Below are 288,358 nucleotides of genomic sequence, written 5' to 3'. Positions count from 1 at the left end.
CATTTTTCACAGTCGCTGGCTCATTTCCTAATTTTTGAATCCTGTGTTTGACTTTCCAGCTGCAATGAATCATAAAGTCTTATTTAGAAGTCCTTCCTACATTCTGGAATTTTAGGAATTCTTGATACATGATTTATACCTGAAGCTTGTCCCACTAAATCTAACTGTTATTTGCTGTTGTAATATCCTTGCTTCAAATATGAGGTGAAACTGAAACTAATCCCTCCAATTCATTTACTGTTATTTCAGTCTTATTTTACTTTTAGGTAACTGATGTATTCATAACAACACCTTTGTATTTCCCATATTTCAAAGTGAAATTGTGTAGTTTTCATTTGGCAGGAGTTCCTTAGATTCAAATAATACAGAAAGCTTTTTCTATATTTTCAAAAATGAAAAATATTTCAATAGATTAGCCATCCTAGTACGTAAAGAAAACTATGTTTCCATATGAGCCAAGACACTGTCTTTAAAAAATGTTTTGCTGCAAAGCTGAAAACTTTCATTAGCTCAAAAAGCAGACATGCAGATGTCTTCAGGTGGTTCATACCATTATTAATGACAAAGATAAAGAGCAGCAACCTGCAGCTGACAGGTCTTTCTAACCTTACTTCTTCTCCCTCGGCCTTTCCCACCAGCCCTCCCCCTGGCACCTCCACACTCTGTAAACAGCAGTTTGGTGGGAAAGTTTGGCCCATCCATCTCTCTTCCTGTCAGGTAAGATGAGATGAGGCGGGTGCATTTGGCTGATCGATCGGTTTTAGCTGCAAACCACTGTCAGACTTCTCCTACTGCTCACCAACCCACTGTTCTTTTTTCTTTTTCTCTGCTGTGTTTTGGTAAAGATAGAAAATGTATGCTTTTGTAATGTGAGATAATGACTTTATTGCCAAAGTCTTCTTCCAAATCTTCATGGCCTTTCTCCCAGTTCACCGTGTTTCCTCAGTATGAACCTTTAGGTGTTTGTGTGTCTCGGGTCATGTTGGTGTCAGATCAGCCAGGTGCTCAGGATTAGTGTCGCTAAATTCTCTGTACCTTGAAAAGCAGCTGGTGCTTATCACCTAAACAAGGAGATGAACAAAAACAGACGATTAAAGCTTCGGACAGGATTCTGAATGTAAGCATTTAACCCTGGAGAGGACAGAGAAAGTCAACTGTTATCATATAAACCTAGTCTGTTAGGTTTTAATCTCTGTTCAGACTTGACAAAAACAGAGAGTGGGTTTGTTTTTGTCTGTTTTTTTGCACAATTTCCAAGTGTAGATGTTAAAAATGAAATCTGGAAATTAAGAATATTTTAATGGTGGCATAAAACAAACTGTGGCGGACCACCAGGTGGCTCTACTCACACCCAAGTTGAAGGGAAGTGCTGGGGTGGAGATTTTGGCGCTTACTGTATGTGAAGCCAGCGCCGCCTGGAAGCACCGGCTGCCGCTGGACTTCCACCTCCGCCGATGGCTGCATTTGCTGTGGCGCTTAAATTGCTGGATTTTTGGCTTCACGACCCTCCTTCATGGTTCGTGCACGTAGAAGCTCAGTTTGCTCTTCGTGGAGTTTCAGCCGACGATACTAAATACCACCATGTGGTGGCCTCACTTGACCCGCTGTCAACCCGCCGCATGATGACTCTCCTCCAGGACCCCCCAGCCCAAGGCAAGTACACCGCCCTCAAGGCGCTGCTGCTGTGGCGTTACTCCCTCTCTGATGCTGAGCGGGCCGAGAAACTCCTTTCCCTCACGGGCCTGGGCGACGGCACCGCTCTCGAGCTCATGGAGAGCATGCTGTCCTTACTGTGCGCGGATGACGGAGGATTCCTCTTCACCCACCTCTTTCTCCGACAGCTGCCGGCTCCAGTGCGCGCTGGCCTAGCCAACTCCCCGCTATTGACCACGAAGGATTACCGCTCCCTTGCGGAAGAGGCGGATCACCTCCTCCTGGCTACCAGGAGTTTCGGCGTCCAGGCGATTGTCCTGGACTCACCAGCGGTTTCCCCCGCACCCTCACCGATGCTCCAGGGGCCCTCCGACTCGTCCACGGTGGCTGGAATCGCTACACGGCGGCACAGCGGAAAAGGGCTTTGTTTTTATCACCAGCGTTTTGGAGAGAAGGTACGGCGCTGTCTCCCGCCTTGCAGTTTCCAGACCCAGGGAAACGGGCACGCCAGCGCTCTGTCGCAGCCGCGACCGCTGGCAACAAGGAAAGGCTGCTTTTCATAGAGGACTCACGCTCGGGGAGGCGTTTCCTGGTGGACTCCGGCTCACAGAAGAGCCTTCTTCCCCCGGCTGGCTCGGACAGGCTAGCTGAGGGCTGCGGGCCATTGCTAACTGCGGCTAATGGCTCCCCCATCAAAACCTTCGGTGAAAGGTTGGTGACTGTTTGCTTTCATGACCGTGACTTTCAGTGGAACTTTATTGTTGCTGCTAGCTCTGTGCCTATAGAGATTGACAGACCACGTGACTTTCGCGTATTGCATGCCGGGAACTCGTGGCAAAACAATCCAAGTACCGCATCAAATGCAAGCATTTCCAGCACCGCAAAACGTTCATTCTCCGGTTCCAATACCTTCTTGCTTTTTCTTTGTCCCCCAAAAAAGTTATGTACGAAACGAAGGAGAACAATGCTGGTCCGTACAAAGACAGACTTGATGAAAAGTCAAAGAAAAGACATGAGGAAAAAACTTTCACCACGCTCATATTTATAATTATACGGTTCTTGGAGTGAGTGCATACACTCATGAAGTTTAGTAACTGCTCAGGTCACTGCAACAAGCCCAGGTACAGTTTACGGACAGATGGGTACAGGACCTTGAAATGCACCGTGTAGAACGAAAGACCATCGTACAAACAAAGGTAAGTTTACCAGTCTCACAAATCGTCTTCATAAATACACATTCGTTAACCATTTATTAATAGGACCTTTGAGCTTAACGGTAATTAATTAGTAGTGGAAATAATTTCTGGTTCGCATTACAGAAATGTAGCAGTGACAATAATTATTGTATGCTGTAATCGTACTGGGCAATTAGTGATACAAAAAAAAATGTTTTATCCTGTGAATAAAAGTATATGTTTGTGTCAATGTACCATGGTAATAACAGAAGCGAAACGCAATACTGTGTCAGGACAATTGACTATTTATGCACAGTAAACAAAGGAGCATAGCGCGACAATTTCTGTTTATGTTATGTATAATGACGTATTAACTACTACAAAACACTGACCTTTGTGGAAATTCTTGGAGCAGACTAACCTGTGAGCTGGAGTGTTCTGGGACGTTATATTTGGTCTTTGAATGGCTGCAATCCAGGCCATCCGTCACCTCTTTGTTACTTCGGAAACATGGCTCGAACAATTTCTCTTCAACGACGTAATCCGATAACAACTGATCTCTTTACCCGTCGGCTTCCCGTGGCTGTCATGCGACCGGCTATTGCAGTTAATAATACAACAGCTTCTTGCCATTTTTTGTGTTTCTTTTTATCGCTGTGTAATGTAATTTCAATTGAAAGCCTGCGTGCACTAGTACCTCTTGCCAGAGTTCCCAGAACCCTTTGCGGTTTTACCCCTGAATGACGTCACATTTTCAATCTCTATAATAGGCTCTGATTTTCATTGTGGTCACGGACTGCTGGTTGATGTTGCTAACAGACATTTAATTGATGTTGTGTCATTTTCCTCATTACCCTGTTTGACTCGGGGTGCTCAGCCCGTGGTGCATGCTAACTCAGTAGATTCGGGTGACGCTTTTCAGTGTTTGCTTTCTGAGTTTCCCTCACTCACTGTCCCCACTTTCTCGAGCACTGTGACAAAGCACGGGGTGGAGCATTACTTTTTTTTTTTTTTTTTTTGTGTCCCGTTTGGATCTTTAGCCATCAGAATTGTTGTCTTAAGGCCAAGAAAGATGCCAAGCGGATTTATTTTACCAAGTGGATCATCATGGCCTTGCCATATTGGTCCATTTGATTGACCTTTATTATAATTATGAATTTATTTTATTTTCGGTTGCTACAAACGGGACAGACATGACTGGGGGATAGGACAGGGAGAAAGAATGAAAGAAAGAGAGGGAGAGAAAGAAAACAAAAGGGGAGAAGAGACGGTGAGAAGGGGGGGAAGAAAGGAAAAAACAAACAAAAAAAAAAAACACCTGGATCACCTGTATGGAGAAAAAAAACAGAAGAGAAAGCAAACAACAAAGAGCAACATAATAAAAACAGCAGCATCACAATAAACTAGCTAGCAGTAGGGTGGAGCATTACTTAACTACAGTAGGGCCCCTGGTGTTCGCGCGCGTGCGCCGCCTCGACCCTGCTAAACTGGCTGTCACCAGGGAAGAGTTTTCCACCATGGAGCGCCTGGGCATCGTGCAGCGTTCGAATAGTGCCTGGGCTTCCCCGTTACACATGGTGCCCAAATCTGACGGTCGGTGGCGACCTTGTGGGGATTTCCGCCGTCTGAATAATGTCACAGAGAACGATCGTTATCCCATTCCCCACATCCAAGATTTTACCGCCCATCTTGCGGGGACCTCGGTTTTTTCGAAGATCGATTTGGTACACCAGGTTCCCGTGCACGCGGAGGATGTCCCCAAAACCGCCGTCATTACACCTTTCAGTCTTTTCGAGTTTCTGCGCATGCCTTTTGGCCTGAAAGGTGCCGCCCAAACCTTCCAGCGGTTGATGGACTCGGTCTTGACATCAGGTGAACTCCAGGAAGCCCTGGATGCCCAATAATAAGGCTCCAGGTCCAGACGGCTTTCCTGCAGAATTCTACAAAGAATTCTGGACGATTCTGGCACCAGTTTTTTACAGAACATTGTTGGAAATCAAAGAAAAGGGCAGACTTCCATCAAATATGAATTCTGAAAACATTAATCTCCTGCTAAAACCAGGCAAAGACCCTGTATATCCCTCAAGCTATCGTCCACTATCCCTTATAAATGTAGACCTTAGAATAATCTGCAAAGCTCTCTCAAAGAGACTAGAGAAAATAACCCTCCTCTTAATTCATCCTGACCAAACTGGTTTCATAAAAGGTAGGCACTCATCAACAAATACACGTAGATTACTTAGTTTGATAGACTACTCATACAGTAAAAACCTTGAAACTACAATATTTTCTTTAGATGCAGAAAAAGCATTTGACAGAGTTAATTGGAAATTTCTATTTGCAACTTAACACAAATTTGGTTTTGGATCCTCTTTCATTAACTGGTTAAAAATATTATATAATTCCCCAACAGCCTGTGTCAAAACAAATGACCAAACATCCTCCAGCTTCTGTTTCCTGAGGGGCACCAGGCAGAGATGCCCACTCTCCCCTTCACTGTTTGCAATTTTTATTGAACCACTAGCAGCAGCAATTAGACAGAATTCAGTAATTAAGGGCATAAAATGCAAGAACGTGGAACATAAAATCAGCCTTTATGCGGATGATGTGCTACTTTTTCTCCAAAGCTCACAAACCAATATCTCTGGGGTAATTGAATTGATAAACTCTTTTGCAAGAATATCAGATTACTCAATTAACTGGTCAAAATCTACAGCCCTTCCGATTAATTGCTCCTTCCATAATTTTTCTTCTACACCACTGCAATCAGGAAATATAAAATATTTAGGTATTAATGTTTTTCCCAAGCTTGCAGATCTAACTAAATTAAACCATATCCCACTTTTAAAGAAGGTAGAAGGCGATCTGGCTAGATGGAAATGTTTACTCATATCACTCATGGGAAGGGTTGCCGCTATAAAAATGATGGTCTTACCAAAAATAAATTATTTATTCTCAATGATCCCAACTAAACCGCCACAAGATTGGTTCAGATCTCTAGATTCATACATGTCCAAATTCCTTTGGAAAGATAAACCCCCACGTATAAGCTTAAAAACACTACAAAAGACCAAGGATAAAGGAGGATTAGAACTACCTAACTTTCAGCACTACTTCTTAGCCAACAGGCTTCAGTTTATCTCAGGATGGCTAAAACATACCTTCTTAGATGAACCTTGGCTAGATGTAGAACAAGCAATAATCTAGAGATTTCAGATCTACCATTTATCAGCTCAAATATCCAACGACATGAATGCTTCAAACACGTCAACATCAGCTCTTCTCTGACAGCATGGTGGGAGTTTCTAAAATTGACGGAGTCTTCATTAATCCATGCAAACGTACACCTATCTGGAACAACCCTGACATATTACAAAACAATAATATGATAAACTTTTCAGATTGGAGTGGTAAAGGAATCAAATATTTAGAACATATATTAGAAGGAACAGAATGTATTTCATTTGACAGACTAGTTACACAATATGGGATCAACAAGAAAAGATTTTTAGAATATCAACAAATTAAATCCATAGTAAAAAAGAAATTTAAACCGGGTCAAGTTGAACTACAAACACCACCAAGTGTGGTTCAATTTCTTACTCTTAAAACCCCCAAATTACTTTCCAAAATATACAGAATGCTTTCTAAAACAGATGAATCAATATCACTTCCTATTGCAAAATGGGAAGCGGATTTATCAGTTAACTTAGACCAAAACTTCTGGTCTCAGATTTGCTTAAAAACCTTTCATCTAATTAGAAATCCCAGTCTTCAATTAATTCAATACAAAATACTACATAGAGTGCACTATACAGGTCATCGAATGTTCAAGATGGGCTTTACGTCTACCAACAACTGCTCACACTGCCAAACCAATACACCGGACAATTATATCCACGCTCTTTGGTTCTGTCCACCAGTTCAGAAGTTTTGGCGCGAGATATGTGAAGACTTATCAAAGTGTCTGAAATGTAACATTCCAACTTCCCCTTTAGTGTGTTTGTTGGGCAGCTTAGATAATGTCACTACAGATAAGAATATAGCCCATATGGTTTTCACTGCCCTATGCATAGCCAAGAAAACAGTCCTCATGAACTGGAAAATAAAAATAATCTTAATTCTAACAATATAGAAATTATCTATTAGATTACATTAGTCTTGATACAGCCTCTGCCACCACATCAGATCCTTTGATCAGCTCCATCACCAAGTGGGGGTGGGGGGTCATAGTTTAGTCCCACCTTCGCTGTTGTGATTGGTGTGGGGGTAGGGACAGGCTTAGGGCGTCAGGGGGTTCCCCAGGAGCATCTTCCTTGGAGGGCTCAACCCGGGGGTAGCAGTCATGGCCTATTAACCCTTTAAGACCTACCATAGAACCAAGTCCACCAGAGCTTATATTTTATTTTTACATGCTGTAGAGCCATTTTTGGGAGCATTTCAAGTTGATATACATCAATACAACCATTATAGGCTAAATTTTAATAATATGTATGCATTAAGTGCATAGTAATTACATAAATTGCAAAAAAGTGCAATAAACTACAAAAAAAATTGAAAATCGTTTTTGTTTTTTTAACATATATTTCTAGTTAGAGAAATTTAAGAGGCTTATCCCTCAAAACTGTAAATATAAAAAAGTTGCACAAAATAGTTTCCCACCACAGGAAATGTATTTTTAGTGTCTTCATAGTTTCATTTTTGAAATACACCAATTTTTATATACTGCAGGAAAAACGAAAATAAATATTATAATGCAAATTTGCAAAAAAACAGCATGTGCATCAAAATAAACTCTTTCCAGCAGTGCAATATGAGTCCTAAAGATCCCAGAAACGACACAGAAAGTCATAAAGTCAAACATAACTTTTAAAAACATCAGTATAGGCTCATAAGGCCCTGATGGTAAAAAACTACATTTCCGCAAAATGACGTCACTTCCGGTTTCGGGCAGGTCATGGCAGACATGCGATTGTTCGCGCTGATGGATGTAGGAAGTGTTACAAACAGCTGATCGGATCGGATCGGCAAAGCGTGTTTCTGGAATATTATGTTTTTGTTGCTGCAAGCGCTTTTTATGCAATTTTTGCAAAGCTATATGTGGAAGGAAACTGTGACCTAGGACAAGCTGATGGCATAAGATGTAAGTACAACTCCTCCGGTTTCATATGGAAAAAAACTTATTGCGCTAACTTACGTGGTTGCAGTGCTACCGGGATTTAAAAATAGTTACGCAAAACGGAGCGTGCCCGCTCTGACCGGCTTTAAAGGGTTAAGGGCTCTGTTGGCTCTTAGGTGACGGTTTCCTCGTGGCTGCGTGCAGCGGGCCTAGGGGAGGGTCTGTGCTGACGGAGGTGGGTTACTGACCTGGTAGCCTGGCTGCCCCTGGGTGGGTCCGGGACGGGCGTGAGGTTCTGGGGGCACTCCGTCTCTGGGCTGGGGCCCTGGCTGGGCCTCGGGGGCTTGGGTCCTGGTTGGTGTGTTGCCGGGGTTGTGGGCGGGTGGGTGTATGGGGGCCCAGTCCTGGCGCAGGGTGCCGCCGGTGCATCGAACCACCTGGGGGGCTCTTCAACTGGTGGGGGAGGTTGTTACATCTTGCAGGAGCTCTCCTCTCTTCAGGAACACACTCTGCAGGAGGGGGAGATACAGGAGAGGTGGAGGAAGATCTCAGCCTGGGCGTCTATTGTCTTGTGTAGTCTGGAAGATGAGTGGATGACAGGGTGGGTGCAGTTTTCTCTGAGGTGGGGTCGGGTGGGCTGTCCCGGGCTCTATGGGGCCGGGCGGCGCTGCTGTACTGGGCCCCGGTCCGGATGGGCCTGGGCCCCCTTGCCCTGGCGGGTTGCAGAGTATGGGGGTGCCTACTGGGGTCAGCGGGGGAGCTGGCCCCAGGGAGTGGTCACTTGCCCCTCCCTTCCTTCCCTCCCCATCTCCAGCTGCCTCCCTCTTCCCGCTCCACCACAATCACCCACACATGCAGGGGCTTGGGGTAAAGATGTGTCACCAGGGTGCAGGGGAGGCATCCCCCCCTCTGTCCCCTTCTGGCTGCCTGTGCCTCAATTTTATCTCACAACTTAGACATTCACATTACTCACACTCTCATAACACATACATATAGGATCTTGGGGGTGGGCACGCTACACGGAATCCAAAAGACCATCAGGGTGTACACCTCACCCCTGGTGTCGTTGCCCACCTCTCAATTTTAAATACACGTAGACACTGAGGGCTATCAGGAGGGGCTATGCGCTTACCTGCTGCTCTCTGGCAGGTAGCTCCATGCCCTCCTGGGTTTTAAAGGCACCTTAAAACACACATGCATCAACACTACATATAAGCGGGCGGAGGGAGGTTTGGAGTCTTCTCACACCCCCGTTCTCTGCGGCCTGCTGGAGCGGGGGGGCTAGGAGGAGAAGTTGGCCGTCCGACTGGGGTCTGGAATGTGGGGCCTCCCTGCTGCTGTCTGCTTCTCCCCACCCCAGGGAAAAGGGTAACACCAACTGGGTCTGGGTGCAGTTTCCCCCTCCAGGGGCAAGGGTACCTAGACCCGGTTCTTAGAGTACGCTTGGGGAGTGTGATTGTGTGTACAGTGTCTGTCTCCACGTTGGTTGAGTGTTGAGTAATTGCATATGAGAGCATGAGGGTGGGAATGGATGTTTGTATCTGTGTGTGCCTGTTTGTCTGTGTCTATATGTCAGGTTGGGTATCAGACGCCACCTCTCTGGGGACATCTCAGGCCCTCCAAGGTATGGAGGCCTATCTCCCCCCACCACTTCCCCTACCAGTGGCAGACTCCCTCAGACATCGGTGCGTTGGTGGTTCTTTGTGTCCGGGGATGGGCGTCCAGGTACACACCGGCTCACTCCTTGGTGGCAGCTTATCGGGGCCTGGATCCTGGGGCTCGCTCTGGCCCCTTCGGGGGTGGGGTGCCCTCGGCCTCTCGGCCTGGGGCTCCATCACTCTGGCACAGCTGGCTGCCGGCGGAGCTCATGGGCACGTCACTGCAACCCCCCCCTGGCTTCTGCTCCGCGGCTGCTGAGTGACCCATCATCTGGGACTCTCCTCAGCTCTTTCTGGGATAGTGGCGCGGCTGCCCCTCTGTTGGTCTTCCTTGGTCTCTTGTGTTCTGAGGGCCTCTGGATGTCTGGAGCCTGGATCTCCTACATACCTGCTTCATGCCCTGGTGGACGGGGCTGTGGCTCCCCCACACCCTCTAGCAGATCATTACATGAAGGAACCTTTTAAAAACAAGCGCGCTCATGCTCACAGGTGTACACACGGGTGCTCACTTTTTGGCTCCTCCCTCAAAGCACCCTGTGCGTTGTCGATCTTACGTGCTGCACAATAATGTTTAATATTTAGTATTTACATCGTGATGTTGTTTATTCTATTGCTCTCGTTTTATTCTGCTTGTTTTCTTTTTTCATTCTCAACAGGTAAAATTAAAAAAGTATCTACTGTTATCTGTTGTTAGCTAGTTTATTGTGATGGTGTTGTTTTTATTATGTTGCTCTTTGTTGTTTGTTTTCTCTTCTGGTTTTTTATCTCCATACAGGTGATCCAGATGTTTTGTTTTCTTTTCTTTTTTTTTCTTCCCCCTTTCTCACCATCTCTTCTCCCCTCTATTTTTCTTTCTCTCCCTCTCTTTCTTTCATTCTTTCTCCCTGTCCTATCCCCCAGTCATGTCTGTCCCGTCTTTAAAAAACAAAAATAAAATAAATACATAATTATAATAAAGGTCAATCACATGGACCAATATGGCAAGGCCATGATGATCCACTTGGTAAAGTAAATCCACTTGGCATCTTTCTTGGCCTTCAGACAACAATTCTGATGGCTAAAGATCCAAACGGGACAGGCAAAAAAAGAAAAAAAAAAAAAAGCAGCTGGTGCTTATCACCTAAACAAGGAGATGAACAAAAACAGACGATTAAAGCTTCAGACAGGACTCTGAATGTTAGCATTTAACCCTGGAGAGGACAGAGAAAGTCAACTGTTATCATGAATACTAAACCTAAACCTAGGTTGTTAAGTTTTAGTCTCTGTTCAGACTTGACAAAAACGCAGAGTGTTTGTCTGTTTTGTCTGGTTTTTTTTGCACAATTTCCAAGTGTAGATGTTAAAAATTAAATCTGGAAATTAAGAATATTTTAATGGTGGCATAAAACAAACTAAGCTTCATCCTTGGGAACTTTTCCTAAAGACTTTGGTTGTAAGTTGGACTTGCTTTAAATGACTTGTGTCTTGGATATGTCACAATGACAGACTGACTATAGTTTAAGTCCTGAGCTGATCACTCAAGAACTTGAGACTTAAGTTGGACTTACAGACAAAAACCTCTGAATCATCACTTTCAGCTGATACCTATGTTGAAAGCCTCCAACGACCCCTGTGCAAAATTGACGACTGAAGGATGCTAACTTTAGCTGGTCTTTAACTAGTCCTTAAACTTAAACATGTTTTGTCAAGGAAGTCAAGACAAACACGATAAGAGCGATAAGTTGGTGCAAATTACACGCATTCATGTGCTTCTGTTTAAAGTAGAAACTCAGGTAGGACAAAATCCATCTCTTCTTTTTCTGTGTGTTTTCATTGACCTGTACGCCTCTATTTTGGCTCAAAGTATGTATGTTTTTATATTTTGGACAGATTTACTTTGTTTATGCAAATTTTAAATGTCATTTTCAATCTCAGTCTTAAACGATGTACTTTGTTTCTCCTGCCTTTTTTCCAAGTCCACATGTTGTGGTCATGTTGTGTAGCTTGCTGTCTGTAGTTATGCAAAGGAAAGAAAAGGAGCTGAACCTTGTTTTTTCCTGTTATTTTTGGCATACAGGTATCTGTGGAGTCATTCTTTGAAAAAAATGAAAAACTTCTTTGCTCCTTTATCAGGCTTCCTCGTCATTTTTTTCACAAAGGTGACAAAAAATGCACACACTGAGAAGGCTGAGCGGACTGGAAGAAAGACATTCATGGGGAAAAGTGTTGGGGGGAGGGGTGGGGATTTTTAGCCAAGAGGTAAAAGGTCAGGGGCCCTTAAACCAACACTTTGGTCCGCTAAAGCTCTCAGCAATTACGTCTCAGACACACTCTTAGAGGGAGAATAAGCTTGATTCAGCAGCAGCACCAATTAATGCTTGTGGAAATGGCTGAAAGAGAGAGACCATGGACACAATCACAGTCACTTATTGAGTGGTCCCGGACCCCTCGCTCACTTTCTCAGCCAAAAGGAGAGAAAAAGAAGAAGAGGACAAATTAAGAGTGCAAATTAACTCTCTCTTTTGCATTTTTCCCTCTATTGACGTCTTTTCAGTTGGATAATGAGGCCATCTTGACGCGATAGATCAACCACACAATGCCACACATCCATGCCACATGACACGATCATCTCACCTTTACTATGTTGGCCGTCAATAATTGGCTGCTATACGTTATTTTGGTTTTTGGTGGTTTTTTTTAATGTGACAGGAAGCTACTGCTCAGGATGCTGTTTATTGTAGGTTTTCGTGGAATGTCAGATTCTGACAACAACATATTTACAGAATTATTCATAGAATCTTTTTGTTCTAGTCTTTTTTTCATGTTTTCCAAATCTGCCATTACTTTTTAGACTAATTTCCTTTATTCCAGGCACTTCTTGTCACTTCTGTATAAATCAGCTTGCAGAGGCATGAAATTTGCAGCAGATAAATGATCTACTATGATCAATGTTTATGCTTCAGTGGGCTGAACAGCTGCATAAGTGCTCATTTAAAATTTTTATTTTTATTTCTGTAACAGATTTATGTTTATTTTATTCTAAACTCCACTGTTTTTCATTATAATTAGTTATTTCTTGCAGTTATTACACTTCCAGTTGCTTGGCAGTCTATCATAAAAACAACTGTCCTAAACAGTCATACTCCCAATCGCCCAATCCCAATTTTATCCAAGCTACCAACAGCAGTTCCTCTATTGACCACTTGAGACTGACCACAAAGCAAGTCGGTCTCCATAGGTTTCAGTGTTCAGTGTTAAGTATGTTTACAGTCTGGTATCAAACACTGTTTTCAAAACCTTTCCCACGAGTTCAGGTGCATCCTGTTTCTACTGACCATCTGGCAGATGTTTCTACAACTTGATTGTCACCCACCTGGGGTAAATTCCATAGACTGGAAGGCACCTATCTACAAACATATATACATATTTGTCTGCAGCTTTGAAGGACAATGAGCACAGTGGTCCATAATTGAAGGACATTTGGAAAAACCAGGACTTTTCCTAGAGCTGGCCCAGCCAAACTCACAAATCAGGGTGGAAAGAAGAAAAAAAATTAGGTGTCCCGATCTTGTAACATCACAATCAAAAAGATTATGATGATATCCACATAGCAAAATTGGTATGGCCCAGATCTGGCCCACACAATGTGCTTACACATGGCCCACATGCCGCAAAGAATGACGGCCCTTTGGTGGCCCACACATGAGCCAGCACAAGGCCAGTTGCAGACATACTGCTGGTCCTGTGCTGGCCCAGAACAGTTTCAGCTCTTGCCCCAGATGTCAGCCTAATGTGTACCTTAATCAAGCCATGTAATAACAACATGTGCCAGAACATAATAGTGCAAAAGAAGCATGACAAAACTCTGTTCAGACAGTGAATGGACTGATTCTTATGTAGCGCTTTTCTACACACAAGTTAGTTAAAGCACTCCATACAACATTCTCCCAATCGCACACTTTATGTAAACTGAGTGCCTCCTAACTACATTCATACATATTCACACTCTTGACATGCAGACTGGAGGAGCCAGGGATCAAACCATTATTCTTCCGATCAGCAGGTGACCTCCTCTACCTCCTGAGATACAGCCACCCACTGGCAAAGATGAGTAAACCCTCACTAGGTTTTGGATAAAGTGTACACTCACAAACCTGTCAAACCTGCATTTGAAACATTGACTACCATAGCAGTATAGTATTGCAACATGGCATTTGGGTCTTCTGATTAAAATAGGAAAATAAATACTGCCGTCATTGTCAGACCACATCTGGTTGACATACACTCTGCCATGACACCAGTCAGTCAGAAGTACCAGCTTGATGCCAGATCTGGGCCAGACCTGTTTTCTATGAGCCTGGGCCACATAAACCAAACCACAATCGAGCCAGATATGGCATGCCATCACATAAACAGTGGCATCATTGCCAGGCCTGGCCCAGATCTGGATGACTTACGTCTTATCATGCCAGAAGTCAGCCAGCAGTGCCGGCTTGATACCAGATCCGGGCCAGACCTGCTTACTATGTGGGTAAGTGATGCCAAAGCTGCTTCAACAACATTTTAAGCAAAGGCTGTAAATATATGTGTGTGTTATATTTTGTTTCGGTGTTTTTGTTATGTTTTTTTTTTTATATTTAATATATTTGCAAGGATCTCAAGCAAACGTTTTTCATTTTGTCATTATGGTGTATTGTGTGTAGGATTTTCAGGTGAAAAGAAAATCCATTTTGGAGTAAGACTGTAACATGCCAAGATGCAATGTGCACTGTTGATGAATGCATTCACCATTTGGATACTGGCAAGGCTGTAACTTAGGTACATGACCTCTCTTATTGACAGCCATATTGATAGCCAGTGGCTATCTGCTATCTATTACCTAAACTAATTCCAGTCACAGTTGTTCCCCGTCAATCATCTGTTAAGGAATTACCAGTGATGTGGAGTGGCCCAGGATGCACATCCATATACTTCTTACTCAACTTCTACCGTCATGTCTATCTATTTTTTTGATACTTCTAAGCAGTCTTATGGGAATTAATTTATAAATGGGTATCATGGATTATGGTGTAACTCTCAGATAGTCAATCACACCAATTTCAAATCTGATCTGTATGACTGTGTTAAAACTGAGATATTGACACAAATGACAGAACACATGTACCTTACATTAATTGTATCCACCTGATGCTGCAGCAACTACTCATCTGTTAACAATCTGCTGTTTCTTCCTCCTATCAGCCCTAAACGCTCACAGGTGATGGCTGCCCCTGCCGGATTTTTCTTCTTGTTAAAAGGGAGTTTTCCCTTCCTGCTGTCAATAAGTGTTTGCTCATAGGGGTTCGTCTAACCTTTGGGATTTTCTCTGTATTATTGTAGGGTCTCTACCTTACAATATAAAGTGCCTGGAATTGAAATTGAGCAATGAGTAAGTATAAAAAAATTGCTGTTATTATGATAACCTCTGCATCTGCCTTTACCATTTTAGTCGGCCTGTAGATAAAAAACAAAACAGAACAGGAAAGTATGATCACCACCACACATACTACATATTTTCTGACTCTTGACAGGATTCTTCATGAAAAGAGGCATGCAGAGATTTAAAATATTACGATACTACATGGACGTAGGCTACGTTCACACTGCAGGTGAAAGCGCATCAAATCCGACTTTTTTAACCCTATGCGACCCATATCCGATCATGGTATGACAGTGTGAACAGCACAAATCCAATATTTTCAAATCCGACCTGGGTCACTTTTGTATGTGGTACTGAATCCGATATAAATATCTGATGTTTTAGAAAGCGACTGCTGTTTGAATGGTCATGTCGCATGAAATCTTTTACGTCACTGACCCAAGACAGATGCCAATTATCAGAAGCGCCCAAGAAGACATCATGAATGCTTCCTGGCCATCCTGTGTAGATGTTAGTGAAACTGTTGGGAAGACAACGTTGGAGAAACATGAACATTTTATTTGTACTGTATAATCTGCAGATTCTGACAGAAATCTGCAACTATCCTTTGAAGCACCGCTCCTCTCTAAAACAGCAATAAGGATCATTATTAGGCCATATGTAAATAACAAAATAACTTTATATAAAAGTCTTTATATTAAGGGCCATCAGTCAAACAATACTGTTTGGTCTGGGTCTAACCAGAGCGTGTTGTGTGTGACGTCTTCTTTTGCGCATGCGGGCCGCTTTGAGGGTTCACACTAGAGCGCATTTGCTGTCACATTTTATTTGTAGTGTGAACAAGCAGACAAAAAATCAGATTTGATCAAAAAATTGGAATTGAGCATTAAGACCTGCAGTGTGAACGTAGCCAAAGTGTCACAACAGACACATTAAGAGGAAATACACTAGGCTAACAATATAGAATTATCTTGTAAGTAAAGAACCTGAATGCTTCCTTCAGCATAGACCACTGCAGTGTGTATGTGTATATGTAAAACAAATTTTTACACATGCACACAACATCTTAACATCTTGTGCTAATTTAAGCAAAGATATTTGCATATTATATATACATGTATGTATGCATGGTTTTACACATTCACACATTAATATACACTGGCAAATAACAGCATAGACTTGCTGTGTGTATGTGTTTTAGTATGAATATGTGGGTAAATATCGTAGGGAAACCTTCAAATCCCATCACACATGTCCTCTGAGGTTAGATGACACAGTGTGTTTTGGCAGTGGAAATGTATTCATGTGACTTCTGTCTCTGTGTAAGTTCAGATTTGCACTCTGTCAGTCCCTGCTGGCACACTTCACTCTGATGTGACACTAGATTTTGTTGAATATACAAGAAAACACAAAGATTTTAATTTAGCAGCAAATATCCTGTTTTAGTGTTTTGTGTGTTCTTTGTAGGAATCGTTCTGGTTCTGGTTCTTGATGTGGGGTGACTTTGGGCTAACACTCTTAGCTTTCACTATAACAAGTGCTAATCATGTCACAGCACTGTTAACACTGTTAACATGGTTACCCGTGATTATGAGATCTTTATCTTTATAATTTAATTGTGAGAAGAGGAAAAATGTGATTAACAGTTGTCTCGGGACCACGATGACACTTCTTGATTTAATTTCCCTTTAATTTATTGCTTGGTTGGAGACATGGGGCCTTTCTCAGTACCAAGTTTCTCATACACTAAAAGTGAAGCATAAATTACTTTTTGTAATTTCGACTGCTTATTTGCAGTATAAATGATGACAATCTGGAACAAAGGAGAATTTATTTTATTACTGCAATCATATTGGCTGATGGAAGCACCTCCTAGCTTTATTTGCTTCCATGAAGCTAACCAGATCTTATATACAACATCAATATTTTATCATAAACACAACAGATGGTCATGATTGTTGCCAAATTCTTATTTAAAGTGCACATATTAGGGTGTTCCTTACTTTCTGACATATACACTGTATTATCTTGTATTAATGTATGCTATTAAAGTGGACAAAGTATCAAATAATGAAGTTTTGTACAAGGATGTATAAGTAACCCCTATGTTTCAGAGGTTTAAGCTTCATTCTGCTGTCAGTGCTCTTTTTTTTTTTTTTTACAAAGCAACTGTTACTAACACAGAGTGATGTCAGTAAGAGGTGCAGTGCATAAAAGGATCATCTCGGCTGCACACTGGCCATGAGCACAGAAGCCCTGCTCAGCTGGGGTTTTTTTTATCTTTTGTTTGTAATAGCAGCCAAAGAAAAGGTTTGCTTGAAGAGAACATAAAACTGGTACTTGTTTGAATGAATGAATGAATCATCCAAAGCTATAACTAAAAATAAAAAATATGTTGCTACAAAGGCGCACGATAGGTCTCCTTCAACTGGGCTGGAAATCTGGGGGAGTTAAATAATACAGGCCACTCCCTGTACCACCGCTAAAAGGTGGTACATTTCAAAATGTAAGGAAGGTTCAGCAGAGCTATATTACAGTAAAAGTACAGTCAGTTCTTGCAGTTCCTGGATGGGGAGAAATGCAAAGGTGTGAAAACCTGGGCCACTTTGACGGGGACCAAATGTGGGTCCATGAGAAGCGTGTGTGAAACTTTAAGGAGTTTATCCATCAAGAATGGTCTGAGAAGGAGGGACAAACCATGAGAAGGACACAGGGCAAGGGCGTAGATTTGGCATGGACGGAAGGGACATGTCCCCACCAATCATTTGATCTCTTCGAGTAAAGAAAAACAAGAGAAAACAAGAAAAAAGAAGATCTGTCAAAGTTCCATTCACCCAGTGGTGCAGAAAGAGTTAAATTACGTTCTCTACTGGAGTCCTACGTCATGTGACAAATATGGCCAATGTGATTGGCTGTGCCTTTCAGGGAGCTCTGTTTAGTTTTGGCAGCGGCAAACCTGCACTGCGAGGAGGAGAGGAGGACGGCAGCAAAAAGGAAGAACTTGGATATAAGAAAGTATTTTTCATAGAAACCTGTAAGTCACTTAAAGCCAAGTTCACTCATAAAATGTGTCCGTCGTAATAACGTTACAGGCTATGCTAGGGCCATACATGCCAACACATTTTTCCGGGAGAATCCCGAATTTCAGTGCCCCTCCCGAAAATCTCCCAAATTTCTCCCGTTTTTCCACCCGGACAACAAAATTGAAAAACCATATCCCAGATTGGCCCAGCCAATTCCAGTTTCCAACAATGGCTACTATTACTGCAGCTACTTAGTTTTAATATTACTCTTTTTACTCTTTCTGGGTCGCAAAATAAACTTTTAACATATTTTCAGGCGAGAATGTAGCTGTGTAAACTTCAAATATCTGTGTTACTGTACTTACATTATAATCAATCAGCTTCCTTTTGTCCACTTAAAATATGTTTACAGAACTATTTTTTGCATTTGTTGCAATTTCAGCTGTCCTCTTGACCAGATTACTCTTTTAGATGAGATGACTTTTTTAAATTAAACAAGAATTTTTTTTAACTGCATAAATAAAAGATACATAAAAGTCACTGCCAAAAACGGCTTCTACCTTGTTACAGGACTGTTGTTTGTTGCTCAAGATGACTTGATATAATTCATGAGGGATATATTTGACATATGTTTCACATATTATAGACTAAACAAGTTATTCATAGCAGTTTAAATACAAGCAATCAGTTTTTGGGAAATACCGGAAATCAGTTTTGGCAGACAATCACTTTTTGGCACAACACCTGGTCCTCAGGTGGACGCAGGCTCTGAATTTGGATACCCCCGGCCTGTTTCTGGCTGGACAATAATAACGGTGACGTTTAACTTTAGCCCTTTTGAATGTCTCCCTAATTCTCAATGTTGGCAAGTATGTGCTAGGCTTTGGCCCACATCAGTCTAATATTGTATGTAACCATGAATAACATGTTGCCATGTCCACCAGGAGAGACTGGACAGTAAAGATGTAAAACAAATATTCCAGCAGTTTATCTCAGTTAATGAGAGGAGAAGGCATGTGTTTGGCTCCTTCACATAGTGGACATTGAGTTGTTGTGTGGGGCACCAGTAGTCCATGTCTGTTGCTGTAACAGTAGTTTGTGTTTAGAATAAAAAATCCCAGCTCACTGACTTGATCGGGGCAGTAGTGCCTAAAATGTTGCATAATTTTGCTGAGAGATCTTTTACTTTGTGGTAATCTTAGATGAGTAGTTTTATGGACAAAACCCGCCAGGTCATTCAGTATTCCTTTAGTGCTAATGTATAAGAGATGTTGGTGTAATATAACTGAAGTAATTTTGTTAAGTCCTTAAAGTCATATTCTTTTATTGATTTATTGATTTATCTGATTTATATGGAATATGGCTGAAGTAAACTAAAGTCTAAAATACTTAGTCAGTCATTTGTTTAATAGTAATTTAACATTATATAAATCACATATAAAACTATGGATTGTAATTTTAAATGGTTTAAAAGCATGTAGAATAGCATATGCAGGCAAGTATATTTCTCCTTTATTTATCAAGAAGCAAAGACGAAAAGGAAAAAAAAAGAAACTGTCCCCACCAATGCCAAAACCAAATCTATGCCCTTGACACAGGGTGTATGTGCATATGCTGGAACAAGTTGCAGCTTCCATGAATTAAAAGGTATGCTGCTAGGACACCTTCAGACATAGACCTCCACAAACCAAAGCAGTCTGTGTGGATGCGATAGACCTGTGGAACTTCAAGAAAGTCTTAGAACAGAGCAGTTCATTTTCTGCACTCTCACATTTCCCAGGACACATGTGTTGTAGTTGTAAGACAGAATGTGAACCCCCTGTCTGATAGATTGGTCTTAATATTTACTGAAGAACTTTAATCACCAGAACTAAATGAGACATAGTTGTCTGTCTGTTGGTAATCACTCTTCTTCTTCTGTGGTTCTAATCGTTGGTAGTGTAAAGTTTGGAGCACAGAGTGATCGACCTCCAGCTGATCCCTGCAAGCTCCAAGTGTTTAGAGTCAAACTTCAGTTCCATCTGATCTATTGGTCACAGTGTTTAGGAGCTAACCTTCACCGACTTGTACTCAGCACACACCAGGGACACAGAGTGTGTGTGTGTGTGTGTGTTAACCATATTCCTCATCTCCGTCAGCAGCCAATTGGTCAGCTCATTAGTGGATCATACATCAGTGTTGGCTTGACCTCCCTCTTCAGTTTTTTTCTGTCTCTGGAACTGTGACTCATTTCAGTTTGGATCCACCAAGTCCACATTTCTAGACCGTATATGTCACCACCACAACAACAAACTCTGTCATCTTTCAAAGGTCTTTCATAACAGTGCCAAGAAATTAGGATTTTGTATAAATTTTAAATGACTTGGACTGACTTGAGACAAATATGCAAACACAAATGTTTCTATACAGATGCAACACAGTTTTAAACCTAACTTTAACAACTTTTTGCAGATATTAGTTACAAAAAAATGCTGTTCATGGATATTGTTTATAGATCTGAACAGTAGGTAAAACCGAATCTCAAGTCCTATTACTGCAGAAGAAAAGCATACAAAAGACATCATTAAAAGGTCTAGTCAAAACTGAAATGAACAGTACTGGTGTTACTGGTGTTTGTGTTCAGGTTTCCTTTTCTGTGCAAAATGCACACAAGAAAACAAAGAGTAGCAGACATAATTATTTTTTGCATAACTTTATCAGTCTCTCACTTCATTGTCACGAAATCTTGGTGCAAACTTTTTTACAACAGTGCTTCAGTTCATTGAGGTTTTCTGGCATTTGTCTATGCACAGCTCTCAGAGAATACCACCACAGTATTTCTTGCAGGTTGAGGTCTGGACTTTCACTGGGCCATTGCAACATCTTTATTCTTTCTTTTTTATGAACTCCGCAGTATAGCAAAATATTCTGGAGTCAAATGTGGGCCCATCTGTCAGAAACTAGGTCACACAACAGGACAGCAAGCTTAAGCAGACCAGCAAATCTACAGCAGAACTACAAAACAAGGATTCAAGGAGCTTTATTGTCATTCACATCACATGTTAAGATGAGGTGGAACGAAATTATGTACACACGGTCCCAGAGTGAAAAGAAACAAAATAATTAAGAAACTTTTTTTTTAAGTAATAAATAAATAGTTTGGGGGGGAGGTTTAACAAACAAGGTGACCAGGCTCAAATCGCCCCTTCACCACCATGTTTTTTGCCAAATGTGACCATTATGGCAAAGTATCTTCATTTGGTCTCATTTTTCTAAAGAACATTGTTTCAGTATTCTTACATATAGTTTGTTCAGATGCTACTTTCTAAACCTACCGTGAGATCACGCTCTTTTTTTCAGAGACTAGAAGATTTCTCAAGTCGGTCTTTTTTTCAGTTGTACTGTCATGAACTTTAACACATACTATGTTTACAGAGGGTGACATGTTTTTTTGCAGCTGCTCTGAGCCTGGTCTGACCTTGCAGGTGGATTTTGCTGGGCAGTCTTTTCCAGAGAAGATTGGCAACTTTTCTAATTCTAATAATTATCAGTCTTACTATATAATGATGGACTTCATAAATGTTCGGAAATGGGATCCAACCTTTCCAGACTGATGGACAGTAGCATTTGCTTCTCTAAAGTCACTGTTGATGTCTCTCTTCTTTGGCATTGTTTTAACACACACTTGAATGCTTCAGACCAGCAAAACATCAACATGTATGTTTTTATAAAATTTCTCACACTTGGGCCCATTTGATTAGTAGCATCTGGTTCCTAGTTTTCCTCTCCATAAATAGAAGAGTCAGTAATGGTTCCAATTTTTTAACAGAATTTGAAGTAAAATAGCAAAAGCTCGAGACTTCTATGTATATCATTATTTATTTATTTCACTCAGCTTTTTCCTCTTCATCCCACCACAGCTGTCACTGTTTCTGTGTCCCTTCAAGTGTACAAGGTGCACTCAGTCGAAGTTAAGTTAATGTATTTTTTAACTGATTATAAAGCAACAGCTCTAATAAATGTCTAATTTCAAATTTGTGTACCTTTAAGTTGCTAATAGAGCCCACTTCACTCTGTCAGACACGTTCTAATTAAGTGATTTCTTGATTCAATAGGTCTGGCAGTAATCAGGTCTGGGTGTGGCTTGAGAAATTTTACTCAGCTTTCCAACAAATATGTTTAATCACATCATACATAAAGAGCACAAAGGCGCACACACACACACACACACACACACACACAAACTCTCTGACATGCAGTGGCCTCATTTTTCAAGGGAGGCATTGTGTTAATATTTTCTAATTTATATTCAGGACATTTGTGGTAAATTGTATTCCTTTCTTTGTGACTCAATTAACTAAGAGGCTCATGGCCTGAGACTGAGAGGCAAAGTATCTGAACACACCTTTGTTGTTAGCTGTAACAGTTCATCATCCTCCTAATTGTTGAGTTTGTACACTGTGGCACAGCTCCTTTTGCAAATATTGTGCAAATCTGACCCGAGACAGTTTTGTGTAAAATGTAAATTAGTGTTTCTACAAATGAATGCAATGTGAATATTCCCAAGGGAACTTGAAAAACTATGTCAAGTGTTGAAGTTATGTCATGATTGTGAATTTGTTTTGCCTTTATAGTAGCTCAAAGCTGTGAGACCTCTGTTTATTTGAGAATTTCTACACATGATCTTCTTACTATTTGGATTTCCTATGAAACAGGGAAGAAATCTGAGCACAGGCATTTCTAGCCACACAGTGACAGTTCGTTGTAACTCTGCAAGTCACTGAGTAGGTCAACTGCTCAACAGCTTTGGCCCACATGGAAAACTTAAAAAAAAAATATTACGTTACACACGTTACACTGTTCTGAGCCGAGTAAGAAGTTGCAAGGAACAAGTGCCCACTCTGGGTGGTGGGACAAGTTGCTGCCCCGAGTGGAGGATTTTAAGTAGCTCAAGTCTTTCCACAAGGGGAGATTGACATTTGGATTGTGGGCGTGTCTGCATTAGTACGTAGTGGTGAAGAGAGAGCTGAGTGTAAAAACAAAGCTGTCAATTTGCGAGTCATCAGCTAAAAGAATGAAATTTCAGATACAAGCAGCAGAAATTAGGTTTCTCTGAAGGGTGGCTGGCCTCTCTTTTAGAGATAGAGTGAGGAGTTCAATCAGTCAAGACAGGCTCAGAGTAGGAGCCAGTTCAGGTGCACTGGGATCTGATAATAATGCCTCCTGCGTCAGGGGTTCTGGACATGTCTTACTTGGGAGTAGGCCCCCGGCTAGATCCAGGACACTCTGGAGAGATTATATCTCTTGGCTGGCTGGGGAACATCTCTGCGTGGATAAGGGGAAGGAGGTCTGGGCTTCTCTCCTTAGGCTGCTACCCTGATGACACGGCCGAAGATAAGCAGAAGAAGATGGATGGATGGATGGATGGATGTTACATTGCTATTAGACACAACTGCTACAGGGAGTGCAGAATTATTAGGCAAATGAGTATTTTGTCCACATCATCCTCTTCATGCATGTTGTCTTACTCCAAGCTGTATAGGCTCAAAAGCCTACTACCAATTAAGCATATTAGGTGATGTGCATCTCTGTAATGAGAAGGGGTGTGGTCTAATGACATCAACACCCTATATCAGGTGTGCATAATTATTAGGCAACGTCCTTTCCTTTGGCAAAATGGGTCAAAAGAAGGACTTGACAGGCTCAGAAAAGCCAAAAATAGTGAGATATCTTGCAGAGGGATGCAGCAGTCTCAAAATTGCAAAGCTTCTGAAGCGTGATCATCGAACAATCAAGCGTTTCATTCAAAATAGTCAACAGGGTCGCAAGAAGCGTGTGGAAAAACCAAGGCGCAAAATAACTGCCCATGAACTGAGAAAAGTCAAGCGTGCAGCTGCCAAGATGCCACTTGCCACCAGTTTGGCCATATTTCAGAGCTGCAACATCACTGGAGTGCCCAAAAGCACAAGGTGTGCAATACTCAGAGACATGGCCAAGGTAAGAAAGGCTGAAAGACGACCACCACTGAACAAGACACACAAGCTGAAACGTCAAGACTGGGCCAAGAAATATCTCAAGACTGGTTTTTCTAAGGTTTTATGGACTGATGAAATGAGAGTGAGTCTTGATGGGCCAGATGGATGGGCCCGTGGCTGGATTGGTAAAGGGCAGAGAGCTCCAGTCCGACTCAGACGCCAGCAAGGTGGAGGTGGAGTACTGGTTTGGGCTGGTATCATCAAAGATGAGCTTGTGGGGCCTTTTCGGGTTGAGGATGGAGTCAAGCTCAACTCCCAGTCCTACTGCCAGTTTCTGGAAGACACCTTCTTCAAGCAGTGGTACAGGAAGAAGTCTGCATCCTTCAAGAAAAACATGATTTTCATGCAGGACAATGCTCCATCACACGCGTCCAAGTACTCCACAGCGTGGCTGGCAAGAAAGGGTATAAAAGAAGAAAAACTAATGACATGGCCTCCTTGTTCACCTGATCTGAACCCCATTGAGAACCTGTGGTCCATCATCAAATGTGAGATTTACAAGGAGGGAAAACAGTACACCTCTCTGAACAGTGTCTGGGAGGCTGTGGTTGCTGCTGCACGCAATGTTGATGGTGAACAGATCAAAACACTGACAGAATCCATGGATGGCAGGCTTTTGAGTGTCCTTGCAAAGAAAGGTGGCTATATTGGTCGCTGATTTGTTTTTGTTTTGTTTTTGAATGTCAGAAATGTATATTTGTGAATGTGGAGATGTTATATTGGTTTCACTGGTAAAAATAAATAATTGAAATGGGTATATATTTGTTTTTTGTTAAGTTGCCTAATAATTATGCACAGTAATAGTCACCTGCACACACAGATATCCCCCTAAAATAGCTAAAACTAAAAACAAACTAAAAACTACTTCCAAAAACATTCAGCTTTGATATTAATGAGTTTTTTGGGTTCATTGAGAACATGGTTGTTGTTCAATAATAAAATTATTCCTCAAAAATACAACTTGCCTAATAATTCTGCACTCCCTGTATAGCTGCTTTCTAACCTTCTCTCACTTTCTGCTCTCTTCCATGCACCTTGGAAATCTCTATTTTCAACACTGTACACTGTCATATTGTTGGGATTTCCTTTGAAGACAAAAAAAAATATATTCAGTCATGTAAATGTTGAACTGGAACACAAAGCTTTGTTGTTGGTAATATTTTTGTTGTTCATTTTTTTCCAGTTCTTTTTCATGCTCTTTGTGTCTTTTGTTTTTCATGTCCTTCATGTTGTTGTTTTTCTTGCACTTATTCGTGTATTTTCTCCTATTTTTTTAAGAAACACTGTTTTGTCAGTGATATGACAGCGTATTATTAAACTTTAACACGTTACACCAAGCTGGTACACAATCTGCGAGAAAGGAAAAACAGGGTTTTAGTCTGGACAAAGGAACAAACAGTAAGGAGAAAAAAATTTTGTTTTACAACTCAGTGCGGGCATGATCCAATCCTGCTTCTTCTGATTCTGTCTTCAACAGATCTTTGACTCATTAGCGCTCAACTGAACAATCGTGACTTTCACTTCAGATCAGACGGAACCTTTTTTTCTGTCACTGTAAGCACTCATACATATATCTCCTTCAAAACATAGCCACTTAACTCACCCTGACAGTCGGCCCCTCCCATCCCCGATGCTGTTGCTATTGTCCTAATACTCACAAGCCAATTTCAGCAAACCCAGTTAACAGCCTGCAGAACTTAGCCAAGCTGATAGACTGACAGTTCTCTGACAAAAGCCACACAGGAGAAATTCCCCTGCTGCTAATATCTGCTGTCAGCCCGGACGCATCTAAAATGCAGCTAATGCATCGCCCCTCTGCCGCTGCGCCTCCCCCAAGCACCGCCACCTCCCCACCTCACTACAGCTGACAGAGAGAGAAAAAGGGAGAGTGATATGAATACTTTGAGAATAACAATGCTAAAAAAGAAAAAAGAAGAAGAAGCTGCTCTCTAATGGTGCCGGCAAATAGCGAAGCATATTCAGCCTGACAAAAGGGGCTTCTGTGTGACGGGATGTTCAATCTTCCCAGGTGTCAGTGCCTTCACACAGGAGGGGAAATGGGTGCCAGACAGAGAAACATCCAAATCCCCACAAGTGCATCCTAAGTAGGCATCATGTTGCAGAGAGCTGAGTGATAGTGATAGCAGCATGATGATGATGATGGCGATGATGATGATGATGCTGCTGATGATGATAGTGCAGCTATTTGGACTTGATGGGACGCCGATTTTGCCTCCATACAAACAGTTTGTGTCGCTGCTTTCACTGTTTGAGAGCAAAGCTGGGAAAACAAAAAGGGAGCTTTATAATGGCGGGGTTGTGTCAGAGTAGGAAAGGCCTGGAGCTTATTTTTGCTGTTTAATGTCAGTTTTACTGGCAGAAGGGTATGATCGCGCGCAGTTTCTCCAGAATGTACAGCTGACAGCCTCAGAGTGCTAATCTTAAAGGTCAAAATGCCCCAGAGATGGTTACGCTGTCACGATAAAGTAAGATTTTTATCTGTTTGAGAAAGTTCATTTCACCTTGACTTCACAACACGATATGAAGAAATAGACAGAATAACATGTTTGTAAGAATACAAGGATTTACCAGTAGTACCAGTGACCATTTCTAATTGTGTCAATCTTGAGACACAGAATGACCTCAAAGACACATAGAATCGCTATAATGACAGATGCAGTGACGAAATGTAGAAAAAGTACCCACAAAGGTTTAAAACCTGCCCACAAGGGCGTGGTCCTCAAACTGTACACACAGAAATGCAGCCCTGAATTTAGCCCTCATTAGAACCAGTCTTGTGTCAGACTCTCAGCACATTCACTGGCTTTTTAACTTGGTTTAATTTCCACTTAATTCCTGCAATATTTTTTTAGATTTATTTCATATTCATTACACCCACTTGGGGTAATAAATATCCATCAGCAAATTACCCATGTCCAAATACAGATACAATTTCAATTCAATTCAATTCAATTCAATTCAGTTTTATTTATACACTGCCAAGTCACAACAACAGTCGCCTCAAGGCGCTTTATATTGCAAGGTAGACCCTACAATAATACATTCAGAGAAAAAACAACAACAATCATATGACCCCCTATAAGCAAGCACTTTGACGACAGCGGGAAGGAAAAAACTCTCTTTTAACAGGAAGAAACCTCCAGCAGAACCAGGCTCAGGGAGGGGCGGCCATCTGCTGCGACTGGTTGGGGTGAGAGAAGGAAGACAGGATAGAAGACATGCTGTGGAAGAGAGACAGAGATTACCCAAACATCTAATTTGGAGGAAAAACACCTGTTGATTTCATTTATTAGTTATATTAGTTACTAAGTAATTATATTATTATATTAGTTTTACAGATCTGCCACCATCATCTTTTGGCAGGATTATTGTTTTTACTTGGAAAGAGACGAAAAAAACGGTGTTATTACTGGAGTAGCACTAGTTTGAAAGTGTGCGGCAGTTATTAATTGAAGTTCCCTGCCTGTCCTGCATCTGTACTGCATTAGCATTACCGCAGCATAGCAGTAACCATGGTAACCAGCTTCCATCAGGCATCCTGCGTCTTTACCTACATATCTACCTGAACAAAACACACGAGCAAATGCATACACGCTGCTCACAGCACATCCATCAGCTGGTTTCCTCTCCACCAAGTCTTAACAGTGTGTGTGTGTGTGTGTGTGTGTGTGTGTGTGTGCGTGTGTCAGAGCTGACAGCCTTTTCTTTGTTTAGTTGAAGTGACAGAAACAGCTTTTCCCTGTCTACTAGAGTAGGACATCAAACACAGACACACAAACACAAATACACAGAAAGATATACACACTAATAACCAGGCAGTGAGTGTGGAGAGACAGTGTGTGTCAGAGTGTGTTTGTGTATATTGTAGGGGAGGTGTGTGCGTGAGAAAGAGAGAGTTTATTTTCAAGACCCAGTTCACATATTTGTTTATTTTTTCATGTGTGTGTCATAGTGTCTAATTGCAAGTGCTGGTTTAAAGTACTGTTAATGTACATAAATTTAGGTAATTTAAAGGATGAATTGCATGCTAACATATACATCTCTTTCCATTTATGCCGGTATGTCATTGGGCATCATACTGTTTGCTGTTTTACTGTGTGTTTGTTTTTATATGTTTAGTTTTAAATAACATGTTCATCCATTTGTACTCGTGTATGAGAGACAGAGAGAGAGAGAGAGAGAAAAAAACCTGCATCCCTTAGCTGTCGTAGGCCTGGAGATGGTTACCTTGGAAACCAAGGGCAGTAAAGATGGAGGGGGAAGAGGCATGAGTTGATTGGCATTCCCCCCCTCCCCTGCTGTTTAATAATCTCCATTTACTGCTGAGACGGATTGATCTGGCAGATAAAAACAGAGAAGTTCCGTCTCCCTTACCTTCCCTGGTGCATCTATCTATCTATCTATCTATCTATCTATCTATCTATCTATCTATACACACGCATAGATAGATGGATAGATTTAGATAAATAGATATATAGATATATAAATATATAGATTTAATAATATATGATAACAAAACAATTGTTTTGTTGATATAAATATATACGTACTTTATAGAAAATATACAATATTAAATTAAAATTCAATATTTTAAAGTTAAAACACCATGTAGAGTATACGCAAGATATTGAAAATAGTCCGGGTGTCGAAAGGAGGATTTATAAAGTCTGATCACCTGAGGTAGGAAGGATTTCCCGTGGCGTTCCATGGTGCATCGTGGTTGAATGAGTCTTGCTGAAGACTGGCTCCTGTGGCCATCTGGCACAATATGGAGAGGGCGTGAATGATTGTCCAGTACTGCCCCTAACTTGAACAGCATCTTTCTTTCTAAACCCACTGTCAGAGAGTCAAGCTCCACACCCACAATTTTACTTGTGGATCAGCTTATTGAAACTGTTACCCACTGTGCTGCCCCAGTACAGTGAGTATAGTGAGGACACAGAAGACAAAAACTAGCCACTACAGACTCATTAAGCATCCAGAGCATCATCCAGCAGATGTTAAAGGACCTTAAATGTCTCAGAAATGAAGTTTCTAATGAATTCAAATTTAATGCATTGTATTGTATAATGCTGTTTCAACTCTCTGTCCAGTGTTGTCTAATTTCTTCAGCCTAATTTGGTTTAGTGTTCTCTGGCGCTTTCATGTGTTTAAGCCCTCCTTTGGACCATTATTCATTGTGGTTTTACCACAGGCTTGGCCTGTTATTCTCTGGTATCTCTTTAATTCTGGTTCATTCTCTGTTGGTAAATATTTTTTTGTTGCTCTAGCTTTAAGTTAAACCATCATTCACATTTCCTAAGTCCTGATTTGGTCAATGGCTATCTAGTACTTTAGTCTGGATCATACAGAGTGTTTCCAGTACTTTAAACCCTGGTTTAGTACATCGGTGTAGTGTAACTGAGCTATAAAGAATTAAAAAACCTGCATGTTACAAAGCCATAAATTGGACAGGCTTTTCATGCATTTCTTTGTCTTTCTGTCTCTTTTCCCATTGTTCTAGTTGCTCCTGATGGGTTGTCAATCAGTGGCCGAACGCACACAAAATGCCCACAAACATACACATATATGATCTCTCCCACTGCATTAAAACTGTCTTGTCTGAGTCTTTGTGTGAAAATCTCTCTGTATAACAATAGCTTGTTGTCTAAACATACACACAGCCATGGTGTGTGTTTGTATCTGTTGTTGTTGTTGTCGACGATATTTCCCAAGGCATCATGAGAAAACAACACAGACAAAAAGGAGGAACGGAGGATGAGTGATGGACGATGAGAGAGCAAGAAAAAAAATGAGCTCATGGGGGGAAATGGCAGTCTGTGAAAATTCGCACACATACGAATGACACAAACACATTCACAAATACACAAACACAAACAACAGTGGCAAGATTTAATACGGAGTTGAGGGTATTGAGGGTTTGGAGGTGTGATTTGGGAGGAGTGGGAAACGCCGCGCCTGCCTCCTCTGGTGAATTGGATCATCAACCACATCCCAGGATGCTCACACACACACAGGCGCGCACACACACAGGCGCACACGACACTTATTAGGTGGAGCAGGTACAGCTGGGGCTTGGATTTAAAGACAACACCACCTGGCCTGATGGTAGTCTGACAGTGATTAACACACACACACGCTCATCACACAAAGACACAGATGCATTTATACACTGCTACTTCACATGCACTAGATGGTACACCGAATGCAGATATCACACGTAAAACATACAACATGTTATTTTTCTCCTGTGATGGCACAGATGGTGTTTTATTCTTTGTTTTGACATGTTTTTATGTCCATTTGTGATTCATAAATGTGACGGACACTAGGATCAGTTCAAAATTGTGTCAGAGCCTCTTGTTCACTGTCACTGTGAAAGCACAGGACATAAAATAACATGAGTTTAAAGAAGCAAAAAGCATGCATACACAAGTAGAAGTATATAGGAATATATATATCCAATTATTGCAGGCCAACACACCAACATCAGGCTTTATGAAAATATAAGTTGTCTCCTAATATTCAGCAGTACTTTTAAACATGATTTGTATGCATGAAATAAAATTTTTCATGTCCAATTTGGTTTACGTATAAATAGCAGCGCTATCCTCAAATGCTGTAAAAAGTTTTTACATTTTCTGTAACATCTCTGATACATAAATGTTGCCCAGAGCCCAAACTGAGCTCATCACATTATTCTCTTTATTTCACCAACAATACAAAACAGACACCGTTTCAGAGGGTGTTGGGTAGTGTTTAGCAGCTCAGTTTAGTATTTTCACATGTTTTTAACCTGGTTTTGTCCATTTCTTTTATTCATGACGCTCACTGTTTGTTTGAATACTGTCACATGGTTTAATATGCTCTGCTGATTCAGCTCCAGTTTGGTCCAGTGTTCACCATTTGAAGGTAGGGGCAGTGGATTGAAGTGTTTTTTGCTAGAAACTCAAGAGCCAACAGAGCTTGCAGAACTGATCCATGTCAGTTAAGTAAATGTAAACATTAAGTTCCCACATGAGTGAAACCTTGCTTGGTTTTGTTGCATTTATACGGAATCACTCATCGCCTTTTACTCAACAGCAAAACTGGAACTCAAACACAGAGTAACGTAATATTACAGCTACAGTCTGCATACTGATGTCTTTGTTCACTAGAGTAACTGGTTAGTGAGGAAGTCATGTCTGTCTTTGGGCCATTCAAAAGCTCTTGTTAAACAGCTTTTCACACTGTTCCGGTAGTTTTACATGAGGGATTGTTTTGACACTTAGACATTCATATTGTTTAACAGTGTAACAAAAGATTTTCAACCAGGTTCATCATAAGCATGTAACCTCAAAAAGCACTCCATTAGTTTGAGCACATTGAGTACATTTTACTAAGACGCACTCCAGGTCTCTGTACTAAAGCTAATGAAAGTTTGTGTTGGGAAAAGTAAATATACACATACACAAAAATGCCAAGTCAATGCTATTCTGGAGTCTGGAGCATTAGATACAGGAAAACATGTTGGGTTTGAGCTTGATAAATTGTTATACACCAGAGCATAAGTGGTTTATTAATAAGATGCTTAATAAGAAAAAAAACAGCAGCATCCTTGTTTTATTAATTTTGCTAAACAATTATATGTTACCTGTACATGCAGATATATGAAGTTTTTTCTCTGTAGCAGAAACAGCTAAAGTAGGAACCGTAAGTAGGAATAAGTACATTTAGCAGACGTATTCTTTAAGCTGAGGGGAACATTATTATTGGATATTTTAAAGGGAAAGATAGGTGTCAAAGAAAATGATAAAAACGAATGGAGGAAGTCAACAAAGAGACATAGACATAAACAGTGACAGACTGTTGGAGAGTTGCTGAATTCCCCTGATTACCGTCACACAAACACAAAGTTGACACACAAAGAAACAGTGATATGCTGTCTAATATGAGTAATACACACACACACACACACACACACATACACACACAGAGAGATAAACCCCAGAGACAAGAGAAGCTGAGGGGATTTGTTGCAAAAGTCTTTGTGTCTGTAAACTCAGTGAGGCTGTTGGGAAAACAGAAAGCCCAGAGCTCAGGCTGGCACACACATACACAGAGTGAGAAAGAGTGTAAAAAAAAGACTTGGAAAGACAAAATAGAAATACATATGACGAGAATCATAAACCGTGCCTTCCAGAACTTTTTTGCTGTTTGTGCTATTTTTTGCCATTATTAGCCTAATTAGCCTATTAGCCAAATTAGCCATTAGCCTAATGCTACATTGCGTTATATTGCAATGGAATGATACAGCATACTGTATTCATACTGCATACAATTAGATCACATGGTACGGTGTCTCAAGTTACTGTACATTTTGTATATTTTGTTGGGTCACATTGTTTTTGTTTGTGTTACATCTTACTAAAAGCAAGTTGCATCACATGATGGAAATATAATCCAACATGACACACAGTCCATCAAAAAATCAGGCCACTTGACATTCCTTTTGATAATACTTCTGGGCAGTTATTTGGGGCTGATGAGACTAAGCTCCTTTAAATGAATGACAACAAAGCCACAACCTTAATTTTGGTGGTAATAAAAATATCATTTGTCATCAATCAAATCTGATCATCCATGCATTTTCCGAACACTTTATTGATCCTGTGGTCACAGGGGAACTGGAGCAGTTCCCAACTGACACAGCGGAAAAGGAAAGGATTGCTCTGGACAGGTCATCAGGGCCAATACCTGGAAGAAACCCAGGGTGAAAGCTTCCTGCTAACTAGGATGTTCCAACCTTGAACCTTCTTTCTATGCGGCAGCGTTCTAAACACTGTGCCTACATATTCTTCCCAGAAATGCACATTAAAAGTTGAGTGAGTTTGTACTAACATAAGGTTTAGAAAGTTGCAAGTTTCAGAACATTTTTCTCCCAACATTTGCCAACAGTTTTTACTACTGCTTTTAAAGCAGGTGATTGGCTCTTTAAAAAGAGAGAGGGGTAGAATAACTCCAAACTGGATTACTGTTTTCCCATAGAGTTTTATTGTCATTGCTTCATATCACAGCGTATTATATTTAAAGTTCCTGCGACCATTTGCTTCGCACTGTGTCACACCACTAGTTGCAATGTTTTTAATGATGAATAGTATTATGTCACTTAATCAAGCAAAATGTTATCAAAGTAGCATGAATTTAACATGTCATGCTTTTCTTAACCCATGAAGCATTTTTCTCCCAAACCAAAACCCATAAGAATTTCTTAGTCACAGTGAAAACTTTCTCAATTGACTTTATGATCCATTGGAAGCTCCTTAGCATAAGGCTGGTTCTACGGGCAGTCTCCAAACTAAGCCCAACCTTTATTGGATAAACAAAGGCGGATGAATGAAAACAATAATATTGATTTGAGGAAAGATGTCAGCTCTGAGCGTGATGCTGACAGTGATGCTGCTCTGTTTGTTTCAGCGGAACAAAGCAGAGAGCAGCAGCATCAGCTGGCTGATTAGCATGGAAAACAAAAGCACACACGCTCCAGTCATTCTCTTTATTAACGCACTGTTGTCTTGTTGTAATGACACCTAGATGCAAACAGGAGGACGCTTTCTCACACTGTGACAATGACAGACAGCTACACATACACACACACAGGATTCCACTGATATATGGGGCCAATAACAGGTTTTTGGTTCAGTGAAAGATATCTCAAGAACCTGGCTCACATGAAAGTTAATACCTGGATTCATTTGCTCCAGAGGATGTTTCTTAATGATCTGAACATTTCCATAGTGAAAGAGTGTTGATGCAGGACTTCTTTTGTTTAGTTTTGATGTGTTTTGGATTTCTAGAACCAACTCTTCAGTCTGGCTTATCCAATGGATCGGGATTTACTCACCCAGGAAGTGACATTTAATGATGTTGTTGTTGGATGCCTCTTACCTAGATAACAGAGAGTCAACATTAGGAGGTTGGTGGGTGGTAGCGGCAAAAAAAGTTTGTCAGTAAGCTGGTGCCTTGATGCACTGGGTTATTGCAAGTGATCTCTAAGTGCACTAAAGGACATGCTGTGGTATAAACGAGCTACTCAAGTTCAAATCTGGAACTTTATGTCATATCTTTTTGTAAAACTCTTTGTTCAGACCAACATGTTAAATTGCATGAAGTACAGCAGGGGCTTTAGATTAAGCTGATGAAGGTTTCTGGTCTTTAAAAAAATTGAGTATATAAAGACAGTTAAAAATGCTTAATGTTCTAGACAGTGAACAAGTGTTTTCTTCTTGTCATCACTTTTCAGAGACTCCCGCTGAGGGCGTGTGTGTGTTTGTGAATGTAGATGACATAGCACCTCCACAACATAAAGACACAACACTTGCACAGACTTTGATTACTGTAGTAAATACACAGCATGGGTGAGGCAATTCACCGCAGTGTGTGTGTGTGTGTGTGTGTGTGTGTGTGTGCTTTAACTAAAGGAATGAACAAAGACAAATCTAGCTAAGGGTCTATCAGAGGGATTGTTTGAGTGGATCAGGGCTTTGTGGGTAAACACACTGCTGCTGTTGGAAGTTAAACATATTGTTAAACTCACCATCAGAGCCACTGCTGCAGTCTTCAGTAGCAGACCAGCATAGTCTGTGTTTTTTTTACCCTGCCAACAGCAATTTCATATTACAACCGTGCTGCATTCACTTGCCTTGAAAAGATTGAAAAGCATTTTCCTTTCCGTTCCTTTTCCAGCAAACAATTTCATTGTATTGTCTTTTTAGTGTCTTCTCGGGGCAGCTTCTGTCATTTCCATTCAGGAACACAAAGTAAGGTTGTAGCAATTTGGAGGTACACAAACTGTTGGATCTATACAACAGACGCTAAAACAATTTAGACATACTGTAATACAGTACAGAGACATTTCAGGGAGTTTTTAAACTGGGGTTTGGGAGTGGAGGTGGGGTTTAAAGGTGAGTTAAAGAAGTTCAAGAAGTTCTTGTTCTTGAAGAACAAACCAGAGAAGAGGCGGAGGTGTGGTTGGGGGAGTGGCTCTAATATGATAATAATAATGATAAAGTAGTGGAAGTTATGTTTTAAATCTGTAAAATAGTAACAGAAGATTACTGGTGACATATGGCTGCAAAGGTTCACTGGTGTAGGTGGGTGCTTCACCATGCAGAGCCCTATGTGAGAAACTTTAACAGAAAAACTGAGATTGTATTTAAATTTAACATTGTCGATAGAAAAAAACATCACTTATTATGGTTTTGTTTAGCTCTAAGTGTTGTGGATATATCTGCTCTCTGTCGGCGGGGTCGTGTTGAGGTGTTAATGAATGCAGTTGTAAGAGATAATGTTTCTCTGATTTTTTCTTTTGTGTATTTATGGTTTTATAGGAGCACAGATGTGAAAATGCCATCACATCATAATAATGACTTTATGTTAATATGGTCCTCTGCTGAGATGTGATACATGTAACTAAAACCAGCAGCAGAAGCTGCAGCATGTATTCTTCCCAACATCTTCTCACACCGTTCAAGGACTTCTCTCTCCATTTGATCACAGATGTGAAGAATCTGACGTGACATATTCATCTATATTTCATACATCTGTTTGTTTTTAAGGATATTAAATTGATAATTTCAAAATAATGAAAGCTATTCCTTTCACAGAAGTAAATACAGATAAATAAAAATATGAAAACATAAGAAATGCTTTACTGATAGCAGGAATGCATTTTTAAGTATTTTTATTTAACAAAAATAAATAAAATGAAAATAGAAGATATAAAACAGTACAAGGTGAATAGCAAAAATGTGATTTTAATAATTTACTAAACATTTGCCTCTCATCAACAATCATGTACTCTTTTGTTAAAATAACCTAATAAAGAGATAGTTTAAATATTTATCAAATATTCTTGTTATTTAAAGGGGAAAAAAATCATGAAAAACAAGAATAAAATTAAAACCTGATTTTACCAGTAATATTATAATTAGCGTGCATTTAATGAATTACATCACTTGTGCAAAAATGCCTTGCCAGCTGCTTTTGAGCATTTATTTCGGCAGTTATTTGGAGGCACACATTAAAGCTGTATCTATGGAATCGAATGAAATAGGTCCTCTGTACAACTTACAGTATACTACTGCAATTTAAAATGTTTGAGGGCATCTTACAGGACCTACCTTGAAAATCTTTCCTAAATTTTTCATCAGAGAAAATGTTTTACAAGTAAAAATACAAATTTTTAAATTTGCATTCAAAAGAAAGATGTTTTTGTGTTTTCCGAGTGCTTCTCTGTCCTGTATCTCTTCCTCCCACATGCCCCCCTCCCCGCCTCCTTTCTGTGCTTCTCACCCAGATGAAAAGCTGGAGACAACAACAGCGATGGCAGTACGACACGTTCCCTTGCTGAGCAACAAATCTCTCAGCTGTGTAACACAATTCCTGCAGCGTGATACCTGCTCTGACTAAAATACCTGTTGTTGAGATGAAGACGAAAACAGGAATAATTGGTCCGGACAGCGAAGGGTCATAAGACGGCAAACTGCTGTCGGTGTTTGTGTGAAATTGTTGGCCTGACAAAGCGTTGCTTTAAACGAGGGAGAAAAGTAAGACAAATTATCCGCCACACATTTCACATGAATCAGAGGATAGTTACAGATTCAGATAATGAAGTCGGTGTTCACTATATCAGGTAGACAAGAACAAGACACAGACAGGAAGCAGATCTGTATTTGGATGCATTGTGTATTTATGGCGGTTTTGTTCCTCTTTGTAGTCATTTTTGTTGCTGTATTGTTTTATTTATATAGTCTTGCCTTTCTTTGAGAGACTTTTGAAATCATTGTAGCTGTTTTGGATTTCTTTGTGGATGTTTTGCATCTCACTGTAATCTTTTGCTTCTCTTTCTTTTCCCAAATTCTGCCTCTCTGGTCATTTCATTTTTTTGTAACCAATTTCTATCTCTTTCAAGATCTTTGTGAGGCTGTTTCACTGTTTGTTGTGTTGTGGGTTTGTCTCTTTGTATTGAATTTGTGTCCCTTTGTACATGTTTTGCATCTCCTTGTAGTCTTACAATTCTCCTTGTACTGATTTTGTTAGTTTGTCTTTCATTCTTTGTGCCTTTGTAGTTTTTTGTATCACTTTATTGGTCATTTTGTGTGTCTTTGTATCAGGTTCAGTTCTCTATTTTTCCTTTTTTTTAGTTTATATGTCTTTTTAGTTATTTTGTCGCGCCAGTAATTTTGCAGTATTTGTCCCCTTTACTGACTGTGATTCTCAGCGGTTGTTTACTTATAAAAAACTATTTAAATCACATCCAACAGCGTTTTTCTAATCTATTGGGTTGTATGCTTTGAAGAATGGAACAGAATAGCAGAACAAGTTGTCATAAAATATTTATAATACATTCATAACTGGTTAATAAGACCCTTAAACTGACCTCTTGCCCAATTTTGCATTCTTGATTCTCTGTTTAATGCTTAGTAACTACTCATGTTAATCTCACAGAATAAGAATGTACTGACAAGGTCAGTAATGCCACAGAGGACAACTAAAGCAGATGAATCCTTTCATTGGTTAAGAAAATCCAAAGCATACCACATTATCTGTTAAATATGGTGGAGACAATGGTATGGCATGTGTGGTTGCCAATGGAACTGGAGGACTAGTCCCATTGATGATGTGACTGCTGCTAGAATTGGCGGGATGAAATCTGAAGTGTACAGGACTATACTGTGCCATGACTGAAAGGATTGTGCAAAATCAACAAGTTTGTCAAGGTAAAGACAAAGTAAGTGAAGCTAGCAAAGCATGCTTTAACAGAAACAAAACTAAGAGAGAAGACAAAGACTCACCAAAAGCATTAACTGAAGACAGCTGCAGTAAAGGCCTGGCAGAGCATCCCATAGGAAGAATCACAGCATTTAGTTTTGGATTGCAAAACTCCAAGTATTAAACACAATCTTAGATTAGATTAGATTAGATTAGATTAGATTAGATTAGATGAAACTTTATTAATCCCTCGGGTGGGTTCTTCCGGGAAATTCAGTTTCCAGTAGCACCGAAAGAAGTTGCATGTTACAGATACATTAAGGGGAATGAGAGTAAGGATATAAGCATCTCTTGAGTCTCTGTAGCAGTGTCCACATGCCAAAGCATGCACTGGAGATGTTCACATTAAAAACATCGGTGCATTTGCGTTCTTGGCGATCTGTCAGATAGGGAACAGGACTTGAACTAGTCAAAGAGACATCTTCTTAATCGTAATCTCTTTAGCAGAAAGAGCAGCTAGCTGCTAATGCTAATGCTAATGCCAGGTGAGTAGGACGGATTTTTAAAAAAAGTCTTTCGGAGAACAGAAATGCGAAAGTAAGAAATGGATTTTTTCATTCTTTTCTGTTAACTTCACCACAGATAAAACCTGTAACCATGACAACCAAACAAAAACGCATATACTCAACCTCAAAATGTTTATAAGATGTAACAAAAATAAAGCAATCTTTTTTTAAAGGAGAAAACTCGATTAAAGTAACCTACAGGTACCACAGAAATAACAATACTAGTAAAAGGTTAAAGGTACATACTAATATTTATGCGTGTGTGTGCGTGTGTGTGTGTGTGTGTGTGTGTGTGTGTGAGATAATATGTGTGTGGTGTTTGCAGGCTACAGTCATCCAGCAGGGCTAGTTGAAACTAATCTTGATATGTTGAACAAGCAAAGCTGCAACAGCAGCAGCAATCCTCTCTCCACCTCCCTCTCCTTCCTCCTCACCCCTCCCTCACCTACTCTGATAAATAATAAACGACCGTTGAGTGGCTCCAATTTATGAGCCGGTGAGAGCGGGGGCCCGATAATGGACTAATTAGTTGTATCTCACATTAACTGATATCGGACACTCGGCTCCTCAATGCTAACTTTTATGTCTGGGATCTGCCCCAGGGGCCCTGATTTGGGACACCCAAAATGGTGGGGGAGGAGGAGGTGGGAGAAGGGTAAATGGGGTAATTTTCTGTTCCGGTGAGACCAGGGGGTAGGGCGAGGAAGTAAGAGGAGGTATTTGGGAAAAGGATCGCCAACTACTAACAGGTATTTCTGTGTATCAAAGCCTCCACAATCCCCAACGGAAACAAAACCAGAGAGGAAAACGCACAAACTGACAAAGTGGAGGTTTTCAGACTCTGGTCATGCAGCCGCAGCGGTGGAGGTGGTGGTGGTGGAGGAGGAACAAGGTAGGGTGGTGAAAACAGGTGAGGCTTTGTTTGGCTGAGATTCTGAGGTAGATCCATATCAGGAATCCTCTCCCACCTTGCCTTGCACTCTCTCTAAGGTGGATCAGTTTACGGTGTGGAGACTTGCTGTCGCCTCTCTGTCGGTTGACAGACAAGCAGGACGGAAAGGAGGAAGGCATAAAAGAGAAGAGGAAAATAAGGAGAAGAAGATTCTCAGTCATGAAACAACTCCCAAAAAAGAGAAGAATTCAGATGAGATTAGATCAAAGTTTTATGATCCCTCGGGGAAAACTGGGATCACCCAACAGCAGCACCAGAGAACTGGATACTGATAAGACCTAAAAAAGAGCAAACAGACAGTGGTGAAGATAATACAGTGTGCACAAACAATAATAAACATTATGAAAATAGAGCACGAGCAACAAAAGACCTGCATAAGAATACAAACATGAAACCCGAGATAATGTGGCCCAGAGATTATAAATAAAGCTGCTTCATGACAGAGGAAGATTAATGAATGTCATCAAGGTTTCTGTTCTGCTTTCTGTAATCTGACAACAGTTTAAAGTTCCCATAAGGTCCTGCAAGATTTCCATGAAAAGTTTGCATGAGTTTACTCACACTGGGAATATTTAAAAGCATTTCTTTTTTCCCTTTATTTCAAATAAATGAGGACATAAGAAACCAAACACACTAATCTGAGTTTTTAAGCAAACATGAGATCAAAGATGAACAAAAGCAAAAATGTGACCTTTTCAATTCAATTCAATTCAATTTTATTTATATAGCGCCAAATCACAACAAAAGTCACCTCAAGGCGCTTCATAATATTTCATTGTTTTCTGCCCTACCAGTCAGAATTCTAGGTCTCACAGTTTGACTGTGAGCCACACTGTAATCAGTCAATTGATCATTCTCTCACCCCAACCGGTCGCAGCAGACGGCCGCCACTTCCTGAGCCTGGTTCTGCCGGAGGTTTCTTCCTGTTAAAAGAGAGTTTTTCCTTCCCACTGTCGTCAAAGTGCTTGCTCATAGGGGGTCATATGATTGTTGGGTGTTTCTCTCTATGTATTATTGTAGGGTCTACCTTACAATATAAAGCGCCTTGAGGCAACTGTTGTTGTGATTTGGCGCTATATAAATATATATAAATAAACAGAATCATTCAATTACAGATACTCCCGATTACAACTCATGTGTATAAAGCACACCTGTCCACAGAATCAGATCTTCCACCACAGTCAAGATCAAAGAGCTGTCAAAGGGCATCAGGACCAAGATTTTAGAGCTGCACACGATTGGAGTGAGCTACAAGACCATCAGCAAGAAGCTTGGTAAGAAGGTGACAATTGTTAGTAAAATTATTTAAGTATTCTTTACCGCTGTGTTCTGTTTCACCACAGTACTAAGACATGTTTTCCTCAGTGATATTCAAATCATCATCAAAACTTTTATGTAATGTGAGTTTTTTTGTCTCTCTCTATTAAAATTACTACCATAAAAATTAGAGACTGTTCATTTCTTTAGAAGAGAGCAACCAGTCCTATACAAATCAAAGAACTTACCGGCTTTAAATGTGATCATCTCTCATTCTAGGTCATCTCCATCTCAGCAATGTTATGATGACTTTGAACATGACCCAAAATTAATTTAAAGAATCATGCAAGTGATAAGAGCTGGGTCTAAAGCTAGGACTGTGCAATTTTCAGTCAAAGAATCCATGGTTTCCATTCCCAAAGGCAGTGTGTCAGGTAACAAGATTGGGAGCACGCTTGGTCATTCTTACTTTTTAACATTCAAGGGTTCAGCACTGTGAATTTTTCCCACAGGGTGAGACTGTAAATGGGTTTTAGGTGTCTGGTGAAAGCACTAAGTTGACACAGTCTAAACTGTCTGTGTATGTTCAAAACACTGACTCCTAAGTGAGGTGTTTCAGGCATGTCCAACTGGGAGGAGACCCCAGAACGCATCCAGGACACGCTGGCGAGATTGTATCTCTGCTGGCTTGGGAAGGCCAGTGTCCTCCCCAATAGAGGTAGTGTCTTTTCTGCTATCCTGTACCTGGATAAGCAGTAGAAAATGGGTGAATGGATGGACATTTTTTTTAAACTATTTTAATCACATCATTGTGTTCTCTTGTCTACAGACTGGAGAATGGGCAATGAAGTTAATATTGACTTAACCAGGCTTTAATTTGCATTTCTTTGAAGAACATCTGCAGAACACTGAATAAAAACACAGGACACACAGAAAAAAGCTGGTATTTGATGTGCAGTTGAACCCCAACATGTTACCTGATTTCTGCCCTGACAGTGAAAGCATGCCACTTCACCATACAAATAGAGACAAGAGAGGAGAGAAAAACCGAACAGCAAGTGAGAGGTAAAACAGGTTTGGATAATTAGTCACCTCATTCCCAATTAATTAACACAGAACCACACAGCTCTGTAACCTGGGCTGCAGGTGTGTGTTTTATGTGGCACGTTTTCTCAATTGTTCAGCAAATGACATTTCTGTTCAGACATGTCTCAGCCTCCTCCCCGCTGATGGGGGAACCAGCTTCTTCATGAGAATCAATCACATCATTTTACGACACCACACTTAAGAATCACATAACAGTAAAAGCTTAAGGCTTTGACATTTCGAAAATGACATTTACTCTTGTTCATCTTGCTAAGAGTTAAAAAATTCTAATTGAGTCCTCCCGTATATCTGTACATACAACCCTAAAACACTCTTAGGAAAGACTCTTGATAAAAATGTCATAATATTTGTTATTTTTCCTGTAACTCTAGACCTACAGATTGTCACATGTTACTAAAATATGATGCAAATTGTATTAGATTAGCTTTTTTTTTTAATGCATCACTTGAGGGGACATTCATCTGAAATTTCATTTGTTAAATTTCAAATTTCATTAAAAAAATGATTTGCACAATGTTTTGCATTTTCATTTGATATTTTCTATTTAAAATGTTTTGTTTATCCTAAAAGGTACAACACATACAGCTAAACAACAGACACATAACAAGAGAGCTCTCTACACAATACTTTAAGTACTCTGAGCAAATTTGCTTTAATATTCAGTTGAACTTTTACCTAAGTATTGATAACAAGTATTAACAGCTAACCCATACCTCATATAACTTTGGCTGCTAACTCCTTCAAGGTTGCCTCCTTCTGAAGTGCTGCACAACTCCTGCTCCTTGAAAGGTCAGTTTGGACACTTTCTTTGGTAATACTGGACAAACATTGACCTACATTCCAAATGAAATTATTACCAGTTTGCTCCAATTTATCAAACTACTTCATTTATGGACAAGGTCTTGAATGTCCTACATCACATCAATGACAAAGAGACCAGTCACAACCAATCACTAAAAAAAGAAACCAGTAAATGTGGAAAATAACTAGAAATACTGTCTTGTTCGTGATTGTTTTGCATGTTCCTGTTGTTGTTTTTTCAACAGCGTTTTAAGGAAATTTTGTTCTTTTTATGGCAGTTTTTGTGATCTGTTCCAGTTTGCCATTATTTTGTCAATCGGTGGTTACATTGCACCTGTTGTCATTTGATTTTCCAACAGTAAATGTCAGCAGTCACTTAAAACTCAATTGCTGGCCTTATCAATGCTAGTTAGGACTGCTTTGTTCTGTACTGCATGTGAAACGTTTTGTCACAATCAATGAAAATGTTAAAAAAAAAACAAAAAAACAATTGTTCCTACATGATATATTCTAAAATTGCAGCTCCTGATGCAGCAAATTAGAGATTTGATCTTAATCGTCATCTTAAAGCTGAGGAAATTATAGGCAGACTGTTAATCGGCAAATGACCAGCAAACCATTCCTCATGCTTGTTTCATAATCAGCTTTTCTGCTGTTTGAGGACACGTTGGCAGACTACAACTGCACTGATTATCTTTAAAATGACTGATTGAGGTGAAGTGATCTCTTACCTTCCACTGCCAACATCTGAAGTGTCAATAGAAAAGACAACCATGAATCATTCCTTCTCTGTTACTGTACAATAGCACTGCTGTGGAAAGAGACTATCTGAGCTGAGTTTGTCGGTCTTTTCATTTACAACCACATAGAACCATCATTATTCAATATTGTACTAAAATAGATTAGCACTGTCATGAAAGTTAGTCATATTAATCTTATTTTAAATAATTCTGAAGTGAGGTCTATAAACTCTGTTTTTTCCTCAACTAAAGTCTCACCAACTGTTAGGAAGTAACCTTGTCAGTTTTGGCAAAGGCAGGTGTGCATGCTGAAATCTTCCACCTACTAAAATAAAGCCTATCCTCCGGTGCTGGCTGGCACCCATCCCAGTATGTCAAAGCACAGGGTCCAGATATCAGTCCATTTACCATCAGCTACTTAAGTTCAGTAGTCCAGTTTTATTAGTTTCTGCTATTTTAAATACTCGACCTCTTTGATCCCTTGTAGCTAAGCTTTTGATCATGAACTTTATCCACAATATAAATTCCAGAGGTTCAAGGACAAGAAAAATAAACAGAAATACACTAATTTTCCCTCAATCTGTGTTTTTCATAAATATCCCCCCTTAAATTTCCAAAATATGCAGCAAAACTCGAAGTATTTGGGTACATGTTTAAAGAGTTTATCCAAAGCAAAACAAACAAACAGACAAACAAAAATACACATTAGATCTTTGTTTATTGACTTTTGTTGTGAGATTAACTTACAGATGCACTGACCCATCAACAGTGTTTCGGACAGGATCTTTGTCTTCTAATGGTTATATTTAATGGACAGAGAAACAGAGAGTGAGAGAGAGAGAGGGATCCCATGATCCCATCTTCTGTGTTAAGTGGAGGTCAAGCAAGGTTCATTTCCAGCTGATCATCTTACAGAGAGAGGGAGGCCCTGGCTGCCCTCAGACTTACCAGTGTGTAAAAGAGCCTTTTGAAGTCAGCACAACAAGCATTTTTAAATTAGTGTGTTATTATTGTTGTCACTGTGACAATACTGTAACTGCATCAAGTGAGAAAACAAAGAACAATCTCAAAGAGTGCTGCTTTAAATATAAAGTTAAGATTTTCAGTTCATACTATAACCATTTGCTTATTTTCTGTTTGACTTTGTTAAAACCATAGTTGCTGTTAGGAGCTGTTTTCATAACCAGCAACCAAGTTAGAGCTGATTGACTTTAGAATAAAAATTATAAATTAAATCACGTCAAGGCAAGTGTGATTTTAAAATAGCAGATTCTTTTTTTCCCTTTTAAATCACCCAGCATTCGTGCGAACATGTTGGTGTATTTTATCCGCAGGTTGTGAAACCCAAATCCACCTTCAATAGCACCTGTATGAATTAATGAATGGCGTACGTGGCTTTCTTTTCTGCACACGGACGATGGTTAAGTCAATTTTGACAGGCAATTAGGTAAAAGGCCCACAGAAATATTTTTCAAACAAAGGTTTTTGATCGCTTAATGGTTGGTAAATCCAGGCCTCCTGCAGGATTGAGCTGGGTGGGCGGTTCAGGGAGGCAAAACACGGTCATTTGCGGTCATAAACAGACCTCAAGGAGAAGTCAGGACTGGAGATGTAAGCCATACCTGAGCAAACCAAACCAAATGGCTTCACACAGAGAAGGCTTAGGCACAGAACTAATGTCTTAAAATTCTGTTATGGAAAAAAAATATTCCTATGCATGTTCAAAAATCACTAACACAAACAGCTGCATTGATAAAAGCTATAACAGGGTATGTATAGATAAAGAATGCAAAGAAATAGATTTTTTTTTTGTGACTATTGTACCTTTTGCTAGGAGGCTTGACATTCTGTAGATCACACACCTCTCATCAAAACTCTTCATATTTTAACAATTTAGGTATATAATTTAAACTCTTAACATCTACCTGAACATTACTAACCCATGTAAGGTATAGGGAATAAGGACAAGGCTTGGAGGAGGGATAGCTACCCTTTTTTATATCATTTTTCCCCGTTTGGAATAGAAACAATTAAAATCTTTTACAGAAAACTATAATGCAAAAATATGAGACTGACATATATGACATATAATATCTTTTAATTTCTGGAAAGTAGGCAAAAATTGCATAGGTCATAAGCCTCTCTATTAACAGGTCACCTCATAGTGATGAATTTTATAAATAAGTTTAGTTGTGGAATCGAATGATGCAGAGCTTTATCGATATAAAAGAATCTTTTTAAACTTACCCGGTTGGTGGAAATCCTGGTGCTGCTGTATTCTGAAAGGGATCATCTCACAAGATAGCAACACAACAGCAGCATTCTTTACTTAGTTTAAAATGCTTTCTCTGTCAACTGTCAGGGTATACACCTGTAGAGGTTAAACTTTCAGTTTGTGTCTTGACCTAAGTTAGAACAGTGCACCTGCAATTCAGTGTATGAAGTTGTTCATGTCCTAAAATCCGTTAAATTGAACTACATCATCTCAATATTTGTCCATCTACTGATATTTTTGTACGCTAATATCCTTTAAAAGTTCCAAACATATCAGTTATTTGCTAATACTGCCCAGAAAGCATTTCCCCAACATTTTGTGCACAGTCCTACAGAAAGGCATTTGTCAGACCACAGATTGCCAGAACAATTTTGGATCATAACTACATGTCCTTAGTGTTCGGAGATGAACCCCAGACATCTCCAAACGACCTTTGGAGAATCTCTCTGCTCCATTCTTTGTATTTTTTGGCTTTTCATCTCGGTTTGACATTTCTGTGTTTGAAATAATTCAAGACAACAAAGAAATACACTGGGGGGAAAAAAGCCTTTACACTTGTGTGTTTTTTCTTCTTCTTTTCATGTAACATTCTTGTTGATTTCTGAAAATACATTCTCACCTGAAGCCTCCAGAAGCTTTCCAGCAATTGGGAAGGAACATTAAACTGTGACACAACAACCATCATCACTGCAGGGCTGAAATGTGTGCTGTTTGAGTTCAAAAATAGAGTGATGGCAAGTGCATTCAGCCTCAGAAAACTGAAAAAATATGACGCCTCAGACAGCAAGCACCAGCATCAGCTGTTTACGCAAGAAAGAACAGCGAGTCTGTCCTCGGATTTTATCTTTACAATGGAGAGCAAACATCATACAAATGTCACCAAAGACTTGTTTGGAACCTCTCTGCAAATGCATAGAGAGTTTATGCACAAAAGGCTTCACAGACAGTTAGTTTGATGATAGAAAATGGTTTGTGAGTTGGACATAAAATCTATTATTAAAGGGTAATAACAAAAGACAAACCATGAGTAAAACAACACTGCACCAGCCTGTGGTTGGAGCCTGTGTCTTTCCTCAATGTCATTCTTAAACATGTAGGAAAAAACTGCTTTGTTTTGACATCAATATTTTTGAGACTATTTGATGGGGGTTTCAGGCCCAAATAAAGTGAATTGTAGTCCCTATATCTCAATTAGAGAAAAATGGAAGTTCTGTTAAGATGACATGCTTAAAGACACTGCTTTCCTGTTGATATACACCTTTTTGTCGAAGGGGTCCCCTGCACCAGAGAAGCGAAAACGTGAAGGAAAGAGACAATGCCATGGGCATCTTAACAAAGTGTCATCCTCTTCCTCCTCACCTCAGATCTCATCTCCTGAATGGTCATGGCTCTAACACACGAAAAACATCACAAACATGCTTATTTATCCCGATATTGTCACAGCTACTTATTATCACAGATCGTCATGCAACTCTCCCATCTCTGTACATCTGAAGAGAACACAAGAGCTGGTTATAAGCTAACATTATGCCAGCTATTGTTAGATCGGAGTTTCCTAAAAAGCACACTTTTCCTCTGATAAACAGCTTGATTACATTCTCTCATTTTATCAGAGTTCATTCACTAACTGTCAAAGTCCACCCTTAGATTCACTGCAAAGACTGCTTCACTAATGCTGGCTTGTTAGCAGCTAGCAGAAGTTTACAGCCTCTGCTAGCTGCCTGTAAACCTTTAGCAAAGGTTTGCAGGCTCTCCTAGAGTAAATTTAGGCGGTGCTTCTCACCTGGGAATGACAGCTAAGGTAAAAAGCAGACTGACAGCTGGATTTGGTCTAGAGTCACTTTTCTGTCTGACTACACTCACTACAGATGAGCGGTAGCCAGAGTTTGTGAGGTGACTCTAGAGTGCAAATGTAAAATATTGCAAAATTTTAAATTGAATTTTAATTGATCATATCAGTTTTTGTTTTCCTGATTTAATGCTGATTAATGTTATTCAAATATCCTAATATGTACTTTTTGTTTTGTACAGTAGTAGAAACACACCAGCCAGCCGTGGCTGTTATGAGGTACAGTCTAATTTTAATGTTTTTAACTAATGTTCCACATTTACAATTTAAATGGATCTGTGGTGTAGTAGTTGACACAATAGTTTTTCTTATTCATCACATATTCATTCACTGTAGTAACCCCTTAGAAAATAGGGGAGCAGCTGAAATTTCTAATCTCAACAAGTTAAGGTTAGGGGTGTAAAGCTTCAGCACTTGCTTTGTTATGCTTATACTGGAGTTTAAATGTTTGCTTAACTTTGGGAAGCTAAAGTTGGTTTAAAAATGAGTTCTGTCTATAAAGTTAAAATTACCATTTCAACTTTAGCTGTAAACATGGAAAGTTAAAGTTAGAATTTTGAATTTGGCTATGACTGTGCAGTTAATACAAGCACTTAACATTTAGCTTTCACTTTATTATACTTGTGTTAGCATTTAAGAACTTGCTGTAACGTCGGGAAGTTAGAAATTAAGCTGTATCTTTGTAGAGTTAGTGGTGCATTTTAACTTTGGCTTTGAAAAGTATTCTGGGGGAATGACAAGTCTGGACAAGCTACTACTAATCCTGTTTTAAGAAGATTCCCTTTTATTCATATCTGTGCATTAAACTGGTGTGTGCCACAGTGAAGAAACAAACTCCTAGTTTTGTTTTCAAGTTTTCCTTTCAAAAACAAACAAAAGAATCTTGGTTTGAGTCAAATTACAGTGATTCGCATCATTTAAAACACTTTGCAAAGGAAATTATGCCAATAGATGTGTGCAGTGCATTGCTCCTTATCAAGAGAAACTAGTTCACATGGAGAGGAGGCTTTTCTATACATTCAGGGAAAATAAAACTCACATAAAACATAGTATGCCGCTACAATATGCTAGTTAGGAAGTGAAGGTCCCGCTAAACTGTAATTATGAGCTCTCATAATTCTTATTAAATAGCCAGAATGATATCCCACTTTTTCTTGTTATTTTGCTCTTTGCATGCCTCAGATTTTCTCATCATCCCAAAAAGCATAGTCTCATCACTCAGTTTACAGCAACATGATTCTCTCGTGCACACCTTTGTTTCCACCCTGTTAAACTAAATCAGGCACACAAGTTGGAAGAGATTAGCTTTACCCCCTCCAGCAGAGTAAAACGGTTCTTGCAGATACAAAACACATTCTGCCCCAAACAATTCATGCTTAAATCTTATCTAACAACCTTTCCATTATACTTATTTTCCTGGAAATATCCTGGAAACACTTCTGTTTCCACACATGCAATCATTCTGGTCTGTGCATTAACTAGCTAATAAAAATTATAAAATAAAATTTAAAATTTGTTTTTGCAAGACTTAATACATATAGTAGGTCTATACTAAGTTGGTCAGGGAGTCGATGAGCTCAAATAAAACAAAAGAACTAATCATTTAAACTAATAGTAAGAGTAATAATAAGCAAGCATTGGTCAAAGACAGCTTCGTTTAATTGTACCCTTGCTGTGTTGCTGAAATGTTATGTGTAACATTTGGGGGGGAAACAGTCAACCTTTCAACAGGGTCATGAATATTTTACTGTTCATTTTGAAACCCACTCTGCTTCCCATCACTTCTGTTATTTTCATAAATGGAGACTCCTCATCATGTTCTGTCACTTCCATACACTCTGCAGCTTTTGTGGTTCACACTGAGCAGAGAAAGATAAAATCTGCCCACGACGAACAGAAAGGAGCAGACTTGGGTGTGCTGTCAGCTGCAGTGCGAACAGAGCCCGACTCTGTGGATCCACCGGCAGCCTGATCAGCACTCTAAGCTGTGGAGACGCCTGATGCCAAACAGATCAATGATGGTTCCTGTCTGGCCAGGCGGACACTCCTTCTGGATAACCAAGTCTTCCATCACAACATATTGAGGGCAACAAACCACCACCCATCACCCCTCCTCCTCTCCCACAGAGAGGCAGAAAGACTGCAGACAAAGACTGGCAGAGAAAACATTGCTGCTCATCAGAAAAGACCGGGTTTCAGTTGTGCACAGAGAAGTTAACTGTAACTGGAAAATCCAACCACAAGCAGTTTATCAAGAAAATGACTCAAGTTTCACACAACTAATGCTCAATATAACATTACACAAGAAGATCCAAAACTAGTTTTATGCTCACGGTACTGAACACGTATACTTTTCATTTGTCAAATCTAGACATTTTAAGGTTCTTTATATTTTATCAGTGAACACTAACAAAAAAAAATATGTCACATTGTTTTTTCATTCATTCTTGAAACCTTAAATGGTAAACAACTGGGAATTAAATTAAATAAAAAATATGAAAAGGTAGACTTATATATTCTAAAATTATGCTTTTTTCTGTAATTGGATTAAGTGATACAAACTTCTAGCCCTAATAAAGCAGAACAGTCCACATATGTCACCAATCTATTCTATATGGAAGATTTACAAAATATATATATATATGCAAAAATATTTTGGAGATATATAAGGGCTATAATGTTGAGATATAGGTGATGTTTATGTTCTGTTTCACTTGAGAGAAGCTTGTTTTATATACATATTATAAGTGCACCATATGTCAGATTTTGTATGGTATTTTTAAGAAGATCAGAGATGAGTTATTATACATCTCTTTTGCTTTATTTAACTTGTATATCTAAAGTGCTTTTATGTGACTGAAACTGATTTCATTTTGTCTTGATGTCAAAAAACTTCATTATATACAAAGGGCAATAGTTTACACAGAAAACACTCAAAGGGGATTCCAAACTAATATTACACTGTAGGCTACCTACACCCCACTCTGATCTCCAGTGGGCTGAACCAGTGAAATGCAATTTCAACAATACATCTCAGTTTTTCTACATGAGAAAGTAATGCTGCTTGGTGCTTAAATTGTAAGAAATAAATGTGTAAAATTAAAGAAAAGTTAATATTAGGTGATTGTGCAGACCATCCTGCAATTATAAAACTGAAAATCCATTAACAAAAAAATAGTTTTTGTTAACTGACAGAATATCCTCTTTTTGTTTTGTTTTTTAAAGTGAACTCTCGGTTAAAAAAAAAAATCATAAGTTTCTATCATTGATAGAAAATAACAGAAATGTCTGTATTATCAGTAGGAAAAGCTAAAAACAGAAACACACACATACACACACGCACACACAGATACATACATATGCAATTATAGTTCAGCTAACCACTCCAACATCTGACTTTCCTCAATCATGACATTCTGTGTTTGTGTCTGGAAAAAAAATGTTTTGGGTTTTTTTTTGTTTTGTTTTGTTTTTAAACAAGTGTCATTTTTGGCTTTCTCTGCGGTTGTTTTTGTCATTATGCGCAGCAGCTGCGACTCACATAGTTTATACTCACTCCATCACTGCTGACACAATATTATTATCTGGTCAGTGTGATGATTTTTCAGCTTCACCACAGAGGAAAAAAATTGACTTTTAATTAATTGTTGCTTGACTTTTCATTACAGATTTGGGTTGCATATTAAACAAAAGGATTCTGCAGGAATCAGACCTCAAACTCTGAGATTTTTCAACCACAAAGCAGATTTATTTTTCACTCTTCATACCAATATCAGCCACAAATTAAGGTTTAGACCTCAATAAGTGATGGAGTCTAACTATATTTGTTAATAATTTAGGGCACTACAGTATTTTCTTTATACGTTACATTTAGTTATACAGTTAGTTTTTACATTAGCTAAATATTAGCAACTTTTCATTTCAAAATAATCGCTGCTTTACAGATGTATGAATTATTTTTAAAAGTATATATACAGATATAGAGGAAAACATTGGCAGATTGTTTTAGAGATTAAAAACATAAATACATTTTCATTATTTGTTTTAAATCCATCTCTCAGTACATTACTACGGTCTCTTAGAAAACACCAAAATATATGTTTTACATTACAGTTGACTGGTTATAGTTAATAGTTGGTTTAGTAATTTGTTTACCAAACACAAATCAACTCACTTGCAAATCTCAGAATTGGTTTGATTTTCTGCATTCTTGGTGGTGTATCCGCAACATTGTTATCAATGCTACCATGCCATAACTGACTGAAGATGACTGAGGCCAGGCTATTAGCATGCTGCATGCTGCCACATATGCCCACACTGTTGCTGCAGCCTTGTCCATGAGAGCAGTTTCTGATCTGATTTTCCAGGAAAGCTAAACTAGACAGAGGTGCTGAGATGAAGTGTTGCAACCTGTTCTTGCAGGAACGCTCTGGCCTCCCCAACACTGCCAGAGTAGCAGCCTTTGGTTATCAGGATCATGTCCAGACACTTCTTTGGCCACCATTTAGTCCCAAATGTCTCGTACTAAATGGGCCTGAAGACATGCTGCACAACATGTTCATAAGAGGCAGCCACAACCACTGACCACTGCACAGCTGGAACATCTTCTCATCCAGGAAGAAAGTAATTCTTCAACAACAGATCCAGAAAGTTGTGCAGTCCACACAGAGAGGCTGACTGTTTGCATCATGCCCACAGGAGACTATACCTAGTATGAAACATATAGACTGGTATATATTAATGGAAACTCATTTTGGAAATCTGAATGTAAAAAAAAGTTTTTTATTTGTTGTTTTCAGTTGTTTTTTGTTTTTCTAATACAATCCATTTTTCTGTAAGTCCCGTTTTGTCTTGGTGGGTCTGCATCATGACATAAATAGTTAGTTTGCCCAAGTCAGTAAAATGTTCATGTGAAATGCCCTTCCTCAAAATCTCTGACTGTGCAGACTATATACTGTGAGCACAGTAACTGTAAGGGCTTGAGGAAGATACGATGAATCCTTGGTTCAAGGAGAAGATATGACATGAATTACACCTTTTTAGTTCTGCTGGCCTTTGTAGCTACTTTGATTAGCAAATGCTTCCCATAACCCAAATAAAGATGTAAGTTCAAAATTCTCTGACAAAAACCTATATTAGGTCTGGTATTGGAAATGGGCACAAACAAACTCCACTTGCACGCTATTTTATAGCATCTGGCACACCTCAGGAATAATGGCTGAAGTGGTACTACAGCTCAGTCTGTAACTAGCTGCCTTACCTCCCTGCAAGAACTTGAATTTTTGAGGACCAGTGGGATACATCTGTGGAGCAGAACAATGTCTTCTTTAAAACTTGTAATAAAAATGTGTAGTATGATCCAAAATTAATCTGAATTCTTCCCTCACCAATAGCTACAGTATAGGTCTAACTGTTAATCTGAAAATGACCAAATAACCCAGATGATGCTGACCAAAACATGAAGTCGGTAAAAAAATAATGTGTGCAGCATCCTGATGATTCCCATGTGAATATTATTCAGTTATAATATTAGTTAAGTACATCTGAAACTGGAATTTATGCTTTTGTAATATGTGAAAATTATACATGCTTATATCACATTAATTCATCACATCCCACAAAATGTTTTACACAGGAAGCTGTTTTATGCATATTAAATTTGATAAAATATACAAATCCCTGCTGTTTGTTTAAATGCATCAAATCTAACTAATATATTTTATTAATATTATATTAATATAATGCCACAAATTGTTGGGTTTTTTTGTTTGTTTTTTTGTTTTTTTGTAGCATACAGTGCTATATCACAGTTGCTTCAAGGCATTTTATATTGTAAGGTAAAGACCCTACAATAATACAGAGAAAACAGCGAAAATCCCAACAATCAGATGCCCCCTGTGAGCAAGCACTTTAGTGACAGTGAGAAGGAAAAACTCCCTTTTAACAGGAACAAACTGGTTTTTGTTGTTGTAATTGGTAAAAAAAAAAAAAAAAAAAAAAAAAAGGGAAACCTGCATTTACAAAAAAAAATATGTACATTTTCAGGCTAGCTTATGGTCATCATGATTGAGGACTTTCTTAGCCTGTAAAGAAAAACTTGACCTTTCCATTTGAGCAAAAAACAATAATATCTAAAGTTGAAGATAATTTTCACAAGGGAGCAAAATACATTTGCAGGAACATTTTGGTTTTAAGACAGGGCCATGCATAAATAACAGCTCAAACATTCTGGAAACTCCTCAAATAACTGCAGTGTGTTGGTATTTGTGTATGTATTTTCTGTACTGCAGTGTGTACTCCAACATATTGGTCATAGGATACACACTAAGGCCTGCTTAGCTAAAAATACACAGCAGGCCTTGTTTAGCCATACAGTCGGCAAACACAACGTCAACACAGAGACACGGATACAGACCAAACATGCAGTGAGCCAGTATAAAGCAGGCAGAGGCTGCTGGTGTGTGCTTACAGATTTATATTGCACCTCATTATATTTGTGGTTCCTTTCTGTGTCACATTGACCGCCCATTTGCTGCTGATCCTTAGTCTGACTTTTCTGTTTGAAAACTCTCAGCAAGCTTTTGACGCTAATCTAATGAGCCTTTTTTACCAGAGGGGTTTTGATTATTTAACCAACAAAGCTAAACCAGCTTTTCACCTGTTTGCCTCCATATGCCTGTCTTCTTTGATCCTTTAATATTGTATTTGCTAATCCTACCATAATTGTGATATTGTCTCTGTTAAGGTGAAGGTTTAGCTGTTTCAGGCAGAATGATTGAATACAAAAGTATTCATTCTGTATTAGCTGCAGTCAATTCTTCTCTCTTTATGTGGCCTAGTAAATCAGTGTGTAACTCTTGTGTCTTGTTTATCAATAATTATATGTACAAATTATGTATGCAGCACACAGTGTTATTCATATCTTTACAGATAGCATGGAGCATAATGAAGGTGCCCCTAAATTATGTCTTGACTCGTTCCTCTATCAGATTGGCATCTAGTGACTAAGAGAGTTGCAAAAGTCGCAACAGAGGATTCAAATCAAATCCTTTTACTACAGCTGTCTTCTATACAGTGTGCCGTGTGCCATGCAGAAACTATGGCTAAAATGTATTTCATGGTTTTCTGCTACCTTTATTATATTATGGCATTATGGGAATTTAAAAAGATGTTAATTAGATCACTTAAGATAAAAGTAGCCAAATGAAATTTAATTGAAGAAAGTCAAATTTCAGTGTAACCGGACTGAAAGACAAATAAAAGCATTGCATTAAGTTTTTGTAAAAGCATCACCAGACAGTTGTTTTTTCCAGGAGCTTTCAGACAAATCTTACCATCTGGGAGTCAGTATGATTTGTTTATGCATACAGGTTGCACACACACCCACAAATGGAGCTGTGCATTAACCAGTTCTGACTGTTGAAAGTACTGTAGAAATCTATAGTGGACCTCTAACTTTTTATACTAAAAGTGTACTCTTAATTCCAAATTGGTAAATCTATTCTAAGATTATAACAGCCTCAAAATATTTAGAAACTCATTCAGCACATTATAGGTCACAAAAATGGACCTGACCCAAAAACTTTGCTTCCAGAAACCACATTTCGCTATACACTGTAAAACTATAACACGTGCAGAGATAAAGATAGCTGTGAGCTGCTGAAAAGAAGAAATGGTGCGGTGAGCAGATAAAAAGGAAGTGCTCACTGCTGAGCCATCCCTGTTGATGCTTCATTGACAAAGAGCAGCGGAGCGCACCAAGATCAGCGGGCTTTTTAAAACAACAAAACCAAAGATCACACCGGGTTTAAGAAAATATTATTATGTCTTGTAATTGGCATGACTGAACCAGGCAAGGGTGGGGAGGTGGGGGGGAGTGGGTCGGCCAAAGGAAGGCAGAAGGAAACGGGGGGGTGAAACGACACCACTTTTCATTTTGACAATCGGATTTAGAGAGTTTGTTTAACCCGACAGGCCCTCACCGAGCCGCCTGCTTTTACACACTCATTAAAACGATTATTCACGACCCGTCGAGTGTTTTCTTGCTCGCTCACATGAACTACCACCACCGACCACCACCACCCCTCCCAAAACACACCAAAACACACAGTATTACATTTCAGCTTAGTTAATTCAAACCTGGACAGCTTTTACTGTTATCTGTATTTAAACTGAGGTATATTGTGTACATACTGTATCACATATGCTTCACTTCTCCTATAACATCAATTTATAATAATGTGAGCTGAAACAATTGGTCGAAAAAAGCGTAAAAAGTATATTTGATGATGTTTGGATTGAATGGTGATTTTTTTTGTGTTGTTTTGTTTTTTTTACCTGTTTTCAAATCAGTTAATTTATCATAGCAATGATCATTAACTATATTATCATTAACAGCAAGTAATGACAACATCACTGAACACAACTTGGGCATGGGTACACAGCAGAACTGATTAAGAGATGACCTTAACAAGGTGTAAACAAGGTGGGAAAAAAACATTTGTCACATTTGATTTTTACCTTTAAAGGACTTTCCAGTGCTTGTGTTCTTTACTTTTTAGTTGCTGCTTTACTCTTACAGAAAAGATTTGATTACAATAGTATTTAAAATTGTCATGCTATTTGCCAAAAACACAGACATCAAAATGATCAAGTTTCTGCTGTAATTCCTTATGATTCTTATTCTTTATCATTTCAAAGAAAGTCAGCTGTTTGTTTTTGAGTGTCATACAGCAATGATGCCTAAGCAGGAATCCTGGAAGCCACGTTTTAACTAATAAAGTCTCATAAACGTAATCAGGAGTCTTATAACATCAATGCCATATGACTGTTGTTGCAATTGGGAAACGCTTTCCCTCAGACGTTTGATTAACATTGTGAAAAACTATATTTTAGCCCAGCTTATGGTACTTTCTTCAATCTTTTTCCAAACTAAATAGTAAAAATAAATAAATAAATAAATAAAAATGAAACAGTAAAACAAAAGTCTAGCAATAGTCATCAAAGATGGAGTACAAACTTTTCTGTTCTGTTTGAATACATCCTGATATTATTACTATTATATTACTATTATACAATATTATATTATTAATATTATACTTCATTGACGTAAAGTATACCTTGAATCTCCATTTTTCAGTAAATGGTTGCATAATACACCAATCCACTATAATATTATGACCACCTGCCTAGGGATGGGTATCGAAACCCGGTTCTTGTTGAGAACCGGTTCCCACTGTTTCAATTCCTTGGAATTGTTTGCCATTTTTGCAAACGATTCCCTTATCGATTCCAGTCGCCCCGAATGACGTCACCACGTTGCGGAGCGTCGCTTACCTGGCAGGAAACACGGTGCCTAAGCGGCTCAAATGCTCAAAAGTTTGGTTATACTTTACGAGAACGGATGACAACACGGCAACTTGCAATACTTGCAAAGTAGATATTTCATTTAAGGGAGGAAACATTACGAATATGCAAAAGCATTTGCTCACAAAACACGCGATGACCTTAAATGAATGTCATGTTTTTAATTCCGCTCCGGACTCGTGAATCTCAACCCAGCAGCAGCGGTAACGTTTGCACGTCCTCTCCCGTTAATGCGGCAGGTAAATAATCAACTAACAGTGCATATTATGTTAGCGCGATCTGCCTTATTACAAAACCTGCCATTACTGTGCATTTAGGTGACCATGATGAGACAGACAGAGTCTGGCTCAGATGCTGGCAGTTCTTGCTGCATTCTACCGGTAGCGTCTCTTTTCAGGCCAGGATAGACGAAAGTCACCGAGCAGTGACTAAGTTTGTGGTCAAAGGCTTGCACCCATTTGCCACAGCAGATGCCCCGATTTCACTTTGGTAAGTGAATGTGTTTAATTGTAGGCAGGGACATTACTGGATATTCTTGTGTAATTGCTACAGAATAATTTATGTTACACTTTGTTATTGCTACAGAAGAATATTTATTTTTATTATTTTACATTTACAATTTTTTTTCCTGGGGACCCTGTGACACCCCATTGAAGAGCCATAGGCTGGATCTCTTAAGGATCTCTTAAGATCTCACTGTTGGGTTTGTAAGGCCATGTTACTCCTAAATTTCTATCTTGTTCAAAGAGAAGATATAAAACAAAGTTCTAAGCTAATCGACTTTAGTGTTCTCCTTTTTTAAAAAATAAGAATTGATAAGAGAATCGATAAAGAATCGAATCGTTAAACAGAATCGAAAATGGAATTGGAATCGTGAAAATCTTATCAATACCCATCCCTACACCTGCCTAACACAGTGTTGGCCCCCCTTTTGCTGGCTAAACAGCACACAAATCCAGTCTTTAAGTGATGACATGATGAACCCTGCTTCAGGGCCCAAACTACCCTGCATTTAATAAGGCTTTTGTGTTTTTAACATGTTTTAATGCTTCATATCTTGTTCTAATTAATCTCAAAAAGCCCCTAAAAAACAGTCAGTGATCACTGTCGGCCTCTCTCGGTTTTTATTACCATTATTCGTTTTAAAGCTCAGTTTTTAAAACCTTACGATGCAACTACAGCCCAGCCCATACAGAAGTATATTAATGACTAACCTCATATTGTGGATGGATTACCTGTTGTTTTCCTCGTTGAAGTTTGGTCCGTTTACAGCATTCCGGAATACAATTACATTTGTCCCTGACCATCGGAAACTTTTATCGAGTGGAAAAAAGTTAGCGTTCTTCCTCCAGCTTCACCATTTGTGTTATGCTAACATAGCTGTGTCTCTAGCGATCACGCAGCACATGGTTTTATACCAGCCTTTGTCTGGCAGTAACCCTTACAAAACGTCACTGCTGTTTACTTCCCTGTGTTCATTTATGTCGGAAGTGATAGCAGAGCTGTACGTCTTAATTTGTTTCAGAAATCTCTCAGTCAGAACATGATATATTGTATTTAGATGGAAATTAGTGAGCTAACTTCTTGCTAACTTCTAACTCTGTTAGTGATCGTTTGACTTAGCAACCTGCAGCGGAGCTTGGGCCCAGACACAGCTAATGACGTCAGACCGGATAAGATGCACAGTGTGTTCTGACACCTTTCTATCAGAACCAACGTTAACTTTTTCAGAAATCTGAGTAGCTCGTCTGTTGGATCAGACCACACAGGCCAGCCTTTGCTCATCACACACATTTCAATTTAATTCAGTTTTTACAATTTCAATTTATACAGCGCCAAATCACAACAACAGTCACCTCAAGGCACTTTATATTGTAAGGAAAAACCCAACAATCATATGACCCCCTATGAGCAAGCACTTTGGCGACAGTGGGAAGGAAAAAAAACCCTTTAACAGGAAGAAACCTCCGGCAGAACCAGGCTCAGGGAGGGGCGGCCATCTGCTGCGACCGGTTGGGGTGAGAGAAGGAAGACAGGATAAAAAAAACATGCTGTGGAAGAGAGCCAGAGATTAATAACAAGTATGATTCAATGCAGAGAGGTCTATTAACACATAGTGAGTGAGAAAGCTGACTGAAGAAGAAATACACAATGCATCATGGGAATCCCCCAGCAGCCTATGCCTATTGCAGAATAACTAAGGGAGGATTCAGGGTCACCTGATCCAGCCCTAACTATATGCTTTAGCAAAAATGAGTTTTAAATCTAATCTTAAAAGTAAAGATAGTGTTTGTCTCCTGAATCCAAACTGGAAGCTGGTTCCACAGAAGAGGGGCCTGAAAACTGAAGGCTCTGCCTCCCATTCTACTTTTAAATACTCTAGGAACAACAAGTAGGCCTGCAGTGTGAGAGCGAAGTGCTCTAATAGGGTGATATGGTACTACAAGGTCATTAAGATAGAATGGGGTCTGATTATTAAAGACCCCAATCACACATCAGTGAGCTTAGAGTGCCCATGACTCTGTCGCTGGTTCACCACTTTCTACCTTGGAGAACTTTTGACAAATATCATTCACAGCAGACCAGAAACACTCTACAAAAGCTGCCTTTATGGAGCTGTTCTGATCATCACTATTTAGCCTTTGTCAAACTTGCTCAAATCCTTTTTTAACTTTACACTTACATGTTTTTCCCACTTCTAACACATCAACGTTGAGGCGAAAATGTTCGCTTGCTAACCATATAAGGTCATAAGCAGTGTGGAGAAACCAAAATATTTTTACAAAAATGTTTTTTTTTTCTTGAAACAATAAAGACAATATTTTGATTTGTTATTTGTTTGTGGATTTGCTCAGATGAACTACTTACACCTACACATTGTCCTCATTTAAAAAATGAAATTGTGTTGTTATCTGTTTATAGCGTCACCCTGTCTCAATAGTGAATATTGATAAACAATCCTAGATGTATGGTATCTGAAGTCAGAGACATACTGTAGGTGATGTAAGTCTGTCCTGGATTATTGACTGTCTGCTGAGCATGTGCCAGAAAAAAACACCAGGCACTTGTTTTGATCTCCGTATATATTTCATGATGTCTTTGCTATGCTTTCTGTTGAACGGTTGCTCACTGTTTACTCTTTTTGAGTTGTCTAATAAAATGCAAACAAAATAGCTCTTGTTCTTCCTTTTAGAAGAGTATAATTGGTTTGTGTGGGGAACACAAACCAGAGACAAATATGGTCAAATTGTCAAGTGCATGAGACATTTAAGCCCTTTACACACACGTTTGAAAGTCCACATCTCTGTAAGCACTGCATAAGGGAATAGGTCATAGCACTAAGGTTGAACACAGTGTTCACTGACTACATTTATATAAAAAAGGGAAAAGGGAATCGAGTTCACAAGTACCTTTAAACCTAATGGTCTACAGGGGGCGATATCACTGGTTACAAAATAATTTGAATTATATAGAGGGCTATGGGAAAATGAGCTCCCTATAATCCCAGTAAACACTTTCCTGCTGAGGATATGGTCTCAATCACTAGTTTATGATTGAGAAGCCCTGACCTCCTGAACAGAAAGTGTCTCTCAGTATCCACCCCTCATTCAGCTCAAGCCTTAAAAAATACACAGACCCCTTATATCCATCCATCCTTCTTCTTCGGCTTACCCAGTTCAAGGTCATGGGGGACGCTGTAGACTATCCCAGCTGTAATAGTATGAGAGGCAGGGTATGCCCTGGACTGGTTGCCAATTTGTTCCAGTACTAACACATATAGACAGACCCACATTCACAGCTAAAGTCAATTAACAGTCTCCAACTAATCTAAGAGAGAGACTCTATACAGGCAACGTTGGCTGTAACAGGTTATTGTATAATCACATTGCATTTTTCAGTTATGCTGTAATTTAACACATAACTGTACTAAAGTCAGTGGAGTGATCTACAGCCTTTGCGGAATAGAGAAAAGGGTTGGTGAAATTCAACAACAACATAACACTGCTAATACTGCTAACACAAGCAAGCATCTGCTAACACAAAGCTAGCCAAGAATGCAGAATAATGTTAAAACTGACCGCATACAGACCCCAGCCCAGCAGCAAGACCATGAACTTCAACAAATAACAAAGGCAGTGATTAGCAGTCGACTTACAGCGTTGGTGCAGCCTCCATTTCTACCTGCGCATGTTTCAACAGTAGGATCACTGTGCTAATCAATTTAAAGTCTCTATAGGCGTCTTTGTTTTATGTTATGGCTTTTGTGTACATACACAAAAACTCAAATATGTTACAGTGAGTTTCAGGTCATTTTATGGAGTAACATGAAAGTAATGTAGTGAGTAATGTAACAAATTACTTGCCCTGGTGAGTAATGAAACAATACACCGCATTAGTTTTAAGAAAAGTCATTTGAAATATATTACTTTGAGTAACGACGCCAACACTGGATGCGGGGAGAACATGCAAATTCCACACAGAAAGCCCAGGGCTGGATTTAAACCCAGTAACTTCTTATTGTGAGGCTTTTTTTTTTTTACAGTTTTGAAGCTACTTTTAGAGGCTCTGATTCTCAGACAGTAGAGTTGGAGTGTTGTCTTAAGTTGTGAACTTGTGATAATAACAGCTAGTAAGATGGAGGTAGCCTAAACATGCAAATAGGTCATTCTTTAGAGTGCTTTACAACAAACAAATCACTTGACTCCAGCCTACTATGTGGTGTTGCTGTATTCATATAAGTCTGGACTTTTGTTTTACGAGACTCAAAAAAATGTGTAGTATTTGCAGTGATTTAAGCAACAAGAATGTTAACTGAACATTCTGAGCGCCTGTTGTGTGTGTGTGTGTGCGTGTGTGTGTGTGTGTGTGTGTGTCTGTGTGTGTGTGTGTGTCTGTGTGTCCAGGCCTCATCTGTACCAATCAAATCCAGATTAACCATTTAAAGCAGAAAGAAAAACAGCGCATTGACATTCCCAAATCTTAATCATCGTTGATTGACAGCCGGCCATATGTGGCTGAAAGAAATAATGGAGTGGGTTCTGAGACACACGCAAACACACACACACACACACACACACATATTTCCACTGTATCCACACAAAACCACACTTGGTCTCACTACATGATAATTCTAATTATCGTTTGGTATTTATATCTCTCTTGCCCTCAGATCATCTTTTTTCCTACCCTGAGGTCACATGGCACCTGCAGGCTAACCTGATCACTAAAACCAATAAAAAAAACAGTAAGCATGAAAGAGCTAACTGTGACCATGGTTACAGAGACAGAAAAGGTGCCATGTAACCTCCTTGCAAAAGAAAAACTAGCAATAGCAAAAGGAAACAGGAATCGGACAGAAACAATCACATTTTAGCGTTATGTATGTGTCGTCGATTATGTTTTTGTTTTTTATTCTTTCATGTGCACAGTTTATAGGCCTTTTATTCATCACTTATGTCTGTTTATTGATCTTTTCCCCGTGTTTATGCATCTGTTACCTTGATTATTAAGTTTAAGATTATTATTTTTTCATTTCCCTTCATTCAGTGGTGGTTTTCTTCAGTTTGTTGTTACAAAGCAGGAAACTATCCATAGAGGCTACAGCTGTTTTGTACCAGGCTCTAAACATGCTTTTAGTGTTGTAGAATTGGACATTTGATCACAGGAGTCTATGGGAACGGACTCCTTTTTGAAGCCAGTCTCAAAGGGCCTCTGCAGTTTTTGGCACATTTGCCTTGGCTTCATTTTTCAGGTACAATGGCTAAAGCTTGATATGTTTATGCAATTACTTTTTTCTTTTTTTTTTCTAGTGCATGACGCCTTGGTGTCTCTATAGTCACTGGTGTAAACAAAGTGCAAAGTGTAATCTCTAGAAGACAGTTTTGGCTCAATTGGGCCCGTCTATCACAGAAAATTTCCCTTGCAGTGTTTCCTGTTTGTTCAAATTCAAAACAAGAAGAAGAATTTGAGCATAACCTGCTAAACATACAGAAGCATAGACTACATCTGAACTCGAGGGTACCCTCACAGTTTGACAGATAAATGCTCTCTGGGGAGATCGATCAGTCACACGGTCCGTTCCAAGAAAAAGCTGCAGAACATCTGGAACAAAACACTCCATATCAAAATGTATACATTTGCAGGTTTAAAGTTTTTACAATCACAGCAATATTACTAAACTACTTGTGGTAAATAAATATTTCATAGAACAGTATTTTGTATCTAAGCAACATTGCTGTTTCCTTAAAGTGCCAGTAACTTTTTAACTAAAGTTACACTGTGCTGCTTCTAAGTCTACGTACATCTTTAAATAAAATACAACATGCTTTAAGTATTTCATTTGAATCTATGAAAAGGATATTTAACATTAAGCATTTCACTGCAGCTCCTTTTGGAGCTAGAACAGGTGTAAAGACAATTTACACTCACACAAAAAAAAGATTCTTTACACTGAAACAATAATTTTGAGTAAAATGAAACTGAAATATATAAAATTAAGGGTTTATTTAGTCAAATAAATCCTCATTAAGGAAAATGTGATTGATACAAAGGGAATGTACAGCAGTCAAGTACATTTAATTTGACCAGATTCTGGTACATTTGTGTTTATGCAACAAAATTACATTGAATTAAATGGGTAGATTTTTTATTTAAACTGAACTGTGGCCAAGAATTTTTTTTAGATATTTTATTTTTGGCTTTTTACTGGCTTTATTAGACAGTGCAGTGAAGACAGACAGGAAAGTGGGGGAGGAGAAAGAGGGGAACCGGCCGCTCCCCACCATGGTTGCCCGCTCGTCCCAGTGATCCAAACTGTGGCCCTTTTGTCTTTTTAACAAAGGCAAAAAATCAAAAAATCAGCTTGGAAAGAAGGAATGAAAGAAACGAGCCAACAAATAAACAAACAGAAAGCATAAATCCAGACAACAGCTCAGACCATTTCTATGTAATTATTATAAAAAGAATTAGCCATAAATGAAAGACATTAGCTAAGTTTTGGTTTTATCTGGACATGATGAGCCCAGATTGCTTGTATGGTGTGTGTTCATATGTCACATATGAACCTATACCTTTGGGATGTAGTAGTTTAAACTTTTTTACTGCAGTGCTGTCAATCCTATGAAACTGCTGCTTCACTGAGTGAAATGCAGAGAGGAATTTCCCCATGGGGATCAATAAAGTATACTTTATTTATTTATTTATTTCTATTTATTTATTTAAACAGCTTCAGTTTACAGTATAAATGTGCAGGTATGTACAGAGCCTGAAAACACTTCTGAATTTAGCCTGCTGTCCCAAATATCTGTAAATTAGATCAGAACAGGTGGAGGAAAGAAGGAAAAGCTGAACATTTGATTCCTACAGTTATGGGATGTGGGGGCTCTGTTGTGCTGTGAGATAAATTTTCTGCAATGTTTTGTGTCCACTTGTCCCCTTAGAGGAAAGGGTCACTGCAGCTCAACCAAATTCTGATCTGATCTGAGTGACCGCCTTTATCATGCGTTGATCATATACAGATGCAACATCCAAGAGGCATGAGTACACTGCCCAGTTGATCACTTATGGAAGGTTTTGGACCGGTGTGCTAAACAACACTCTCTATAATCATCCAATAATCATCCTTAATCATCCTTAGGTTTTTTTGTCATTGTTTCCCTTTTAAACCCAGAATTGAATTTAGATCTCACATACAAACTCCAGCTTGATCCTGGCCTCATCGTGTCTCATAGTATCATATACCATATAGACAAAAGTACACCTACAGGACCTGCTTTGAACCCATGCCATGAAGCTCATAGTTCTTGTGCTGCTGTTAACACCAGATGAGGCTTGGAAATCCAGCCTTAGCAGACTGGAGTTTAAGCATTAAGCATCCTACCACTTCACTACCTTACCACTTACCTCACCTCCTACAGTATTGTAGAGTGTATGTGGAATATATGACCAATGAAATTTCACAAACTTTCTTACTTACTTACTTACTATGACAGTACCATTCCATGACCTACTGTAGTTGCAGCTCATGACCCTGAGCCGTTCCTCTGGATGGAGTAGAAGAGCCAACTCCTATCCTTCATCATATAATGAAACATACAAACTTGAGTTTTTAAGGTTTTGGGCAGGCAATTTAACATCAAAAAGCCTGTTGTTGTTTTGTGCCTAATGTGTGTTTGATAGCAGTCTCTAGGAGTCTTCATTTATTCAGAAGAAGAGGGGGAGATGTTGTCCAAATGAGTGCATAATTGTCAGGGTTAGATGGCTCAAACCTATGAGTGAAGTGCCAAGTCACTCAGTCGTATCCCTCTTTACTCAGGTCTCGCTCATAGTGTTTAGAGCTGAGCTGCACTAATTCCTGCTCAGGAAAAATCCTTGGATTTATTGAAACAGAGCTGAACTCAACTTAACAAAGCTTGGAAGTGAGGAAGTGTTTTCCTTTTAACAGTATTCCAGTGCGTTGTGCTTTAAGCCACTTTTCTACTCTGAGATCACTACAACGATTTCAACATCTCTTCCTGCCTATTCTCAGCAGCGCACACACAGAGCAACCTTCATGTTTCTTTGTTTCTTTTACTTCTCTAAAAAGGTACTGTTACAAATGTCAGTCAAAGTGTAGCTATCAATGAGACTGTTAGTGTTTCAGCTTAATATCAGAGTGTTCCAATATATTAGGATTAGCATTAATTAATTTAATATTCGCAATATTCACAGTCTCAGTCTTTTCTCTTCAGATACTTGCAATCAATTGTCAACTTACAACTATTTGACCAGCTGTTCAAGTTAAGTTTAATATTTAATATGAAAAGAATGCCAACATTCTTGTTTTATAGCACCATGGACAGCAAGTTCTTACTAAAATTGGCGCAGTGAATAATGGTCAGGTTAGTGTTGATTTTTTCACTCAGGAGTGGGGCTGCTTCTCTTTATCAGCACAGCACTGCGCTGCACCATCAGTTGCAAAGCCAACAAACTGCCCATAACATTTCTTCAGAGACGCCCTCATAGCAAATCTTTCTAGCTGCAGGCTGTGTGACAGCAACTCTGTTAAATAACTTCAATTCAGGTTCACACAGCACTAAAAAACACAGAGATTGGTGTATTTATGCACGCGGCACAAGACAGGATCTTCATTAAAACAGGGAAGGCAGTAAATAATGGTTTCTGTTCACTTACACATCATACATATTAGCTGGTATATACAATTATGGGGTTTATATGGAGGAATCTTTGTAATAAAGCAAAACGCTATAAACCCTGTACTAAATCTCTGTTCTAATTCAGTCTGCAGTCTACATCAATACATCTAAGACAGGGGTCTCAAACTTGCAGCCCATGTCACCCCTACTTTGCAGCCATATATTGACATGAAGAGATATAACGCAATTTGGCCTTTGAAGTTACTTTTTTGTTAGGGAGGATTTCTATGTTGTTGAGTGCAATGTTAAAATAAGTTCTTTTAAAAGCAAAAAATGATTTAATATCAAGGCAATGTGAGCGGAGAGCACAAACATGTGGAGGGATTGGCTGTGTTAGTTCAGTGAGAAAGTCAAAGACTAATGTGTAGACTTATGTCTGCATTTTTATTTTGTTAAATGCAAACAAAATGATAGCAGAAGTGCTGCCACGTGTCTGGCCAGAAAGAGAGGATCAATTTGTTTATTTGGTAGTTCAATGAAAGGCTTCAGTTAAGAGTTCTGTTTTGTCTTGTTATAAAATATTTGGAATTAAAAAGAAACAAACAAAACACTACATTTTCAGACATATTTGTGGATGTTTTCTTGTTTGTTTGTTTCTTTGGGGGGGGGTACTACTTGAACACTAAAGTGGCCCTCCAATGAGATGATAGTGCCAGCAGTGGCCCACAGCTCATTTAAGTTTGAGACCCCTGATTTAAGAGAAGAGCTCTATTATAAACATATCGATTCTTCTTCGTTGCCTCTCATTTGTCTGGACGAAAAACTACCATAAATGTATAAAACTACATGCAACAGATTTACAACACAGTGCAATATATTTGAGAACAAGATTGCACAATTGATTGCGATATTACAAACCAACTCCATGTGAGTGCTGGCTTGACCCAGTTTAATTGAAAACTGAGAGCAGACTGTTTCAGTCTTATAGCAGTTTTATCTGCTTTTTATCACCATCTTGATGCACCTGATTGTCAGTGGTCTCAGGCCTGGTTCTAGCCTTTAAAGTAACCACGTCAAGTTGATTGTACGGTTGTAATGTTTGGTTGCGTAGCTTCTCCGTCCACTGCACAGCTAAAGCCTTGCTTACTTACTGCCGTACTGCCATAGGTTTAGGCTGCTGGGAGACTTCCTGTGATGGACGGAGCATTTCTTCTCTTCCCTCTTTTCACTCCCCAATGCGTTTTACTGCTACATGCCATAAATATTTGTCATCTCTGTCCCATAGTTTGTGTTTGTTCTTGCCTCTCTGTGCTCGCTTTTTTTCTCTTCTCTTTCCAATCACTCCCAGAGCAGATTCCTGTCCCCTCCCCCGAGGGTTCTGCTCCATTAAAAGGGAGCTCTTCCCTCCCGCTGTCGCCAAGTGCTGCTCATATAGCCCCTGATTTATTTATTTGTTTGTTTGTTTGTTTGTTGGTTTTGGTTTGCTTTTTGCTTTTCCTTTTATTTGTTTTTCTTTGCTTGCTTTTGTCTAATATTGTACGACGGTTACTCTGCAACACAAAACACCTCTTCTTAAAAGTTTTTGTGAAAATAAAAAGAATTGAATAACTGCAGTAAATTAACTCGTATGTATTTGTATAGCGCTTTACTTAGTCCCTAAGGACCCCAACGCGCTTTACACTACATTCAGTCATTCACCCATTCACACACTGGTGATAGCAAGCTACATTGTAGCCACAGCTGCCCTGGGGCGCACTGACAGAGGCGTAAGTAAATGGAAGTACTCATCGTCTGGTGGTCCTCCTCAGGGAACTTTTCAGGATCAGATATTTTACGCCCGGCATTCACGTGACTTTTATGTTTAATACATATGGGGTTTTATGTTGGTTTTTTTGTCTTTATTTGTTAATGTAAACATTGACCGAAAATGTTTCCTCCCCCTAAGTCGTAAGTGTCGTACATCTGATTAATAACTCGTAAATTATGAAAAGATAAAACTATACAAGAAAATGACAAATGAGCTCGTCCTCTAGCTATGAGTTATGAAGATTACGGGAACCTTTATTGGAAGACAGAAGGCTGTTGAGTAAGTGTGAGACAGAGAATCTTAAAAGATGTTTTAAAAAAATACATCAGCGAACGAGAGAAAAGTACAGAAAGTGTCGGGCTTCAGCGCTATGGCAAGTTTTATTATGAGCTAGTTGGCTCCATGCAAAGAAAATATTTTATTTTTTATTTGTGTAATCGCTTCATCACCTCCTCGGTAAACATGACTGCAAACACACACAGTGGACTGATTCACGGAGTTTCGGTGGTGCGTATAAAATCGCTCTGAGGATTTGAAAAAAAAAATGCTGTGAATTTATCTGACGCTCACGTCACACGCCTCCTCTCTGCATTCAGGTGCAACCGATGAACATATGGTCACGTGGTGGTCGAGTCACCAAAGCAGAATATATATTTGGGTAGAAAATGAGAGAAAGAAGAAAACAAGAAAGCAAAGCGTGTAAACAGCTTCACAAATTAAGAAAAAGAAGAAGCAGCTTCATTTTTAACACACACACGGGGAGAGAGAGAGAGAGAGAGAGAGAGACCATCGCGTCACCTTCTGAAACACACACACTCATTAACCTGTTATTTATTTGCCTAAGTGTTTTGGAACACTTTTTGTATTCATTATTGTTTCTGTTTCTGCTCATATGGCATATATTTGATTAAAAAATGCCAATTAGCAAACTATTATTAAAAACGCATATGTTCTGTAAAATGTTGTAAAATGTTACTGGATTTAAAAACTAAATAGCTTTTACTGAAAATAGTAAAATTCTAATGATTATGTGCGCTGTGGTTTTTATATTTTTCCAAAAAAATGTGGAAACAGCCGAAATCAGCCTGGAATATTGGGTGTGTTTTAATAAAAGTCATAATGTCAATAAAACAAGCAACAACAAAAAAACTTTGTTGTTTCATTTATATCAGGTTTTAATACACAGTGTGCTGTTGGTGCCATGTTTGGAATATTCGCTATACTATAGGCTCCAAAGAAATTGAGAATTCCTCTGTTTTCTATATTTACTTTGAATTGACCTTTTTCTTGACTGGTTTCGGCACTGGTTTCTGTCTACAATTATAAAATACAGAAATATAATTTATCATCTCCATTAAGCGTCTTGATTAACATCTGCGTGGTACCTCTTAGCTGTTTAAAATTTAGTTCTTTATATTCAAACTACCACAACGAATATCATACAACAGCTGCTGTGACCGCGTGTTTTATACACTGTAAAATAAAAAGGGGGGGGGGGTGCAGGACGTACTACGATCTGTTTTATTAAGTTAATGCAACTTCAAAATGTCTCGGTGTCTTCACGTATTCCACAGAGGATATGAGAAAGGCTTCTTGTTTTTCTTTATTATTAGATTGTCAAAAGTCTTGGCCATTGATTTCCTTCGTGGATTTGCCTAAACAAAGTCAGTTCTAACACTTCTCCAGTTGGGTCCACTATTTATCTCAGTTCTATATCGGGGTAAAGGCACTATATCCGGCTCTTGGTTTGTTGGGGAGTCAAAAGGAGACATGACACTTGACGCTAATGGTAAGGACAAAGCTGCTCCAGGAAGGAGCCCGGTGCGGCTTCTCCCCTGACATACAGAGATGGTGAATGGGCACAGCAGCGTGGGCGTCATGGGCGGGCCTCGGGGGTCCAGGCCATCCTACTGGTATATTTCAACTACAACATACGTTAATTCATGTAGTTTGTTCATTAAACAACAACAACAACAACAACAATAATAATAATAATAATAATAATAATAATAAATTCCCCCAATAACGCACAGATCTCCGATTCCAGTTCACAGTCGAGCTTCTGCAGTAATCGCTCAGATTTTGGGAAGCAGCCCTCATGTCACTATGAAGCTAAAAAAAGGGGTCATTCATCAGCCAGTGCAGTTCTGAAGCATGATCCTATCGAAAATGGGAAAACAAATGGAAATGTGTTGACTGCACTCACAGGAAACTGTCCCGGTGTGTGCTGAGTTCATTGATCTCCTTCCGCATGCGCCCAGAGAAAAGGTCTCTCCTGTTCGTTTCCTGCCTGCGCAATCTAAGACACGTGATTCTGCACTTCTCTGACTGTAACCACTTTTATCAGTGAGCCAACTACGCGTAAAGAGTTATTATGTATACCTGTTCATGATTTGTGGTTTCCCTGTGAAGGTGGCCCGATGACTCCCGTAGTATTCTGTAAAATGTATATTAACGGGTATTGCTGCATTTTGGTTTGTAACCTCTGGGCACAGAGTGTGTGAGCGAAAGCACATTTATTTTATTTTATTTTATTTTATTGTAAATGGCAAAGTGACGTAAGCCAAATGCCTTCTGTCAAAGGTGGCTGGCCATGCAGTTCATATGCTCTGGTGCCGACCCTGGGGCACAGTCAGCTGACCTTTTCGCCCTGAGAATTTAATCCTGTGCGCCCTCCAAGAGCCAATCCCTGCAGTCTGAACCATTCAGATCCATGGAGAGGAGGATCACACACACCAGTAAAGTCAGGCTATTTCTAAAATTAAGCTCCTCGTCTTTAGGATCTATTTCAGGATAACTAGAGAAGAATGAACCTAACATTATTTGCTTATCTATAACAGGTGGTGAGTGTCGGTGAATTTATAGCAGTCACAGAAACTGGTTTGAACTAATGGGAACTTTTTGGGTGGATACAAAAATGTGGATAAAACATCTCTGCATTTCCACAAAAGCGGTCTACTGAACACGAGTAAAAACTGCTGTCATATGGTCTACTGACATACAATCCGTTTTATTTCATTTTATTGTATCCGTTTTACTTTATTATTTGAATTTTCTGTTTGTCGCCAATATTTGCCAGTTATCTGTGGTATCTTTACAAACTGCAGTCAAACGTGTCCCGCTGTGTCTTTACTGTTTTCGTCTGTGATGCCAAATGTTACGTCAGTGTTTTGGGTTTAGTTTCGTTTCTGTATTTCTTTTAAGTTCTTTTAGAGACACCGATAAAAAAAAATAAGATTAAGCCTAATCTAAAGCAGGGAGGAAAGACTGGAGAGGAAGACAAAAAATACAAGAAGGAAAATAGCAAAATAGGGAGGAAAGGGAAGGAAGGAAGGAAGTCGAGGAAGGGAAGAGATAAAAAGAGGAAAGAGGATAGGTAGGAAAGACGGGGAAAAGAACAAGGGGAGGAATGAAGAAAATCAAGAGGGAGGTGGAAGGAGAGATAAAAAGGGAAAGAGGGTAACCTAGAAAGGAAGGCCGAATGGTGTGAGATGGAAATAAGGAATAAAATCAAGGAAGGAAAGAAGGAAAATAGGAGAAGATAGAAAGGAAAGGAAAAGAAGGAAGAGAATGGAATGGAAGAAAGAGGGAAAGTTTATCTTCACTTCCTCCCCCTCCTCCCCTGTGTCCTTCTGTTGCTTCTTTTGTCTTTTGACTGCTGGTCACCCCATTTAACATGGGACAGATAGCATCAGCCTGACAGATATTGGGTTCCCTGGCAGCTCCATTGTTGGGGGGTGAGAGGGGGTGAGGGGGGGACGGGTTAGTTCTTGCGTTACAGTGGGACTCGTTTAACTCGCAGCCCTCTTTTAGGAAACGAACAAATTGCCGCTGAAAGTCCGCCTTTGTTGTTATGGTGGGCTGATCTGAGAGCAGCCGAGGCTCAAACACCAAACAGCCTGCAGAGAACAGCAGCGCTTGGATCAGACCACGACACACCGAGACACCGACCGTCTGCTGCTGCTGCTCCACAAACTTTCACTTTTTTTAAAATTATTTTTTTTTAGATCCTTTGATCAGACATGGGTTTTTTCAAGGCCAGTGTCTTTCAGGTGTCTTTTCGGTTTTCCTATTTGTGATGTTTTGAAGGCCCATGCTGATATTCTGAGGCATGTATTTACCAATAACCTGCTGTTCTTTTTAACATTTTCCAGCAAGTTTACAAGATTTTTTTTAATGATTTGGAGGATTATGGGCTATTAAAAATCTCCACTGACATATTTATTTGGACAATTTTGTTTTTCAATCATAAACTCCGGTGCCAGGAAGATGCTCACGAAATAAGATTTGGAGTGTTATTTTACACTAAAAAGCCTGCTACTGCATCCCAAACATATTTTTGAATAACACTCACCGATAACGTGCAGTTAAATGTTCAAATATTTCTGGCTTTGAAGAAGCTGTGAATCAAGCTTTCGAGTGTTATGGGACTAAAAAACTCAAACCTCAAACCTTGATTTGAGTTAAAGAGGTTCACACTGGTTTCTTTAAGGTAGTACGGTGCACTTGGTGTGTGTTCTAATCTGCTTCCAAACATCCAGGGTGTTGGTCATACACTCACTCTCTAAATCACCCCCCTCCCATTGGATTTATGTATTTATTTTATTGTATTTTTCAGAAATGTCATAACTTGGTACAAAAGAGCTCCTGAAATGGATTTTAGAGCACAAAAAACTTTTGTTCTGTAGTCACCAAGAACACCCAGTTACTTTATTAGTATATCAAACTTGGTGCCTATAATACAAGCTTTTGTGGGGCTAAAAGAAACTGAATCCAGTTTTGAAGTGATTTGAGTTTCAGAGACTGATGTTTGGACCTTAACTATTTCCTAACGTAAGATATCTGCTATGTTTCTATATAATTAACATGGAGCAGAACATTTGAAACCTTGATTTGAGATTTAATGACCCACATTTTACACAGAACTCCTTAGTATTTAGTTGTTTGAGCAGACCTGTGGTGTGGGTTTTAAAAGTCCTGATCTGTGATAACTCGAGTTATTTCTTTCACAAAGTAGCAAACTCACTTTTTACAGTCTAAGCTCTTAAGATTTCTATAAATCAGCCTTTAGAGAGAACAGCGGGAAAATAAAAATCTCAAATAAAACAATCATGTGGGTGCTTTTTTATTTTTTCTAAAAAATAAATATCCTTGGAGATCAGAATTATAGTGTTTTAGTCATCACAGTGATTCTGTTTTCTATTTGCTAATTTGGTTCCAGACCATCACTTGTCTGTGAGTGTGGATTTACAACATTGTTCTGCATTGTGTTGTTCTGCACCACCATAAAATAGTAATGAAATGTTGGTCCAGGATCGACATTGCAACTGACCAATCATACTGTTGTGATGTCATAGCTTTTTTGTGTGGAAAAAATCCATTTATTTGTATAAAACGTTTTTCTGGAACAAATGGTGGCCACTTTAAGTGTTTTCTTTATTATTTTATGCAATAAAATGAATGTGTCGAGTTAGGTTTGTTGGCAGCCAAATTTAGATCATTCATGTTGGTTTACTAATGATCTTTTTTAAGCATTAGCTAGCTTCTTGGCTATTGATTCACTGACCAGCTGCAATGGTGATCAGCATTATTATGATGATGCAGGAATAACACCAATACAGCTATATCAGATTATGCAAGAAATTTGGGATTTTAAAGCCTGATGGGTTTTTTTGGTTTTTTGGGGGGGAGGGGGGGGGGGGTTGCCAAGCTTTGTGTTTTTCTATTTAATGCCAAACTACCAAGATACTCTGAATTTTATTCCTACTTTTCAGACTGTAAAAATCTCCTAACCACCAGATCTTGTTTCTCAAAATATTTCACATTTTCGTTTATGATAAAGCTAAATCTTACAATTAAATCCTGGATTATGAGATCACATGTTTAATCCTTACTGGTACAAATTAATGTTATTTTTGCTATTTTTAAGACACCAACTGGGAATGTTCATTTATCCTTTAAATCTCTAATATAGTGCTAAAGAATAAAATATTTAGTTGTCCTCATGGACTTTACTGCCCCTCAGAGTCCACACTGAAATGACTCTTTCTGTTTTTTAATCAGATTTTATGATGACAACAGGCCGACACTGTTCAGTGCCAAAGGAATTAGAGTTTTAAAAACCTACATTTCAAAGTGTTTAATTTTGTGGCGTTTTATCACTGACAATGAGATTCTCGTGAAATGGTCCAATCTGTTTAGTCAAATTCAAACATTTAGGGCTTTCTTCATATGTTATCCTCTTGTTGGTGATGGAAAACTCTGAATTGATGCCCATATGTAATGTAAATCGTTGTCACAAATTAAACCAAATTCAGAGTAGTGTGTGTGACAGGAATTATTTTTTTACTGCAATTTTCTTTCAGAAGCTTTATTCTTCTCATAAAAACATGTAAGCTCTATACCTGTTGACTAAATGTGCCCAGAACTTCACATAATTGAGATTTTTCTGATTAGAAGAAGAGCTACTGTGTAACAAACTTTCTCCATTAAAGGACTGATTTGCGGTTTAGAGGCCAGACTGATTGATTGTCCAATAATCACATTTTTTTTAAATTTCCATTCATTTTATTTTCTTTTCCTCTTCTTCTCAAGGCAAAAAATCCCTCAAAAGTCATTATTGTGCCTTTAAAATGCCATGCCAAGTGAGTCTTTTCTGATCTGAAGAAATAAGTAAATGAATGTCTCCTATAACTTAAATCATAATCATTATCTAGACATAAAAAAAAATAAGTTGATAAATAAATAGAAAACTCAGGAGCCCGTCTAGATGAAATGTGTTCACCAGGCAGCCGAAACAAGCATGCATAAGGCCTCTGACAGAGTAGCAAAACACTGGCTATCGATCCGCAAAATAAACCCTGAAGCTGTAGAATGAAAGATCACACTTGATCCACTGAGCACTAAAGCCGCAGCAGCAAACAGCACAAACAGCCGAAGGTTTTCAGCGACTCCAAACGACAGATCTGTGCACGATAAAAAGGCGGAGGAGATCCTGAGCCATCTGCACTCAGACTGAAGCTAGCAGCCGCTGCGGTGATGCACAGAAAAAATAAATAATTATCAAATAAAAGCAGAAAGACACATCATTCTTTTGTTCCACTTTCTGCTACTTTGATTGCAGGTTCAACACAAACACTACACGTCTGCTACACATGGGTCGCACTTGCTTCCTGTGGAAGCTGCAGGCAGTCTGAAAGTTTGACCTTTGACCTCCTGCTTCAGTTACTGCAGGTGCAGCACTGAAATATTTCATGATCCAAAATCTCTTAATGGGACATGAATTTTGTTTAAAAAGCAAAAACATTCAATAATAATAATGAACTCTGTTTTGTTTCTTTTGGGATTTTTGTTTTTGTTTTTTGGAATAATTTCCACTGAAAGAAATGAAGAAATTTTAAGATTTTATGCTATTTTAACACATATTAAGAAAAGTACAAAAAAAGGATGGAGGTTTAACCTTTGACCTGTGGGCTGCAGACAGGCATGAGGGCAATAATCCTTATTCTGTCATTGTCATTATTTGAAATAATTGCACTACCTGTTGTTGTTGTTGTTGTTGTTGTTGTGAGGTTTCTTTATAAGTTTGTTTTAACTAAATAAGATAAATATCACATTTTTCTCACACTGACTCTATGAGAAACTCAGTGTTTGCTTTGCAGGCTTATTGTATGAGCAGAACACGCTCACATCTGCATGGATTATGAATTATCTTTCCACCAAACGACAGGGAAGACGGGAAACAACATTCTGCAACAACACCAAGACCTGTTGTTTTTGAGACAGAAAATTGGAGCTTTAAGATGGATGGAGGGGACCTATAGACCTACTATTCTCCACTATAGGACAAATTACGTGATGGCGTTTATCCAAAACCGAACAGAGACTCATTCAGGTTAGAACGTGTTGTCAGGTGAGGAAGGACGATCCTCACATCGAAACAGCTTTTTTTGTTTTGTTTTGTTTTTTGTTGTTTTTTTTTTCCTTCAATTGAGCAAACATTATTCGAATTTAGCAACAACACTGCAAGAAAACGGGCTTCAGAAAGCATGAGGCACCAACTAAAGTGGACTCTAGAGAATTTAAACTCCTGAAAGTGGAGAAAGAAAAAATGTATATGTGTGTGCAGCCTGTGCTGAAATGTTAAAACACAAAGAATAAGCTGGAAGGCCTGCAGCGCCTCAGACAGAGAGGCTCAGTTTACGGCTTTACGCCACAAACCTGCAGAAAAAAATGTGAGGTGGTGATTGTGCACCACCATAGAGAGAGAGCGAGAGAGAGAGGAGGAAAAGCTGCAGGCCGCGGATCAAAATCACACCAGCTGCAACAACAAACATCCACGCGATCACAGCGACATCTGAACACACTGTGAGTCTTTAGGCGCTGCTCATAAGCGCTGAGGAGGAGGACGCAAACACCATCTCTGCATCCAGATCTCACTTTTCTTTTTCAGGGCTGAAAGTAGAATTCTGATTTCAGGTTGAGTTCGGAATAACTGCACAAATAGCGATCAGAGCACCTCAAAGAAGACACTGAAGCTGATCCTGGCAGCAGCAGAAAGCACAACACAAACGCACACGCTCAGCTTTGAATCAGACTTCCTGAATGAAACACACAAACACCCCCAAAAAAGCGTAAGAACAAAACAGAAAGTGGCACATAAGCTGCAGCCACACAGAATTAAACGCAGAGCATCAGGTAACAAAGAGAGAAAATCTCCAAACGTGAGACTTCACGACCAGCACGTGCATCCCTGCTGAATTTAATTCATGTTTCTTCTCCACAGAAGCGCAAAATACTGAAAACCGATATGTGAACCTGTTTACTGAAGAACCGAATTAACACAATCTGAAATGTAAGATGTGTGCGTGTGTGTGTGTGTGTGTGTGTGTGTGTGTGTGCGTGTGTGTGTGTCTGTGCGTGTGTTTGTTTGTTTGGAGAGATTTAAAAACCAAACCAAGCATCTGCGACCTATACATGAAGCATACATGTGGATCTCAGACGCACCGATCGTTGCATAGTACAAATATGACACCACAAAAATAAATAATTAACTTCACACAACATGAAATAGTTCCAAATTTAAGAAGTAAATTTTCAACCTTGTTTAAGTTTCAGCTGTAAAATAGCACCAAGAAGGAGCAAACCCGGCCACCAGCATCTGAAATACTCAAAATCTAAACCACAGTAGCGCCAAGGGGAAAAAGAAAGAAAGTCTCCTGACGGTGGAAATATCAAAAATTGTAGTGGAAAAAACGCGCCATCACCATTTGGCCCCTGACCAAGAAAAAAATGCACAATTCTCTAAATTTAAGGAAAAAAATCATCTTTTTCTGATTCTTAAAAAGAAAAAAAATCAGATGAGGTAGAATGATTAAAAAACAGAGAGGAAGAGTCATCTCACCATCAAAGTCATCACCTGTTAACACATAAAAAGCCACAGACAGACGAAAACACTGCACAGCGCCAAAGAAAGAACACCAGTGACCACAATTAGCCTGCAAAAGCTGACTCTTGTTTAGGAAAGATGTCAAATCTGAAAATGTAAAGGGGAAAATATCCAGAAAGTTTCTGCTCTGGGGCTTAAAAAAACAAACAGAACTGAGCAAAGTGAGCAAGAAAAGCCGCATTTAAAACACTAAAACGCATCAGTGACACAGCGCTCAAATCTGCTCTCACATCCTGACTTTTCTTTGGAAAAAAGACTGAAAAAACTGGAGCTCCTTACAGCTAGTGTACGGTGGTTTGAGCTGTGAGCAGTTTAAACCAAACAAACATATGATGATAAAACAGTGCAAAGATGACATTATTGGGGAGGGGGGGTGGAGGGGGGCTGCACACAAACCCAGAGGCCACAGCCTCCAGCGCCTCAGATTTCACGGCTCAGAAGGAGAAAATGTCACAACCTGAAACACAAAAAGACCCTCACACAGTCAGTCAGGCTTCAGCAGCCTTAACGCGACCTCCGGTTGCATCATTTGACAGTTTTTTCACCGAGACGCGCATAAATCTGCACGCGTAAAAGCTCTAACGCACAGGTTGAAATTTTTTTTTTAATCCCAGACGTGTGCGTAAACAAGAACAACTAAAACTCCAGGAAAACATAAACGGAAAACACTCGTGTGGATGAGGTGGGATATCGACCTTAGCCCACAAATGAATCAAATGATGTTTGCTCTCCATAAAACCATAATTCAGAATCTGATTAAGAAAATCCAAAACTTAAGTTAAAATCTAGGAAAAAAAAGGTGGTTTTGCTGTTAAAAAAATATATGAACAATAATAATCCTAAATTGATTTTTGTGCTTTTCAGTGAAATCAGTGAAAACACGGACGGCAGGAATAAAAAAAGACAAAAGGATTTTCATTAGTTATGAATGTAACCTATTCTTTTATTTTTATTTTTTATGATTATTTTTTTTTCTTTTTTTGTTCTTTTTTTTAAACTTTTGTAAGCGACAAACACGGGAATAAGAATAAGACCACAATAGTATCACAACCATGAAAATTTTTTTAGAGACGACAATTAAAGGACAATCATTCCAAGTAGTATTAGATAATGAGGCATTTTTTTCTTGTCAAACAAACGGGTTTTTACATCGTTCCTCCTTTTATAGAAAAACAGAAAAGCAAAAGCCCACATTCAACTTACAAATAGACATTTCTCTCTCGCTCGCTTTTTTTTACTAATAATACAAAAAGTAAATAAAAGGAAAAGAAGCGTGAACGTCCGTTTTTATCGGCGATCACGTTTACAGTCAAAGAAAGCACATCACAGGTTGCACTGCGGAAAATATCCATCAGCAAAACGAGAAATTTGTGCTCAATATTCAGCCTTAAAATCTGAATTTTCTATAGCACGAGCAGTTAAATTCAAAAAGAGTTTAAAAAAAACAAGCAACATGAGGCAAAAAAAATCTCTCCAGCAGCACTAACAATCCTTCGCTGATGACACTGAAAAAAATCGGCGCCACCAAACTCCATTTACGTTTCAGCTAATTTAAAAAGACTGCAAAAAAAAGCAATATAAATCTCGTTTAAATGGATATTTTCTGCAGTGAGGGAGGCATCATTCACTCCGTCATCCACACCTTCTCCCATCCATTCATTCATTCACTCATTCAGTCCCAGGCCTGTAGTATTATGCAGCTGAATACTGACTCTAAAATTCCTAAAAAACCGATTCTTTGGTCTATAGAAAGTACATTAGCAGTTTTCAACTGGGAAATTAAACGAGTGGAGAAACAGTCTCGGGACTTTAAACTGCGGGAGGCAGAGTCGCTAGAAACAAAAAATAAAAAAAAAATATATAAAAAATGTGTTTCAATTTTGTAAAATAAAATCACTCTCCGCCGTTTTTCTTCAACCCCGCATGATACCTATAATACTGCAAAAATGCGGGCAAAACAGGCTATCAGAGATATTATTATTATTTTACCTTTTTAAATCTTAAAATTAGACGAAACTATTTTAAATACACATTCTATAAAAGTAATACCTCCTCCAATAATAATAACAGAAAAAAATCAGCCTGCAGCTCTCCTCACGCTCTGTTTTTTGTGTTTTTGTTTGTTTTGTTTTGTTTTTTATCTCAGATCACATTGCACGTCGCTGACTGACAGTACTATACAGAGACAAACCCCGGACACTTATAGGAACAGACATTATGTACACAAAAATTAAAACTGCTGGAGAAGATGGAGCAGAAGAAGAAGCAATAATAATAATAATAACAATAATAATAATAATAATAATAATAATAACAATTAAGATAATAATAATAATAAAAAATACCTGGAAACTTCAGGGCTGCTTTCTGTTAGTTTCTCAGTGCTGCTCTTTTTTGTTTTGCAGTTTTAAGCCTCTTCTCTTTTTTCTATAGTAGGTAGTTTATAATAATTTTGTCATTTTTTGTACAATGTAAATGTTCAGTGTAAAATGTTCAACTTACAGTTCCAGTCACTTAAAGATTCTCACTCCTTCAGGGCAGAATGAGGGGATGGATGCATGGATGGAGAGGTGAGGTGGGATAAAGTGGAGGGGTGAGGCTGGGGGTGAGGGTTTGGGGTGTTAGTGTATAAGCGGGTTGGAGGTTGAACTCTGGTTCTGATGCGTAAAATAGTCAGACAACCCCCCGGAAAGTCCTGAGGAGAAGGCCGGCAGAGAGCCGGACAGAGCTGGCCTAAGAGAGTCACAGGGCAGCGAGGAGGACGGAGCCTGCGGGGAATTGGAGGCCGAAGCCCGGGCGGCCTGCAAGGTGCCGCCGCTGCCGCCGGACTGCGTGGTCATGGACGGGTGTGGGACATGAGGGAAAAAGTAACTGGTCTGTCCGGCCAGTAGATTCACCGAGCATGGGTTCAGGGAGTAAGTGGCCCCGGAGCAAGGCACGGAGAGGCCGCAGGGTACCGCCGAGGCCGCCAGGGCCGCCGCTGTCAGGTGGTGCGTCGCGTAGGGGAGATCCCCCCCGACCAGCCGGTCCATGCTGAGCCCGTTGGAGGATGGGAACGACGAGTGGTTGTTGCTCATGTTCTGGGTGAGCATGGTGCTGTAGGACATGGGATGAGCCGGGTATCCCGAGGAGGTCCCGTTGTAGCCGAGAGCGCCGCCTGCCCGCGGGTGGTGTAGAGAGAGGAAGGGGGACATGGGCCAGTACAAGGAGCCGGCTCGGTCCATGAAGGTCAGCCCAGAGGTCAGCCGAGCACCCCGCTTGAAGGCCAGCTTGGCTCGGGACGTGGTGGACCTCCGTCGGAGTTTCCCGGTAGTGCCGCCGATGAAAACGTCGTCGCTGCTGGGGTCCAGCATCCAGTAGTTCCCCTTGCCCGGGTCGTCGTAGTGCCGCGGCACCTTGACGAAGCATTTATTGAGGCTGAGATTGTGTCGGATGGAATTCTGCCAGCCCTGTTTGTTCTCCCGGTAGTACGGGAAGTTTTTCATGATGAATTCATAAATGCCGTTCAGAGTGAGCCGCTTCTCCGGACTCTGTCTGATGGCCATCATTATCAAAGCGTTATAACTAAAAGGAGGTTTTTCATACTTGCCGCTTTTCTTCTCTCCGTCCTTCCCTCCAGCGCCGCCGTCTCCGTCCTTTGCGTCCTTTTTCTCTTCCTGCTTCTCCTTCTCGTCCGGGCAGCTCTCCTGTCTCGAGGAGTCACTTTTAGGGTCCGCCTTAACGTCCGGCTGCGCGGCGGGAAGAGGAGCTTTCTGCTCGGCTTCGTCCGCGGCGCCGGGCCGGTGGTGGTGGTTCTGGTGGTGGTGGTGAAGGTGGTTTTGGTGGTGATGCTGGTTCTGGTGATTGTTGTTGTCGCTTTGAACGGCCTCGGGCACCAAACTGTTTATACTAAACGACGATTTAGGAATCATTTTCACCTCTTTGCGCTCTCCCATATCCAACATCACCGGGCAATAAGGGGGGAAAATGGCAACGACCAAAAGCGACGATCACAGCTGGGTTTCAATCTGTCCTGTCTCTGCCTGCGAACCAGGACGGGAAGGAAGGAAGGGGGGATAGATAGGAAGAAAGAAAGTATAGCCCAACAAACTATTTCATGTTCGGTTTGGGGAGAAAAAAGGAAACACACACACAACACACATGTACACACACATCGATAGGAGACAGATAGCTGCAATTAATTAGGGAGCCACAGCCACTAAAGCAAGTAAAAAAAACATTGGTTGGACCTTTCCAGTCCTCAGCCAACCAGGGGAACATTAGTATTAAATATTAAGGCGTCCTCTGCGCTTTCAGCCAATCATGACGCACAGGGAAACACACACATCCACCAATGCCTTGCACGCTGCAAAAAATGCCCACCTTCCCGATACATTTCATGGTTTCTGTCTTAACGAATCGAAATTTGATCAAAATGAACATCGAACTGCGACAGGAACTAGTCTGTTTTTACGGTTTCCAAAGCGAATCGTTTGCTTCGAAATTTTCGTTGTTGGATGTTAGACTATTCTTCTTCAAACTCGTGCTCCCTGTCCTCGTATTAATCTCATCTGCGAAATCATACCCTTGAACTGTAAACGGATTAAACTCGAATAAAAAAAAATGGAGATTTTTAAAACCCACTCGTCTATTCACCTGACATTTTTTATAGAGAAAATGAAACTTTAGAGCCTTTTTACGCCGCCAAATCGGACACTTTTTACAGCGTAGAAAACACACTCACCCTTATCAACACTCGTGTGCCTTCCCCTCATCCCTCCCCTCTCACACTCTCTCCCCCACCTAAACCAAAAAACCATAGCTGGAAAACACACACCGTGCATGCGTAAACCCAAATCCCCGCCGCTCCTCATATTTACACTCCTCCGAATCAAATATTTGCCCCTTCGGCGTCTCCAAAACTGTTTACATCCCGGGAAAATAAACAGAGGAGAGGGGATCCGGAGGGCACGCGGACACGGTCAGGACAGGCTGAGGTGATTTATGTGTCAGATCGCAGCAGACTGCGCTGCGCAGAAAGGCTGCGGGGCTGCTTCTCCAAAAGCCGCTTCTCCGTGCGTAAAATGTGTGCCGGGCATAAACACGGTGTCATTTCAATCTGCCACTTTAAGGAAGGTTTCAGTAGTCACTTACTTTCCTCCCAGCGGAGGAGAATTTAACAACAGCACGAAGTGAACCGGAGGCAGGAAGAGACTCGGAGTGTGGGAAAGGGTGGAGAGCCGAGGGCCGCCGAGAGCTAGAACCAAGCCGCATTCACAGATTTATTTTTTATTTTTCTTTTAAACCGTCATCGAAAGAAAAATGTGAAATAATTTAACATAACATTTCAAATAGGGATTTATGTATTTTTTTTCCTTCGAAGAAATAAAACAAAATAAAATAAGATACGTTGCAATTATACGCATATACTGTGACTGGTACGGCACCCCTGCTCCTTCATTTACTGCTGCTCTAACGGCACTGAGGGATGTACGCAATGAAGTCCACAATATCTGCCTTATCTGCCTCCGCTTTAACGTTCATAGAATTAAAGACGGGGACGCTGTTTATGGGTTGATGTGTTTACATTTATAACAGAATTTGGTTGCCAGCCCGCGAAGAAATGATTGCGAAAAGGAAATGAAAAAAGTTTAAAGTGTCACAGTGGAGAGGAAATTAGTGAATAGATACCGCTGTTGTTCTTACATTGTTAAATGTTTACATTATTATCGTATGTTAATAGTAAACCGCTAAGAACACATATTGCTTTACAGATACTACACGAATTGGGCTGTGCAGTAATATTTACGCACTTTGTTATTGGTGCTGTTGTTTGAATAAAGTCAGATATTGTTTCTAATCTCACTGGAGTTCATTTAATTCATGCATAAACTGCAACTACTGCTAAGTGTTCCCACAACAACTACACGACTATCCACTCAAATACGCCTGTAATACTTCCAGCCGTATGCAGCTGCTTCAGCCCCTGAAACTACACAACTACCTCTTGTTAGTAGCACTGCTGGGTTTTTTTTATTGATTCACTGTCATTATTGACGAAATGAGTACAGCTACACCGCTGTTATTAGCACAGTAATAGTAATATTTCCATGCAGATATCACAAGTATTGTTGCTACTACAATGAAGTTTTTCTCTCCATATGAGCGCAAAAAATAAATATATTATGTTCCCCCTCAACAACACCCTCACGTGTTGTCTGGAACAGATAATTACAAAAGGAAAAAAAAACTGTTAAGTCTACAAAATGAAAGCCTTTCAGAATGTCATTCCACCTTAAATAGTTTAATGGGAGACACACTCAGCCAAATCTGTCAGTCTGTAAAGTGCACAACAGTTGATTTAACACGTTTAAGGTGGTATGAGGATCTTGATGTCAGTGTGTGCGAGGGGAAGACAACCGAAATTGTAACCCCCCCCCCCCACACACACACACACACACACACACATTTTTTTTACATCATTGGAGCATCGAGTTGTCCAAAACGAAACCACATAAAGCTAATTGAACATTTTTCCATATTTTTTTATTTTACTTTGAATTTCTTAACTTTACGTGAATCATGTGGAAATCTGCCAACAACTCACAGTTTTCATCCAAAGTGGAGACTTTTCGGCAGAAATGTGACTCAGCTTGCTGACACACAGAAAACCTACAATTTAAGAGGAGAAAGCTCATTTATTAACAAATAGCGACTTTTAAGAGAGTCGAGCTGGATTAAATACACCTGACGTAATTCTTTGTGTAGTTCTAATAAAAAATGAACCAGCTGCTCGGACACCGCTGTTTTTACGCACGAAACACTGAATTGTCACGGAAGCGTTTGCGCTTCTCAGACAACCACAAATATGAATTTATTTTCTGTGAAAAAGGTGAAGCAGTCTGTCAGTGACGGGCGCTCATCACTGAAGCAAGGCAGGAGAAGACTTGTAGCAAAGTGAGCGGGTTTATTTCGGGCTGGAAGGTTTTTATCGCACAAAGAAGAAACTGAGCACTGAACACATTCTCAGAAACTACAAGTCTGAATAAACTCCATCAGTTTGTCAGAATCTCCATTTTTTGTTTTTAATTATTTTGTTATATAAACCATTAAGATTCATCACCGGTCATGTTATTATTATGGTATTTCCCGTCTGTGAAGCTTTATATTTTGTTTTTGTTTTATCTGTTTTGCTAAAAATAAATCATTTTTAAATTCGAATTTAATTTTTTATATGAACATTTCATATATGTATGATTTAATGCCATATTATTATTATTGACTGGTCTTTTACAATAAACAGAACCAAAAAGAACAATTTGCTGGATGAAAACGTTCATGGAAAGGTTCTGTAATTTTTTTATTTTTTTATTTTCTTCATTTGGATCTTTCATCACTTACCATAGTTTTTATAATACAGGATAGATTCAGCTTCATGTAATGCTTTTTTTTTCTTCAAATAATAATACCAATGATGAGACGATTCAGGGTGTTGGTCAAGTGCAAGCAGGTGCCAAAAAACTGATACTCATTCTTCCCACTAGTTTTATTCGTGCGTAAAAACGCGCGCATAAAGGAAATGTATTTAGAGGGACATTCTTTTCTCCATTATGCTTTTATTTTGACAGCGTAATTTAACTCGGTGCTGTTTGTTTATGAGCTTGTCTGTTAACTGAACATACTGGCTGTTTGCTCAGAGAAGCTCAGGATGTGAGCGGACTGTTCGGCTCAGCTTGCATGTTTTCTGCAGCGCTTCCGTGTTGTCGCTGTGTTTCCTTGTTGTGTCTGTATGTGTTGAGGTAAATTCCTGATTGTGTCTGTCGGGCTGTGAGACTCTGCAGCATCCAAACAGACCTGAGGAGGAGGAGGAGGGGAAGGTTGTGGAGGAGGAGGAGCCGCAGAGAAAACCCTCCATCCAGTCTCAGAAGGACAAAAACAGGGATGAATAAAAATTGGTGCTCTCTGGTGTTAGTTTGTCCAAAAGCATCTCAGCAAAGCGCCTGTTTCAGAAATTTAAGGACACGTTTTGTCCCCTGAAACAAAAGCAGCAGGTGGATTCGTCGGAGAGAGGCCAGGAGGGGTGGTTTCTGCGGTTCCAGATGTAAATCTGTTTGTTTTAATAAAAATAAAATCACGTAACAACAGCTTCTTTCTAATTTTTCTCGACTTTTAGATGCTAATTCTAACATTTGCTTGGGCGGGTAACAGCTGGTGTTTAAATTAAAAAGCTGGGGCATTCAAATGAAACCAGGATCCAGTTATTGTCCTTGTAATTTAAAATGCCAAAAATAAGCATTGAAGAAAGTGGCAACAAGTAAAACTCCAAATAAAACCATATGAGCGTTACTATTTGGAGAATCCAGAGGTCGTGGGAAAACGGCTGATTAACAAGGGGGACTGAAAACGAAATGGAGTTCTTTTATGGGGGCAAACGCCGTCATGAAGGATAAGATACAGTTTATCTTGGCCTCAGCAACTTGGGAAACACTTTAAACAACGTGAAAAAAATTTTTTTTTTAAAGTATAACAAATAAAAAAGAACCATCAAAGTACACTCAGTGCTAAGTTCTGAATATAGAAACTCAAAATAAACTTTTTTGAAATTTTCCGGCAAAATAGGAGCGTCAGAAACTTTCTTATGCAAGAGATTAAAGTGAATCTTCTTTGTTTTTATTTAATTCTGTTGGGAACAAGTTTCCATTTACATCCTTAAATCGTTTACGAATATGAAACATTAAATAAACCTTGTTAGAAGACTGAAATATTTTTATTATGACCTTTTTGCGCATCGCTCTACTTTTCATGATATATCAGTTAAAAAACAAACAAAAAAAACAAACAAGCATATTTACGGCGAAAAAAACGCAAAAGAGACTTCCGACCTCCAGCTGTCTGATCATAATTAGGATTTCAGCCATCACTAAAAGAAAAAGATTATATTCTTATAGATTATATCTTCAGCATTTGTTTTATTCATTTTAAGTGTTTCTGGTTGAATTGAAAGGGAGAGGCAACAAATAATAAAATACCTCTGACCTTGCAAAGCATTAAGGCGCTTTGGTAGTCTCTGAGGGCATCCTCGGGGACTCAGTGGGATCTGAAAGTTTTAAGGTTCTTTTGCTGCTTACTGTAGAAGTGGGTTCAATTATGAGGGTCTCAAGAGTTGTTATTTAGGATCCAAGAGCTTCTTAAGGAGGGGAATGGTGATCATTGGCGCTCAAGAGTTTAAGGGGAGGTTAATAAAGGTCAAGACCTTCTTAAAGTTGCTAAATACCAACAGAAAGAGGACAGTAAAGAAGAAAAAGCTCAGACCAAGAAAAGCATGAAGGGGGTTCCTGAAGTTCCATAGTTCAGTCCAGGAATGTGACTAAGGAACTTCTGGTTCCATAGCAGGAATCTGGAAATTCTTGTGGGGTTGCTAAGCAGAATATAAAGAGATGGTTAAAGGGGGTTTTGGGGCTGCTTCTTGGGGAAAGGCTGTTTATTTGGGCACTGAGTGATTCAATAAAGAGTTTTTTAGGTGGTTCGATTTTTTTTCAGTGAGCCCTGACAGCTTTCAGATTTTCTTAAGTTAAATCTGGTGTTTTAATAAAGTCTGAGAGCTTGTTAATGGAGTCTATGGGGTGGATGGGGCATTCTGTCAATAAAGGGTTCCTTGAGTTCTTGTAAAGGCTTTTGGTTATCAAAAGGAGTCATAAGTGAGTTCTAGGGGGTCTTACTGTGGTTTCAGGGATTTGTTGCAGCTCTATAAGAAGGAGCAGAGGATATCAGAGAGACGTTTTAGTTCACAAGTCTATTTAGATAATGATAATAAGTATTTCTTTTTCCTTTGGGGAACAAAGTAATTTTCCCAATGTGTTTTTTAAACACGGGCATTTGATTTTTGTCCCCTATAGTATACCTTGTTGGGGGGGGGATCGACCAAAATAATAGGTGTTCCCTTAAATCCTACACAAAGACGATGGAGTTAATCTGCAGAATTTACTGCCTTAGAGTGTGAATGTTTGAACACACGACGCTGTGTGATTTCTTAACATCAGTATTGCCATTGATTGGCTTTAGAGCTCAAAGAAGGAGAGATGATGCCACCCTGCAGTGGAAAGTGGAACTGCACCGAGACAAACGCCACTCTTCCTGCTGGCATTCATATTGAGCCTCAGTTTATCGTGCGCAGTCTTATAACATCTATCGTTATTTTTTTCAAGCAGTAGTGTGATTTAAAGTTCGTGTCTGGAAAACATAAAAATGAGACTGTGATGGCAAAAAGCAAACACCTGAAACTTTCTCTGGTAAATGTTGAAAATTCCAAATTGTTTGAAACGACAAACTTGCTTGCGTCTGGTCACATATAAGTTCTAACAGCAGGCGATAATATGCAATAAAATATTTAAATCACGTCAGTGTATCCCATAAATACTCAAGTGAGAGTGAAACTGATTAAAACGTCCCTGCGGAAAGTGTGGCAAAGGAGAGAAAATAACTTAAAAATCGCTTTATTTTTAAAGTGAGTCAATAAAATCCTGACATCACCGCGCGCTGGGTTTTAATAGTATACCGCCCTCTTTTTTCACACACCAATCTTGCTACTTTTGTTACATTAACACGGAGATCTGGTGTCATGTTGATGTTACAGCTGTAATGATCTTACAGTAATCCCGTTTAAACTGCTGGGAAGGCTCTTTTTATAGTAAGCCGAGTTCAAGAGTTTTTAACAGGAATAAAACGTTTATTTGGATCAGGCCTATTGTGAACAAGATATACTTTTACAAGCACGATTTTTTCATCACCTGGAATATAGAGAACAACCTCCACATAGAGCGACCAGCAGCAGAGAATGTGGGGTTACGATGCTGAGAGGTGGTTGAACTGCTCACACATGTCACTGCAAAGATTAAACACATGCAACTATACAGGCTACACATTTATTTCATTCACTGTTTCATTTCATACATTTTTTTCCAAATAGCTCACAAACAGTATGCACTGTAACATTATGCGTGTTTGTTTGTTTTTAACAATTTGATGATGTTCTCTTTGTACATCAGTGTACTTTGTTTTTCACAGTAGCGGCACCGCTGTTATATCCACAGGGTTTGGATGCGTCCGCTGATCTGTGGATTTCTTTTTGAGCCACACGTTTCTTGTGAGATTGACTGCTGACTTTAGTAAACTACAGCCAATCAAAATGTGGGACATCGTATGTGGAAAAGGGGGAGGAGGAGAGATTGGTCAAGGTGATGAAGATGCTGTGCAGTCCCACATAAAGTGAAGCACTTGGTCACCCTAACCTTGATTTGCCGTCTAAACATTTGACCTGGAATAATATCAGATTCAATATTTAAATGTGCAAACCTAGCCGGGTATAATGCACAGTTCAAATACTGACCTTTAACCTCCTGTATTTTATATATATATATATTGGTTTGTAATTTCTCGTGTATATTAATATATTTATTCAGTTATCTATGAGGGAAATTGAAGTAGAATTCTTGATTACTTTGGAAAAGGTGAAAGGGGATAAACCTTTAAAACCAGCAAGCAGCTTCAGTGTGAAAAACAATAGTCCACTCACAGAGGTAAGACCTGTGCTCTTTTTAAACAATAAATTTAAAAAAGCAGTTTGATGCGTTTCTTTCTTCTTTAAAATCACCCTCTAATCGCTGAATGATAGTAAACTTTACTATAGCCCAAAGCATCTTTAACGTATAAAAAGTAGAGCACCTATGACGCGCAGTCAAAAGCAACATTGGAGCCAAACACAGAAACACTATGAAGTTTAAATGAGAGAGCTAAAATGCCATCGTCAGTATTTGGTTTCTGGATAAGTTCAACTTGTTTCTGCACATTGTTCCTGTCCTTGGGCTCCTGCTGTTTCTGCTCTCTGCTGGTTTCTCTTGTCTTTCTGTCGCGCCGTGAGCTGAATGCTGAAGGGGGAATCAGACGGAGGCCTGGAGGGACACAAATAGGTCCAACACCACCAAAAATGGACGGTAACAGTAAAGCCCGATGGTCGGTCACATACTTCTATACTAGCAGTACAATCCAACAGCACGAAAGCCCATCTAAAAACAATTTAATCGTGGACTGGCTGAATGTTTCGAAGCTCCACAAATAAAGCCGAATATAGGCTTTCAAAAAATGTACAGATTTAAAGAAAACGTCACACCTTTAAAGCCATTCAACTGATAAAATGCCTTCTTTTTCATTTATTAAGGAATAAATATGAGCTCGACCACGTTAATTTGGCTGTTTTAACATATAAATTGCGTTTTAAGTTTTTCCATTAACTGATCATGAGCGCATTCCTCATTTTTGGGCAACCTTTAAATGAAAAATATGTGCAATTAAAATCAATTCAAATACAACAGATATATGATGCACACAAGTTCACGATTTGTTTCCATATTTTTGGAGTCTGCGCAGTGACTGTTTATATCTATTTTAAATGCGCTTCGCGTGTAACAAGGAAGGTTTTCGTTGTGGACGAACACCACATGTTGGTGCGGAGGACTTCAAAATGATATAATGGTTCAATCGATGACAAGCGCTGAAAACAGACTTCAAAAGAATACAATCAGATGACTGGAGGCCGCATGTTCACGCCACGAGGATGACAGACACGGTGTGAGGCTCATTCCTGCACCGACAGCGACACCAAGAGGACGTTTCGGTTAGAGGAGCTTCACACAAGTGAGAGTTTCTGCAGACAGGAAGACATGACATTTATCCCGTCTGTCCATCTATGCTCTTATCCAACCATAAGGTCATATTGGGACTGGAGTCTCACCAAGCTCACAGGGCGAGAGTTGCGATGCACAGCAGACAGGTAGCAGGGTCAACACAGAGACACAGACAAAAACACACACTCACATCCCGTGGTTCATTTAGAATCACCAACTAACCCAACATGCATCTCTTTGAATTGCAAGAGGACCAGAGCACCTGATGGTAACCCATCTGAGCTGAGGGAGAACACGCAAACTTCACACAGAAAAAGCCTCAGCCAGCCAGGAGGTAGAAACCAGGAAGCATCCTGCTATGAGACCAGCTGTGCTACCATCACACAATAACAACATGAAAGAGAAACTGTTATAACATTACCAGTAAAGGAGGGTTTTTTTTTCCTCCCCCAAAATGTCATGCCTTTTTTTGCATTGTTGACCTGCTCAGTTGCCCAGAGTATACAGAAGGTTTTGAAATAATTTAGAATTAATAAAAAAAAGTATAAAAGAAAAAGTTTTCGGTTACACTCTGACTCTCAGATCTGGAACAGAGCTGACTGCAAAGGGACGCAGGAAAGTAAGTCAGCTCTGTTTTTGTGCTGACTCAGCACAGATTGCGCTGAGTGTGAAAAAGCTGAACATTATGATTTATAATACAATTTATAATAATACAATATGAGTGAATGAAGAAATTTGTCTCTATACTTCTATGTTTTTAAATTAATTTTTGCAAAGATATTAGAAGATACAAAGATATTAAGACCAAGCAAGAAGAAGAACTGTGGCTGATTTGTGATTAGTAGGTGACCTGCTCTACCACCTGAGCTACCACCCCACAATTTGTCAGTGCAAACTTTACAAGGGACTGGCATGATCAGCTTAGCCATTCCACTTCATATTACTGCCACTGTAGAAAGACAATTGTCACAGCAGATGACACTCATGGGATAGTTCACAACATGTAGATCTAAATTTAGAAGAATCACTGAAACGATCATTTCACCCTACTTCTAGGGAAAAAGCACAAACTTTTAGTTTTGGCAAATAAAGTACTGCTACTGCTGATTTTGTCATATTTTATCAAAAATGTGGTGGAAATACTTGATGAAAAATGTTTAACCTAAAATTTACATTTTGGGACTACATTCATATGTGACTTGACATATAAAGGCTTCAGCTTCTCAGTTAATGTTTTACCTGCTGTCAGTTTTTTGAAGCCAATAGGAACTAAATTTAAATGATATTATCAACTAATGTGCTCCGAATAACTCCTAACAGATGTTGGCTATTTAGTAACATATCTAAAATAACAGAATTACATTCAGAAAAACGTAAGCAAGTTTTTGCTCGTCTGCCTTCACATGCATAGGAACTTGAGGGACATTTCACTCTTAATCCATTGGGGTTTAATATGATGTCAGCCACCTTTGCAGCTACAACAACTTCAACTCTTACACACCAAACTCGCTCATCCATGTCTTTATGGACCTGGCTTTGTGCACTGGTGCACAGTTAAGTTGGAACAGGAAGGGGCCATCCCAAAACCATCACCACACAGTTGGGAGCATGAAGTTGTCCAAAGTGTTTTGGTATGCAAGGGGCTAAGCCCAGCTCAAACACCCATATCACCACCTCCACAAACGTCACACAGGGCACTATGCAGTCAGACATGTGCAGTTCTTCTGGCAACCGCCATCCTAGATTCGTCCATCAGATTGCCAGACAGAGAAGCGTGATTCGTCACTCCACAGACCACGTCTCCACTGCTCTAGAGTCCAGTGGCAGTTTGCTTTACACCACTTCATCTGACTCTTTGCATAATGCTTGGTTGCAGCTGCTCGGACCACGGAAATACATTTCACGAAGCTCTCTATGCAGTGTTCTTGCGCTAATCTGAAGGCTACATGAAGTTTGGAGGTCTGTAGTGATCAAATTTTCAGAACATTGGCAATTTTGAAGAATTAATTTGCTTCAGCATGCTCATGCTCTGTGGTTTTACTCAGGCAACCACTTTGCGGCTGAGATGTTGTCATTCCCACTGCTTTTGGAGACAGCCTCAAACAGCCAGTGGAGATTTTGGCACATCATCAATAGCTTAATTTCTCAGCCCCAAAGGTTGGTGCATGACATTTAGCAATAATCATTTTCTTTTTAGATATTTAAGTATTTGGATATTTTAAATGGTGTTCAGTAAAGTCAGATTGCCTCCTTTAACACCAAAATCCAGTGCCACAGAGTTCAAATCTAAGATGACGATGGTCAAATGTTCTCTGCGTGACCCTTGAAGTCCAGGCAGATGACCTTTGAACATGTGAACATACTGGTGCTGTGAGTCAACACACTGATGAAGTTTTAACATGTGGCCAATCGTTACCATAGTTCCAGTGAGAGAAAGAGCTCAATAATGGTTGATAATGAAACATGGATACATTTTATTAAAGCAATTCAAACACATCAATAAACAATCTTAGAGCAATCAAACAAATACAGAAAAAGATAAGTAACATTGTCGAAGTCTGATCTGCAGAAACAGATACAGATAAATGATGAAGTTACGTCACGTTTTTGATTCAGTTTTATTGAATGACTCTCACTTTAACACTTCAACTGAGTTTAATTTCTTTTGCCAAATGATTTCTTCAAGTTTCAATCTGACTCATTATTTTTATTGATTCACTTATTGATCTGATTGAATGGAGGAGAAAATGAGACTGGAGATGTTTGGATTTGTTGCTCATTAATAAATAAATGGAGTTGAATCATTAGCCAAAGTTCTTTGTGTGAAAATGCAGAGCGTCATCTCTGCTGAACGATATCTTCGCGAATCTTTTCTCCAGTTAAATGTGACAAATTTGCTTGAATTGATTTGCTGTCAATCATTCTGTATGAGAGCAAGTGTCAATTTTGATGAAGTAGTGATCATGTCGTGCAGTCAAACTCTTCACATGGAGTCACTTTAAACTGTTTGGGATCAGGCCGAGAGCAGATTCTCATTAGAGGTGATGTAAACACATCATTAACATCTGTCTGTAGCTGCTGTAGAACTGCTGACCTGCTGGCTGCTTCAAATCCTCATATGGGAGACAACAGGCTTCCTTACTGTGGCCATGGCATAAAGTGCTTCTCCAAAAATCTCTTAAGGAGTTTTATTTTTTATTTTTTTTGCTGGGGTTTTTTTGTATTTGATTGTTACTTTAGTTAGAACTTCTATAGTAAAAGAAGATTATGGTATTTTCATTTGCAGTTATTTACATTACCTTTCCATGTGTATACACAGAATGACAGAGACAGGGAGAGCAGCAGTAAGACCCAGTACAGTACAGAGAAGCACAGATTAAGTCAGACAATATGAAAAAGACGAGCTGGGCTGGAGGTGGGTTGCACAGCTGCTAGCAGATAATCAGCAAATATGGAAAATAAGCAGCCAATCACAAATCTAGTAGTGGTATGAGCCGTTACTTTATCATTTCGTCTGTGCTGGGCATAACCTCCTTTCATTTGCTGAAGGTACTTGTAAAAGAAAATCTGTATTTGGTATATGATGTGATTTCTATGAAACTTCATGCAGAGTCATGTCAAGACTTTGTATCCTTATTGTTGATGGTAACAAAAATATTCCAAATCTGAAACGAGACTGAGATGGACAGCATCACAAGATATATGGATGGAAACCAAAGTGTTACTTCTTAGAAAAAAACTTTCTGAAGACGTTCATTTTTGGCTTGTCTTTGTTCACAGGGTCCTCTATTACTTGGGGGCTCACAGCTGGCGGGTCCTGGGGGTCAGGAGAAGCAGGAGGAGGCACTGACGGCTGGCTTTGGAGACTCTGTGGATCTGCAGTGCATCAAGTCACAATCAGGCCAATTATTTACATAGAAGTCATCTAAGCGCTGTTCAGTGCTTCGTTAAAAACTATAGTAATACATGGATTACAAATCCAAATGATTGACAAAATGAAAAAAAGGAGTTCGCGTTGATAAAATCTTCAGCAACTCTGACTCCAAGGTTGCATTTCCATTTGAAACCTGTAATATGCGTGCATTAACAATATCTGGAAATGAACTCCATCCTTGAAACAGTGTGTAATCATGTGGAACAAACTTTAAGGTATGTTTTCTGCAGTGATGTGCAAATAAATCCTGTGAAAGTCAGTGTGCACATAAGCTGGCACTGGTGTAACACTTGCCTAACATAACATGGTTCTAAATGCACATTTTACAGCAGTCTATCCTTTTTCTTGGCCCTCATGGGGCAGAAGCTGAAACTTGACTGAGACAAGTTTTAAAACCAGTTAAATTTGCTGTGACGTCTCACCTTCCGTCCTGACCTCCCCTCCATCAGGATAGTTATGTCTGCTGTAGTAGGTATGGGGGGGTTTGGGTGGAGGTTGGCCCTCTGAGGATAATTGTCTCTCCAGGCTCTCAGCTCTCCTGCTGAGAGGTTTGGTTGATGAGGAATCATCTGGAGACTCAGCCAGCTTCTCCAAACTGAGGTTGACAGATGACGCTCTCCTGAGTAGCAACAAGTCATCTTTAATTTTAGTGTATCTATTACACCACTTCCATGTGACTCTGAGTAACTGTTTTACATGATTCTCAAACTAGTCTTTGGCCACATTCAGGGGGAGATCTGAGATACAAGCTTTCTACTTAAAGGGCTAACTATTACACTCATTTCTGTCTCTAGTTGCAAGACCACTCAAAAAAAATACCGGTGGCCACCAGTGCTACCCCTCAGCCTCACATATGGTAAAAATGTACAATTCCTAGGTGATGTCTTGAGTTATTGCATTCATAAACACTTTTAGACAATCTTGCCAGAGGATATTTAAACTCATGCAAGCTTTTCAGTAGCAGTTTGACAATCCTAGGTGGCGTTACCTTGTTCACAAGATTTTCTGAAAACTTGACATATGACTTTCAGGTCAAGTTTTTGAGGTCAGGTGGAGGTTTTTTCTTCACTCACATTTTTTTCACTCACTATGTGTTTAGAAGTCACTCTGCATTTAATCATTAGTTGTTAATAATCTCTGGCTCTCTTCCACAGCATGCCTTTTGTCCTGTCTCCTTCCCATCACCCCCCAACTGGTCACAGCAGATGGCTGCTTCTCCCTGAGCCGGGTTCTGCCAGAGGTTTCTTCCTGTTAAATTTTTCTTAACACCATCACCACGCACTTGCTCACAGGGGTCATTGATTGTTGGGGTTTTCTCTGTATTATGGTAGGGTTTGTAGCTTACATATAAAAGTGACTGTTATTGTGATTTGGTGCTAGATTTTTAAAAAAAAATCAAATAAATTGAAGGTCACCAATATTCAAACTCATCCGAGACTTTGAGTAGATGCACCTATGATAAGTTGAAAATCCTATATCACGTAATTCTTGAATTATCCACACCTCTCGCCTAGCTGCCTGGCCGCCCAGCAGGGTACGAACAATATCCCCATAAGCCTTTCAGGCTGACAGGTAAAAAAAAATCCTTACTTCCTTATTTATCATTGACTAGCCCTACAGTCAGCCCCTGGTTCATCCTCTGAAACAACCTGTCTCTTTAAGGCTTCGCTCCCTTAGAAGACTCAATTCCTTCTTCTCTTTTCACCTAACTAACTTCTGAAAGCCTGCTGAGAGGCGCCAGCCAGTGCTTGTGCTTGTACTGCCTATACTTTGAGTATGTTATGCCTCAATTATATACTATATAATGCATTAAATTTTTATTACATCTAGTTCTGGAATGCTGTGAATGCTCTAGAAATCCTGTGAATTTTTAGCTGACAGGACTAGGATATTACATGGTCACTCTAGCTTAACACAAAGCCTTGAAGCAGGCAAATACTAGGAAAACAAATCAGCATTAACAAAAACCCAAGTTTATTTAATTTAAAAGCTATATCTTGTTATCCAGCAAGCACACAGTTTCCGTGCCACAATCCTTCCTTTGTGGACTACCATTATGAAGCCTCAAGTCTGGCATTTGGGCTGTTACTATCATGTTTTTTGGGGAAAGACGTGGCCATATTAGAAAAGAGGATAAGGCTGGAAATGAGTAAGCAGATGGATCTCAGAACACGAGGACAATATCTACAGATATTGAATTGTAAAGAATTGTTATTCAATAGAATTTACGATCTAGACCAAAGACTACATCCAGATCTTTTAAAATAGTCTTTGGTTAGTCCACAGTTCAAAACAACAATCCCAGTCTGAGCTCAGGACTTTAGCATTCAGTTCCTCAACAAATAACCCCACCACTAACTGCTGTGAAAACCACAGCATTTCCTTTTTACATGTCTATTTCTGTACCTGTTAAATAAACGTACTCAATCTGTCCCACAGAAATCCCTTCGTCAGTGTATTTTGTGACTGCTGTAGTCATGCAATCACTGCAGTGCTCCATATTTCATCACCATGCATCAAACGAAAGCAGATGCAATGCATGACAGCTGAATAGAGCCATAGCTGTGTCCTGTGCCACCGTGTGTTTTTCCACTATTGTGTGCCCGCTGAATGTAATTCACCTTGTCCAAGTATCTCATTAAAGAAAAATCCTGTTGGTGGGGAGTTTCATTTCTTTGGCCTCTCACCCACCTCAGAGGTGCCCAGTGTCCCCACAGTGCACAGTGTGAATAGGTAGATGTGAAAGTCAAAGTCAAATTACCTTACACAGTTTGAAGGAAACCATTCCAGCCTGAAACTCCATCAAACACGTGTGACTGACAACCGTCCTCTCTGACCCCAAAAACCATGCCTGTAATGCTTTGTATTAGGGACTCTCTGTCCATTCCAGCAACTTAATTTAATAACAGAATTCACAGGACCAAAGCAGAAATGTTATGGCTGCTTACACAGCTAAAATAAATAGTCTTTGAATAATGCTTTGTTAATTTTAAATAAATGTACCTCAAACTATTATGAGGCACAGCTTTCCTTTTAATATCAGAGAGAAAATCCTATTTATTCAACAGAACACTGTAATAAGCTCATAGCAGGATAACTACGGGATGATTTAATGTCATCTGAATGAAGACTTTGTTGTTTCATATGTTTGTTAATATTATCATTATCTTGATGTATTATTAATTAAGGCGGTTTATTCACTATTACAACTATTTGAATGCCTTAGCTGGTCACATCACTACTTACTCATGCCACTGCATGTCCTGGCTGAAAATACCTCACTATTAAGGCAGGTGATATTTACTATATTGCCAAAAGTAATAGCTCATCTGCCTTTACACGCATATTCAATTTCATTTCAATTGAATTCAGTTTTATTTATATAGCCCCAAATCATATGTACATAGTAGTACATATGAACTTGTGTGACATTCCATTCTTAATCCATAGGGTTTCATATGATGTCAGGTCACACTTTGCAGCTGTGAACTCTTCTGTGAAGGCTTTCCACGAGGTTGAGGAAAGGTCACACACGGCAAAATGCTGTCAGACATGTGCGGTTCTTCCGGCTCACACTGTCATACCAGACAGAGAAGAGATCAGGTATTCCACTGCTTCAGAGACCGATAGAGGCATGCTTTACACCAGTGCATCTGACACTTTGTGTTGTGCTTGGTGATGTAAGGTTTGGATAAAGCTGCTTGGCCGTGGAAATATATTAGGTGAAGCTCGCTACATACTTGAGCTAACCTGAAGATCACATGAGGTTTGGAGGTCTGTAATAACTGAATCTTTGCCCTGTCAAATCTAAAAATAGACTTCAATAAAAATGTACCAAAGTAAAGCGATCTCTCTCCTTTCAGCTCAGACAGCACTGTCATAAAGTTCCTTGCATGTTCATTAATATGTGCACCTAGCATTTACATTACTACCATCTTGTGGCCACAGTTGGCTATTGTCGCTGAAAGCTGCTTTTAATTAAGTGCCATAGGAAAGTGCCATTGTCTCCACCTCTGACGGGGTGTCCATCTGGAGCTGGACAAGTTATATTTTTAATTTACTTTATGAAAAATGAAGAAGTACACCAGTACTTTGGAGCTCATGAACTGACTTTTTTTCAGCAATACCTGGTCCTCACCACAAACAGACATTTAGCACAAACCTGTGATTTACAGAATATAGAATCTCAGATATCTATTATCAAGTATATTAGAGGTAATATTTTACTGTTCTTAAGCCAGGAAGGCGGACAGATAGCACAAACAGTATGTTTTAGTCTGATCAATTTAGTCTTTAGTCCTGTCTTCCAATGCTCACTCCCAACCCATGAAATTGCCACCCCTCCTTGAGCCCAGTGCTCCTGGAGGTTTCTCCCTGTTAAAAGGGAGAACTGTTGCCAAGTGCTTACTTACAGGGCATTGTCTCTCTATTATCGTACAGGCTTTACCTTAGAATATAAAGCTGTTGTTGTGACTTGGTGCTATATAATTAAAATTGAACTGAATTGAAATAGTTTCCCTGTCATCGTCTTGATGCATTCTCAATCATTCAGGTAAGCAAATCTCCAAAAGTTGATTCTGTTCATCTGGACGTAGCGTTTTCAGTGGGAGAAACGTTTCGTCACTCATCCAAGTGACTTTTTCAGTCTCAGCTGACTGCAGGTTTCCCCAATCTTATAAACAGTACATTTGCATATTATTTAGATTATTATTTAAATTTAACATGACAGCTAACTATGTTTTACAGTTGCCTCTACTGAAGACTTTAAAGGGTTTCAGGCAAAGTTACACTAACTCTAGTTTTAGCCTCAGACCATCCTGACTGGCTAACAAATGCTAATGTTAGCCTGTGATTTAGGCTGCTAACATAAAGACTGACCAGCATAGACTAATTTGATAGTTAACAGCAGGGGCGATTTTAGCCCATTTTGGGGGGTGCTTCAGAGATGTCTTATTTTTTTGACAATATTTGCTGTTTGTGTGACACACTACTAAAAATATAAAAAGCATACAGAACTTGGTTGAGATGTAACATTTTAACAACAAAAGTATCAATAACCCCCCCCCCCTCCCAAAATGGTTTGTTACAGCTCGTCTTTCCCCTGCTCTGGCTCTAGCACCCTTTCTGCCAGAGCGATGGTGGCTGAGACGCAGCGGAGCGGAGGGGTAAGTGCCTGGCTTAAAACAGGACATGTTAGCTGCATTTAACCCTAAGTTACTCTTTATATAGTTAGGTAGGAGTCAGGCCATGTTTCTTTTTAGCTGAAAAACATTACACCAGGTAACCTGCAGTTTTGAAAACGTGTTTTCCAATGATGTTTGCTACCCTATAATCCGTCCTGCTCTGTAGTAAAATCAGCAACATTTGACCGTCCTGTTGCTTCCATTGAAATTTATACAGCCTATTTAGAATCTAAAACTTAGAATTGTCCGTAGCCTGCTGTTGTTACCACTGTCCTGTTTGAAATGGATACTAACTAGCTAACTGACTGAATGCCCATTAACCTTATAACTCCTGTTGTGTGTGTGTGTGTGTGTGTGTGTGTGTGTGTGTGTGTGTGTACAGAGAAACAGCCAGGTTCATAATGGATATAAGGAAGTTTTTTTCAAAAAAAGGAGCCACATTCAGGTAAAAGTGATCAAATGATCCATTAATCAAGAATAATGTTGGATCAGTGTTTCAATATTTATATCTTTTATTAGATGTTCATGTGGTTTGGTTATTTGCCTTTCGGTTGAAAGTACACTGAGAGAGGTCTTAATATTTTTTTTTTCATAATAATGTAATTTTTGCATCTAATTGAATACAATCTATTTGTGTATGATTGTCAGTCCAAAGAGGGAGAGAGGAAAGAGGGAACGTGAGGAGAAAGTACAAGGTCAGGAAGAACTAGGTAAGAAAACAGACAGGGAACAGTGACAGGCAAAACAGAAACTGTTAAACTGACAAAGAGAAAAAACCAGATTTTACTCACACAATCTGGAAGTTGTGTCCTCCCTATATTAAAGCTGCTATACAGAATCTGCAAAACAAACTGGGTTGAAACATTTTTGACCCTCTTTAACAACATTCCAACATAACATTGTAATGGATTGGGGAGATTAAAATTAATGATATATTTTTATGTGGTTCAGCCAAAACTCTACTAAAACCTCAGCCAGTAATAGGTAGGCCAACTTTTGGACCGTCCACTTGTCTGTATGACTGCCGCAATACGTACATCACATTTGCACACTATCAGAAAGTGCCAAACAGCCCTGGTGGAGTGAGGAGCTGTAAAGACAAGCAGAGTGCTCTGTTTATATTCTAAAAATGTTTTAAGCTTGTTTCAAAGATTCTGTACAGCAGCTTTAAATGTTTTCCAAAAGCACACATACACTTCTCCAAAAGTTGATTCTGTTCATCTGGACGTAGCGTTTTGTGGGAGAAAGGTTTCGTCACTCATCCAAGTGACTTCTTCAGTCTCAGCTGACTGCAGGTTTCCCCAATCTTATAAACAGTACATTTGCATAATGACTGAAACCAGCCCACTGACGGAATAATGGGCTGGGAGGTCAGTTCCTTAATCTTAATCACACATACACTTATCAGTGTTTCTCAAACGTTTTACAGTGTGTACCACCTGATAAAAATGTCAAGCTCTCTCAAGTACCACTATGAAAGCATGAAACTCATAAATCTTACAACACAAAATTAGTATCTGCAGTAAAGATTTTTTCATACATTGTATACATTCTACCACAGGCAAAGTTGCCTCCATTTTTATAGTTTTTTATTAATATTTTGTAATAATTTATTTGTAATAATTTATTCTGTTTCGGGAGTGTTTTTTATGTATCTGTATTATATTATACATACACATTAAAAGTTAATCTCTGTCCAAAAAATGCACTCAGTTTATTTCTTACTCACTATGAGCATCATTCATTATTCTCCCGCAGTAATTAAGGTTAGGATATGTATTTTTTTTTTATTCCAATCCATTCTTCTTTTACAGCATTTAAATAACCTTTATCAGATTTGATGGTTTTGTTGTAGACTTTTCAAAAAAGTGTTTTGCTTTTCTTTCACAAATGTGGGATTCAATTGTGTTAAAATGTACAAAACAGTGATGTCATGTTTTGTGACGAGGACCCAGGCACAGAGAGACTTGATGAATTTAAGAATCTTATGATTTAATAAAGAAATTTTCAGACTTGCACAGAGAGGGTAAAACTATGATGACTGATAAAGGAGACGAAGACAACAGACGATGAGGACAGGGAGGATGCAGGGACCGAAAGAGACGGGGAAGAAGTCTCATTGTGACGAGTAAAGTGTATCTTGACTGGCTGTGCAGCTCTCTGGGTGCTCAGCACCCCCAAAGCTCTGATCCTAGAATCGCCCCTGGTTGACAGACTATAGTGGTGATATTATTGAAAGTTTAGTTTCACCTCAGCACATTTATCATTATGTCCATTTTGTAGCACATAAAAATGTTTAGTTAATATTTGTAGACAGACACGTTTTTCCTGTAAACACATTTTTACTCCAACTTTTCTTGAAAATGTAATTTTTGTAATGCTGAGTAGATCATTTCTAGTATGTGGGAAATTTTTGTGACCCCATTGAGCTAATTGTGATTAAATTATAACTATATGTTGATTAAAGTATAATATAGGTGCAGCGCTGGTCTGCAGGGGTGTTATATGCCATGTGGGGATGCTGCTGACATATTGTAAATTGTTATGTCTATATCAAGCTAATAATAAGCAGGGACATTTGTGTCTTTCTTAAAAATTCAGATCCTTAGAGATTATTTGAAAAGTGGATCAACAGCTATCACTAAATGAAACACTCTAAACCTGCAATGGAAAAATATCCCTTATTTCACCTGTGATCACACACTTGCACGTGCAGAGCCAACAAAAGGAAACACTTTACTGAGTGAAAAAGGAAGATATAAGATGCTGATGGTGCAGTGCAGCTGGTCTCAGGAGAGGATCAAAAAGCCTGATCACCTTGTCTACAAAAACAAGGTGAGTTTAATGTTGTGATTGATTTAGTTTGTGAAGGTTTGTGTGTTACTTTAATTATAAACTGCTTATATTGCAACGGAATGCTGTTATGTGTATGCAACTCTACATTTATTTTAGGAAAATTAATAATGATAATCCGCAGCAGATCTAAACAAAACCAAAACTGTTCTTTCTTGCTGGCTTTCAATGGTAGGTGTACAAGTTCAGTTTATTTCAAGTCATTTTCCACCTAATACTAAACTTTGTATTTTTATTCCTTTTTTTTTTTTTATCTTAAATAGCAACAAAAAATGAACATCTTAAAACTTCTTTTTTTCTTTTCATTTTTTCCTCAGAATAAATTGATCTTTAAAGCTCAGATGGAATTTAATGGACTACCATGCTACATTCAGGACTTTATCACACAGGTAAATGAAGGTATCACTAGAAAATGTGCACACAATTTCTCACTTCATGCTTGCTCTTCACCAACCTCCGGTGTCATTTTGTAGTCACTTGTCTTATTATTGTCTAATTTCTTGCGATTTAGGGTCTGTGAGCACAAGCAGAGGTTTTTGCTTGGGAAGTAACTGTGCCCTCTTTTTGAGAGAACATGTAATGGCTGTGAAATATGTCAAACTTTTCTCCTCTACTTTAACAGCTAAGAGCATTTTGAACACAGGGGACAAAAGGTGTGGATTGAGGATTTTGAACTATGGCATTTAAGTGTTGTCAATGCTGAGGGTTCATGGACACAAATCCTTATTCACTTAGCTGCTGTTGACAGTTTAAAAGTATTCATCATAACAAGCAATATAAAATAAAATAAAAGAATATTTAGCATTAAATGTACCAATGTTGTTGTGTACTACTTGTGCACAGATAATTTTAAGAAGTTTTAATTTATAAGCAAATGGTGTATAATGGTGTAATTGTATAGAAATGTATGGTTAAGGATATAAAAACGTACATTTAATGGGTTAAAGTTAAAAGAAGTGACTGTAAATAGTAATAGAAACAGAATTTTCAGTTTTTCTATTCACAGAAAAAATCCATTAATGACACAGAAAATATATTGTGACTAAGAATAAGACGATTTTTCCGTTTTACCATTTACAGAAAAGTCTTTCAACTTCCGTTAAAAAAACAACAACACATTACTGTTTTTGTACAGAATTCTTTTTTGCAGTGTAAAGCAACATCCGACAGCTGTTTCCTTCAATAACTGATGGACTTTTTGCATATTGTAATAGAAATATTCAATACACTCAAAACTGAAAACAAGCGTTAACCTTTCTGAGCATGGTTTTGTCTCTCTGCTTATAATTTGGTTACTAAGGGAATAAGTACCCTGACATGTACTGTGGGCTCAGTCGGGGCCCAACATAAACTATCTGCCCCAGAGTCCCTGAGAAGGCTTTTTCCTGTTTTACTGTGTCCCTCAACGTGTAAACAAAGTCTACAAACTAAAGTTTGAATTATTGAGCTACTGTGTGATTCAGCAGTGAACTAAGGCTACGTTCACACTGCAGGCGAAAGCGCATCAAATCCGATTTTTTTGACCCTATGCGACCCATATCCGATCATGACAGTGTGAACGGCACAAATCTGATATTTTCAAATCCGATCTGGGTCACTTTCGTATGTGGTACTGAATCCGATACATATCCGATGTTTTAGAAAACGACTGCTGTTTGAACGGTCAAGTCGCATTAAATCCGTCTTTTACGTCACTGACACAAGACAGACGCCAATTATCAGCGCCCAAGAAGACATCGCGAACGCTTCCTGGCCATCCCGTGTAGATGTTAGTGAAACTGTTGGGAAGACAACGTTGGAGAAACGTGAACATTTTATTTGTACTGTATAATCTGCAGATTCTGACAGAAATCTGCAACTATCCTTTGAAGCACCGCTCCTCTAAAACAGCAATAAGGATAATTATTAGGTTATCTACATTATTATGTAAATAACAAAATAACTTAAAGCAAAAATTGGGAAACGTGAAGTCCGAAGTCTTTATATTAAGGCCATCAGTCAAACAATACTGTTTGCTCTGGGTCTAAACAGAGCGCGTTGTGTGTGACGTCTTCTTTTGCGCATGCGGGCCGCTTTGAGCGTTCACACTAGAGCGCGTTTGCTGGTCGCATTTTATTTGTAGTGTGAACAAGCAAACAAAAAAATTGGATTTGATCAAAAAATCGGAATTGAGCATTAAGACCTGCAGAGTGAACGTAGCCTAAGTAATTCACATCGTGTAAAAAAAACAAGTATCGAATTAAAATTTTAACGAAAACTGCAATGGTATTATCAGAAAAATGTACTTTAAAATATATCTGCAGTATTTAAATAAACCTGTAGGCAGTAACTGCCTTCATACAGCACATTCTTGTTACATTTTAATCAAACTTTGGGGTGAATTCATCTCAACAATGCATCATATTGTATTAATTCATAACACGAATGCCTGTAAAACTTGAATCTGCAGAGCAACTTGTTTCTACAGTTTTTTTTATTTCCCTCTGCAGTACAGGTCAGCTTAATCAGGTTTTAAATCACAAAAGTCATTATTTTAATGTTGTAACTGGCTAAGCTGATGCAAAATTAAAACCCTTCAGTCAGCAAATGTATTTTTTTTAAATCAAATTCCAAGTCCTCGTGTACCTTGTTAGTGTTGTTGAATTGCAGATTCTTGTATATACATATATATGATATTTACATTTTTTTGGTAAACAACTGAAACCTGTTCATTATATTATATATAACTGTAATTGTGAAACAGTGCATTATCTTTTTAAACTGTTTGTTACAAAGTAAGAACAATTGCTGTTATATAAATGCAGTGAAGTCATGAGAGTTAACAGAGTTTGAGGTTAGCATCGTTTGAAGTATTAATTAGTTTGTTAGTTTGGTTTGAATTAGTTTACAAATATAACACTTTTAAATATAACACTTTTAAATATAACACTTTTATGAATGTGTGCCACAGGATCCCGGAGAGAAGCAGTTGTCATTCTTCTGAGCGACCCCCTCAACCCGTCTGTCTCTAAAATGGATATCAGGGACAAAAACAATCATATTTCAGAGACAATGCAGTCAGAAGAAGCGCCTTCCACTCCTGAAGATGCGGCAGTTGGCATTCTGGAGCAAACATCCTACCCTCTGCCTCTCCCTTCTTTCCCCAATGGGACACCTACTCCCCCTCAGCCAGCATCAGATCCTCAGACTGGAGGATTTGTTAGCCACATCCTCCCAGAACCAGCTCCTCCTGTGTATCAGCAGCTGGTTCCACTCATGGGCTCAGCACCAGCTCACCTCTACAGTCAGCCAGGGACAGATAGCCAGGGACAGCTGAGACACCCAGAGGTAGTGACAGGACTCATTAGAGTTTTATTGATAAAGATGTTTAAAAGTGTTGGACTCATCACTCTGCTCTCAGCTTCCTTGTATTTCACCTTTGTATAAATGTGGTGTGAAGCTTTGCTGAACAGTAAACTTAGTCACTGCCAGTGAAACATAATTCCAAGAATAACGCAGGAGAACAAAGTCCAGCTATGTATGAATGTAGTTTTATGCACATCTTCTCCTCCCACTGATCACTTCTTCTACCGAGTGGATAGATCATAGTATTGCAGCTTTTCTCATCATCTGTTGTGTGTTTTGTGTGTTTCAAGTATAATGTGCTCGGGATTCCAGAAAACATGAGGCAGTACCTGCATCCTGCTGGAGAACTGTACGTAAAACACACAAACACACCAGTGTACACAGCTGCTGAACATCTGTATCTTCATAAACTCTGTTATCTCGTATCCATCTCTGCATCTGTGTAGGCACGGTGTTCCAGTCTGGGATTTTGCCACTCCTGGTCCCCCATCGAACACCTCCACTCCAAAGTAAGTTTCTCTGGTGCTTTGTGTCAGTTATCTCCAGATATCAGTCTTTTTTCTGCAGATGTTTGCTTGAATTACTGTAATCAGCTTCCTTTAATGGTGCCTCCTTACATTCAGTTTCACAGCTTTACTCATGTTTTTAAACTAGTTTGCTCACAGCTGTACACAATGCTAACATGTGCTCTGACTCTGTGTTTTATTCCTGTAGAAAAAGGAAATGTGAAGCCCAACAGGATGAGGACCGGCTGTACATAAAGAAGCCACCAAACGCCTTCATGATTTACCTGAAGGAGCAGAGGCCAAAGGTGACGGCGGAACTGAATATAACTGGCAGTGCAGCCGTAAATGCAGTTGTGGCAAAGAGGGTAAGTGTGTAACTCTGCATATATTTATGCATCTGTTAATGCTTTATGCTCATGTTTGTGCATGTGTGCCAGCTGCCCTGTAGTAACAGTGTAGCTGAGTATTTATCTATGCTGACAGTGGGTTCTCATGATTGTCTGTCTTCAGTGGAGGTCTCTCTCAAAAGAACAACAAGCTAAATATTTTGATCAGGCTGAAAGCGAGAGATGCCGTTACGCCACAGAGCATCCAGACTGGTCCACCAAAGAAAACTACGTATGTCCAAAGTGCTAACATGCAGTTCATACATGTGCCCATCACTGCACTGAATTATGAAACAACCAGTGCACAGAGTTTGGATCAACTGATGAAAATTCTCATATTTTTGTTTTTAGGGCAAAAAGAGGAAGAGAACGTGAAATCGCACCTCGAGCACAGGTGAGAGGAGATTTCTGGGAATTACAACGTTTTTTCATGTGAAATGTGATGAAAAGAAGACGGAAATCTTTTAACAAAAGAAGACTTACTGTGTTTTTGTTTGTGTTTGTTTGTGCAGCATCTGAACCTAAACAGGAAGATCAACAGGCCAAGAGGCTTTGTGTGACGCCAGCTCAGACACAACCATCTTCTTCTTATTCAGTTGCGAAGGAGCCTCTTGAGCAGCCACAGAGACAGCCAGCTGTTACCAACCTTCCTGATCAGCAGTCAGCGTGTGTGCAGCTGCAGAACACACAGACAGCAGCTGATGCGCCTGTGTGTCAAGTAAATCCGGTCCTCCCAGCTTCTCATGTGGATTTCAATTCAATTCAATTCAATTCAATTTTATTTATATAGCGCCAAATCACAACAAAAGTCGCCTCAAGGCGCTTCATAGGTACAGAGAAAAACCCAACAATCATATGACCCCCTATGAGCAAGCACTTTGGCGACAGTGGGAAGGAAAAACTCCTTTTTAACAGGAAGAAACCTCCGGCAGAACCAGGCTCAGGGAGGGGCGGGGCCATCTGCTGCGACCGGTTGGGGTGCCTCATCTGCATCACTGGTCTCCTCTGCTGCACCCGTTCAGCTCCAGAAAGAGGCCCCTTTTGTCAGTGACACTGATGAAGCACTGCTGTCAGTGGTGGAACAGCTTGACCCCCTCCTCACTTCTGAGCAGTCTCAGCAGCCCTCCTCTCCACTCACTGGTCCTCAGTTAAATCAGACCAGCCTTGCTTCTCCTGTATATTCTGCTCTATCCACATTATGTGCCTCCCCTGACACATTTTTTAAAAACCAAAAAGAGCCTATTGGTTTCGCTGACATTCAGGATGACATGTGGTCAATCCTCCCTGTCACTCCACAGCCTGATGCACTCTCCTGTTCTAATACTCCTAAATATAGTCCGAACAGCCCTGCTTCTCTGGTGAATTCCTCTCCATCTAAATTGCTGGACTCCTCTGTTACACCCACTGAATGCCAACCAACGCCTCCCTTCTTCAGCGAAACTGAAAAAAATATGATGGCACTACTTAACGACCTCGAACCTGGGCCCTTTGCACAGCCTCTACAGCCCTCCTCTCCTCAAGCTGACTGGTCCTCACCAGAATCAGATCAGTCCTGCACCCCCCAAACCACGGCTACCTTCATACACTCTATTGAAGAAGGTCTTAGCTCACTGCTTAATTAGCTTGACGTTCCACCCTTTTCTGCAGAGCCTCAACAGCCCTGCAGCTCTCATACAAAAAAACCCTTCCTCTACCATTTCAGTCTTTCCTCTGTTTCACAACTGCTTGCCAGAGATCTCTCCACAGGCGTGTGTGTGTGTGTTTGTGTGTATGTGTGCACGTGTGTACTGATAGTCCTTGTTTTGGTGCCTGATCAAAAAGTCAGCTCTTGAGTCTGCTTTTGGGTCAACCTCTCATATGAACCCTCTGGGTTTGTCACATATAAACCCTTTTAAATAGAACAGATAAGGCTGCCATTCCCTGGTGGTATGTGGTCTCACACACTGAGGCAAGGAGAGACCTTTGGTACTTTATGCTAGGGAAATGGCCTCCAAAATCCAATGGCAGGGCTTCTGTTTATGTAAAGCTTTATACCTGGCTGTCAGCAAAGCAGACAAACATCCCGAATCTGTTTAATGAAACTATGTGGCACATCACAGGACACAGAGACTTCACAGGGCTGCTGCATTCCATTTGTAAAAGAGCACTGGAAAGAGAAAACACCCCTACACTTGCCATTCATAGTCACACACACACCCCTTGTAGATTAAGCCCTCGCAGTTTTGATCATTGCCACCATAGTTGAAAGCAAACCTTTAACTGAGCTGCCCTCTCAAGAGGCAAGACAGAGAATGAACACTGCACCATAACAACAGAGAGCGAGGCAGCTTTAACAGGGGATGGGAGCATGTCCTGACCTGCATGTTTATGCAAGAAACCACTGTTGTAACACCGGTGCTGACCAGGACATGCTGGACCAGAACAGGACAAAAGGGCTCGAGAGGTATAAAAGCAGGTAGCAGCTCCAAATACATGATGTACATCTTGCACTGGGGGCCAACCCCTCTCATCGATGTGCAACCACATAGAGTTCCCCAGCCACTTAGTGGCATACATCACAAGACTGATCCTGAAAGCCTCGTTTGTGTCATGTTTTCTTCACGGCTCACGCTTGTTCTCTGTTCACTGGTTTTTGTTTTTTTTTTTGCTCTCTTACAACAAGCTTAATTTTAAAGTGTTATCAAAACGAAAATAGAAACAGACAGGCCTTTTATGTTACTCTGATTTTAAACAACCTAGCTTGTCCTAGGACCATCTGAGTAGGAATACACTGAACAATTCGTATAAAAGTTTATGTGTAATAACACTAAAAATATGTTGTTATCATCAGCTTTTATTAATATTGAGTGATAGTGATTTTAGGTTATATCACTAGTCTTGTTTCAGTAGATGATGAGGTTACATGTTTGACATTAACACTTATGTTTAATCCCACTTGTTATACTGTAATTTGTATTGCACTTATTCAGTTTTTAAAGGTGCATTATCATAACTACAATTTCCAAACTTACAAATCTGTAGTTTAGAATTTCCACTCAGCTACTTTTTGTAAATGTCTTTCCTTTTAATTCTTTCAGTTCTCATTTGCAACCTTGAGATACACAACTTTTATTTATTTTATTTTATTTTTTTGCTTAAGCTCAAACATTTCACATTCTCCAGTTGAACTGAGTAATCACTTATGATCCAAAAGTCACAAACACACTGAGTCTGAGAGCTTTGTCTTAGGTCTATTAAAATTGATCAACCATGAGTGAGCGCTCACCCGGAGTCGTCAGAGTCACTGCTGGCAGATTCCGGACAGTTCTGGAGCTTTTTCATCCAGATGAGCTGGAGCTCCTTGCTTGATGCTGCAAATACATACTGACTGCCATCCTCCAGTCTGAGAGACAGAAAGCACAACACAAGTACAGAAAAATAAGTCTTCCTAAGAATGTTTTGCATAAGAAAATACGGCATATAATGATGTAAAGAAATGCATAATTGAGACCAAAGTATGACATTGGGAGAATTTATTTGAAAGATCAGTGGTGAGCCACAAATTTTCAAAATTATAATATAGTTTCACAGTGCTAAGAAACAAATATCGTATTTTTCGGACCATAAGGCGCACTGTCAATGATCGGGTCTGTTTTTATACATAAGCCGCACCGGATTATAAGGCGCAATAAGTGAAACAAAGCAGTCAGATAAGTCAAACTTTACTCATCTCATTCTTCTTGCTCCCTCCACTTCTGTACCATTGATTCATTAACGTTGAATTCTCTCACAGCTGCTCTATTCCCATGTTGTTGCAGTATATTAATGACTAACCTCATAGTGTGGATGGATTATCTCAGTTCTCCTGACTGAAGTTTGAGGTTTCCGTTTACAGCATCCTGCCATGCAACTGCATTTGTCTCTAACCATCAGGAACCCTCACCTTAACTTTTATCAAGTGGAAAAAAGTTAGCATTCATCCTCCAGCTTCACTGTGTTTATGTTATGCTAACATAGCTGTGTCACTACCGATCATGTAGCACATCATTATATACCAGCTAGTCCAACTTCAGTAACACTACAAAAGTCACTGCTGTTTAGTATTCTGTATTCATTTATGTTGGAAGTGATCCTCGAGGCTCCTGATTACGGTAGCCGCAATGCTTTAACAAGCAACCATCAACTTCATACATATGGCGCACCAGATTATAAGCTGCACTGTCGATTTTTGAGAAAATTAAAGGATTTTAAGTGCGCCTTTAGTCCAAAAAATATAGTAGCCAATTTTAAGTGTAAATATGAAGTTTCAGAATGTCCTATACATCAGACAGTCATACAGCATAGAGAAGCTGTGATTTCTAACTTTAGCAACAACATTAAAGTCAACTTTCCAATGCTCCAATGTTGTGTTGTGCTTGTGTTTACACTGTCCATGAAGCGTGCAGCTCTTACATTAGTCTGAAAGTGTTCTCCTTCCTTCTGTAGTAGCGATTCTCCCTGCAAACTGCTCCAACTACGTTGATAGGAGGCCACCTAGATGTCCTCTGTGAAAGCACAACAGAGTTAAACAGTGTAACCTCACTGAGATTATTAGTGAACGTGCAGAGGCAGATGGAGAACACTGCATTAGACACGACCTACGCTCAACTGCGAGTAATTATTCTGTGTCTGAAGAACACAAAAACAGCAGCCTTGGCAGCAAGTTCCTTTGAATTTTGGAATATTTTGAGTTTGACTCCAACAGACATTTCATTTCATTGCATAAACATAATTGTTTGAAAGCAACTTGAAGTTAAGGAAGTTGAAGTAATTTAATATATGAAAATGTTTCCAATAAAGATGATCATGCTAAAAACACTTTGAAAGAAAAAATAAAAATCTCCAGATTTGGATAAAAGTCAAAAACCCTTGTTCAAGTTACCAAAATATTTTGAAAACCTTTAAAGTTAGCTTCTGCATTGAATATGGTGGCGTCTATTCAGAGCATGAAGAGATTTTCAAATCCTAAATGAGGACTGAATTAGAAAAAAAGAGAATCATGACTGCCATCTCTATTAATCTCTATTAATGGAAGCCCTTATTTGCTTCATTGTTGAATATGTTAGAAAAAGAAATGTGTGAATTTATTATTTATTTATTATTTTTAATGTTTTCTTTAAACAAATAAATGCTGTTTTTTGTTGAGTTTCTTTTTCCCGTCATTTCTCAGGATACACTCACATATTCATCTTACGTGTGAAAGATCCTCAGTTTGATTTTGGGAGAAGATACAAACCCAGTCTCAGGGGAGCCTAGGTAAATGGGATCGCTGTGTCAAGGACACATGATACCATCATCTGCTATGGTGCTAAACGCACTCGGGACAGGACTTAATTGTTTTTACCCAAACTGCTGTCATGTCATGTAGGCAGTGATGCAGTGGCTTTTTAATGTTCTCTACCTGTGCAGCAGCTGCTGTGTCTTTAAACAGGCTGAGAGTCTCTCCCTGCAGAACAGCAAAGACCTCCTCCCAGTGCTCCAGACCCTGCAACAAAAGAGGAGCCTCAGCCAATGCTTCAACAGTGGGCACAACAAACAGGCTGCCATAACCCAAAAAGGTTCTCGGGAATAAAAGGAAATAAAAGGAGCACCACTGGTGTCTCTCAAACCACCGGTGCTAATGGAAGGGTAGAGTGGCAAAAAGAAAACTGGCATAAATCATCCAGGTACTCAAAGTAGGTTTCAAAAAGTAATAAAAGACCTTCATTTTACTGGCTAATGGCATTAAAAATACACCAATGTGTATCAGCTTCTGCCGTCTTCAGGGTGTGGATGTATGAGGAAAATAACAGAGCAATTCACTCTGCTTATCTCCTCTCACTTTAAGTGTGCAACACTATAATGTTACATTATTTTCTTTAGCCTTTAGAAACAATCCTGAGTACAGCATCTTCCTCCTTTAAGCAGCTACTCAGTACAGCAACAAAATCACAACTGGATACCTTATAAAGAGCATGATTTCATACTGTGTCAGCAACCACGGTTTTCATCTTATTACAAGACATAAAAATTGGAAAATCCAACTGGGAAGCCGAATAGCTCCTTTTCCATCAGGTTTGATAGAGATGTGGAAATAAAATTAAAAACATATCAAACAAAGAAGCACGTTGAGTTCATGCCCAATATGAACTTTCGTTTTTAGATATCTTTATAAACTACCATTCTCTATCATATCATCAGTTACAGATGTGTAACATGTCTCTCACCTTGTTTCCTCCTTGTTTCAGCTTAATCTCCAACACGCCCTCCATTCTGATTGGCTCCCCAGGTGTGACCTGGCAGTAAGTATAACAGGTGTGAGAACATGTGGTTGATGATGATTATTAATTTAATGAATAAGACAGTTTATACCTCAGGTTCGGGTTGCCCCTCTGCTAGATCTAAAGACTTTTGTTGAGGTCTAGGAGAGGGGGGAATAAGGTCAACCATGAGTTAACTTACTTTTTAATGTTTTTTGTATAATTATGTGTGTGCAATTTCTTTAGCGCAGCATACTGATCCCATGGATGATTAATATATCTTTTCTTGCCATGAGCTGAAACCACTGCAGTAACATTTTTTTTTTTTTAAGTTGAGGAATCAGCCAGTCGATGTCAAAGCAGCAGGAAACGGGCCATGCTCACGTCTTATCCTCCTTTGTGATTGGTGCAGCCATCGGGGCGTTGGGTGGTGTAATGTGATCAGCAGCAGGTGGAGCAGGAGAGCCAGGCACATCGGGTTGCGTAGATGTTGGTGATTTAGGGCGAATACATCTTTCTTTCACAGGTGGAGGTGGTGGCGGTTCAGTGGGGGCAACAAGTCGTCTGATTGCTGAAGGTGAGTTTGGTGGAGTGGTGGGTTTCTCTGGATGGTTCGGAGAATCAGAGCGGCGGCCAAACGCCTGCTCTGAAAAGGAAATTCTGGGCTTTGGAGCCACAGGTGGTTTGGACCTAGGCCGAGTCTCTTTCAGTGAATGGGACTGAGGAGGCGGTTGTGAAGAGGAATCCGCTGATTCTCCAAGGGGAGTGTTAGAATTTAGGTGTGAATTTTTGATTTGCCTTCTCCCGGCGTTAACTGTCGGGCTGGGACTGGACTCATCAGACTCATCAGAACTGTCAGCCGATTCTACTTTTTTAATAATCTTTGAATCTGATCCAGGTCCCAGTGGTGGGCTGAGAAGAGGGCTAGGAGAACTAGAGACAGCTTCTGCTTTCTTCTCCAGCACGGATGGTCTGATTGTTCTGTCTGTCTGCCTGCCACTGCTGGCCCCATGAACGTCTCTAGAGGAGATCCGTGGGGTCTTTAGTTCTGATGGTTTACTTCTCAGGGAGGAAACTCTAGCTGGAGGCTGTCTGTACTGGAGGTCCTTCTCCTCATTTCCATGAAGACCCAGTCTGTTTTCCCTCTGCAATAAAAAAGAAAGTGTTTTTAACAGGGTTCATGCACTACAAAAATCTAAATCAATGGTTTTAAGACATTTTTAAGATCTCAGTACCTAATAAAGACAGAGAAAATCAGTGTTTGGGGAAAAAAGCCTTTGATTTAGTCTATGAACCTCTATTCTTTCCTGTTGTTAATGTTACCTGTGTTTTCTTTTTCTGAAGTGCAATGAAACGGTCACTCTGGGCCTGGATCATGGCCTCCAAGTCCTCCTGCCTCTTAAGGAGCTCCATAACATCAGACACAGAATCCTGGAGGAACCACAGAAAATGTTCTGGTTAAGAGACGTTTTAATGCCACAAGTTCTGAGTGACATCTTGGGGACTCCATCCTCTGAAATCTTCCTTAAAAAATAATTTCAGTTTATTTCAAACAGGTGTATTGAGTCTATTATTATAACAGGTATAACATGGCCTTCCTTCAGGGGTAAAATAAAAACGCATCCATATTGAACGACGGACAACAAGGAGCAAATCATTTTATGTTAGATATCTTTTTTCCTCCTACCTCTGCATTTATCTGCATTACTAACACACTCCAGGCAAAAATATACCCTGATACAGGGCAACAGTTTCCCTGAATCGCTACAAAAGAGTTGAAAAGTGAAAAGTGTGCTTGACCCATAGAGACATCTGTCCATTTCACTTTTCTGTCCAATTCTCAGCATTCGCATACCCCGTATTCCTCAGCCATCAGAGTGCTTTCATAGGAGCTCAGCCAGCGCTCAGCCTGCTCCAGCTCTCTCTGCAGAAGGACAATCTCCAGATCCTCCTGATACAGCAGCCTGGTTTCCTCCCAAACCTTCTCCACCCGCATCTCCAGCTCCTCTAGCTCACAGATACGCTGCTCCACCTGAGAGGAGGAATATACAGTGGGATATCAGCCATTCGGAGTCATTTCTATTGTTGTTGATGTTTGATGTGCCAAACTACCTTCTCAGACATGAAGTTTCCGTCCTCAATCAGACGACTTCCTTTCTGTTTGACGGCCTGTGATTTGATTAGTTGTCTGTCAATCTGGACGCGATACTCATCATGCTTTTTAATGAGCTGTTCCAGGTCGCTTCCCTCACCACTCTGAGGCTCCCCTCTCACCAGAGACAGCATCTCCTTCAGCCACACCCTGGAACACAAGACAATGTGCAATCTTTAAAATACTGCTTCTTTGAAAGAGAAAGCTGGTAATCTGCTGGTAGGAACAAAGAGGTTGTTATTTTCATTTGTGCTTATATCTGGCAGAGTAGCTTTCTGGCACCTGCACACTCTTCTGTGCACATACATGGAAAGTGGAGTTGGGCACATGACCCCAGAACAGAGCGGGTGACAACAACTGACAACTGATATGAAACTGATGTCGTCAAACATCAAATGAAAGGAAGACCTGGGGTGTAAAGCCCCTTGCAGATAAAAATTCTAAAGCAGTTTAATCCAATGTCAATGAGATTTACCAACTGGACTCCACAGTGTAGTGATTTACACATTTGGCTAACACATGAAAGGTCCCTGGTTTGAGACCAGGCTGAAACACAAATACTTTGGGGGTTTGTATAGAAAAATACAGCTAATCTTAATAATCACTTAATACTATTTGTAGTGTTTTTGAATTTTGGGTAGTGTGTGAATACATTTTTTTTTCATTGACAGAACCTACATGAGTTCAGTCCACTGGGAAAGGTATTTCTGCACATCTTCTGCCTGGCCCAGTCTGGCCCGTCGTAGGGAGGCCTTGTCCTGGATACTGGTCCAGCAGGCCTCTAGGTCATCCAGCCGCTGAGTCACAGAGGACCTGGCCTGAGGCTGGGATTTGCTCAGTGTGCAACCTACTTCTCTACTCCTGGTTACTTCCTCAGAGATTCGAACCAGGTCCCTCTGATGGAAAAGACAGACAACGAGGCAGGAACATTCATTCAGCTGTCATGCATCCACCACTTAGCTTTGATGCAGTGTTTGGTGGACATTTCCTACCTCCAATGCTTCATGTTGACTCATCAGAGTCTGGATGGAATGCAGGTCGTGGCCCAGGTCCTCTGAGTCCAGTACTGCTTCCTTCTCAGCCATCCAGCCCTTCAGTTCTTCCACATCGTGGTTAAACTGATGAATCTCCCTTGCTGCCTGCAGATTCTGAAGGACACAGGACAGACCATCATTCTCACAACCTCTAACCCAGATCAACTTGTCCAAAGGTAGCTTGATCTATCAGATCTACAGGGAGTGCAGAATTATTAGGCAAGTTGTATTTTTGAGGAATAATTTTATTATTGAACAACAACCATGTTCTCAATGAACCCAAAAAACTCATTAATATCAAAGCTGAATGTTTTTGGAAGTAGTTTTTAGTTTGTTTTTAGTTTTAGCTATTTTAGGGGGATATCTGTGTGTGCAGGTGACTATTACTGTGCATAATTATTAGGCAACTTAACAAAAAACAAATATATACCCATTTCAATTATTTATTTTTACCAGTGAAACCAATATAACATCTCCACATTCACAAATATACATTTCTGACATTCAAAAACAAAACAAAAACAAATCAGCAACCAATATAGCCACCTTTCTTTGCAAGGACACTCAAAAGCCTGCCATCCATGGATTCTGTCAGTGTTTCGATCTGTTCACCATCAACATTGCGTGCAGCAGCAACCACAGCCTCCCAGACACTGTTCAGAGAGGTGTACTGTTTTCCCTCCTTGTAAATCTCACATTTGATGATGGACCACAGGTTCTCAATGGGGTCCAGATCAGGTGAACAAGGAGGCCATGTCATTAGTTTTTCTTCTTTTATACCCTTTCTTGCCAGCCACGCTGTGGAGTACTTGGACGCGTGTGATGGAGCATTGTCCTGCATGAAAATCATGTTTTTCTTGAAGGATGCAGACTTCTTCCTGTACCACTGCTTGAAGAAGGTGTCTTCCAGAAACTGGCAGTAGGACTGGGAGTTGAGCTTGACTCCATCCTCAACCCGAAAAGGCCCCACAAGCTCATCTTTGATGATACCAGCCCAAACCAGTACTCCACCTCCACCTTGCTGGCGTCTGAGTCGGACTGGAGCTCTCTGCCCTTTACCAATCCAGCCACGGGCCCATCCATCTGGCCCATCAAGACTCACTCTCATTTCATCAGTCCATAAAACCTTAGAAAAACCAGTCTTGAGATATTTCTTGGCCCAGTCTTGACGTTTCAGCTTGTGTGTCTTGTTCAGTGGTGGTCGTCTTTCAGCCTTTCTTACCTTGGCCATGTCTCTGAGTATTGCACACCTTGTGCTTTTGGGCACTCCAGTGATGTTGCAGCTCTGAAATATGGCCAAACTGGTGGCAAGTGGCATCTTGGCAGCTGCACGCTTGACTTTTCTCAGTTCATGGGCAGTTATTTTGCGCCTTGGTTTTTCCACACGCTTCTTGCGACCCTGTTGACTATTTTGAATGAAACGCTTGATTGTTCGATGATCACGCTTCAGAAGCTTTGCAATTTTGAGACTGCTGCATCCCTCTGCAAGATATCTCACTATTTTTGGCTTTTCTGAGCCCGTCAAGTCCTTCTTTTGACCCATTTTGCCAAAGGAAAGGACGTTGCCTAATAATTATGCACACCTGATATAGGGTGTTGATGTCATTAGACCACACCCCTTCTCATTACAGCGATGCACATCACCTAATATGCTTAATTGGTAGTAGGCTTTCGAGCATATACAGCTTGGAGTAGGACAACATGCATGAAGAGGATGAAGTGGACAAAATACTCATTTGCCTAATAATTCTGCACTCCCTGTATACCTGTTCTCTGGTCCTTATGCTACTGTTGAGCTCATCCCACAGCCTGCTGAGTGCATCATCCCTCCTGCGGGCCTGATCGTCTTGTTGCAGCCCTCGGCCAAGCTGCTGTACTGAGGTCAGTCGGCTGCGACCCAAACCGGAAACTTCTGAAACCAGAACCTCCAGCTTCTTCTGAAGGACCTATAGATGGAGAGAAGGGACAAAAAGCTAAGAAATGAATAAAGAGGGAGATATTAGCAGTTTGAGACCTAAGAGTTTCAGAAGATATACACCCTGGTAGAACATTGGTTTAATATTTACTACAAACTGACCATTTTCTCTATTTGTGTGCCAGTAAAGTCTCTTCCTTTTTAAGATTTTTTCAAGCCAAAAACTGATATGCTACAATAAATAAATATGAAACTAAACCCAAACAAATGCTATCAATATAACTTGGAGCCTCTGTTTTCACAAGTTTGAACAAACTTCCTGCTACCCTGAATTGGATAATAATAATAATAATGGATTGCATTTATATAGTGCTTTTCTAGGCACCCATGGCGCTTTACAATTCCACTATTCATTCATTCTCACATTCACACACTGGTGCAGGCAAACCATGGTCGCCCAAGATAAGAAGATGGACAGATTTTTTAAAGTCCCGTCACTGATTCTACAGTTAGAAAAACTAGTTCAACAGGTGCTGTTATAGCTCATCTGGGTTTGAATCTACCACAGACCTTTCTCTGTGTCACATTATCCCTCTCCCAAATCACTCCCTGCTTACCTGTCTACTCTCTATACTCCTTAAAGCCCAAAAATACATAAAAAAAAAGAAATCACGAAAAAAGAAAACAAAAATTCAAATACAAAAAAATCCAATAATGGTTTTCCCATTAGTGGCTTCCCCCCCAAAAAAGCCCTGCATAAAACAATATTTATCACTGATTGAAGAAAACAGGAACAACCCCAGGTTTCCGGACTGTAGCCAGAGTGACAGAGAGTTCTGTTGAGCCGAGTACTCATTTAACGTTAACTAGCAATGACTTTATGAATTTCTACACAAATAAAAATTGGAGACATCATACAGATGCCCCACAATCCAACTCTTGGCATTTCAGCCACCTCCATTTTACTCAGCAGAGTATCAGGGCTTTAACACCTTGTGCCCCTCGGGGACCTTGGGGACATATTTGGAAAAAACAGCTGTAGTCAGAGAAATCAGATGAGCTGTTTATTTCCTGACAACCTGAGCATTACTGGAGCTTAGCTTCAGCTGGGCGCAGTCCAGGAGAGGGCTGCATGTTCATCCAGAATCACCTGATGTTTTGCTAGAATTGCCTGGGTAAGAGAGGTCAACTAAGGCAGATCAAGTCTTGTTCGGTGGGCTCACAAAACTCTTTCCAAACACAAGTTTTTGGTTCAGCTCCTGCCAGAGCCATAATCCGCTTGGCCTGTCAATATCTATCAGCCACAGTCCCACAAGCTAATAAAGCTGAATAGGTCCATTGTCAGACACGGCTTATGCAGCCTCACTACACGTCTGGGGAGCCAGGTCTGTCCATTCCAGTGTCCTCAGTGGTCACTAGATGGTGAGCACCTAACAGCTCTGCTACTGTCTCTGGACCGTTTCCCCGACCTGAAGGTGCAGGAAAGCAATGCTCTTGTGCACTGGTGAACCAACATACAGGCAACAAGCCAGAGTGATAAAAGTATACCCACCCCTGCCCGCTACCTCTCACTAAGGGAAACTAGAGTCCAGGCTTATTCCTGGACACTGGTTCCTAAACCCAAGCTGTGAATTGAGGCAAGCCTGACTATATCTATGGCACACTAGCACAGGCTAGTTATTTATTTAACACCAGTTCACAACGACAGTCACCAACAACAGTCATTTTAAGTTGATCCCCTAAGAGCATCACTTGGCAAGAGTGGGAATGACAAACTCCTTTTTCACAGGAAGAGACTTCCAGCAGAAAAAGGCCAACCAGCTGCCATGACTGGTTAGTAGGTGAAGGGAAAGAGAAAAGCTAATGACATGCAGTAGTGGTGTATAAACACATGACTAGTGAAAATAAATGAGTACAGAACAAATTCTCAGTGTATGATGGGAAGTCACCCGGCAGACTGAGCTTATAACAGGATAACTGAGGGCTGGTTTAGGATCAACTGATCCAGCCCTGACTATAAGCATCATCAAAAAGAAAGTTGGAAATCTAATCTTACAACCCAAACTGGGAGCTAGTTTCACAGGAGCAGCAATTGATAGCTGATGGCTCAACCATTCTACTTTTTAAAAACTATGAAGCACAAGAAACCCATGATTATTTTTCTACATGACTCACTTCCACATTCTCCAGATCTTGTCCACAGTCGGTGGACTCTACCATTGTTCTCTTGGAGGTCAGCCATGTTTGGAGTTCTTTAGCCTCTCTCTCATACACATAGAGACGGAGCTGATCTTCCAGAGCGGCACGACGGGATGCAGAAAGTCTGAGGAGCATCTCAAAACATTCAACGACAGCTGGGAGAGACTCACTGACCAGGTGGCTGAGAAACAGAAACATTCTTTTCTTTTTAGTTTCAAAATGTAAAAAAAAAAACAAGCAGAATGATGATACTGCATCGTACTACACACCGCTTTACCTCTTGGGGTGTCTAAGGTGTTGCAACGATGCACCGTTCTCCTGCAGCTTCTCCACTGTCCTCCTCTGGTTGTCCAGTTCTACAGCCACAGAGTCCAATTTCCTCAGCATAGCTTCCGTCACCTCCTCACTCCTCCCGCAGTCTCGAGACTCTAAACCCACCTGCTGCTCCTCTAACCACAGTTGGAGCTCTGAAACCTTCAAACACACAAAAATAGGCACATAACAGGTAAAGTTTTTTGTTTCATAATTTCTTTTTTTTTCTTTTACAGTTTTTTTTTGTTATGATTATATAAATAACATAAAATAATGTCATTTGTCTTAAACCAGTCCAACTGTCCAAAAAAGGCTTGTTAGATTAGTTGTTGATTCTAAATTGACCGTGAGAGTACATGGTGTTCTGTCTCTTCCTGTGATAGACTAGTGACCTGCTCAGAGGGTAATTTGTACATTTGTATGACTTACATCTTTTATATACAGTCAGCTACAATGGTGCTAGTAATGAGCGGTTATACATAGGACTGGGTATTGTCACAGATTTCTAAAATGGATTTGATTTTCATCCACAAGGTTCTGATTCAATTCAATTTTGACTCAGACAGTCAGAAATATATTATTAAATGTATTTCTGTCAAAATACATTTCTATTTAAATATCAATTCAGGATTTAACCGGTCACGGCTGATGACCGCGACCCCTCCCTGAGCCTAGTTCTGCCGGAGGTTTCTTCCTGTTAAAAGGGAGTTATGTTTGCTCATAGGGGGTCATATGATTGTTGGGTTTTTGTTTGTATGTATAATTATAGGGTCTACCTTGCAATATAAAGCGCCTTGAGGTGAAGGCGCCACTTTTATTTTTTGAACAAGAGCAGCATAGCATGTTGATGGAGTCACAGTTGATAACATTGCGGCATGGTCTGAGGATGTGAGTGATTACAGTCTGTGGTTTATGATACTTGAAACAAAACTTATTTTTCAGATATTTTTATAATATATCTAAAAAGGGGGACCTTTATACGTTAAATCTCAGTTTTATGTCATGTGTCTGTTACCTCTGTGAGGAAGGCATGTATGCTGACTGCCTCCTGCAGTAGTTTCACTTTCTTCTCACCCTCTACCATCAGCTTCTCATGCAGACTCTTTAAGTCCTCCAGACGCTCCCGGATATCGTGAGATGCAAAGTGTCGGCCCCTGACCTGAGAGGGTCAAGAACACATAAGGTTCCCGGATCATTTCTTAAACATTCCAGCTATAACGATGCCAAAATCAAAGAGATCCTTACCAGACTACGCCCCGCCTCCTGAACTGCTTGGACCAATGGCATGCGTCCAGAGATCTCCTGCATCAAGGTCTTTAAAAAATGATTTGCAAATTATTTATTTCAATAAACACAACAAAAGTAACCCAAAACCTGGAACAATTAGAACCATAGATGCTATTTAATAACCTATGACCAGACCACTAAACAATTAATCAAAGATGTCCTTAACTATAAAAACAATTGCAATTTGGAGCTACAAATAAAGTCCAGGAGGTTATAAATGTCCTATTAAAATTATGATGTCTGTAATAATGTGAATATTAATTCATTTAGATATGTTTTCTTCCTTCCTCACTGACAGTAAACTCTGCAAGTGGTCACCTGGTGCTTGTGGAGCAGCTGCTGGCTACTGCTGAGGGAGCTGCCCAAGTCTTTGGCAGTGATGGAGGGCAGTCTGTCATTCAGCCAGGCCGTTTCCTCCTCCACATTTCTGTAGAACTGGAACAGGACTTGCCAGGCCTCCAAGTTCTCCTTACGTCTCTGCAGGGGCTGCGCTAGACTGTTGTACCTGTCAGAGTAAAGACCAACACCGGTGAAATACATTTCAAACATTTTTTTCCTGATTTAGTGATATTTTAATTTTTATAATAGTTGTTATACCCTTGGAAGAGCATCAACCTCTTCCAAGGTTATAAAGAGACATGAAGAAGTCGGCTATATTATGTATACAACCAGATTTCTTCATAGTGCAAATGATCTACTGTTTACAAACCTGTTGATGGTGTGTGCCACTCTGGTCTGAATCTCCTCAGCCAGGAAGTTACCCTGAGAGTGGAAGCTCTTTGCTGTGTCCACCAGACCCTGATATATAAAATATATACATTTACATATACTTCATATATGCAGTGGATTAACAAAGCAAGCCGACATTTGTCACACTTTAGTGAATCTACAATGCTCTTTTTCCATGATGGTGGCAGGCAACTCTAGTGTGGCATGCCAGTTTGGAAACCACAGAAGTATAAGTAAGGTTATTTTTCCCTTTACACTTTAAACTGAGTTAAGCATATAGTCATTAACATGAATAATGTGTCTCCACTAACATTTAGCTGATGTTAACAATATGGTGGGGTTTTTTAAAATAAATTTCACATTAATGTTTGTTATGAAGTAGGGTGGGCTATTGTCATGAGTGTGCTGTGTGGCAGGCAGGAGCTGAACCCAAATGCAGGACTAAAACACAAAGGTGATGAACTAAAAGAGGCAGCTTTATTTTGCTGTAAACACTGAGACACGGGATATAAGTAAACATAACTTAAAACTGGAAACAAAGAACTATGAAGCTAGAAAACTAGGAACAGAGAAACTAGGAATCGGAGCTGACTAGAACCACTAGGAGAAACGAGGACCATGGGAGAGACACGCAGCAATGTGGAATGACGCGACAACAGGCAGAGGACAACAGGGGACTAAATACACAAGGGATGGGAAACATAGCTGGAAGCTAACTGGCATAATGGGACAGGGAGGAAGCAAAAATGAATATACTAGACACAGGACACGGGAAACCCACAGACAGAAACTCAAGACACAGCAATTGGGGAGACAGGAATAAACACAGAGACAAGACTGACTGACAGGAGAACATTAGACTCAGAGGCAGGGAAAACTATGACCACTAAGAACCTTTTCGTCTGTTTTTTCTTTTAAATGCCTTGGTATTTCTTTGTGAAGCACTTTGTGATCTTTGTCCTGAAAGGTGGTATATAAATAAAATTTTACTTGCTTACTTACTAAGAGCTAGAAACTAAACAGAAACTAAATGATCGAATGAGAACTCAGAATTACAAGAAAACCGAACATGAAACAATCAGAGAATCTAGCCTAACTTAGAATATCATTTTAACCCGATTCACACAATCCATAACATAAACCCTGGGACAAAGACCCAGGACCATGACGGCTATAATATCATTATAGAAGTAATCTAGTATGTAGCTTAGATATAATTAGTAATGAAAAAAAAAATCAAACTAAAAACTCAAAATTATGAGGATTTAAAACAACTAAACATTATGTCCACCCTCGCGCTCGCACCTGGATTCGGTCTTGGTGTCCATCCATCTCCTCTTCCACCCCCTGCAGTTCCTTCAGCAGTCTGTTCACGGAGGGTAGGTCACTGCCACAGTCCTCATTGGCCAGCTCCCTCTCCACTGACGCCACGAACTGCTCCATGTCATCCAATGAACGCTGGAACTGCAATGCCTAAACACACAAAGGGCATTCAGAGAACTTTATGTGCCTCCCTACAATTCCAGGGCAATGAGCAAGTCCCCATGAAAGAAATCTTTAATGTTTTCTATGAAGATTTAGTTAAGGATTAAAGTTGAGTAGGTTTAAGTTGAAATTAAGTTATAGTTTTAAGGGCAACATTAAACATGACTGTGCAAGTACTTGGTAGGCCTCCTGCAGTCTAGTTTTCTTCTCCTTGCAGTTGTGGATCAGAGTATCCCAGCTGTCAGTCAGCTCTCTGAGTCGAGGTTGAACCTTTCCTTCAGCAGACAGAGACTCAGACAGCAGCTTCTCTCCTTCCTGGAAAGCACCCAATAGGCAACATTTTATATTCCCAATGGTGTAAACAAACAATAAAGTCTGAAATGTTAGCAAAATCTAAGAGAAGGTCTAAATAGGACAAAAATTCTGATGGAATAATCTTTTTGACACTTCTCGGGAATAAACCGTTAACTGTCCAGCCCAAGACATCTTGCAGCTAGAGCTGTAATCAGGGAAATACACAGACACTTAAGGAAATCCACCTTAGTGAGGGTTTCCACCCTGTAGCGGTTGCCGAGGACCTCTGCTTCAAAGCTCTGATGTTTTAACAGCTTTGCCTGAAGGTTGTTTGGTTCCCTCCAGTTTTCATCCAGTGCTATGGCGTTACGCTCATTCAGCCACACACATACCTGGAAAACACAAATTTGCTATAGACCCCTGAAGAACAATACAGATTAGGCTTCAGCAGAGTTCAGAAAGTTACCTGGTAGCTGCTGGACAAGAACTGCTGCAGCTGGAGTGATTGATCCAGAGCTTTGTAACGAGATCTGCTCTGCCGCTGCAACTGACTCCGCCTGCGCAAACACGGCAGGTGAGCAAGCAGGAGTCAAAACATTATTTCCAGCTACTTGCTTTAATTGGAAAGTGTGTGGCTGAGATGTCTGATGACTACCTGGTGGTCAGTGCTTTGCTCTTTGCTCTGATGTTGTTGGCATCATAGTGCTTTTGTTGGATCATCTCCTGGGCCAGCTTCTCTACCTGGTCCAGCTGGTCTCCCTGAGCCTCCAGGGCTTCCTCAAACTGAATCTGCTTCCTCTGCAGTGTTTCTACCTCTGTCACTGAGCTCTGCAAAAATAATAGGTTGCTTTCACAGCATAAGAGTACTTTCCTATATATGTATGATTCTGAAGCAAATCATCCGTACCCCGAGGTCCTGATTGGACAGGAAGGCTTCACTGTTGTTGAGCCAGCTCTCACATTGTTCTACAGAGGTCAGGAAGATCTGAAGGATACAGAGAAGAGCTCAGCATAAGCTAATCTGACTGCTAAAGCTGTGTCTCATAGTTGTCTTATGTCTAACTACAAGAAGGCACAAAATCCACCTTGCTAAGGTAGCTGAAACTTTTCAGTTATGTAAAGTAGCTCAATCATATGTGTCAATTATGGTAAATGGACTGATTCTTATATAGCACTTTTCTACTCTCCCAGAGTACTCAAAGCACTCTATACAACATGCCACATTCACCCAATCACACAAGCACTGTCTTCTAAGGTTCTTAGTGCTTCCTAACTACCATTCATAGCAAATGTAGCATCGGGGAGAGCAATCTGGGGTTAGTATCTTGCCCAAGGATACTTGGCATGCAGACTGGAGGAGGATCAGTAGATGACCTGCCCTACCTCCTGAGCTGCAGTCACAGAAGAGCCATACCACCCTGAGAACGCCCGATCTTGTCTGATCTCGTCAATTATATTAAGGATTATTCAGTGTAATGCTAAGAGGACCAGGTTAACTTACAATACATGAAATATATTTATTTTAATTAAATCTGACATTTATTCAGCAAATTAATTTTGCAAATATACTTATAAATATGAATGAGACTATATTAATTAATTATTCACATCAAAAAGTCATATTAAATTATTTTGGGGGCCACTGCTGTGTCACCTGTAGTGTACGGGCCTGCTCCAAGGTTATGTTACGGTTCAACCAGGCTCGGTCCAGTCCAGCTTTAGCTTCCTCTAGCTGGTTCAAAGCCTTTTGGATCTCTGACTTAGAGCTGTGACCAGACCGGATGAGACCCAGACCAAAGTCCCTGACAGAATCGATGCGTTCAGCACGAGCGTCAATCTCCGTCTAAAAACAGCAAAGTTTAAAATTGGCATTTACTTCATTAAGGTAGTAAAGTTTAAGTAAGCCACAGTGCTCACCCTCCAGTCCTGATGCTCCACAATGAGCCGGTCAGCCTCTGTTCTGGTCTTGGGAAGTCCCTTTTCTGCCATCTCACTGCTCTGTTTGAGACTCCACTCCAGCAGGAGGCGCTGGTTAGCCTTGAAAAGCTGCAACTGGTGAGCCTCCTGCAGCTTTTCTTTTCTGAAAAAGACCATTTCTTCTTGAGTTTTTCCTGAGGGAGTTCTTCTGATTACTATGCGTATTTTTGTTTTTTACTAATGTAAAACACTGTTGGGCCTCTAAAGGTCCAGTGGTTAACATGTTGCATGCTTGGTGAGAGGGAAAAAAAGCCTTTAGCAGGTGTGTGGGCTTGTAGAAAGTTTGAGGGATACCTCGATGGCCTAGCTAGTTTAGACAGACCGAGCTTCAGCTAGTCCAGTACCTCTCATTACATACCACAGCTGGAACAGTGTGCAACTACAGTCCCAACATGTTCCCATGATTTTAGACATGAGAATCCAGTATAGGAGTATGCTAAAGTGAAAACGCTTATCACAACCTGTCACCTTGCCCTCTGGTTAACACTCAGTGCGATGTGGCATGCTGTGTGGCTAGTGTTGGACGGGATTCCTGCACCCACCAGCAAAATGGATGAAACGATAAAACAACAGCTGCCTACACAGAGCTGCACCGAAAGACAAGCACAGGTAAAGACCGTGCTCTACCTGTGTGCTATGAATTGAAAAGTCAACCAAAAGAACCTCTCATATCTAAACTAACTAAACTAAACTCAATATCCAAGCTTCTCCCAGAACAACCCTGGAAAAAGTTGCTATGGATCAATGTGAGGGTAAGCACCAACACAACCTGATAATCACAGATTGCTACTCCATGATTTTGGAAATACCACACTTTCCATCAACAACAATCACACAGATAATTCAAAAGCTGCTCGGTAGCCTAGATAAAGTGGTAACAATCCTGTGAGGAATTCAAGGAATTTGCCAGACTGCTTGATTTTAGACAAGGTATAGAGATGGCAAAGAAAACATTGGCAAACTTCATTGGTGCCTACATAGTTATTTCACTGTTAATTGCTAGATGCTCTGACCTTTGAAAACTTTCAGCAATTAAAATAATTGAAATCACTGTTGCTTCTAATAGTAGATTAAAGTTACCTGTGTTTGAGTTCCTTGTCCAAAGTTTTCAGAGTCTTCTGGACTTCTTTCTGTTTGGTCTTCAGCTTGTCGCTCATCACTGACTGAGCACTCACATCACCCAACAAGCCTTCTTCCAGAGACTGATGAGACAGAAGTAAGTCAGTCATTTTAGTCATAGAGGTGGTAATTTGGCAAATGAGCTGGACTTATAAAACTGCATTTGGTTTTTTGATGACAGTGTGTTTTAACAAGATTAGATTCATCTGATTTTTGTTTCCATCTGTCAATGTTTGCTTTTTTGTCTTGTTTTTAATCTATTTAACATCTACTTGTGACCATCTTTATGAACAGGTACCAAGCTTACATGCAAGCTTTCCAGTTACAATTCCTAAAGTCAAGAATGAACGTGTCAGTTGCAGCCTTGGGTGCCTCACCTTTGCTCTATCTTGGATAACTCCAGCCTCTCTCTCTATTTCCTCGTGGCGTCTAATCAGGTTTTCTACACTGTCCACATCGCAGCCACAATCCTGATCTTGCAGCAGCAGCATCTAAAGAGAGCGAGGAGGAACCTCTTCAAAATACAAACCAAGTTCCAAAAAAGTTGCAATGCTGGGTCAAATGTAAATAAAACAGAATGCAATGACTGGCAAATCTCATAAGCCCATATTTTATTCACAATAAAAAATAGAAAAGATGTTAAGATTCTGACTGGGAGTGACGAAGGATGGACAGGATTAAAGGTGAGTACATCAGCTCAGGTCCAGCATTTCAACACAGTTAGAACATTGCAATGTTTACCACTGTGCAGCATCCTGACTTCTTTTAACTACAGTCCATCTGGCAGCTGAGGAGACCATTTGCTGGAGTTTTAGATGAATGTTGTTTTCATGTTCCTTTGTGAATACTGTATGAGTTTGTGAGATTTCCAAATCACTGCATTCTGTTTTCGCTGACATTTTTCACAGTGTAATAATTTTGTGTTTTAGAAGTGCAGCATCAAGGTTAAAAAAAACAGTTGCCTGACCTTTTCATTAGCTCTGTCTCTGACCTCCTCCAGTTCTCTGATGAGACTGTGGACCACCAGAGCTTCTTCGAGCTGGTTCTTGTAATTATTCAGATCAACGTGAAATTTGCTCCACCTGGAGGAGATGAACCACTTTGATGCATTATTTAGAAAGCCACAGAAAGTAGTTTGTGCGCTGGTCAACACTGTTGCCTCACAGCAAGAAAGTTCTGGGTTGAAATCCACCAGTCAGCTGGGGCCTTCTGTGAATGTTCTCCCTATAATTGCATGGGTACCCATGTAGGCACTTGTGTTAGCCTGTGACTGCGACAGACTTGTGACCTGTCCAGGATATGCCCTGCCTCTTGTCCTATGACAGCTGGAATTAGCTCCAGCCCCACTGTGACCCTGATCTGGATGAGTGGGAAAAAAAACACATGACTGGAAGCAAGTGGAAGATCTTCAGACACGTTACCTTTCATTGAGCTGCTGCCTCCTCTTTGTTACAGTCACCAGTTCCTCAGCACTCTGTCTTTTTTCTAGTTTGGCTGCCAGTTTGTTGATGGCTTTGATATGAGCATCATCCACTGTCACGTCCTACAGATTACAGATTTGGCTGTCACTTTTCAGACATATTAAAACAGTGTGGCTTGTGGTCAGTTCGATCTATTCCTTCTATGATATCAGTAATGTTAGTCATGTTAAGCTCTTCGTATCCTGTTTGAGGAGAACACTAGAGAGCAAAGCATTTAAAAGCAGTGTTCTTCACCTTCTCCCTGTTTGTGTCCGACTTCACTATTGCCATCAAAAGGTTGAGTCATCAAACACTGAGCTCTGTGTATTGTGTAACTATCATTGCAGCCTAGCATAGCTGTAGTTTCTCGCAGCTCACGTTGGCACAACATAAGTTTACTTACCTTATCTTCACTTCCCCTGAACTCACTGAGCTTCTTCAGCAGCTGGACTCCATGTTCATAGTCCTTTCCAACATCTCCAACATTAATCATAACCTCCTGAAACACAGAGTCACAGAGGACAGACGTAAAGTAACAAATGTCCCCATGTTAACAGCAATGCACTTCCGTCCATTTATCTGTGCTCTACCTTTTGTCTGATCCAGGCCTCCACCTCCTCCACCTTCTGGAGGTACTCCAGGAAGGCTCTGTTATCTTCCAGAGCTTTGCCACGGATGGCCACAGCCTTCTTCAGCTCTTCCCAGTGAAGCTCGAGTGTGGCTGCACTCTTCTTCACCTCTTTGGAACTCAGGTGAAGAGATACAAGTTCTTCCCCAGCCTAGAAGCAAAGAACAAAGCAGGCTGCATGTAGATGTTTGACACAAAGGCACAAAGCTGAAGACGCAATCTAACCAACACTGACAGGTTCACTAAATCATGTCTGTAAGTGGTAATTCTGAAAGGTAAATTTAAAAAAAGATCCATATTAACATTTCATCTTATCATCTCACCTCTTTGTGTCCAATCACATCAAACAATCCTAAACCTAAAGTTAAGTGGCATTACTGCTATACATGTTTTCCACTTTTTTCCACTTGGAGTCAGATTTACTATTAGCTACATGGCAATATTAATTGTGTGTCTTTACTCAGCAATGTGCACACACAGAACTCTGCATCATGACCAGCTCTCGTGTTGTTGTTTTTCTGTTTTGTTTTGGTTTTTGGGGGTTTTTTTTGGTTTTTTTGGGGTTTTTTTGGGGGGGGGGCGTTAGCTTTTTTTGTATTCTCTTTATGTGCTGCATTACATATCCACCTGTCTTTGTACATATGTGGCCATGTGTGTTTTTTTCCTTTCACTTTAATAAATAGCTCAGCCTTGCAACCTCCAGTCTGGGTTCATATGGTGGATTTTTTTGGCAATAAAGCAGCGGTTATTTCATGGCATGCGAACAACCTGTGTTCACAAAGCTATTCTTTTGGTAGATTACTTACACCTTCAGCAGGTCTGTTCATGTTAGTTATTACTGAAATGAAATCTGCTCATATGTTTGCACGTTTTTAGTAGATCACTACCAGATCTTTTCACTCCCGCTGAATCTTTTCTGTTATTGTGGTTTCATATTAATTTGCCCTACTGCTGGCCCTCGAGCTGTTCTTACCAAAAGTACATTACTGATGATCTCATGGTGAGCCAGGATTTCAGCCTCAAACACCTGATGTTTCTGCAGGAGTTTCATCTTGGTTTGCAGGTTGCTGAGGTCAGCTTTACTGTCCTCTGCCATCTTCTGCATCCGCTCAGACACCCACTCCTCTGCCTGACGCACAGAAACAGAAGTAGATGGACGGTTAAACAGTGTTATAAACAGAGAATTGAACTGGAAATCAAACCCATCTGAGTTTTTTCATTTGTCAGTTATCATCAATCACACCTTATTTTTTAACACTGTAAAAACCTTAAAGATATTTGGGGATCCAGCTACCAAACATTGCCCAGTGTTCTGACTGGTTAGCAAGTTACCTCTGCGACATCTCGGTTGAAAATGCACAGATGCCTGGAAAGCTCCAGCTCTTCCCCACGTTTGGCAGAAAGCTCTTTAATTTTCTCTCGTCTCTGGAGGAGAGCTTTAAGTCTGGTTTTGACTTGTCCGCTCTTCTTTTTGCTCAGCTGTTTCCTCAGACGTTCAGCCAACTCCTTCAGAGATGACAGCTGGAACAGAGAGAGGGAAGTGTAGATTTAAATGAGCAGGGGCTCAACCAAGGTAGAAAGTGGTAATTACTATAAAATGTAGAGTATTATCATTCACTCTACCTCAGCATGTCACTAAATGGTTTAGTTTTTCCAATTGACTTTAAAGAAGCTGTGCATTTTGTTTTAACTGTAGGTAGGGCTGCCACGATTAGTCGACTAGTCACGATTACGTCGACTATCAAAATCGTCGACGACTGATTTAATAGTCGACGTGTCGTTTGAAGCTTTGTAAGATCCCAAAAGACGCAGGAATAAGTAGTAGGATTTAAGAGTGTAATAACGGACTGAAACAGAAGATGGCAGCACTGCATGTACAAGGATGCCAGCTGCCGTTAAACCCCGAAGAAGAAGAAGTAGCTCTGTCCCAGAATTCATAGCGCAGCCCAGCACAGTTTACAACAGCGGTCCCCAACCCCCGGGCCTCGGACCGGTACCGGTCCGTGAGTCGTTTGGTACCGGGCCGCAAGAGTTGAGGCTCAGGTGTGAAATGTATGGTTTTCAGGGTTTTTATCGGTTTTCAGCATTATTTTGTTATCGTTTTTATCGTTAACTCGGTTTTCCTGGGTCTTTTCACGTGTGTTATGAATAAATCTTCTTTTTTTCGGTACCGGTACTAGTTTTATTTTGTTGTATTTATCCGCGACACCTTAAAGGCCGGTCCGTGAAAATATTGTCGGGCATAAACCGGTCCGTGGCGCAAAAAAGGTTGGGAACCGCTGGTTTACAACAATGGCGGCAGCTAGTTAGTTTTAATATTACTCAAATTATTCTTTCTGGGTCACAAAATAAACATTTAACATATGTTCTGGCGAGAATGTAGCTGTGTAAACCTCAAATATCTGCTCAGTTTATCAAGACACCACATATTTTCAAAAGCATGTTTTCGGAGACGTCTGTTACCCACTAGCTCGATAGCTAGCTGGGGTTCAAGGCTCATTAGAGTCGGTGAGAACACCGGACTGCCGGCAAATCGTTTTCAAACCCACCGCTGTCTTTCGCTACTCAGGTTAAACATGATATATAAGTCACTTAGATAACTTAAAAATGTTATTGTTTGGCTTTTTTTCAGTATTTATTTGTTCCTGAGTAAATCGGTTTGGCTGAGATTAAAGTTATAGTTTTAACACAGCTGAATAAACGTCAAGCAGACAACTGATTATCAGAAGTGTGAGATGCTCGAGAATATACTCCGGTGTCCTGTTTTATTTTAGATAGCAAGGAGTTTATTAAACTTCACCGAAACAATCTGCAAATTTCATTAAAATTTAATAAACTGTCATCTTGTCTTTATTTTTAGTTAGCACATACCTTAAACACTTCAAGCTGTAAGCTAATGATAGTTATATAAGAGCAGATGCTGCTGGTGCAATAAGCTGTACGTTTTACGTCCAATGGATGCATGATCTGATTAGTCGACTAATCGCAAAAATAATCGGTGACTAGTCGACTATCAAAATAATCATTTGTGGCAGCCCTAACTGTAGGGGAAAGGACCAACCCACAGAAGGAGTACAGACCTTGTCCTCCTGCGAGCTGAGCAGCTTCTCAAAAGCTTCATGGCGTTTGATCAAACCTTCTGTCTCATCCACAGTATTTCCCAGAGTGCTGTTCTTCAGCAGGATCTGTGGAGACATGACAGTAGTTTTCACCATCAATGGTATCATTATTTTGCAGGGTTTTTTTTTCTTGAACGAATACAGCAGGTGTACCTCCTGTGAGTTGGACATCTTCTCCATGCTGTTGACGTCTCTGTAGAAGATCTGCTCCAGGTGAACAGTTTCTAACCAGCTCTGTTTCTTCTTCCAGTTCTCCTCCAGTTTTTCTCTCTCTGACTGGAGAGCGTCCATCTTCTCCAACACCTAAGAGAACCATCACCCAACAAAAAGTCTAATTTCTCTGACTAGACTGTATCAATGTCTACCTTACAACAGTGAAAAAAAAAAAATTCAGATTCATCTCATCTTAAGGTTAAGCTCTTTTTTAAAGAGCTGTTATCCCTTGTTATCCCAGGACCCGAACCCCCACCTCGCCCTGGGATAACAAGTTCTTTCTATACTTATCAAACATGGACTTCATTAATAGGTAAATGGTAACCATAACTTTATGATTATTTCTGAAATCAATCAGAATATGACTCTAGGCCACAACAGATGAGCTTAATGATTAAAGCCAAGCTGATCTCCAGAGATGAGTTTGCTTCAGCATCTCAAATCCTTTCATGCACACAATGTGTTTTGGACAGTGCTTGAAGGGTACAATGAAGTTGTGATTTTCTGTATTTTGCAGCTGTATTTTTTAATCTGCTTTCTGGTCTTGCAGACTTTTCTTTCTTTTATTTTCTGTTTGTATTCCATAAAATGAGAAAAGTGCCATATAGCTGTCCCCAGAGTCTCCAAAATCTTACTTCTCCTCCTTACCTCCTTCTGGTTGCTTTTGTCCTGTGTCTGCAGCTCTTCTCCCATGTCCAGAGCTTGCTGGTAGGTCTCCTGTCTTGCCTCCATCTCAGCCCATAACTGCTGATGTTGAGCCAGCTGGAGGTCAGCGGTAGCCACATCACTGATGCTTTCCTCAACTGCCATTGCGCTGATCAGCTGGCTGCACCACAGGAAGTAGTCTTGCACCTGAAGAAGAAGAGTGGGGAAGATGACAGAAGTAAGCTCATTGTTGGGGACAAAATGCAAATGGACAAAATTCCCCTTATACCTAAATACACTTGAAAAACCTCCACAAAAAGATGCAAAACATCTACTGAACAACTCAAGGAAGTATTATTTTAGACTTTCAGACCTGCATCCTGTATCTATCTGTCCTCACCATGCTAAGGAATTGATATCGCTGGGAAGCCAGCTTCAGCTCCTCTTCTCTCTTCTCAGCAAGAAGTCGCAGCTCCTCCCACCGTTCCACCACCTCGTCCTGCACTTTCTGTAGGCGAACACTCAGTTCGGGCGTGCAAAGCTCCAGGACAGAGTCAACAGAGTCCAGCTGCTCTTGAAACTATAGAAATGAAAGAGATAAGATACATTAAGATGTCTCATTCCAGCCAATGGCACTTTGTCATTTTGTCAGACAGCATCTTCCACTCTGTCTTATTGAGCTCATCATCAGTGAGTATTGAACAGATTTTCCTTCTGCTACATTTCTGTAGTAATGATGTCAGAAATGCCGCCCTTCTTAGTGATTTTATGTATCACTGGGCAGCAAAATACATTCTGTAGGTTAGACTGACTGTAAACCACTTTAGAAATGCTCCCTAGCCTGTTAACAACCCATAAGAGACTGTTTCCATGGTAATCTTTTCATTTAAGCTGAATCAGATGTTAAACATCTTTTCTTAACTATATGATGTCCTTGGATTTATCACTTTATCACCTGTTCCTCTGTGGTGGCAAGCTCAAGGAGCAGGGCCTCATGTTTCCTCAGCTGTGACGTCACTCCATGCAAATCCTTTGCCACATCATCAGGGATGCTTTTGTGTCGCTCCTACAAAGAGAGACAGGAACAGAAGTTTTAAGTGTTGCACAGGGGACCATCAATAACATAATCGATAAAAAAAACATTATCCCATAAAGTAGAAAATGACAGATGTGTAGTGTAACTGTGAAATAGGATTCAGCTGTGTCGAGTGGTTTTTAGTCTGTTAGCTACTAATAATCAACAGATACTGTATGTCTATCCTTGTGTTGCAACCATACCATTTATTGATGTAGATTGATAACCAGACTTACTTGATGCTCACATTTCATGTATAGTCTATGATCTGGACTTTTAATCTTCCTTCTGTTCTTTGTACTTCAGATACAATGACAAATAGATGAAGTGAAATTCTTTACAGCTGTGTCTATGTTGCTGGATGGGGTTTAGTTTTTGTACACCCTAGCGTTTCTATAAATGCAATCTCTTTTGCACCTTTCAAACTTTTACAGCTCCAGCTGTCAGCTCCCTCCCACCTCCATGTTTCTTGGCCTGTTCTCATTGTGGTTTACTGAGGCGGGGCTGGTTAGGTTCGTGCCAAACAAGCTAAACGCTTTATATTTGTGTGATCTGAATGATATCTCAAAGTTTAGCACTGCAGTGTTTTCCTTCTTTGGTTCTATCTATAGATGTACACTTTATCTCCCATCTTTCACAGATAATCCTAAAACCAAATCAGAATGTCTTATTTTCTATAATAATTTAGGGGAGGACAACCAGTCCCCTTCCTCTTATTAACAGTTCTTCATTCTTCTGAACTGAACTGAACTGAACTGAACGAGCATGCTTCTGATGGGTGTGCTGTCTTCCATCTTCCATTTTATATTTCCATATTTCAATGCCATAATCCATTCATGGGATCTGATGTCTTCAAAGTAATTAGATCTAAACCCAGCTGACATGTCTAAGAGTCAGACAGCAGTTTCTACATGAACATAGCTACCTGGATGAGAGTTAGCGCATCACTCAGGTCTTGGTAAAAGCGGTGACATTCCTCAGCTTTCTGTAGCTGATCCTGACGCTCCTTGGCCAAGCTTTTCAAATCTTCCCAGGATGCACTGCAGAAACATAAATATCAAAACTAACATAAGGTGGACAAAGAGCGATTCAAAGGACCCCTATGAGTGGAAGATCGAGGGAACAGTTCACCCTTCCCGGGATAGGGTTACCAGGGCCCCGCCTTGGAACCAGGCCAGGGCAGTGTCTTAGCCCTGGCCTGGCCAGGAAAAAGGGATATGGGCCCACCACCCGCCAGAGGCACCGTAGGGTCGGGTGCAAATGTGTGTTGGGTGGCGGCCAGGAGCAGAGGCCCTGGTGGACCGATCCCAGTCTACCAAGACTAGCGATTGGGACATGGCATGTCACCTCTCTGGTGGGGAAGGAGCCTGAGTTATGTGTGAGGTACCAGCTAGATATAGTCGGGCTCATCTCAACACACAGCTTGGGCCCTGGCCTGGTTCCAGGGCCCCGATCTGAACCCAAGTGGTGTTTTGTTACTGGATTTCTGTGCAAATCACAGTTTGCCCATAACAAACACCATGTTCGAACATTAGGGTGTTCATAAGTGCACATGTCATCAGGACACTCTAGGCCGCAGGTCAGTGATTGATTTTGTAAACGTATCATCAGACCTGCAGTCATATTTTCTAGACACAAGAGAGGGGCTGAGCTGTCAACTGACCACCAACTGGTGGTGAGTTGGATCAGGTGGCGGGGGAGGATTATGGACAGACCTGGCGCACCTAAACATATAGTGAGGGTCTGCTGAGAACGCCTGAGGCCCCAGTCCACGAGATCTTCAACTCACACCTCCGGCAGAGCTTCAACAGCATTCCGAGAGATACTGGGGACATTGAGTCGGAATGAACCATGTTCAGCACCTCCATTGCCCAAGCTGTGGCTGAGGTGTGGCTGCAATGTGGTTGGTGCCTGTCGTGGTTTCAACCCCTCAACCGAATGATGGACCACCAAAGGTGAGGAGATCCACCAGGCTTAAGGAGTCCTATTGGGTTTGGTTAGCATGTGGGACTTTGGACCCAGCTGATAGGTACCGAGAGGCCAACTCGTGCAGTAGCTGAAGCAAAAACTTAGATGTAGGAGCCGTTCGGAGAGCCTGTCACGGCGAATAGAATGAGCTGTGTGGAGAATAATAAAGGAGGATCCAAGTGCAGGCACTTGTGGAGGTGTGAAGGAGGTTTATTGTAAAAATAAAACACAAGTAGAAAACGGCAAACAATACTGGGAAAAAAATAAACTACTAAACATGAACACAAACAAGGGTGAGCGGAGGCACATGAAGGTTGATAGCAGGGGGACACACGCAGTTGATACACGGGAGATTAACAGGAGATTAACAGACAGACCAGTGACTACAACATAAGAAGACACGACTCAAATACACACAGAAGAACACAGGGAGATTACACACAGGTGGGGAACACAGCTGCAAGTAATTGACGAGACAAAACTGAATACACTCACATAAGACATGGACCTTCACAATAAAACAGGAAACAAGAAACAACTACACAAAGACGCAGACTAGACACAGAACTAAACCTACACTAAACATGAGACACAAACCTAAGAACTAATCCCTCACCAAGAATAACTGAAACATACTAAATAATAATAATAATACTAATAATCATCACCATCTAAGCCTGACAAGAGATCAAGAAAATAACCAAAAATACAAAATCAAACCAAAAAATAAGAAATCCAAAATGCTGGGTCAAAATGACCCAGAACTGTGACAGAGCCCATGGAAAAAGACTTCTAGACTGCCTAGAAGACGTTCTGGCAAACCCTAAGGCTCAGGAGGAGCTGCTCTACCTGCACTTCAGCTGAAAACATTGTCTGGTGATGGAAGGAATACTTCGAGGACCTCCTTAATCCCACTGGCATGAAGGAAGCAGATTCTGGGGATGAGAATCTCCTGGGGTGAGGTCACTGAGGCAGTTAAACAACTCCTTGGTGGCAGGGCCCCTGGGGTGGATGAGGTTTTCCCTGAGCTTGTGAAGGCTCTGGATGTTGTAGGGCTGTCTTGGTTGACACGCCTCTACAATGTTTCTTGGAGATCAGGGGCGGTACCTATGGATTGGCAGACCACGGTGGTAGTTCCTATCTTTAAGATGGAAACCAGAGGGTGTGTTCCAACTATAAGGGGATCACACTCCTCAGCCTCCCTGGGAAAGTCTATATCAGGGTGCTGGAAAGAAGAGTCTGTCCATTAGTGGAACCTCGGATAAAGGAGGAATAATGCAATTTTCGTCCTGGTCATTGAACACTGGACCAGCTCTTTATCCTCTCGAGGATAATTGAGGGTGCATGGGAGTTTGCCCAACCAGTCTACATGTGTTTTGTAGACTTGTCCTGTGGGAGGTGCTTTGGGAGTATGGGGTGTCTGGCCCATTGCTATGGGCCATTCGATCCTTATACAATGATTGCAAGAGCTTGGACCGCATTTCTGGCAATAAGTCAGACTCGTTTCCAGTGGGTGATGGAATCTGCCAGGGCTGCTCTTTGTCACCGATTCTGTTCATATTTTTTATGGACAGAATTTCTAAGCGTAGACAAGTGGCATAAGGCTTCCACTTGGGTGGTCCCCTTGGTGTTCCCCCAGACAAGCTGGAGGAGGTGCCCAGGGAGAGGGAGGTCTGGGCTTCTCTGCTTAGACTGCTGCCCCCACAACCCAACCCCGGATAAGCGGAAGAAGATGAATGGAGGGATGGACACAGGTAAAAACTGCTTACTGAAACGCAAAACCAACAATTTCAGCATTTAAGACAAACAAGAAAAGGAATAGGATGCCTCACAGATAAAATAACTGACTCACTACTGTGGCTGTGTGATTACCTAAGCTGCTGCAGAGTGTCTTTGATTGCAGAGCTCTGTGGGTGTTTGTTGTGGATCAGCTGAACAGCCAGGTTTCTGCAGTTCTGTAGTCTCTCCTCGCCAACCTCCAGCTTCTTCAGGAAGCCTTCAAACTTCCCTCGAACCAACTGCAAGCATAATCCACAGACACACAACTCTACAGCTACCTTCAGCCTCCAAAAAAAATTCATTCAAACACACTAGAATTAATATTTACAATCATTGTGCAATGAAATGTAACCTGAACATGCTGATAATCATTGCCCAGGTCCTGAGACTCAGCTGTTTGTCTCTGCTGGTTCATCCAGTCCTCCAGCTCTGAAGACTCTCGCCTGAATTCATGGAGCTGAAGGACCTCCTTCAGCTTCTGACCCCTAACAGGAGACATTAGGGTGGTCAGTCACACAGGTACACAGACACAATAAAAAAGGCAACAATAAAACCGCTAAGTCAGACACAGATCATCTGAACTAATATCATTTTGTTTGGAGAAAAATGATATAAATCACCTAGAAGCAGGTCAAGATATTAAAGATCAGCACTTGACTGTATAAGTCTTTCTCTCTGTCACATACGTATGTTCTTTCTACATTTTTTATAATTAACAACTGGCTTATGTAAATATTGCACTTTTTCCAAACAAAAAAAGGAAAAAAAAAGAAAAAACACAATAAATAGATAAACAAACAACGATTAGGAAAAACATCACGAAAGAGAGAGACTCAAAAAACAATCTGTGAGAGAAAAGCAGAGAAAGTAATCCAACAATATGAGTGTGTGCTCACCTGAGTCCAGCCTGGTGCTGCAGCTGCTGGTTCAGGCTGCTGATTCGACTGTAGGGTCTGCTGAGCTCCTCCAGGCCCCAGTTCTGAATGGCCTGCTCTACCTGGTCTCCTAATGCCTCTACTTCAGCTTCCAACACCTCCAGTTGTCCTTCCAGCACCTGCACGAACACAAGGACACTGTTTACTGATTCTGTTGTTGTACAATCTGCACGCTGTTCTTTGATTTCTTCGTCAGGAATCGATAGGGGAATCATATGAGGTCCTTTTCCGACAAAGCAAAGTGTACACAGTGAGAGTGTGTGATATACCTGGTGTTTAGTAATGAGGCTTTGTGTGGCCAGCTGGTTTTTGCCATAGTCGTCGATGTTCACCAGACTGAGCATCTCTGCGAGTCTGGACTCCAGCTCTGAGCAGTCCAACAGCAGCTAGAGATGAGGCACACACAGAAAATGTAGCAGTTTATGTTTTGTTTTGGTTGGGTTTAGCATAAAATACTTCAAAATTTAACTCTAAATGACCAGTTAGACAGCTGCAGAACTAAGTGCCTTACTTAAAGGTATTTTGATGATGGAGTGTCAGTATCAGACTTTCACTTCCCTCCAATATAAAATATCCTTGTCCATCTCACCTGTTCTCTGGTAATAGCCTTGCTGAGGTGAGCTGCTCTCTTTTTGCAGGCATCCTCAAGCTCCTCCCACTCTGTATTGAGGTGGTCGCACCTGCAAAACAGCAGAAATTTACACTGCTCCACAAAGCCAGAACACATTTGGTCCAAACTGAGACTGTACGTATTACAGATCACTTGAACAGTACAGACAAGTACCTTCTCAAAGTTGTGTCAAGTGCCCAGCTATATAACATAACCCCTCCCAACAGGCTTTTTATTTATAAAAATTATGAAACATTTGCGTACATTGGAGCCAATGGCGTGTTTGCAGTCTAAAAATCAAAAATCCTACATTTAGAGAAAGGACCAGTTTCTCTCATGGAATTGGTCGTTTTAATGTCATTAGCTAAATTTATTCCTTCAGATCAGTGTGCTGGGTTTTGAAAACAATCCCATCTTTACATCAGTGTTAGGCCTCAAAGACAGGAGTGATTACCAAGCTATTTGGACAAGGTCATTCAATGGTGTCAATTTTGTTCTCATTATTTGGTGGACTAAGGTAATGTGTTTGATAATGTTTTATCAATTTTATTATATTATAACTTATTCTTTAACATACCATTTTCCTTGTCTAAGTAAATGCTTATTTTGTGATGGTTTCTCGTTTTAATGCATTTTATAAGCAATGTCAGCGTAAGATAGATTCACTACAATGCACCAATGCACATGAAACTTTTTTTTGATGACAAAAAAAACAACCACACCTCTGCAGCACCTCCTCTCTTTCTGACTTGTTGGATTTGGCTAGGCTGCGCCCTTTCTTCAGAATGTGGTTCAGGTGTTTTCTATGTGCATTCACTTCGGCCTGCAGCTCCTGGGTTAACACACGAGTACATGAGCAAATGTTAAGTAAAACACAGCCCTGTAAATGTGTCAAATCACTTGAGTCCATTGTAATTCCAACTGAGCTCTCAGCTCAGTTAACAAATGAAGGAAAAGGGGAGGTTTTATAGATAAAGAACTGCAACCCAGCTCGTGCCTTGTGCTTCTGCATGAGGCTGAGGGCCCCAGCCAGAGATTTGTCGTATCCTGTAGATCCAGAGGCAGGAACATGCTCAGAGATCCAGTTGAGCTCAAGATCCACATCATGATAAAATCCAAACAGCACCACAGATGCCTCCAGTTGTGCTCGACGCTCGTCCAGAGGTTTCTGCAGGGACTTGAATCTGCCACACAGAGGTTATAAAGTCAAGATGATGATAACCTAAAGTGAGCACTGGACTATATTTATGGTATTACTTTTTAATTACACACAGAATAAAATACCCCAAAGGAGACAATGACAGATAAAACCTGAAGTGACATAGGAAATTGTATTCTATGTATCTGTGTCTGTGTCTTTCAGATTTTGTCTCTGTGTGAGCATCCTTGTCATCCATTTTTATTTTTGTTGTTATTTTGCCTTTTGTCATTTTACTTCAACAGATCGTTTTCTTAGCTGAGACACCCTGACCTGATCTTGTTTGTACTCCTTTCTTTTCTTCACCATGCACTTGGTTTTATATGCACTGAAGTTACTCTAAATGCAATAAGTGCAAATATCTATTTGTTTGAAGATTCAAAGTAACTTACAAAGTGAGATAGGCGTCTGTCTCCTGGAGGATCCTTTGAGAGTCAAAGTGGTTGGAAGCGAGGTGTTTGGCCCTGCTCACAATAGAGTTGATCTTCTCTGCCAGTTCCTTGGCCTCCTGCTCCAGCTGCTGATGCTCCTGCATGAGCACACACACACAAAGTACTCACTGATGTCTAACTGTAAAACACAGAGTCATTAAATCAATGCAGGCCTGTCCTCACCTTTAGCAACTGTCGACTGGAGCGCAGGTCGTGACCTTTGGCAGCATTGTTTAGCATCCACTGGATGGCCTCTATCTTCAGCTTGGCATCCTGAGGAGGAAAAGAACAAGATTTTTCCCCGAATGGAGCTCTGTTTGGACAGCAATTACTTCTCCTGGGAAGGATGGTCTTTAATTTTTTTACTCCACTTGACCTCTAAAATTAGTGTAAATTTAAATTTGGCCAGAAACTATGAACTGTATATAAAAGACAGGGGTCAGTTATAGTGTCACCTAAAGGCTTGTGAAGTCTCAAAGTTAAGCTGTGTTCTTCTTGCTTTTTTGGAGCCAGTAGTGAGCATATTTGAGGCATACAAGAGGCTGGTGTGTAAGGTTATCAATTAATGCAGGTAGGCTAGGTTAGCAAACTGCATTCATAGATATATTAGTGCTAATTAACAAGCTAATCAAATGCTACAATCTCCCAAATCAAGACTGAAGTACAAACTTCTTGGATGGGCTACACAGACAGCATTATTTGTCTGGTAATTTCCTCAAAAAGCCATAAAAGGCACCAACATCCCTGAACTGGACCACGCAAACGTCTTATCCAGTTTCTCCATCAGTAGTTTACCTGCAAAAGCTCCATCAGCTGCTCCTGCTGCCCTGCCTGTCTCAGCCTGTCCCCCCTGTCAGCCATCTTGTCTTGTAGTCTTTTCCACCGACACGTGAGCTGAGAAGACTTCCTGCTGATGCTCTGACTGTTGTAGTGCTCTTCAGCAATCATCTCCTCTCCCAGCTTATCACAAACACACACATATGTACTGAAGGTGACATCTCACCAAAGTGCAAGTCGTCTTTTCAATATATGCAACTGTGCATGTGTTGCCAGAGTCACTGTCAAACACTTGTTGTTTCCTCTACAGAAGTCATCATGCTGGGTGAAAAGTTAGAGGTGTTCTACCTGAACAAGTCTATCCAACCAGACTTGGTTGGCCTGCATCTCCTTCTCAGCCGCTTCATGTTTCTTCAGCTTCCAGAGGATGTTTGTGGGGTCTCGGTAGGACTCGTCCTCTGCCACCTTAAACTTCTCCTCCATCCACAACAGCAGCTCATCCGCATCTCTTTGGAACTCCTGCCACACGAAACACCAGGCAAATTCACCCTTATAATTATTATTAAAGAACTTATAACATTCATCTGAGCGTTCTCCTGTAGATATTATGATCAGTGCAGGTACTCGACACAATAAACAACATAAAGATAAGTATGTTTTCTTGTTTTTAGCATTTTGACAATAGTACCTGGTATTTCTTGGAGTCCAGCAGTAGGTTCCTCCTCTTCCTGCAGCTCTCTTTCAGCCTCCTGTTGGCTTTTTGGATGTTCCTGCTCCGTTCCTTAATGCTGTAAGATAAACATTGGGGTTTTAAAGATTGGTGACACAGTTTATTGTAAGGTTATTGACTTGAACATATTGGTTGTTAGAGGGACAATTTAACTAATAATGTAAACAGTTCCCTGCCATCTGCCTGAGAAGATGATTGGCATGACCCCTCACAAGCCATTTAATCAAAGTAGCAGAGATGGTATACATGTGGTGTTGTAATTTATTTGACAGCTAGATGGCACGGTTTCATGTCGTATGGAAAAGAAACAGCCTTGGTGCTCTGCAAACTGTGTGCATACTGCATCAAAGCTTTCCTGTTAGGTTGAAGTAGCAAGCAGATGAGCTTTAATTATCTTAGATTTGCATTATGCTAATTTTGCAGTGATGTGTGTTCTACTTGTAGAACGATTTACAAACAGAGTGATAGTACCCAATTCATAGAACCAATTCTATTTATCCCTAACTTCTTCTACTCTTATTTCTTTAGTCCCACCCACCCTGTTAAAACCTTCTGTATGCTGGGAACAGTCCATGAGAAGAAAGTTGGCATAAAGGGAACTAAATCAGCTTGTTTACATGGATGAATGTAGGGACTATGCCATGGCTCAGTATATGATAAATAGGTTTAAGATTAGGCAAAGAAGGATTATTTTTAAAAGCAAAATATGCAAAGCTACTCCAGTACAGCATAAGAATTAAATTATGGAGTTGACAGCCCACTTTATGGAACAATTTCTGCTGTGTTTTCTTACTGTTTTGAAGCAAAGTGCTGCTGGTCGATAAGCTCCTTGCTGCGCTCAGCGAATTTATCCACTCTTTGATCCAAAGCCATAAGAAGACTTTCAAGTTCATCTTGTCGCCCCAGTAGACTGTGCACACTGTCTACCGAGTCCTGCATCAATAAATGTAATCATTATTTTGACATTTTTATGATAGAACATCCTATAATCTTTACTTATAGCAATTTCACAGATTTCTATAAATACTTATTTAGGATTCAAATTTAATGGTAACATTTCAAGGAGCTAGACCATGTAAAAAGGTGAGAAATGAGCACCCTCACCCCAAGATCTTGGACTTTTAGTCGGGCTTCATGTCCAGACAATGCTGCTTCAATCCGGTCTCCCTCTTGGTTCAGCCTCTGGAGCTCCACACCCTGCTCCAAATGCTGCTTTCTACTAGCCCACAGCATCTCCAGCCTACTCCTTTCAGCACTGAGATTATCAAGGATTTGTTGGATGTCAACACCGCCTATTTTCCCATTGGATGATCCCTGCAGCAGAGATTTCCCTAAGTTCTCCATCTCCTTCAGCCTGGCAAAAACACACGCAGTGGGAGAGACACAGTCCACTTAAATGATGATGTCCATGAGCCAATCTTCTCAATCCCTTTGTCAGAAGGGGATAGAAATGGCTTTCATTATGGACAAGCGTTATGGTAGTTAAAAAAATATGTGCACAGGATTAATGATTTGAACATTCTTTAGCATAATTTTTAATCATAATAATTTTCATCATAATTTTTTTAAATTCCTATTAACCACTGCTAAAACACTGCATTTAAATTTACTGACACTGCAGATTTAATTTATTTCGAATTAAATAGAATTAAATGAATGCAATTCAATGAATGGAACAATAACACACCAAGCACTGAATGCGGTGCACAGTTTCTGCTATTTACCTGCTCCTCTGTGTCTCCATTTCTAGTTGCAGCTCCTGGTGTTGCTCCAGCAGCGTGACAGCCGAGGCCACATCGCTCGCTGTCTCCTCCTGCAGGAGCCGCTCCTGAACTGAACCCCCCCAGCGCTCTAGCTCCTTGGCCTCCTGCTGGAAACTTTGCAGCCTGCGGGCCTCCTCCAGTTCGTGCTGTCTGTCTGATGCTTGACATTTCACCTGTACAAAAATGTATTTTTTTTTAGTTTGTAGTTTTATTTTAGATTTTTTTACTCAAAACATTTAATAATAATATAACAATAATAAAACAGTAACAGCCTCTGAGTCTGTGTTCATCAGAATATCAAACCTAATTATAATGACCCAAACGCTGTACCTTTTCAGTCTTATACCACGTGCTTTGTACATACAAAAAATAAGAGATCTTCACTTTTATTAATAAAAGAATGATGTCGAGTATGTCACTGTCAATGCAAATCAACACGAAATGTTGCAAGCACAAAAGAGATGTTCTGTAGGAACATAGACTGAAGTTTGAACACCTTCACTCTTGGCTACTACACTCCAGTCAGTCTAAAACAAAGAAGGAAAATGTCACCTGATCCAGCAGAGCCTCCAAACCTCGAACCTCCTCCATAATGGCCGCACTCTCTGCCGGACTGCAGTCCTGCTTCCTGTAACACAGGATGTGAGCAAATTGAATGGAGATGAATGGAGATGTACTCCACTGTGAAGTTTCTTTAGAAAAAACACTTTTAGCTAGAAGTTCATGTAAAGTGTTTTAACTTTGAAACCTTTCAGACTAATACAGCTCTGTATTATTCGTAATGTTCAATTCAATTCAATTCAATTTTATTTATATAGCGCCAAATCACAACAAAAGTCGCCTCAAGGCGCTTCATAGATACAGAGAAAAACCCAACAATCATATGACCCCCTATGAGCAAGCACTTTGGCGACAGTGGGAAGGAAAAACTCCCTTTTAACAGGAAGAAACCTCCGGCAGAACCAGGCTCAGGGAGGGGCGGCCATCTGCTGCGACCGGTTGGGGTGAGAGAAGGAAGACAGGATAAAAGACATGCTGCGGAAGAGAGACAGAGGTTAATAACAGATATGATTCAATGCAGAGAGGTCTATTAATACATAGTGAGTGAGAAAGGTGACTGGAAAGGAAAAACTCAATGCATCATGGGAATCCCCCGGCAGCCTACGTCTATTGCAGCATAACTAAGGGAGGATTCAGGGTCACCTGGTCCAGCCCTAACTATATGCTTTAGCAAAAAGGAAAGTTTGAAGCCTAATCTTAAAAGTAGAGATAGTGTCTGTCTCCCGAATCCAAACTGGAAGCTGGTTCCACAGAAGAGGGGCCTGAAAACTGAAGGCTCTGCCTCCCATTCTACTTTTAAATACTCTAGGAACAACAAGTAGGCCTGCAGAGCGAGAGCGAAGTGCTCTAATAGGGTGATATGGTACTACAAGGTCATTAAGATAAGATGGGGCCTGATTATTTAAGACCTTGTATGTGAGGAGCAGGATTTTGAATTCAATTCTGGATTTAACAGGAAGCCAATGAAGGGAAGCCAAAACAGGAGAAATATGCTCTCTCCTTCTAGTCCCTGTCAGTACTCTTGCTGCAGCATTTTGGATTAGCTGAAGGCTTTTCAGTGAGTTTTTTGGACATCCTGATAATAATGAATTACAGTAGTCCAGCCTGGAAGTAATAAATGCATGAACTAGTTTTTCAGCGTCACTCTGAGACAGGATATTTCTAATTTTAGAGATGTTGCGCAAATGGAAGAACGCAGTCTTACATATTTGTTTAATATGTGCGTAATGTAAAGTAAGATACCATTATCATCTGTAATAGATATTTGGACAGCGGTGAACACATGAACACATCAAAGCCCATGTACCAAGGTACAGACCAGTGTAGGCCAATCCATGAGCCCATTCATGTGAAAGTAATTCACATAACTGTTCTCAGGAAAACTGCAGCTACCTTGCTTTCTTCAGTGTCACGTCTATGGCTCTTTTAATTTCCTTTATATACATATATCACATCACTGATGAATCATTATGAACATCAAATACAAAACAACAATGACTTATTTCTATCAAATTACAACATACATTTCTAAAATTATTATTATTGATTGATTGATTGATTGGTTGCTTAACATATTTGTAACCATCAATTACTTTTAAAGTGTTTTTGATTAAACGAAGTACTACTGAGACAACTGCAGAACACCTCAAAATCCCACAGACTATATCAGACCATACATCTTTGCAACGCTCTTCAAGTAAGCAATCTTCCCCTCAAGCATCTTGATGTCTCTAAGGGCCCGAATCTGGTTCTTCTCCTCAGCAAGCAGAGTGAAGGGGGTGCAGCCCATGTCCACTTTGTCAAGCTGGGACAGCTCACCCTGCAGCTGAGCTTTAGCCTCCTCGCAGCTATGCAGGAAGGACTGCACGTCTGCCGTACTCAGCAGCTCCTTTCCTTTGTCATCCTTCAGCTGCTGAATCCGATCCCACCTGCAACACACCAAGAACCAAGAACTATCACACAGTTGTCACACAGTCATCAGGAGCTTCTGGCGCACCAAAACTGTCCAAAATGCTGTCCTGTACTCAACCTACAGCCCAGGCACTTTATTATAGCATGTTGCTATAATAGCAAGCCGTTGTTACTGGGTCCTTCACTGTTGTCATTTTAATAACAGTAACAATGAGACATCACTTTTTCACAGGATCTAGTGTGTGTATCTGGGTCCTTGTGCTGATTTGAGTGATTTGGACTTTTTTTGCACCTTTTGGAAACACTCCTCTTTCTGGATTGGATTTCTTTCCGTTTACTGTGCTGGCTCTTCACCAGCTCGTCTGCCATTTTGATGATATCGTCCAGCTGACCTCGTCCGCTCGCTAACTCAGTCAGAAAGTTCTAAAACAGAAAGTCAAGGGTGAGTCAAAGTATTCAGATATTTTATGAATCTGAGTTTGTCTGAGTTTATTCTGAAGAAGTGAAAATAAAAAAATCAGGCCTCTTAAATATGTCCAAAAGTCAGAAAAAATCTCAAATTAATCATTTAAAAAAGCAACAAAAAAAGTTGTTGTTTGGGTGAAAATCACTGAAACGAAAGACTGATGCTACAGAAGAAAATCAGTGAAAACTCAGTGGCACTTAATATGAACTGCTGCCTTATCAGATGTATTCTACCTAAAGCCACATTTTTTCATTTCTGATTAACCTACAGAAGTGACAATTGGAAGCCAGTATTTTCCCTGTGATTTTCTGGCTTTAGAGGTTAAAAGTTTCTCCTTCCCAGTAAATAATATGATTTATGAGCTTAACTTAAGGTTGATCTTCATCTACAAATCTGTTGGTATCAGAATCCATCTAGCCAGCTTTGATAACACCATGTTATAAACATATTTCACAAATACTGTGCTATTATTTACTCATTTATAAGTAAACCCACAAGGCTAAATTTCCCACCATCAGCAAAAGGAAACACCTGACTGCTGTTACAATTTATGCTGAGATCTTAACTGAACAAAATGATGGGCTGTGACGTAGTCTTAATATTTTTTAAGAGAAGCATTTAAGGATTAAACAAATTAGAAAAATCATGAGGTATTGGGACATTTGTTTCACCCAGATGAGTTGATCCCCTGTTTTCAGTTTGTAGGATAAGTCTTGTAAGATATGTTTGGGAATATTTTTCTGGAGAAGTCTTCACCTCATATTTGGCCTGAACCACTGCTAGATTGTCACCATCAGTGCTGAAGGTGTTGAGGATGTTCTCCTTATCCTCCATCCATGACTCAAACTCATGGCAGCTGTTGTAAAATCGATGAAGACGCAGCATCTCCTCCAGGCTCTTTGTCTTTGTCTGAAAACCAATATAAATATAAATCTGATTTTAGAATACAGCTACTCTGAATGTCCTTTTCTGTATAATAATCTGTCATCTTAATACAACCTCCTACATAACTAAGTAAACAGTTTATATTCTGTATACTGCTCCTTTCTCTCACCTTCACCAGGTTGTACAAGAAATTGTACTCTTGGTCCAACCTGCCCTGTGTGCTCTCCACAGTATCTCTCTGGTACTCGGGGTCTGGCAGCCATGTGGTTTGGATCTCAGCTGTGCCGCGACGCATAGAGCGTTTTCGCCTAGGACGACTCAGTTTCTTGCTTGAGCTTTCTGGCATATCATTGGCTGAGGCAGGTGGAGTGGGTGGAGGAACCTGAAGAGGGTGTGATAAAGTTATTGACACTTTAAAAAAATACATAATAATTTATTTTCACACTGCCCACTAACAAAGCATGTCCACTAACGAGATGTGATATTTTCATAATCTGACCAAAGAACTGGTTCAGTATTGATCATACACTGGATGGCAGCATATTCAGGTAGGTTTTGGGAATGGACTGCTGGTTTCCTCCACTGTCTCTGGCCACAACTCTGTCTCCATCCGGCTCCCTGCTGATGATGGTCACAATCTCATTGCGGTCCCACGGAAACTGACCTGAAATCAGTTTAGTTTATACTTTACATTTCAATAAAGTATCTACTATGTGTTTTTCTGTTGTGTGATTTCAGATTCAGCCCATGTCTGTTCATCACAACACACTTGGCTACATTTTAGAAATGCAAAAATGAAAACAGTTAAAATTTACATAATCTGCTTTTCCTTATTTTCTGTCATCATTTTTTTAGCACAGATTACTGCTCTTCATAGTAAACCACAGAGTAAACCTGTGTTAACCTAGCCTGTGTTACAGAAAATAGCGAATTGGAGTAAAGCCACATTCAGACATGGTTAATAGAGAAGGGCATAATGCATGATATTTTTCCTCTTAAATTGGCCTGTTATCTGGTCCTCTCTGTAAACAAGAGCATCTCTATAAATTTGCCTAAATATTTAATGAATATTTCTTATGTGACTTGGTCTGACCTGAGTAAGATTTCTGTTTTAAGAGAAAAATGGGCATTCTGTATCAAAATGAGAAATGAAATAACACAGTGTAGTGCTGGCAGATTATTTAGTGCAGAATATAGACTTATGTTTTCATGTATGAGTAGCAGTCACTCCTTATCATGCTATGCAACACAACAGTGACACTAAGTACTCCAGTACCTCTGCTGTATCTGAAGAGGACTTTGGCCTTGATTTCCTCTTTCTGAGGGGGGATGCTCACAGGGCCCTTCCCACCTCTGGTACTGGATAGTGAGGTTCGTGCTCCTTGCCCCTCCTTCTCCTCTTCCCCAGAGGAATCGCTATATTGGATCATCTTGCCATGCTGAGGCTCTGCCTACAAGGGATGAGGAAATATTGCCTATAGCTTTGCATCTACTATCACAGTCAGTGTTGTAGAGCCAATATTAGCTATTTGTCAGTTTATTGATTTCACAGTTTATAACAGCCAATAAATGAAGATTAAAAAAGTAAGGAACACATAGGAGAAACATCTTTCAACTATGTTATATTATTTTAGTAAGGACTCATTAATAACTACACATAAGAAATGTTAGGAAAATCTATCTGACAGAAACAATATCCGAATAAAGCATGCAGAATGACCTGCTGTGCAGTCAGCGCCGTCAGCTGTGCTGCAGTTTTTGACTGTTCTGACAGTCTCTTTATCTCTGAGGCATACGCTGCCATCTCCTTCTCCAAACGAAGGTGGCGCTGCAGAAGCAATGCTGTGCTGGAATCGTCCTTCCCATGATCCTCGCTTATCAGCAGTGGCTTCCTGTCACCTAGCCAGGAGTTAGCCTCCTCCACATCTGCAAAATACTGGTCAGAGAAATAAAGGTTACTGTCTTAGAGCATGTCTATAGAGATCAAGAGCAGGTTCCAAAAGACCACACAAGAAAATAAAACATAACATACGTGACAGGATGGTTAGAACCTACACAATAACAGCAGCACACAGGTAAAAATCTGACTGCAAAATAATTAGACGAACTGTAAAAAAAACAGTAATACCTCAAAAATGTGTTTGTTGAGAGCAGAGATAGGAGTTTACAGACAAAAAGAAGCTACACTACACAAAAACAGCTTTTTTTCAATCTTCTCTTCTTCTTCTCTGCCTTTAATAACACATTATTCACTAGTGATGGGATTTCCGGCTCTTTTTAGAGAACCTGCTCTTTTGGCTCCGAACCGGCTCTTCAGGTTGTTTTGTTGATTTAATTAATTTATTATTAACAATAATATGAAATTATGCACAAAATAAATTACTAATGTAAAAAAAAAAGTGGTTTTATTTATATATGTTTATATATAAATATATACAGTGGCCCCTAGAGAAAAAGCACGTACAAACTCCAAAACACATTTCTAGCGTTAACTGAACTTCAAAACAGAGCTACCTAGATCACTTAAATTACACAATTGAAAGCATATGTGTATTGTTTGTGTATTTATACACAAGCACTCATATGTATTCAAATAATTAAAAAAAAAAAAGTTCATTTACCTGCTACTACCACACACCAAATCCGGTCGTTGGTACCTGCTGGCTTGTGTAGCCACTAGGTAACAAAAGTTCAATGCTGGGCCTGCATCCTGGAGCACTTCTGTTGTGTTTTGTATGTGTTTTGGAGTTTTTACATGTTTTGGAGTTTGTACGTGCTTTGTCTGTAGGGGCCACCGTAAATATACTTTTATTTATTCACTCCACATAAAATGTAATAAATAAATCAACAAAAACAACTATTCACATTTCAACTTTTAACTATTTAAATTTTCAGCTTTTTCCTTTTAAACAAATTTAAAGTGAAACAACACAAAACACTGCAAACCACAACACAATTAAATATAAATTAAAATATGAAAACAAAAAGAAGATGCACATTCTCTGTCATATGGGCCTGCATGAATAAACTTTCTGAATCCTTTATCATCTGCAACTGAAAATAGTTGTGTATGATTACTATACCTTTCTAATGTGACGTTGTTGTCCCTGGCTCTCTTTCTCTCTCTCTCCCTCCCGCTCTGTTCCTGTGCTACTGCGAGTGTAACTACCGCCCCTCCCCCCTCTGCCCAGCGCAAAGCACAAGGCTCGCATGCAGAGTGAAGTGGAAAAAAGTGCGAGAGAGAGGGTGAGAGAAAGAAAAAAAAAAACCACGGCTTGCGATAAGCCGGCTCGCGTCGTTCACTCAAAGAGCCATTTCGTTCCCTACTAACACATCACTATTATTCACCTGCTTTATGGTAGTGGCAGCCTGCAGTCTGTCGCGGTGTCCCGTCACCTCGTCAGTCAGGTGGCTCCACTGCTTCTTGAGAGTCCTGATCCACTTCTGAACAGCTTGCTGATTCTCCTGACTCTGTTTGGAGAGCAGATCCTGACCTCGACCCAGGACACCTTTATACAAAGACTCCTGGGCCTGGACCTCCGCCTCCAGCACCTATCAAATTATGATTTATTTGAAGTGGCATTTAGAGTCAAGATAGATTTAAATTGCCTTTATTCTCAAGGTGGGGTCATGTTCAGCCTAAAAACAGTCAGATTAACCAGATTACATGACTTAAACCAGAATTTAAATGTTATTATTTGTTTGTTTTGTTTAGATGCACTTCTGTTCTTTGCATTGCTGTTTCTTGTTTATGTTATTTTCATTTCATTTAAAACTTGGCAAATATTGTTTCGTGGTCTTGGGCTTTGGACTTTTTTCAGCTTGTGTATTTTTGAATTCTTAAGTCTTAGTTTGATTGGTTATTCCTGATGACTTAATCCTTTGTTTCAGTTATTTCGGTTTGCTTTACATTATTCCTTTAGGAGTGTTTGTTTGTTAGAGTCATTGTGTTGGTGTTTTGTTACTTCCTGTTTTATTTTTATAGTCTTTTGTCACTTGTGCTTTGTTTTTATTCCTACTTCCCTTGTCTCAAGATTAGTTTCAATTGTCTTCATCACATGACGAACATTTACCTCATTACCTCTTGTATTGTCTCTGTCGCCCTTGATGCCAAGTGTCCCTTGATGTTTTGGATTTCCTGCTTTTTGTATTCAGCTTCTGGATTTTGGCTTGGTTTACTCTCTGGGTTATCACCATTAAAACTTGCTTAGAGTTTAGTCACTGTTTCCTGCATCCTGGTTTTAGGTCCATAATCCCTCAACAATCCACACAGCATGCAACCTATTGTAGGTCCAACTCTATATTGTCAGGGCCATGAGTCGGAGCTCAGGATTTATGTTTTCTTCTTTTTAAGATTATGTTTTATACAATATTCTACATTCTTGTGGTTAATATTAGTCATGGTTCTGTGCTTGGCCTCCCCTATATCCTTGTTGCTTGTGTAGTCTGTCATGTCTCTCGCGCATGTTAAATTTTCTCTCCGTGTTGATTCATCTGTCTCCCTTTCATGACCCTCGCTCCCCCCGTTCCCTGTGTTTACGTCTTAATGTGTGTCTCTTGTTTCCTGTGTTATTTTGATAGTCCTTTGTCCTGTATTTAGTGTATTTAGTTTTGCTTCCTCCCTGTCTTCTCAGGTTTGATTAGTCCTAGCTGTGTTCCCGCCTGTTTCCATCCCCTTGTTATCCTTCATCTGTATTTAAGTGTTTAGTCTCACTCTGTTCATTGTCGTGTTCTCCATGTAAGCTGTGTTCTGGTGTTAGTTCCATGTTGTCAAGTCTAGTCCAGTTCAGTTGTTAGTTCTAGTTTATCTTTTGTTTGTTTAGTGTTTGTCATGGTCCCCGTGCCTGCCCGGCTGGCCCTGTGTGGCTACATGTGTGTTGCTTTTGTCTCGCTCTCTCTCTCCTCTCTCTCTCTACTTGCTGCCTGGGCGGAGCTCATTGTGGGCTCCCGCCCCTGGCCTTCACCACCTGCAAGCAATCACCTGTGGCTCCTCACCTTGTTTGCTCTCCCTACTTAAGGCAGTGACTGAGAGCACCTCGCTGCTGGATTATTGAGTAACACTCATCAGTGCTACTTTAGCCTAAGCCAGTTTTGAGCTCTCTTCGTGAAAGTTTTCCGTGTTAATTCCTGATCTCTGTATACAGATTCTTCGTGCTCGGTTTGGAAGTTTGGACACCGAAGCCTGTTCGTGAGTGCCGCAGTGAAAGTGGCGTGTGTGAGGAAAGGACCTTTCCAAGTGCTCTGTTCGTGTGGAGCGGAGCAAGAGAGGACACTTTTCCTGATTCTTCCCTGTACCCCTGGGAACCTTGGCCCCCTTCTCCTTCACCTGTATATAGTGAACCGGGAGTGTGTAAATAAAATTCAGTTTTCTGTGATTTCAGTCTGCGCCGAGTGACAGTGTTCATGTATTTTGGTTTTAGTTTTCACAGCAAATAAAAGCTGCCTCTTTAAGTTAATCTTTTGTCTTAGAGTCCTGTCTTGCTTTAGTTTAAGGCATTTTAAAAAAACAGAAACATGTATCTGCTTTATAAGCTTTTGTTATTCTTTTTTTTAATAAAGAATAACAATGTAACATTTCTAAAGTTTTGACAATTTGTAAAATAATATGAATCTCCTGTGTTTTTCACAAGAGGCACAAAAAAGTTAACTGTTCATCACATAATTCAGAGTTAACACATTCACAAAGAACACCCTTAAACCACTTGTAACACATGTGCCTGTGTAAAAAAAACAAAACAAAACTTCTCCACAGTGTCAAAGTCCAAAGCGTGGAACCTTATGGGCTCAAGTGTCCGTATACACAGCTTTCTGGCTCACCTTGTGCTTGTGTTCGGCCACCTGGATGTGGTTGAGGTCTCTTCCAAGTCCAGCCGTCTGCAGCTTTAACCAGCGCTCATAGATCCAGGCCTCCAACTCCTCACAGTCATAGAGGAACTCAAACAACCTCAACTGAGCCTCCAACTGCCTCCTCCTGACACAGCAAAGGAAAGATGTGAGGCAAGATGGTGAGAGATGTAGCAACAGAATATCAGACTAATTAGACTTTCTATTCCACCATTTTGGACATACAAAGAAATGTTACACGTTTAGACCTGTTGCTTGATAAATGATTTTTCCCTCATGCTGTAAATGAGAAAACTAAAGCAAACCTGCTGCTGCTGAGAGACACCAGCGATTTGTACTGAGTGTCAAGAGCTCTCACTCTGCTCTGAATCTGCTGCCCATCCCTTACTTTTGCCTGAGTGAGAGAAAGGAGGTGGGTCAGTCTGACAGAAATCACCCTTACAAATTCCCCAAACAGTGAACTAATAGGACATGAGATGACAATTATTAGTGTACCTTCAGAGCTCTGCTACTGATTGTAGTGATGGTTTCACCATGAGTTGAGATCTGAGCTTCCAGGAGATCTTGTTTCTGAAGAAGAGACTCCACCTCCGTCAGCTGCTTCCCCAGTTCAGAAGAACTGGCTTGGGACTGAGATGGGATAAGGGAGGGGACAGTCAGTAATATTAAAGTCACCCCACTTCTCTCACAGTACAATCTAAGTAAAACTCCAGTGTCGTCATTATAACTAAAATTCGAATAATAAGCTCACTTGTAGTTCTTTCAGTTCCTGGGAGACAAGCTCAATGTCCCGCAGGATGCTCAGAGTTTCAACTACATTTCCCAAAAGCATCCTCTGTTCTTGGAGCTGCTGCAGCAGGTCCTTCCATCGATGGCTAATGTTCTCCTCCCTTAGAAACAAATATATTATTATGTAGAGTACAAGTTTTTTTTTAAATTAATGTCACTTCTTGGTTCTTCTCCCTTCAAAAAGAGAAAGACTTGAGGTTACACAAAGTCATTGTTTTCATCCTCCCACCTCCTAATGACCTGCTCCTTGCTGTGGTAGTTTCCTTTCTCGATGGATTTTGCCATGTCTCTGAGGGCCGTGAAGCGTGGCTCCCTGGCCAGTGCATCGGTAGCCAAGGCCTCCAGACGCCGGCCAGCTGCCTGAGCCTCCTCCAGTGTGGACAGACCTCGGATGTCCTGCCTCCGGATCAGACGCAGTGTGTCCTCAAGATAGCCCTCCCTCAGAGCTGCCTGAGAAGACAAAAAGGAAGGATTTTGCAGTCTATTGAGGGATTTTTTTAGGAGCCATAAAAACAGGCAGAAAGTTGAATATCAGATCCAGGGTTTTGAATGCTGTTTGTCTGCATAGAATAACCTTTCTGATGCCAAAAAGTGGTTTCCATTTTAAGTTAACATTACACAAACAAATTCACAAAATCACAGCAACACGTTTGTCCCCATTTCCCAGCTTTATGTAAAGGGCATTCCATTCTGAACATATTCCAAACTGATATACCTATTTTAATAAAGAAAAAAGTTTAAAATGAAATCAAAATTATACTTTTTTGTTGTGTTGTGTGTATCTACTTTTCTGTGGGGTTGTTAATAACAAATAACAAGATCTTGCATATATGTCCAGTGGAACAAGAGTGGTCAAAAGGTCGCATCCATTTTAAGGTTAACATTACCAAAACTCACTGAAATTTATTTCTACGCACAACACAGTGTTTGTAATCACAAAGTTGTTTTTATAATTTACTCAGGAATATATCAGGCAACTCCATAACATTATGATCCACAATATGATCAAAACTGGGAGACTTGTAACAAAGACATTCATATGAGTAGAGTGGCATTACCTTCCTGGCAAACTTCTGTGCAAGTTGCTCCAGGCTTTCCAGGCGTAGCAGCGTTTCCTGTAGGGCTCGCTCTCGTTCATGTTCCGCCCTCTCCAGCATAGCCCAGCTCTTCTCGATGTCATTCAGAGTTTTACCTTTACAAATACACAACAGCATGAGCGATCTTTGTCATAGCAGCCCTTATATTATAATTGACTGTTAGTGTTCTGTACCTTCGGGAGGATTATAAGCCCATTGGTTGTTGGCTGCCAGTTGAGTCCTCAGACTGAACAAGTGGGCCTCAATTGCCCCACGCTCCTGGAAAAACAAGACTTAACTTTAAGGAGATGAACAAAGGAGGACGCTGAATTTAAAATGTGAGGGTCATCTGACCTGGTATTTGGGAGGTTTCTCCACAGTTCTGTAGGTCTTAAAAGCGCTCATCAGTTTCTGCATCTCCCTCAAAGAGTTTGGGAATCTTCTGTCATTCAGCTGCACCATCTTCAGTCAAAAAATAATCACCAAATTTAATCCAGTAATTGTTTTTTTTTGTCTTATATTCCTGTGTTTTTTCTGGGATTGACCTGTTACCTTAGTTTTGATCCAGCGAAGCAGATCTGAGACCATTCTTTCATACTGGATCTTCATGCCATCCAGCTCCATGAGCATCCCAACAATCTGTGGAGAAAAGAATGAAGTCCTACTTTTGTGTTCTGGATGTTTTGGTTTGATATGTTAAAATGGAATCTGGACTGGCAAATCAAAGACAAAAATATTGTTCGTAACCAAAGAATTAGCAACCAAGCAAAGTTGCTCATTTAAATTAATCCTTAAATTACCTATCTTGCCTTCTTAATGATTTCATTGTTAATAGGCTATCCCCATTGTTGCTGGTTGACTCTAACTCTGCAAACTGTAATTCTGCATCCTGCACCTGCCCCTCTTGATGTCCCCTCAACCCCACTGGGGTAAAAAAGTGTCCATCTGAAACTGCTCAACCTTATTGGAAAAGGCTGCTGTCAGTCACTTCCTGGCATTCTGAAAATGCTGGTCACTGCACCTGAACACTATCACTATCACAAGCTATATGAGCCAATGTTGATTTTAAAATGCATGGCTGTTATATTACATCACATGATTGGCTTGCTTAATTTTTGATTTATAGTTGCCTACCTATCAATGCAAAAATGCTAATAAATATAAAAGTGGCTTCTAACATAATTTTCAAAGCTGTAGTTATCACTTCCATTGTGTACGCGACTTAAGATGAGAAATTAAACATATTAGTTTCACCTCCCATTAGCTAATGTGGTTGTTATTTAAGAATGAGAAGCAATACAGCAGCATCAGTGTTCAGTCACAGCACTTTCACTCCTGCAACCATAACCCTCAGTCCAAATAAACAAAATGCAAACCTTAAAAAAACATCTGACAACACTCAGCCCCAAAACAGTTTAACTCAGTTTAACTTGGTTATTATCAGGTACAGCAGAAGGAACATGTGTGAAGCAGATAAAGGCTTGTAGCTTCGGTGTGTTAAAGGTGTGTGGTTCTCTGAATGAGTTCCTGCTGCTGCCTCCAGCAGCATCTCATTGTATGTGATCTGATGTGATTCTTAACATCCACAGCCCCTCTTTTATGAAAGGTTCTCCTTTGAGCTACTAATACCTTCTTATCTACCAAAATAAAAATCCTACCAGCTGTGTTTTTTGTTTTGTGTGAGCAGCAGCTTGTCAGTGTAGCAGTAATCTACACTATTTAGAGCAGGTTACAATACCACATGGGGCAGAGCAGTCCACACTATAAACGGTATGACAGACATTATGTCAAGCAACACATTATTTAAAGAAAAAAATGACCCACAATCTGAGTTTAGGGACAAATAAACTGACTGTAATTGTTCAGAAACCTGCGTTATAGATTAGATTTTACATAAAATTATGTCAGTTGTATTGTAACCAGCCTCGGTTTTTGCTAATCAACATCAAGTTACAATAGCCGACTGAGTCTGAAAAGATGGACTGACAGACTGATACAGACTCTTTCTCTGCCCCATTGCTTCTCTTTTTTATTTTTACTGCACGTTTAAGGTAATAGTTAAACACAAACAATTCTACCTTATATTGGAAATATGTCACCTTTAATATCTATAACATGTGCATGTCTGTATGTGTCATATATATTTATATGCACTCATCTATACACAAATTTAGAATCACTTAGGCTTCAGTTAATATTATGTATTATGCTATTATGGTCATATTATTTATTATCTGACTGATCTTTTTTTCTGTTGTATGCAATGCTGCTGTGTTTATGTTTGTGCTGAATCCAACCCTGGCAAGTCTCTTCTGGATGGTCTGCCCCTGCTTCATCCTGGAAAAGTAGTGGTAGTACAGAGACACGTAGGTCATGATGGACTTTTCATCAGGATGAGCGACCATGATGTCATCCACCTCCAGAAGCTGCATGATACCGAACTCCCGCTCTGCCAGAGTGAACGCATGCTCCAGATTACGCTGGGGGTTATCGCCATGGAAACGGTGGTAGTCAAAAAGGTCAGGTCTGGGATGGACAGACACATGTATGTTTACTCTGTGAGAAGCGATTTGAGTTTCCATTTGAGTTTTTGACTTTTGAGGATATTTTAGGAAAGTGGAAATATTTTATGAGGGACCTCACAAATACGACAAAAATGCGTGTGCACAAGTATGCTACCGGTGGGCGTGGATAAGAGCATTGAAGGCAAGTCCATCCCTCCAGCTGGAGGAAAAGTCCTGCACGTCAACACCATTGTAGCCTGATGTTTTCCTCTGACACCAGATCAGCAGAGCCTCCTTGGCTGAGCGATGAGCTACGCTGTTCCCCTGAGAAAGAGGAGGAGGGAAGGGGGTGAGATGAAATGAGAACGAGGCAAAAATGAAAAAAATTTAAAAGACAAGACGATGGAAAGACAAAAGTAAAAATGTGGAGGAGCAAGGGAAAGGAAGGGGAAAAGGAAAATACCCCAAAAAAGAGGGAAAATGTTAAATATGTTAAATTCATAAATAAATTGTTTAGATTAAAGGAGATAACTGATTCTGCTGTAGTTTTAATTCGATACCTCTTCCAGGTTAATATGTCCAATCTGAAACCTGAGGATGATGATCCACAGCAGCCCCAGGATCAGTGTACGATCCCCATCCACCACATTTTCTGGACCAATTAAATCCACCCGAATCTAACAGTAGAGCATAGAGCAGTGTGAAGCTGTCGTTCGTGAGACTGCTATGAAGTTCAACATTTAACAGCTGCCAGTAAGAACTGAAAGTCATTACCTTGACATTTAGGATAATCTGATTGGCTTTTTAGAACTAACATTTAATCAAGATTAAAATATACTGAGAAAAGACCGTTCTCCTCATGAGGAATAATACTATAACCATATACACTTGTACACTGAGGTTTGTGTGTATAAGATTAATTTTGTATATTTGTAAATTTGGTGGATCACTTTCAGGACACCAAAAAGCAAAAAGTAGGTTACTTTGGTTTTGAGGAAATTGATGGCAATGCTGTTGTTCTCCAGAAAGTGGACTCTCAGCTTGCCTCGGCTCCGCGATGGCAACTTCTCGTTGGCGATGAGCTCCAGCAGACGGATCAGAACTACTCCGGTTTTAAGTTCAGTATAGACGTCAGTCAGCTCCAATTTCTCCTGCAGGAGATCCGGACAGTTTCAGCTACAAGCCAAACCTGACATAGAAGCTCCCCGTTACTGTACCAGATTTTTGATGTTCACGTTGTTCAAGCTTGCAAATCAGAAATATTACTAAACCTTGCAGTTATTTGGTAACCTTAGTCTAAGTGTGTGGGTGCCATTCTTTTATCTACTTGCTAGACCAAACAAACGCCTACAGGTGGTGTGATTTATTCTCAAATGGTTTGAGAATTCAGTTTAAGATCAGTTACTTTTCAATCCTTCCTCTCCACTTAAACATTTAAGTATTTGATGATACTGCATTTCCTGTGTATGTTGTAACCTCTAATTTAGATTTCTTTCTCTATCCATTACCAACTCCTGGAATTCCCTCTACACTATTATGTGTCTTCTGTGTAGCTGCTGTGAATCACCTTGTACCGTAATTCTGTCTTTGGATTTTTTTTTTTTTTTTTGTAACATTGTAACAAGTTTGGAACAAAATCAGTGAAGCAAGTCCTTCACTAAAGTAAAAGTACTAATACCACAATGCACTTTCTACTGCGTAACACAGGTAAAGAAATGTACTCAAATGATCAAAAAGTGTGTGTTAAAGAATAAGAACTGTGTATTAAACTGCTATATTTTGGGCCATTGGGCGACCATGGCTCAGGGGGTTGGGAAGCGCATCTGTAACCGGAAGGTCGCCGGTTCGATCCCTGGCCTCTCTGTCCTGGTCGTTGTGTCCTTGGGCAAGACACTTTACCCTACCGCCTACTGGTGTTGGCCAGAGGGGCCGATGGCGCGATATGGCAGCCTCGCTTCTGTCAGTCTGCCCCAGGGCAGCTGTGGCTACAACTGTAGCTGCCTCCACCAATGTGTGAATGTGAGAGCATTGCGCTTTGGGTGCCTTGAAAAGCGCTATATAAATCCAATCCATTATATACAGTATCATATGTTATCACCCTGCAGTATTTTTGAATATTTTGCACAGGACTGCAGTGATTAACTTTTTTTAAATAAAAAAATCTTCAAGTCAAAATGTTGGGACTGCAGAATGTTTGTTTTTTTTATGTTTTTAATGTCTTTACAGGATATGAAATGATTTTTGGCTCTACTATTAATAATCATGACAGTAATTTAAGGGTCTATATTTTAGAAAACGTTAATTGTGTGAAGGTAAAATTTTGCATGGCTTCAAACGTTATCATTTCATTTTAAAAAGTGCTGACTGTGAGTATAATTTTATCACTGTGATGTATATGGACTGGCCCGCCTATCTGTCTTTGGATTCTGTCCATAAATGAATTGCTTTTACTTACCACTAAATAGGAGCCATCTCTGTCTGTGTTTTCCTCTTTTTTGGTTTAAGGACTGAACCTGCTAACCAACCTAGCATTTGTTAGCTTTCAACTTCGCACTTTGCTCTAAGATGACAGCTACAACATGACAGCTAGTTGGCCAACATAGAGGCCTCAAAAATATTTAAGAAGAAAGTGTAAGCATGTAAGGATAAAATGCACAAATGCTGTTGAGATTGTAAGTCAAATCTAATATAGTAATAAAGTGTAGTTAGTGTGTGAACACACACAAAATAATAATCAAAGATCCTTAGCTTTTATGACCCTTCTTATTGAAAAAGATAAGACTCTTTCTCAGGTGCAACCATAATCTTGCCCCTCCTAATCTCTGATCTGTTTCATATCACCACTGTTTCCCGCTCTCTCAGATCTTTATCTGACACTCATCTTGTTGTTCTTCCTGCTCGTCTTATCACTATGGGGAGCAGAGCTTTCAGTTGCTCTGCTCTTCGGCTCTGGAATTCCCTTCCTTCGGTCTTAAGAAATATAGATTCCCTTCCCTTATTTAAGTCACAGATCAAAACCTGCTTGTTTTAACTGGCTTACTCCCTTTAATACAGATCTTATTTGTTGTCAAATCTTGTTTATTTGTTTGTTTAGGTTTTTTGTTTTTTTGTATCTTAATTTATTTTAATGTATTTTAATCTACTGTTTTATTAAGATCTTTAAGGTGACCTTGGGTTTTAGAAAGGTGCCCTCAAATAAAATGAAATATTATTATTATGATGATGATGATGATGATGATGATGATGATGATGATTATTATTATCTCCAGGACTCTTCTCATACGTTCTGGAATGTCTGGGAACTCGTATTTGACTTTGATGAGAGAACTAATTTCCCATTAATCTCTGCTTGACAGTTTTAACAGTTGAGGTTGCTGCTATTTGTTTTTCAATTACATTTTTAACTGGCTGAATGTATTAGTTTTTTGATACTCCTGTGTCATAGCATTTACTCTTTTGTTTTTGTTGTTGTTTGTTATTTGTTTGTTTGTTTGCTTTGTTACTATTGGTTCAGCAATGACTTATACAAGATAGAATATGAAATTGATTTCCGCTTTTTGAAATGATTTCAAAAAGCCTTTTGATTCATCGTATTGTATCATTTAATGTTGGCTTGAAAATTTGGTCGTTTACATTGAAAAGAACTGAGAGATAATATTTAATGGACCCATCGCTTTGTAACTGTCACATCCGCATTATACAAACATCCTGATTATGTCTCACACAGTTACGACTATATGCAACAACCTTTAGTCAAATGTGCTGGAACATGTATGCAAGTTAAATAAATTCATTTAACTTACATATGCAATGCATAATTATTTCTTAGAATTATTTCTTCTTCCCATCTCACCCCATTTTTGTGGAAGACACTGTTCATCCACTTGGTGAACGTTTTCTTTTGAACTACCATCCGCTGCTCCTGCAGCTGTCGGACTCTCCCAGCCCCATCCTCCTCTGTCGCCATCCTGATGGGCTGAACATGAAAAACATTAAAAGTCACAGACACACGCAGTTTTCAGATCTTGACCTTTTCTTGCTTTAACTTTATACAGCTTTAAACAAGTAAAAAACACGTTTTCGTGAGAGATCTAGTTTGGACAACAGCAACACATCAGAGAGCGTAATATCAGACAGACACATCCGTGGCACACAGGAGTGTCAGTTAATGCTTTTAACATTTCAGTCTGCAGGTTAAAGGCAAAAAAAAAAAATGCAAACTGAAAGACTTTAGTTTTTACTGTTCAAAGTGTCATAGTTCTGTTTATGCATCCTTGTGTTCTTGTGCCTCTTGGTTATTAGAGCCTCTGTCGCACTACACTGGTTCTTTGACACATTGCGATTGACTTGTCGAACTCACTGATTTTTAAGCAAGCCTTAGAGCAAGAGGAGAAACAGAATAGGAGCAATAAACCAGACTGAAATAAAGCAGAATGATCCTTTAAGTATTTAAGCCTCACTCCTCATTTGCCCTTTGGTAGGATTAATCAGCTGACTAGGCAAATTAAACTGAGTTGTCAGTTCACTTGCCTGAGTCAACAGTTAAACTGGACACATTTTATTTTCTTCCATGCTGACAACAGCAGTTACACCTAAATGTAATGTAGCTGTAAAAATTCCTAAGCTTTAATAACCTAACTCACTCACTCATTGCTTTGTGCCATTAATGTGTGTGTATGCACACTTCTTTTTTTTATAACTGTCAAACCTAAGTTGATCATTGATTTTGTGGAGTGATGCCAAGACATTCAGGCACAGATAGAAAGGTAGATAACCTCATTTGTTGTCCTATTATCCTTCACTTATTCTCTTGTTTAAAAAAAATTTTTTTAAACAAAATGCCTTTCTAATAGTTACAAGTGATATGAAAAAAATTCAACATAACTGTACCATGGCTGTACCATGCTGCTAAGAAAACTGTAACTGTACCATGCTGCTAAGTTATATTACAAAACACAATTTATTGCAATGCATCATCTTGAAAGTAAAATCTTAATTTTGCTAAATGTATAGCAACCAGATGGATGTACTAAAAAGTTTAAACAGGATATTTAAACTTTGGTGTTTGTTCCAAGCTAAGCTAACCTCAGTCTAAAGATAAAGATCAGCCTAAAATCCATACTGCTGTCAAAATCTCCTTCTTTATCTCTGCTTTCCAATTTAGCAATACACTGTAAAATGACCGATACAAATATGGCACACGAAGCCTAAAAATGTCCACATAAACAGCAAACACTTTTGTGCAGCAATGTGGTCACTTTTAAGTATCCTGGTGCTAAGATAACCTGCAGAAGAACTTAGAAAGAACCAAACTACAGGAACAGGAAGAGAAGCTATATACAGCACGCAAGCACACAGACAGAGGAAACATGCTCTTACCTTTCAGTCCTGTGCAGCCCAAAGCTCTTTATGATTTATTTTGTTTTCAACTTTGGAATCTCAGGGGAAAAGACATCCGTTTCAGAAGAAATAATGCCCTTCTGATCCAGTGAAGAGTGACACCCTGTTGATCTGATTTTATTGTCTGCACCAAATGTTGCCATAAAAGAGGTGTGTGAATTCATGTGATGTGTGTGTATAAGTATTGCCCATGTTGTGGGGACATAAATGTGTTTACACAGCTAATTTGCAGAGATTCAAAGTAAATTAATAAAATTTAGGGTGAATACTTGATTTAAGGTTAGGTAAGAGGTTATTGGTGTGATTATGGTAATTCTACAAGAACTGAATAAAAGCCAATATAATGTCTCGTCTTTTTTGAAGAGGTTGAAGTGTGTGTGTGTGTGTGTGTGTGTGTGTGTGTGTGTGTGTGTGTGTGTGTGTGTGTGAACTTTGGAGCCATTGGATTTACGGCTTGAGCAGATCCACTCACCTGACAGCAAAAGAGTCAAAGTTCAACGTGACAGTAACTCAAAACACACACGCACACACGCACAGACACGCTTCGAATGCATTATCTTTCTTTCTAAATCTTTCCAGCATATATTCATGTATAAAAGCTACAATGTGAATAAATGATGCACCCAAATGCAAGTGTCCTGAAGAAGAACCAGGATTAAGATCCAGTTTAACAAAATGCACACTGAGTCCTAATCTGAAACCTTTTGGTATAAAAAAAAAACCTGGAGAGGAAAAGATAAGAGAGGAGACAGTTCAAGATCCAGTAAAAGTAAAATGTACAGTGCGTGTTTCCTGGATTATAATTAATAATGCATTACCGTCCCTCATCCTGCCAAAACCACCTGACTGCAGCTCTGCAAGGAAACATTATGTAATAATTACCATTTTTCACTGGAGAGGGTTTGAATGTCTTCCTAAAGGTCCTTTCCAGTAGCAAGACCAAGTAATTTAAGCATAGGGTGTGTCTTTAAATACAGCCTCAAAGTTTCAAACAGTTTCATAACTGCACATTCCCACTAGGAAAGCAGTGACTGTGTTATTCATATGGTAGCTTATGGGAATTCCTCTGTCCCTATGAGAAAGCACAGTCCTATTTAGTACTTCTGCTGCAGCATTCTGCATTAACTGAAGACTTTTCAGCATCATTCTGAGACAGGATGTTTCTATCATTTTAGTTTTATTTGTGCAAACGCAAGAAAGTAGTCCTAGACATATTTGTTTAATGTGTGTATTGAAAGACATACACTGGTCAAATATGAATTACAGTGTTACAAGGTAATGCAGTGCAATGAACTATGTCTGAATTTAGAAGTGAGAAATTAGAGGTCATCCAGGCTTTCAAGTCTTTCAAATATGTCTGCAGTTTAACAGTTGATTTGAAGAAAGCATAGGAATGACAGTATTTTCTATCTATTCCTATATGTAAAAAGAATTGGTCCCAGCACAGAACCCTGTTGAACTCTGTGAACTTTTATGCGTGAAACCTTTTCTATTTATATGCACTAATTGAAATCGATCAGATAGATATGATATACCAAATGTGTGCTCTAATCTCTGTACTGTTTTAGTCAACAGTATTATATGCTGCACTAACATCTAGCAGGACGAGCACAAAGGGACGTCCACTGCAAGAGACCATAAGAATCTGCCCTAGTCCTTTTTCTGTGCTATAGTGCACTCTAAATCCTAAGCAAACAGTACAGCACTTGGTATTCCCAGGTAGTCCTCCATCCCAGTATTAACCAGACTCGACCTACCTTCTGACAGCTGGTGTGCTAAGGGTGGTATGGGCATAAGCTTGATTCCTTTCTCTTAGAAGACTTGTGGTTTGTTCAAGATGCAACTTTGGAAACCTTAGCCTTAGTGCCATGTTCTGTTTAGCGAGAAGAGGTTTTCCTCTGGCAACTATTCCAAGCAGGCCATACTTGTTCAGTCTTATAATTACACTGTTATGACCTTTAACATTTAAGATGCTAAATGAGTCCTAAATCTTTCACTGTAGAAGAATGAACTTCAAATTATTTGGAAGAGGACATTCCCAGACTGTTGGACGGGAACAATTGCTTCCCTAAGATCACTGCTAATGTCTTTTCTCTTAGGCATTATATAGACAAACAAACTCCAAACAGAAAAAATAACTGTCTGAGAAATGTGGTTATAATAAAGTCCCAAAAAACAAAACACTGGAACCTTGAGTACATGTACTGAATAAACTTTATTAATTTTATTCATTTCCAGCTCTGCTAACAGGATGAGAGTTGGAAATGCATTAGAACAACACTGGAACAACATTATTACAAAATACATCCGGCTGAAAAAGAAAAAAAAAAACTTTTACATTCAGGTAAATGGAAGTTAGTTTGACCTTTTCACTACATGTACAGCTGGACGGATAAAATCATACAGAAAACATAAGAAAATAACATGATTCATACATGTTTCACTTTTATAGACGGGGACAGAGAGTGACTGCAGATGTGCCCTTTTGCTTGGAAGATTGAAAGCCTTTGTGTGGTTGCTGAGCAAAAACAGCACATGACACTTATTAATCTAGCAATTCCACCAGTCTTTGCCCCAATAGCAGACAGAAAAGACAAAAGCTGTGCTATGCAGTTATTATTATTACCCTCATTAAGTAGGTGGAACCTGTTGCTGTTTGTTCATCTGAACAAAAGAAGGTTTGCAGAAAAAAAACAAGTTGAACTTCATGAAACTTGGTGGAGAGATGGAATTAAGGGCATTAAGGTTTGACTTTTTAGAAAAATATCCATATTTTTAAAATTATTTATTCTTATTATTACTGAAATAACATGGTTCAGTTTTGGGAAAGAAATCTGATGTCTACATTTTAAAAAAAACTACAGAAAATCTCCACAGTAGTTTAAGTCACATCTAAGGAAACCGTCATCTTCCTCAAACTTTAACTAAAGAACTTTTTTGCCTATTGTGACAACTCCTTCCACCCCACCTCCTCCAGCTATTAACAAATATGTTATCGGGTTATCCTCAGATTTTTAAGGGCACTGAACCTTACACTTAACTTACATTATATGATAACCCTGAATTAGATAAGCAGATGAAAATGGATGTTAAAAACAGTATTAGTAACATATGAATATAATTTATTGTAGACGGGCTTGGAAATTAAATGCACTGACAGTTGCATGTGAAAAGCACTGATGTGCAGCAGACCTCCTGTAAAATCCTCAAGGATAACCACAGTCCTGTCATAGGAACAGAGGCCTTTAAACACAACTTAAAAACAGCAACATGGTGACAATGTCAAATTAAAACAATGTATTCTGACAAACTAAAAGCCTTTGAAATGAAAAGGCACTGATATGGAACGTCTTCCCTTTACATCTGCTGTGGTTTTAAAGGTATAATTCATTTATATATATCAGAAAATACAATTTCAGACATTTATTTAACCATAAAAACCGCATGAGTTACCTTCTCCCACTTATCTGTTAAAAATCCTCTATAATTTTAGCTAATTGTTTTTCAAACCAATAGTTGGAAGTCACTGCTAATTTTGTTGCTGGGTTTTTAGGTTTGGGTTATGTTGTTGAGTGTTTTATGTCTCAGACGGGATGCAAAAATGTGTTGCGATATCTTATTTTGTTCTGATGTAATCTCATTTGAAATTTGACATTTAAAAAAGAAAAGAAGAAAGAAATAACAAGACAACGAACCTATTTTCTGCAAACTCTGTTTCCTGTTTAAAATGTTTCTTTGAATGGTGATGTTAAGACCAGACGCTGAAGTTTTCAGTCTTGTTATTATAAGATCAGAGGTCATGGCTCTCCTCCTGTCCTTTTCATTTTACAATGTCAGGAAACAGAATCAATTGAGCACATACTGACAACTGCATTTCAGGACACTGTCTATCCCTGTGAGCAAATTAGCACTGAGCTGCAGACTATGACCTCTGACCTCACTGTGAGGCCTACATGGAGTGGGAATAAAGTTATGTTACAGCTTCTGATTACAATACATACTATGTCAGCTTTTACACCCCAGCTTTAGTTTGTTGTGATGCTGCTGGAGCCATTGCGATTGTTTAAAATGTTAGATTTTATTAATTTTTATTTCATTAACTTATTTTATTTATTTATTTATTTTTTGCATAATGTCATCATCAAGACACATCTTTGGTATTTTTATCTAAAAGCGTTTAAAGACGAAGTTTCCATAGTGCTACAAATGTTTTTAACAGAATAGAGATTTGCTACAGCCTGGACTGCCAGGTGTTTCAGTCAGTTTAGCAGTGTTTTTCTGTGAAGGAGAATAACTGTCATTGTTGTGTAACTGTGAAGACCTTTTAGGATAAAGCTGGAACAGGTTAAAGGATGGGGAAAAACCCAGAAAGATATTATGGGCACTTTGAACACCAGCAAGTATGCATTTAAACTTGCATCTAAAGTTTTGTGCAAGTGATGTCCTTTGAAATATGTTGCAGTAAAATGAATAAACTGCACGCTAGCACTAACTGTTACCTTCGGATAGTCGGTTTTCAAGGTTAAACCTGAATATATGAACATGAACTTGCCGTCCTTCAGAAATTAAAGTGAATGGTGAAACCAGAATTAGGCAAATGTGGCTATATTATACAAGAACTTTGTCACTTTTCTTCTTTAATGCAATTAAATCAGCTGAAATGCTCATTATGTAAAATATTATCAAAATAAAAGTGCTTTGTTTGACTGCTGCCTGAAAATGTCAAGCATTATTAGGCTCTAATGCATCGTCTTAGTGAATGTATCCAACAAAACTTTACCCTTTGACCTTGTGTAGCATTAGGTGGCCCATTTGTTCTCCTGTTTGTTCAACGACCAGCAGCAGACACGTTCACCTGTGATGGTTCTTTACATTTTTACACCTCTTCTCTGCTCAGTCTCTCTTCAGCAGCTTGCTTGGCGTCCTGTGAGCACTCTAGTCCTCAATATGATTGTACAAGGCATCTGCAGTAGGGTTTTTGCGGTGGGATGGGGGCACCAGGTGGTTGGGGAGCTCACTGGGCAGCTCGTAGCCCTCCAGTTTGATCTTGATGAGATGCTGAGCAAGGGCAAACTCCTCGTCGTCCAGCATGCCATCCTGGTCGCAGTCGGCCAGCTTCCAGATCTTCCCTAGCACAGTGTTGGGCAGCCGAGAGTTCATCATCTCTTTCTTGGCATTGACGCCAGTTATCTTGCCGTTGATAGGCATCAGAGTGTAGAAGATCTCATCGTAACGGTGCTTGTCCCGGCTGACAATCCAATCTTCAGCGTCAGCCCCAGCACTGATCCCCTCACCGTAGCCCTGACCAAAGGGCCCATCCTGGGAGCCCTCAAAGGCACCACCTGACACCATGGCAGGAGGCTGCTTGGCCTCCTCCTCCCGGATCATCGCCATAAGAACAGCAATCTTTGAGGCTAACATTTTATCCACCTTCTCAATCAGCTTCACCTTCAGAGATGGGAACTTACTGAAGTCATAGTGCTGCAGCATGTCCTGGAGGAGAAGAAGAGACACAGGTTAACGTCTGCTAACTACTTTTACAGCTCACACTCAGAGAAACAACTACAAAGGTGACAGATAATGAAGCCTTTAAAATTGTGGTATATTTCTGGATGAGGTACTTGAACACATTATCACAACATGGTGGCTTGCTCTTTCTGCTCCAGCTTGCAGCTTTCAAAAGTAATGCAAGCTGGACTCTTTTCTGCAAGGCTTTACTATGCACATTTTCTTTTTTGCCACAAAACTCAACACAAGATTACAGCAAACTGATATTTGCATGTGGGATTAATTTTAGTCGCTAAACTTTTGACCCCCTCCCCCGCCAGTCTGCCATTTATTCCAGTTTTTATCGATTGCTTAAACACAAATTTCTGAAATTATATCTCATATTGCCAAAACAGTAAACACAAATCATCTCACTCAATTTCCCAAACATTGTATTGTCAGGTCAAAATGAAGCTCTACACTCAAAACCATTCACTCTTACTGAAAAATCAAACTTTGCCCACAGACAGCACACACAAGGCCTCAAAAACACACACACAACAACATAGTCGTACACATTGGTGCAATAAATGTAAAACAATATTCCCAAAACTGGCAAGTTATGTTGCTTGTAGTTCTTCCCCTCAAAAACCTTTTCACATGATGAACACAAAAAATGCAACCAATGTATATACAGTGGCACATTTTTATTCATGTACCATACAGTACAACACACACCAAAAACATTAGTCCTCAGCATCCTGTCTGTGGTCTGGGTCAGGCCAGAGAATCTCATTCACATCACAAACAATCCGGTCGTTAAGTGATGACGTGACGAATCCTACTTCCGGGCCTAAAGTAGTCTGCGTTTAATATGGCTTTTGTGTTGTTAACATGTTTAATGTTTTGCATTTTCTTCTATTTAATCTCAAAAAGCTCCTAAAACAGTCAGTGATCACTGTTGACCTCCCTCGGCTTTTATTACCACTAATCATTTATTTAAGCTCAGTTTTTAAAACCTTAGGATGTAACTAACCTCGTATTGTGGATGGATTATCTCAGTTGTTCTCCTGGCTGAAGTTTGGTCCTTTTACAGCATGCTGCCATGCGATTAGATTTGTTCCTGACCACCGAGAACACTCACGTTAACTTTTATCGAGTGGAAAAAAGTTAGCTTGTTTATATTATGCTAACATAGCTGTGACGCTAGCGATCACGTAGCACATCATTATATACCAGCTAGCCAAATTTCAGTAACCCTACAAACGTCACTGCTGTTTAATTTTCTGTCTTCATTTATGTTGGAAGTGATAACAGAGCTGTACGTTTTAATTTGTTTCCAAAACCCCGCAGTCAGGACATGCTATATTGTATTTAGATAGAAGCTAGCAAGCTAACTTCCTGCTAACTTCTAACTCCGTTAAATGTCATAAATTCCGTTTTCATGGATGCCTGGATGTTAAACTTTTTCAACTCTCAGTAATGCCATAGTGATCGTTTGATATATGGACCTGCAGCGGAGTTTAGGCCCAGACACGACTAGTGACGTCAGACTTAACGACCGGATATTGGGCCTGGCCAGGAAGCGGGGGTGCAACTACTGATATGTCTAGGCAGGCGTTTTCCAGGACCTGGAGGAGATGCACATGGACATAAGGTTCTCTGTCGTACCCCTTCCACCACCAAGCCGAAAATAACTCCTCCATCAGGTTTAGAAAGGGAGTGTATGCAGGCAGAAAGATGTTAGACAACCTTGGGTTACTGGTAAACCAGTCAGGAACCATAGCAGCGCGATGGAAGCTGGCGTTATCCCAAACAACAATGTAGTGAGGCTGCTCTGGCTGTGCTGGTTCCCTGTAGTCCAGCTGGAACATATGTTGTCTCAGACCATCAAGAAAAGCAAGGAGCTATAGTGTTATAGGGTCCTAGAATGGCATGCTGGTGGAGTATCCCTCGTTGGCTGGTGGCTGCGCACAGAGTGACATTCCCTCTATGCTGACCAGGGACATTTACAATAGCCCAATAGCCAATTATGTTCCTCCACCTCCACGTCCTCCTTGCTGGTGTCCTAGACCTCCTTCTCCTCCTCCTTGACCTCTTCCTTTGCATGTCTTTGGATCCATTGTTTCAAACCTGAGTGAGCTGACTTTGGCCCTTTTGACTATCCCTCAAAGTTTCTGATTGGTGTGTGATGCATTTTGACTCCTAGTGTTTCCACTTCGTTAACTGTGTGCTGATTGAGCTAAAGCTGTGCTTATGTGAGTTAACATTATTGACTGCTAATGCTTTCTTGGGGCGTCTGGCACGTTTTGGTCGCGTCTATCGCGTTCGGTGTGAACACACCGTAAGTGACCACATGGTGTCAGCACTGACAAATGTAGGGATTTGTGTGTAGAGTTTTGCAGTAACAGTCCACCACATCTGACCCATGTGGTAAAGCAGGGGCATAGTGTTTATAGTTCAGGGAAATGGGTGTTCTTTTTAGAAAGTGGCATTATGGTTTTGAAATTTGGGTTCAAACTGAGGTTTAGATGTTGTTTACCTTTCTTGTTTTGTGTGCTTATTCCTTGACTTAGTGAGTTTGCTGTCGTCAATGTGGTTTATTTTAAATCACCACCCAAAACACTGGGATTCCTTTTGTTTTGAGCATTACATCTGTTGTTGACTATACATAAAAATGGTCAGAGATTCTCACAGTGAAGTAAAGCAGACGAACCTTAAACCTGAATTTGTTTTACTGGCCAGCAGGGGTCACCTGATCTCCTAGTTACAGGGTCGTGCTTCACTTATGGTTGGTAAGTAACTACCATATGAGTAATGGATTGATTCTTATTTAATGCTTTTCTATACTACTCTTGAGCACTCACAGCAACTTTGGCCAGGATCAAACCACCAACCTTCTGATTAGTAGAGGGCCTGCTCTACCCCCCTGAGCCACAGCCATTCACAGTCCTTTTACATTTTAATGAGATCCAAGCCTCACTAATGATATGTATTTTATTCAGAAGCAAAATAACCACAGCCCAATAAAAAGGCCTAAATGGGACTTACTAACACGCTGACAGCACAATTGCACATTGGTTGGATTTTCAGAGAGTTAAGTGTGTTTTAGCAATTGTTTGTACAAAAATCTATGAATTTTACACATTTCTGAATGACATGTAAAAGTTTCACTTAACATAATAGGACATTTTTCTGGAATTCTAATTACTAGTACCATAATATGCCTTCATTTTAATTACTGGTGTCGCTGCTTAAAGAAAGCTATTTGTAAAATAACTACAGCTCTTTTTCAGGACATCTCACCAGGGAAGTGAAAAATCTCAAACATTTTCTCTGCCAATAATCCAATAAAAACAAAGTTTAGCTGAGGGAAACACACACACACACTTGCTGTGCAGCATCTCTCTATCGGCCCAGCAGAGCAGCTGCAGTTCAGTTCATTCTGTCCCAGCAGCTAAAACCTTCCCTGACGTCAGGAAAACAGTTCTTCTTCTTCAGATCACACATTGTTCCGTATGATGACATGATGCAATGCTATAATCATTTGTTTATCATTTAAATTCAGGTTTTCTTTTACTAAACAATGATTTTCCTGTATTTGCATAAACAGGGACAGGGATTATATTAAACCCAGTGTTCCAGGTCTATCAGCCAGTGTCCAAGAGTGCATTTGCAAACTCTGCCACTCTAAAGGACACATACACTTCAGAATGACAATTCCACTGAGTGGGCAAGAAGTATAGCACTACTATTCCTATGTGATGCTTCCTATTTGTCAAATTAAAACACAATTTTCTAGAGTCAGGGAAGAATAATTATTTGATCCACTACTGAATTTTTAAATTTGTTCACTTACAAAGAAGTATAAGGAGTCATGTTTTGCTTCGGAATCAAATACTTATTTCACTCAGTGACATGCAAACCAATTCATGACTTTTAAGTAATGCGCTTTTCTTTTCTGTATATTTGCCATTCTGTCTCTCTCCTTTAAAATGAAACTGCTCATTTCTTTGGAAGTGAGCAAACTGTCAAATTCAACAGGGAATTAAATCATTTCCCGTACGGTACGAGCGGCTTCTGTTTCAAGAAAATAAAGACAACTGTTACTGTGATATGACTGTGATACAAAAAACTATTCTAAAATTGGCAGTTACAGTTACATTGTCTCTTTTTGTTGTGTTAAAAGTGATTAACAGACTTTATCTGGGTTGAGTAAAAATATTCTCAGGATATCCAGGTCCAAAATATATATGTGTGTGTGTGTGTGTGTGTAAAGCCAAGCCATTCTTTTTAATAACCAGCAGGGGATGACTCCTGTCTAATTGCACAGAGGTCTTTGGGAACTGCTGGCTACTGTGTTGGCTTTTACGTACCTGCATCTTAGTGACATTGGGGAAGTCTCCAGGGCTGATGTGGTGCTCTCTCTGTAGGACGGTGTAGATCTCCGGGAGTCTCTGGATCAGTTCGTCCTTCTTCTTTTCCCGTCCAAACAGAGATGGCATCTCTTTCTTCAGGTAGCTGATAATGTAGGCATGCACCTGCAAGCAGGAAAGCAATGGAGATCATAAGCATTTTAAAATGCCATGGAGGGGATACAGATCTAAATTCTGTGCCTTAAAACTTAAAGTTTCTTTTAATGGCAGCTTTGGCAGCTTTTTTCCTTTGAGACATTTGAGATTGCATTGAAAGAAGAGGAATGAAACTAAAAGTGTTGCATCAGAAAGCTGATTGAAACTGATCACAAAAGTTCATTCAGCTCATTAAATCTTAAAAAAAGCCAAAATTCAGGACAAGTGAGCAAGCAAACAGAGAAGAAGTCTGAGTACATGGCAACGCTTAACTGAGACAAAACCGAAGTTATTTATGACTGATCCCCTTTAACTCTTCTGTGTTACCAGGGTAACACGCAGCACAGCACAGAAGACACTACCCTGATAGTTCCTCAAAAGGAAAAGGTCACAGCCCTCCTGCTGCCAGAGCTCCGTTCAATAACAGCACTGTTTACACAGAGTTTCCTTAATCACACCACCAACACAGGAAGTCTGCTATCTGGGCTACAGGTTACCATGGAGGGCAAGGAAGCTCATACTCTCATGTGTTTAGGTTAATAAAATGAGATTTGAAAATTCAAACAATCAGAAATTGTGAGATGACATCTCACAAATTTAACTTTAATCATTTGTATTTAAGTAAAGAAAAAAAATAATTCTTGGCACAAATAATCTTTACATGGAACAACCACAAAGTCGACATTTTGTCAACATAAAAACAAAGAATATTTCACAAAATATTCTTTGTTTAAATCTTTAAATATGATTTTATTATGGAATGAAATGCATAATGCAGAAATCTCAGGCTGTTTCCTCTTGCTGGAATAAAAATATAGCTTGAAGTCTGGGTGTTGAGACTCTGGATGAGAGAGAAACAGGAAACTATGAGATGCTGGGTCAGAGGGGAACTGATGGTGACTGATGGATTAGAAGAGGAGAAGAAACAGGAAGAAACAGGAGGAGAAGGGAGGAATGTAGGAGTGCAGGAGGATCATCGGTTACACAGGCAAAGGCATAATGATGGTGGAAGGAAGGGAGGAGTAACACAGTGAGGGAATGAGGTCATTGGATTTCTGAGGGCAAAGTGCCAGAGTACATGAGTGCCATTTATTAAAAGTTACAGAGGAAGGAAAAACAAAACTAAAAAGACTCCTTGGCATGTTTCTGGGTGCTGAACATAACTACATGTGTGAGAAAACAGCTTAGATTCATTTCATTTTCAAATGTACAAAAAAAACCCAAACACAAAACTGTCATTTGTAACTGTAACAAAAACATCTACAAATCCCATTATTTCCTTTGCATCAGTGGCTTAACGTTATCACACCACAAACATCACATTGCAGTGTTTCCACTAGAAAGCACTTGTCATATGTTAGTAGAGTGCAGCCAAATCCTTTGTTTAGCTGATAATTGAAATATGCACCATAACAAAGTTGCTAAACCTCACAGGATTGTGTCATTTCAAGAACTTTTGCAGCTAAACACACATCTGTGCTTGGTGTGGATCGTTCACTCAGGACAGATTCCAGCTCACTGTATAACAACACAACAGACCTGATACAGCTGCTGGATGTGCCTCGTTATTAAGTTTTCACAGCAGCCTTCGCAATTTCCCACATAAATACCTTATGAAAAAAGAAGCAACCACGGAGGAAGAGGCTGTGACTTCACACTGAATCTCCTGAGATGATAGACGATCAAATCAACTTGAGCGTCATTGTATAACATTACGAAACATTACAGAGATTAATAATATTAATATGATTGATGTTATTAACCTGCTTCTCTTTGCTTGCTCAAAAATATAGTGGTACCTGAAGTATTTGATCTTTGTTATACTTCAAATATGGCCGACATTTTACATGCTCTCAAACTTCGTTCTATGTGGTGTACGCTAGAAGGCTTTTTACAAAATAAAAGCCCTTTGTTTCTTATATGCTTCTACCAGGCTGGACAAGTGTTCCAAATACTGAGCTGAGTATATGCCCTGTATCCCCCACTATGGTGACCATAAGCAAAAATGCAGCTAGGTTAAAGTTAAAGTTAAACTGTTAACTGTTTGATAGCTCTACATTATTATAACCAAATAAACAATAAGGCCCTGATTTAAATTTTTTAAAGCTCATTTTATTTATTTATTGGTCAGACCTGCTCATATCAAACTATGCCAAATTATTTCTAAAGTCTGAAACATTAAAACACACCAAGTAACAAATTAACTGCAGTTACATTTTTTTGTGTGTTTTTGGAAGTAGAGTGATTACATCAATTATTGAGCTGAATTACAGTTTTCCTTTCTTTATTTACTTAACGTAGGACTACTTTGAAAATTATAGGACTCCTCTGGCTGTATACATAAATAAAACCATGTTCTTATTAGCAAGAATATTTCCCTAGAAATAAAATTAAATTATATCTAAAAAAAAGACCCACACCAGCACAGTGATGGCAAAATATAAGCCCATTTAGTTCTTTAAAAAATATTAAAAACTCTTCTAAATTGAATTCATGTGGTTGTTGTAAGCTTGGTTTCAGGATTAGGGTCTGATTCAGGCTTTATTTCCACATCAGTGTTAAAATTAAATACCACTTCTGCTTCCTGTTTCCCCAGAATAAAAAACATCTATGTTTCGATTCTTCATTTGAAAGGCTGAAACAACAGCTGACATCATTAGAAACCATTTTCTAACTCTCTTGGTGGCGCTGTCACTTGGTGTTCGCTCGCTCTGCGGTAGGGTATCACTTCCTGTTCCTGCTCAAACACAGTGGTGTTTCTGAGTAGCTTATTTGCTTAGCAATTTAATTAACAACTTTTAAATACATTCTTCTTTCATAGTATAATCTTCACGTGCTTCATCCGAAGCACACTTTCTGTGTACTCACTACCTAATTTATAGCCAAAGTATTCACTCACTGTCTCTGTACTGTTTCGCTAGCTTAGCTTAGCTCGTAGCCGACTCGTTAGCACCATGGCTACTTCACCTGTCCCTCCTGCACTTTCTTGCTCATTGTGTCAGATGTTTAGTTACTCCTCGGCCTCCTTTAGCAGTAATGATATCTGTAACAAATGTAGCATATTTGCAGCTCTGGAGGCCAGGATTACTGAATTGGAGACTCGGCTTCGCACCCTTCATTCACCCGTAGCTAGCCAGGCCCCTGTAGCTGGTGCAGCCGAAGATAGCGTAGGCCCCGCTAGCTATTCCCCGGCAGACCCCAAGCAGCTGGGGAAAGAGGGCGGCTGGGTCACGGTGAGGAGGAAGCATAGTCCTAAACAGAAGCCCCAGGTACACCACCAACCCGTTCATGTGTCTAACCGTTTTTCCCCACTCGGTGACACACCCGCCGGGGGTCAAACTCTGGTAATTGGTGATTCTGTTCTCAGACATGTGAAGCTAGAGACACCGGCAACCATAGTCAATTGTCTTCCAGGGGCCAGAGCAGGCGACATTGAAGGAAATTTAAAACTGCTGGCTAAGGGTAAACGTAAATTCAGTAAAATCATAATTCACGTCGGCAGTAATGACACCCGGTTACGCCAATCGGAGGTCACTAAAATCAATATTGAATCGATGTGCAACTTTGCTAAAACAATGTCGGACTCTGTAGTTTTCTCTGGTCCCCTCCCCAATCAGACCAGGAGTGACATGTTTAGCCGCATGTTCTCCTTAAATTGCTGGCTGTCTGAGTGGTGTCCCAGAAACGATGTGGGCTTCATAGATAATTGGCAAACCTTCTGGAGGAAACCTGGTCTTGTTAGGAGAGACGGCATCCATCCCACTTTGGATGGAGCAGCTCTCATTTCTAGAAACATGGACAAATTTATTAAACCCCCCAAAATATGACTATCCAGAGTTGGGACCAGGAAGCAGAGTTGCAGTCTTACACGCCTCTCTGCAGCTTCTCTCCTCCTGCTACCCCCCCAAAAACCCATCTCCATAGAGACTGTGTCAGCTTCCAAAAAGACAAAAAACAAACTAAAAACCAGCAACAAACAACTTAAACATAAACAATCAAAAAGAAAGAACAGTACAGTATCCACATCTGAACCAAAGAGTAAAACAGTGAAATGTGGATTATTAAATATTAGGTCTCTCTCCTCCAAGTCTCTGTTAGTACATGACTTAATAATTGATCAACAAATTGATTTACTCTGCCTTACAGAAACCTGGTTGCAGCAGGATGATTATGTTAGTTTAAATGAATCAACACCCCCGAGTCATTCTAACTACCAGAAACCTCGAAGCACAGGCCGAGGGGGCGGTGTGGCAGCAATTTTTCACACCAGCCTATTAATTAATGAAAGACCAAGACAGACTTTTAATTCATTTGAAAGCCTGATGCTTAACATTGTCCACCCCAGCTGTGAAACTCAGAAACCAGTCTTACTTGTTATCATCTATCGTCCACCTGGGCCTTACACAGAGTTTCTGTCTGATTTCTCAGACTTTATATCTAATTTAGTTCTGAGCTCAAATAAAATAATTATTGTGGGTGATTTTAACATCCATGTAGATGCTAAAAATGACAGCCTCAACATGGCATTTAGTCTGTTATTAGACTCAATTGGCTTCTCTCAAAATGTAAAAGAACCCACCCACCACTTTAATCACACTCTAGATCTTGTTTTAACATATGGCATAGAAACTGAACATTTAACAGTGTTTCCTGAAAACCCTCTCCTGTCTGATCATTTCCTGATAACATTTACATTTACAATAATTGATTACACAGCAGTGGGGAGTAGACTTTATCACAGTAGATGTCTTTCTGAAAGCGCTGTAACTAAGTTTAAGAATATAATCCACCCACTGTTATCATATTCAATGACCTGTACCAACACAGAGCAGAGCAGCTATCTGAACGCTACCCCAACAGAGGTTGATTATCTTGTTAATAATTTCACCTCCTCACTACGTACGACTCTGGATACTGTAGCTCCAGTGAAAACTAAGGTCTCTAATCAGAAGTACCTGACTCCGTGGTATAATTCTCAAACACGTACCCTAAAGCAGATGACTCGTAATCTGGAGAGGAAATGGCGTGTCACAAATTTAGAGGATCATCATTTAGCCTGGAGAAATAGTTTGCTGCTTTATAAGAAAGCCCTCCGCAAAGCCAGAACATCTTACTATTCATCACTGATTGAAGAAAATAAGAACAACCCCAGGTTTCTCTTCAGCACTGTAGCCAGGCTGACAAAGAGTCAGAGCTCTGTTGAGCCAACCATCCCTTTAACGTTAACTAGTAATGACTTCATGAACTTCTTCACAAATAAAATTTTTATCATTAGAGAAAAAATTACCAGTAATCATCCCACAGATGTAATATTATCTACAGCTACTCTTAGTACCATTGATGTTAAGTTAGACTCTTTTTCTCCAATTGATCTTTCTGAGTTAACTTCAATAATTACTTCCTCCAAACCATCAACGTGTCTTTTAGACCCCATTCCTACAAAACTGCTCAAAGAAGTCCTGCCATTGATTAATTCTTCGATCTTAAATATGATCAACCTATCTCTAATGGTCGGCTATGTACCACAGGCCATCAAGCTGGCTGTGGTTAAACCTTTACTCAAAAAGCCATCTCTAGACCCAGCAGTCTTAGCTAATTATAGGCCAATCTCCAACCTTCCTTTCATATCAAAAATCCTTGAAAGAGTAGTTGTCAAACAGCTAACAGATCATCTGCAGAGGAATGGTTTATTTGAAGAGTTTCAGTCAGGTTTCAGAGCTCATCACAGCACAGAAACAGCTTTAGTGAAGGTTACAAATGATCTTCTTATGGCCTCTGACAGTGGACTCATCTCTGTGCTTGTCCTGCTAGACCTCAGTGCAGCGTTCGATACTGTCGACCCTAATATCCTATTAGAGCGATTAGAACATGCTGTAGGTATTACAGGTGCTGCACTGCAGTGGTTTGTATCATATCTATCTAATAGACTCCAATTTGTGCATGTAAATGGAGAGTCCTCTTCATACACTGAGGTTAATTATGGAGTTCCACAGGGTTCAGTGCTAGGACCAATTCTGTTTACATTATACATGCTTCCCTTAGGCAGCATCATTAGAAGACATAGCATACATTTTCACTGCTATGCAGATGACACCCAGCTCTATCTGTCCATGAAGCCAGATAACACACACCAATTAGTTAAACTGCAGGAATGTCTTAAAGACATAAAGACCTGGATGGCCGCTAACTTTCTGCTTCTTAATTCAGATAAAACTGAGGTTATTGTACTCGGCCCTGAAAATCTTAGAAATATGGTATCTAACCAGATTCATACTCTGGATGGCATTACCTTGGCCTCCAGTAACGCTGTGAGGAACCTTGGAGTCATTTTTGACCAGGACATGTCCTTCAACGCACATATTAAACAAATATGTAAGACTGCTTTCTTCCATTTGCGCAACATCTCTAAAATTAGAAATATCCTGTCTCAGAGTGATGCTGAAAAACTAGTTCATGCATTTATTACTTCCAGGCTGGACTACTGTAATTCATTATTATCAGGATGTCCAAAAAACTCACTGAAAAGCCTTCAGCTAATCCAAAATGCTGCAGCAAGAGTCCTGACAGGGACTAGAAGGAGAGAGCATATTTCTCCTGTTGTGGCTTCCCTTCATTGGCTTCCTGTTAAATCCAGAATTGAATTCAAAATCCTGCTCCTCACATACAAGGTCTTAAATAATCAGGCCCCATCTTATCTTAATGACCTTGTAGTACCATATCACCCTATTAGAGCACTTCGCTCTCGCTCTGCAGGCCTACTTGTTGTTCCTAGAGTATTTAAAAGTAGAATGGGAGGCAGAGCCTTCAGTTTTCAGGCCCCTCTTCTGTGGAACCAGCTTCCAGTTTGGATTCGGGAGACAGAAACTATCTCTACTTTTAAGATTAGGCTTAAAACTTTCCTTTTTGCTAAAGCATATAGTTAGGGCTGGACCAGGTGACCCTGAATCCTCCCTTAGTTATGCTGCAATAGACGTAGGCTGCCGGGGGATTCCCAAGATGCATTGAGTTTTTCCTTTCCAGTCACCTTTCTCACTCACTATGTATTAATAGACCTCTCTGCATTGAATCATATCTGTTATTAACCTCTGCCTCTCTTCCACAGCATGTCTTTTATCCTGTCTTCCTTCTCTCACCCCAACCGGTCGCAGCAGATGGCCGCCCCTCCCTGAGCCTGGTTCTGCCGGAGGTTTCTTCCTGTTAAAAGGGAGTTTTTCCTTCCCACTGTCGCCAAAGTGCTTGCTCATAGGGGGTCATATGATTGTTGGGTTTTTCTCTGTATCTATGAAGCGCCTTGAGGCGACTTTTGTTGTGATTTGGCGCTATATAAATAAAATTGAATTGAATTGAATTGAATTTTCTCACAAGGACACCTCCATTAAACATAGACTCAGCCAGTTGGAAACACTATCCCAGAGCTCCTCAGTCAAATATTCCACAGTATTCCTAGAATTCCTGAAAGTCTAGAATTCCTGAAAGTTAACTCCAACCACAACGTGTGACTTCCTGTCTCACCTTGGCCAACCTCGCCCTCTTGATTAAGTCGTTGAGTTTACGGAGAGCAGCATTCCTGGGAAGACTCTGGATGTCCCGGAACAGGTCCTGAGACTCTGCCTCGAACAGGCGCCTGACAAGTACCAGGAATGAATCAATGAATGAATGAAGTAAGACACGTATATGGAGAAAGAAATCCTACTCTAACAAGCAAATGAGTAAACACACGAACAAATGGATGGATAGATGAAACAATACATACATCATGGAGAAAGGTTAAATAACTAAATTAGATTATTTAATGAACATATGTATAACAGTTTTCTTCATTCTTACAACCATCTATCATACTATATTTTTATAGTATATTTATTTTTTCATTCAATTCCACTTGTGCAATCAATTCTTTTGAGAAAGCAATAATCAATTTTAATTGCAGCACCTGTTCTACATGTTTTAATGTGTAAATGCATGAACTGTGTATATGCTGTGTAGCTCCAAGCTTAGTTTTTCAATTCCATCCAAAATTTGTCTTTAGATTAGAAGGGTGGGGGGTGGGAACTAAAACAAATTGCTTCAGTCAGAGGATGAAATTGATGGGTTGGTTTGGAATTATGAATCATAGATAAGAGGTTCTCATGTCTAACTTCATTAAAAAAGAACATAAAGGGAAGAAAGATAAGCATCATTCCCTGCGAACAAACAGACGAAGTAACGTATCTCACCTGTTCTCTGTGTTTTGCAGCGGTTTGGCCCAGAAGGAGCCGAGATAAACTCTCACCACCTCTGGAGTGTTGATCACCTTCCCCAGTGACCACATGAGGGCGCCATACACCCGCATGAGCTGTTGGGTGTCCACCTAATTGAACAGGTGAGGAGGAGGAGCTTAAGGTTAGACTGACACAGGTGAGCAGAGTTTAATTTCATGTTAGATTTGTTCAGCTTCTCCTACCTGGTCTGCCTTGTTGAGGACGACTCGGATCTTGTCGTCTTGACCCTTGAAAGCTTTGATGGCCTCTGAAAACTCATCTGAGATGTCCAGCTTGTGTGCATCAAAGAGGAGAATGATCCGGTCCACTCGCTCTCCAAACCAACGCAGGACCTCAGCAAAGTCATAACCTGGCAACAGGGAGACAAACAAAAGGATCAGTCTAGTTCCCATTTCTAGATCATTTCCGGAAAATGAACACTTAGCATAACAAAGTCTAATAATTTTGACTGATGAGAAAGAAAATTACATTTGGCTTGAGGTGTAATTTGAGCACCTCAAGCCAAATTTCATCAGCATTTCTTTTTTGGCTTTGTGTTAAGTTTAAATACCATGGATGATATCTAATGGTTGGGTTTGGTAACAAGTGGCTACCAAATGTTCCTGCTGAAGTTGAAGACATGCAAGGATGGTGCAATGTATTTATACTCATATTTATACTCGTTTTTTGTAACCAAGTTAAATAAACCTAGGAGATGCTAACTTCAGAGTGGGTCTCCAAAAAATTGTCATCCCCACAGAGCTCTAAGAAGGAACTCAAAGTTCCTTTTTGTGTGTGCGTGTGTGGACTGGTAAGCTTGAGTGGCGTTCCTTCAGGGCAAGCAAGGTAAGCAGTACCTGTCATGAAGCTGGATTTGCACGTATGCAGACTTACAAAGAAATGAAGTCTTTAATTTTTATGTTAGTTTAATTTTAATAGAGATAGACAGGATATCAACTAAAACTCCAGAAAAAAAAAACAATATACAAAGTGGATATGCACACTATTGAGTGGAACAGGAATTTGATCCCCTACAACTCAGCAATAATTCTGGTTTACAGAGATTAGAATCAACCAGTCAATGAATGAATGAATCAATCAATCAGTCAATCTGATACTCCCAACCCTGAACCATAAGACTACCCTGGTCTCCATGCAAGATTTTGCCTGATGGGGTGAGGATGATCATGAGAAAGGTGGTGGATCAGCCCCAAAATACAAAAGAGGAGCTTAATGGTCCTCCTTTTCAGGAAAGCACATGTACAGGCCCATCTTAAGTTTGCTAGTCAACATTTAAATAAAGTAGAGAGGGCTTGGGAGAAAGCGTTGTGGTCAGATGAAACCAAAACCAAGCTCTTTGCCATCAAATGAGGCAGAGTATGACACAAAGGACACCATCCCCACAGTCAAGCATGTTTCAAGTGGAAACAATATGTTTTGGGGCTGTTTTTCTACTAAGGCTACAGAGATGACTCCACCACACTGACGTACCAATGGATGGGGTCGTGCACCGTAAAATCTCAGACAGAAGATGGGTTCTAAAGATGGGTCATGAATGGGGCTTCCAGCATGACCATGACCCAAAAAAATACTGACAAGGCAACAAAGGAGATGCACATTATGGTTATGGAGTGGCCTAGCCAGTCTGCAGACCTCAGTCCTAAAGAAAATCTGTGGACGGCGCTCTTCAAGTTGCCAAACAATAGCCAAGAAACCTGAAGGATTTAGAGAGTTTCTGTAAAGAGTGGGCAAAAATCCTGCCTGAGATTTCTTCAAGTCTAGTGACTAAGTACAAGAAACTTCTTACTGTTGCAATTACAAACAAGGGTTTCTCCACCAAGTTGTCTACTAAGTCATGTTTTGCTTGGGGATCTAATATTATTTCACTCAATGACATGCAACTTAGTGTAAAACTTTTATGTAATGTATTTTTTCTGAATTTTGGGTTGATATTCTGTCTGTCTATTTAAATGAAACCACCATAAAATTTAGAGAGTACTAATTTCTTTCTAAATTTCCTTCTAAAACTTGAAACAAAACTGAAACAAATTCAGCAGGAGATCAAATAATTATTTCCCTCACTTCAGCATACAGTAGTCCCGATGTACAGTTCTGTTTCTCTCTGGCTCTCTCTCTCTCTCTCTCTCTCTCTCTCTGTGTGTGTGTGTGTGTGTATAAAGTGATATATAGCAATTTGGGTGTGGTTCATCTGAAACTGGGTGACACTGACCTCACTTTTGAAAACTCAAGAGCTTTTATACTCAAACAGGAAGATTCCTGCAGCAGAAGGAAATGTTTCTACTCCTGCTTACATATCTGACTAAATTCTACTTGTCTTTACTGGGTAAATGGGCTGGTATCCAGCACTTCTCTCCTTTTGCTGTGTACTCAGTGCTTCTGCACTAGAAACCATATAAACCCTTCACAAAGATATTTATACAGCATTTTAACTTGAGTTACTTTGTATCTACAGATAGATGCATTGGGGTTAAAATAGTTACCCTCAGTTGAAGGGACAAAAAATAATTTTGATCTTCTCTTTGTCCTGCCTTGCTTGTCAATCATTTCTGCGCAGTGATGCCTCAAATCGGCAAGTATAAAAAAGTAAAATGCCCTAATGATAACAATAATAATTATAATACTACTAATAATAATAATCATTGAGGAGCAGCTGAAGCTGAGCAGAAGGTATGCGAAGGAGTGTAAGGGTGAAGGTCGTCTGAAACATAAGGAGGACTCTTGCTGCAGAGTTCTGCACCATCTAGACCCGACAGAAGAGAGCAGAGAGAATGGCATTACAGTAGTCCAGATGAGAGGTGACCAGAGTATGAACCCGGAGTTGAGTGCTGAATTAAAAAAGAAAAGGGTGAAGCCTAGAAATGTAATGAAGGTGGAACGTGAGACATGACTGGTGTGGGCGGTAAAGGAGAGGGGTTTGTCCACGATGATTCCAAAACCTTTGACACTATGGAAAGCGTGGACCTGACAATAGATACAACAAAGGGTTAGGCCTGTAGGCAGGATATGAGGACAGGAGGGGGAGGAGAATTTCTGGGTTCTGTAGAATAATACTATTGTGTGTCATCTGCATGAAAAATGAATTGCGTACCAAAATTGTGGACGATATTTCCAAGAGGAAGAAGATAAATTATAAAGGCCCCAGCACTGTTCCCTGAGGGACAACATGTTTGACTGACGCGAGAAGTCGGATAATCTTGCCTTGAATAAATTGTTTCCAGTCAGACAGGTAGGCTGTAAACCACTTGAGTGCTGTGTCCTCGATTCCGATGTTAGCCACATGTTCTAACAGTAACTTGCCATCTTGTGTCTCACTAAATATTAGTTTAGGACCTTTCCTTTCCACCTTACCTACCTTATTTTAGCTGATGTTGGTAAGCTTCAGACAGTACAGCCACTTATCAAGGATGTGTCATTTTAGGATTTTAGAAGACAAGTAAATGAGGTAAAAACTGTCATGTTTCGGCTGTGTACAGGCAGGAGAAGGACCCAAACGCAAAACTCACGACAACGAAATGAAACTCAAAAAGCTGCTTTATTGCAGAATGGCATAGAAAACTAAACTGGGACATGGATGACTAACACACAGGGAAACACAGCCATGAGGGAGACTACGACACTGACAAAGAGAAACACTGGGCTCAAATCAACAGAGGGATAACGAGGGAACAAGACACAGAAGGAGAGCACAGCTGGGAGTAATCAGGCTGGACGAGACAAGGGAAGCAAAACTAGAAACACTGACATGAGACACGGACCTTCAAAGTAAAACAGGAAACACACTGACTGAACTCTAGACATGTAAACTTAACAGCAACTGGGGAGACAGAACATAGGAACCTGAAACATGGTACAAAAACGTCACAGTAGACACAACATGGAACACAGGGAAGCCATATTACAAAGCCAAAGAACTAAACCTATGATAACCATAACTGAGACCTAGGGAAACAAGAAACAGTACAACAAAGGACTCAAAACATAAACCATAATATAAAAACACAAGATCTCTTCAAAATAAAATAGGAAACATAATGAGACGCAGACATGACAACCAGAACTTGACAACGTAAGACACAGACATGAAACACATGAAGAGCAGGGGAGCCTTAACATGGGTTGGAAACACAAGGGGGAACTAATAAGCAAATGAACATAGGAGACCTAATGAGCTTAAACATTCTATAAACATCAAAATGAACTAAAACTCAAAACACTGGGTCATAAGACCCAGGATCGTGACAAAAACATATTTATACTATTTATCAAAGGGAGATTCCAGTTAGTTTGTTATATTTTTCCATGCAGTGCTTTTAAGATTTGCACAATAAATCAGGCATAAAAAGGTTCTCAGAAGCTCTCCGTAATTCACTGTCCTCCTGCTCACTTTGAGGTTGCTGGGAAACATATTTATTTGTCCAGGTCTTAACAGGTAGAGCTAAAGTGCACAGTTTACACTGAACACATGGCTTCCAGAGCTGGCTGAGTGTGCATAGAGCACCATCGACCACAGCCAGTGTACCCGAACACATGTGTAGTACAAACACCTTCAGCAAACATTCATACTTTTCTTCTAAATGTGTTTGCCACTTCATCAACCTTAGGTCTAATGGATAACAGACATTTGGAAAGTTTTTGAAATACAATACTCATATATATAAGAAGCAAATAAGCAAAAATGTACTGCCTAGTAAAAATGTACATAATAATAAAATGTAGCGTAATAAATTAAATGTAATAAAATAAAAAGAAGTACTTGAGAGTGCAAACCACCACGGCAGCTCCGTCTCTGGGCAGTATTTACTTTTAAGGGAACAGTATTGTATTTTGAATATATTTCTTTTGTTTTCCTTGTTTCCTTTAAACATGCTTTTAGTGTATTAAAAGCAAGGGCAAACCTTTGTTATTTGCCCTGTTGAAACATTTTAATGCACCTGACATAATTTTAAGTATAAATACTTTTTATTTATTTTTTTATTTATGGATTAATTCTCTTTCTCTTGACTTTCTTAAATATGTACCCCATCTTGGGGTCAACTTGAAAGAAAGGCAGAAGACTAAAATTGAGATCAGAGGTCAAGTGTGACATGACATTTAGATAAAATTATATTGTGATATTTAGAAGTTTACCAGTATCATTTCCTAAATGCCAATACAAACAATAACAGTAGCATTTTAAAAATAGTTTGAAAAATAAACAATATTTTATGAAAGTTGAATCTTTTTCGAACTTGAGGAAGAGCAAGATATACCATTTCCTATAGACCTAAATGTTGCCAATACAAACAATGACATTAAGAAACATAGTTAAAACTATGTTTCTTAATGTCATTGTTTGTATTGGCAACATTTAGGTCTATATAGCACTTGTATCACTTTGACCTTCAGATCAAACTATCGACCCTAAAGATGATATCAGAGGTTAAACATTTATATGGTACTCTCTACATGTTGACAATACACCGGGGTTTTTTTCAACAAACAAAATTTCAGCATATAAATCATCAAGTTTGCCTTGAAGACCTTGGTGGACCAAGGCAAATGGGTTGTTAACATGACCCCAGTGTACGCCCCTACAAAGTTTAATCACATTTCATTCAACACTTTTCAAGCTATCGTGTTTAAAAACACAACCTCCTTGGCAGAGGTAAAAATGATCTAGAGGTTGGATACCAACCTATCAGCTGAATTTCACAAATTAAACACAACAGTGGAGCATCCCACTTTGCCTACATTCACAACATCACATCGGGGCAACAAACATCTGACTGTTTGTGGACACAACACATGTACAATTGCTGATGATGCTTATTATGAAGGTTAATGAGGACTACCATCAGCATTTCTAATGTGTAAATTCCAAAACCTAGAACACTGCAATGGCTTTAGTTAACATTAAAAGCTATTACACACCAATCTTTCTGTTCAACCTGACCAAATTATTAAAGTCAATTAAAAGCCCAACAGGTTGGTCTGGTGTCCAAATTTCCAAGACCCCAATGTGATCAAGTATCTACCAGATGTGATGGCACTAGCCCAACTTATGGAGGCCCCACTAGCTGCCAAGAGAACCAAAAAGGGCCACTGCTTTGTCACTCTCCCCATGGCTTCTGTGCAGGTCTCCTGAGCCCTGCAAGTCTGTTTCCACCTCCTGTCATCACCATTCACATTTCCTGCGCGCTCGGTGGAGGCTGCAGGCAGCAAAGGTGTCTGCTATTGCTAGTGCCATTTTTTAATCACGTACTTCTAGTCCTTTTTACCCACACTTCAAACGAGTTTCTAGTACGGCTTCCTTTCATGTTCAAAAGTTTTAAAACTAAGAACATCTTAGACAATCTTTCAATGAATTTCTTATGCCTATGTTTTATTAGAAAAAACAAATACACTAATCACTGCAGCTCAACAAACAGGATTATACTGCCTCTGTGGAGAAGTTATTTTTGCAATTTGTCCACCCTGGAGTTGTCCGTTCATGAATAAATGATGCTGTTAGCACTGAGTGCAATGTGTGGCTCAGGTTTGTCCCAGTAGATGTGAGCCTAAGCAGTAAATATGGTCATTGGCTGGGAAATTTTCTGCACCTATGAAACTCATTACAGCAGACAGAGAAAACACACCTAAGAGGCACAAAACACACCCCTGCAGGGTCAGTAAGATGACCTTCCTCTGATACGAGCTGTCATTGTTCTCTGGTTCTATTACAGGACAACTGATTATTTCACATGCTCCAATTCATTTAAAAACGGAAATGCCTTCTCCTTAAATGTCTACTTCCCCTGCACTGCTGGAACATAGTGAATTATTACTTATTCCACAGTGCAGAGGTGCAAGCGTGGATGTTGCCTTTGTGTGCATGTTGGCAATGTCACAAGTGTGCATTACATGAGGGAATGGCACCAAAAACAATGAGGAAATAGTAATTATTAGGATTTAAAGGAAAACAAGCTAAATACAACCTTGAATGTCAAGCTATTAAAATTCACTCTGACTACTGTCAACCCTGAGGAGCATTGTCTAATGAAAAAATCCAACATTGGATTAATTATGAGTGTTTTGGTGACTCTTAGATAAAAGAAGACATCTGATGATGTCTAAAGACTTTGCTGAAGAACTGCAGGTAAGTTTTTTTCAATTAAGCTGTTGTTTAGATAGAAAGACTTAAAGTCTACAGCTGGAAGAGACCAATCTGATGATCTCATATTATGAAGAATCTTAATTTTCAGAATGACTGTAAAGATCACATAATTAAACACATACACCTAAGAGCTGTCCAGGTTTAATTACTCTACATTAGCAAATCAAAAGGGTGATTGGCTGTGACACAGTTAGAATTACACCCATTCAAAGGACAACACATCATGAAGGTTTAACATTTTTTGTAATGAGAATTTCATGATGTTACAATAGTTGCAAGACTAAACATTCTGAGAGTTGTGGCCACAAAATTCAGCATTTACAGTCAGAACCTTCAGAATAAAACTGAGCAAAAAAAGGATGGAGATATTTTTCTAGTTTAACGTTTAGCTTTGGGAGGAAGTAACAGATTTAATATCTAACTAACCGCAAGTAATTATCACAAGTTCACAAGTTCAACTAGGAGTGATGATACGTCCCTGGTCGAGGGTTACCCTAGGCATAACCTAACGACAATTATCTAACCTGATCTCCTAATTAAAAAGAACAGAAAAAGAATTTGTGGTAATAGAGATAGGAGAAATGTAATTCAGCTCACACAATAAACTAATGCAGTTCAGTTTATGGTTCTCACACAAACAATTTTACAAGCAGCTCATTGGCTATTTTTAGGCTGCAGAAGAGGCATGCAAAGGTGGCTGTCAGCAGAAGGGTCAAGATGCTGCTGTCCATGCAGTTATCCAGTCTGCACTCCGAAACTTATTTACAACAGCCAAGCCGCAGCCTCCACCTGGCTCAACAGCAATTTTTAATGGGCTGGCTTTAGCTGTGTGGCTCAGGAGGTAGAGCAGGTCATCTACTAACAGAAGGTTGGGGTGGTTCAATCCCTCCATGCCAAGTATCCTTGGGCACGATAATGAACCCCAAATTGCTCTTTGCTGAGAAAAAAGGGTGGGTGGATGATGTTATATAAAGTGCTATGAGTGCTCAAGTAGAGTAAAAAAAGGTGCTATATATGAATCAATCTACTAACCATTTATCCCCACACACACACAACCCATACACACATTTTTGAGAGAGGACAGAAAGATGCAAACACCCTGATACTGGGAGGAGTCCAACATACAAAGAAGCACAGACCATGGATCATAGGAGGGAAATCAAGATTTCAGTCATTAATCATGATTCAGTCATATGATCTTGGCCAGAGTGCCAACCGCTACCTGCACACATGCTAGCAGCTCAGCAAGAGACAGTCAGGCTCCAAGTTAATTCTCACTCTTGGAGCATGTCGATGTCACACTATAGCATTCACCTCAATGATGATTGAGCAACGTCCATCCACTGATTAAAGGCAGTGTGTGTGTGTGTGTGAATGCTACAAAGAGGTTCTAATGCTCCTATTAGAACTCTGTTACTCCAATCAGACTCCACCCACTGATGACAGACTGGCAGGAGATCAACACATGGGACCAGAGCCCTGTGGGCAAACATCAACTCCACCCTCTAGACACTCCACAAGCCAGCGTCTCTGCCAAACATACAGCTGTAATGTGTCCATAAAACATACTCTGTGCTCAGGGAAACACTAGACAGGCAGAGCAGACTTTTGTTATAAAATGGAAAGGATGGCAGATATAACTATTGTTTTTCCTTCCAATAACTATCCACTCTATGACATCACAGACAGATAACTCCCACAAACATTTGCATGGAAGTATATTTGAGATCGGAAAATTTTACCACTGCAAAAACTCAAAAGCAAAAGCCATACCACTGGCTGCCAACCCCTTCACAGTTGACGTATTCCTGTTTTAAGTGTCCCCCAGCTCTCCTCCTATAACTAAATCACTCCCTCAATCATTTGAAAGATTATATTTGCAAATCATACGTCAAATCCATTATTTTGGACATGAGGAAGCACAGAGAATGGAATCAGGGTGAATGGGGCACATGGTGGTAGGTAGTAGACACCCATTAGTTAGCAGATTTCCAATATAAAGTTTTCAGCTGAGCTTTTAACCCATTGCCATCTTGCTGTTTTGAAACTTGAGATGACAACGATGGGTGAATCTCACTGACAAAATGAGGAATTCTGCACACTGTCCTCCACTCTAGTCATTTCTAATTTTGTCCATCCTGGTCACACAAAATAGAAAATCTTAACATCATGAACTCTGCCACCTGCAGCTCTGACTCCGGTCTTTTTTCAATACCACCCTTTCCAAACAACACATTATAGCAGGCCTCACAAGTATCTAGTAAACCTTCCCTTACAATCTTTGCTGGCATTCTACTGTCACAAATCACCCCTGATACTCTCCACCCACTCCACCCTGCCTGCACTCTCTTCTTCACCTCTCTTGTGCATTCTCTATTGCTTTGGACGTATCTCCATGTATTTAAACTTATCTATCCTCACTTTCAATCACAGATGCTTCTACCTACTTTCATTCTTCTTCTCTTCACAGAATATCTCCACCTTTCCAAGCTCTACTCCACCTGCTCCCTACTCTCACTGCAGATCAGAATGTCATCTGAAAACTTTATAGTCCTTGGAGACTCCTGCCTGACCTCATCTGTTAGCTTTTCAATCACCATTCCAATAAAGAAGCCCTAATTTAATCCCACCCCCTACCTTGAATCCATCTGTCACTCCTACCACACATTTTCCTTATAGATGCCCTACACTACTGTCACATACTTCTCTGCCACTTCTGACTTCCTGTTGCAGTACCACACTTCCTCTCTTGGCACAGCATCACATGCACCACAGCAGAGCTGTTTCTAACCTTCTCTGTATTTCTCCATAAACACTGCCAAAGCAAACATCACATATGTAGTGCTCTTTCTCAGCATGAAGCCATACTAGTCCTCACTAATCATAACTTCTCTCCTCAACCAAGCTTCTACAACTCTTTCCCATAGTTTTCCCAATCTGCTCTCTCTTCAAGACAACTCTATACCTCCACAGGTGGAGTGACTCCCTTCCACTCTTCGCTCTCTTCATACCTGCCCTTTCTTCCTCCTTACTAATCCTATTACACATTGTTATTTTATAAAAATGCACTCAGTCAAACTGCAGAACTTCATTAATGTTAATTAGGCCTCACAATATGAAAGTCACCTTTCATTAGCAGTGATGATGCTTGACAAATTAAAGGCTGCTACCTGCACAAGTTTGATATCCATGCATATGCACACATTCAAGTTGCCAAATGAGATTGACACAGAGTAATCCCCTGAAGCCCTGCTAGTGACACAGAGATGCACAGGGGACTTTCTTGAATCAATTACAGTTTTTTGGTTTTTAGGTGCAGCAAAGGAACTTTCTATTTTATACCCAGAGCAAAAATTGCATTATTGATACAAACTGTTGAACTCAGAAAAGATAAAATATGTATACAAATACGAAATATCTATATGATACATGTCTAATATACAGGTGCTTTAGTTGCCGAAACAAATCTTAAATGAAGCCTGACTAAAAAAACATAAAGGCCACATGTCTACACAGCAGGAGGTCTGAAGTGGGTCAAAACATGTTGAATGTGTTGGAAGGCAGCTGCAGCACACATACACACACACACACACACACACACACACAGTCATTTTAAACTGCTGAAAGTAACTTAATCAGATGAAACATTTCTGAGCAGTAGCAGTGGTATGACAGTTTTCCATCAGCATGTGTGCAGTGAAGTTTAATCTATTGCTGATGCTGTCTCTATGTGCGTTCATGTTGACTCACAGTTGGCCTGTCAAAAGTCTTCAAGAGGAATTCAGGCTCAGCTGAGCAGCCCTAAATGCTTCCAGATGGAGGGAAAGCCCCACCACTGCTTCCTGTGGCCCTCATTCCCTCCCTTTAATCCACCATCCCTCCATTGCTGAATCCATCCTTCCATTTGCCCAGCTGAGCTGTTCAAGTAATGGTGTCATTCATTAAGGTTGACTCAATGTAAGGGCATCGGGAATTCTGCAATAAAAGGAGAAACTTGTTTCTACAAAAATATTCTAATATAGATAATAAAAAATTAACACATAGTCTAGTTAATGCACTGAAGTTAGATTGGTAGATTTTTGCTATATGCTGCAATCCCTATTACTAGATCCACTACATGTTAAGTGGTGGATCTACGCCATCATCTAATAAAACTGTTTTCATAAAGCTGATTTTATGATAAACCATTCCTGACTATATACAGCTGAGCAGGAGAATGTAGTTGCCCTAATGTGTGTCTTTGTTTTAACAATGTTGCACTTCAGTGGTTAAAATATTCAAGCAATCTAACTAAAGACTAGCTACCCACAACATTAAATGTCAACTTTTGTTGCCTCCAAAGTCGAGTTGGTGCCTTATTTGCAAATTTGGTAATTCAGGCTTGCACACCTCCTTAACATTTCTGATATCTGGACGCACTGTTGTTGACTCTCACTGTCTCTCTAACCACTCGATTCTGACAGATGATCTTCCACAACAAAACTTAAGTGCAGCTGTAATCAGAATCACATATCCTTCCTGTTCTCTGCTGACTTTCATTTGCCAGATTTGTAAAAAATTCTCATTTATACCAGATGGATCTTCCTCTAGGTTTCCCTCTGGGAGCTCCAAGTACTTTGGACAACTTTAGCATCGGCATTTCTGACAATGTAGCATGCCACAATACATACAACTGTGAAGTAAAGGGCTACTTTGAGGACATACAATTTAAAAGGACTCCCTGCTGGTTCCTTGGGGAACTCCTTTGTGACCGTTTATGAACATTAGCAGGTGTGTTTCCCACTGAATCATACAGTCCTGTGCTATAAGCACGATGGCATTAGAAAGCTCAGTATATGGTCTGAGTCTATGTGACTTTCTGGCTCTCCACCCAACATACCACTGCTATTATATAAAACTTTCAGCAAAGACACCCGTGGGATGTAAAATGTAGAGCTTAGTACAGCACAAGCATCTTCTCAGAAAAGAGACACCCTTTCATTTCAGTAAAGCAGAATGATATACTTAATAGCATAAAAGCAATTTTGTACTTTTTACCAATGACAGACTAATTTTAAAGTTTTTCATTAATACAAATCATTGCATGTTGTCATTATTTTGCTCACAGAAATTTAGATCATTGTTATAGATATTAGTACTCAATTCAGATATTTTCTCAATATAATGAAATATTCTATTCAATTCAGTTTTATTTATATAGCGCCATATCACAACAACAGTTGACTCAAGGCGCTTTATATTGTAAGGTAGACCCTACAATAATACATACAGAGAAAAACCCAACAATCATATGAGACCCTATGAGCAAGCACTTTGGCAACAGTGGGAAGGAAAAACTCCCTTTTATCAGGAAGAAACCTGCGGCAGAACCAGGCTCAGGGAGGGGCGGAGCCATCTGCTGCAACCGGTTGGGGAGAGAGAAGGAAGACAGGATCAAAGACATGCATAATGAAATATTATACTCATTATTTATATTAAAGAACCTCCATGTATTCTGTGGAAGGCTGCATCTTTAGTTCTTCGTTTGGACAAATTTCTAGCAAACTTTATACATATCTATACAATAACACCCTCCTGTTTTTGTTATATCATTGTTCCCATAGACTGTACATGTTAGCCATTATTTGGCAGTGTACCAGTGACCAGTGTTGGGTTTGGGTACTTGTTTCTTTTTCCCTGTAGTGAATAATGCAGCACATTTGATTTGCTTTTTATTTTTTAAATGAATACATTATCATATATCGAGCTCCCCAGTGAACATGTTTAGATCAGCTGGTGGAATGTCTTCACATCACGAGGTGTTTGACATTACAAGCCGTTGTATGCCACACTGAATCTATCTTTTTAATCTGTTCATTGAGGGTTGATTTGGTAATGATTCCAGCAAGGAGTGTAATTTTTGATGCCAACTTCACCAACATTTATCTAAAGGCTGGCTGTCAAAGGAGATTTTGTTAGATGTTGTTGGCAAGTGTAGATAGCATCCCTTTAATCCACAGAGCATGAGAAAAGAGATGAAAACAGGTGAAGACAGGATTAGGCATATGGTCTGTGAGAAGACTAAATAAAGCCAGAGTGTTGAAGAACAAAGTATCAGATAGACGATAAGACATGGGGTTAACACAGTTTCTTACAGTTTAAAAAGATGAAGACCAATGTTGGTCCGTTTTGAAATATGACTGCTTACGCTGCTGAAACTAAAAATAAGGAAGTTAAATGAAAATTCACATTGTTCCATTTTCTTTCATTTTGATTTTGTGTTGTGAAAGCCGACAGAATTAACCATAACAAAGTGTAATGGGTTAGTGAGGTATGCTGAGCATAAAACCAGAGTCTTCAGTTTCACAAAGGTGGCTCTTTTTATCTGGTTAGACCACTACAGTACCAACTTCAGATAATGTTATGTTCTGGTTTAAAAACAACTGTGGGAGCCACATTTTCCCACATTTTTGGCCCAACAGCATGCACTAAAATCAATATAGATTGTTACCTTATGGAATACACTTTTATATTGTACATGGTAGGCAGTACGTTAGTAATTCTGGCATATAAAGTCATCCAGTTACACAAGTGCAAACCTTTCATTCAGTTACCGTTACCATCCATAAATACAGAATGCTGCTGTAATTTATCAAGCGTTTAATAAAGGGTATGTAGTTACTCACAAAAGAATAAATAGCAAAAAAAGAAATGGGAGCCCCGGCTAAAACAACCAAAAGAGGAAGAAGACCATAACCAGCGGCAGGCCCCTGGATTCAGGTTTCTCCCCTAACCTAGTCCTGGGAAACTAAACTAGAAGTAACCAAAACAGAAAACAGTACTACCGGTAACTCCTACTCAGTCAATACTTAATAAACAGAGCTTTAAGAGATATATAGAAAATGTATAAATATGCTTTATGCTTGGTCCTGCCAAGCGCTTTTGATATGGTTATAAAACAAATTCAACTAATTATAACCAATACAACTAATACTAAATTCCCACTGTTAGGGTCATTGGTACGTGGTTCTTGTCACACATTTTCTCCAATAGATAATATGATTTTTGTCATTCAGGACAGAAAACAGACATTTTTAATGAAGAAAAAAAATAGAAATTTCTTAAAATATTTTTTGACAATCACTTGAGCCCTGGCACCAAATATATCGAGTCAGGTCAAGATTTTTCAGATGTGTAACTGCTCCCGTGGGTTCATTTCCTACGAATCAGTGTCTTTGGTTTCAGATCTGCATTTATAAACTCACATCAGCAGCACTGATTCACTAGAGGAAACAGACTGTGAGACAAAAAAGGAAGTGAGACAGAAAAGAGAGATACAGTATTTCACAAGAACCTTTTAGGTTAAATGTTAGCGCAGTTACTCTGTCTAGAGGATTGATCAGCAGGTAAGATCCATAAGTTCTAAAGGAATTTCACTCTGAGAGGTAAAACACTGGACCTCAACATTTGATGGAGATTTAGACTTGTTTGTCTTGAGGTTGTGCAAAACTCTGGCCAGTATTTATCAAAATCTTTTTAAGAAAAACTGACTAATCGTTCAGTCTAGAAAAGAAAAGAAAATTCATGTTGCATGAAGCTAATACATTTTTACTCGACTTGGTCAAAACAAAGAAAAAAAACGGGGAAAAAAGACTTTTCCTTTAACAGAAGACTAATTGACGAACTGCCTTAAGATTAAACTGTGGAGGTCAGCTGCTCGCTGACTTAATACAATATGAGGAAGTGAAGGAATGTCAAGGGCAATTATGCAACAACACAACAAACTGAGAGTAGGGTGCCTCCTTTAGGCAGCCAACACACACAGACACACACACAGATATCCTACCCCTGCTGATTCGTTGTTTCTCTCCAGACAGGATACCAGGAGTATCAATGATGCTGATGCTCTGAAGAACCTGATTGGGCATCTGGGAGCAGATAAACCTGAACAGTGAGAATTGAGTGAGAATTCATGTTTTCAGGGCAGCAACTCTTTTATCTCAGGCTAACGAACTGTCAGCTGGTCAGATAGTTCAAGAAAGTAACATTTCCACAGCCCCATCCACCCAACCACTTACTTTACCCTTGAGGTTATCGAACTACAGCAAATCTCTAAGAAGAACTCTAGTAAGATGAACTTTACAAAAAGTAGTTTAAGCTAGTGTGTACAAACAGTCAAATTGTCAGTGTACAAGAAATATTTCCTCAGGGTGAAAATTCAGGGGGGGTGTGGGTTATCTGTGACATGCAGCAGGATGCAAAGGTTACGGTGTTGCTGCTGTCACCGTGATCGGGGTTAAAACAAAAGGTGGGGTCAAAGGTCAAAGAATGTTCAAAAAGAGTCAAAAATGATAAAGAAAAAAAACTTCTTCTGTGGATAATGTGGCATAGCGGTTTGCTCTTTGATGCAGCTGCATATATTTAAGTCAATAATCTGGACCTCGTCTATAGTTGTGACATTTGGATACACCCATACAGTTTATGAATACGGCTTTCTAACTACGATTGTTTGCATTAGCTGATAATTTTGGACTGCACACTATCATGCAAATACAGTTTCTTGGCTCCAAAAGAACCATTACGTTCGCAACTAAAACATAATGCTGAGCCTGCAAAATACAGAAACCAGTGGGGGATGTTACGTTGGTTGCATCCGTCTTTTATAGGCTATACATTACCATGTAGATTTGCTTGACTTGCTAGACTTGCTTTACTAGTTTATTATTACACCTTGGTTGTTATCATTGTTCTCTCTTATGTTCCAGGTTCTGGTCACTGTACTTCTAATCTCCCTGTCACCTAAATTTAGTCGAGAGGCTACAGGAGCTATAAATTGCCTTGACTTGTCAGGGATGCGGCAGGCTGGCAGCGGGAAAAAACAAAGCCACCATATTGACACATGGTGACGCACACACACACTTCCCCTTGGAAACAATAACTTATTTTGGAGGGTCTCAACGGGACAAGACGGGATTTCAAGCTTAAGGAATGTTTCAGGTGTATATTTACAAACAGACATTCGGAGGGTGGACCATGTCCACTTCCTCTCTCCTGCTCTTAGACATATTTCTGGATAGAGGAAATACTTTTGAACAGGAGTGGCTTTAGCTAAATTTAAATGCCTGATACAAACTCTGGAATCTGACAGCTAATAGTGTTTATATGTCAGTGTGGGGGGACAGAGGTCACTTCCCACGTTGTAAATGTTTTGAGGAAAGCAGTGACAGAAGTGGGAGGAAGTGCCAGCATTTCTTTGTGTTCATGGAGTGGTGTTTGCCAAAGTGGGAGCAAGGTCATAAGAGCGTCAAAAAAAAGAAAAGAAAGAAAATAAAAGCCCATATTCAAAATGTGTATTACACGTGAATGAGAGCTATCTGCTGTAAACATATGTACAGACTTACACATTGACGTCACTGGAATAGTATATGTAAAGTAATCCCATGAGTATGATAAATAGCCTATTCAAAAGTTTCTTCTGGATTTAACTACTTTGGTTCTTGGGTGTGTCTGTCTGTGTGAAAAGTAGTGAAACAAAGTGACAACAATCTACAAAGGCAGAAAATAAGACCAAACCCTCAATTACATGGAATTATTCTCTAAGATCTTGTTGATCTCTTTGAGGACCGGGTGGACCGCTGAGGTCTCTAATGTCACATCAGTCTGCACCCATCTTATTTATCCAACCTCTCTGCATTCTGTCTGCATGAATAAAATCTATACAGAAAAAGCAACAAATAAATCACAGCACATCTAAGAAGTCTATAGACCTGTTGTTCCATACTCCCCAGTCTCTCTCCATCAGGAGAAATCACCAGTTTTCTCAGTTGTACTGTATTTCATCGATGACCTCAGCTGCATGATGAAAAAAAGAATTAAGTCTAATGACCAGCAATTAAAATGATTAATGGTTCTGAAGATCAGCAGGCAAACATCCTGAGAGACCTTCAGTATATGGACTGATCCACTGGTCGATTTGTGTGTTGCTATTATAGATCAGTCAGTCTGAGTTACATTTTATTTGATTGGCTTTGCTTGATTCTTTGTTTTGGTCTCCATCAGACCAAGAAGAGGAGTGGTCCAAAATCCCTCCTGAAATATGAACAAACCTGGTGACCAACTAAACTAAAGGGCTTACCGCACCGCTCGCCAACAAGGGTTTCTCCATCATATTCTCTTTAATAAATAAATCAGAATTTTCTCATGATTAAATGTTGCTTTTATTTATTGTAACAAATTTCACTCAAACAGAGAACCAAAACAGAATTTCAAAATTGAAAAGAAACAAAAAAGATGGCCTTGGCTAACGATCCGACTAGCTAGTCTTAACCAGCAAGGGTGCATCAACGTTTTATTTTGTTTTCTTAAAAACTTAAATTTTTATCATTTTATAGTAAGGTAGGATGTCGAAAGTCTGATTTTTGTACACTGTGTTTTGGTTTTATGGGGTAATATTGTGCAGTCTGTGGTCTGACACCAAAAATGGAGATTTTTAATCCTGTGAGGTCTACTCTATCATGACCCCAGCCTTAAACCTAAATCTAACCCTAGGCAATCAGAATATATAGTTGGTGTTTTGCTTAAACAGTTTGAAAACAACAAAACACACATAAAAAACTATTCACATCTTGACATAATAGTTCTGTTCTGGCCTAGTCTTAGGGTAGGGTTAAGGTTTGGGTTGCCGCCCTTAATGACTTGGATCTCTGAGGGGTAAATAAAAATTATATCTGAGGGAACCCGATTTTCTCATAAAATACTGTACATCAAATATTAAAACCCTCTTTGAATTCCAGGTTTATAAACATATCTAGATGGACACTGAGGGTTGTTTAAGCTGTGTTTTTCCTTCTTTAATGTGCGCATGCCTTTACCTGTTGAGGAAGGAGTTTCCAAACGCGTTGAGTTTCCTGAAGGGTTTCTTGGGGTCGACGACTAGAGCATTGCCTGGGACAACCCCCTCATTTTCACCATACATCACTGCTATAAAGCCATCAGTGGTTGGCTCAGGACCGATCCGCATCCCAGGGAAATCTTGTTCCAGTAGATACCTGAGCCAAAGACAGAATATATGTAGTTCAACTTTAACGACTTTCAGGATCTTACCATACTTACAACAATAAGAGTGTTCGAAAAAAAAACGTTGTTTTAGTGTAGTCCAGAAATTTGCAATCAAGTTCTACATCTGTTAGAATGTCTCGGTCAAATCATTGTTGAAAATCCAGGTCCAAAAACAGGTCCAATAAGATGGAAAAATAAATGAAATACACAAGTCACACAAATGGTTTACTTTTCTTGGACGTGCTCTGTTTGACACCTTCATTCAGTAGAGTCTGGCTTTTAGGCTTCATAAAAAAGAGTGAATAGAAAGCAGTGTTACAATAAGAATATTCTACTAGGGTCAGCAGTGCCTTGCCAAAACCATGCCTAATGTCCAAACTGAAATAATTTCTGAAGTTTTATGGAGTACACTGAGGTGTTTCTGTTAAGTTTTCAAACATTAAAATAAAGGTATTTATCTATAAACATCAAGGGTCTAAAAGGTTTTGGAGGCTTAAAAAACAAGGAAGAATTAAAAAGATGAAAACTTCGACCCAGAAAAAAGGTTGTTCCATCGTTAATTAACAATTGGATAGTACATTAGGATACAAGGGACCTGGACTTTTATGGATGTTATGTCACAACAGTTACATTAACACAGCACATTATCCTGCTCTTAATGAGTAATAATGTAAAAAGTGCTTAATTTGCTTGTAAATACAACAGGTAACTATACTGAAAATAAAAAACAGGATTGAGCAAGATTAGGGTGGTGCAGGCCGAAACTAAAGCATGGGCAAGAGAATGGAATGCACATGTTAGATCCTGCATATGTTGGCTAACATAAACTTCATGTGGTTGAACACAACTCATGTGGTTCACACAATAATATCACCTTCCAAAAGATTGCATAACACAAGATTTTTTTTAAATAAAACAAAGGTTAAAAATGAGTCTACAATTAGCTCAGACAGCTGGACCAAATAAGGGTGTTTTAAGTAATGGTTTAATTACCACAACCTTAAATAAAAACATTAATAATTAATGAGACTTCTTTTAGCAGTCTTGTAGGAATGGAGACCCCATTCCTACAAGACTTTAGACCAAAAGACACAATGATGTTTTAGAGAAAGACTTTTTTGCCATGAACTCAATGATTGCTAGAAAGAAGAGTCTAAGTAAATATCAGCAGCTACTGACGTCGCTGTATATAATGATACATCTGTGTTTACCCTATGACAAAAAATTGTTTTAATGGTTAACATTTTATTTGTGAAAGTTAAAGTTAAAGAACGGTTGGCCCAACAGAGCTCTGACTGTGTGTCAGTCGGGCTACAGTCCTGAGAAGAAAGCTGGATTGTTACTGTTTTCCTTGAACGATGACAAATATATTGTTAATCTATTTTTTCAAAAACTGTAAAGTTTGGAAATCTTACTATTTTTTCAGGCTTAACAAAGATCTTCTTAATGAGTGCAAAGCCATTTCCTCTCCAGCTTATGGATTATCTGCTTTAAGCTTCACATTTGTGAGTTATAGCAGGGAGTCAAGCATGTCTTACTTGTTGCCTTCCTTTTTAAGAAACCACAGAATCCAGGGTCATATATAGTGATGACGTAACACAATAATCAAATAATTTACCTCTGTGGGAGTAAAGTTTAGGTAGCTGCTCTGCATTGCGTTTGCACATGGTAGAAAATAATAGTGATACTTCTAAACCTCATCAGCCACTTGAATCTAATGAGACTGTCATTTTCAACATCTGCATGTTAAAATCACCTACGATAATTACTTTGTCAGAGCTGAGCACAAAATCATATGAAAAGTCTCTGAAATCAGATAGAAACTAAGTGCTAAAACATTCTACCGTAACAACTAAAACTGTTTTTTGACTTTTCCAAGGCTAATAGTCAGGCTTTCAAACTGTTAGGTCTTGGGTTAATTAATAAGCCAGAGTTTACTGGCTAACAGGGAGAAACCCAATGTTTAATACATTTAATTATGAACTATTGAAAATCAGCTTCACATCGGTCAGACATCAACACCACTATGTAAATTTGTCCCAAAACTGTTCACCCATTATCACTGACTGGGTACTATGTTTAAGAAGAAAAATATTCAGTTTATGATCAGGTTTGTTACAGACAAGAAATAGATAATCACACATTTATGATTCTGGAACAGCACATTTTAACCTTTTTAGTCTTTAAAAAAAAGAGACTAAAAGGGCTAAGTTGATCGTTAAAACTATTTTTAATGACTTAAACAGCAGTTTGACTTTTAATTTGATGCCAAGGGAAATCCCAGATCTATTGTCACAAAAGCAGGCCATTGGCCAGTTTCTGAGGTTCAGTCACACAGGGCTCTGATCTCTGTAATGGAACAGCTGTGTTTGCACAAACTTTGAAAATAAATCTTTTTCCTTTCCTTTCATCTTAACACTGACCTTGTCTACTTTTCCACTTGCTTTTCCTTATAAAAGAAAAGTGAGAAAGGAAGGAAGAGAGGGAAGATGGCTCTTTCTCATCATCTCCTGTCTTTGTGGACAGCGCAGACTTCAAAGAGTGTGCAAGACCCAAGGATGGAAAACTACCGTGCATGCTCCTATACTGAAATGTCAGAAACGACAGCCCCTTTAATGTTACATGTCACGTGGCCTTACAGTTTAGTCATAATCTTCCCTCATGTTTTCATTCAGCTGCTGATCCACAAGAATTTCCACCTCTAGCTGCAGTTTGAAAAATTGCGGAAGATCCACTCTGATTGTAGTTGTTTATGTGCATTTTTATCTTTGTGCAACTTATGAAAAATGTGAGAAATATCTTTTCTTCTCCTTTCTTGACAACCGCTCATACAGTGTTCTTCAAACTTGGCAGGTAAAATGCCGAGGACCCACGTTAGCACACCGCTGACATATTTTGGCTAAAAGTAATTGTTGCCTGCTGCTTCACTAATTTGTAAGGACAGGTGGACAAATATATTACAGTAATGGTTGAACATTCATGGATATTAATGCATTCCCAACTCTTCACACAAAGACACCTGGAGATGTTTATAATCTTATTTTGTTAGGCTTTAGTTTCCTATGAAATAATTACTTCTGTCATTCATGCAGAGATTTTTGAGCTTCCACCCATAATCTTCCCATTTCTCCAAGCATTTCCTTATAGCTGTGTAACAGTTACACTGGTCAAAGGAGCTTGCAAAGAAAAGCGTCTGGACTTCTTTAAGTTTACTTGAAGACGTTTCACCTCTCATCCGAGAAGCTTCTTCAGTTCTAAGGTCAAATGGTGGAGAGTCCCAGATATAAACCTAGTGGGAGTATCCCCCCACAGAGGGACAAAAGGGTCCTCCCAAGTAAACTTAAAGAAGTCCAGACGCTTTTCTTTGCAAGCTCCTTTGACTACGATGACCTGGATGACTGAGAACCTTCACAGACAACAGTTACACTGTTTGGTCATTTGTGTTCAGTTAGGAAATTGTGAGTTTTAGTGGGATTATACATTATAGAAAATATGCTAATAGTTATCATCAATTAACATAGATGCAGGTTTGGTCAGATTACTACTACTGTCCAAACAGAATGCAACAAGACCTGTTCGTGTCTATCGAGCCGCCCACTGGGCCACAGCTTACGCCAGGGTTTCAGTTCACCCTTGTGAGACAAGAAGAAGAAGAAAATATGTTGACTCGGCAATTTAGTGGCAACATGTTCCCATGATTCAGAGCATTCCGGCGCAAGGTGGAGCTTCGGTTGTGCCCTCACCACCCCCTACACACACACACACACACACACACACACACATTACTAACTGCCAACGTTTCTCTGCAGCTTGTGTAAGACTTGAAGGGATTGCAGGTCAAATCTGCTGGTCTGCCTTGTTGCCAAAACAACTGTTTTCACTCAACATGTACTCACACACGCACACACACTCATGTGCTCTCTCTTTCTCTGTCTCTCTCTGCAGACATGAGATAAGTTTGGTGAAATGCAACTGAAATGTGATGACCTATGCTCTGAGTTTGTTGCACCATATCATTCACTCCTTACTTATTCAGAGTTATGAATGTGCTTTATTTGTTTCCATTACATCAATGAAGTTCTGAAAAAGGCTCAGACACATTCACAAAAAAACACCATGAGACCTTCAGTGACAAAATCTGCAGGTGCATGTTGGACTTTCAATTCTTCTGCAGGAAGCCCGGCTGCAAATTCATGGAAACTAATCTAACAGCTTATCCGAGAGGTGGTTAGACTGTTACAACCTTAGTGATTAACTCATTAAGATTAAATATGTCAAAACCCTAAAGAGAAGAAGTAATGCAAAATTCCTTTGGAAAATTGGCATATCTATTTGGTAATTGCAACATTCATTTCTATTATGGGAAAATGAGACTCTGCTACTTTTGGGAACTGTTTCTGATTCTCAGCAAAGCTTGGGTCATACACAGAGAACAGGTTCCTGAGCTTTTTTAAGGAATATTGTCCCCACACAGCTCAATACTAAACTAATCTTATTAATGGCATAAGATTAAAAGCAAGCTCACACATAATGCCCTCTATGGCTAGTTTAAGCTAGTGCTATCAGGGGTGCAGCAGGTAAGACACACAGAAGGAAGTTTGGTTTAATTCCAAAAGCCATTAAAACTTTGTATGAAGTGAAAACTCCACTGATAATGTTGACCTGCATCTTTAACTGAAAATAAATATTAATTGCGCTCACTGTAGTCTTCTTTTAGACATTTTTTTTAATGTTTTTTATACCTGTAACTAGAGACCTGCTAGTTGGATTGGATTTTATGTGACCAGAATTTACTCTGAGACTGCATTCGCTTGTTTGACATGTTACAATTTGCTATGATACATGTTCATGCCTTTTTCATGAACATGGAAGGGCTTTAAATTGACATAATTTCTCATGAAGTCCTTCCAGTGTAATAAAAATCACTCCATCCCGCAGCACCAAAACAGGATGTGCCTTTTTATTCACACCTAATCATCTGGAAGTTTAACCAGAAAACTGAAAATGTATTATTAAGGTTTATGCAACAGGACAATTCTACTGTCAGTTTGCCCATAAAGAAAAGAAGTACAGACTTTTAATCAGGCCCTTACATATGATTTCTTTTGCAGCTAAATTATTTATTGAGCAATTGTCCAATATTGAAGGAGGAACCTAAACTGGCAGGGATCCTGAACTGTTCCAGTTAACTTTTACCTTATTCCATGATTGCAGGTTATAGAATTCACACACAGTGTCAAAACATAAACATGATGGCAGTGTAATTACCTGTATTTACCTACTCAGCTGCATGAACCTTTAAATCAAATTTCAGATCGTTTCAGGGTTTAAAAAAAACCCCTCAAAATCTAATTTTGAAATTTAATTCTAAGGGTGACTTAGTTTCTCCCCTTTCCCAAAATCTTTTAGAGGCACACTTTTTTTTTTCTTGCTGTTTGTTTCATTTTACCAGTGAGAGGTAAGGGATAATCCAAAAATGCCATCATCTCCTAGCAGCAGTGCATCATCAGTTCATGGCACCACTGACAGAAATATTGAATTTTCACTTTGAACACAGTGACATAGCACATGAAAAGGTGACTTGTCATGTTTCCTGCAGTTTTTGCCCATGACACATGCTTATATGTGGTTTTTGGTTTGTTTGGTGATTATTTTTGTACCCTGATGACCTTTAAAAGCAGACTGTATTTTTGGTTCTGTTCCTGATATGATGTCACCCCACTTACATAGCAATTATGTTTACTTTGGCCTATTGCACTTAACTGAGGTGGTCATGTCATTTTTTTCTCTGTTTCTGAAATAGTGGAACAGAATAATTTAAACTTCGATTCATTATCTAATAGATTCAAAGGGTTGGCTGTGTTTTCCTTGTGTGTTTGTCCACTCTGACTCTGATGAAGGCACAGTAGTGTTGAAATCTCACTCTGTTTGCATAAGTCACGGCTATGAATTTAACTTGTGTGCTTCCTGTCATTCATAATGCCACAGCTCACTCCCAATACCCATGAGCCTTAAGATGTGTTGTTTTCAATAGCATGCCACATATTTTTCACAGTAAAGAAAGAAAGGATAGTAAAAGTCACTTCGGCACAAGTTTGGGATCCCCACGGAGTTTGTCTTTCAATTATATTTCGAGTTGAGATTAAATCAAACGCGTCTTCAACTGTGATATTTTAACGAGATATGACACGAGGTCCAAACAAATAACATTCAAGTGATGCAACAAAAATAGAGGTGGGCTTTTTCCCCTACATCTAGTACAATTTCCGGCCCTTCCAGCCTCTTCGCAGACAAGAACACTAGTCAGTTGTTGGTCAGTACCTGATGAAGGTGGTTTTCCCAGTGGAGTACTGGCCGACCAGCAGTACCATGGGTTTACTCTGGAAGTCAGCAGCCTCTAGGGCCGGGGAGTGGAAGTCATGGAAGAGATAGGTCTCTTCCAGCGGCAGCAGCTTCTTGGTGTAAAGAGTCTGCAGTCCCTCCGTAACGGTCTGGTACATCTCTCCTTCTTTGTTGCTGCCACCCTGCTCCTGTTTGACCCAGCTGAACATGCTTCCCGCTGTGTTCTGTATCCAACTTCCTTGTTTCGATGTTTCCAAATATTGCGGCTGTTTTTGCCTCCTTCTCTGTGAGCTCCGTCCTTAGCCTGAGCGGAGGGAAGTGTGTGTCTGGCTCCAGGGAGTCTCGGCTACTCTCAGTACTGTGCCTCCTCTGTGTGCTGCTCTGGGCGGGTGTTTGTGATGTGGAGGGTGCTGATGTGCTTACCTGGGGGCACCGCCCTTCCCCCGTGACGACACAGACTCTCTCTCTCACACACGCACACACACACACACACACACACAACGCACATACGGGGACGTTTCAAGAATGTTCTGACAGGGTACCACGGGAGGCTCAGCAACAGCACGGGAGTGCTTTCGCCACATCTAGCGGCAAATCTGAATATTTGCTCACAAACAAATCCGGTGCAGACATTAAACACATGGATAGTTTTTTAGGCCCTCATACAGATGTATGACATGAAAGTAAGTAAAAACTAACTGTAGCCTAATTAAGCCACGGATGGATTAGTACGGAAGGTTTAACTTGAACTAAAAGTGCTCATTATGCAGACTTATATAAATGAGAGTAGCGATTAGATCATAATACTGATTCATTAATGTTTCTATTCCTTTAGTAAAGCAACAGGAGATGGTTCTAATGAATTTAAGCTTAATCTGTAATAATGCAGTAACATATATTAGTAGAAGTATAATGATAAGTAACTAAAGCCAACATACGGTTATTTCAATCAAACTATTGTGAAGTAAAAATACTCAAAGGACAGTAATCAAGTAAATATACTAAGTTACTTTCCACCACTAAACTGTCCTTTAGAAAGTGAGACAGGTGCAACAATATATGTTAAATAGTGCCATGAAAAAACATTTGCCTACTTCTTGATTTGTTAGTTTTTTTTTTAAATATTTGTCACATTTAAATGTTTCAGATCATAAATTACTACTACTGTTACTACTATTAATAATAATGGTAATAAACAAAGATAAACTGTGTAAATACAGTTTTTGAATGATAATGTGAAAATAGAGCTGTTGTTATAGGGAGATGTTGTCCTGTAGCACCCACTATTATTGAAAAACCACCGCAGCATATGTGTTCTATAAGGATTAAATTGCTGGAAGTTAAAATAGCCAAGGGCCAAAACAGAAATTGTCATTTTAGAGATATTTATTTTTTGGATGCTCCTGGTATTGTATAGTTTAAAAGGGTGTACACCTTTCCTTTCAGTGGATCATGCAGTGGCAAAGTTAGACCAAGCACAGTAGCAAATCTAAAAAGAAAACAATATCATGGTGTTGCAACCAGCCAGTGAAAGTCCAGACATCAACCAGACTGAAATACTGTAGTGAGTTATTAAGAGAGCTATTCATAAAGGAATATCTGTAAACATCAATGAATTGAAGTAACATTTTTTTAAAGAAAAGTTGACTAAAATTCCCCCACAGTGACGTGGGAGAAAATTGGACAAAAAATCTTCAACCTTCAAGTGACTTATTACTGGCAGAGGTGGTTCCTCAAGTTACTGAATCTTATTAACTTACTTGCTTTTTCACAAACTGTTTCTGCATATTTGCTTAGTGTTTATTAATAAATAATAACACTGTATATTATGTCATGTTTTGTAGTTCATCTGAGGCTGTATTTACCTCATTTTAAGGCCTGCTCAGAACCATATTATTATTATTATTATTGTTGTTGTTGTTGTTGTTGTTGTTATTGTTATTGTTATTATTCAAAAGTCCAAATGATGAGATCATGTGTCAAAGTCATAACCTTTAACTCAAGTTAATTTTGAAATACCAAGTGTGTATCATGATTACCAAAGTTTCATTTTAATAAAATTCTGATAACTTTACCTACCTTAAAAATGTAGTTTGTGTATATATTATGGAGACACTGTTTTTAATCAGGATTTATTTCCTCCACGTATCTTAGTTTTTCACCATCTGTTGAGATGTTTAATATTATTGAGAGCATTATCAACACCAACCATCAGGGGGCGCGCATGTAGGCAAATGAGAGCCTAGTGCGAAAAATCCTCTAAAGAAAACGAATAAGAGGCGGAAGCGGAAATAAGGTTCTTTTGTTTTGAAAGAGGGAAATTTAAAAACTCGACGGTGTTAGTCGGAAATAAACAAAAGCATTTGGACTAAGCCTTCAAAAAACGACAGGAAAATGGACGCAAACTAACACTCTTCGCCCCTGAATGTAAAGTAGGTCACCGGAGAAACATTTTGTAGTGTTTAGGTTGCGTTTGAAACCGAGCCTTTCTTTGATGTCAACGTCTCAGCTGAACTGAGAGCTCAGCAGAATGTGTTCAAACTCCTATTTTCCGTCTTGCACTTAGTAATGCACTTAATGTATTTTTCCGACTAAATGTTTACAGATAGGAGTATAATGGAGTAGCTATAACGCAATGTTAGGCATCATGTTAGGAACATTTGGTCAGTTACTATCATAACTGACTGTAGGTCTAACAGAGAGAGCTGTCGATCTTAGCACAACGGAAGCTTTTAGAGCTGCCACAGAAAATAATTTGAATGCTTTTATAGTTAAATACTAATATTAGTTGTAGTTAAGGAAATATCAAAAGAAGAATCTTTCCAGACATAAAGATTACATTTTTATTGTTATTTATTTTTATTTAGCTGATATTATTATCTGTGTTTTTGTTTTTTTCGGTGTGTGTGTAGCAAAACAAAACGAGACATCACTGTAAGACTTTCAGGCTCGATTAACCTTATGAGAGGCCGTCAGTGACTTCCAGTATACAACCTTGTTTCTAATAAAGTGAGACCTCTTTGTAAAATGTAAATAAAATCAAAAGAAAATATTATTTTTGCTAAAAATATACGCTTGTTCAATTCAATTAGTATTTTAACCGTATGTATTTAAAAAAAAAAAAAAAAAAAAAAAAAGGTTCAAACAGGCTGAATAAAAAATGAAAAATGCAGATTAATCTGAAAGGCTGCCTAAATAATTTAAGAGCATTGTTTCTGCCTAAATAATTGCCTGGAGTTGACACCAGGATGGTTGCTGAAGTGAAATGGATAAAACAGTCCTTTTGCCTGACTAATAAAAACGTGACATATTTTTTGGAAATGTAGGAGCAACTGTAGGCATGTCCTCTCAGGTAACAAAGAAAGAGCACGAAAGCACCTGAAAGGAGGCTTGTTTGTTTTTTAAGCTATTACATCCGTAAAGGCACCATGAATGCTAAAGGATACATTACGTTAAAATAAATAGTGTTGTCTCTTCAATCCTCAGACATTCTAAATGTATTTTATTGTTAAAGTTTATGCTGAAGGGGAGTTTTCTTTTAACTTTCTACTCTTATTTGTTTAATTAAAAAAAAAAATTTTTGTGATGAGTCAAATTGTTCTTGTTATATAATGTAATTTTTGTAATATCATAATGACTTTGCTTGAAATATCTGCATATGTGCAAGTGGTGCAGGCCTTACTCTTAGAGCTTAAACAAATTTGAGCTCTAAATTTTATGTTGAACTTTAGCTTCACTTTCAGTTTAATGACCGTACAGTGACAGGTATTTGGGGCTAGAATATGTCTCTAGATTCATTCCAAACCATTTTTATGAAAAAACTAGTAAAAATGGGAAGGCTTAGGAGTTTATCGTCAACCTGGAATTCTTTTCAGGGAAGTCAAATATGGTCAGGTTGGAAGCATTTGTTCAATAACCCACTGCGTTGTGTAGTGAGCATGTAGTCAGCATGTTGTGATGACAGTGTTTGTAAAAGCTCAGTAAATGTGGTCTTTCATTTTCCTGCAGGGTTGATTCACACAAACATGAAGAAGAAGGCAAGGAGGTCGCAGGAGACACACACAAACAGTGTCCAGGAGGAGTGTGAGTGACTTTCACACACAGTTGGAAGTCATTATCTCCTGCTGCTGTTTTTTTTAGTTGACAAATGTGTATTTAAACCACCTTTTGACTGCTAATTCCAGCCACTGTGTGTTGTGTGTTAGGCTTGACTTTTCAGCTCTGTTGTGTTGGCGCTGTGGTTTTAGATATAGTGCTCTTACTGTTAAAAAAAGAAAATCAGCAACTAAAGCTATATCTTCACATTTCTCCTTACATACGTTAAAACCTTAATGAGTGTTTATGATGATGTCTTTTAGGGCCTTGAGAAAGCTTTTTTAGTTGAATGAAGGTTTGCATATTTTGTGTGTATCTGCAGGCTGTGCTTTTTGTAGGTGCAGTGATGATGACCCAGCCATGTTTGGGGAGAAAGTCACACTCAGAGAACATAAACTCTCTGTCCACTACTTCTGCTTGGTAAGACAACGCCTGCAAGTATTTCTGTTTTCACAGGAATATGTCTTTTTCAGGCTTCAAGCAGTCATATTTTATTGAGACTTGCTTTACAAGTGCCTGACCAACAGTTATAGCATTAAAAATATTCTTTCTGAAAGACTTGTACAAACCAAGTCACAATCGAATATAAAAATAAATAAATAAAACAAGCAAACAAAGAAGGAAATGATTTATTCTATGACCTCATTATGATTTAAGTGAATTTATTTGGAGGTAAATATTAGAGGAGGGAGCACAGTCACCACAGAACAAGAGGGCTCGTGGTTTGTATTTTTCTGTCCCACAAATAAAGTGACAATGATGTATTTTCTTAGATTAAAATGCTTTAAAAGGGTCTGTTTGTTAAGAGTGTGTCTTAATAATATTGTATGCATGTGTTTGTCTCAGCTAACATCTTGTGGAGTTTATCAGCGAGGAGAGGAAGACGAAGGCATCTTCGGTTTCCTGGTGGAGGACATCAAACAGGAGGCCCGCCGGTCAGCTCGACTGGTGAGCAGTTCAATATTATTACCTTGCATATATTAAGAGCTCTACAGTATCTCACAAAAGTGAGTACACCCCTCACTTTTTGGAAATATTTTTATTATGTCTTTTCAAGGGATAACCCTCTGATACAACAGTGTAAATCTGATGTTCCCTCAAAATAACTCAACACACAGCCATTAATGTCTGAACCACTGGCAACAAAAGTGAGTACACCCCTGAGGGAAAATGTCCAAATTGTGCCCAATTAGCACGAGTTTTCCCTCCCTAATTGTCATGTGAATCGTTAGTGTTACAAAGTCTCACTGGGGAGCAGGTGTGTTAAATTCCGTGTTATCACTCTCACACTCTCATACTGGTCATTAGTAGTTCAACATGGCACTTCATGGCAAAGAACTCTCTGGGGATCCGAAAAAAAGAATTGTTATTTTACATAAAGATGGCCTAGGCTATAAGAATATTGCCAACACCCTGAAACTGAGCTGCAGCACGGTGGCCAAGACCATACAACAGTTTAACAGGACAGGTTCCACTCAGAACAAACCTCACCATGGTCGACCAAAGAAGTTGAGTCCACGTGCTCAGCATCATGTCCAGAGTGCTGTCAGCATTGCTGCAGAGGTTGTGATGGGGGCCAGCCTGTCGGTGCTCAGACCGTACACCGCACACTGCATACAATGGGTCTGCATGGCACAAGAAAGCCCACAAACAGTTTGCTAAAGACAAGCAGACTAAGGACATGGACTACTGGAATTACGTCCTGTGGTCTGATGAGACCAAGATTAACTTATTTGGTTCAGATGATATTAAGCATGTGTGGTGACAACCAGGTGAGGAGCACAAAGACAGATGTGTCTTGCCTACAGTCAAGCATGGTGGTGGGAATGTCACGGTTTGGGGCTGCCGGCACAGGGGAAAAAATGGTGGCCACAAAAAATATTGACACGTTGAACACAATTTGGACATTTTCATTTAAGGGTGTACTCACCTTTGTTGCCAGCAGTTTAGACATCAAATTTATACTGTTATATTATATCAAAGTGTCATATCTTCAGTGTTGTCCCTTGAAAAATTATAATAAAATATTTCTTAAAAAGTGAGGGGTGTACTCACTTTTGTGAGATACTGTAGAGCAAATACAACAAATAAGATCCCAACACCCTTCTATATTTGGTCAACAGCAAATCCTCTAGGTGTGATTTGTGATTGAAGTGTGCGGGCCTGTTTGTATTTACTGTTTCCTTGTGTACTGTATATGTGTCTCAGACATGTTTTGGCTGTAAGAAGAAGGGAGCATGTGTCGGCTGTAATGTCAGGAGCTGTAGGAAGATGGTTCACTTCCCCTGTGGGAGGAAGCAAATGTTTGTCTCCCAGTTCACTGGACTCTTCCCGTGAGTGCTGACAACACATTAAATTCTTTAATTGTATGTGTAGGCTGGTTAAAGGCATAAAGCACTGTTTTCTAACATGAAATACTCCTGCTGTGGCCAAACGGTAGTCATAAAAGATATACACAAGCTGATTTTTCAGTGTTTGCCACACATAGGCTTTACATGCATGGGTGTTAGTTTCTTTGTATGTCGCCCTAGTATGACAAACGTACTAGGGCAACATACTAAGATTTGTCATGGATGCAACCCACATTCTCATCTCTACTGCTTAATCCACAAATGCATTTTGCTTACAAATGTGGCAACATTTAAGAGAAAATAAACAGACTTTCCAGTGGTATAAAATTTATTGCCAACAAACATTGTTACAGCAAAGAAACAATTGACCAAAAACAAGTTACTTTGTGTGCTAAGTTTACATATAGGGTTCTGGGCAGTAACTCAGCTTTTTGTAGGACTGCACTCTTCTGGACAGAATCATCTGATGTTGTGCTGGGAATCTGCAGGAGCCACTCTTCCAGTTTTGGGGTTATAGCTGCTAATGCTCCTGATTACTGATCTCAGCTCATCTTCGGGGGTCATCTTCTTAGATTGTGGGTCTGACACTCACTAATCTCTGCCCTTCCTCTTTCCATTGCTCACAGAGCCTCAATGATGGAGCACCTGTCTTACCTTCTGAAGGTATTTGACTTGTTGACATTCAGGCATCTTTATCATTTTTTCCTTTGCCCTGTGGGACACCTAGGTACTTTGGTTGTCCAGTATATCTTTTAGTCTGACTTCTGGTGGCTCCATCCCTTTAGTTCGAATCACCTCGCCTCTATGAAACCATTTGACCACACTGGGAATGTCTTCTGGTGTTATTTCCAGTGCCTACTCATCTTGTCATAATGTGGAGAGGCTGAATGAGTATTTGCTGTTAGCAGGCCATTTATTTTTGTTGCAAGGTGGTCATGGAGTGCATTTAGCTTCTTCAGCCAGTAGGCATGGCTCATGTCAGGTCTTCATGGTGTACAGCTCTTCATTCCAGAGACTCATTGTTGGATGTCTGTCTTTGACTGGCTGTTGACTGGCTCTTGTTCTAGAAAGCTATGGTCTGCTCTGAGCTCCACCAGGCACTTGGCTCTTTCTCCAAAATGTTCTTCCAGTATTGCTTAGTTTCAGCTCTCGGTGGGTCTCCTCCTGTGCTATTATTTCTTTGAAGCTGATAGTACATCGTGGATCTTTCTTTGGAGAACACACCATTTATTTTCTTGGCCTATTACTTTGTTGCCTCATCAGTTCTATGGTTAGACCTACTCCAGCTACACCATCTCAGTCTGCATCTAGAAGTGGTAATCCTTACTCTGTTGCTGCAGCAGATCCACAGATATGATTTAAGACTGGAGTCTGTCAGAGAGGCAGGTGAAACTGTTATTCATTTATCACCAAGTACTTTGGGAGTGATGTATCTGTAAAGAAAAATTTAAGAAGTAGCTGTACCTCTTCTTTGTGAACCCATAAAAAATTGTTTCTGCCACAAAAAGAATCTAATTCTACTGAAAACTGAATTACAAAAATGTCCAAACTATCACAGAATTTAAAACTTAAAACCAATCACCGAGTATATAAACTACTTTAAAATGCTGTCAAAGTTCAGCTTCAATAGTGTTGGTTCCTTTTAAAAAGTATATGCACCAAATTGCAGAGAAATTGCAAAACTCTTCCAAGCTGCAGCTGCATAAAACTGGTAAACTATAATACTGTAAATATAAAAGATAGTAACTGCCCCTCTGTCTGTGTGTCCAGATCTTACTGTCCAGATCATAGTCCCTCCCAGTCTCTGTGTACTGGGTTAGACATCAGTCTGCCTCGATCCTGCTCCATCTGTCTGGACTCTGTTGATCCCGTTTTGTCTTACTCCATCCTCAAGTGTCCATCCTGCCATACCAGCTGGTTCCACAGAGACTGTGTGCAGGTACCATGAGTGTGCAGAGAGCCCTGATTTTATATGTTGGGTTGGCTATTTAGTACTATTGAGAAAGGTTTACAGGAAATGCAGCTCGACTTTTCTTTCATGGGAGCTGAATGTTTTGAAATATTCCCTGAATATGTGGTCCTGCATTTTTTTAATGGTTTATATGGCTGTCCTGCATATCCTGGACTCTGCTGAATTGATTATCTGCAGTTCTACCACCAAACTGTGTCCATTCAGTTTGAGAAGATTAAATTCATTTTTTACACTCCATATTACAGTGGTCCCTTGTTTATCGTGGGAGTTACATTCCAAAAATAACCCACGATAGGTGAAATGCGCGAAGTAGCAAACTTAATTTTTTACAATTATTATAGATGTTTTAAGGCTGTAAAATCCCTCACTACACGCTTTATACATTTTTCTCAGACAGGCATGAACATTTTCATACTTGTATCTCTTGTTTAAACACGCTCAAAGTTCAAACCTTCGTAGAAAAATAAGTCCAGTATTATAGAATGAAACCAAAGGCACCCGCAGCTGCCTTGGACAGTGTAAAATGTTTCGTCGACGTGTAAATTTGACAAGCTGAATGCATTCTGTATTGTACAGGAGACACTTTACAAGATTGATTGACAATGTTCTACAGCCAATCAGGATGCAGTACACAATGCACTGTGAAAAAAAAAAAAAAACATGGAAAATTGCTCAAAAAAAATCTGCGAAACAGCAAGGCCCCGAAAGGTGAACCGCGTTATAGCAAGGGACCACTGTATATAAAAAGTACAATGCATGTGTAACTTTTTGTATTTCTGTGTATTTTTATTGGCGTGTGTCTGTGTGTTAGCGTCAGGCCCACAGTGCAGGCCTGTTCTTCTTTAGATGTACCCTGTGTAACAACAAGGAAAACTTCCAGGAGGAAATGCTCAGAATGGGAATATACATCCCAGAGAGGTAACCTTAAATTATATCTGCAGCGTTTCAGCACTTGTTTATCCAGGAAAAACTGTTATTTGCTTTGGTTTGTTTTTGTTTTTTGTTCCCCCCCCCACCTGAACCCTTTGTCTGGGCTTCCTGCAGAGATGCCTCGTGGGAGTTGGAGGCAAATGCATATGCAGAACTGTTGGAGGTTTACAAACGCTGTGACGCTCTCACCTGCCTCTGCAACAATGGTTGTACACACTCTGCCAAGAGCGGGTATGGCATTTATATTTTTCTTTCATTAGTTTACAGATTTGTATCTTTCGTATCTAAGGATGCTTGTAAAAACAACATTTTCTGTATATTAGTAATGTATTCACATTACTAATATGTATTGCAAATATATATGCATATATGTGTGTGTGTGTGTGTGTGCGTGTTTATACATATATGTAAAATATACAGCGGTCAGCAGTTTGAATAATGTGCAAAAGGAATAGCAATATGAATGGACTGTATAGTGTTGAAGTTCCGGTAGATGAGAGTGAGGTGTCTATGAATGTCACTGTTCAGCAAGCGTTATTACATTAATAAAGTTTTGCCTATTTGAATTAAAGAAATACAGACTGTAAGTTAGCAGAGTTTCTTAAGGTTAATATCAGCATATAAGTGGAGAATCTGATGGATTTCAATAGTTTTTCCATTCAATTAATGTTCAGACTTATTGGAGACAGTTTCAGATTTGCTCCTTTAAGTGGTGTTTAACAGTCTGAGATTAAGAAACAAGAAAAGAATAAAAACTAAGTGCAAAAAGGTATTTGTTTTAAGGTCATACGTTATTTCTTATAGAACATTAAAAATGTTGTAAAATTGTTTAGAGCCAACAGGAAAAATAGTCAAGAAATAAAGTTGCGTCTAAGAATCTATATTTATAACTGCTGCTTATCAAATAAAGACATTAGTTACTGTTAAAAAAAACCTTAAAATCCTTTAAACAGCAGAACCACATTAGCACAGGGGCAGCTGTTTGTGTGCTAATGCTGTGCTTTACATTATGTAAGGCATCAAGACTGGCAAAGTGTAGCAATAAAATGAGTGGAATAAAAAAATTCAGTGCTGTTGTCTCAGCGGAGCAGATCTTAGTTTCCTCAGCTGTGTGAAGCATAAACATTAGTGATATTTCTCTGGCTTTCGTCAACTAGAGATTAGGAAATATTATGGGAATCACTTTATAAGTCTGTTTTTGTGTTTCTCAGGTGGTTTGAGGTGATCCGCTGCCGACTGTGTGGCTCTAGAGGGACTCACAGGAAATGTTCAGGACTAAAGTTGGACACTAAAGACTGGGCCTGCACTGACTGCACACAAGCGACAGATGGGAAAGGTATGGGTGGGTAATGATGGCTGGTTCCATGTTTGGCTGGCTAATCATACCTTTTCCATTTTTTTTTTTCATATTTCACAACGTCTGAGACAACATGTCACTCAGCTCTGCCTTCTCTTTGCTTTATAAATTGATGGAGAGATGACTAAACACTCTGAACCGTGTTACCTTGTTCTCCAGCCTCCCTTGTTAGGTCTCCTCAGGGAGGTCCAAGGAGAAGTCTGCTGTCCAAACGCCACAGGCCTTCAGTTCACTCCTCCATCAGCTGTAAAAGGTACAAGTTAACCTGCCAGTACCTCATCGAGGATGCAGGATTTGTTCTTAATTGTCACTCTCTGTCTCTTAGACCATCTTTACCCGAAAGATCTGGATCGCCTGAAGAGCTCCTGCAGTCTTTGGTCCCTCGGCTTCATCCCCCAAGTGTCCAGGTGGAGGTGATCGGGGACCAGGCTCTGTCAGCTGGTCTTGCCTTAGTCAGGAGGGCTGATTTTGACCCCACACAAACTCTGTCTGTCAGGTCAGTGGCGAAAAGCTTTCCTAAGTTGTGCTTGTTGTTTCGACTTTTTGCTATTTGTTTTCTTTACTGTGGGATGTTATTTGTCCAGGTTCAAAGACATAGATCAGACTCCCCTTCCCAACAACCTCTGGGACAGTGACACAGCCAAGGAGTACTTCCTGAAGCTGCTGATGCAGCAGATACAGGAGTGTGTAGTGTTCGAGGGCCCAGATGGATCCAAAAACTTGGCGCTGGACTCAGAGGGTACTTCCAAAGCTTATTTTTGTGGCATAAAGCCATTATGCAATTGTATGTAAATGAAAAATCTGAACAAAGACACTGACTGTGTATGTTATTCAGCTCTGCGTGAGGACCTTTATTTTGATGTCGGCTGCCTGCTGGCCCTCTCTCTGGTCCATGGTGGTCCACCTGTTGGCTTCTTCTCGCGTGCTCTCTATCAGTGTCTATTCAACTACCCAGCCAACTGTCCCCTCAATGTCACACATATGACCCCTGACACACACTTCACCCACCAGGTCACCAGGGTAAGAACAGGACAAACTTTCATGGAAGGCACAGTGGCTAAAAACGTATAAAATAAAATTATAGGTAGTTTTAAAATAGAGATCGAATCATTTCAGATCACAGAGGCAGAGTCTTTAGAAGAGCTAAAAGAAGTCATGGCAGTCAGCTGGGAGTACCTGGAACTAGCTGGCTGTAATCGACCAATCAGCAGCCTGAAGGAGAGAGAGGCTCTGGTGGAGGATTTGGTGAGCTTCACCATAATCACCAGGATGCAGCTGCCACTGCAGAGGTAAGATAAATAAACATGGAAGTACAGTATATGGTTGTTTTCCTGCATGCACTGCAGTCCTGATCTTTTCTGAATGTCGCCTAATAGAGGTGCCCATAAATGTGTATGAATCAATGAAATCAGTCTTAAATAGTTATAGCAGCACCCTAGTGCATGGCCCGTGTGATGTTTAATCGCTCCCGTGTAAGAAAAGTGAAGGTAATTCTCCAGCAAAGTCAGCGTAAGCATGCCAGGACCCCGTGTGCTTTCTCCTAGAGGAGAAAGGGCTGCTGTGGCTTGAACTGGTGCTTCTGTTATTTAGACCGTTGTCCTGAATATAAGACACAGAGTATAAAATGACCCCTGTTTTCTTTATGGACAGCTAAAACTCCATCACTGAATATAAATAAAGAAAACAACAAAAGCTTGTCAAAATATAATTCTCCTTTTCTAATTTACAAAAATATTACCACTATGGTCATCAGAGGTGTACTGCTTTAAGTCATTAAATGTAATTAAACTGATTCTTTGAATGTGACCTCAATCAGACCTACTCTCATTAAGGAGAATCCTAATCCATCCATCTCTACAGTAACACACAAATATTATTTTCCATTTATATATTAAACTTTGTTACATACAACTCTGGGCAGATGGTGGTGCAATAGTTTGCACGTTTACTCACAGCAAGAAGGTCCTGAGTGTTATTGATCTTAGTCATTTGTTATTTTATGAATAAATACTAAATGAGTTGGGGAAGCAATGCTTAAGTGGAAACTGATGTTGCCGTACACACAAAGATTACTAGTCTCATCCTCACAGTGGAAAATCCAGTTATTAATTTAACACAGTTATGAGATCAGTACTTGGTATCAGCAGATGCATAAAACCAAGACATCGTAGCATATTAGAACGGGAAAAGCTTGGATTGGTGCATCCTAGTTACTAATTGTAGTCCTAATAGTAAAAGAAACCAAATTAAACAACACTTCCTTATAACAGGACCTGTTGATCTTCTTTAGGTGTCTTATTTTGTATTTTTTAAGATATGCTTTTTCCATTGTAATAATTGTGGTGATAACTCTCCTGTTTTCCTTGGTCTTTCTTGTATTTTCAGTGTTTACTTTGCTTATTTTCATCCTCAGGTTTCGGGAGGGTCTACAAACTTTGGGTGTCTTTGATCAGGTGACTGAAGTTTGAAAATAAATTTACCCTTTTCTCAATCAGTTCAAAAATGTCTCAGAGCTGTTTGTAACCCTGTTAACACAAATGGGAATATTTGATGGAAAAAAAAAGACTAAGTGACTTAAATTGGACTCATTAATATAAAAAGCAGCAATTAATGTTATTAAACATCAAGATAAAGTATTCAGAAGTTGAAATGAAGAAAAGTGAAGCTAAAAACGCTAATTACATTGTACTATGATCAGGTTCAGCTCTTCCCATCCGTCTTCTGTGGAGTTTTCTGCGAAGCTGGTGATCATCTCACAGCTCAGAAGATTGGTCAGCTCTTCACCAACAACTTCTCTGAGCAGGAGGAAAAATTGAACCGAGAGACGCCCGTTGTCACCTTCTGGAGGCACTTCCTGCTTGAGTGTGAAGGTGAAAAGTTAATCCTATTTTTTATTATTATAAATAAAAAGTATTGCATTGGGATGGATAAAAGTGGTAGTGGGTCCTTTTCTAACTCTCTGTTTTATGTGTTGATACGTTTTCCCAAAGTGTCCCACAGAAATGATGATGATAATATTTATGCTCTAAAATGTTTATACTCCCTTTCTGTTTTTCCTCAGTTGGAAGGAGCTCCATCTCCCTTCAGGACCTCCTTCGCTTTGCCACAGGAAGTGCCAAGCTACCAGCTGTCAGTGCCGTCTCTTCCCCCTCCATCTCCTTCCTCCATCCTCTCACGCCCTCCCCATTAGGATTCAAAGAAGGGAGAGGTGTGGACTGGAGGGGTGAGGGACTCTTCCCTCAGAGTGAGCCTGAGTCCAAACACCTCCTCCTACCCGTCACTTCCTCCTACCAGGCTTTTAAAAGCTCCATGGAGCAGGCCATCAGCCACCATGTGCACCTTCTCCCCACAGATGGTTAAAGAAGTAGGTGGGGTTGGCTCTGGTCTGGTTTGGGATCTGTGTTTGAGGATAAACTCTGATTGTTTTTTTCCAAGGGGTTCCTTTGTGATTGACAGAGAGAAATTTGGGCAATGTACGCATTTAAAACATAATGAACAAGGTTTTTTGATGTTTTGTTAAAGAAATCACTATTTGCTTCAGCAAGAAAAACTTTCAGTATCGTAGCTGGTTGAGTGGTATTGTTTACAGATACCATGACACGGTATTAATGTGTAGACCTTAGTGTTTTCTATATCATTTATACTGAGTTAGCTGGTGTTGTATACCTAGAGGACCGACAGTGTTACGTAATACTCTTCTTTTTTCTGACATATGTATAATATTCTTTAGTAGAATGCTAGCGCAGCATGCCTTCACAAGCTCGGAAGAGTGCAAACTCACAAGCACTAGGCGATTCCTGTCAATAGGCTTCTTGGAGTTGGCTGATAAGAAGAAAGAATGTTCTGTATGTTCTTTTGAAGATGTAAATCTAGATGCAAATATCCATCCCTTTATCTATTTACTTAACTGCTTAAACAAGCACGGAATATGAATTGAACCACAAACCCTTTCCTTCTTGTGGCGCTCTGCTCCAAGCTCAAAGGTTCCTGCTGAGGATCCAAGCTGTTAAACGCCTTACAAATAGTTTGATCTTGACGGCAGCATCCGTGGATCAGTCCTGACTTGAAGCTGTCAGCAACGGGTGTTTGGGTACATTGAAATTTTGTCCTTTGGAAAAAGCTAGACTTCAATATTAAAACACTTCTTGAAGGCTGTAGTTACCGGAAGTGAAGCTACTATCTTATCTCTGTTATTACAACCTTGCAAACACATTCTGAGTCATGAGAGTGGTGCATTATTGTTGTTGTTTGTTTTTTTTTTATCTACGTTTCTTTTACAATAACACATTTGACCAAATAGGCTTCAGTTCATTTTCAATGCTTGTCTCTCCATAGAGCTTGTCTCTCTTTTGATTGTATCCCAGTATATCTTAAATACATTTATGCTTATGGTGATTGAGGATTTTGTACATATTGTTTGTAGTTGCCTAATGATTAATCCTGCCTCGTGTGTTGTTTTTCTGGGTGCAGAGGTGTGGGGAGAAAACGTAGCCCCTCATCCTTGAATTGTCCTTGGAATCCGTTTAGCATTAAAAGGTCTTCAACCGTCGTCACTTTCTATTATGTAATCTCAACATCTTTTGTGATACGGTGCTGATTTTCTAACCTTGACTTTTAGTTCAGTCATACTTTACTGTACATATTTTTCAAAAACCTCTTTTAATGAGCTGTCCTTGCTTTCCTTGTGCTTTGTTCATATTTGCAGATATAAAGATAAAAAAAACAACTCTGTAATCATTATATTTTATCCAAATGTAAACAAACAAGGGGTCTATGTGTTGACATTAAATGATGTTTAGGAAGTGAAATTAACTTTACTGATTTAATATTCTCAGTGATAAACAGATTTTTTTTTTCTGTGTTGTGTCAGCTATTAAGCTAGCAATGTAAACAGAGTTGCAGCAGATTAGGATCAAGCATAACACTTAACATTTCATTTCTGTATGAGAATCTGAATACATTTGTCAGTGTGGCATATTTTGCACTGCTGTAACTTTACAACAGGACTTGTAGAAGAAAGTAGAAATGTACAAACTTTTACGCTCATTAAATTGAAACTACATTGTCATTTCAATTTCATTCATAATTTTGGCCTATAGCTTCAAAAAAAGCTAATTTTCATTTAAATAAGATGCCCAGAAAGCTGCAGAAGAAGAAATGTTAGCCGAAGTGCTGGAGCTTTGCCAAATAAGGAGAACTGTGGCTTTCCTGCAACTTTTTACCTTAGTTTCCTGTTTATCACACATAATAAAAAGCATTTATGAGACCCTTGAGCGACAGTTGGAAGACATCGCGGAACGGATCACTGCAGTTGTGAGGTCTCAGAATCAAAAGAATGACAACACCATGGAACAGAAGTTTGATACCATCATGGGGAGGCTCGCGACTCTCCAACGGGAGATCGAGAGACCAGTGTCAGAGTGTTAGGGCAGCCTGAAAATTCTCCTGGGCTGCTCGCATGGAAATTTACAAAATCAACATCAACATTGCGGACCCCCATCACGGCGCCAGCTGCAGGCCCAAGGCTGGAGCCGAACAATCACTCCCTGATAACGACTGTGTTACGGCTATTCTTCCCGTCCCATGCAAGGTCACCTGGATTGGCTGGAGGACTGTTTTCTTAGCCTGAGAGGCCGAAGGACACTGTCTCAGCTGAACTATGGACACGCACACACATACACTTACACTGATAAGCACTCACTCATCCCCCCTCCCTTTCCAACGCCTTCGATGCTTGTTGCCCCCTGGGAACACGAGGCGGGTCCGGGCCCGTGCTGTCGAAGAGATGACGGCGCCGTCGCAGGATGGCTGCTGTGTTGCCTGGGGTTACTCCTTATCCCCTACCCATCCCTGTGGCTTGTCATGTCTTCCATAATGTTGTGCTGTGGACATTTATGTGCTTTTTTGTGCAGAGGAGTTTTTTTGTTTCCTGTTCTCGTGCTGTCCTACCATGGAAGCACAGCATGAGTGGAGGTCTCTTTTTTTCCTCTTGTACCTTCCCGATGTTGTGTACATTTCAGTGTTTTTCTTGTAACGCTACCGATCTCCGACTTGTAATCCCATGTGATGTCTGTGTTATGTGTGTAAGGTCGGGGGGGTTACCATCTCGCTGCAGGGCAACCTGCTTGCGACAAATAAAGCTGTCATTCATTCATTCATTCATTTACTGTCTGGTTGTGGTGCTCTTTGTGGCAGCATTTTTTTTTTTACTTCAACTTCTTAACACATTGGCTTTTTCTCAAAACAAACCCAACAACAGCAGTGCATTTTGTGATGAAATAAATTGTGCCGTCCTTATAGCAAATTTGGTTTTCCACTTGCTGTGGAGGGTGAAGCAGCGCACAGTTAGATTAAGACTTGCTCGTTTATCAAGGCAGTTCATAAATATGTAAGCTATAGTTTAGATGTGTAAAATGTGTTAATTTCATTTGGTTTAAGTGTTTGTGTATAGGCAAATGTTTGTCATGCTGAGGGCAAACTGCAGTTTCTGTTTGTAGAGTTCAAAAAACTGTCGTTGATTCATTCTGATGATATCATATTTTTGTGTCTGTAAATTCAAACTGGGTCCTTATGCTGCTAATGTCATTTGAAGTTTAAACTGGTGTGAGGCAGCCATTCTTCCATAGCATGAACAACAGTAATATTCTAAGGCAGTTTTGACCTAGTAATATTAGTTTTTGAATTATTGTTAGTTTTAGAAATTTCAGGTATTTTTTAACTGCTTTCATATGCAGTCATTCAGGGTGTTTATTTTGATTGAAGTGCTGATTGCTGCCCACAGCATCGTGTTTTGGAATACGGTTTTAGGGGTTTAAAAGCATTACAAGGTGAAAAGAAATGGCACTTGTGTATCATTCTTACATCTACTTGTATGACCAGGGCCTTCTTAAATTAACCAGACGAGTGAACAAAGGTGACTAAATCTGCAGTCTCCATGAAACTTTTCAACTCATATACTCTTTCACCAGTCTGCAAATAAATACTGTGATGGCGGTCAGACCCACACCAGGTCCTGAGTTTCATATGTAATGAATCTCCACCAGGAGGCAATATGGCAGATACACACAAAGCAAAATTGGTATGGCCCGGATCTGGCCCACACAATATGCTTACACATGGCCCACCTACCGCGAAGAATGACGGCCCTTTGGTGGCCCAGATCTGGTTTGCCAGAGGTGGCACACACATGGACCAGCACAAGGCCAGTTGCAGACACACTGCTGGCCCAGAACAGTTTCAGCTCTGGCCCCAGATGTCCTTAATCAAGCCATGTAATAACAACATGTGCTGGAACATACATAATAGTGCAAAAATAACATGACAAAACTCTGTTCAGACAGTGAATGGACTGATTCTCATATAGCACTTCTCTACTCTCACATATTACTCAAAGTGCTCTATACAACATGCCACATTCACACACTTTTTCTAAACTGAGTGCTTCCTAACTACATTTGAAGTCTCCACACGCTGACTAGAGGAGAGAGGGGTCAAACCACTAAACTTCCGATCAATAGATGCCCTGCTCTACCTCCTGAGCTACAGCCACCCAGTGTTGAACATGAGTAAACCCTCACTAGGTTTTGGATAAAGTGTGCACTCACAAACCTGTCAAACCTGCATTTGAAATGTTGGCTACCATAGCTGTATAGTATTGAAACATGGCATTTGGGTCTTCTAAAGAAAATAGGAACATAAATAGTGCCATCATTGCCAGACCTGGTCCACATCTGGTTGACATACACCCTGCCATGACACCAGTCAGTCAGAAGTGCCAGCTTGGTGCCAGATCCGGGTCATACCCGTTTTCTATGAGCCTGGGCCAGATGGACCAAACCACAATCAGTCCAGATATGGCATGCCATCACATAAAGAGTGCTATCTATGCCAGGCCTGGCCCATATCTGGATGACATATGTCTTATCATGCCAAGAGTCAGCCAGCAGTGCCGGCTTAATACCAGATCTGGGCCAGACCTGCTTACTATGTGGGAAACCCTGGGAATCTTCACCATTAAGAAGGAAGGGGCAGAACCTACAGATGACCTTAAAGATGTTGGAATAATCATGAAGGTGTTAAAGTGCTTCATGACCACATAACATTGCAAATGCATTCGCCATTTTATTTAGCCTCATTTACTCATTGGTCTTGAGCTACCCCACAAAGCCTAAGTACACATTTGAGGTTTTACAAAAAATTGTGATGGAACTGGATGGAAACTGTCTCTCAACAAAAGATCTAGTTGTTTGAACTGTTTGAATGAAGAGTTCAGACAAGAAATTTCAAGAAAACAGGGGAGCACTGAAAGACTGTTTAGTGTACCCTTGAAACCCTTGGACAAGGGTTTTTGTCCCAGACTATCAACAGAACTGGAATATTTTGGATCCACACATTGAACTACTAATGGTCTTCGGAAATGATGTCTGAATATATTTTAGCAGACTTTTAAATTGTTCATATGAGGTTTTCATTTTATGTTGGTCAGGGAAGGGGGAAAAATATAAATGGAGACTGTAACAAAGATTGGCATGAAAAAGTGGGCAATAAGAGATGGACTGTGGTCCAGTCCGGTTATGTGGACCCTCAGCAAAGATGAATACTGTCAGAAACACCAGTTTTATTGTTTCACTGTGTTTTTTTAATTTATGTATTTAATATAACTGAAAATGAATAAGAAACCTGTAACAGATGATAAAACACATAAACACACAGATTACATAATAACACAAACAATCATGCTGGCAGTGATTGCTTGTACTAAATTAAAATCCATTAAGAATGCGGTGTTTATTTAAGGTTATTTTTCTTTACACTTTCAGTTGGCATGCACTTTTCAAACATTACTTTTAAACTATTTAATATAGCAGTTATTCCATTCACTCACTCACATCTTTAATAGTTTTTGAGCTGTTGGTGAAAAATGTGTTCATGACAGTGCAGATTTCACTCATTTTGTGTAAGTTTAAGCATGTAACGATTTGGTTATTTTTAATACAAAAAAGAGTGTGAAATCATGCTTTCATGCTATTTATGCCTTTTTCGTTGCTTTTTTTTAAAAAAACGTATTCTTTTTAAACTGTATTTATTCTTTTAAAACTGTATTTATTCTTGTAGAGGCTGTAGAGGCTGGTGAGAAACAGTATTTCATTTCAGGCTGAGTAACACCATACGAAATGACAATAAACTTCTTGAGTCTTGAAATTAAGTTAGACTTGTGTTTTTAAATGAACCACCCTATGTTGTGTAGCTTTCTGGATTTTATACTTATTGGACTACATACTTATTTACTATATAGGCTATACAGTACATAAAATCCAAATTTGCATGTTTTATATAACTGAAATGTTTAATTATATGGGCTAAAGAAAATAAGAAAGTTATAGAGTATATTTATATGAACCATGTGTATACTTACTGCATTTGATGTGTTTTGACGATATATAATGCATATTACAGAATGTAACACCTGCATGTGTGTAAAAGCCTTTGATTTTGCTACCACATTCGATTTCCATGCCACCCTCATACCAGCCTAAGAAAATTTCTCTAGATCTGCCCCTGTCGTGGAGAAGAATGTTCACTATTAGTGCTATATGGATTGATATTGCTACTATAGATGCTTAAGGCTGAGCTCATTTCAAATATTTCATACTCCTAATCAATTCCTCATATTCTATTAAATCAGTGCCTGTAGTGGCTGTTTTGTGAGGACCACATAACTCTGAAAAACAGCTGTTAAAAATTTCATTATTGGTCTACTGGAAAACGGAACTTTACTGTGATGATCTGCATTCTTTCTTGTGTTCTCTGTTAAACAGCACCAGAGTGAGACCTCTTCACTTTCTACTCTTCTCTGACGTGTGAGCTGACGTCGAGCTGGTGCCACGTCATCAGTCACTCCGTAACTAACAACATCAAACATGGCGGCGTCTGTCCGGGAGAAGCAGACAGGTTTGTTAAAATGTTTTCTTTCCTTCGTTAGCATTATATCAGGCGAAAGACAGCAGCGGTGACGGGCTGTGTAGAGGTCCACCAACCCGAAGTCTGACTGAGATACCATTCCCCCTCTTAAATAGCTGACAAACTAAACTACGTGCTAAAATAACAGGGGCTGAGCTACTTCATTAATGTTTCTGTTTCACTATTTATAGCGGAACTCGTTCATTTTTCCTATATTTACAGACACGTTAACTTGTCAACCACACTGTTAAATTATTTACCCAAATTTAACCCGTCGTCCTGTCAGCTATCAGTGCTGCTAGCTCTATTACGGTAGAAATAGCTACGGATAGCTAGCCTCCTGCTAACTGTGAAGAAAGCCTTAAGCTATTTCTAGTTTCTAGCTTCATATACACTGGATGGATCCTCTCTTCATCATGTGAATATACTCTTATGGTTTCAGTAAGCTTTGTTGTTTGGATCAGTTTATTGTTGTATTGCTTTTTAATATTATTTTTTAATATTAAATATTGGATGGACAGGAGAATGTGGATGTCTTATTCTTGCATATACTTTTTTATTCAAGTACATTTATTGAATATTTTTGTGGGCAGTCTGGTCAGTGAATAAAAAGATTTATCAATGTGTGATCTAGAGCTGCAGTGATTAGTGGGATTATCAAATCGTTAGCTGGCAAAAAATAAAGCTAGCTGTTTACTGCAGTCCTAGAGGACTGCATCAGTAGTCTGGTTTCAAGTTAATAAACATTTTGTCTATGAAATGCTCAGAGAAATGTTTCCACACACTAAAATCACATCCTACAGAATTTCGTTTTTAGTCAAAAGTGCAACAGTTAGTCAATTATGATTATCATAGCAGATAGTCATTATTGATATTTTTAAGAAACAAATGTGACAAATAAAGCCTAAAATGCAAAGATTTTAGGCTTTATTTTGTCATATGGCATGCCATTTCCCCAGGCTCGTTTCACCATAGAAAAAAGCATGTTAAACCCTTGATATATTTCAGAAGAGTATTTGTTGAGATGTCTAAAACAACATTTTGATTACAGAAACAACTGCTTCTCAGTTAAGCTAGTATTAATGGAGCAGTATTTATTAGCCATGTGGATACTGATCTGGTTGTGTGTGCCCTAACGTAAAAGTTTCTGTGTTGCATTTCTGCAGTCGCTTTGAAGCGAATGTTGAACTTCAATGCACCTCCTCTGAAGAACACTGCAGCTGAGCCAGTATGGAAGGTAAGTCACTTTGACAGTGCAGTAACTCAACAGGTGTCAAGGAAAAACATCCAGCCTGAAATCATGACTTAAATACTGAGACTCATACTCGCCGTGCATAAAAGCTCAATGTCTTCAGAAAATGCAGTGTGCTGCATTGTGTGTTAAATCTTATTTAGGATTAACTCAGCCTCTTAAAATCCACATCCTGTGTTTCTAAGAGGAGGTGAAGGGACAGTGTACGTGCTTACTGTGTAATGAAGAATGTCATGCTTTTCAAGGTGAACTCAAAGTTTAATAAATAAATACATAATAATTCTATAGTTCACATAGGCCATGTAGTCAACCTAAGCCACAATGCTGGCAAATCAGCTGATGTCAGTGCCAGCCCACATCCCCAACTCATTCTTTCATGCTGTTAATCAGTGTATGTATGTATCAGTAGTTCACCTTTAGATCTGCATTCCACTAGCAATCACTGCTTTCACATGCCAGACTTTTCACACAGTGAAAGCAGTCACATAAATAAGTGTTGTGTGGTTTATCAGTAAGACTTTGTATTTGTGATTTCTGCCTGGGTCAGAAAAAGTCTTTTGATCTCTGCCTTTTCTGCAGGTGTTAATATATGACCGGTTTGGCCAAGACATCATCTCCCCACTGCTGTCTGTCAAAGAGCTCCGAGACATGGGCATCACTCTGCATCTGTAGGACACACACACACACACACACACACACACACACACATAGAGCTGTTTTAAGAGAACAGCAAAACAAAATATTACATAATCAAAAATAATCATCATCATCGGTAATCACCACAAAGCCAGCTGGTCACATGCTCCTCTCAGAGAAGGCACTGGAGAGTCACCTCAGCTGTTTACCTCAGTTGGTTTTGGCACCAAAACTTTCACACACTTTTTCTGAAATCAGTTGTGTATAACAAAAAACTTGCTGTTATATAATCATTATAGAAATTCATAAATAGATTCAAAATATGAATGAATTAATACATTTCTTCTGTTGAATCTGTGAAAATGCCAATGATAATTGCTACAAATTTTTCATTTTCCTAGCAAAATATAAAGAAACAAGAGTTTTGCACAACATTGTAGCAGTTGATTATGGGGCAGCTGTTTCCCAAATTTTACTTTTGTTTCGTTTTGCAGTTTTTAACAGAGAAAAAGGTTGTAATTTTGTGTTTGTTTGTGTGTGTGTGTGTGTGTGTGTGTGTGTGTTCAGGCTGCTTCATTCAGACAGAGATCCTATTCCAGATGTTCCTGCTATTTATTTCGTCATGCCCACAGAGGAGAACATCGACAGGATTTGTCAGGTGATCGCACACAGTAACTCATTAAGCTGGACTCTTTGCCTGAGTGCGTTTATCTACTCTGGGAATTACAGAAGAGTTCCTTTCAGAAGTAGCAGGACCAAAACCATGAGCTAAAAGACGCTAAAAGCTCAAATCATTTTTCAGTTATCCCGTTTAATTTTCACCTGTCATTAAAGTTTGGTAAAAACATTGACAATCCCAGCTTTATTCGTTTATTCATCTGCCTTTCTGGAGCTTGACCTTTCCTTTTTATTGAGAAATGATTTATCATTTTTCTGTGTTTGTGTCATCTGTGAGGAAAGCTCACAGCTTTCCTTCTCAAATTTAAGCCCAAGTTTCTGTGTTTTTGTGATTTGATGAGTTCATTAACCTCCTAATGCCTCTTTAACTCTTGAACTCTTTAATTGCATGAATCTTTAATTTCTCTTTGCTATTTGGGTTGATTGTGCAAATTTTAATATTGTGGTCTAGACATCCCAAAATGTGATGTCCACATATGTGGACGACAGGTTCTTAGAGGTTAAAAATGCAGCAGCAAAATATTGTTATTATCATTTATCATCTTTTAGCAACTGATGATACTCAGCATCCCACACTGGAATATTTTCTGGATTTTTGTTGTCAGAATACTCTAATACAGAATACAGAATTTGCTTGCAATAAAGAACCAAGTACTGCTGCTTGGTGTGGAGGGAAAAACAGAACTTGATGAATTGATCCCGATTCTTAAAGGATGTCTTGGTTCTGCTGTGTCATGTCATTTTTTTAAATTGTGGCACATATAGTGTGGACACTTAGGGATGATCTTGAGCTCTGGAAACATTTTTGTTGGTTATTTAATGATCCAATAATCAGTACTTGTCAGACTGAGATATTTTGGCCTACTACGCACTAATTTTTAGAAATGCAGTGTTCATCATATTCGCAATCTCATCATTGTATTAAAATAATATTAAATATTAACTGTAATTTCATGTGTGTGTGTGTGTGTGTGTGTGTGTGTGTGTAGGACTTGAGGAACCAGCTGTATGAGGCATACTATCTGAACTTCATCTCTGCCATCAGTAGAAGTAAATTGGAGGACATTGCCAGTGCCGCATTGGCTGCTAACGCTGTTACCCAAGTCACCAAGGTTACGTTCTTTCTGTGCTTATGAAGCACTCCTTTTTGGTGCAGTGACAACTAAATAAATGTTTAAAATGCAAAAATATTTCAATAAGGCAATGACAATTTATTAAATAACAAAAAAATCAGAAAATTAACAACATTTGACAAATGTAAATATTAAAAGGTTTATTTGATTTTTTTACTTTTGCTTTTATTACTATCATTATTATTATTATTGCTAGATTGTGGTCATTATTTTTGCTTCCTTCTCTTTGCAACCTTGCGGGATAATTTATATCAGCTCAGTAACACAGGTTTTGTAATAGATTCACCGAGCAGGTGTAATATTATTGTGTCCAGCACTAATTAATCAGGCTGATATCTGTTTGTGTTTCAGGTGTTTGATCAGTATCTAAACTTTATCACTTTGGAAGATGATATGTTCATCCTCTGCCATCAAAATAAGGAGCTCATTTCCTACCATGGTAAAACAAAGACACACACACAAACACACACACACACCTTTCTGTCTTTGTGATCTAAATCTACAGTTTCCCGTTATTTCTACAACTCTGATTTTCCTCTGACAGAGTGATTGGAACAGATACTCTTTTGTCACAAAAAACATTCATGAAGTTTGGTTCTTTTATGACTTTATTATGGGTTAGCAGAAAAAAGTGATCACATCTGCTGGGTCAAAAATATACATACAGCAACATGAATTAGCAATTTTGGTGACTTAGAAATTTGTCAGTGAAATGAGCTTCATAGCATAGCCTCTTAAACTTCTTGTGAGTGATTATGAGTGACTACAGCTGGTGACTTCTCTGAGGCCAGTTAAATTGGGCTCATTGGATACAAACGCCCACAAACGCTACAATGGGGACAGTCAAAGGAGCTCAGCATGGATCTGAAAAAGCAAATTGTTGACTTGAACAAGTCAGGAAAGTCACTTGGGGCCATTTCAAAGCAGCTGCAGGTCCCAAAAGCAACAGTGCAAACAATTGTTTGTAAGTATAAAGTGCATGGCACTGTTTTGTCACTGCCACGATCAGGAAGAAAACGCAAGCTATCATCTGCTGCTGAGGGAAAAATGGTCTGGAGGGTGAAGAGTCAAGCGAGAATCACCAAAAAGCATATCTGCCAAGAATTAGAAGCTGCTGGAACACAGGTGTCATTGTCCACAGTCAAACGTGTTTTGCATCTCCATGGACTGAGAGGCTGCCGTGCAAGAAGGAAGCCCTTGCTCCAAAAGCAGCACCTTAAGGCTCGACTGAAGTTTGCTGCTGATGACATGGACAAAGATAAGACCTTCTGGAGGAAAGTTCTGTGGTCAGACGAAACAAAAATCTAGCTTTTTGGCCACAATGCCCAGCAATATGTTTGGAGGAGAAAAGGTGAGGCCTTTAACCCCAAGAACACCATGCCTACAATCAAGCATGGTGGTGGTAGTTTTATCCTGTGGGGCTTTTTTGCTGCCAATGGAACTGGTGCTTTACAGAGAGTAAATGGAATAATGAAGAAGGAGGATTACCTTCAAATTCTTCAACATAACCTAAAATCATCAGCCCGAAGGTTGGGTCTTGGGCGCAGTTGGGTGTTCCAACAGGACAGTGACCCCAAACACACATCAGAAGTGGTAAAGGAATGGCTAAATCAGGCTAGAATAAGGGTTTTAGAACGGCCTTCCCAAAGTCCTGACTTAAACCCCATTGAAAACATGTGGACAATGCTGAAGAAACAAGTCCATGTCAGAAAGCCATCAAATTTAACTGAACTGCACCAATTCTGTCAAGAGGAGTGGTCAAAGATTCAACCAGAAGCTTGTGGATGGCTACCAAAAGCGCCTAATTGAAGTGAAAATGGCTAAGGGACATGTAACCAAATATTAGCACTGCTGTATGTATATTTTTGACCCAGCAGATGTGATCACTTTTTTCTGTTAACCCATAATAAAGTCATAAGAGAACCAAACTTCATGAATGTTTTTTGTGACAAAGAAGTATCTGTTCCAATCACTCTTATCAGAGGAAAATCAGAGTTGTAGAAATAACAGGAAACTCAAGAGAGCCATGATATTATGTTCTTTACAAGTGCATGTAAACTTTTGACCACAACTGTAAGTTGAAGCTTAAAACCAAATCTGAAGCTTCAAACAGCATTTTGATGTTGTGAGGTTTTTAGATGTATATTATTGTTTTCTAATAACAAAATTTATTTGTATTTATTCATGAAACATTTTATTGAGTCACGTTTCAAAGTGCTTCACGGAAGAAGCTAAATAGGAAGATCAGAAAATCAAGTGACAATATAAGAGATAAAAGTATATGATAGTGATGTACACACATGAAGATGTCCTTCAAAAGTACTTGGCAATCCATAGTTTTCATGCCAGACTTGGTGGGCAAAACAGTTCAGCAGTTCTTTATTCTCCAGCCCTCCTTTGAATATCTTTGAGTTTAAAAATGCCAGATAGTTACTGTGCTATTGAATGCACTACTCACTATGTATTTACAACTGTCAGAGGGGCGTAGAGTATGGCACCAACATGTGAGCATACATCTCCTAACCTTGTCCTGCAGGTTTACCTGACCTGGAAAAATACTCACTCAGCTTTACTGTTATGACACAGCATTTATGAGACAAATGAATACTATAGGAACTTTTTTCTAAAAGTCCAAGTCAACAAAATATAAGATTTACGTGTGGCAGTTTGTTTAATCTAGCTATGTAGCACTTACCTGTGTTTTAATGATCAACAATTTAATGCTCCTCGCCCCCCACGTGGTGGTATTATTTCATCCAAATATACATTTACAGAAACCAGAAAGCTCCAGTACAGCACCCACAGCCTGAGGACAAGATGTTTTGACAACATAATTTTTCCCCTCCCTTTCCAAACCAGTGAGCACTGTCAGTAGCAGATGTCACAGCCACAGCAATTGCTTTTTCTCCAGCACAGTTTGCAGTAAATTGCAGACCGCAAACCTTAGTAAATTGGGTTTGTGCGATTCATTTATACTGTTCTTCCAAAAACTTTTGCCCTCTCAAGCGGAAACATATGTATGGAAATACATGGAATTAAAGTACAAAATACAACGTGTTGCTTTAGGAAATTCTGACAGGACCTTTTTTTGGTCATCATTTTTGTGGGTCTTGTTTTTTTGAGTTATTATGATAAAAGCAGCCAGGAGATGACAGCAAAGTAGAACAGAGCAGGGTAAGGGCAAATACTACAAATAACCCGGAGCACATTAGAACCTGGACCGCTGTGTTCACTTTATGGCATATACATCACCTGCTTGGCACACTGAGCTAAACAATGACCCTAACACTAAAAGAGGGTTACATGCTGGTGCAGACCATTAGCAAATCTGTCCCTGAGACTACTGAGGTGCCTTCACCTGCCTCGTCTGAAATCATTATTTCACTTATCCATTTAAATCTACTTAAAATATTATTACACTTCAATTAAATCTAATTTAAAGCTTCAGCTAAAATATCAACAGGATAGCTTCACATTGCAGAAGTAGTTTGTGATGAACTGATCTAAGATTGTGACAAATGTTGGTATAAACCTGAAATCCATGTATTAAGAGTTAAGCTATCAGATGTGTAGATTAGCAAAAGAACACAACACATTATGTGTCATAAAACCCTGATGGATATGTATGTGTAAAGAGGAGTATCTTGTCTTGTATTTCATATTATGTGTACTGACATTTATTAAATTCAAAGGAAATAGTATGACATACAGACAGCTTTAGTCACTGAAACTTGAATGACCAACACAAACACACTTATATATAGTGAGTATAGCTTCCTATACTAGACGTAATATAATGACTAGAAGAGACATGTTGTTTTAGCTGCCACCTTTTCTACTTAAATAAACACAGAGTAAGTGTTTCTTTGTCTGTTTTTTCACACCTGTGCAGCCATCAACAGGGCAGACATCCAGGACACAGACATGGAGGCCATCATGGACACCATTGTAGACAGTCTTTTCTGTTTCTTCGTCACTCTTGGTGAGTGTGGCTCATAGAATGACAGCCAAGGCAAATCTCTGATATCTGTGTGCTTACAAATTCACCTGGATTTCACAATGTTTATTTTTTTAGCTAAAGCATTTTTTTTTCAGTTGGGTGTGTTACTGTTACAGTCCACTAGATGGTAATGCAATCTTTTTTTATTATCGGGGTAAAAACTCCTCAACTTGTCAAACTCCCTCGACCCTGTCAAAACCACAGTAGCTTTGCTAGTTTACAGTAAGGACAAATTGGCACAATACCACAGTGGCCAAAGTATGTAGATGGGAGTGGAAATCTCTTAGTTTTCTGTTAACAATTTATAATCACAAATGCAATCAGTCCTCTTCACTAATGTAGTATATACAGTAATACTGTTTCACACATGGCAATTTAGATCAGTGAAAACCAGCCAAAGAAGAATGAATAAGCTTTTCATGTAATGGTGAACTCTTTTGTCAGAATTTTCTGGGGATTGTGTGTTGGTCTGTAGGTTGGGACAGCTATTCACTGGGTCGATCTGAACGTTCAGTTAGAAAGTTAGACTAAATCTCTGACTCTGTCAGTAAAACTGACCTTTTAGAGTCAATTTTTATTTGTAAAACTGGTCTCAACATTTTTAGACCACAATAATCAGTATAGTATTTGAAGTTTTTTTTGACAACCTTAAGTTACCTGTAACTCACTATTTGCACATCATTCTTATTAAATAGTGGCTCAACATTGAACCAAGTTGTGATGCTTCATTGGAAGAAAACATCTCTCTGAATTCTATTTGTCTGTAAACCATTTTAACCTTCTAATTTAGGGATTCCTTTGATAAAGATATGTATCTCTTTGGCAATTGGCATTATTTTTTTTTTGTTGTTGTTGTTACGTTTAATGAGACTTCATTAAAGTGTGTTGTTGTTGACCAGGTGCGGTTCCAATCATCCGCTGTCCTAGAGGAAACGCAGCAGAAATGGTTGCTGTGGTGAGTCCACTCTAACATGTAAAAACTGCTCATTGTATCTCAAAGTATTCCTTCCACTGCCCACCTATGACCTCAGTTGAGACTAACAGAGTCCCATCCCCACTATATTGCATGTTGATGCTCTTCCTCTCCTGAGTCGTTTGCCAGAAACATTTCAAGGCCGACCAAAAGTCTTGCTCTGTGACCTCACCGAACTATTCCCACACCCCAGTTTTTGCCTTGGCTGCTGCCATAGCTGCGCTCCGCTTAGCCTGCCGGTACCTGTCAGTATCCTCCGGAGTCCCTCAAGTTAACCATGTTTAATAGGATGACTCCTTTAGCTTGAAAGCTCTCTTCACCTCCAGTGTCTACCATCTGGTTTGGGAGTTACCACCACAACAGGCACCATCCCCCTTGCAGCCACTGCTCCGTACAGCCATGTCAGCAATGGAAGTACAGAACATGGTCCACTCAGATTCAGTGGCCTCAAGTACTAGTCCAGACTCCTCCTCCACTAGCTACCTATTCCAGTTACCCAAAGCCGAGTTTCAGCAACTGGGGATCGGACCATGGTCTCTGGCTTCAAATGTTACCCAATCCACATTCCACTGGACCTCTATTACCCCTTCTACAGGTGGTGGGTCCATAGAAGGGGTGGCCCATATGGCTTATTTAGGCTGAGCCCTTCCAGGCCCCAAGGGCTAACACCCAATCACTAGATGCTCGTTGATCCCCCTGGGCCTAGCTCCAGCAAAAGGTTGCTCGGAAACCCAAATCTGGTTGTTTTGTTTTGTTGTTTTTGTGAACTGGAACAACATTTAGGTGAATAGTTTGTTTTAAAAAAAAATCATCCCTATGAGTACCAGCATCCAAGATTTCCAACAAAAATAACACATTGGACAGAAAAATATTAAAGGCATTCACTTTAGTCATTATAATTTTGTGGAAATATGAATGCTTTGTGTTGAATTGTGTACTTGTTTGTGTAGAAACTGGACAAAAAGCTCCGTGAGAATCTGCGTGATGCCAGAAACAGTCTGTTCACAGGAGACAGCATGACTGCTGGACAGTTCAGGTCAGCATTCTTAACGAATATGTTAGTTTCTGCAAAATTATAAATATTGGGAATATAAATCAGGTGATGCCATTTTCTTCTTTGTTTCAGTTATTATTTTAGTCTGTACCATTCTCATTCTGTAGTGTTGCTCAACTAGCATTAGCATGAGGAGTTAAATGGTAGAAAAACACACAGTATATACTGTATGTATTTATATTAGAGGAAGATCTAGATCGACTTTCAACATGTTAACATTAATGTTAACATTGACAATATTGCTTTAGATATCCACTGAATAAAAGGTAATCAGTATGGTTTACTTTAGTTTTTGAGTCCATGTGAGACTCTATCTCCCATCGTGCAATATTTTTTCTCTGCCAGTTTAAATATTGGCCCTGTGTTTAACTACGCTCAGCAGTATTATACTCTCCCCTCTAGCTTTCAGAGACCCCTGTTTGTCCTGGTAGATCGTAATGTGGACATGGCCACGCCCCTCCATCACACCTGGACCTACCAGGCGCTGATTCATGATGTGCTGGTAAGAAGTCAGTCACCTGTCTGAGAATGACCAGAAATACTTCTGCTTTTCCTTTTGTCTTTGAAGCTGCAAAACCATGTGGTACACAACAAATTTCATGGTGCCATCAGCATCACAAACACAGTAGAGTCCATTTCATTGGCTGGATTCAGTGAAGGCGATTCCTAGCAGACTACAAACAGCTACAGCTGTCAATCAAAGCAGCCACTGCCATAACATTAAACTTTCCAATATTCCATTGGATGAGTTTTTAAAAAAAAGAAAGCAGTTATCCATTATTCAAATTTTAAGTGGGAAACTATCTATAGAGACCAAAACCTTTAACAAGTACTGGGCTGAAAATATTCTGTTTTTTGTCCTAAATTTGGACATTTTAACATGGGGATTGGGGTCTGTGGGGATTAAATCGCTTCTGGAGTCAAACTCAATTGACTTTTAGAGAAACGGTAACTTTTAGCATGTCACTGGCCTCATTTTTCAGTCTCTGCTTGGTCTGTGACAAATGCTTCACAATTAGGGAAAATAAAAATGGAGCCGTTTTGCTCTCAGTTCTCAATGGTCATTTGAGTTTTGATGGTACTCAGTGTAGCATGTCAAAAGATTCTGTTACAAAAGAAGGTTAAAGTTGTGTTAAGTTTGGGAATTCTAATGAATGGACGATTCTTAGATTTCTCTACTGCGCTCATAGCTCTCATGGGTTAGCGACCTATCAATCATTTTTCCTATGCTCTGTCCCTCCTCCTTGATACAAGCCCACAACACAAATTCAAGTCTGAAACTGACAAAAATCTAATTTGTAGCCGAAAAAAATTGAAACTGTTAAAAAAAAAAAAGATTAGTATTAAAAAAAACATTTTTTTTTTCATATTAAGTGCACTTGATTATCTGCCCCTGACTATTATTTACCCTTTTAATTTCTATGGAGGCAGAAACGGTGTACCTAATTTCTAATATACTACTTTGGCATCTTGGCTTAATTTTTGTTAAATAATAAACGGGTGTAGTGTGTTGTATTTTTCAGTGGCTGTATTTAGCTGATTTTAAGAACTGCTAAGGACTGGATGTTTTTATTAATGTCCTAATATATAAAACCTTAGAACTGAAGGAGGGTGTATTTTGTTTTTCAGATGACTGTACGCACATTATGGGGGCTTGCACATTTATATGACTGTCAGAAACACATATCCCCATGTTCCCACAATGCACACAAATTCTCACACTAATTCTTGCCAGAGTGCTGTCAACTAGTGAGGTGTTGAGGTTAATACTGACAGCCCTGGAATGTAGAGGTGAATGATGATGTAATCAGCACACACACACACACACACACACACAAATGTGCTTGCTCTCATAAAAGTTCAGCTTTTGCAAATAAAGCCCAAAAACCATCACTCTTACGGAGTCATTTGGTCTCATATTTATTCTTTATCACTTTCCCTTCAGCAAGTGTGTTAAGATTTTTAGAAAGTCAGATTTTTACATATCTGGTTAACATAGCACAAATAAACTTCTAGATCTGATCTGATTAATATGGGTAAGGCAGACCTCATTGCTGGATAGTGTAGGCGTCTATGAAAGCTGCTAGACAATACAAATAAAAAGTGTATATAAATGATAAAAGTTGCGTCAGAAGTTATCTCATCTAGCCTGCCTGACTTATGGACGTTATTAGTCAATTTTAGCTTAGTTTGTGTGGGAGTTATTTTGAAATTAGCATCTTGAAAGAAGTCTGAATCAGACACTTTACTATAACTTTTGAACATACAGATTTTTTGTTGGAAGATTTAAAAAAAAGTGTCAGCCTGCTTTAGGATGGATTTCTGTTTGTGGCCTTGTTTTGCCAGTAAGTGCTGCATCAGTCCAGATGGCAGCATTGCCGACTCCACATCTCTGTCTCTATTTCCTGTAAACGTGACCACGCCCCCCCAACAGGAGACTGGATTGTAACACCAAGTGTCTGTTACTATGCCTCCTCTGTTTTCATGGCAACAATAATATTATGGTTCTTGTCAGCGTTTGGCGCCATTTAGTGTACTGGAATTAGCAACGATGTGCTGTAGGAAAGATTGTCTTTGCTCTGTAGCTCATTCCAATTATCTTTAGCACACCAATACTTCTTCTTGGAATAGCTTTCCTGGATTCTTGATCAGGTTTTATTATAAAAAAAATATATTCCAGAAAACTGGATTAGTTTTAGTTCTGTGATGAGCTCTAACATGTCAAAATAACCGACTAACAGCAATAATCATAGCACTTGGACAAAATATTAGCCAACAATACTAAAAAAAAAAAAAATGTTTTCCTGTGTCCACCAGGACTTCCATCTGAACAGGGTGGTGATGGAGGAGGGTATGGGGGCAGAGCCATCAGCTGGTGCTAGACCAAAGAAGAAGAGCAGGAAGACCTATGACTTGACTGCCGCTGACAAGTTCTGGCAGAAACACAAGGGCAGGTCAGTTCCCAAAGAGGTGGTGTTTTGTTTCAGTCTAGATCATCATCATTTAGAGTAAAAATGCTAACAACTCTAAATTAAACTTCATTCTTAAGAGGACTTCTTTGTTTTGTATGATGTTAAATGAAATATCTTTGACTTTTTTGACAGTTTTATTTTAGAAAATTTTTTTGGCTGTTTTCTGGCACCTGTTTTGAAATCTTTTAACAGAATAATCAGCAGAATAATCATAGGATTAAATTACATGTTGTTTCCCATATATTGGTTGTTCATTCATCTGTGAACATGTGAAAGCCTCTTTTCAGATTTTGCAAGTTTAAGTGCAACTAATATGTGTAAGATATAATTGAATACATGCTTATAGTCCTGGTATTAAAGCTCAGTAACCGCTGAAAGTGCTTTTTACTGAACAATAAAAGCTAGGGCATTGACCAAATATTGAATGGACAGATTACTGCGTTAACGTGTGTTAATCCACCATCACGATTAACACGCTTTAAGTTTTTAACGCAATTAACCCATCTGGAGCGCAGAATAGACAAACTGCCCGAAATGCGTTGACAGAGACATTTCAAGGATTTTGAGTCATTCTGCACACCTGATTGGTTTATTGCATAAAAAATTTTAAGGTGACGGATTAACGCGAGTTAACATTGACAGCCCTACAATTTATCTTAACTTGGCACAGAAATGTGGGATTTGGGGCTAAATATTATTTGGACTAGGCATACCATTCCAGACATGTTTAAGGCCAGGATGCCACACTTCTTGGCCGTATTGATAGTGTTCATTTTAATCTCCTGGTTTTCCAGTACAGACATGACTTTTAAGGAAAGTTGATAAATTTTCAGTAGCGTTGGGAAGGTTAATATTCCCAACACTTTATGTCCCATTTTTACTTTTCTAAAATCTGTATTTAATTTAAACAGACAACAGCAAAAACCTTTGTGTTACTATTTCTGGAGTCACACTGTGGAATAACTACAACAATGTTCAAACATTTTGCAATTTAAATTTGTATTGAGGAAGTGCTTTATTAGGTGCCAAACAGTAATAGGGTGTATACGTGTTTGTGTGTATCAGAACATTATAACATTGGTCTCTATGCTGATGATGTCTAAGTTTATCTGACTAACCCTTCATCTTCTTTAGTGCCTTTTTCTTTTCTTTTTATTATACTGAATATCATTATAATATGGTTATTATAATTGGTTGTTTGTTACAGTCCATTCCCAGAGGTTGCAGAGTCAGTTCAGGAGGAGCTGGACACGTATAGAGCGCAGGAGGATGAAGTCAAACGGTTGAAAAGTATCATGGTAAGATTCACATATACAGCATGAGACTCAGTATGGTACAATCCAGCTCCAGTTTCACAGTGTTTGAGGCTTTGTCTGAGTCACAAAGTTAAGTCATATTCAGAGGTCAGTCACATCAGTTTTGAGTTTCAAGTCTAAGGTGATATGTCCAAGTTTATGTCCCAAGTTTTCAAGAGAAAACTCCCATGTCTAACCATCTGCTGTTCTACTTCAAGAAATTTAAGATGATATTGCATGGCAATCAAGGTTATAATCACAATACCTTACATGAAGACTATATGGCAGATTATGCAGTCCTATTTAAGGCGGTTGTAAACACTACAGCATGATTTTGCATGCTACTTCTTGTGATGTCTGTTCTGACTGCAGGGCTTAGAGGGGGAAGATGAAGGAGCCATCAGCATGCTTTCAGACAACACAGCGAAGCTAACCTCTGCTGTCAGGTAATGAACAACACAGGGTAATTTAAATATATACACAATGTACGCAAAACGACTCTCCCTCTGAACTGCATCAAAACAAGCATAGGTCATTTTAAAATCAGCCCTTTCAAATATAAATCTTACATGAATGACGTTCCTCATCATAAAAACGAAACAAAAAATATGTGTATTTACAATGGTTCTTTGGGTTTAAGGTGTTCCAGTGTTTTATTGCTCAGACAGACAGACTGATATTTTATGGCCTAAAAAAAAATCATCGTCATACTGGCACCATAGTTCTGAGTGGAAGAAAAGTTTACACCACATTGCAGGTTGTCCCTGAGTCATGCACTCAGTGAATGAGGTGAAATTATGGTTAAATGGTTCAAACGTGAACACAGAGCTTTTTATTTAACTCCTTTCACTGAATGTCTTTGGTTTTGCGTCAGTCTGTTTCTCAACAACAAAGAAATTATTTCCATGAACTTAAGAGGACAGATGAGTACTGAGGCAGGGAACATCTGATTTAAGTTTTGGTTTTGATCTGTGAGATTTCCATAAATTAAAGCTGTGTGTGTGTGTGTGTGTGTGTGTGAGATACACTGTCTAAAACAGCCTTGTAGTTGCAAATTCTTTACAGACTTGGGTACAATAAGAGTTTTGACCATATGATAGGTAATAAAATGCAGACTGAGTTTTATTTGTCTTGTTTTTGACATTTTTTTGTACCTTCTGCAGCTCTCTGCCAGAGCTGTTGGAAAAGAAAAGACTGATTGATCTGCACACCAATGTTGCCACAGCAGTGCTTGACCACATCAAGGTATATAGTAGTTTCCAGAAACTGAGATTCAATTTAAGTGCCACACACCCAAAGGCTATGTACTATAAAATGAGTTTATAAAACTCTAATATTACATTGGACTTTAAGGTTGACAGTTCAGTTGAGATGAAAAACTGACTGCTTGGCTTGTTTAACCCTTTAAAGCCGGTCAGAGCGGGCACGCTCTGTTTTGCGTAACTATTTTTAAATCCCGGTAGCACTGCAACCACGTAAGCTAGCGCAATAATTTTTTTTTGCATATGAAACCAGAGGAGTTGTACTTACATCTTATGCCATCAGCTTGTCCTAGGTCACGGTTTCCTTCCACATATAGCTTTGCAAAAACCACTTGCAGCAACAAAAACATAATATTCCAGAAACACGCTTTGCCGATCCGATCAGCTGTTCGTAACACTTCCTACGTTGGAATAGACGTCAGCGCGAACTATCACATGTCCGCCATTACCTGCCCAAAACCGGAAGTGGCGTCATTTTTGCGGAAATGTAGTTTTTTTTACCTTGATGGCCTCACCAGCCTAAACTGGTGTTTTTAAAAGTTATCTTTGACTTTATGACTTTCTGTGTCGTTTCTGGGATGCTTAGAACTCAAATTGCACTGCTGGAAATAGTTTATTTTGATGCACATGCTGTTTATTTTGCAAATTTGCATTATAATATTTATTTTCGTTTTTTCTGCAGTATATAAAAATTGGTGTATTTCAAAAATAAAACTATGAAGACACTCAAAATAAATTTCCTGTGGTGGGAAACTATTTTGTGCAACTTTTTTATATTTACAGTTTTGAGGGATAAGCCTCTTAAATTTCTCTAACTAGAAATATATGTTAAAAAAACAAAAACGATTTTAAATTTTTTTGTAGTTTATTGCACTTTTTTGCAATTTATGTAATTACTATGCACTTAATGCATACATATTATTAAAATTTGGGCTATAATGGTTGTATTGATGTATAGCAACTTGAAATGCTCCCAAAAATGGCTCCACAGCATGTAAAAATATAATATAAGCACTGGCGGACTTGGTTCTATGGTAGGTCTTAAAGGGTTAAACAAATGGGAGCACTGTTGTCACCAGATGACAGATTGCAGACGTGGCTGGGTCAATTACTGGAGCTAACCAATCTTAGTTACTAGTTAGTTACTAGCAAGAATATAATGAAGCAAGGAAAAATGTTCTTTTAGATAATATTTAAAAACAAAGGGCTCTAGAAATTTGAGAACCTCTGCTGGATCATATAGGAATGGTGAATAGTCAGAAGGTGGAGTATTTGTGTTTCTTGTTATCTTGAACATAACCTATTCTCCATTAAAAGTCAAACATAAAGTACAGTGACATCATACCTTTGCTAAAAGTCATCCACCCTTTGTGATACGGGTTGCTTGTTAGGTGGACCCAGCATCACTGAAGTTTCTCCTCAAATTACAGTTACTTCACTTTATAGGCTAGGCCTGCTAGCATTGGAAACATGTTACCATTACAAAACAGTGCACTAATATGTATAAAGATTAGTGCATATGAAGTGTTTACTGGATGGTTTACAGCAGTACCAGTGCACTGAAAATACAATACAGAGTGTGAATATAGTGTTTGTTGTACTGATTTTATGCTCTTTGTGTCCTCAGAGTCGGAAATTGGATGTTTACTTTGAATTTGAAGAGAAACTGATGAGCAAGTCAACTTTAGACAAATCCCTTTTGGACATCATCAGTGACCCAGATGGTACACACACAAACACACACATATAAACACACTCACATGCAGGTACTTAATTATCATATACCATACTGGGATAAGTGCAAAATCTGTAACTGCAGGGTTATTTTAAATGTTGTTTTAATTGTATTTGTTTATATTCAGCAAGCATGTATTACAGAGACAGAATAAACTGAATAAGCTGTGTGTAAACGTGTGTGTTTGTCAGCTGGCACTCCAGAAGACAAAATGAGACTTTTCCTCATCTACTACATCACTGCACAGCAGGCTCCTTCAGAGGTAACACACCCACCGACAGTAATTCATAAAATGTCAGGGTAAACACTTTAGTAGTATTAAAATTTTGGGAAAGGGGGTGGGGGGTGGGGGGGTAGTGTAAAACGTGCCGCTGTAAAGGTCAGAAAACCAAGTTATTTAAAGTAGATTAGACCTGAGTGTTGTGTGGCCTATGGGCCACGTCTGGCCTATTTGTTCTTGCCTGAATGAGGTTAGCGGAAAATTAGGATTCAGATGTAACGTCATGCAGCTTGTCCCATTTCAGTGTGTGTTCTTTCATTTTAAAGGTGACTGGTATTGCTTTTTGTTTTTATTTGCATACGTACTTGTGTGCAAATGAAGCAGCTTTGTTATAAATGTGTTATAACGTCAATTAGATGATATGACTTTGATAGGACTGAAAGATGAATATAGAGTCATTAACACGGAGAGAATTACAAGAATTTGATTGATGCAGAGTGGGAACAGACAGATGTATTCTCATTTCTGGAAATCGTTTGAGTGGTTTAAGTGAGGATCGTTTATTCAGGAGGCAGCGCACAACAGCGACTCACTCACCACGTAATCACCTCCTTTATTCGCACAAGTATGTTAGTAGGCCTCCCAAGGACTTTGTGCTCAGGGGTTAGAAGTTTAAAGACTGTTTGTCTGAAACAACTTTATCTGACATTTGTGCTCTGACATGAACCTCCAGTCAGGCAATAACTAGTAAACAGCTGCAGTTCATGTTTGAAAGCAGCTTAAATGTTGTGAGGTAGAAAATCAAGTGTCATCAAACACCAACTTTTCTCATACGTATTTTGAACATCTTAAAGGTGAAAAATGATTTAGAAAAGCTCCTTCCATATTTATTGTAGGAACATTCAGTGAATTGGCAAATGTGTTTTTGTTTTTTGCCAGCACACCAAGTCTAACTAATAGTGTCAATGAGAAAAACGGCCTCTGGTTTCCAGAGTCTAAATATTTTCCAATGTCTAAAACGTTTTTCTCTCCAGCCCTACTCTGGTCTATTTTTTTATTCACCAAAAACCATCCAAACTTTTACCAGAACAGAAATCCAAACTTCTATTCTGGTAAATGTCAACAGACCATTTTGAAGTCATGATCAACATGAAGCATTAGTCCCCAAATCTTTCCTGCAAAACATCTCAATTATTCTTGTAGTGGTTTATTAAGATAACCAAGTTGGCAACAGGAACATAAACATCTCAGCAGGGATGAGCCTACAGCAACAGAAGAACACACTCAGGGTTGGCTATTCATCCATCTGTTTGGTGTGAAAAAGTGGTCACTTTACAGAAGCGTTAACCTTAACTTTCCTGATGCAGCTGCAGAAGAGAATTCAGTTCAGATGCAAATGCTTAATGCTTGACTAGATCAGGATCATTCAAATCAGTTTTATTTATATTGAGCCAAATCACAACAACAGTTGCCTGCAGGCACTTTATATTGTAAGGTAAAGAGCCTAAAACAATACAAAGAAAACACTGGATACACTTTGGCGACAGTATGGTATGATTGCCTTTATTTAAGATTTCGTTAAGATCATAGATGATGATGATGATGATAATAATAATAATAATAATAATAATAATAATAATAATAATAATAATAATAAAAAAAGATTTATAAAGAAGATTTATTTAAATATATTTATCGACACAATTTATACGCTATCAGTCAAAAGTTTGGACACACCTTCCCATTTCATTTTCCTTTACTTTTACAGTGTAGATTCCCACGGAAGGCATCAAAAATATGAACGAACACATGCGGAATTATGTAGTAAACAAAAAAGTGTGAAATAACTCAAAACAGGTTTTATATTTTAGATTCTTCAAAACAGCCACCCTTTGCTTTGCACACTCTTGGCATTCTCTCGATGAGCTTCATGAGGTAGTCACCTGAAATGGTTTTCCAAAAGTCTTGAAGGATTTTCCAGAGATGCTGAGCATCTTACTCTGCGGTCCGTCTCATCCCAAACCATCTCCATTGGGTTTAGGTCAGGTGACTGTGGAGGCCAGGCCAACTGTTGCAGCACTCATCACTCTCCTTCTTGGTCAAATAGCCCTTACAAAGCCTGGCGGTGTGTTTGCTGTCATTGTCCTGTTGAAAAATAAATGATGTTCCAACTAAAGAAAGAAGAAAGAAAGTGTACTTTATTGATCCCCGTGGGGAAATTCCTCTCTGCATTTAACCCATTCACTTAGTGAAGCAGTGGGCAGCCATTGGGCGCCCGGGGAGCAGTGTGCAGGGACGGTACCTTGCTCAGGGGTACCTCAGGGTAGCTGTTCAGGGGAATCGAACCCCCGACCTTCCGATCATGGGGCCACCACTCTACCTACTGAGCTATCCCTGCCCTATACACAAACCGGTTGGGATGGCATGATGCTGCAGGATGCTGTGGTAGCCAAGCTGGTTCTGTGTGCCTTAAATTTTGAATAAATCCCCAACAGTGTCAGCAGCTAAGCACCATCACACCACCTCCCCCATGCTTCACGGTGGGACCCATGCATGTAGAGACCATCTGTTCACCTTTTCTGCATTGCACAAAGACACATCGGGTGGAACCGACCATCTCAAATTTGGACTCATCCGACCAAAGCACAGATTTACACTGGTCTAATGTCCATTCCTTGTGTTTCTTGGCCCAAACTACTCTCTTTGCTTATTGCTTTTCTTTAGTAGTGGTTTCTTAGCAGCTGTTTGACCATAAGGACCTGATTTGCGCAGTCTTCTCTGAACAGTTGATGTAGAGATTTGTCTGCTACTGGAACTCCGTGTGGCATTCAGATGAATTTATCCTCAGCAGCAGAGGTGACTCTTGTAGTAGTAGTACAAGAGTAGTAAAAATAAACAAAAAACATTAAATGATAAGGTGTGTCCAAACTTTTGATTGGTAGTGTAGATTTGTAGTTTATTTTTCACTTTTGAATATGTAAAAAGTGTTAGTTTGTGCTGGAATTTGTCAGCTCTCTGTTACTGGACTTTGGGGATTGTTCCTAAAACCTTATTTAATAAACTAACACACTTAAGCTTGAAAAGAGTAATGCTTAGGGGTGGCTGTAGCTCAGGAGGTGGAGCAGGTCATCTACTGATTGAAAGGTTGGTGCTTCAATCACTGGCTCCCCCAGTGTGCATGCCAAATATCCTAAGGCAAGATACGAACCCCAAGTTGCTTTCCGATGCATCCATCGGAGTACGAATGTGTGTGAATGTTAGGTAGAAAGCAGTTGGAAAAACATAGAAGAAAGTGCTTGTTTGAGTGGGTGAATGTGGCATGTGTGCTTTGAGTGCTCCAGGAGAGTAGAAGGCGCTAAAAAATCAGTCCATTTACTACTTACCATCTTTTGGATGATCAGTTCAGGTGAACTTTGGTCATGTCCCAGAACAATCTTTTTGTTGTAATATATTATTTTCTGATGCTTATGCTCCATAGGCTATCTTTGTTTTTGCTGTTGGGTGCAAAAATGATTCATTAGTGACAGGGCAATGTTAGAATTTGTTTTGTTTTGTTTTTTTCCCCCATTCTGATTCCCTTCTGTCAAAATAAAGGCAGACATAGAGGAAAACTGACGGTGGAGAATGTGGAATTTTGTGTGGTCATCTTGTGGTACAGTGTTCTATTCAAGGAACAAAACGGGGATATCAAGAGAGTTGAGTTATCTGAGGACACAGGAGAATTAAACCACAGCAGCAAAATGGAGACAGCTTTCTTTTTCCCCAGACAAACTTCTAACATTGTCATTATCACAGTCAAAGTTCAGGCTTGGTTGGTCAGATTAGTGTGTGTGTGTGTGTGTGTGTGTGTGTGTGTGTCTGTGTGTGTTTAAGTTTCTAAAATAGCAAAAAGAGAAATTATGCAGTAGTTGATTTTTATTCCACATTTAAGCTTGACTTGAGATATTAGACTCACATCTCAGCCAAGAGACACATTTTATAAGTGGTCAGAAACTTGTAAATAACTCATGAAAGATTAAAGTTACGTTGAAACCAAGCACACCATTGTTTTTCTTGTGACATTACCAATAAGTTTGATGTGTCACATGGCCCTCATCCTATTGAAAAAACAAAAGTTGTATGCAAGATGGCCGACTTCTAAATGGCCACCATTGTCACCACCCATCTTGAGGAGTTTGCCCCCCTCACATATACTAACGTGCCACAGACAGGACTTTAATATCACCAACCATTCCCATTTTATTACGGCGTATCCATATAAATGGCCCACCCTGTACATGTGCAATAACAATAATGGGCTATTCTAAACTATCTACTAGCTTTTACATAAAAATAAAGTCAAGATTAGACAAATTCCAGCAAATCAGCTGAATTCAGTGCTAGCACAAATCAGGTTATACTTTTCTACACATCCAAATCTCATACATGATCCTTCTTTTAAATTGTTTTGGTTTCCCTCTAATTGCTAGACATTCCAGATTTGTCTTGAATGGTGTTTCTTGATTTGTCACTGTCTGATCTGTACGTGCCAGAGGCAGAGATATTGTTTTTGCTACTCTCACTACATCTGGCTGTCCATATGCACTTGGAAGAGCAGGGAGGTCTCAGAACAGAGTGGCAGCCTTAATTGTAAACGCATGTTTCTGCTAAGGAAATTGGGAATTTTAAAAATAGCTTCTCATAAACACGTAATGAACTGCAAGAAGTGCCACTATAAGATAAATGGTGAACGATACCAACTGTACTTTACTGATACTGTAGGAGAACCCCTAAATAAAATCGAGATGGAAATAAGAATCTTTTCTGGCTCCTTAAAATTTGCCTAGATGTTTACATTTTTGCCCTTTAGGGAATACAATGTTGATGAGGCTGTGAAATTTGCACTTTGGACAAAGAAAGACAAGAATATCAAAAGCCGGTATAGTAGCTTATTTCTCTGTAATGGTTTCCACTATTTGACTTCAGCTCTTAATACCTTTCTCTGAGAGAGATGTGTTAATAGAATGCAGCATATACAAATAACATGACATTACAAAGTATTTTTAACACGTGAGATCATAACTAAATTTTCATGTTTGTTCATAAGGAAATGTAGTGTGGTAGTGCCACTGCAAAACATCCAATGAATGTTCTGTAATGGGTAACTGTTTCGCAAAGAAGCGAGTCAACTGTCTTGAGTTTTTGCCAGTGTACAAGCCAAAATAATATTCTATTATGGGTTGTACACATTATGGCTATTCTATTCTATTCTATTCAAAGCTAGCAAATACTAAAAAAATTATAAGACTACTCTTATGCAAATAGATAAAAATGGTAGGCATTATTTTATAGGATCACAATTATGATTGAACAAGAGATTAACTAGATTTATTCTCTTAGTTAAACACTCTATTATAAGTTCACTGATTAAATAAAACTCCTTCCATAGTGATCTCACTGTCTCTTCCATGTTTTGAATGTTTTGAAGTGGAAGCTAACCCGGCCAAGTCTCAGCATCTTGTTTCAGACTTCTGAACCAAACAGAATTTAAGTTGTCATCTTAGATGACAGTGCTCTAGATCATCACTTAAAAAAATGGCACAGAGGAGACTTGCAACACCAGCTGTGGTTTGGCAAATAATAGAAATGGTTTGTGCAGATGGCTTGAAGTAGGTTGCGCTCTTGTGTTCTCAGAACCAAAGGATATTGATCGATAGCCACATTTTGGATGTGCTGTATGAGAAACATCTTTTTGGCTGTACCGTATTTATCATTTCATTATGAGCCACTGACAAATGGCTGAACCAAAGTTTCTCTCAGGAAAAAAACTGACTTGGTTAGATTAGAAGACACCAAGAGCTACCTGTCAATTGAAGCGTCCCATTGCCCCTAACTTTAAGCCTAGCCAAAAATCAATTTTAAGATAGGAATATTTGGAGAGCCAGCCTCAAGTGGCATCAAGAGTAAGTTCAGTTATGTTTTGTTTGTTTTTTTCTCTTCACTGTCTGTTCTCATCCACACCTATTTTCCCTCCACTGGATTCTTGAAGAATGGATCTTTGATTCACATCTTGTCCGTCACAACCATTTCCAGATGACAGAAAAGTTTTTTTCTTTTTCTTACAACCCTTGGATGTTGTTTTATGAAAGCATCCCATTTTCCGCAATGCCTGATAAGTTTAAAGTACACTGGGGGAGGTCACATTACTGATTTGGCTTTCTTGATGTATGCTTAATCATCCAGGTAAGTAAATCCCAAAAGGTTGATTCTGTTCATCTGGACGTAGCGTTTTCAGTGGGAGAACTCATCCAAGTGACTTTTTCACTCTCAGCTGAATGCAGGTATCCCCAGCCTCATAAACAGTACTTTTGCACAATGACTGAAAGTAGCCCATTGATTCAGCTATGAAGAGTATAAAGCAAAACTCTTGAGCAACCCTTCATTTCTTTGTATTTTGCTTGAAAGTCGATATTTGGGAAGAAACCTTTATTCTTTACACAGTCAGAATTCTCTCAGGCAGTCTTTTTTGTCATTTGTGTAGTAACGTTGGGCAATATGTAAACATTTTCCAACTGACCATTCCACCTGATGAAAGGGTGGCAATTAATGAGGCTGTTGACGACGCTAAATGTGACCGTCAGGTCTCAGTTCTTAAAGACATGACTTTCAGATACTGTTCGTCTGCTCTAGATAGTTTTTTTAGGCCTGGCACTTGTATTTCTTAAGGACACACTGCACACCATGCTGAGCTATGGTATAGTTTATTGGGATTCAAACTTTTTAGTGTAAAAATACTGTATATTGTCTCTCAAACTGTGTTATTTTTGGCATTTTTAGTAGTTTGGACCAGCATAATTCTTATTGTTGAGATGATATGTACCAGTATGTTGTGGATAATGCAGTATAGTATAATTCTAAGACATTCCCATTTCAAGGAGTGATTGGTCAGGTTTGTGAAGGAGATCGTGTCTGGAGTTGTCTGTTGAATCGTCTTTTTCGGCGAAAAGTTTCCCAAATGTGAACAACAGAAAGGAGACTGTTTGATGGTTGTTTAAGATCTCCACTTTGAGCTCTGTGATTCTCAGAGTGTCATCCTCCATTTCCTCTGCTGTGAGATGGTGTGACTGCTCGCCCCTCTGCCAAAATGTGAGCCTCACTCTTGCTTTCATCTTTCATCCAGCTGAGAGATGTTCCCCATTGGGAGTACCCTCTCAGCCCCCTCTCCTCCACCCCCTCTTTCACTCTTTCCCCTCTTCCTTCCTGTCATCTCCGGTCATCCCTCTCCCTCTGTGACCAACTCTTAGCCTTCTGTCCATGTCTTTTTGTCTCTTGCTCTCTTTCCTCTACCTCCTGTTTTATATCTCACAGACCTCGCTCTCACCCTTTTCCTTACTCTCTTCTATTTTCTTTAAGGTTTCTGCGACTGCTGCTGGATTTTCATTAGTGTGGATTAGATAAATATCAGATAGCTACAAAAACAATCAGGCACACTTTTGTGCGCTCTCTAACATGGTTTGGCACTTTAATAATGCCTGGGTGGCTTCCACGAGCTGCTCATCAGAGTAAGCTATGTGTGGACGATCCACACTGCATCATATGCTTTCACACTGAAGTAAACTGAACCATATTACCAAGTATATACACTAATGTCTTACTTTACTTGGCAGGACTCTGAACAGCTAAATTCTGTGTTATGATTAATGCATAATGAAATATTTGACATGGGGTGGCTTAAGTGATGTTTCATTTATTTTTGTTTCAATCAGAGTGCAGGCTAAATAAACCCCACATGTACATCAGTGATAACTGACAATAACTAAGACTTTTTTCAGACAGAAACACATCACAGAGCACTCCTCTTCCATTAACCTCCTCTGCTCTATTGTGAATGGCACCAGCTTATCCAAAATTAAATTGGTGCACAAAATTCAATCATTCCTATTATGATATGCCTTGGCTGACAAACTCATTTTAGTTCATGGGCCACATATGAACTAAAATGAGTTCAGTTTGATCTTGAATGGATTGGACTGTTGGATAACCTAAGAAAACACCTTTTGTATTTAATGAATGAAACAGGTGGTGGACATTTTGAGAAGTCCTAAGAAAAATATTTATTTCAGTTAAAGTTTTTTATACATTCACACTCATAAGTCAAATAAACTTGTTCATACAGTTCTAGAAGAAGGCTTACGATAATGACCTCTTGGTCACTTAAAGTGAAAAGTATTGTTTTCTGGTGCAAAATAAAGTAAAAGTCAAAAAATTATGCCTTGTTCCTCTGTAATTTTTATAGTGTAAAACGAACTCCAGTGGGTTGGATTGCCACAGTTCAGCAAACCTATGTTTGACACTGCTGGTGTAATATTCTGCCATGGTACAGTAAGATTTACTAAGTGTGTGAAAATTAGCTTGATGTTGCAATCACAAATATGTGCTGAAAGTAAATTTGGGGGTCAAAAATTTGGTGGTCAAAAATGAGCAGACCTGATAAGGGAGTGAGTAACATTATATACATAATACAGTGTAAGAGCAATCTTTAATATATTGAGAATCAATGTTTTTCGTATAAATGCAAACTTTTCTGCTAGAAATTGTTTGGGACTGTGTGCGGTAGAATAGTTGAGATAGCTGTTCATTCAATAAATCTGACAGGTCAGGTGAAACATAGGGTTTATGCACACAAACCTGAAATCCTTGTATACAGTATTGCCTTGTATTGCATATAATAGCACTGTGTGCACACTGCTGAGAGAAAAGACGCAGAGATTTTTGTATAGAAATGGGACTAAAAATCTGAAACACTACAAACCAGTCATTCGCTGCAAAAAGTGTCTTGACTTTCTTGTTCATGTAAGTTCTCTCTTTCATGAATATAAGTGTTGCTGTAGACCAAATATATTTGGTGCTCAACTCTAAACATGACTCAATGAAGAGTCACAAGACACAGCCAAGTTTTGGAACGCGATCTACAGCTTTGATCATTTTGTCAGTGTCAGTTACACACTTGTTTTGACAGCATCTCCCTCTCAATTCTAAATAAATAAACACTCCCAACAGCACCTATCACAATCACATCAAGTGCAAATAAGATGTATGTTTTGCAATATTCAAAACAATTTGTGTTAATTTGTGTGCTGCAAACTTATGTGCTGCAAATCATAATTATATTATTTCCTTAAATGTTCTCCTCCCAGAACTTTTGCCAGTACCTTTTAGTCGCAAAGCTGACACTGCACCTGTTTCAAAATACTCACAGTATCTGTTTAGCTTTTTATTGAATATACAGACAGTGGAGTACAGTCACTTTTTATTCAATGATGTAAGAACATCTTGATTACATGTTGGTGGCACTATTAGGAAACATCTCTTATGCTGAGGAAGGTTTGTGCGATTGATTTTTTTTTTTCCCCATTATTTAACCTTTTATTATTTTATTATTATGTTCTATTATTATTATTGTTGTTATTTTCCACCTATTTTCTAGCCTTGGTCGTCTTTATGTGTTAACATTAGATGACTGTGGGATTTTGTTTTTGTGTTTCAGTCTGATTTGGAGCAGTATAAGAAGGCTTTGTTGGATGCAGGCTGTGACCTTTCTCCTCTAAACTACATTAAACAATGGAAGTAAGTTGTGTTTTTTCCCAGCAGCATCATTTAACTGCTGTCTCACTTAAATTTTGATGCCATTTAAGGAAAATTGAGCAAATAATTCAAAATGAAGAGAAATACAATGTTTGCTACAAACTATTTCCATAGCACATTAAGATCACATCATAACACAGATAGCTGTGGACACCAACTAATAATCCGTAAAAACCATTTCAGTAATGAACCAACCTTTTTCATTTTTCACATGAAGACTCATCATCAGTGCCAAAATAACTGACAATTGTTTAAATTCTTACAGTTATCAGTGAGCATAAAAAATCAAATTAATAGCACTATGTGTTGCATTTCACTCTGTTCTTTGATTTTATTTATTTGTTACTCCACATATTTTGACCCTCCAATGGTCAACAGATTTTGTAATTCAATTCAATTCAATTCAATTTTATTTATATAGCGCCAAATCACAACAAAAGTCGCCTCAAGGCGCTTCATAGATACAGAGAAAAACCCAACAATCATATGACCCCCTATGAGCAAGCACTTTGGCGACAGTGGGAAGGAAAAACTCCCTTTTAACAGGAAGAAACCTCTGGCAGAACCAGGCTCAGGGAGGGGCGGCCATCTGCTGCGACCGGTTGGGGTGAGAGAAGGAAGACAGGATAAAAGACATGCTGTGGAAGAGAGACAGAGGTTAATAACAGATATGATTCAATGCAGAGAGGTCTATTAATACATAGTGAGTGAGAAAGGTGACTGGAAAGGAAAAACTCAATGCATAGTAATAAATGCTGAACTCAAAATTTCCATCAAGGCTTTATCTAAAAATCATTTAATTTACACAGTATTGACTAATTCGTCAGTATGCTTAAGTCTTTGTGGTTTCTTCTCATGCTTTCAAGGGCCTTTACCAAAATGGCTGCCACACCAGCCAATTATGGCAACAGTGGAGTCAAACCTATGGGGTAAGTAAATAATATTATTAATTTGTACCTTTTTAACATAGTTTTAGAATTACGAACTAATAAGTGAAATGACAAGTCTAAAATGATGTTATATGACAATTTAAACATTGTTTTCATTGAGTAATCAGCAGTGAATTAAACAGCTGGACCAGCTTTACGTATTAATTTTCTAAGGTTTTTCCACTGAGATTTAGCAGCTTTAGAAACTGTTTAGAAACAACATAATCACATATTACTGTGTCTTAATTGCCTCTCAATGGCTGTGAAATATAACTGGAGCCTACTATGATTACTCTCCTACTGTTATTGTTAGTCACATATTACACCCTATTTCCGTGTGTTATTGAAGTCTAATATGTCCAAATTTAAGCTCCAAAGGAATGGCTGCTGTGTGTGCTTCATTCATGTAGTGAGCTGTTCCTTTCCTGCCTCTGCCATTAGATACACTAGTGAAAAATGAGACAATAAAATAGTGGGTCATACCTTTTCACTCTGTGTATATACGTCTATATTCGTAGCCATAGCCCTCTAAGAAAGTGGTTCTCTGTCTGTAGGCATACAACCAAGGTTAATGGTAATAGCAGGCACACTGGTACCATAGTGTGACAGCAGTTATGATTTTGCTATAGTAGAGGTAGAGTAGGGGGTGGATCCAGGTGGGACTAATTAGGTGCTTGGCTGTGTAATTGTGATATCACAGTGTAACACAAATCCTGAAAGTTTGTTTTCCTGAGTGTTGGCTGTGGTCATTTCTCCGTGGACTGAGTGTTTTTTATTACTCTATTTTTGTAAACTGACTTTTTGAATCAAAAAGTCAGGGACATCTCACTCTCTCCTTTACTTTAGAGTTTCTTAGACTACCAGCCTAACCCTGTCCTCCTGCCCTCCGCCTCTTGCTTTCCTCCATCCTGTCTCTCCTCCCATCCTGGCTTTTCTTCATCTATTTCTCCTTACCCCCCCCCCCCCCAAACCCCATCCCCACAGACTGTTCTCCAGAGTGATGAATACTGGCTCCCAGTTTGTCATGGAGGGTGTGAAAAACCTGGTGCTCAAACAGCATGTGAGTAAAACTCCTTCTGTTACCATTTCAATTCCAGAAAACCAGCTGAAACAATGAACTACTCTTACCAAAATCAACACAAGAAAAGTAATTAAGAACTTGTCTAAAGTCCAGTTCATCAACCTGAACAGTCTTATCTTATCTGACCAAAGATGCCTTACAGCCTTCAAATTAAAGTGATAAAACTACATTTAAAGCCTGCCACACAGCTGCTGCATATTTACATCATCAGAGCTACACATATTTATTATAATGTGCTATATTTATGGAAACTTTGAAAGCTGTTTTACATCACTCATGCTCACACATGTGACACGTGTCAGAGTTTTTGAGGACCTTTTAGCACCTCAGAAATGGCATTCGTTTGTAAGAAGAAAAAGAAGAATCATTTTAGTTTAAAAATAGCCACAAATGTCACAGAGATCACATTTTTTCTCATTTATATGAAGATTATCTGAAGTTTTTTTTTTATTTAATTGTAGTTAATAAAGTGCTAGGTTGGAGGGACAGGGCTGTAATCAACAGCACTTTTCCTTCTTTTTCTGTTTTTTTCCTTTTCTCACATTTTTGTTCATGTTTGTCCATGTAACACTTGGGAAACTTCCTTGGCATATGTTTTCACCTGAAAACGAGATCATTTTCTTTTTTTTTAAATTAAATTTTTATTGAAGAAAAAAAAAGGACGTGTTACAATAAAGTGCATTGACATTATTTAGTCAAAAAAAGAAAAAAAAAGAAAAAAGAAAAAAAAAACTTTTTCTTAGTCCTTTTGTTTTACATTCTGATAGCAAAAAAAATAAAATTAACTCGTTGGCTTGACAGTGTGTTACATAATGCAGCCTGTTTAACTTATTTACAAAGACTACATTAGGTACATATTATGAAGTTGAGGGTCAACCTGACATTGTACGATACATGGGAGATACACCAATTCAGGGCTGGTCTTACCTAAATTCAGGGTGGATGGGGGACACAAAGCTAATCCATTTATTCCATATTTTGTAGAATTTGTCTTTTCAAATTTTTAAAAAGAATGTAAATTTTTCCATTTTAAATATTTCAAAAATCACATTAAACCAATCCTCAAGTGTTGGCGGAGTTGGATTTAACCACTTTCTGGTTATTGATGTTTTGCTGGCCGCTAATAGCGCTTGTAAGAGTTTTGTGTGTCCCCTCCCCGAGCCAGCAACCAAGCCCAAGTACAAATTTACAAAATTGATGTCAAATTTTATCTTAAAAACCTCACACAAAGTTTTATGAATTCACTGCCAGTAATTTTTTAAGTTAGGGCAGTCCCAAAAGATATGATAATGATGTGCCTCTTCTGATCCACATCTTCTCCAGCATTCCGCTATCCCATTTTTATATTTATATATATATTTATATATACGAGATAATTTTGAACTGCATCTGCACATTGCATTTAACAGCCTTTGCACAAAAACACCATCCTCCGTCCGCTTGCATCTGGCAGAATATTAAATCAAGTACACACAATGTGACGACGTTCTCATTCCTAGACAACAGGAATATGGATGAGCACGATGACGATGACAGGGTGTTTCAGACTAAAACTGGCACAGACAAGAAAGTCATTTATAATCATCACACACACACACACACACGTACACACAGGGAGGTGGCGTCTGTTTTCTTCATACTGAAATTGGACCCGCTGAAGTCACCTGTTCTGCTTCGCTGCCAGAACATTATTAACAGTGAGAGTAGATTTGAATGCATCTTTTGATGCTCTGTTAGGGAAGATATTTGAAGTTATTCTTGTTTTTTGTTTTTTTTCTTCACTTGCAACTCCAGTTTTCCAAAATAGCTACTTACCAAATATCTAAAAAGAAAAAAAAAGTCCAACCTAAACACAAACTCATGATTCTTATGAAATATCAAATCATAAAAAGTAAATGAATTTATTGTAAGAGATTCATTATTGTTTGTTATGTTTAACCTCCTAAGACCCGAACTCTTCCACGACGTGCATTTTTCATTTCTCTCTGATATTTGGGCACATTGGGGCCCGATGAATGTAAAAACAAAGAATTAGCAGATTTTTTTTTTTTTTTTTACCTTCTTTTTTTGTAAGAAAAATAAGAGTCACATATGAGGATATTCGTTTAAAATTTTTATAGAACAGTAGCAATATATTGTCCTCGTAAGTGGATATCAGGCCAATATAGAGCAAAATTGAATATTTTAGTCTAAATAACCCAAAATGTGATGTTCACATATGTGGACGCCAGGTCCTAGGAGGTTAAAAGTTGTTTCTTTTTTTTTCCAGAACCTTCCGGTTACCCGTATCCTGGACAACCTGATGGAGATGAAGTCTCATCCTGTGAGTTTTGTTTTTGTTTTTGTTCATGATTTAAAAAACATATTTCCTATATTAGTTAAAAATATAGGAAGTGTTGTGAAAAGCGGGAAAAGCCCAAGCTCTTTTATAGAAACACTTAATACGAGTATTAAAGGGGGGGGAACTCTAGTCCCACTGACGTGTCTCTGGTGTCCACTTCTGCGGTACAGATTGGGAAAAGTTTTCCAAAAAGCCACATTTTTACGTGAATCATTTTAAGTTGTTTTCTCTTGATGTGAAAGAAAAGTTACTCAAATGGAACTTTAATATACACTATTTTTAACGTTTCCCCAAATCTCTACAGTGGAGGTAGAAAGTGTAAAGTTGACCGACAGAAAGACACGATATAAAAGCAGCTTACCATGTACAGTATAGTGTGAATACAAAACTGCAGAGTACTCTATATTACATGTAGAACTTCTCTGCTAAAGAAAATATGAAAGGTTCCTCTGTAAGACCTGCATATCTGTAGGCCTCAACATAACTTAATTGGTGAGAGGAAACTCAGAAGAAAGACACGTTTTTGTGTCACTTCAGCTGTGATTGACAGCTCCAACACACATGCCACAAATTACATTAGCTTCATATTAACTGCTGTGGTCCATGTGTGAGAGGAAGGAAAGTACAGATTCTATTACTCACGTTTGAACCCACGTGAACTAGCAAACACACTTTATCACATTGAACTGAAAGTGCAGTTTCTGACTCTCAGCCCATGTATTCATTTTGACCATGCGCACAAATATGCATGCAAAGCAAAACCTGAATCTAACGTGAACCCTAAAACAAACTCTGAACTGTGAAAAATTCCTTTTGAAGTTAAGTCCCAAATGTCTCTGCTCAAAGCTTAAACCGGTCCTTGTAGTGACAGACTTGCAAGTGAACACACACACACCCCCTGCAGGTTTCTCAGCATCTGGAGTTACAGACTACCAACAAAGGTCCTGTTGTTGTGAATAAAAAGGGAAAGGGTGGAGCGGGGATGGAAGTCTGGGATGAAGATAAAAGAAACGGAGCACATTCTCCCTCTATCAGATTGTCCTCAGTGTAAAACTGTTGCATTTCGAGGTTATGTTTTAGTTAAAGTATAGCAAAATGGTGGAGAAGTTTATAGAGGTTATTACTCATTTTTTTAGTTAGATAAAATATTAATATTAATACTAACATTAATCAGCTAAAGCCACGTAATAAAACCATGTTGCTGTTCACAGTGGAGGTTTTTGTACGATTTTCTCTTGATGTGGACAAACTGAAAGCCTTTAAAGTCTCCAACGACTTTTAGAAAATCACAGTTTAACTTTGTTTTTCTGCGTTTGTGAGGTCCTCTGGCACAAGTTGTAATTTTGACCTCAAAAACTACTGGTGCCATTGTAGACACCGGCTCAAAGCAGTTAAGGAAATACTTTTTAAGTTTGAGCTAATAAATAGGTGGTGCTGTTTTTGAGTGTCTGCATATGAACTGAGATTTCCTGTAATTAATTTAGGATGGAGTGGGAGACGTACAATTTGCAGAGCTTTGTGTCATTAAAATGAGGAAAATATGAAGATGATAAATCTGACTCGTCTTTGTTTTTCATGGTCTGCTTGGGCTTTTACATCACTGACAAAAACGATCCTTCTCCAGTACAAATACTATTTTGAACTAAACCTGTACCCACCTGCATCTAGGTCATGTGACAGTAAGCCAAAAGACACATTGCTGTGTCATTCTGTCTGTGTTTAGTCCTTGGAGCTGAGAGACAACACAACCAGGTCAACCTGTGAAATAAATCTTTTGCCTTTGTCGTGCTTTCAATTTGGTTAACTCTGTTTTTGTTTATTTGTTGTTGTTGTTTTACATTTTGACACCAGCAGGTTTTTTTTTTGTTTGTTTGTTTGTTTGTTTTTTAAGTTACAAATTGGAGGCTCTTCTTCATCTAATAATATCAGAAAAGCCAAACCAATCTACATATCCCTCTACCATCTACATTATTTATGGTTTATTTTTGTGGCTGTTGAGTACAAGTGTGTCATGTGTAGTACGTCTGACTAAAAAAAAATTTCTATCTGATCCTTAAGGAAACAGATGATTATCGATACTTTGACCCAAAGATGCTGCGAGGTAGTGAAAGGTATGAAAACAAATCCAAAATCTCATCTGTAGCTTGGCAGAGCTCATCTTCTCGGTGGGTAAAATACACTCAAAGATGTCTCATCATCCTTTCCTTCTCTTTCAGCTCCATCCCCAGGAACAAGAACCCGTTTCAGGAGGTGAATTTGTGTATCTGGACCAAAGTTTGACTGATGAGATTCAGTTCAGGTTATTTCCAGGATAAACAAAAGTTGAAAGGAAACACAAGACAGACAGGAATTTCTGTTGCTGCACATGATTCTCTCATAGCGCACAGTTAACTGTTTCTTAGCTGTGATGGAAGTTGCAGAGTTTCAAATCTGGAATTTTTTATGAGATTGAATTTGATTTGGACTTTTATTAATCCCGTCACCACACAATCACATGTAAAACAACAGTTATGCGAGCAAGTCCGTGGTAGATCATAAAACAGTAACTGTGGGACTAGTAATTACATTACTATTATTAGTACCAGGGAAAAATAGCCTAAGTAATTATAGATGTGAAAAAATAAGATACAGTATCACAAAATTGATTTCTTGAACAAGTAAAAATATATCTGAAATTAAATGCATACATAAGTATAGTAATGAAGTAAATAATTATAAATCCTGAATATTGGAATAAAACTTGATTTCCTGCATACAATTAGAGGCGTCTACCCCTTTCAGTTCATAAAACTTTTGTCTTTGGCAGTGTTTATACTTGAAATTCATTCTGTGAAATTACTTCAGCAGCTTTTTTTTTAATCATTTGCAGTCTTTCTGTCCATCACCTTCAACATATCCTCTGATATAAGCTTGATTTTTTTACCTCCTGCTGTTTCAGGCCATCGTCTTCGTAGTGGGTGGAGGAAACTATATCGAGTACCAGAATCTGGTGGACTACACCAAGGTACGGTAGTACATTTCAAAGTTCTTTTCCATATTTTAGTCTGATGTCTCTTTAGATGAATACAATGTAGTTTCATGTGGGATGGGTTAAATATCAAACTAAAACTCTTAAAGTTTAATGACACTAAAACAATTTAGGTCCTTCGGTGAAAACACTGTCACATTATATAAAATAGAAGTCGGGAAAATGTATTCAAAGTCAAAGTAAACTTTGTCATTTCTGCTATATACAGTACAGTATATAGAGAGACGAGACGACGAGGCTCCAGTTCCAGTCAGTGCAAAAGAACAACAATAAATATAGGAAGAGTAAGAATAAACATATATACACTTTGAGACTGAGGTAAGGGGAGTAAATGTACACTTTGGAGTAAAAAATGGTTAATAACAGTCTAAAATTTACAATTGAGATTTAAAGGGACTTTGAAGTGGTTTAAAATGACCAAGAAGCAGCTTTACAGTTTACAGTGTGAAATAAAGTGACCAACATGAGCAAGTCGTAACTGGGATACTAATATTCAAAGTTTGTTGGACCAAACTTACAACACATACTAACACTAACATAACAAAATGACATGCAGACTCTTTATATCATTTTTGTTATTTGCAAAGTTCAGAGCTTTATTTTTACCAGTAAGTGAAAGCTTTGAGATTGAAGTGTTACCTCAATCTCAATGCTGCCTATACCTCCTGATATAGGCAGCATTAACCTGGTGATTTTGATGGTAGGAGAGACCGTAGCTCCCACGGAAAAACCACGCAAGCACAGGGTGAATATGCCTATTCCAAACAGAGGGGCTCTACTGTGCTTTGAACCCAAAAACCTCTAATCTTGTGAGGCAACATTACCACCGAACAACCAGCTAACGCCAAAGGTGTTAAATACATGTAGATTGGTAAAAACAACAGTATTTGTGTGGAAGTGTTACTTTCTCCCTGCAATAATAGGTTCAGTAGGAAACTTAATTTTATTTTTCTGTATTTCCAGTCTAAGCAGGGGAAGAAGATTGTTTATGGCTGCAGTGAGCTCTTCAATGCGTCTCAGTTCATCAAACAGGTGAGGAACCACACAGCACCAGTGAGGGGATAAGCCAATAAGCCCATAGACGTTTCATTGTGTCTATTTAAAAACCTGTTGTGGTCTTCATTTTCACAGCTCTCCCAACTTGGCCAAAAGTGACACGGACACTGACAACATGTGAATCTCCCTCTCTCATTGCCGATATCTTTATTCCACTTTGTTTTATCTACTCTGTTCTGTTAATGGACTAAATATTTTCTGTCTTCACTGTAATTTCTGTTCCTCATACTAAGCGCTACTAATAAAGCTCAACAGTTCCAACTCACTGTCTCTGGAGTCACGCATTTCTTCATATTTTAGAGCATTAAACATTACTTGCTGCATACATAAACATAAAACTACAAAATCATCGTAAGAAAAGTGTGTCTTTAACTCATCTTTGAAGAACCTCCTGCTATGTGAATTTGGGCAACTACCTAAAAATTTCCTTTTTAGGTTTTGTGCATTAAAACCCCCACTAAATTTCAATTGTAGCTATCAGTAGCTAATACTTTAAGGTATTAGCTACTTTAAAGCTAAATATATGGAAAATTAGAAGTAGATACATTACTTTCAATTCCTCTTGCAATTAATGACAATGAAATTGATTATGTTTAAATGCAGTATTTTAAACAAAATTCTTACATTTGGTTAATTTGTGGACAGGAGACCATAAAATATTTGTTTTATAACTCGTCACTAAGTGAAATGTAGATGTTTCCTTTAAGAACGTTTCGCATTATTATCCAATAAAGTGCTTTGTTGTGTTTTATACTTATTATATAATTATAATTACACGTGTCTCCTTCAGTTGAAGCTGATGACACTGGTTCTGTGATAAAAGTTATTTTGCATTGAAACAGAAACAGACCTCAAATCTATACTGCAGGAATAGAGACAGTCATCACTGAGCTGTTTTTATTTTTTCATTTGTTCTTTTAAAATTATTATTTGTGTTACTCTGTGTTTACCTCACATTGTTTTATATTTTTTACATTTGGATTCTTTCTGTCATTTGTGAAGATGGCTCTCAAAAAGTACACACTGATTAAACTGATTCTGGTCACAGGTGATATCGGTGTCTTTAAAATAACCAGTGGTGTTGGAAAAACCCAGATGTGTGTTTAAAACCACTGTTTTGAAGGGATTTCCAAAATCCCTAATGGAGACATTTATTAAAAGTGGACTTTAACTTCTTACTTTGGCTTGTTTCCCATGTAGTAACAGCACCAAATACAAAGAATTCACACTGAGGATTATGTCAGCATGGCATTTTAATCTGCGTGTGTGTGTGTGTGTGTGTGTGCTCGTTTAGTTGGCTAGGTGGGGACCAGTTTGTTTTAGAGCTTAGAAACAAGGACATTTTGCGACCTCAAAGATGATATGTTCTGTCTTCATTTTACTAAAACAGTTAAAATCTCATTTCTGCTTGTAGGTAATGTCTTTCAGTCATATTCAGATATACTTATGTTGTGGGGGCTTCAAATATTATTATCTTCATCAGAGGCTGTTTGTGTATTCCTGAAACTATGTAAGAACACATTTACAACATTGGATTAGGGGGTCAAAGTCGATGAAAGCTTCTGAACCAGGTTATTGTATGGGCCTGAGAAGAGAGCTGGGGATTGTTTCAATAAGTGTGCCTTCATTTGGTTTTGTTAAACAATATTTCCACTCCCTCCACCTCCATCTTTCACTTCTAATTTCCATGGATGACTAAAAACACGTCCCGTCCCTAGCAGAGGCCCAGCTCTGTTCTAGGATGCCCTCTGGACCCATTGGAGGTGGTGAGTGACAGGAGAATGGTGGCCAAGCTGTGATCCCTGTTGGACAACATCTCCCACCTCATGCAGGAGACCCTCACAGCACTGAGCAGCTCCTTCAGTGGCAGGCTGCGGCACCCGCTATGTGGGACGGAGAGTCTCCGGTCTTTCCTTCCAACTGTTGTCAAACTCTACAACATGGTCTCTGCAGATGACCGCACATGTGCAGACAGACACACACACACACCCCATACACAATTGTAACTGTCTCCCTGATGTGCAATATTACCAAGTGCAATTTTTCCTACTATAATAAAGCATTTTATTCTATTTTGTATAGTACTATTGTAAATAGTATGTTATTCTATTTTTTTTCTTATCCTGTTCTAATGTGTTTTTCTTAACTTTTACTTCTCTTCAACTTGTTCTTTCTGCCGTGACCAAAATATTTCCCATGTGTGGGACTAATAAAGGTTTGTCTTATCTTTCTTCCACTGAAAACACTACATCCAGATGAACAGAATCAACTTTTTGGGATTAGTAACTATAAGCTACAGAGGTAAAAAAAAATTTTATTTAGACGCACTGTTGTTTTCAGTTTTTTTTTTATATCAGATGTGTTTTTATTTATTAAGCTTGTTAAAACATTTCAATAATTTATGATGAAAGCAGATGTTCAGCTGAATGAGACAACAGACTGCCTCCTTTTAATGTATTCATTCATGGCAGTTTGTTTTGATCTGCTTTTGGTGAAGTGCTCTGCTCAGTGACTTTGTAGCACAGAATAAATTAAGTCATGGATTTTTACATATCTGATACAAGTGAATACCTTTGCTGTTTAAGCACAGTTCTGCAATCTTTTTAATGACAAATTATGAAACATTAAACAGAGTTTACATTTTGTAGGAGACTCACTTCTTCAAAAACAAATGAAAAATAACAGTAATAATATTAGAAATTAAGTACTTTCTGCCATAGCATTGTCATCCTTTTGACCAGAACAAAATAACCACTTGATCCATACTCTGCAGTTAGAAATTTGCTGTGAATCCTTATTGAAATGTGACAGATCCCCATGTTGTATGTCAAATAGTTCACCAATTTGCTTGAACCAAAACCGTGTATGTTTCCGTTTTAATTTTTTATGCTGCAGACTTCCACCCTCACACACTACCTAAAGGTTAGAAGTGCTTAGAGAATAAGAGAATAAGAATAATAAAATAAAATGGGAGAAACAGAAAATAAGGTTTTCATGAAATAGACAGAAAAGGAATTCACGAGGTTCAGAGAAAGAATTTTGCATCTTGTATATTATCAGATTTTTTTTTTTCTCTTGATCTTTAATATTTTGTTCCCAGACAACACATAATAGCTTTATTTAGGGAAAAATCAACTAGTCAGTTTAGAAAGTTCTTAGTTCTTAACAGTGTCACTGTCTTATATCATATACACTGTTTTGCAAATTCAGAACAAATGTGAGTAAGTTCACACTTGAACTTCGTGTTGTGTTATCAGTGGATTTAAACTAACAATCAGCAAAATCTGTTGTTATAGTTGTGCTCTAGGAAAATGTAGGCAGACTCCCCTGTATACAAATGTCAGCTCATGTATCAGCAGCCTGCAGTGTGAGGGTTTTTTTGTTTTGTTTTTTTCTTGTCTCAGTCAGATGTGCTAATAAAGGCATCTGTAGTTTAAGTCTGTCTAATGAGCCTCGCCTGTGGTGATCTGACTTTCTAATCTGAACCCCTCCACTATGATTGTGGTGTCTTGTAGAGCCTTTTATATTTACAAATAATATTCCCTACCCTGTGGAAAATTTTGCTTTAGGCTTTTGGTGAAATAAATTCGTACATTTTAATTTCCTTTACACTAATTTGTACTAATTAGCCCAGGTAAGGCAAAGTTGACTAACCTAGCTGATCTTGGCAGATAATTTGGCACTTCATCTTGTGGCCCTAAAAACTCATCATAATCACATTGCTCTGGAACTGGTTATCTCTTATTATCCGGTTATCGGAATTTTCCTCGTGACAGTCAGCAGCCTGTTGTCAATGAGGAAATGTCCAGAAACACTCACATCGACGGTAATGTTCTTATTCCAGCCTGTTGGACCTCAAAAGCAACCAAGAGCACTTTAAGCACTTTTTAATTCTGCTTTAATACTGCCACAGCTCACATTGAATTAGGGTTTAACTGTTATGTAAAAAGGATGTTCTGGGATTAGAGTGGACTCAAAGCCTCAGCAGTGTCCCCTACAGACTAAAGTCTGTCTTGATTATGACAAATCAATCATTTTTCTGCTGCTCGTTGTGTTTGCATGGTATTTCCAATGATGTGTTGTGTTTAAATTCAAATTGCTAAATTGTATTTGGATTCAGCTTGTGGTCTTTTTCATCTTTTATCACCTCCATCCATTTTTTCAAGCATCTGATTAGTTCCCATCTTCTTCCTGCTTTGGCAACTGCTGTCCATTAGACCTTTTGTTTGAATCATGTTGACACTTGACAAACTCGTCCTGATCTGATGTCTTACAGTAACATTGGTCCCGTAAGGTTTTTGGCAATAGAGACATGGAAGACTCATACAAAGAGCTATTTGTTCTCAGAGGACACTGACACACATAGATCAGGTGTCTGCAACTTTTCCACTCCCTCATAGTTAGTTCTCAGATGGAAAGGAGACCTGTGCTTTTAAATGAGGGGGAAGTTATGTGTAACACTTACACTAATCCAGGAGGAAAATGATCCAGGTGTACAAAGAACTGCTTCACTTGGCCAGATTGCGGATTAATTTTCTTCCTTTCAGACAGCTTGCTTCTTTTCTTCAGAAGAAAAGAAAAGAAGTTGCCATTTAGATTTTCTTTTAACAAATCTGAATCTTTGTGGTGCATTCAAGGACACTTGTCCCCAATCTCTGTTACCTTTTCTGTCAGTTTTGCTCAACAAATATTCAGAGTCACACTCGGCAAAACCTCTTAACTGCACAAATCACAAGTACATCAGAGTTCCTGTCCTCTTTTTGTTACAGTTTCGCACATGTGCCTTTTTCTTTTCTCACTCAACAGATATGGTATTAAGTGCCAGTGACTAGTTTGCTGTCTGTAATAACTATGGCATTGGTTAGTCAGTAGTAGTAGTTAGTTGTATGCAGACTCTTGAAGAAATTAGACCAGACCAGAAGTTTCTGCTTTCCATCTGTAGTCCTCATCAGTTATTATATGAGTTGAATGCCATTAAGCAAATTCATGGAGAGACTTTATTTATTTATTAAGATATATTTATTATTATTAAATATTTGAGATCACTGTAAAACCTTTTCTTAGCCAAATTTATAAAAAGATGAAAACACTTTAACATTCCACTCGCACAATGCACATTTTCAGATTTTTAATTTCAATTTACTTCTTGTTTATAATGTCTGCACAGGTTAGGACACATTTCATTGTGTGTTCTACTTGTATGACTATGCATTTGACAAATAAAGAACCTTGAAGAAAAACAGTATTAATCTCCTGTGATGCCAGGGTCCCATAGTATGTTTTCTCTCGTCATGTTTTGGCCCTCCCCTTCAAGCTTGGCAAGAGCTCTATGGGAGATGATATACACAGATCTCATTCCTGCTCCAGACATTCCTCTCAAGGGGCCCATCTGATAAAAGATTTACAAAGAAACTAAGATCTGTTTGAACTCTGCCAGGCCTGGAACAGGTATAAAGCTAATAACACCATGCCCGCCCATTAAACCACAGCTAATAGGTCTATCTACATCTCAAATAAGTCAGCAGCCATGGCTTCCGTATTGAGGAGGTTTTTCATTTGTACTGGAATAAACTGTGGAAGCAGCTCATCTTTACGGACTGTGATTGGTCACTGGCAGTATTGCTAGGGTGGGGCTAGGTTTCACAGTGGGTTCACCCGAAACCTTGGCTGATTGTGACCAACACCCGTTTTCACACCTTAGCTCGTGTGATTAGGTGGAAGATCAATAGGCCCTATTGGGGACACTCCCATAGGGTTTAAAATCTGGGACTCTCCACCAGTTGCTCTTGGAACTGAAGAAGCTTCTCGGATGAAATGTCTTAAAGGAAAGACTATATTCTTGTTTTAGGTTTTAAGGAGTTTCCCCACTCAAAAACACCAGATAGTTGCAGCACATAATACCCAGTTGGTCATCAGAATCAGAGTACTTTATTGATCTCTGAGGAAATTATTTTTGTTTGAATCAGGTGTGTTGGAGCAGGGATTGGGATTACTTTCTGAGAGCACTGAGTGATGGGATGTGTAATCAATCAAGTTATGCACTAAAATGAGCACAAGAACATTTCACAGGAGGATAAAATTTGACTGGACAAAAGCAATACATGATGTGAAAAAGTGTTTGAACACTTTCTGATTTTCTGAAAATGTTTCAGATCATCAAACAAATTTAAATATTAGACAAAGATAAAAACAAGTAAGCACTAAATGCAGTTTCTAAATGAAATTGTTTATTATTAGAAGAAGAAAAATCCAAACCTGCATGGCCCTGTGTGAAAAGTGATTGCCCCCCTAAACCTGATAACTGCAATCAAGCATTTTTGATAGCTGGCAACAAGTCTTTTATAGCTTTGGAGGGATTTTGGCCCACTCATCTTTGCTGAATTGTTGTAATTCAGCAACACTGGAGGGTTTCCAGACATGAACCATCTTATTAAGGTCATACCACATCATCTCAAATGGATTTAGGTCAAGACTTTGGCCATTCGGAGGTGGACTCGCTGGTGTGTTTTGTATCATTGTCTTGCTGCAGATCCCAAGTGCACTTCAGTGCACATTCTCCTTCAGGTTGTTTTGGTAGACAGCAGAATTCATGGGTCCATTTACCAAAGGAAGTCTTCAAGGTCATGAGGAAGCAAAACAGCCCCAGACCATCACACTACCACCAACATATTTTACTGTTGACACGATGTTCCTTTTCTGAAATGCTGTATTAGTTTTATGACAGATGCAACAGGACACACACTTTCCAAAAAGTTCAACTTTTGTCAAGTTGGTCAATTAAATCATCATTTAAAAACTGCATCTTTTATTTACTCGGGTTATCATTTTCTAATATTAAAATGTGTTGGATACCACAAGGAAAACAGGAAGGGCGCAAAAAATGTTAGATACTTATGTGGTACATGTATTTTGACTTTTGTTGCCATGATGCCAGGTCTCTCTTGGAAATGAGATTTTTAATCTCAATGAGATTTTTAACCTGGATAAATGAAGGACTAATAAAGAAACAAACTTTTATGATACACTTACAGTTCAATGTTCACCATTATAACAATCATCATTTTACATGTTATTATTCACTTAAAAGTAACACAAAATGTAGCTGAAGCTGGTAGGAATATTGTTTGTTTTGCAGATATTTCAACGTGAAAATATTTTTGACCTGACTTTGGTGGTTGAGAAAAGATAGATCAGTGGAGTCTTGAAACCAGACATTCAAAGCACATGCAGTTTGAAAATGAATTGTTCTTCTACTCTGGGTAAAGACCTCAGCCTTGCTGTTAATCTTGCTTGTCAGAAATAACCACCGTCTCATATCATTTTACAAAAGCACCTGTGAGCTGCAGGCAGGCTGTGGAGATTTCATACAACGATGCTGCTGATAACTCAAAGTCTGCCTGGCAACAGGACTGTTTTGACTGAAGCTTTCATCCCATGAGGTCCTGAGATGCAAAACAAACCTACTCAAAGTGAATGAACAAGAACTAATAAGTCAAAAGCTAAAAAAAAAGAAAAGTGGAGTCCAGGAAATTGATTTTCCATCAGAAATAATTTAAAAGACCTGATCTGATGACTTTGGCAAGAGGAGTGGTCATTTTTACATTTTATACGTTACCTCTCTGCCCTTCTGTTTTTCTATCTGAACCGGCATGAGTTTGAGAAAATGTTCATCTTTGCTCCAGTTACCTTCCTCCCTTCGCCCTTCTCATTTTACAAGGTGCATGCTGGGAGTTAACCAAACAGAATTCCTGACTATTGCTGTCTGGTCTGCTAGTATACCGACACACAGTTCTGCTCTTTTGTTACCTAGATGATTCTGGACTCTGCTTGCCCCATGACAATAACCAGAGCCACAGAGATGATTAAATGAGACTGACATTAATTGATAACAGAAATTATGATGACACAAATTCTGGATTCTGTGATTTTGCTATTTTGCCCTGTTGCTAAAGGCCCATTGCTACAACAAACCTTTTACCTTTTATTACTGATCCCCTCCATGTTTATATTCTTGAACTTTGAGTATCTAATACTTCAAACTCATCTTTATTGAGCCTTTGTGCAGCCTTTAAATTCACACATCATAAAAAAGCTGCTTATTTTCCTTTAAACCACCTTTCTTCTGATTATTTCCACCTCACAAACAAAAGATTTAAACATCAGGGCTCACAGTCAGAGGTGTGTGTCTGAGACGGTCATACTACATCTGCTTTTAGTGTCATTCAATTCAGTTTTATTTATACAGTGCCAAATCACAACAGCATGACTGCTGTTGTGATTTATATTGTAAGGTAGACCCCACAATAATACATAAACAGAAAAGCCCAACAATCATATAACCCTCTATGAGCAAGTGCTGCGGTGATAGTGGGAAGGAAAAACTCCCTTTTAACATGAAACCTCCAGCAGAACCAGGCTCAGGGAGGGGTCGGCCAAATGCTGCGACAGGTTGGGTTTGAGTAGATGAAGACAGGACAAAGACATGCTATGCAAGAGAGACAGGAATAAATAATAGCATATAATTAATGCAGAGAGGTGTATGAACACATACTGAGTGAAAAAGGTGACTAAAGAAGAAGATCAATGCATCATGGGAATCCCCCAGCAGCGTACACCTATTGCAGCATAACTAAGGGAGGATTGAGGGTCACCTGATTCAGCCCTAACTATATGCTTTAGCAAAAAGGAAAATAAAAAGTGAATGTAGAGATAGTGTCTGTCTATTGAATCTAAATTGAAAGATGGTTCCACAGAAGAGGGGCCTGAAAACTGAAGGCTCTGCCTCCCATTCTACTTTTAAATACTCTAGGAACAACAAGTAAGCCTGCAGTGTGAGAGCGAAGTGCTCTAATGGACTGATATGGTACTATAAGGTCATTAAGATAAGATGGGGCCTGATTATTTAAGACCTTGTACATACAAGGTCTTAAATAATGGACTAGGATTTTGAATTCTGGATTTAACAGAAGGGAAGCCAATACAGGAGAAATATGTTCTCTCTTTCTAGTCCCTGTCAGTACTCTTGCTGCAGCCTTTTGAATTAACTGAAAGCTTTTCAGGGAGTTTTTAGGACTTCCTGATAATAATGAATTACAGTCGTCCAGCCTAGAAGTAATAAATGCATGAACTAGTTTTTCAGCGTCACTCTGAGACAGGATATTTCTAATTTTAGAGATATTGTGCAAATTGAAGAAAGTGGTCCTACGTATTTGTTTAATATGTACATTGAAGGACATTTCCTGGTCAAAAATGACTCCAAGATTCCCCACAGTGTTACTGGAGGCCAAAATAATGCCATCCAGAGTAAGAATTTGATTAGATACCAAATTTCTAAGAATTTTAGGGCCAACTCCAATAACCTTAGTTTTATCTGTATTTAGAAGCAGAAAGTTAGAGGTCATCCAGGCCAAAGCAAGAAGCAATGTAGTCCTATATGATAGAAATTTAATATCCACAGACTCAGTGGGTTCAAAAGCATGACACTGGACTTAAGCACAGGTCTCAAAACGTATGGAAAGAGGATGTGCACCTGCTGTCACCCTGTCAAAGCCAATATGACAAGCAGATATAGCTGCTAAATAAACCTTAATTAAATTTTTTTGCAGCAGCAGCCCCCGCAGGAATGTCAAAACATCCACAATAGAGCCACAACCATAATCAATTGTCTTCCAGGGGCCAGAGCAGGCGACATTGAAGGAAATTTAAAACTGCTGGCTAAGGGTAAACGTAAATTCAGTAAAATCATAATTCACGTCGGCAGTAATGACACCCGGTTACGCCAATCGGAGGTCACTAAAATCAATATTGAATCGGTGTGCAACTTTGCTAAAACAATGTCGGACTCTGTAGTTTTCTCTGGTCCCCTCCCCAATCAGACCAGGAGTGACATGTTTAGCCGCATGTTCTCCTTAAATTGCTGGCTGTCTGAGTGGTGTCCCAGAAACGATGTGGGCTTCATAGATAATTGGCAAACCTTCTGGAGGAAACCTGGTCTTGTTAGGAGAGACGGCATCCATCCTACTTTGGATGGAGCAGCTCTCATTTCTAGAAATATGGACAAATTTATTAAACCCCCCAAAATATGACTATCCAGAGTTGGGACCAGGAAGCAGAGTTGCAGTCTTACACGCCTCTCTGCAGCTTCTCTCCTCCTGCTACCCCCCCAAAAACCCATCTCCATAGAGACTGTGTCAGCTTCCAAAAAGACAAAAAACAAACTAAAAACCAGCAATAAACAACTTAAACATAAACAATCACAAAGAAAGAACAATACAGTATCCACATCTGAACCAAAGAGTAAAACAGTGAAATGTGGATTATTAAATATTAGGTCTCTCTCCTCCAAGTCTCTGTTAGTACATGACTTAATAATTGATCAACAAATTGATTTACTCTGCCTTACAGAAACCTGGTTGCAGCAGGATGATTATGTTAGTTTAAATGAATCAACACCCCCCGAGTCATTCTAACTACCAGAAACCTCGAAGCACAGGCCGAGGGGGCGGTGTGGCAGCAATTTTTCACACCAGCCTATTAATTAATGAAAGACCCAGACAGACTTTTAATTCATTTGAAAGCCTGATGCTTAACATTGTCCACCCCAGCTGTGAAACTCAGAAACCAGTCTTACTTGTTATCATCTATCGTCCACCTGGGCCTTACACAGAGTTTCTGTCTGCTTTCTCAGACTTTATATCTAATTTAGTTCTGAGCTCAGATAAAATAATTATTGTGGGTGATTTTAACATCCATGTAGATGCTAAAAATGACAGCCTCAACATGGCATTTAGTCTGTTATTAGACTCAATTGGCTTCTCTCAAAATGTAAAAGAACCCACCCACCACTTTAATCACACTCTAGATCTTGTTTTAACATATGGCATAGAAACTGAACATTTAACAGTGTTTCCTGAAAACCCTCTCCTGTCTGATCATTTCCTGATAACATTTACATTTACAATAATTGATTACACAGCAGTGGGGAGTAGACTTTATCACAGTAGATGTCTTTCTGAAAGCGCTGTAACTAAGTTTAAGAATATAATCCACCAACTGTTATCATCTTCAATACCCTGTACCAACACAGAGCAGAGCAGCTATCTGAACGCTACCCCAACAGAGGTTGATTATCTTGTTAATAATTTCACCTCCTCACTACGTACGACTCTGGATACTGTAGCTCCAGTGAAAACTAAGGTCTCTAGTCAGAAGTACCTGACTCCGTGGTATAATTCTCAAACACGTACCCTAAAGCAGATGACTCGTAAGCTGGAGAGGAAATGGCGTGTCACAAATTTAGAGGATCATCATTTAGCCTGGAGAAATAGTTTGCTGCTTTATAAGAAAGCCCTCCGCAAAGCCAGAACATCTTACTATTCGTCACTGATTGAAGAAAATAAGAACAACCCCAGGTTTCTCTTCAGCACTGTAGCCAGGCTGACAAAGAGTCAGAGCTCTGTTGAGCCAACCATCCCTTTAACGTTAACTAGTAATGACTTCATGAACTTCTTCACAAATAAAATTTTTATTATTAGAGAAAAAATTACCAATAATCATCCCACAGATGTAATATTATCTACAGCTACTGTTAGTACCATTTCAAGCTGGCTGTAGTTAAACCTTTACTCAAAAAGCCATCTCTAGACCCAGCAGTCTTAGCTATTTATAGGCCAATCTCCAACCTTCCTTTCATATCAAAAATCCTTGAAAGAGTAGTTGTCAAACAGTTGACAGATCATCTGCAGAGGAATGGTTTATTTGAAGAGTTTCAGTCAGGTTTCAGAGCTCATCACAGCACAGAAACAGCTTTAGTGAAGGTTACAAATGATCTTCTTATGGCCTCTGACAGTGGACTCATCTCTGTGCTTGTCCTGCTAGACCTCAGTGCTGCGTTCGATACTGTTGACCCTAATATCCTATTAGAGCGATTAGAACATGCTGTAAGTATTACAGGTACTGTGCTGCAGTGGTTTGTATCATATCTATCTAATAGACTCCGATTTGTTCATGTAAATGGAGAGTCCTCTTCACCCACTGAGGTCAATTATGGAGTTCCACAGGGTTCAGTGCTAGGACCAATTCTGTTTACACTATACATGCTTCCCCTAGGCAGCATCATTAGAAGACATAGCATACATTTTCACTGCTATGCAGATGACACCCAGCTCTATCTATCTATGAAGTCAGATAACACTAATTATCCAGAGTTGGTCCCAACTCTGGATAATTAGTTAAACTGCAGGAATGTCTTAAAGACATAAAGACCTGGATGGCCGCTAACTTTCTGCTTCTTAATTCAGATAAAACTGAGGTTATTGTACTCGGCCCTGAAAATCTTAGAAATATGGTATCTAACCAGATTCTTACTCTGGATGGCATTACCTTGGCCTCCAGTAACGCTGTGAGGAACCTTGGAGTCATTTTTGACCAGGATATGTCCTTCAATGCACATATTAAACAAATATGTAGGACTGCGTTCTTCCATTTGCGCAACATCTCTAAAATTAGAAATATCCTGTCTCAGAGTGACGCTGAAAAACTAGTTCATGCATTTATTACTTCCAGGCTGGACGACTGTAATTCATTATTATCAGGGTGTCCTAAAAACTCCCTGAAAAGCTTTCAGTTAATCCTGCAGCAAGAGTCCTGACAGGGACTAGAAGGAGAGAGCAGATTTCTCCTGTATTGGCTTCCCTTCATTGGCTTCCTGTTAAATCCAGAATTGAATTCAAAATCCTGCTCCTCACATACAAGGTCTTAAATAATCAGGCCCCATCTTATCTTAATGACCTTATAGTACCATATCACCCTATTAGAGCACTTCGCTCTCGCTCTGCAGAACTACTTGTTGTTCCTAGAGTATTTAAAAGTAGAATGGGAGGCAGAGCCGTCAGTTTTCAGGCCCCTCTTCTGTGGAACCAGCTTCCAGTTTGGATTCAGGAGACAGACACTATCTCTACTTTTAAGATTAGGCTTAAAACTTTCCTTTTTGCTAAAGCATATAGTTAGGGCTGGACCAGGTGACCCTGAATCCTCCCTTAGTTATGCTGCAATAGACGTAGGCTGCCGGGGATTCCCATGATGCATTGAGTTTTTCCTTTCCAGTCACCTTTCTCACTCACTATGTGTTAACCCTTTAAGACCTACCATAGAACCAAGTCCGCCAGAGCTTATATTATATTTTTACATGTTGTAGTGCCATTTTTGGGAGCATTTCAAGTTGCTATACATCAATACAACCATTACAGCCTAAATTTTAATAATATGCATGCATTAAGTGCATAGTAATTACATAAATTGCAAAAAAGTGCAATAAACTACAAAAAATTTAAACTCGTTTTTGTTTTTTAACATATATTTCTAGTTAGAGAAATTTAAGAGGCTTATCCCTCAAAACTGTAAATACAAAAAAGTTGCACAAAATAGTTTCCCACCACAGGAAATTTATTTTGAGTGTCTTCATAGTTTTATTTTTGAAATACACCAATTTTTATATACTGCAGGAAAAACGAAAATAAATATTATAATGCAAATTTGCAAAAAAGCAGCATATGCATCAAAATAAACTATTTCCAGCAGTGCAATATGAGTCCTAAGCATCCCAGAAACGACACAGAAAGTCATAAAGTCAAACATAACTTTTAAAAACACCAGTATAAGCTCATGAGGCCTTGATGGTAAAAAAACTACATTTCCGCGAAAATGACGTCACTTCCGGTTTCGGGCAGGTCATGGCGGACATGCGATAGTTCACGCTGATGGACGTAGAAAGTGTTTTGAACAGCTGATCGGATCGGCAAAGTGAGTTTCTGGAATATTATGTTTTTGTTGCTGCAAGCGCTTTTTATGCAGTTTTTGCAAAGCCATATGTGGAAGGAAACCGTGACCTAGGACAAGCTGATGGCATAAGAAGTAAGTACAACTCCTCCGGTTTCATATGCAAAAAAAATTATTGCGCTAGCTCACGTGGTTGCAGTGCTACCGGGATTTAAAAATAGTTACGCAAAACGGAGCGTGCCCGCTCTGACCGGTTTTAAAGGGTTAATAGACATCTCTGCATTGAATCATATCTGTTATTAACCTCTGTCTCTCTTCCACAGCATGCCTTTTATCCTGTCTTCCTTCTCTCACCCCAACTGGTCGCAGCAGATGGCCCCGCCCCTCCCTGAGCCTGGTTCTGCTGGAGGTTTCTTCCTGTTAAAAGGGAGTTTTTCCTTCCCACTGTCGCCAAAGTGCTTGCTCATAGGGGGTCATATGATTGTTGGGTTTTTCTCTGTATCTATGAAGCGCCTTGAGGCGACTTTTGTTGTGATTTGGCGCTATATAAATAAAAAAAAGATCTACTTGCGCTTCGCCAAATAAATCCCAAATTTGGGCCAACATCAAAGGGTGCAACTTCCATTCCCTCACCAGAGGACCTCCCCTGGAGAGAAGGTCTGGCCCCAGATGTCCCAGAACATGGGTGGCTCATAGAGACAGAAAATGAACACTGCACCATAACAGCAGAGAGCGAGACAGCTTTAACAGGGGAAAAGAGTATTTCCTTCCCTGCCTGTTTATGTAAGAGACCACTGTTGAATTGTCCGTCCTGACTAATACATGCTGGGCCCTCAGAACTGGACGGAAATGCTTGAGCTAGCAGCTCTAAGTGGTTGATGTGCACCTTGCACTTTCCAGATCCCTCTCACTGATGTAACACACCAAAACCGGGAGTTGCAACCTGAGACATTTTGTGTGCAGGCGGTTTGTGCTTGGGCAATAGTGTTAGGAAAGTGCAGCACCTTCTGGGGCTGAAACCCTGAACAGAACTTAATTGGCACCTCTTGGGTGTAAAAAGATGGGAAAAAACAGCGCCTCCCTGTCTCCAATCAATCCCACACCTAGGAGGGCTGAGGCTTCTTCCTCCTGGTCATCGGGTCCTGCCGGGGGCCCACAGGTGGCACTTTGCGCCAAGCCAACTGGTGTGGAACTTGACCTGGAGGATGTGCTCCTGCTGGAGGCAAGCCAACTACAGCACTGGGCCCCAATCTCTTGCCAGTCGGCATAGGAGCACCAGGCCTATGAGAGCTAGCTTCTTCCTCAGATTAAATCTAGCCTGGATGGTGATTGTCAAATAACCCAGCCGCAGACACTGGTTTGTGCAGATACACAGCCCTATCCCTATCAAAGAGGTCAGTTGAAGCCATCCCTCTGCCCCATGGATAGCGCTGCACAGCGGGACACATGGAGGATGTAATCTGTGCTGACTCTGATCTTGTTAAGAAGAGGTGCCAACGGGCTGTCATCAGGAACCAGCGATCCTCCACCAGGTACATCACCTGCTATGTCTGGAGCATAGTGACGAAGCTCATAGCACAGGCAGTGTCGGCCTGAGCACAATAAATCTTATCCAGCTGCAACGCAGAAAAATCTGCAGCGCTTGGACAACAGAGTTGCGGAGTCAGCAACACCAAGGTTGTGGGACGGGGCCAGACAAGCAGCCAGGGATGGCTCCATAGGGTGTGGGTTAGCTAAGCCAGTCTCCTCGGTGCTGTCCAACTCCATGTGTTGTCCATAGCCGGGCACAGTGACAGTGGTTTACTCCATGATGCAGTTAACTCAGATACAAAGTCTGGGAACATGGGAAGGCAATTTTTGGTCGTTCTGGGCTCCGGTGGGAGGAAAAATCCTGCAACCCATGACAGCTTCTGAGCTGACAGAAGAGAGGGCCAGTCCACCTGCAGCTTCTCAGCTGTACGGTGAAACAGCATGGAGGCTGATGATGGGCTGACGATGGGTTCTCCTGGTCATCCTCCAACCAAGTACAGATCTCCAGACCAATGTCCAGCACGTCATTGTCTTTCCACATGGTTCTGACTCATCTTCGGTTAAGCCATGAACATATCACATGCGGTCAGCTAATTGCTGGGATTCTCCTCGTCTTCGGACTCGGATGAAGCCAAGGCACCAGAGAGGAGAGTGTCATGCCATGCGACAGCTGTTCGTCCCAGCACTTTCTCCATAAACATCACCCGCCTTTTCGGAGCTGGCGACAAAATGCACAAGCTTTGGGCTCCGTCAACGCTCTGCTAGCATGGAGAATCCTCAGGTAGACATGCTTGTCTTGCAAAGAGAAATCCATTACAAAACGCAAAGCAAAACACTGCACAAGAAAACTAAAAATTAGCGCTCCACAGGCAGTTAAGCTAACTTCAAGTTTGTAGGTAGCTAGCCCAACTCAGCAGATAAGTTTTCAGGTAAGGAGTGTAAGAACTGAGGGATGACTGTGATGACAGGAGGCATATGTTCAGGCAGGGCTGTGGGGATGTCATCACGGGTCATTCGCCTTAAATGTGTGAATAAAGGTTTCTTCAGCCAGGACACGCGACGCTATGATATCCCATACTTATGTGTTATACTGAGTGAATCGACTGAAAAGGAACCCTGTGGAACTCCATAATTAACCTCAGGGTGTGAAGAAGACTCTCCATTTACATGAACAAATTGGAGTCTATTAGATGGATATGATTTAAAACACTGAACCGCAGTACCATTAATACCTACCCTACAGCATGCTCTAATTGCTCTAATAGAATATTATGGTCAACAGTATTGAACCCTGCACTGAAGTCTAGCAGGACAAACACAGACATGAGTCCACTGTCAGAGGGACTGTTGAGATAAAAGGAAGGTTGGAGATTGGCCCGGCTGCCGGGGGAGAGCTAACAGGGTCTAGCTTTGGCTGCACCAGCTACAAGGGCCTGCCTATTTTTTTGGTGTGCACACTCCAATTCAGTGATCCTGGCGTCCAGAGCTGCAAATGGGCCACATTTATTACATTAATCATGCTGCTAGTGAGTCAGCTACGAGCTAAGCTAAGCTAGCGAATTCCTAAAGACACAGGGAGTGAATGAACAGAGAGTGCTTTGGATGAAGCACTTGAAGATTACACTATGAGAAGTTATCTTGCTTTTAATTAAATTAGCTATACAGATAAGCTACACAAAGCCACTGTGTGTTGTAACAGGAAGTGATACTCTGCAGAGAGAGAGAATGATGGCACCGCCCTACTGGATTTAGGAAAGGTCAATGGTTGTGGTTGTTCATACCCAGTGATGGGAATAACGGCGTAACAAGTAACGGCATTACTAACGGCGTTACTTTTTTCAGTAACGAGTAATCTAACTAATTACTATTCCTATCGCTACGACGCTGTTACCGTAACAAGACAATGTGGTGCAGTCGCGTTACTATTTTTCAACAAACAGACGGTTGAAGCTGTCTTCAGCTTACCGCTTCTTATATCAGTTGCATGGAAGTAGCTGTCTACGTAAGTAATCTGGGCGCTACAGCTTTAAGCAGCTAAGCGCTCCCGCGGACGGCAATCATTTTCTGGCAGACGATCACTTTTTGGCACAACACCTGGGGCTAAGGGGGCAAAACAATTGCATGTGTGCTGCTGTTTGACTGAGGAAGAATAAAGTAGTCGTGGTAAGCCAATCACATGCCCACTTCAAGATGACAAAGCAATAAGGTGATATATACCAGTTTTTAAATTGTGTTGATAGGCCTCGTAAAACCAGAGTCATGATAAACAATATATACACCTGTTTTTTCCTGAATTTAAGGACAGCGCTAGCAAGCACTCTCTGCTTATGACAAAAAAAACAAAAAAACAAAACAAAAACAGCCCTTTCGTGTTGGTGGAAAAAATGCGCCATGCCGACCAATCAAAAAAAAAATGATATGGCAACATGACATTTGGTTGTTTAGGAAGACGGGGAAGTTTTAGGTGTGCGAGAGAGAGAGAGAGAGAGAGAAAGACAGCAGAAAAAGAGAGAGAGCGAGTTTTGAGAAGTGAGAGATTTGTGACGTTTAGCGTGTTTGGAGTGTGTAGTTAATGTGTTGTCTTGTGTAGTTAGTGTGTAGCGTTGTGGATAGTTTTGTGTTGTGTCAGAACAATGAGGCGACTGCTGAATGAAAACAGGATGAGTGATACACCTGCTGCTGTCAGACATGCAGGTATCAGGCTGTGATGTTCTCCTTTATAGTGGACAGAAATTATTTTTTTGGAGTGGCACAAATAATTTGTGTGGCATCTCATTTAATGCAGAACAGCTGATTGTTATATAAATAGTTTGAAATGGTTTTTGTTTTTGTTTTTTTTAAAAAGGTAAATAGCTGCAAATAACTTTGTTGTTTGCAAAACTTGTACATAGGATTTTAAAATTGACAATTTATATTTGCATTTAAAGTTGTGAAATATGATTCAATAAACATGTTTGTGGTTGTTACAGTAAAAAATATAACCTTTTTTACTTGGATTTTATGTTTTGTGTCTGATTTTATATCAATTGAGTTAATACAGTATGTCAAAATGAAAACATAACTGTAAATTCAGACACGTGAGGTTGTGCTGAAAAGAATGATACCAAACAAGGCAACGTAAATAGTTTTTAAAGGTGAAATGTGGAGGGAAAATCAAAAGTAGTTAAAATGGCCAATTATACACTGGACCCCAGAGGGTTAAACATTTTTTTTAAAGTAACGCAATAGTTACTTTTCAAGTAATTAATTACTTTTAGAATATTGTAACTCAGTTACTAACTCAGTTACTTCTTTGAAGAAGTAACTAGTAACTATAATTAATTACTTTTTCAAAGTAACTTGCCCAACACTGTTCATATCCTGGGATAGAAAGACATTTCCTGAACCGGAATGATTTTTGCAGTCTAAAACAGCAATAGGTGCCAGGCGCTTGACACCAGAAGCGCGAGCCCGCTTGGGGCTCACCTCCCTGGGTAAGTGAAAAAAACAATAAGAGTAGTGGTATTTTACCGGCTGAAGCCTCCCACTTCTACACTTCTCATGTCTCTTCACAGTGCCAGCTAGAGTCAAGCTCAACAGGGTCTTCTTTCTCCACTGATTTTGCCAAGCCCGTTTCCTTGGCTCCGGTTTCGCTAGATAGCAGCTAGGGATAGTGGGAATCTCGTTCATCCATTCATGCGTGTCTCTAATTAGATGATGAGGCATTTGGCTACCTTAAGAGAGTCATAGTTACTCCCGCCACTGGGCAGAAATCACATCGCGTCAACACCCACCGTGGGCCTTCGCAATGCTTTGTTTTAAACAAAAAACCTGAACACAAGGAGACGGAGATTGGAGGTACATGAAGAATGACAGCATAGAGGAACACAGGGAGACAACACAGAAGGACCAGCAACAAGCAAAAGGAAACACAGGAGCAATCGAAGAATGGGAGACAGGAGGGAAACACAGCTGGGAGAAATCAGGGCTAATGAGACTAGGTACGCAAAACCAGACACACTCACATAACACATTGACCTTCAAAGTAAAACAGGAAACATAACACAGCAACGTGAACCTAACACAGAGACACAAAAAAGGCAATACACTAAACACAGGGAAGGCATACAAACAAAACCCAAGATGGAAATCAGGAGACAATAGAGAACCTAGGGAGCAAGAAATATAGAAACCAAACCACAGAAACACCAAGTCAAAGAATACAATATACAAAACCAAAACCAGGGTCACTGGTCAGGTACCCTGACAGGAAAGCATATTGCCCTGTAACACAGAGCCTGCTAACTGAAAGCAGCTAATCATTCCAGCTAGCTCTAAAGTTACCCTAGCTTTGCTTTCAGTATTTCTTTCATTGGTCTTTGGTTAAAATGAAAACTGGTTCTTATAGTCCACTTAAGGGTATCAAGAGGTTAAAGACTTAATAGTAAAGAATCCAATTTAGTTCATTTCTTAAAAATATTGGTATTACTCCAATGAAACCCCCAGTGTTTGACATAATGTGCTGTACCCAGCAGCTTTGATTCTTTTGTGAGTTCCAATATGTCAGCCAGCATTTGCTGTCTTTAATATTACACTAGACACAATCCCGTGATGAGGATTCTTGTTCTGGCTCTTATACTTTGGCCATTCATTTAGTGATTCTTATTGTTAATTTACCCCAGTCTTTCCAGAAATACTTGACCATGTCATAAATTACAATGACCTCTTATTATTGAATTTTATGTTGGTGGCATGGAGTGTGTTAAAATGACATTCGACATCAGAGTAAACTAATAACCTTCTCTCTCTCTATCTGCTGGGATGATCCACCTTTACGTCTACATATGTGAACAACCACATATGTTAAATCAAGTCAAGTAGCTTAGTTGTACCAAACTAAACAATCTGCGATTAATTGGAATAGAATAGAATAGAATAGAATAATCCTTTAATTGTCCCACAAGGAGAAATTTGGTTGTAACAGCAGCCAGAAAGACACATGTACAAACAAACAGTACACAGGACACAGGACAGAAACATACACAATTTTTCTTACATATTTACATATGGACAATGGTTACTATAAACAGAGTACTGTACAGTTATTAAATTAAATAAAAATAACTACAGATAAGAGGCAAACCAGGTTGTAGTGCGAATCGATTGATTAAATTATTGCAGTTACAGCGCAGATGTAAACATCTATGTTTGTTGGGAGCAGTGTTGATTGTACAGTCTGACAGCTGCAGGGAGGAAGGACCTACGGAAACACTCCTTCATGCATCTAGGATGCAGCAGTCTCTCACTGAAGGAGCTCTGCAGTTCAGCAACATTTACATGCATGGGGTGAGAGACTCTGTCCATCAGAGATGTTATTTTGGCCAGAGTCCTTCTGTCCCCCACCACCTGCACTGGGTCCAGGGTGCATCCCAGAACAGTCCCTGGCGCAGGGTGCCGCCAGTGCATCGAGCCACCTGGGGGGCTCTTCAACTGGTGGGGGAGGTTGTTACACCTTGCAGGAGCTCTCCTCTCTTCAGGAACTCACTCTGCAGGAGGGGGAGATACAGGAGAGGTGGAGGAAGATCTCAGCCTGGGCGTCTATTGTCTTGTGTAGTCTGGAAGATGAGTGGATGACAGGGTGGGTGCAGTTTTCTCTGAGGTGGGGTCGGGTGGGCTGTCCCGGGCTCTGTGGGGCCGGGCGGCGCTGCTGTTCTGGGCCCCGGTCCGGATGGGCCTGGGCCCCCTTTCCCTGGCGGGTTGCAGAGTATGGGGGTGCCTACTGGGGTCAGTGGGGGAGCTGGCCCCAGGGAGGGGTCACTTGACCCTCCCTTCCTTCCCTCCCCATCTCCAGCTGCCTCCCTCTTCCCGCTCCACCACAATCACCCACACATGCAGGGGCTTGGGGTAAAGGTGTGTCACCAGGGTGCAGGGGAGGCATCCCCCCCTCTGTCCCCTTCTGGCTGCCTGTGCCTCAATTTTATCTCACAACTTAAGACATTCACATTACTCACACTCTCATAACACATACATATAGGATCTTGGGGGTGGGCACGCTACACGGACTCCAAAAGACCATCAGGGTGTGCACCTCACCCCTGGTATTGTTGCCCACCTCTCAATTTTAAATACATGTAGACACTGAGGGCTATCAGGAGTTGCTATGCGCTTACCTGCTGCTCTCTGGCAGGTAGCTCCATGCCCTCCTGGGTTTTAAATGCACCTTAGAACACACATGCATCAACACTACATATGAGCGGGCGGAGGGAGGTTTGGAGTCTTCTCACACCCCCGTTCTCTGCGACCTGCTGGAGCAGGGGGCCAGGAGGAGGAGTTGGCCGTCCGACCGGGGTCTGGAGTGTGGGGCCTCCCTGCTGCTGCGGAGTCGGGGCGGTCTGCTTCTCCCCACCGCAGGGAAAAGGGTAACACCACCTGGGTCTGGGTGCAGTTTCCCCCTCCAGGGGCAAGGGTACCTAGACCCAGTTCTTAGAGTACGCTTGGGGAGTGTGATTGTGTGTACAGTGTCTCTCTATGTCTGTCTCCACGTTGGTTGAGTGTTGAGTAATTGCATATGAGAGCATGAGGGTGGGAATGGATGTTTGTATCTGTGTGTGCCTGTATGTCTGTGTCTATATGTCAGGTCGAATATCAGACGCCACCTCTCTGGGGACATCTCAGGCCCTCTAAGGTATGGAGGCCTATCTCCCCCCACCACTTCCCCTGCCGGTGGCAGACGCCCTCAGACATCGGTGCATTGGTGGTTCTTTGTGTCCGGGGATGGGCGCTCAGGTACACACCGGCTCACTCCTTGGTGGCTGCTTATCAGGGCCTGGAGCCTGGGGCTCGCTCGGGCCACTTCGGGGGTGGGGTGCCCTCGGCCTCTCGGCCTGGGGCTCGGTCACTCTGGCACAGCTGGCTGCCGGCGGAGCTCACGGGCACATCACTGCAACCCCCCCTGGCTTCTGTTCCGCGGCTGCTGAGTGACCCCTCATCTGGGGCTCTCCTCAGCTCTTTCTGGGATAGTGGCGCGGCTGCCCCTCAGTTGGTCTTCCTTGGTCTGGGGGCCTCTGGATGTCTGGAGTCTTGATCTCCTCCATACCTGCTTCATGCCCTGGAGGACGGGGCTGTGGCTCCCCACACCCTCTAGCAGATCATTACATGAAGGAACCTTTTAAATACAACCGCGCTCATGCTCACAGGTGTACACACGGGTGCTCACACACACAAACTACACCCTTTTTGGCTCCTACCTCAAAGCACACTGTGCGCTGTCGATATTACGTGCTGCACAATAATGTTTAATATTTAGTATTTACTGTTATATTCCCATATATCATCGTGATGTTGTTTATTGTATTGCTCTCGTTTTCCTCTGCTTGTTTTCTTTTTTCTTTCTCAACAGGTGATCCAGGTGGTTGATATATGTATTTTTTTGTCTGCTTATTTAGTTGTTTTTTGTTTTTTTGCCCTTTATCCCCGTCCCTCTTCTCCGCTGTTTTTCCCCCTCTTCCTTTCTCCCTTTTCTTTTCCTCATTCAAGTCTGTCCCGTATCTAGCAAGTGAAAATAAAAAATAAATAAAATAAACAGTAAAAGGTGAATCAAATAGACCATTACGGCAAGGCTGGGATGGTCAATTTGGTAAAGTAAATCCGTTGGGCATCTTTCCTCGCCTTTAGACAATAATTCTGATGGCAAAAGAACCAAACGGGACAGGCAAAAAAAAAAAAAAAAAGGTGGCAGTGTGGGGAGTTGATGGAGAAGTCTGCAGTGTAGAGGGTGAAGAGGAACGGTGCCAGCACAGTTCCCTGTGGGGCCTCCGTACTGCAGACCAGCGTGTCAGAGACACAGCCCTGTGACCTCACATACTGTGGACGTTCTGTGAGGTAGTCCAGTATCCACTGGGACATGTGGTGGTCCACTCCCGATAGCTCCAGCTTGTCTCTCAGAAGTCGTGGCTGGATGGTGTTGAAAGCACTGGAGAAATCAAAGAACATGATCCTCACAGTGCTTCCAGGCTTCTCCAGGTGAGTCAGAGCTCGGTGCAGGAGGTAGATGATGGCGTCCTCCACCCCAATGCCTGGCTGGTAAGCAAACTGTAGCGCATCCAATGAAGACCTCACCAGGGGGCGCAGATGGTTTAGAACCAACCTCTCGAGGGTCTTCATCAGGTGCGATGTCAGGGCTACCGGCCTGTAGCTGCTGAGGTCCTTGGGATGGGAGGTCTTTGGTACCGGTACCACACAGGAGGTCTTCCACAGCTGTGGTACTTTCCCCAGTGACAGGCTCAGGTTGAACTGATATCCTAGGATGCCACACAGTTCATCTGTGCAGCATCTCAGGAGCCTGGAGCTGATGCCATCTGGACCTGCAGCTTTCCTCACCTTGATCTTGCGAAGCTCGTTCCTCACTTGAAGTGCTGAGATAGAAAGAGTGGATTTTGGGGGAGAGGGGTGTATGTTGGAGTCCACAGAAGCCGGGGGTGGGTGTGATGACTGGGAGCTGGGAGGTGTGAAGTCCTGAGATGAAGGAGATTGCAGCAGGGAGGACGATGCTGTGGGAGGGGTGGGTGGTTGATCAAACCTATTAAAATATTTATTTAGGTCATTCACCCACCCCAAGTCTCCTGCAGCCTGGGGGGTTGGTTTTTGTCCTGGGATTGTCTTCAGGCTGTTCCAAACCCCTCTGATGTTGTCCTGTTGCTGCTCTTCCATCTTCCTCCTGTAGTTTTCCTTCCCTTGCCTTATCTTCCATTTCAGCTTCTTCTGGACATCTCTCAGCTCCTGTTTGTCTCCAGATCTAAAGACTCTCTTCTTCTCCTTGAGGAGAGCCTTAATTTCAGGATTTATCTATGGCTTGTTGTTAGAAAAACACCGTACGTTTTTGATGGGTATGGTGTTGTCCACACAGAAGTTCATGTAATCCGTAATGCAGTCTGTGATGCTGTTGAGGTCATCCTCCAGGGGGCTGCAGAGGTTGTCCCACACAGTAGAACGGAAACAGTCCCTCAGGGCCTCTTCAGTCTCTGCCGACCATTTCCTTACTGTGCGTTTCACAACTGGTTCTCTGTGTACTAGAGGTTTATACACAGGCTGGAGATGAACCAGATTGTGATCTGAGCCCCCCAAGGGAGGGAGAGGTGATGAGCTGTATGCCTCCTTGGTGTTGGCATACAATAAGTCCAATGTTTTATTGTCTCTGGTGTAGCAGGTGACATACTGGGTGAAGGTGGGGAGAGTGGAGGACAGGGAGATGTGATTAAAGTCCCCAGAGATCAGGAAAAGGGCCTGAGGGTGCTGTGTTTGGAGTATGCTGGTTACAGTGTGCAGGACCTCACAGGCTGCTGCAGCGCTAGCAGAGGGCGGGACATACACAGCTATCATAATCACGTGTGTAAACTCTCGCGGTAGATAGTACGGTCTCATGCTAACCGCTAGCAGCTCAATGTCCTTACAGCATAGCGTCTCTTTGATAGATAAATGCCCAGAGTTACACCATTTATCGTTCACAAACACAGCCAGACCCCCTCCTCTCTTCTTACCACTCTCCGCTGTTCTGTCGGCCCGGATCAGATGAAAACCATCCATGTTTACGTGTGAGTCCGGAGTTAGTGCAGTTAGCCACAACTCATCAGGCTGCACTCCCTGTAGCTCCCCTGATGTTGGGTAAGAGCCGCCAGTTCGTCTACTTATTGGGGAGAGATCTCACATTCCCCATAATAATAGATGGAATCGCTGGCCGGTACCTCTTAACTTTACTGCGACGCCCGATCCCGGCCCGAGTACCGCGTCTCTTCCTCCTCACCTTGCGGGGGATGTTAGCTTGCTCGGCGGTAGGCAGGGCAGCGGAGGCTCCGAGGGCTAACAGCTGATCCCTGCTGTAAACAATGGGAGGTTGGACCTCCACGCACTCTCCGGACAAAGACGCCGTAAAAAATGTAATAAAGAATACCATTGTCCATAGAATTCTGAGCTCCATTTTGGGGGGCAGCAGTCCACAATAGAAAAACAAAAACAATAAACACAAAAACAACAAAGAAACATATATTAAAGAGAAAAAAGGGATTCGGTCAGGTCGGAGCTGCTGATACTGGCTGCCAGCTCGGAGCAGCGCCGGAAATCAAAAAAAGGGTTGCATTTTTTTTCTAGATATTTTTTACACTTGAAGTTGCTGATAGGAAAAAAAATGTTATGGAAAAATTGTGGTTGTGGAATTTGTAATCAGTGGCACTACCAGAATTTTTTTCATAGGGGAGCCACTAAAACACACACAAAAAAACACAATTTCCAGATTTATTATGCTGTTGTCAAATATAGGTTACTTGAAACATATGGCAAAAAAGAGAGAGCGAAAAGAATTAAAAATACCTATTTAATTATCTGCTATTAAATTTGATATCACTGAAAATATAAATAAATATGAAAACCAAATAAGATTTTGAAATCCTTAAAAATCTGTTTTAAGCAGGAATAAATAACAAGTCAGGGTTTCAACTCACTGTAGTGTGTTTTCCTCTCTCGAATTATTAACAACATGTGACAGTCTTACCAGGGGTGGCCACTGGGGGAGCCAGCAAATTTAGGGGATGATCAGTGCCTCCCTGGCCCCCCTTTGGTGGCGCCTCTGTTTATAACAAAGCTTAAATGTGGTTTTCTGTCCTGAAGCTGCTGCGATGTGGCTAGCTATTGCACTTTCAATAATTTAGGGCTCCAAATATACTGGAAGCAGCATAAAAAATACAAAAACCTCATGGGCTTTTAAGGCATGTCTTCATTAAACCCACTCAGGTTATTGTACAAAAGTATC

The 288,358-nt window shown here is 39.7% G+C and overlaps 5 protein-coding genes across 5 annotated transcripts; 2 read left to right on the top strand and 3 right to left on the bottom strand.

The window, feature by feature from the left end:
- Window positions 1-78,037: 78,037 nt before the first annotated feature.
- foxg1a (forkhead box G1a) lies at window positions 78,038-81,371 on the bottom strand. Its single transcript, XM_084915296.1, has one exon. It carries the CDS (start codon window positions 81,057-81,059, stop codon window positions 79,737-79,739), a length of 1,323 nt encoding a protein of 440 aa, XP_084771422.1. The 5' UTR covers window positions 81,060-81,371; the 3' UTR covers window positions 78,038-79,736.
- Window positions 81,372-92,224: 10,853 nt separating this feature from the next.
- On the bottom strand, window positions 92,225-163,592 carry sptbn5 (spectrin, beta, non-erythrocytic 5). Its single transcript, XM_084915023.1, has 81 exons — window positions 163,488-163,592; window positions 161,962-162,084; window positions 159,092-159,259; window positions 158,669-158,785; window positions 158,284-158,432; window positions 157,902-158,130; window positions 156,157-156,243; window positions 155,959-156,066; window positions 155,799-155,883; window positions 155,587-155,720; window positions 154,758-154,978; window positions 154,491-154,629; window positions 154,235-154,369; window positions 154,045-154,133; window positions 153,713-153,866; window positions 151,244-151,447; window positions 149,616-149,831; window positions 149,172-149,346; window positions 148,423-148,559; window positions 148,065-148,277; window positions 147,767-147,919; window positions 146,837-146,967; window positions 146,310-146,561; window positions 144,625-144,700; window positions 144,034-144,245; window positions 143,414-143,663; window positions 143,103-143,242; window positions 142,268-142,367; window positions 141,928-142,098; window positions 141,598-141,762; window positions 140,986-141,075; window positions 140,764-140,900; window positions 140,171-140,357; window positions 139,896-140,005; window positions 139,153-139,243; window positions 138,833-138,949; window positions 138,525-138,682; window positions 137,981-138,113; window positions 137,722-137,867; window positions 134,807-134,921; window positions 133,762-133,872; window positions 133,207-133,386; window positions 132,810-133,013; window positions 132,102-132,251; window positions 131,910-132,014; window positions 130,162-130,350; window positions 129,803-129,958; window positions 128,792-128,980; window positions 128,605-128,700; window positions 128,163-128,284; window positions 127,709-127,823; window positions 127,119-127,232; window positions 126,703-126,824; window positions 125,563-125,725; window positions 125,300-125,488; window positions 124,553-124,630; window positions 124,301-124,473; window positions 124,112-124,202; window positions 123,891-124,037; window positions 123,529-123,666; window positions 123,172-123,339; window positions 121,847-121,935; window positions 121,456-121,642; window positions 121,096-121,164; window positions 120,866-121,009; window positions 119,816-120,012; window positions 119,515-119,719; window positions 117,191-117,370; window positions 115,383-115,538; window positions 115,069-115,286; window positions 114,351-114,540; window positions 114,094-114,270; window positions 113,562-113,669; window positions 112,623-113,383; window positions 112,351-112,399; window positions 112,206-112,274; window positions 111,401-111,484; window positions 110,413-110,504; window positions 109,247-109,363; window positions 94,131-94,327; window positions 92,225-93,650 (listed from the first exon to the last, which is right to left on the bottom strand). The coding sequence occupies exons 2-81, from the start codon at window positions 162,073-162,075 to the stop codon at window positions 93,496-93,498; spliced, it is 12,252 nt and encodes a 4,083-aa protein (XP_084771149.1). The 5' UTR covers window positions 162,076-162,084; window positions 163,488-163,592; the 3' UTR covers window positions 92,225-93,495.
- A 2,112-nt stretch (window positions 163,593-165,704) lies between these two features.
- On the bottom strand, window positions 165,705-206,805 carry ehd4 (EH-domain containing 4). The gene is made up of 8 exons (XM_084914514.1): window positions 206,318-206,805; window positions 199,810-199,986; window positions 196,785-196,882; window positions 182,010-182,176; window positions 181,783-181,916; window positions 181,079-181,190; window positions 173,372-173,536; window positions 165,705-169,001 (listed from the first exon to the last, which is right to left on the bottom strand). The coding sequence occupies exons 1-8, from the start codon at window positions 206,545-206,547 to the stop codon at window positions 168,444-168,446; spliced, it is 1,641 nt and encodes a 546-aa protein (XP_084770640.1). The 5' UTR covers window positions 206,548-206,805; the 3' UTR covers window positions 165,705-168,443.
- Window positions 206,806-208,610: 1,805 nt separating this feature from the next.
- Window positions 208,611-222,117, top strand: g2e3 (G2/M-phase specific E3 ubiquitin protein ligase). The gene is made up of 17 exons (XM_084915351.1): window positions 208,611-208,770; window positions 210,347-210,421; window positions 210,756-210,853; window positions 211,280-211,381; window positions 212,642-212,766; window positions 214,555-214,723; window positions 215,568-215,674; window positions 215,801-215,917; window positions 216,898-217,022; window positions 217,203-217,296; window positions 217,369-217,539; window positions 217,628-217,782; window positions 217,879-218,063; window positions 218,160-218,332; window positions 219,457-219,496; window positions 219,742-219,913; window positions 220,105-222,117. The coding sequence occupies exons 2-17, from the start codon at window positions 210,364-210,366 to the stop codon at window positions 220,401-220,403; spliced, it is 2,190 nt and encodes a 729-aa protein (XP_084771477.1). The 5' UTR covers window positions 208,611-208,770; window positions 210,347-210,363; the 3' UTR covers window positions 220,404-222,117.
- Window positions 222,118-226,885: 4,768 nt separating this feature from the next.
- scfd1 (sec1 family domain containing 1) lies at window positions 226,886-262,537 on the top strand. The gene is made up of 25 exons (XM_084914460.1): window positions 226,886-226,994; window positions 228,170-228,240; window positions 228,835-228,923; window positions 229,459-229,549; window positions 230,559-230,681; window positions 231,054-231,141; window positions 234,595-234,684; window positions 235,602-235,657; window positions 236,626-236,711; window positions 237,132-237,231; window positions 239,547-239,683; window positions 240,909-240,999; window positions 241,369-241,442; window positions 242,160-242,241; window positions 243,886-243,982; window positions 244,185-244,255; window positions 253,740-253,819; window positions 254,704-254,766; window positions 255,751-255,826; window positions 258,117-258,170; window positions 260,247-260,299; window positions 260,405-260,438; window positions 261,127-261,192; window positions 262,180-262,248; window positions 262,348-262,537. Exons 1-25 carry the CDS (start codon window positions 226,964-226,966, stop codon window positions 262,369-262,371), a joined length of 1,896 nt encoding a protein of 631 aa, XP_084770586.1. The 5' UTR covers window positions 226,886-226,963; the 3' UTR covers window positions 262,372-262,537.
- The last annotated feature ends 25,821 nt before the right edge of the window (window positions 262,538-288,358 follow it).

This window comes from Perissodus microlepis, chromosome 19 (assembly GCF_051167445.1).
Source record: "Perissodus microlepis isolate ML-2025 ecotype Zambia chromosome 19, ASM5116744v1, whole genome shotgun sequence".
Classification (NCBI taxonomy): Eukaryota; Metazoa; Chordata; class Actinopteri; order Cichliformes; family Cichlidae; genus Perissodus; species Perissodus microlepis.
The sequence above is the reverse complement of the archived record's forward strand: the minus strand, read 5'-3'. Positions and strand labels throughout refer to the sequence as shown.

What these genes read in the sequence shown, in the direction of transcription:
- g2e3 (XM_084915351.1), top strand. Translation starts at nt 210,364, where the DNA reads ATGAAGAAGAAGGCAAGGAGGTCGCAGGAGACACACACAAACAGTGTC. An exon ending in TCACCCACCAGGTCACCAGG is followed by an intron (nt 218,064 to 218,159) that starts GTAAGAACAGGA and finishes GAATCATTTCAG; the next exon opens with ATCACAGAGGCAGAGTCTTT. An exon ending in ATGCAGCTGCCACTGCAGAG is followed by an intron (nt 218,333 to 219,456) that starts GTAAGATAAATA and finishes TTTCATCCTCAG; the next exon opens with GTTTCGGGAGGGTCTACAAA.
- scfd1 (XM_084914460.1), top strand. Translation starts at nt 226,964, where the DNA reads ATGGCGGCGTCTGTCCGGGAGAAGCAGACAG. An exon ending in ATGGGCATCACTCTGCATCT is followed by an intron (nt 228,924 to 229,458) that starts GTAGGACACACA and finishes GTGTGTGTTCAG; the next exon opens with GCTGCTTCATTCAGACAGAG. An exon ending in CAGCAGAAATGGTTGCTGTG is followed by an intron (nt 235,658 to 236,625) that starts GTGAGTCCACTC and finishes TTGTTTGTGTAG; the next exon opens with AAACTGGACAAAAAGCTCCG.
- sptbn5 (XM_084915023.1), bottom strand. Translation starts at nt 162,075, where the DNA reads ATGGCGACAGAGGAGGATGGGGCTGGGAGAGTCCGACAGCTGCAGGAG. An exon ending in CCTCTTCAGATACAGCAGAG is followed by an intron (nt 148,560 to 149,171) that starts GTACTGGAGTAC and finishes AACTGATTTCAG; the next exon opens with GTCAGTTTCCGTGGGACCGC. An exon ending in AGGGGCAACCCGAACCTGAG is followed by an intron (nt 112,275 to 112,350) that starts GTATAAACTGTC and finishes ACTTACTGCCAG; the next exon opens with GTCACACCTGGGGAGCCAAT.
- foxg1a (XM_084915296.1), bottom strand. Translation starts at nt 81,059, where the DNA reads ATGTTGGATATGGGAGAGCGCAAAGAGGTGAAAATGATTCCTAAATCG.
- ehd4 (XM_084914514.1), bottom strand. Translation starts at nt 206,547, where the DNA reads ATGTTCAGCTGGGTCAAACAGGAGCAGGGTGGCAGCAACAAAGAAGGA. An exon ending in GGAAACTCCTTCCTCAACAG is followed by an intron (nt 196,883 to 199,809) that starts GTAAAGGCATGC and finishes CTCACTGTTCAG; the next exon opens with GTTTATCTGCTCCCAGATGC. An exon ending in CCAATGTCACTAAGATGCAG is followed by an intron (nt 169,002 to 173,371) that starts GTACGTAAAAGC and finishes CTTCTCCTCCAG; the next exon opens with GACATGCTGCAGCACTATGA.